This window comes from Neovison vison, chromosome X (assembly GCF_020171115.1).
Source record: "Neovison vison isolate M4711 chromosome X, ASM_NN_V1, whole genome shotgun sequence".
Classification (NCBI taxonomy): domain Eukaryota; kingdom Metazoa; phylum Chordata; class Mammalia; order Carnivora; family Mustelidae; genus Neogale; species Neogale vison.
This window is the reverse complement of record NC_058105.1, coordinates 47,443,376-47,700,696: the sequence shown is the minus strand read 5'-3', so window position 1 is coordinate 47,700,696 and position 257,321 is coordinate 47,443,376. Positions and strand designations below refer to the sequence as shown.

General features: G+C 39.3%; 5 protein-coding genes across 11 annotated transcripts; 2 read left to right on the top strand and 3 right to left on the bottom strand.

Annotated features, from left to right (window-relative positions):
- Positions 1-43,607: 43,607 nt before the first annotated feature.
- On the top strand, positions 43,608-59,749 carry TNMD (tenomodulin). The gene is made up of 7 exons (XM_044234852.1): positions 43,608-43,726; positions 43,890-44,021; positions 53,486-53,626; positions 53,839-53,940; positions 57,132-57,285; positions 58,908-59,074; positions 59,372-59,749. Exons 1-7 carry the CDS (start codon positions 43,679-43,681, stop codon positions 59,579-59,581), a joined length of 954 nt encoding a protein of 317 aa, XP_044090787.1. The 5' UTR covers positions 43,608-43,678; the 3' UTR covers positions 59,582-59,749.
- A 31,209-nt stretch (positions 59,750-90,958) lies between these two features.
- TSPAN6 (tetraspanin 6) lies at positions 90,959-97,999 on the bottom strand. The gene is made up of 8 exons (XM_044235408.1): positions 97,793-97,999; positions 96,608-96,796; positions 96,256-96,330; positions 94,868-94,966; positions 94,248-94,382; positions 93,543-93,626; positions 91,799-91,904; positions 90,959-91,170 (listed from the first exon to the last, which is right to left on the bottom strand). Exons 1-7 carry the CDS (start codon positions 97,877-97,879, stop codon positions 91,836-91,838), a joined length of 738 nt encoding a protein of 245 aa, XP_044091343.1. The 5' UTR covers positions 97,880-97,999; the 3' UTR covers positions 90,959-91,170; positions 91,799-91,835.
- Positions 98,000-105,457: 7,458 nt separating this feature from the next.
- Positions 105,458-130,449, top strand: SRPX2 (sushi repeat containing protein X-linked 2). 2 transcript variants are annotated; one of them, XM_044235395.1, is made up of 11 exons: positions 105,458-105,764; positions 107,438-107,663; positions 112,323-112,403; positions 122,084-122,275; positions 124,465-124,641; positions 124,941-125,067; positions 125,217-125,338; positions 126,671-126,850; positions 127,031-127,164; positions 128,481-128,602; positions 129,919-130,449. In XM_044235395.1, the coding sequence occupies exons 2-11, from the start codon at positions 107,582-107,584 to the stop codon at positions 130,097-130,099; spliced, it is 1,398 nt and encodes a 465-aa protein (XP_044091330.1). In that variant the 5' UTR covers positions 105,458-105,764; positions 107,438-107,581; the 3' UTR covers positions 130,100-130,449. The 2 variants fall into 2 exon arrangements, with proteins under 2 accessions (XP_044091330.1, XP_044091331.1); XM_044235396.1 differs by lacking the exon at positions 105,458-105,764 and adding an exon at positions 106,084-106,130.
- Positions 130,450-134,431: 3,982 nt separating this feature from the next.
- On the bottom strand, positions 134,432-242,330 carry SYTL4 (synaptotagmin like 4). Of its 6 annotated transcripts, none has more exons than XM_044234779.1 (18): positions 201,711-201,840; positions 169,418-169,494; positions 163,114-163,291; positions 162,669-162,884; positions 162,424-162,533; positions 162,090-162,192; positions 151,617-151,718; positions 151,061-151,136; positions 150,615-150,705; positions 150,404-150,507; positions 149,502-149,594; positions 147,837-148,015; positions 147,451-147,553; positions 146,576-146,737; positions 141,325-141,433; positions 138,523-138,622; positions 137,564-137,772; positions 134,432-135,618 (listed from the first exon to the last, which is right to left on the bottom strand). In XM_044234779.1, the coding sequence occupies exons 3-18, from the start codon at positions 163,221-163,223 to the stop codon at positions 135,470-135,472; spliced, it is 2,016 nt and encodes a 671-aa protein (XP_044090714.1). In that variant the 5' UTR covers positions 163,224-163,291; positions 169,418-169,494; positions 201,711-201,840; the 3' UTR covers positions 134,432-135,469. The 6 variants fall into 6 exon arrangements, 5 of the variants coding, with proteins under 5 accessions (XP_044090714.1, XP_044090717.1, XP_044090719.1 ...); XR_006382423.1 differs by having other exon boundaries at positions 135,590-135,618; positions 137,334-137,772; XM_044234782.1 differs by lacking the exons at positions 169,418-169,494; positions 201,711-201,840 and adding an exon at positions 242,284-242,330.
- LOC122896732 (transcription factor BTF3 homolog 4-like) lies at positions 223,169-223,800 on the bottom strand. Its single transcript, XM_044234785.1, is given in 2 exon segments — positions 223,169-223,594; positions 223,596-223,800. Coding segments are annotated over 2 exon segments (522 nt in total). The 5' UTR covers positions 223,770-223,800; the 3' UTR covers positions 223,169-223,246.
- Positions 242,331-257,321: the final 14,991 nt, after the last annotated feature.

The following is a 257,321-nucleotide window of genomic DNA, read 5'->3' as shown; positions in this document are numbered from 1 at the left end:
ACCAAAATACACCCAAAATCAAGTGGGTGGCTCTGTTCTATTCACCAGTCTAATATATATATTCTTTTTAATTTTTTAAAAAGTTTTTAAACATCTTTTTACCTCCTTCCTTTGCCCTGTGATTAAGGGTCTCTTCTGATTTGGTTAGCATACATTTTTCTGGGGTCTTTGCCACCCTTTTAGGATTTTATTCTCTCATTCATATATTTTTATCTGGATAAAATGACAAGGCAGAAAAACTCACCACAGGGGGGAAAAAAAAGAACAAGAGGCAGTACCGAAAGCTACGGACCTAATCAATATGGATATTGGTAATATGTCAGCCCTAGAGTTCAGAATGACAATTCTCAAGGTGCTAGCTGGGCTTGAAAAAGGCATGGCAGATATTAGAGAAAACTGTCTGGAGAAATGAAAGCCCTTTCTGGAGAAATAAAAGAACTAAAATCTAAACAAGTTGAAATTTTAAAAAGCTATTAATGAGGTGCAATCAGAAAAGGAGGCTTTTACTGCTAGGATAAATGAGGCCAAATAGAGAATTAGTGACATAGAAGGCCAAATGATGGAGAATAAAGAAGCAGAGCAAAAGAGAGACAAACAACTACTGGACCATGAAGGGAGAATTCAAGAGATAAGTGATACCATAAGATGAAACAATTGGGATTCCAGAAGAAGAAGGAGGGGAAGAAGTTATATTGGAGTGAATTATTGTAGAGAATCAAAGGGGACAAGCATCAAAATCCAGGTGGCACAGAGAATCCCCCTCAAAATCAATAAAAGTAGGTCCACACCCCATCATCTAATAGTAAAACTTACAAGTCTTAGTGACAAAGAGAAAATCCTGAAAGCAGCCTAGGACGAAATGTCTGTAACATACAATGGTAAAAATACGAGATTGGCAGCAGACTTATCCACAGAGACCTGGCAGGCCAGAAAGAGCTGGCATTATGTATTCAGAGTCCTAAATGAGAAAAAACATGCAGCCAAAATACTATATCTAGCTAGGCTATCATTGAAAACAGAAAGAGAGATAAAAAGCTTCCAGGACAAACAAAAACTAAAAGAATTTGTAAACACCAAATCAGCCCTACTGGAAATATTGAAAGGGGTCCTCTAAGCAAAGAGAGAGCCTAAAAGTAGTAGACCAGAAAGGAACAAAGACAATATACAGTAACAGTCAACTTACAGGCAATACAGTGGCACTAAACTCATATTTCTCAATAGTTACCCTGAATGTAAATGGGCTAAATGCCCCAATCAAAAGACACAGGGTATCAGAATGGATAAAAAAACAAAACCCATCAATATGCTGTCTACAAGAAACTCATTTTAGATGCAAAGACACCTCCAGATTTAAAGTGACGGGGTGGAAAACAATTTGCCATGATAATGGACATCAAAAGAAAGATGGGGTGGCAATCCTTATATCAGATAACTTAGATTTTATGCCAAAGACTATAATAAGAGATGAGGAAGAACACTATATAATACTCAAAAGGTCTGCCCAAAAAGAAGTTCTAACAATTTTAAGTATCTACACCTCTAACATGGGAGCAGCCAACTATATAAACCAATTAATAACAAAATCAAAGAAACACATCGATAATAATATAATAATGGTAGGGGACTTTAACACCGTCCCCTCACTGAAATGGACAGATCATCCAAGCAAAAGGTCAACAAGGAAATAAAGGCCTTAAATGACATACTGGAACAGGTGGACATCACAGATATATTCAGAATGTTCCATCCCAAAGCAACAGAAAACACATTCTTCTCTAGTGCACATGGAACATTCTCCAGAATAGATCATATCCTGGGTCACAAACCAGGTCTCAACCGGTACCAAAAGATTGGGCTCATTCCCTGCATATTTTCAGACCACAATGCTCTGAAGCTAGAACTCAATCACAAGAGGAAAGTTGGAAAGAACTCAAATACATGGTTGCTAAAGAACATCCTACTAAAGAATGAATGGGTCAATCAGGAAATTAAAGAAGGATTGAAAAAATTCATGGAAACAAATGATAATGTAAACACAACTGCTCAAAGTCTCTGGGACACAGCAAAGGCAGTCCTGAGAAGAAAGTATATAGCCATACAAGCCTTTCTCAAGAAACAAGAAAGGTCTCAAATACACAACCTAACCATACACCTAAAATAGCTAGAGAAAGAACAGCAAAGAAAGCCTAAACCCAGCAGGAGAAGAGAAATAATAAAGAGCAGAGAAAAAAATCAATGAAATAGGAACAAAACAAAACAAAACAAAACAAAAACAACAGGAGAACAAATCAATGAAACTAGGAATGGTTCTTTGCAAGAGTTAATAATATTGATAAACCCCTGGCCAGACTTCTCAAAATGAAAAGAGAAAGGAGCCAAATAAATAAAATCATGAATGAAAGAAGAGAGATCACAACCAACACCAAAGAAATGCAAATATTATGAACAACTATATGCAAGCAAATTTGACAATCTGAAAGAAATGAATGCATTCCTAGAGATGTATAAACTACCAAAACTGAACCAGGAAGAAATAGAAAACCTGAACAGACCCATAACCGGTAAGGAGAGTGAAGCAGTCATCCAAAATCTCCTAACAAACAAGAGCCCAGGGACAGATGGCTTCCCAGGAGAATTCTACCAAACATTTAAAGAAGAATTAATACCTATTCTCCTGAAACTGTTCCAAAAAATAGAAATGGAAGAAAAACTTCCAAACTCATTTTGTGAGGCCAGCATTACCTTGATCCAAAACCCAGTCAAAGACAACATCAAAAAAAGAGAATTACAGACCAATATCCTTGATGAACACAGATGTGAAAATTCTCACCAAAATACTAGCCAATGGGATCCAACAGTACATTAAAAGGATTATTCTCCATGAACAACTGGGATTTATTCCAGGGCTGCAAGGTTGGTTCAACATCTGCAAATCAATCAATGTGATACAATACATTAATAAAAGAAAGAACAAGAACCATATGATACTCTCAACAGATGCTGAAAATGCATTTGACAAAGTACAGCATCCTTTCTTGATCAAAACTCTTCAAAGTGTAGGAATAGAGGGTATATACCTCAATATCATCAAAGACATCTAAAAAAAACCCACAGCAAATATCATTCTCAATGGAGAAAAACTGAGAGCTTTTCCACTAAGGTCAGGAACACAACAGGGATGTCCACCATGACCACTGCTATTGAAAATAGTACTAGAAGTTTAAGCCTCAGCAATCAGACAACAACAACGAAAGTTAAAGGCTGCCAAATTGGGAAAAGAAGTCAACCTATCACTCTTTGCAGAAGATATGATACTTTATGTGGAAAACCCAAATGACTCCACTCCAAAACTGCTAGAACTTGTACAGGAATTCACTAAAGTGTCAGGATATAAAATCTATGCACAGAAATCAGTTGCATTTCTATACACGAACAATAAGACAGAAGAAAGAGAAATTAAGAAGTCAAACCCATTCACAATTGCACCCCAAACCATAAGACACCTAGGAATAAATCTAACCAAAGAGGAAAAGAATCTGTACTCAGAAAACTATAAAGTACTCATGAAAGAAATTAAGGAAGACACAAAGAAATGGAAAAATATTCCACGTTCATGGATTGAAAGAACAAATATTGTGAAAATGTCTATGCTACCTAAAGCAATCTACACATTTAATGCAATCCCTATCAAAATACCATCCATTTTTTTCAAAGACATGGAACAAATAATCCTAAAATATATATGGAACCAGGAAAGACCTCGAATAGCCAGAGGAATGTTGAAAAAAGAAAGCCAAAGTTGGTGGCATCACAATTCCAGACTTCGAGCACTATTACAAAGCTGTGGTCATCAAGACAGTATCGTACTGGCACAAAAACAGACATATAGATCAGTGGAACAGAATAGAGAGCCCAGAAATAGACCCTCAACTGTATGGCCAACTAATCTTCGACAAAGCAGGAAAGAATGTCCAGTGGAAAAAGACAGTCTCTTCAACAAATGGTATTGGGAAAATTGGACAACCACATACAGAAGAATGAAACTGGACCATTTCCTTACACCACACACAAAAATAGACTCAAAATGGATGAAAGACCTCAATGAGAGAAAAGAATCCATTCACATCCTTGAGGAGAACACAGGAAGCAACCTCTTCGACCTCAGCCACAGCAACGTCTTCCTAGAAACATCGCCAAAGGCAGGGGAAGCAAGGGCAAAAATGAACTATTGGGCTTCATCAAGATCAAAAGCTTCTGCACAACCACTTTGGAAAACAGTGTGGAGATTCCTCAAGAAATTAAAAATAGAGCTTCCCTATGACCCTGCAATTGCACTACTGGGTATTTACCCCAAAGATACAGATGTAGTGAAAAGAAGGGCCATCTGTACCCCAATGTTTCTAACAGCAATGGCCACGGTCACCAAACTGTGGAAAGAACCAAGATGCCCTTCAACGGACGAATGGATAAGGAAGATGTGGTCCATATACTATGGAGTATTATGCCTCCATCAGAAAGGATGAATACCCAACTTTTGTAGCAACATGGACAGGACTGGAAGAGATTATGCTGAGTGAAATAAGTCAAGCAGAGAGAGTCAATTATCATATGGTTTATATATACCATATATGTATATATATACACAATGGAATACTATGCTGCCATCAAAAGAAATGAAATTTTGCCATTTGCAATGACATGGATGGAACTAGAGGGTATTATGTTGAGCAAAAAAGTCAGTCAGAGAAAGACAATTATTATATAATCTCCCTGATATGAGGAATTTGAGAGGCAAAGTGGGGGATTTGGGGGGTAGGGAAGGAAAAAATGAAACAAGATGGGACCAAGAGGGAGACAAACCATAAGAGTCTCTTAATCTCACAAAACACACTGAGGCTTGCTGGGGGACAGGGGTAGGGAGAGGGTGGTTGGGTTATGGACATTGGGGAGGGCAGGTGTTATGGTGAGTGCTGTGAAGTGTGTAAGTCTGACGCTTCACAGACCTGTACCCCTGGGGCTAATACTACATTATATGTTAATAAATGTTTTTTTAAAAAACATATAGTACAAGGGAATGTAATAGCTGTTATAATAATTATTATAAACAAAATCCTTTTAATTCACATAAGATGAAAAGATTAATTTTACAGGGACACCAGGGTGGATCAGTGGGTTGGGCCTTTCTCTTTGGCTTGGGTCATGATCAAGCCCCTCATCAGGCTTTCTGCTCAGCGGGGAGCCTGCCTCCCCCTCTCTCTCTGTCTGCCTACTTATGATCTCTCTCTCTCTCTCTCTCTCTCTGTGTGTCAAATAAATAAATCAAATCTTTAAAAAAATAATTTTACATGGGGGACATGAGAAAGACTTCTCAAAAGAGGTAGTATTTGAGCTAGGAATGGAGATTTGTTGGGGATTATCATGTTGTGTTTTCATACTTTAGAGAAAATAACAGAATTTTTCATGTCCTTTCTTCTCCAAATTTGTTTCTGATATATTTTTCTTATTATTTTTCCCTGAGTTAAGATTTTATTCAACTAATTAGGAAGTTAGGGTTACTGTATCAGCCCTGGAATGGTTAAAGACACCTGTCGAGGTGCACTTAGGGGCTCAGTCAGTTAAGTATCTGACTTCAGCTTAGGTCATGATTCTGGGTCCTGTGATCCAGCCATGTCCTGGGTTCCTGCTCAGTGGGGAGTCTGCTTCTCCCTTTCTCTGCCCCCCACCACGCATGTGTTCTCTTTTTCTCTCAAATAAATAAATAAATAAATATATTTTCAAAAATAAAAAAATAAAGACACTTGTTGACAGTCAAATAGTTAGAATACAGAGATTTGGGTATGACTTCATCAGCAACTTTACTCTAGTTTTTATATAATGGAAAAATTTATGTGTATAGTTCAGCCTCATCCCACATATTAGGAACTGTCAAAATTATTGACTTTGAGGGGCGCCTGGGTGGCTCAGTGGGTTAAAGCCTCTGCCTTCAGCTCCGGTCATGGTCTCAGGGTCCTGGGATCGAGCCCTGCATCGGGCTCTTTGCTCCCACCCCACTCTCTGCTTCCCACCCCACTCTCTGCCTGCCTCTCTGACTACTTGTGATCTATCAAATAAATAAAATCTTTTAAAAAATTATTGACTTTGATTCATCAGATGTTTTTGTTTCTTCTGATCCTAGTTTTATTACTATCATGATCAAAATGTACTTGTTCTTCCATGCTGTCAACATTTTACTGAGATGATTATCCGTTTCTGCATCTCTTACAAGCAGGGGCACTGACTATATTTTCAAGAATGCTTATAAAGCAAATAACTATGAGTGATATATATAGTGTCTTCTTCTGAAGTAAAGGGTGGATTTGTTTATTGTCCGATGTAGTGTAAGTTTTCCTCCCACTCTGCTGTCATAGATAAGCTCCCCTAGCCATACCAACCTCCTTATCAAGGGGAGGAAACCCAATTCCTGCTTATCCCTGAATACTGGGTTTCAGTAATCTGCCATCTTGAAGAATTATTCAAACAAACCAATCACATCTTCCCACAGGAACCAAGGGGGCACTTCACCCTGTAGATTCTACAAAACTTGCCTTCCACAGCCTCTGGTTGTTAACTCAGCACCTGTATGCAACTTTATGTGCCTTCCAAGGCATGTAGGATTCTCTTCCTCTTGGCTGTGAGTATATGTCAATCTCAACTGTCCAGTGTCACGTGTCATCTGTTTGGCCATCCCACAATCTTAGAGTAGGACTCCCTCACTCACCAATAGGGGTGAAGAGAAGGTAATTAAAACCACTAATATAATAAAAACATTTCCATCTAAAGCAAAAGCTGAATGGTTTAATGGTTTAATAAAAGATTCAGGTTCCCTAAATGCAGGATTCCTCAGCAGTGATGCAAACCCACTTTGCATACAGCTTTAATCCAGGCCCCTCTATATCACTCTGTGGGAAGGGGTAGGTAAGAAAGACAAGGGGGATCTGATATGAACATGAAGTTCATGCTGCTTTCTGTGCAATGAATAGTGATGTCCTCATCTCTGAACCAGGATTCTCCTATCTTCTACAGGTATCCATGAAAATAGCATGCAAGTAAAGTCTCAGATCATTCACAGCCCTTGACACATTGTACAGCCTGATATAACAACCTTACAGTGTTTTCCTGAATGCCTTTTTTTTTATTAGTCAATCAGTGCAAGCCCAGTTGCAATGGTTCTGAATGGGGCACAGTTTGATTCAGTTCAGGTTAAAGTCTTTGGTTCACTGATACTACAAGTTTTCTTTCTTGCATATTATTAAAACCACAATATTGACTTTCTCTGGTTGAAAAATATCATCAGTAACACTGGGGCGCTGAAATCATTGACTGTTGCCTACAGTAAAAGAGTCCTAATTAAATAAAGATGGAAATTATTGGGACATGCAGGGATCTGATTATTTTCCAAGTATTCATTATCAGATTTATACAGTAGGGACAAAAGTTGCCATAATACAAAAAATATTCATAAATGAACTAACCATAATAAAATTAGGCCCCGTTTAAGCATCCTCCTTGACTAATTTTAGCATCTATCCCTGACAGTTGCAGCAAAGGTGTTTATTCACTAGAAATATTAAACAATGTACAGTCCAAATTTCAAAGTGAAATTGAGAAATTTGCAAAAGATGTAGAAATACGAAATAGATAAATGATGTTGAACTACTCAAATAATTCACAAAGTCATTGGCAAATGATGACCTAGCAAAGTTAGATCAGTTAACAACTAAAGAGGAAAAAATAGACAAGGATGATGATAGCATTGACATTTCAAAAGAGAATTATTTGAATAACAAAAGCTTAAGAGAGTTCCCTGGAAAAAATGATGCAGCTCTCAAACTGCATTTTTTGCAAAAATGACCCTTTAATGAAAGTCAAATGTGAATTGTAGGATATTATGATAATACTATCACATAATTTCATCAGAAAATTATACCCTAAAAAGGAAAATTTTATTCTTTGTTTTAAGAATTGGAAAATAGTTGAATTTGAATCTGAATTAAGTTAAATGTAAGATAAACCTCTTTTCATAATCGTTTCACTTTTAAACTAAAATCCCAATAAAACCTTTTATTTTTCTGCTATTCATCATGAAATGTCCCTTATTTCATATACATTCACTTTCAGTGCCTTTTTCTGATACCAGTTTCTCCCAGATAATCAGAACTCCCTGTGATTAGTTAACAAGCCACTGTATCAGGCTTCATTTGCTCCCCTAGCATATATTCCACTAGCACAGTATTTCCTAAGGGTTATACCAATACCACTGACAGTACACTAGATGGTTGTAGGTGATTTGTGAATGATGCTTACACATTTATTTTAATATGTATTAGAAAAAAATTAACCAATTGATTAAGGCCAAGTTCTCATAGACTGTTGTGGCTTAAGACAAAGCTAATTTTTTTAAAGGTGAACTGATTTAAAATTAAGTTAAAAGAAATGCTAATTATTTCTGTGTAGAGGGTAGACATATATGGCAAAAATCGCAACTGTGGTTCATAAATAACTCAGTTTAGGAGCATTTCACTAAGATAAAGTTACCAGGCACAAAACTCAGCTACTTTCAAAAGATGACATCCATCAGTCAGGAGTGTGCTGGGCAGGAGAGCAGAGCCTCACATTAGTGATGAGATGGCCTTTTCACATCATAAGTATAGAACAGGTCCCAACTATTAAGACACACTTAAAACTCTCCACGAAAAAATAGTTAAAGGTAATTAAGGACAGGTTTGTTTGTTTGTTTGTTTATCTCCCACCTCCCCTTTCTGTATGTCACTCATCTCTATCTATTCTCTGAACACCATACTCCCCACTCCTGCCTCATTCTTACTGTTTTTACCTGAAGCCTTGACCCTAACCCACTTTCTTATACTAATCCAGTCTGGAGTCTCAGAGTACATTAAAAGCTTCAACATTGTCCACATCAAACATCAAGGAAGCAAAATGCTCCTCCTCTCAGTGTAGGCACATCTCTCTCAGTCTCTCTGTGTTTTGGGATGTATGGAGGCAGTTATACTCAAGGGTTTCTAGCTTTATTCTCAGTTCAAATGTGTTTTCTAGTAAGCCAGCTCTTATATCAAATGATTGAGGAAGAAGAAGCTCTGTTAAAAACTTAGCACTTTTCTTTGGGGCACTTGGGTAGCTTAGTCTATTAAGGGTCTGCCTCCTGCTTATGTCATGATCCCAGGGTCCTGGGATTGAGCCCCACATCAGGCTCCTTGCTTGGCAGAGTGTTTGCTTCTCCCTCTCCTTGTACCTCTCTCTTCTGGCTCATGCTCACTTTCACTTTCTCTCTCTCTGTCTGTCTCTCTCAAATAAATAAATAATAAAATCTTTTTAAAAAAACTTAGCACTAAGGTGGTTGAAACATAAATAAAAAGGGAAGAAACCTGATTTTAAAGCTTCACAGTTCATTGCTTTCAAGAGGTAGAGATCTTTGGGATGGACTACAGCTTTCCAAACTTTAGTCATCTACCACATTCCCAATCTTTGCCATGTCCTGTTACAACCTATATTCTTGTTCACTTAAGATCTTTCTTTAAATCAATTAATTTTCTTTACTTTGCTTCATCTGAAGCAATGATACTTGTGAAAATATAGTTTTATGTCCTACTTACATTTTTCTATAAAACTTAAAATGTATATTTTAAAATGTATAATTAAAATGTAAATTTTAAATGTAATATTGAACATTTACTGAGTGAGCACTATGAGTCAGATGCTGTACTAAGTGCTTAAATGGATTACCTCATATAAGACTCACATTAAGCCTATGAATTAAATACTATCATTATTCTCATTTTACAGATGAGGAAACTGAGGCACAGAAGATTAACATGCTAAAGGGCACATAGCTTAAGTCTGTAAGGATAAATAAATTTAGCAAAAGTGCAGGATATAAAACCAACACACAAAAAATCAGTTGCTTTTCTATACACTAATGATAAACAATCTGAAAAGTATATGAAAGCAATCCCATTTACAAATAGCATGAAAAAGAATAAAATACTTAGGAATAAACCTAACCAAGAAGGTGAAAGTCTTCTACAGCTGACAACTACAAAATGATGTGAAAAGAAATTAAAGAACTGCAAATTAATTGACAGACATCTGTGTTCATGGGTTGAAAGACTTAATATTGTTAACATGTCAATACTACTCAAAGTGATTTACAGGTTCTATGCAATCCTTATTGAAATATCAATGACTTTTTTTCAGAAAAATAAATATGCATTTTAAAATTCATATAGTATCTCAAGAGACCCCCAAAATAGTCAAGGATTAGTATTTCAGAAAAGATTTTATTTTAGTATCGCTGATTGTGAGTGAAGTTGGGTATATTTTTATATTTTTAAGGGATCTTTGCATTTCTTTAAAATGTCAATTCATACCACATGACAATTTTTTATAGAATTGTTTGTCTGTTCCTTTTCAATTTCTATGAAAGAGAATTTCTTTTTCTGTGATATGAATTGCAAATATTTTCTTTGTTTTTCTTGTTTTTTTTTATCTCACTTACAAAGATTTTTCCAATAAAGAACTGTTTTTAAATTAATCAAATTTCTCAATCTTTTTACAAAATGTCTTCCGGATTTTGAGTCACAGTTAAAAAGGCCTTCTTCCACTCCAAGATTATAAAGGAATTCATCCATGTTTTCTTTTGGTACTTTTGTGGTTTCATTTCTCTTTAAATTTAAATCATTGATACATTTGGAGTTAAGCCTGCTATGTGGCCTGAGGTATGAATCCAACTTTGTCTTTTTCCAGCATCATTTATTAAAAATTCCATCTATACCACAATGATGAGATGTCCTACAGTAAATTCCTACATCTATTTAAGTCTATTTCTGGACTATTTCTGTACCATCTATTCAGTCGCCAATACTACACTTTTTTAACTTTTGAAGCTTTATAATCTGTTTCAGTTTTTTACTTTTCTTTTTCAAAGATTCTCAGTTATTTTTACCTGTTTATTTTCCATATGAACATTAGAATTCCCTTCAAGAGAAAAATACTATTAACATTTTTGTTAGGATTGCATTACATTTATAAATTAAAAAGAATTAGTAACTTTACAATGTGAATTTTCCCTGTCCACAAATAGAGTAGATCTTCCCATTTGATCAGATATACTTCTGTCTTTTTGTGTCTTCTTCATATGCTTTATACATTTTTTTTCTTTTTTTTCCAATTTATTTATTTTCAGAAAAACAGTATTCATTATTTTTTCACCACACCCAGTGCTCCATGCAAGCCATGCCCTCTATAATACCCACCACCTGGTACCCCAACCTCCCACCCCCCCACCACTTCAAACCCCTCAGATTGTTTTTCAGAGTCCATAGTCTCACATGGTTCACCTCCCCTTCCAATTTACCCAAAAGCACATACCCTCCCCAATGTCCATAACCCTACCCCCCTTCTCCCAACCTCCCTCCCCCCAGCAACCCCCAGTTTGTTTCGTGAGATTAAGAGTCACTTATGGTTTGTCTCCCTCCCTATCCCATCTTGTTTCATGGATTCTTCTCCTACCCACTTAAGCCCCCATGTTGCATCACCACTTCCTCATATCAGGGAGATCATATAATAGTTGTCTTTCTCCACTTGACTTATTTCACTAAGCATGATACGCTCTAGTTCCATCCATGTTGTCGCAAATGGCAAGATTTCGTTTCTTTTGATGGCTGCATAGTATTCCATTGTGTATATATAACACATCTTCTTGATCCATTCAGCTGTTGATGGACATCTAGGTTCTTTCCATAGTTTGGCTATTGTGGACATTGCTGCTATAAACATTCAGGTGCATGTGCCCCTTTGGATCACTACGTTTGTATCTTTAGGGTAAATACCCAGTAGTGCAATTGCTGGGTCATAGGGCAGTTCTATTTTCAACATTTTGAGGAACCTCCATGCTGTTTTCCAGAGTGGTTGCACCAGCTTGCATTCCCACCAACAGTGTAGGAGGGTTCCCCTTTCTCCGCATCCTCGCCAGCATCTATCATTTCCTGACTTGTTGATTTTAGCCATTCTGAGAGCCCAGAAATAGACCCTCAACTCTATGGTCAACTAATCTTTGACAAAGCAGGAAAGAATGTCCAATGGAAAAAAGACAGCCTCTTTAATAAATGATGTTGGGAAAATTGGACAGCCATGTGCAGAAAAATGAAATTGGACCATTTCCTTACACCACACACAAAAATAGACTCAAAATGGATTAAGGACCTCAATGTGAGAAAGGAATCCATCAAAATCCTTGAGGAGAACACAGGCAGCAACCTCTTCGACCTCAGCCGCAGCAACATCTTCCTAGGAACATCGCCAAAGGCAAGGGAAGCAAAGGCAAAAATGAACTATTGGGATTTCATCAAGATCAAAAGCTTTTGCACAGTATACATTTTTTTGATAAGCATTTTGTCTTTTTTTGTTGCAGAAAGGATCTATTCTATTGTATCTTCTAATGGATTGTTTGTATATAGTAAAAGATATTGACTGACAAATTAACTTTATATTCTACCATTCTATTGAATTCTTATTCTCTCTCTGTGTCTTTCTCTCTCATTCTGTGTATGTGTGAGTGGAGAGAGAGAGAGAGAGAGAGAAAGATGAGGACAAAAAGAGAGGGAGAGAGAGAGGTTTTCCAAGTGATTCTTTTTCATTAAAAAAGAGTCTTTTTAAAAGCTAAAAGTAATATCCTTAGAGAATTTAAAAGAGTATTATGCCTCCATCAGAAAGGATGAATACCCAACTTTTGTAGCAACATGGACAGGACTGAAAGAGATTATGCTGAGTGAAATAAGTCAAGCAGAGAAAGTCAATTATCATATGGTTTCACTTATTTATGGAGCATAACAAGCAGCATGGAAGACAAGGGGAGATGGAGAGGAGAAGGGAGTTGAGGGAAATTGGAAGGGAAGGTGAACCATGAGAGACTATAGACTCTGAAAAACAATCTGAGGGTTTTGAAGGGGTGGGGGGATGGGAGGTTGGGGGATCCAGGTGGTGGGTATTGGAGAGGGCACGGATTGCATGGTGTACTGGGTGTGGTGCCAAAATAATGAATACTATGATGCTGAATAAATAAATAAATAAATAAATAATTTAAAAACCAATTTTGAATCCATAGAATAAGAGTAGGATCCTATGGAAAAGTAATAAACAACAAAAATATAAATTTTTATAAAAGCTAGGCAATTTAATCAAAATACTGGAAGATAAAGTAGAGGGGATCTTCCTTTAAAAAAGCAATAGCCGGGGAGCCTGGGTGGCTCAGTTGGCTAAGCATCTGCCTTCAGCTCAGGTCATGATTCCTAGGGTCTTGGGATTGAGTCCCACATTGGACTTCCTGTTCCATAAGGAGCTTGCCTCTGCTTTTCTGTCTCTCATTAATTAATAAATACAATCTTTTTTTAAAAAAATCAAAATAGCTAAAATTACACAAGAAAAAATAGCCAATTTGGATCACCATATATTTATTAAAGAAATTAAATTAATAATTCATAACATCTCAAATCAGAGGGCACCGGGCCCAGATGAGTTCACTGGTGAATTCTATCAAACATTACAAGAAGAAATTGTACCAATTTTCTATAATCTTTTACAGAAGAAAGAAGCAGAAGGAATATGTCTTAACTCATTCGAGGACTGCAACACCCTAATACAAATACCAAAGACATTCCAAGAAAAAAAAATATGGACCACTATCTCTCATGACCACAGCTGTAAAACTCCTCAACAAAATATCAACTTGAATCCAACAATGTATATGTAGGATTTTACACAATGGCCAAGTGGGATTTATCCCAGGTATACAAGGTTGATTCAACATCCAAAAATCAATTCATGTAAACCATCATAGCAACTGGCTGAAAAAGAAAAATCAAACTGTATCAATAAATGCAGAACATTTGACCACATCCAACAACCACTCATGATAAAACTGTGAGAAAATTAGGAATAAAGGGCAATTCAATAAAAAAATCTATTAAAAAACCTACAACTAACTTCATATTTAATGGTGAGAAGCTAGAAGCTTTTCCACAAAGATCAGGAACAAGGCAAAGAAGTCACCTCCCACCATTCCTTTTCAAATCGTACAGAAGTTCTAGTGACTGAAGTAAGACAAGAGGATATAAAAGGTATACTGATTGGAAAGGAAGAAATAAAACTACCATTGTTTACAGATGACATGACTGTCTATGTAAGAAATCCAAACGATTGCCAAAAATTTCCTTAAATTAATAAGCAGCGATAGCAATAAGCAGTGATAGCAAGATATAAGGTTAATATAGAAAAGCCAATAACTTTCCCATATACCATCAATGAACAAGTGGAATTTGAAATTTACATTTACATAAGCATCTAAAAAATGAAATACTTAGGTATAAATCTTTTTTTAAATTTTTTTCTGTGTTCCAAAGTTCCAAAATTGGTGTTTTTATGCACCACACTCAGTGTTCCTTGCAATCAGTATGTGCCCTTCTTAATACCCACCAGGTTCACCCAACCCCCCACTTCCCACCCATCCAAAAACCTCAGTTCGTTTCTCAGAGTCCACCATCTCTCATGGTTTATGCACAAGAGCTACATGAAGAAAACTATAAAACTCTGATGAAAGAAATCAATAAAGAACTAAATAAATGGAGGGATAGTCCATGCGTATGTATAGGAAGACTCAATACTATCAAGATATCAGTTTTTCCCATCATTATCTATAGATACAGTGTAATCCCAATCAAAATCCCAGGATACTGTTTTGTGGATATTGACAAACTGATTCTAAAGTTTATACAGAGAAGCAAAAGACTCAGAATGGCCAACAGAATATTGAAGGAGAACAAAGTTGAAGGACTAACACTGTGCAACTTCAAGACTTACTAATAATGCTACAGTAATTAAGACAATGTGGTATTGGTGAAAGAATAGATGAAGAGATCAGTGGAACAGAAGAGACACAAATGGACCCAGATAAATATAGTCAACTGATCTTTGAAAAAGGAGCAAAAGCAATGCAATGGACCAAAGATAGTGTCCTTTACAGATGGCACCACAATAACTGGGCAGCCATATTAAAAAAAAAGAATCTAGACATTGACACAGACTTCATAACCCTCACAAAATTTAACTTAAAATGGATGATAGACCTAAATGTAAAATGAAAAAATGTAATAATTGTGGGAGGCCACAATAAGGCTTGAGATGAGGACCAAACCAGGCCCTGACTTGTGCCTCCTTTAAAGGCTGAATAGCTGAACAAAAGGCTTAGGTCAATAAAGTCGAGTAGCACTGAGAAAGGGTCTGTGCTATGTGTTGCACACTCACCTACGTGACTTCCCACATGCTTGCTAAACAAATGAGAACAATTTGGTTGGGGTCATAAGTTTGTGGCTGGTCCTAGCTGCCCTAGTACAGCCCATAAATTACTTTCAGGTTTGCTGTATCAATACAGAACAATTGTACTGGCATCAGCCATTTGATGTCATGAGGTCTGCTTATAGTTAATAGTGAAACTTATTATGATACTCATGGTTGTTTAACTAGACACAGATGTATTGCTTCTCCTATTATCACTATATATATGGCCTTAATGCTTTGAATAAACTTAGCACTGTTGGACATCCTCCTCAGTGCTCCTCCTGCCCCCATCTCTCTGCTTCTCGAGTTCTTTTCTTCATCCTCTTACCCTCACGTTTCTGGTCGATTTATTGTGCCAGCCTCAACAAATAATCCTGGAAGATAGCATAAGTAGATACTTAGAAGAACTTGGGTAATGCCTTTTTAGATACAACTCCAAAGTATGATCCATGAAAGGAACAATTAAAAAGCTGGATTTTATTAAAATGGGAATCTGCTATGTGAAAGCCATTGTCAGAAAAATGAGGAGACAAACCACAGACTGGGACAAAATATTTGCAAAATACATATCTGATAAAAGATTGTTATCCAAAATACACAAAGAACTCTTAAAATTCAACTATAAGAAAACAAACTAATTTAAAAATGGGCCAGAGACCTTAACAGACCTCACCAAAGAAGATATAAAAATGGTAAATAGGCATATGAAAAGATGCTCCCCATCATATGTCACTAAAGTAATACAAATTAAAAACAACAATGAGATATGACTACACACCTAATAGAATAACTAAAATCCAGAACACTGATGACACCAAATGCTGACCAGGATGTGGGACCCATTCCCACAGGAACACTCATTCATTGCTGGCAGGAGTGCAAAATGGTACAGCTACCTTAGGAGATAGTTTGGCAGTTTTTTACAAAACTAAACATACTCTTACATATAATCTGACAACTGCACTTTTAGATATTTACCCAGCAGAGCTGAAAACTTATATCCATACAAAAACCTGTACATAGATATTTGTAGCAACTTAATTCATAATTGCCAAAACATGGAAGTAATTAAGATGTCCTTCAATAGATCAATGTATAAATAAACCGTGGTACATCCATACAATGGAATATTATTTGGCACTAAATTAAAATTAGTCATTAAGCCATGAAAAGATATGTAGGAATGTTAAATGCATATTTTTAAAAGATTTTATTTATTTATTTGAGAGAGAGAGAGAGAGAACACAAGTGGAGGGGAGGGATAGCTGGAGAGAAAGAAGCAGACTCCTGGCTGAGAAGGGAGGCCAACACAGGGCTCAATCCCAGGACCATGGGATCATGACCCAAACCAAAGGCAGATGCTTAACCAACTGAACCAACCAGGTGCCTCCTAAATGAACTTTATTACATGAAAGAAGCCAAGCTGAAAATGCTACATATTTTATGATTCCAACTATATGACGTTCTGAAAAAGGCAAAAGTACGGAGATGGTAAAAGGCTCAGTTGTTGCCACAGTTAGCAGGGAGGGAGGGATGAATAGGTGCAGCAGAGAGGATTTTAGGGCAGTGAAAGTATTCTGTATGATTCTATAATGGTGGATACATTTGTCAAAGCCCACAGTATGTTTAACATCAAGCATGAATCTTAATGTAAACTATAGACTTTGGATGATTATTATATGTCCATGTAGGCTCATCAGTTATAACAAACGTACTGCTCTGATGTAGGATTTTGAGAATAGGAGAGGTTATCCATATGTGAGGACCAGGTAATCATTGTAACTTCTACTCACTTTTGCTGTAAACCTGTAACTGGGACGCCTGGGTGGCTCAGTTGGTTAAGCAGCTGCCTTCGGCTCGGGTCATGATCCCAGCATCCTGGGATCGAGTCCTGCATCGGGCTCCTTGCTCAGCGGGGAGCCTGCTTCTCCCTCTGCCTGCCACTCTGTCTGCCTGTGCTCGCTCTCTCTCCCTCTCTCTCTTTCTGATAAATAAATAAAATCTTTAAAAAAAAATTTTTTAAAGCTAAGCCAAAAAGTAAAGATATAAAAAACGGGAGAGAAAAGATAACAAAATTTGAGCATTGATCTGGGGGTATAATACCCACTTAATCAGAGTTCAAAAAGAGAAAACAGGGATGACATTATCAAATATATAGTGCAAGAGCATTTTCCAGAATTGAGGGATGTAAGTCTCTAGAGTACTTGGTGAGTCCACTAAATGCCCAGCAAAACACATAAAAGAGAATGACCGTTCTGATTTGTTTTTCATCAATGCAATAGTAAGTTTATGTTGTGAAAGATACCACTCTTTTTCAGTAGCTTTAACTTAAGGCTTGGGAATCTGTTAAAGCGATGTCAGTGGAGATTTCATTAGAATCCCTTGTCTGAGCCATGGTGTTAATAAGGCCTCAGTTGTGGGCCCAACCTCTGGGTGGGCCATTCAACTTATTCTGTTCCCTGGCCAGCCCTTTAGCACTAAACAGGAAGGAGGCAGATTTGGAAAGTACAGATGGGTCAGTACAAAGCTACTTCCCATATGAAAAAAAATACTCCAGATAACTGTCCTAGTTTAAGTTCTGTATCTTCATAAAAAATGCAGCCTCCTCAGTTTGGATAACCAAAATTTACAAATTATTTATGTAGTTAATTACTATCTATACAGTAAGCTAGATCTGGACTTTGAAATATTCTCTAGAGAAGGAAATAGTTGGATTCTCTGTGTTTTTTGGTGGATTCCTAGTTTTCTTTGTTAACATAAAAATTCAAGCAAGAGCCCAAAAGTAATTTTTCAGGCTAGTCTTTCCAGGCACATGAATTTTATATGCCAGTCAGATTTATTATAATAGGAATAGAGTGAATTAAGTCAGCTGCTTCTAGATGATGTTCGTGATTGATTTTCCAGAGCACCGTGGAGACTGCCCATTTATCTCCTACTGTTCTTAGTTTTTAAAAAAATTTAAAGTTCTTTGGCCAGGCACATGTTATTTTCCACCCCCATCCTCTTTGGCACCTACTACTACACAGCACCACATGTTCTTTTCACCCAAATTGCTTGACTTTACCATGTCTCTCTGAGGTTTTTTCCTCCCTATGGTTGTTGTTTTTTCGTCAAATTCTCTTTGAATGATCTCTTTCATTTCCTGTCTCTCTCTTTCATGTTCACTTTCTAATGAATCTTTCAGTAAAATCCAATAGGCTTATTTAGAAAAAAAATCAGTAGAGAGAAAAACATCTTCTCTTACTCAAAGTTTTTCCACCATTTTAAAATATGATATTCTATTTATCTTGGGGATTTTTTTTAAGTTTTCAAAAGTGAATATTAATCAAGTCACTGTATGAGGCAGTGAAGCATCCATTAAGTTTTCTTATCATTTGTAAAATGCAGTCACTAAGTTGCCCAGAACTGATACCACTTGAATATAAGTAACCTTTGTTTGAAGCAACTGCTTTCTCATTGGTCTCTGTCTAAGCACTCTGAGTAGAATCCTCCCTGTAAAATGAAGAAACCCAGAGACAGCGCCTCATCATGATTTGATGAGGGTCACATGGCTGGTCTGTCTGTGGCATTCAGAAATAGCCTGGTAAACCCAGTACACCAGACAGTCTTCCCACTCAATTGTAAATCATTTAAACTCAGATTTAAGTATAATACCTTGCCTTGGACTCAGTGCCACAGCAATCATTTTATTGTTTCTGGCAAAGAAGAGGGGGAAAAATGAAAACTAATATAGTGGTTGAAAGTTAAATCTTTTTAACAGACTCAACTTGAAAAGAAACTTACTATTTTCCTTCAGTTCTTCCTTTTGCACACCAAACTTGGTCCTACTTGAAGAACATATGAAAAATCATCAGTATTTCTTCTCTGGGGATAACAATCCCTGCTACAGTGGGAAGAATGCTGGAAAAGGAATCAGAAGATCCAGGTGCTGGTACTAGCTGGGACACTAACTAGCGATGTTACTGCAGGCAAGCTGTTTCATGACTCTGGCCTTCAGTTTTCCTATCTGTAAAAATAATGGTTGCAGCAGAAAATCTCTAAGTTAATTTTGGTACCAACTTTCTTTGATGCTATGATCAATTAAAAACACTTTGAATAAGCACATGAAGTAAATAAGAAATTAAGAAAAGAGACTAACTGGATGGTCAGAACAGAATACACAAAGAAAAATTCATGAAGCTGAAAAGGATGATATGCTATTAGAAACCCAGAAATAGATTTAGATATTATTTGAAAGAAGTCAATAGAAGTCAACAATTTTATACAAAACCTGAATACTTGGATTAGATGGTCAATTTCCACCCCTAAGTTGCTCCTTTTTATAGGTTGATGTGGTTATCGATGAAAAGACATATAGGATAAGCCAAAAGCAAGGATTCTTGACCTTGAGATAAAGAATATAGAAGTATGGAAACTGACCAATAAAATATTTTGGCACTACTTAAAAACCAACATGGGTTGAGCATCATTATTTTAACCAAACACTAATGACATTATTGGAAACAGAATGTTTGACACTTAGCAAACATTTTATGAGGCTGTGTACCCTTGTACCCAAAGGGAGCCAAATAAACTCATGTTGATATAATCAGTGTCTCTTTTAAGTAGGTCTCTTCTCTGTTGCATTGGAGTGAATGAGTCAGCTAACTTTAAGAAAGTACTTCTTGCAAGACCAAGCTTCTGAAATTTAGGTGTGCATAAGAATTATCTCAGGAAATTTGTTAGGATGCAGATTCCAAGGTACCACTCCTGTGATTGTGATTCAGTAGGTAGAGAGAGAGAGAGAGGAGAAAGCAGGCTCCCTGCTGAGCAGAAAGCCCGATGCGGGGTTCGGTCCTAGGACCCTGGGATCACGACCTGAGCCGAAGGCAGAGGTTTTAACCCACTGAGCCACCCAGGTGCCCCTAAGTCACACTTTCTGATTTTAAAACAGTGTGATACTAGCAGAAGGCTAGACATATAGACCAATAGAACTGAATTGAGAGTCCAGAAATAAACCCAAACCTCTATGGTCAATTGAATTTTTAAAGATTTATTTATTTATTTGAGAGAGAGAGAGAGAGAGGAGAGAGCCAGATGAGGGGCAGAGAGACATGGAGAGAGAAAGCCAAGCAGACTCTATGCTCAGCACAGAGCCTGACACGAGGCTAGATCTTATGACCTTGAGATCACGACTTTAGTTGAAACCAAGAGTCACATGCTAAACTGACTGCACCACCCACATACTCCTGGTCAATTGAGTTTTGACAAGAGGGCCAACATCATTCAGTGGAAAAGGACAGTATTTTCAACAAATGGTGGTAGGAAAACTGGATTTCCCCATGCAAAAGAATGAATTTGGATCCCTACCTCATATTATATACAAAAACTAACTTAAATAGATCAAAGACTTAAATGTAAGAGCCAAAGCTATAAAACTCATAGAAGAAAATGTAGGGGTAAATCTTCATGCATTAGATTTGACAATAGAGTCAGATATGACACCAAAAGAAAAGCAAAAAAAAAAGTTGGAATTCATCAAAATTAAAACTTGTGCATCAAAGAACATTGTCAAAAAATAATAAAGCCACCCCTATAATGGGTGAAAATATTTGCAAATCACATGCCCAATCAGGGATTTGTATTCCGAATATATAACAAAATCTCTTACAACTCAATAATAAAGATACAAATAACCTAAATTTAAAATTGAGAGAGGGATTTGAATAGACACTAAAAGGGATATACAATGGCTAATAAGGCACGTGAAGAAAATGTTCAACATCCTTAGTAATTAGGAAAATGTAAATCAAAACCACAACGAAATACCACTTAAATGGCTATAATTTTTAAAAGGACAACAACAATTTCTGGCAAGACTGTGGACAAATTAACCACTTATACATTGCTGGTGGGAATGCAAATGGTGCAGCCACTGTGGAAAACAGTTTGGTATTCCACAAAAAGTTAAATATCTATACTGAGAGATATCAGATCACTCAGCAATTCTACTCCTAAGTATATACCCAGGAGAATTTAAAAAATATATGTTCACAGAAAAACCTGTGCATAAATGTACATCACAAAGTAAATGTCCATCTACTAATGAATGAATAAACAAAATGTAGTATGTTCATGCAATGGAATATTGTTAGGCAATTAAGAAGGATGAAATGCGGGACACCTGGGTGGCTCAGTTGGTTAAGCAGCTGCCTTCGGCTCAGGTCATGATCTCAGCGTCCTGGGATCGAGTCCCACATCGGGCTCCTTGCTCAGCAGGGAGCCTGCTTCTCCCTCTGCCTCTGCCTGCCATTCTGTCTGCCTGTGCTCGCTCTCTCCCTCTCACTCTGATAAATAAATAAAATAAAAAAAATCTTAAAAAAAAAAAGGATGAAATGCTTATACATGCTACAATATGAATGAACCTTGAAAAGATTAGGTTAATGAAAAAAATCAAACATAAAAGGTCATATAACATATAATCTCATTTATATGAAATATCCAGAGTAGGCAAATCCATATAAACATGATCAGTGGTTTTCAGGCGCTGGAGAAGAGAGAAGTGGTAAGTGATAGTAATGGGTACAGGGTTTCTTTTGGGAGTGAGTTTCTTTCTGGAATTAGATAGTGATGGTTGCACAACTCTTGAATGCACTAAAAACTGCTGAATTGTAAAATTATAAATGGTACATTTTTGTGGATATTAAGAATCAAATCACAGAACAAATACTAATGAGACTACAATTAAAGTATGTAATTTTTTCAGCCTAAATACAGTGACTGCCATTCTCATGAGGAAAGGGAGATTTGGAGATAGACAGACACACACACAGAAGGAAGAAGGTCATTTGAAGACAGAAGCAAAGATTACAGTACTGTATCTACAAGACAAGGAATGCCAAGGATTGCCCAGAGCCATGAGAAGCTAGGAAAAGGCAAAAAAGGTCTGTGAGAGAATAAATTTCAGTTGTTTTTAAGACACCAAGTTTGTGGTTATTTATGGCAGCCCTAGGAAAATAACATACCCTACTAAGAATCTATCCTACAGAAATACTTCTAGAAGTGGGCAACAATACTTATAATGTACTAGTGGGCTCATTGCAACATTCTTTATAATCTCAAAAAAATAGAGGTAACTTAAATGTCTGTCAACAGGTAATCAGTAAATACAGTACATTCTATTATATATGAATTGTCATTCAACTATTAAGAATGAGTTCTTGTACTTATAGGGAAGGATGTCTATGTTGTACTTTTTATTTTTAGCATTTTATTTTAATTCCAGTTAGTTAACATATAGTGTTAGATTAGTTTCAGATATACAATATAATGATTCAATAATACCATACATCAGCCAGTGCTTTTCACCTATTTCACACATTCCGCTACCCATCTCCCCTTTGACAACCTTTAGTTTGTTCTCTATAATTAAGAGTGTTTCTTGGGGCGCCTGGGTGGCTCAGTGGGTTAAGCCGCTGCCTTCGGCTCAGGTCATGATCTCAGGGTCCTGGGATCGAGTCCCGCATCGGGCTCTCTGCTCGGCAGGGAGCCTGCTTCCTCCTCTCTCTCTCTCTCTCTCTCTCTGCCTGCCTCTCTGCCTACTTGTGATCTCTGTCTGTCAAATAAATAAATAAACTCTTTAAAAAAAAAGAGTCTGTTTCTTGGTTTCTCTTTCTCTCTTTAATCCCCCCTTGCTTATTTGTTTTGTTTCTTAAATTCCACATATGAGTGAAATCATATGGCATTTGACTTTCTCTGACTGACTTATAGGATTATACTTTCCAGCTCCTTCCATATCATTGCACATAGCAGGATTTCATCCTTTTGTATGGCTGAATAATATTCTGTTTTATATATATACCGCTACTTTTCATCCATTAATAAGTCAGTAGACACTTGGGCCGCTTCCATAATTTGGCTATTGTAAATAGTGCTGTTATAAACATATGGGTGCATGTATCCCTTTGAATTAGTGTATTGTATTCTTTGAGAAAATACCCAGTAGTGTAATTACTGGATCATAAGATAATTCTATTTTTAACTTTTTGAGGAACATCCATACTGGTTTCCACAGTGGCTGCACCAGTTAGCATTCCCATCAACAGAACAAGAGGGTTCACTTTTCTCCACATTCTTACCAACACCTGTTGTTTTTTGTGTTGATTTTTGCCATTTTAAGAGGTGTGGGGTGATATTTCATGGTAGTTTGATTTACATTTTCCTCGTGATAAGTGGGCATCTTTTCATGTGTCTGTTGGCCATCTGTATGGCTTCTTCTAGCAATATCTATTTATGTCTTCTGCCCATTTTTTAATTAGATTATTTTTTGAGTCTTGAGTTTTATAACTTCTTTACATATTTTTGATACTAACACTTGATCAGATATGCCATTTGCGAATATGTTCTCCCATTCTGTAGGTTACATTTTAGTTTTGTTGATTCTTTCCTTCACTGCGCGGAAGTTTTTTTTTTTCTATTTTGATGTAGTCTCAATAATTTATTTTTGCTTTTGTTTCCCTTGCCTCAGGAGACGTATCTAGAAAAAGTTTGCTGTGGCTGACATTAAAGAGGTTATTTCCTGTGTTCCCTTCTAGGATTTTTATGGTTTTAGGACTCATAGGTCTTTAATCCATTTTGAATTTATTTTTGTGTATAGTGCAATAACATGGTGCAGTTTTATTCTTCTGCTTGTTGTTGTTCAGTTTTCCCAGGCACCATTTGTTGAAGAGAATTTTTTTCCCTCATTAGATATTCTCTTTTGCACTGTTGAAAGTTAATTGACCATACAGCTGTAGGTTTATTTCTGGGTTTTCTATTCTGTTCTATTGATCTATGTGCCTATTTTTGTGCCAGTACCATACTGTTTTGATTACTACAGATTTGTAATATCACTAGGAATCTGGAATTGTGATGCCTCCAGGTTCACATTTCCTTTTCATAGTTGCTTTGGCTATTTGAAACCTTTTGTGTTTCCATAATCTCAGGGCACCTGGGTGGCTCAGTGAGTTAAGCCTCTACCTTCAGCTCTGGTCATGATCTCAGGGTCCTGGGATGGAGCCCCGTGTTGGGCTCTCTGCTCAGCCGTGAGCCTGCTTCCCCCTCTCTCTCTGCCTGCTTCTCTGCCTACTTGTGATCTCTGTCTGTCAAGTGAATAAATAAAATCTTAAAAAAAAAAAAAAGAATTGAGTCAAGATGGCAGAGAAGTAGCAGCCTGAGACTACTTCAGCTAGCAGGAGATCAGCTAGATAGCTTATCTAAAGATTGCAAACACCTACAAATCCAACAGCAGATCGAAGAGAAGAAAAACAGCAATTCTAGAAACAGAAAATCAATCACTTTCTGAAAGGTAGGACTGGCAGAGAAGTGAATCCAAAGCAACGGGAAGATAGACCCCGGGGGGAGTGGCCAGCTCCCGGCAAGCGGCAGAGCAATGGAGCACAAAATCAGGACTTTTAAAAGTTGTTCCACTGAGGGACATCGCTCCAGAGGCTAAACCGGGGTGAAGCCCACGCGGGGTCAGCGTGAACTCAGGTCCCGCAGGGTCACAGAAGGATTGTGGCTGTCTGAGTGTCGCAGAGCTTACAGGTATTAAAACCGGGAAGCCGGCTACAGAGACAGAGCAGAGGAGTGAGCTCCCAGCTCAGGGTTACCTTGAACGGGTTGCAGGCACGGTGAGCTCTGAGCGTGGCCGGAGGCCATGGAAACGGTAGTAATTGGGCGCAGTTCTCTGAGGGTGCACTGAGGAGTGGGGCCCTGGGCTCTCGGCTCCTCAGGGCCAGAGACCAGGAGGCCGCCATTTTCATTCTCGTCCTCTGGAACTCTATGGAAAGCGCTCAGGGAACAAAAGCTCCCCAAAGAAAACCTGAGCGGATTACTCATCCCAGCCCCTGGTAAGGGCGGTGCAATTCCACCTGGGGCAAAGACGCTTGAGAATCACTACAACAGGCCCCTCCTCCAGAAGACCAACAAGAAATCCAGCCAGGACCAAGTTCACCTACCAAGGAGTGCGGTTTCAATGCCAAGGAGAGCATCGGAATCCAGAGGAGGAGAAAGCAAACCACAGAACTCATGGCTTTCTCCCCATGATTCCTTAGTCGCAGTTAATTTAATTTTTTTTTCTTTTTCAATTTTTTATCTCTTCTTCTGCTAAATTTTTTTTAACTTTTACACTTTTCTTTTTTATCGTTTTTTAACTAGTTTATCTAATATATATATATTTTTTCTTTTTTATACTTTTTCTTTATTCATTTTCTTTATTTAATTGTTTCTTTTCTTTGCTTTTTTTTTCCTTTCTGAACCTCTTTTTATCCCCTTTCTCCCCCCTCACGATTTGGGATATCTTCTGATTTGGTTAAAGCATATTTTCCTGGGGTTGTTGCCACCCTTTGAGTATTTTACTTGCTCCTTCGTATACTCTTATCTGGAAAAAATGACAAGGCGGAAAATTCACCACAAAAAAATAAAAAAGAACAAGAAGCAGTATCGAAGGCTAGGGACCTAATCAATACAGACATTGGTAATATGTCAGATCTAGAGTTCAGAATGATGATTCTCAAGGTTCTGGCCAGGCTTGAAAAAGGCATGGAAGATATTAGAGAAACCCTCTTGGGAGATATAAAAGCCCTTTCTGGAGAAATAAAAGAACTAAAATCTAACCAAGTTGAAATCAAAAAAGCTATGCCCCCAACATGGGAGCAGCCACCTATATAAACCAATTAATAACAAAATCAAAGAAACACATCAACAATAATACAGTAATAGTAGGGGACTTTAACACTCCCCTCACTGAAATGGACAGATCATCCAAGCAAAAGATCAACAAGGAAATAAAGGCCTTAAATGACACACTGGACCAGATGGACATCACAGATATATTCAGAACATTTCATCCCAAAGCAACAGAATACACATTCTTCTCTAGTGCACATGGAACATTCTCCAGAATAGATCACGTCCACGGTCCTAAATCAGGTCTCAACCAGTAGCAAAAGATTGGAATCATTCCCTGAATATTTTCAGACCACAATGATCTGAAGCTAGAACTCAATCACAAGAGGAAATTTGGAAAGAACCCAAATACGTGGAGACTAAACAGCATCCTTCTAAAGAATGAATGGGTCAACCAGGAAATTAAAGAAGAATTGAAAAAACTCATGGAAACAAATGATAATGAAAACACAACGGTTCAAAATCTGTTGGACACAACAAAGGCAGTCCTGTGAGGAGAATATATAGCAGTACAAGCCTTTCTCAAGAAACAAGAAAGGTCTCAGGTACACAACCTAACCCTACACTTAAAGGAGCTGGAGAAAGAACAAGAAAAAAACCCTAAACCCAGCAGGAGAAGAGAAATCATAAAGAACAGAGCAGAAATCAATGAAATAGAAACTAAAAAAAAAAAACAATAGAACAAATCAACGAAACTAGGAGCTGGTTATTTGAAAGAACTAATAAGATTGATAAACCCCTGGCCAGACTTATCAAAAAGAAAAGAGAAAGGACCAAATAAATAAAATCATGAATGAAAGAGGAGAGATCACACCTAACACCAAAGAAATACAGACCATTATAAGAACATACTATGAGCAACTCTACGCCAACAAATTTGACAATCTGGAAGAAATGGATGCATTTCTAGAGACATATAAACTACCTCAACTGAACCAGGAAGAAATAGAAAGCCTGAACAGACCCATAACCAGTAAGGAGATTGAAACAGTCATCAAAAATCTCCAAACAAACAAAAGGCCAGGGCCAGATGGCTTCCCAGGGAAATTCTACCAAACATTTAAAGAAGTAATTCCTATTCCCCTGAAACTGTTCCAAAAAATAGAACTGGAAGGAAAACTTCCAAACTCATTTTATGAGGCCAGCATCACCTTGATCCCAAAACCAGACAAGGATCCCATCAAAAAAGAGAACAACAGACAAATATCCGTGATGAACACAGATGCGAAGATTCTCACCAAAATACTAGCCAATAGGATTCAACAGTACATTAAAAGGATTATTCACCATGACCAAGTGGGATTTATTCCAGGGCTGCGAGGTTGGTTCAACATCTGCAAATCAATCAATGTGATACAACACCTCAATAAAAGAAAAAACAAGAACCAGATGATACTCTCAGTGGATGCTGAAAAAGCATTTGACAAAATACAGCATCCCTTCCTGATCAAAACTCTTCAAAGTGTAGGGATAGAGGGCACATACCTCAATATTATCAAAGCCATCTATGAAAAACCCACCGCAAATATCATTCTCAATGGAGAAAAACCGAAAGCTTTTCCGCTAAGCTCAGAAACACGGCAGGGATGTTCGCTATCACCACTGCTATTCAACATAGTACTAGAAGTCCTAGCCTCAGCAATCAGACAACAAAAGGAAATTAAAGGCATCCAAATCGGCAAAGAAGAAGTCAAACTATCACTCTTCGCAGATGATATGATACTATATGTGGAAAACCCAAAAGACTCCACTCCAAAACTGCTAGAACTTGTACAGGAATTCAGTAAAGTGTCAGGATATAAAATCAATGCACAGAAATCAGTTGCATTTCTCTACACCAACAACAAGACAGAAGAAAGAGAAATTAAGGAGTCAATCCCATTTATAATTGCACCCAAAACCATAAGATACCTAGGAATAAACCTAACCAAAGAGGCTAAGAATCTATACTCAGAAAACTATAAAGTACTCATGAAAGAAATTGAGGAAGACACAAAAAAATGGAAAAATGTTCCATGATCCTGGATTGGAAGAATAAATATTGTGAAAATGTCTATGCTACCTAAAGCAATCTACACATTTAATGCAATTCCTATCAAAGTACCATCCATTTTTTCAAAGAAATGGAACAAATAATCCCAAAATTTATATGGAACCAGAAAATACCTCGAATAGCCAAAGGAATATTGAAAAAGAAAGCCAAAGTTGGTGGCATCACAATTCCGGACTTCAAGCTCTATTACAAAGCTGTCATCATCAAGACAGTATGGTACTGGCACAAAAACAGACACATAGATCAATGGAACAGAATAGAGAGCCCAGAAATAGACCCTCAACTCTATGGTCAACTAATCTTCGACAAAGCAGGAAAGAATGTCCAGTGGAAAAATAGACAGCCTCTTCAATAAATGGTGTTTGGAAAATTGGACAGCCACATGCAGAAAAATGAAATTGGACCATTTCCTTACACCACACACGGAAGTAGACTCAAAATGAATGAAGGACTTCAATATGAGAAAGGAATCCATCAAAATCCTTGAGGAGAACACAGGCAGCAAGCTCTTCGACCTCAGCTGCAGCAACATCTTCCTAGGAACATCGCCAAAGGCAAGGGAAGCAAGGGAAAAAATGAACTATTGGAATTTTATCAAGATCAAAAGCTTTTGCACAGCAAAGGAAACAATTAACAAAACCAAAAGACAACTGACAGAATGGGAGAAGATATTTGCACATGACATATCAGTAAAGGGCTAGTGTCCAAAATCTATAAAGAGCTTAGCAAACTCAACACCCAAAGTACAAATAATCCAATCAAGAAATGGACAGAGGACATGAACAGACATTTCTTCAAAGAAGACATCCAGATGGCCAACAGACACATGAAAAAATGCTCCATATCACTTGGCATCAGGGAAATACAAATTAAAACCACAATGAGATATCACCTCACACCAGTCAGAATGGCTAAAATTAACAAATCAGGAAATGACAGATGCTGACAAGGATGTGGAGAAAGGGGAACTCTCCTAGACTGTTGGTGGGAATGCAAACTGGTGAACCCACTCTGGAAAACAGCATGGAGGTTCCTCAGAATGTTGAAAATAGAACTACCCTATGACCCAGCAATTGCACTACTGGGTATTTACCCTAAAGATACAAACGTAGTGATCTGACTGAAGGGGCACGTGCACCTGAATGTTTATAGCAGCAATGTCCACGGTAGCCAAACTATTCAAAGTACCTAGATGTCCATCAACAGATGAATGGATAAAGAAGATGTGGTATATATACACAATGGAATACTATGCAGCCATCAAAAGAAATGAAATCTTGCCATTTGCAACGACGTGGATGGAACTAGAGGGTATCATGCTTAGCAAAATAAGTCAAGCGGAGAAGGACAACTATCATATGATCTCCCTGATATGAGGAAGTAGAGATGCAACAGGGTGGGTTAAGTGGGTAGGAGAAGATTAAATGAAACAAGATGGGATTGGGAGGGAGACAAACCATAAGTGACTCTTAATCTCACAAAACAATCTGAGGGTTGCTGGGGGGAGGGGGGTTGGGGGAAGGGGCTGAAGTTATGGACATTGGGGAGGGTATGTGCTATGGTGAGTGCTGTGAAGTGTGTAAACCTGGTGATTCACATACCTGAACCCCAGGGGATAAAAATATATTATGTTTATAAAAAATTAAAAATTTTTTAAAAAATAAAAAGGTTTTTATAAATTTTAAAAAATTATAATAATAAAAAAAATAAAAAATAAAAAAATTTTAAAAAAGAATGGTTTCTTCTAGTTCTGCAAAAAATGCTTTGGTATTTTTGGTAGGGATTGCGTTAACTGTGTTGAGTGCTTTGGGTAATGCAGACTTTTTTTATGATTTTATTAATTTATTTGACAGATCACCAGTAGGCAGAGAGGCAGGCAGAGAGATGAAGGGAAGCAGGCTCCCTGCTGAGCAGAGAGCCAGATGCGGGGCTTGATCCCAGGACCCTGGGATCATGACCTGAGCCAAAGGCAGAGGCTTAACCCACTGAACCACCAAGGCACCCCAGTAGTGCAGACATTCTAACAGTATTTGTTCTTCCAATTCACAAGCCTGGAATGTCTTTTCATTTCTTTGTGTCATCTTCTATTTCTTTCAATGTTTTATAGTTTTCAGAATACAGTTCTTTCACCTCTTTGATTCAGTTTACCCCTAGGTACTTTATTATTTGGGGTATATTGTAAGTTGAATGGTTTTCTTAATTTTTCTTTATGTTGCTTCATTATTGGTGTACAGAAATATAGCAGATTTCTCTATTTTATTTTGTATCCTGCAACTTTACTGAATTCTTTTATCATTTCTAGCAATTTTTTGTGAAGTCTTTAGGATTTTCTATAAATAGTATCATGTCATCTATAGAGTGAACATTTTATTTCTTCCTTACTGATTCAGACGCCTTTTATTTCTTTTTGTTGTCTGATTGTTGTGGCTAGGACTTCTAGTACTGTGTTGAATAAAAGTAATAAGAGTGGACATCTTTGTCTTGTTCCTGACCATAAGGGAAAAGTTCTCATTTTTCCCCACTGAGGATGATGTTAGCTGGCAGGTTTTTATAGATGGCTTTTATTATGTTGAGGTATGTTCCCTCTAAACCTTCTTTATTGAAGGTTTTTATCGTGAAAGGATGTCCTATTTTGTCAAGTGCTTTTTCTTCATCTTTTGAAATGATCATTTGGTTCTTATCGTTTCTGCAATTGGTGGGATGCATCACACTGATTGATTTGTGAATACTGAACCACCTTGAAATCCAGAAATAAATCCTACTTGATCATGGTGAGTGATTTTTTAACATATTGTTGGATTTGGTTTGATAGTATTTTGTTGAGGATTTTTGCATCTGCATTCATCAGGGATACTGGCCTGAAGTTTTGCTTTTTGGTGGTATCTTCATCTAGTTTCAGTATCAGTAATGCTGGCCTCCTAGAATGAATTTGGGCGTTTTCCTTCCTTTTCTATTTTTTGGAATACTTTGAGAAGAATAGATATTAGCTCTTCTTTAAATGTTTGGTAGAATTCTCCTGTGAAGGCATCTGGTTCTGGATTTTTGTTTGTTGGGAGTTTTTGATTACTGATTCAATTTCCTTGCTAGTTTTCAGTCTGCTGAAATTTTCTATTTCTTTCTGTTTTAGTTTTGGTAGTTTTTATGTTTCTAGGAATTTATCCATTTCCTCCAGGTTTTCCCATTTGTTGGCATATAGGTTTTCATAATAGTCTCTTATAATTGTATTTCTGTGGTGTTGTCATTTGTGCTCTCTCATTTGTGATTTTATTTGAGTCCTTTCTCTTTTCTTCTTGATAAGTCTGGCTAGAGGTTTATCAATTTGTGCATTTTTTCCAAAGAACTAGCTCCTAGTTTCACCAATCTGTTCTATTGTTTGTTTTTTTCCCTCAGCTTCTATATCATTTATTTCTGTTCTACTCATTATTATTTCCTTCCTTCTGCTGTTTTGGGGTTTTGTTTATTGTTTGTTTTCTGGCTACTTTAGATATAAGGTTATGTTGTCTACTTGAGATTTTTCTCTGCTTCTTGATGCAGACATGTATTATAGATTTCTCTCTTAGAACCACTTTTTTTTTAAAGATTTTATTTATTTATTTGACAGAGAGAAATCACAAGTAGATGGAGAGGCAGGCAGAGAGAGAGAGGGAAGCAGGCTCCCCACTGAGCAGAGAGCCCGATGCGGGATTCGATCCCAGGACCCTGAGATCATGACCTGAGCCGAAGGCAGCGGCTTAACCCACTGAGCCACCCAGGCGCCCCTCTTAGAACCACTTTTGTTGCCTCCCAAAGATTTTAGAGCATTGCGTTTTCATTTTCATCTGTTTCCAGGTAATTTTAAACTTTTTCTTTGATGTCCTGGTTGACCTGTTCATTGTTTAGTAGCATGTTGTTTAACTTCCATGTATTTGTGGTCTTTCCAGATTTTCTCTTATGGTTGACTTCTAGTCTCATGGAGTTGTGGTCAGAAAAGAAGCATAATATAACTTCAATCTTTTCTAACTTGTTGAGGCTTATTTTGTGAGCTAAACGTGATCCATATGCTCCATTTGCATTTGAAAAGAATGTGCATTCTGCTGTTTTAGGATGGGATATTCTGAATAGCTCTGTTAAATCCACCTGGTCCATTCAGTGTGTCAATCAAAGCCATTGATTCCTGGTTGATCTTCTGTTTAGATGATCTGTCTACTGATGTAAACAGAGTGTTAAAGTCCCCTAATATTATTATAGTATTATCAATTAGTTCCTTTATGTTTGTTATCACCATTTTTAATGTATTTGGGTGCTCCTTTGTTGGGTGCCTAATATTTGCAATTGTTATATCTTCTTGTTCAGTTGTCCTTTTTATGATTAAATAGTGTCCTCTCTGGCTCTTGTTACAGCCTTTGTTTTAAAGTCTAGTTTGTCTGATATAAGTACTGCTACTCTAACTTTCTTTTGACATTCGTTTGTGTGATAGAGGTTTCTCCATCCCCTCACTTTTTTTTTTAATAAAATGATGGCTTTTTAAAGATTTTGTTTATTTATTTGACAGAGAGGAAGAAAGAACACAAGCAGAGGGAGTAGCAGTCAGAGAGAGGGGAAAAGCAGGCTCCCTGCTGAGCAGGGACCTCCCCAATGCAGGGCTCAATCCCAAGACCCTGGGATCATGACCTGAGCCAAAGGCAGATGCTTAACTGCTACCCAGACACCCCACCATCCCCTCACTTTCAGTCTGCAGGTATCTTTATTTTTTTATTAACATGTAATTTATTAGTTGTTTCAGAGATACAGGTCTGTGATTTGTCAGTCTTACACAAATCACAGTACTCACCTGCAGGTGTCTTTAGATCTAAAATGAGTTTCTTGTATGCAGCATATAGGTGGGTCTTGATTTTTTATCTTTTCTGTCATCCTATGTCCTTTGATTGGAGAATTTAGTCCATTTGCATTCAAAGTAATCATTGATAGATATGTATTTATTGCCATTTTATTACCTGTTTTTTGGTTGTATCTGAAGATTTTCTCTGATCCTTTCTTGTCTTTCTCTCTTTCATGCTTTTCTGGTTTTCTTTAGTGATATATTTGGATTTCTTTCTCTTTATTCTTTGCATATTTATTAGTGGTTTTAATTTGTGGTTATCATTAGGTTTGTATATAACATCTTCTGCATATGGCAGTCTGTAGTAAGTCAATGATCGTTTAAGTTTGAACCCATTCATTATTCTCCTCCCCAATGTTTTAAGTATATGGTGTCACACTTAACTTTGTGTGTTTGTGTGTGAGTCCCTTGACTGAGTTTTATAGAAATACTTATTCTACTCCTTTTGTGCTTCCTTCTTTCCAACTCTTACTTATGGTATGTCCTTTCCACTCAAAGAATCCCCTCTAACATTTCTTGCAGGACTAGCTTAGTGGTAATGAGCTCCCTTAATATTTGTTTGTCTGGAAAACTCTATCTCTCCTTCTATTCTGAATGATAGCTTTGTCAGATGGAGTATTTTTCCCATTCAATACTTTGAATATCAAGCCACTCCATTCTGGCTTGAAAAGTTTCTGCCAAAAAAAAATCTCCTGATAGCCTTATGGGGTTTCCCTTGTATGTCTTCTTTTGTCCTGAAGCTTTTAAACTTTTTTTCTTTATCAGTGCATTTTGCCATTTTAATTATAATATGTCTTGGTGTGGATCTGTTTTTGTAGATCTGGTTGGAAGTTCTCTATGCTTCCTGGACCTGGATATCTGTTTCCTTCCCCAGATTAGGGAAGTTTCCAGCTATTATTGCATCAAATAAATTTTCTTCCCCTTTCTCTCTCTCTTCTCCTGTGACTCCTATAATGTGAATGTTATTACATTTGATGGTATCACTGTGTTCTTTAAGCCTATTCTCATTTTGCATAATTTTTCTCTCTTTTTCAGCTTGATTACTTTTTGTTATTCTGTCTTCTAGATCACTAATTCATTCCTCTGTTTCTTTCAGCCTAGTGTTCATTCTATCAAGCATGTTTCTCCTTTCTTTTATTGAGCCTTTTATTTCTGCTGCATTATTCCTTTTATCTCTGTTAAGGGTCTCACTCATGACTTCAACTCTTTTCTCAAGCCCAGTGAGTATTGTTATAATTACTTCAAGTTCTTTATTAGACATGTTGCTTGTATCTGTTTCCCTTTGATCTCTGGTTGTGGCTTTGTCCTGTTCTTTCATTTGTTACTAATTCCTCTGTCTTCACATTTTGTCTAAGTCTCTATGCCTGCTTCTCTGTGTTAAGAAAGTCAGCTGCTTCTGTTCTTGAGGGCAATGGCCTTAGGAAGAAGAGGTCCTGCAGTCCCCCTAATGCAGTATCCCCTGTTCCCCAGGGCCTGGTGCTTCCTGGAGTATCTCCAATGTGTGCTGCATGGACCCTGCTGTTATGTCCTGGCTGCTTTATCCTCTAGGCAACTCATTGGTCTGTTGGGGGCAGTGTTTGGTCCCTGGCCTGAAAGTGGTGAGTTTTAACTAGGTGTGCTCTGGTTTGCTTGTGAAATGAAACCTGTTGCCACTGTCACCAGATCCAAGGCTCTGCAAAACTTCCGGGTTAGGAGACAGGGTGTGGGCATGTATTTTGGCCACTCTTCTATTGCGAGGGTCCCACCTTGCTGGGACTGAGACAAATGTGACTGGGAAGGGCAGTTCCACTGGAGTATGGGGCCCAGGGTTAGTGTAAGCAATTTAGCACATACAAGTGCTATTCTGGTTCCATCAAGTGGCCCTGTAATGAGGGGTAGGGGGGGAAATGGTGCCTGCCAGTTCCTTTGTTCTGGAGGGGTAGTTCTGTGAATGCTTTTTCTTTGGGACAGGCTCTGAGATAAATAACTTCCCCACTCTGTGCCTTAGGCACTCTTCAGATTGCTGTTTGCACACTATAATGTCCACAGGTTGTTTCCCTTGCCTTCTTTCCAAAAGCAGCCCCAATGCCTCTGTGCTCTCCCAAAACCAAATCTGATGACCTTTAAAACCAGGCTTTAAGCCCCACTGGTTGCAAGAATTCACAGAATTTGACCCCTCTTAATTTCCAAGCCAATTGCTATGGAGATTTGTTTTCCTTGGGCACTCCCCTGTCTGCTAGTCTATCTCTTTGACCTTCTCTGCAGCCTCAGCTCCCTCTCCACTAAAGTGGCCATGATCCATTTCTCTCCCAAACATTATCTCTGCAACTCCTACCTTCTTCATTGTGACCTCTTGTCTACCATTAGCTGCGGAGTTTGTTCTGCCATTCTTCAGGTCAATTTGGGGGGTATTTAGGATGATCTGACAATTATATAGTTGTATTCATGGGCAAGGTAAGACTAGAGTCCTCCTACTCCGCTGCCATCTTCCTCTTTGTCTATGATATATTTCTAAGTGGCAAACTCATGTAGCAGACAAACATATAAGCATTTTTTGTAAAATTATATATACATATATATTTTTTTAAACTACTAATATTATATACATACACACATACATATGTGAGCATGTATTTTCACTTGAATAGCAAAAGCCATGGAATAATACTCACTTGAACCACTTGAACAGTGGTTCTTTTTGAGAATTTGTGGGTCTTTGAATTTTTTACTTCCTGCTTTGGATTTTGTTTGGTTTCCCAGGTTTTGACAGTGCCGACATACTTCTCCTATAATAGAAAAAAAAACTTACTCTTTCCACACTAAAATTCCTTCTGTTACTCAAAAATTCCATTCTTTTTCATATTTTCAAGATTTTATCCATGATTTTCCACTGCCTGGAACACTGTCTATACTGACACTTTTACCTGGCTTTTCATCTTGCAAGTCTCAATTCCTTCATCACTTCCTCTCAGAAGTCTGCCCTAAGAAGCCCTTCCTCTCCCTATAACCTTGCCAAGCTGAGTTATGTGCCCTCCTCTGCATTCCCAAGCATGCTATTCTGCTTTAAGAGAACACCACACACTGGCCTATAATTATTGGTTTACACCTTCCTCACTACACTTTTATGTACTGCAGTAATCCCAATTTATAATCAATATCTATTGAAATTATTAATTGATTTATGGACAAAACTTTATTGAAAATCCAATCCCTTTTAGTCTAAAGAAAAAATAGAGAAATATGGAAGACATTAAAAGAGGGAGCAAAAGAAATGTAACTCAGATATTTTTCTTTTGTCCAGATGAAGAACTATGTGGAGAGGTAGAAGGAAAAAAGAAGGCAATCTAAAAGAAAAAGAGATCTGGGTAACTTAATCTGTTGTAACTTTTGTCTCTATAGTGAAATCTGGCCAGCCAAAGAATAAATAGTTAAAGGACCAGTGTAGCCCACAATGCCAAAGGCAGTGGAGTAGTATCAAACTCTTTAGAGAAGAAAAGTGAGACCCAAGAATTTTATATGCTATCCCTTCTACAAACATGTTCTCAAGCATGCAAAAGTTCAAGAAATGCAACACTTAGGAGTGCCCCTTTTCAAAAAAAAAAGTAGTAAGTAAGAAAATATAGACAAACAAGAGATATATCAAAAAAAATAACTCGGGCATAAAGAAGCTATGATAAGAGAACTAATGGTAAACATGGAATTCATTTAAACATAGAACCAAGACCAAATAACTTAAAGAATTTGACAGGGGGGAACAGAAAGTAAAAATAATAAAATAACTAACAAAAATCAGGAGATAGGAGGGGAAGTGCAAGGGACCTCACTTTGTCATGTATCATAATGATATCTCATGTCCTCATATTTATAATAATAGTTTATTATTTACTAGTCACTATACCACATATTTTATACATATTAACTCTCATCACTCACAACTTAGTGAAGTAGCCACTTTTTAATTCCCATTCTAGAAATAAGAAAATTATGCATGTAGGAATTAAATAATTTGTCCACCTTATAGCTAGTTAATTAGAAGATCTGATTTGAACCAAAGCAGACTATCTCTAGAACACATGCTTTTAAGCAATCACCCAGGGAATCAGTCAACACTATCAAAAATTGAAACATGGAAATGAAAATGTAATGTAAAGACTACAACCTCTTTATATTTTTCAAATCTTTGATCTTAACTTTAAAATAATCTTTCAGAAACTTCTATTTTTTGAGAGGAAGGAAACATTTACCTGAAGTATACCAAATCCTTTCACTTTCGTTTATTTTTCTTTTGTTCAATTCAAGCAATTTTTAAAATTTCATACTTTTAAAAATAGTATGTATATTACTTCTGTTTAATTTTTTCTATTCATTTCTTAATCCTACATAATAAAATTGATGCCCAGAATAACATGCATTTATCTTAGTAGCTAATGCTTATGAAGGGTTTACGATCTTCCAAGTAACAGAATAAGCATTTTAAATGAGTTATCTCATTAAATCATCACAGCAATCTTATTTTTGTCCTCCTTTATTCAGATAAAGAAACTGAGGCCCAATAATGGTTATTCTTGGTTGGTGCAGATTTGGAAGGATTTTTCCCCTTTTTTTGTGCTTTTCTATACTGCTTGCATGTTTTATAATGAGTATGTATCTTTTTTTATATAAATGTAAAATACATTCTAAAAATACATTTTTAAATAAATAAGTGAAGATTCCTTCGGACTTAGTCTTGAGCCTTTATCTCTTTCTATTCTGCAACTCTTCCTCTATACTATGTCATCAACCCCCATACACTTGAATACCATCCACAGGCAAATGGCTCAAATCTGCAGTCATACATCAGAGATATTGTGGGTTCAGTTCCAGATCACTGCAATAAAGCAAAAATCACAATAAAGTGAATGAAATGAAAATTTTGGTTTCCCAGGACATATAAAAGTTCTTATACACTATTCTATAGTCTATTAAATGTGCAACAGCATTATGTCTAAATGTACATGACTTAATTAAAAAATACTTTATTGCTAAAAAAATGTAAACCATCACCTGAGCTTTCATTGAGTCATAATCGTTGATCACAGATCACCATAAGAAGTATAATATTGAAAAGTTTGAAATATTATAAGAATTAGCAAATTGTGACACGGAGACACAAAGTGAACAAATGCCATTAGAAAAAAATGACACCACTACTGGGTATTTACCCCAAAGATACAGATGTAGTGAAAAGAAGGGCCATCTGTACCCCAATGTTTATAGCAGCAATGGCCACGGTCACCAAACTGTGGAAAGAACCAAGATGCCCTTCAACGGACGAATGGATAAGGAAGATGTGGTCCATATACACTATGGAGTATTATGCCTCCATCAGAAAGGATGAATACCCAACTTTTGTAGCAACATGGACGGGACTGGAAGAGATTATGCTGAGTGAAATAAGTCAAGCAGAGAGAGTCAATTATCATATGGTTTCACTTATTTGTGGAGCATAACAAATAGCATGGAGGACAAGGGGAGTCAGAGAGGAGAAGGGAGTTGAGGGAAATTGGAAGGGGAGGTGAACCATGAGAGACTATGGACTCTGAAAAAACAATCTGAGGGGTTTGAAGTGGTGGGGGGTGGGAGGTTGTGGGAACCAGGTGGTGGGTATTAGAGAGGGCACGGGTTGCATGGAGCACTGGGTGTGGTGCAAAAACAAGGAATACTGTTATGCTGAAAATAAAAATTAAAAAAAAATTAAAATAAAATAAATAAATAAAATAAATTTTTTTTTTAATGGCACCAATAATGGGCGCCTGGGTGGCTCAGTGGATTAAGCCGCTGCCTTCGGCTCAGGTCATGATCTCAGGGTCCTGGGATCGAGGCCCGCATCAGGCTTTCTGCTCAGCAGGGAGCCTGCTTCCTCCTCTCTCTCTGCCTGCCTCTCTGCCTGCTTGTGATCTCTCTCTGTCAAATAAATAAATAAAAATCTTTTAAAAAAATAAATAAAAAATAAATAAAATGGCACCAATAGACTTGGTCAATTTAGGGTTGTCACAAAACTTCAATTTGTAAAACACACAATATGTGTGAAGCTCAGTAAAGCAAAGCACAATAAAATGAAGTATGCCTATATATTTCCACTCCAGGGACTGTCTTCAGAGCTCTAAACACATATGCCCAACTGCCAACTGGACCTCTTTTGTATGCTTCATACACACCTCAAATTCAACATGTCCAAAACCATACTCATCATCCCAAACTTGTCCTCTTCCGTGTTTTCTGACCCCGGTGAATGGCACCACACTCCACCCAAATGCACAAACCAAAAATACATGAATCATTTTTTACTCCTCCTTTTTTCTTATCCTGTATATCCAATCTATCACCATGTATGTGTACCTCTAAAATACATCCCTAATCTGTCTACCATCTCTATTATCACTTCCTTAGTTCAGGCCAATAACATCTCTGAACTGATTAGCCACCATATCTTTTAAAATTCTGCTTCCAGGGTGCCTGGATGTCTCAGTTAGTTAAGTATCTACCTTTGGCTCAGGTCATGATCCTGGAGTCCTGGAATCAATCCCCGCATTGGGCTTCCCGATCAGTGGGGAGCCTGCTTCTCCCTCTCCTTCTGCCCCTCCCCACCTGTATTCTCTATCATGCTCTTTCTCTCACACACACAAATAAATAAATAAAATCATTAAAAAATAAAATAAAATTCTTGCTTCTTTACAATTAATTCTTCTCATAGCAGTCAGAAAGATGCTAATAAATGAATAAGTATTTGTGTGTCTCCCTTCCTTAAAACCCTTCAATGAATTCTCATTGCTCTTAGAAGAAACTTCAAACACTTACTGTGACCCTTGTGACAGAAACTATGAATTGCCTGCCCAATATGTTTCCTCATTTTATAACAAAACCACATTTTGTTAGGGTAGTAGTAGGCTGAATGGAAAATAAAACCTCCCCAGACCCCATTATAGCTTGAGTTGGCCATCCAATCCAGTTCTAACCAATAAGATAAGGAGAAAGCCACTAGTTAGGGCTTCCAGGAAATCTCCTATTTTCCTGATGGAAAAAGACAGATCCAGCTGTAACATGTTCTTGCCTTTTTCATTCTCTCCTTTTTCCTGACTGGGAGTGAAACAGTCATCTTGTAAACATGAAAATAGAAGCCATACTCAAAAAAACCACAGAATAAAGATATGGAAGCTTGGGTCCTAGAACTTACACAAGCCCTGGACCATCGACACTGAGGCTATTACATCAGAAAAAATAAACTTTTGTTTTGTTTAGCCACCATATCTTGGTTTCTTTTACATGCAGCCAAACACAGTCCTAATAGACAAAATCTTGTATGGTATGGTCCTTGTCTATCTCTTCAGCCTTTTCTTAGACAACTTTCCTCATCCTTCACTTTTTTACAGCCACACTGATTTTCCTCTTACTCTGCAAATAGAGATCTCTTCTGTTTCAAGGTATTTGCATGTGCTGTTCCCTCTGCCTGGAATAATCTTTTCTTCACTCTTCATCAGCTAACTTCTACTCATTATTTAAGTCTGAGCTTAAGAGACATTGATGGCAGCATGGACTTCCCTGACACCTCCAATTCAAATTAGGTGATGTCATGACACCCTGAAATTTTCTTCCTTAGCATGTTTCATAATTTATATTTTTCTTCATTTACAGGATCTTTTACCTTTCAGTTTAACTTCTGTCTCCTCAGCTAGACACAGACCTTTATAATTCAGGAACTGTGTTTGTCTTGTCTAAATGTATGTTCAGCCCCTATAACAGTGCCTACCACATATAAAGCACTGAATAAACAGTGCTAATAAATGGACAATGTACTGCAAATCCATGTGCTTTATGCCATTTTCCCTGCTCTATTGAATCAGAATTAATCATCACCCCCATCCTTCCATGACACATTGCTTTGACCTCTATTTTAATTAAATACTTTTAACAAATAAAGCATGTTTTTAAAGATCTCAAAGTCTGTTCAGGAGCAAAACACCTTTAAGTGAACTATGATGCAGTATAATAAGTGCAAGATTTAAAGTATGAATAAGATACAAAGAAAGAACAAAGAAGGGAAATCCAAGCAAAGAGTATAACATGTAAAATACTCCATAGTGTGAAAAAGCAGAGGCCGCTCAGTATTAATAAAGGGTGAAGTATAAGGAGGCCTAGTGTAACACTGTGGAGGGGGAAGTCTTCTGACATAGTAAACATAGGTTTCTTCATGAGACTACTCTTATGACTTTCTCTTTTTTTCTAAGCTTGGTTAAAAAAGTATAAAACAAATAAAACCATAACTTATATTTCATAAATTACATAATCAATTTAATGCATAGTTATGCCTGAAACAAAAATTATTTTTCTTTGAGACATTAGGATGTGGATAAAGTCTCATGTACATGCCTTATGGTCTTGCCCAGTTGAGAACCTCTCAGCTGACTTCATCTCTATGAAAGAAATTGTCCAAAATCAAGGCTAGAGAGGTAGAAAGCGTCCAGACCATGAAATGGTTATGATGTCACCGTAAGTAGCTTTGACTTTATAGACAATGAATAGACATGAAAGTATTTTAAGCAAGGGAAATATTATCCTCAAATTTGCTTCTTAGAAAGATCACCTTGAAGGCAATGGATTAGAGGCAAAGAAACCGGTTAGAATTCTAATGCAACAGTAAAAGTAACTATGAAAACCTCAACTAAGGCAGTGGTGATTGAGAATTGGGAAGATAATTCAAAGGCAAAATTGACTGGATTCAATAATTGATTAGGCTTGGGGATGAACAAGAAAGAAAAAACTAAGGATCATTTGGAGATTTCTATTCTAAAGACTAATCATCCTGTCATTTAATGAGGGATATAATACAGAAAGAATAGTGTGTTTGGAAGGGATGATAATTAATTCAGTTTGAAATATGTGATATTAGAGTTGCATACAAAATATCTAAGTGAAGAGATCCAACAGGTTAGACACATGGGTCTAGAGCCCTAAGAGAACAGTGTGGTTTTGAAACCTCTCAGAGACCTAAACTAAATTTTAATGGTCAATATAGAGAGGAAATAATGACTTTGAAGGATGTAAGAATTTAGAATCCATAAGATTTGGTGACTGACTAGATCAAGGGAATGAAAAAGGCAAGTTGGGAACAAACCTCGGTTTTCTAGCTTTGGAGCCTAGGTGGGTGATCGTTCCACTGTTATGGGCTGAATTGTGCCCTTCGCCCTACCAAACTCATATGTTGAAGCCCTAATACCCATTATCTTAGAATGCATTTGGAGATAAGTCATATGCAGGGGACTTGTCCAATAAGACTGTTGTCCTTATAAGAAGAAATTAGGACATAGACATGCATAGAGACAGAATGCCATGTGAACATGAGGAAGACCATTTACAAAGCAAGGAGAGAGGTCTCGGGAAAAAGCAACTCTGCTGACACATTGATCTTGGACTTCCAGCCTCTAGAGCTATGAGAATATAAATTTCTGTTGTTCATACCACCCAGTCTGTGGTACTTTGTTATGGTAGCTCTAGAAAACTAATAAAACCACCAAACAAGATTAAGAATATGGAGGAGATGGGGCACCTGTGTGGCTCAGTGGGTTAAGCCTCTGCCTTCAGCTCAGCTCATGATCCCAGGGTCCTGGGATCAAGCCCTGCGTCGGGCTCTCTGCTCAGCAGGGATCCTGCTTCCTCCTCTCTCTGCCTGCCTCTCTGCCTACCTGTGATCTCTGTCAAATAAATAAATAAAATCTTTTTTTAAAAAAGAATATGGAGGAGAGTAGGTTGGGAGAAGTGGGTTTCAAAAGAAGAAGAGGTTTATGTGAGACATGTGGATTTGAGGTTTCTGAGGTACATCCAGGTAGAGATATTAAAATGGTTTTGAAATTCAGGAGATAGAAAAGGGTTATAGAAACAGATTTAAAAATAACTGATACACAGCTGACACTTTAAACTATAGGAGTGTGTGAGATCATTTAAGAAGTATATATAGAGTTAGAAGATCATCAAGGATAGAACCATAAGGAATATTAACATTAAAGAACAAGCTGAGGAAGAGAATTCAAGAAAGGAAAATAATCAGATAGTATGAAGAGAGAGAAAATGTATTATTAATCTTTTAATCCCATTTTTAACTGTAATTAGTTGATTACATATTGCTCTCAGTCCTCAAAGAGCTTTATCATAATGAAGGAGGCAGTACGTTATTTCTGAATCTCCAACACCAAGTACAGTGCCTGACATTTAATATCCCTGCAATAAGTAATTGTTAAAAACAAATGGAATTGAAATCAGGACTTCATTCCTTTTTTGTTTTGTTTGCTTATTTCTGGAGTATGCAGCACATGTGCCACTGATATTTTAAGTTCATAGTGAAAAATCATTTCAATGTGTCCTAGGCTTGGTCCCCTTCCAAGCCAACCCCCAGGACAATAGTTTTCATTATAACCTTCTGTCTTTGCCATTCTGGATGGAATTCTGTGCACAGAAGTTATATACATATATGGGTATATCTATGTAACAAATCGCAGCGCAGGAGCCCCCTGGGCTCCTTCAGGCTCTGGTATGACATATTTGAGCCATATAAATTCAGCTTCTCCTCTGGCATCTGTTAGCTGACTCACTTGCAACTCCACCTCAGCAGTGGTCTCTCAGTCCTCTCAAAGAAGGAAAAGAGTACTGTGTGCTGAGAGAGCATGGCAAAGAATCCTCCAGAGAACTGTGAGGACTGTCACATTCTAAATGTAAGTTGATTCGTATTTTTTCCCTTTTGAGCAGAAGCATGGTTTCGCAGATTTATCGTATTGCAATGTGAACATTAGAAAGTAAAATCAAAGGTGACTTTGAATTATGGCTTGCTGTTTTAAGAGCTAGTGTATTGTTTAATTCTCTCTGTTCTTTGCTTAGGCAGAAGCTTTTAAATCCAAGAAGATATGTAAATCACTTAAGATCTGTGGATTGGTGTTTGGTATCCTGGCCCTAACTCTAATTGTCCTGTTTTGGGGAGGCAAGCACTTCTGGCCAGAGACACCCAAAAAAGTAAGTAAATGCACATTAATATCTACTGCTTCTGTTTTAAGTTTGATTGAATTTAATTAGTGCTTGACATGTATATCACTCTGAAATGAAAATCATTAAGTCCATTTTGCATATATTTTCTGAAGGTATGAAAAATTGAAATAAGATTTTGCTTTCTTTTATTTGCCTAATTATTGTTGTAAGGGAAAACTATGTTTTCTGTATTTCAGTTAATAATGATAGGAGTAGAATAACCCACTTTTTTATAATGCTTGGCTTTAAGAAGTTAAGACTCCTCTTAGAAGTAAAATTTTTACTGTAAGAAAAAAATACTTTTCATCTTTTTTTCAATTATCTGGGCAGAAACTGATAGAAAAGTAATTATATCACCACATAAGAAAAAATCTCCAGAAATGGCAGCAAAGGATTTTCAGGGATTATATTTCTGACTTAATGCATCTGCTCTGAGGACAGGCAGCAAACTCCTTTTCAGAAGAAGCATTCCTCATACCTGACTTCACATGTATTTATGACTTAAAAAAAAAAAAAAACAAGAGCTTTTCAGCTCCTCACCAGTCACAGTTGTCACTGACCCGCTAAGATAGTAATGACACAAGGTAGAAACAAGAGATACCAAGTCATTAATCACAGGTATCTCAGAAAGCTTCTGCTATTAAGATCACTTGGTCTACCTAGCTGGCCACTGTAGTTGATATTAGTGTGCCTTAATATTATTGTTACACCCAGATTCACATACAGTGAGCAAGTTTAGATGTGATGAAAGGAAAATAATAGTTCCTTCATGCTAACAATTTCCATTTAAGGGAGAAGTAATAAATGTAAATGCTACAAGGTGTGTAGATGGTTTTCTGTCTTTGCCATGTGGATTGTTGTTACTTTTTAATTAATTTGTTATCATGAGATGCTCATTTCTATTTGATAACAGATGTAGGAAGAGAAAGGCATATATCCAGGAGGGAGAATGAAAGACAAGAAGAAAATGGGCTGGTGTGGACTACTGGGAGCCAAAGGAGTGATAGGAGCCAAGAGGAAAGCATATGGATTGTTGAAAGAGGAGAGGCAGAGGGCAGAAAAGAGAAAATTAACTGGACCGGTGTCCAAAAGAAAACTGAGAAATAAGGCATAGTTACCCCTGGATTCTTCACCTCTATTGCCATACCCACTTTCATTTAGTCCCAGAGGCTATCTTACCAAGTTTAAGTAGGAAGGAGAATGAAAATCAAAGGGACCCATCTTGTTTGCCTTTTTATTTACACCTGGTTCCAGAAAGGATTTGAGTCATCACCCAATACCTATAGTTAGCCATTTCTTTCATTCTCTCTCTTTCTCTCCCCCTCTCTCTTCCTCCTCCTCTCTTTCTTTCTCTCCCTCTCATCTCTTGCACTGTGCCCTGCTTCTAAACTACTTTTTGTTCACATATTTTTCTAGAAAAGCCACTTATATGCAAGCTATCAAGGTGGGCAAAGAAATACATATCAGAAAGGAAACAGCAAATGAATAAAAGTGCCAAAATGCATTCTAATCCAATTCTTCTACCACTTAGTTAATTCCCTCGGTGATGTGCTGCCCCACAAATTGAATATTGGATCCTTTAGACAATTATAGGTGAGTTAGAGGACAATAAACTCTTTTGTGCTCCATGGCCATAATGTACTTAACTCAGTGTAGTAGGTATCTAGCCCTTTTGACCACCTGTACAAGCATAACTACACATGGGGCCAGATGGCCTTTCTTGTTTTATTGTAGCTGTTGGTACTGCAAATGCTATTTTGAAACAGTTTATGTGTTTTTCTAAACTTCTAATGTTATTTGTCTCAGCACAACTATAAATGACTAAGTGGGACCTTGTTTTTATTTTGCAAGGTGCGAAACTCACTAATAGGATCCATGGTTCCCTCGGCTTCCGTATTATATCATCTTTGCTTCTCACTTCAGTTCTCTTTTAAATGCATTATAAGGAACAATTCTGTGACTCCTCAAACCAAAACTAAAACCTAGTCAGTGCATGCACAAAAGAGGTGGGGTATGCTATCAAATAAATTTTATCAAGAATCAAATCTCTTGGGGTGCCTGGGTGGCTCAGTGGGTTAAGCCGCTGCCTTCAGCTCAGGTCATGATCTCAGGGTCCTGGGATCTAGTCCCGCATCAGGCTCTCTGCTCAGCAGGGAGCCTGCTTCCCTCTATCTCCCTCTCTGCCTGCCTCTCCATCTGCTTGTGATCTCTCTCTGTCAAATAAATAAATTTTAAAAAATCTTTAAAGAATCAAATCTCTCATGAAGTAATACACCTTTGGATGTGCTTTTGAGCAAAGGGATTCTCAGAAATGAACAAAATTATTGCAAAGTAATCTGGTAAAAGACAATAGGTGTCTCCTAGTTCAACTTTTTCTACCATAAACAAGCTTATTTTTTCTCCATTCCAACTGGGGAGTTGCAATTTATTGTCTTGGATATTTAAGTCCTGGCCTTTGCCACAAGACCAGGCTGGGTCCATTGCAAACTAAGGAACCAGCTGGAGATGTGAATGCTTCCCTCAGTCTACCACTACCTTTAATCCCCAGATAAAGAGCCCAAGAGACCATCTATGTTTCCAAGGGCTAAGACTGCCAATATGCCTGACTTGGAGCTGACTGAAGAATCCTGGGAAGAGAAAAGTAGTCAGATTAGTCTTGGAAGAAGACTTGCAAAGGAAAAGGATCCAGGCATCTTGCACAAATTAAAGACTCTCCCCTTAAGAGTATGGTCTAGCGAGAAACAACAGTTAACTGATTAAAATCCAGACTCTTCTGGTCTTTCCTTTACAAGCCTATGAGACCTATGGGGACTGTGGGGCCCTTGGTGGACAGAACTGTTGATGCTTATTGTGCTTATGGATGGAGTGATTTGTTTGCTCCCCTGGGGCTTCCTCCAAGCTCTTAGTATTTGCTCCTCTAGCCTCCATCTTATCTCCTTTTTACTTTGGTTTTTTTTTTTTTTACATCTGTTTAAAATAAACAGGACTTACTCAACGTCTCACATCTGGTGTTGACATTTCCCTGACAGTAAGTCATTCCTCTCCTGCCATTATCTCCCACCTTGGTGTGTACAAAACTCCAGATTCTTGATCCTAAACTGGGGGTAAGCCATGCTTGATCCCCTCTCCTAACTTCAGGCATGAACACATATGCACCTGCATACACACACACACACACACACACACACACACTCCAGAAGCAGAAAGTCATCAAAATGAAGTGAAACAAAGGGGATTAATTCTGGGATAGCTGCTGCACTCCCTTACAGGCTAGACACCCCTAACCCACAATCACATATAGGAGCCACTTGAGCTGAATGAAAGCCAGACCATCAAACTCTATATCCAGGTTTCTCAACCAAGCAGAAGGGACTTATTCAGTCCCAGAGATTTTGAGAGTGCATCACAATGAGGCTCCACTTCCAGGCAGTGACTACTTAGGGATTTTTGAAGCCAATTCCCTAGAGGAACATTCTTCCTTAAACATCCCTGCCTTACACATTTAACTTGAAACAATTAGAAGCCAACTCCCCAGTTAATTAATCCAACATGGAGAAAACAAGTCATAAAAATCCCAGCATTTAAACCAACAATTTATAGATACATCACAGACCTTATAACCTAGTCACTCCAATCCTTTGAAGAATGAGGCAGAAGGATGATAAATTAAATAAATAAAATTCTGCCCTTCCTGCCATACCCAGGAACTGCCTGGTGACTTTATTAGGGCTGTTCAGAAACCATAAGTCGTAAGGCCCACACAGCAATAAACAGATTACTGGGAGGGTCCTCATAACTTCCACATACTGGGAGCATCCTCTTAACTTCCACATATTATCAAGATGAGAAGAGAACTGATAGGGCTAGTGGGCATCTGTCTGCTTTCTCCTCTGTAACCTCAACTGCAAATAATCATTAAGACAACCTCACCCAGGATTGCAAGCCCAATTATCACTGGAGGCTGAAAATCCTTTGTTTGGAAAAAACACTTCCCTGCTAAGTCTGGATCCAGCTTTCCTTTGCCTGTTTCTCTAATGCTAGCATTGGCCGGAGACCCACTTTCTTCTTCTACTCCTCTTGTTAGCATACAATTGATACAACTCTCCTTCCTGAGTTCCCTGGGCTTTCCTACACTGCAGTTTGGTGGGTAAAATGTGGATCTGGAGAAGCATTCATACACTCAAGGAAAAAGTTGGAGTTGTAGCTGAAAGAAATCTCTTTAGCAGAGGAACTGAACTTCACCAGATGGTGCCACATCGGCATTTTTAAAAAGGAGACTTCTCTTCACTTTATTTTCCTCCCAAACTATCACAGGAGCAAAGCCCACCCTCATACAAACAGCAGCTCTCACTGGGGCAGCTCTTGCTCTGGGCTATTAAGAGGCAGCATCAGTTATGTGTACCAGGACTCTGGCTACTGAGAGCACTTTCTTATTCAGTCCTTCATTCTCTTAAGGCAGCATTTGCTGAGCAGCTTACATGGTGCCAGCAAGGAAAACCTGCATCCTCAAAGGGAACTTAGAGACTGAGAGTGGGATTGGGGCTGTATAGGGAAAGAAGTCCAGGTGATCAACAGGTAGTCGCAGTCCGATCATCAGCCTAACAGGTGTTAGCCCAAATCTGAGCAAAACTAATTCTGCCAACTACTCAACATTGCATCCGGTAAGGCATGGGAGATAAAGACGGGAGCTGAAACTCCAGAGAAACTTGGTGACTTGTGCAAGGTCACACAGCTTTTAAGTGGCAGAGTTGAGGCTTGGACTAGCACGTGATCTAAAGATTTTTTCTACTAATCTTATGTTGCATTTAAGAATAAGGGGCGGTGGGGAGAGTGGGTATGGGAAAACTTCCCAGCCAGCTTGAGTCTGTAGATGAAAGAAATGGTTTTTTCTTGTTGAAAAACAGGAATGTCTCTGCTGCTTATGCCAATTTTTTTCAGGGCTGAGAACTGGTGATTGAAGATGCAGAAGTCCAACTTTGCATAAGAAACAATCTGTCTGCTCTGTGTTGGTAAAGAAATACCCAGAGGCCCTTTAATTCCCACAGGCTACGTTGGTAATAAAATGGTACAATGCATTCCCTTCCCTTCCTTCCAGCCTAACACCTGCTAGCCAGCTATTCTGAGCATGTATTTCACCTTTGGAGAGTGTACCTCCTAAACAGACAGTAAAGGATGAAGGTGGAGAGAAGAGCAGCTAGATTAATCACAGGCTTCTAAAAGCAAGCCTAAGCCAAATGTCCTCAAATCCCTTGTAGGAAAGGCAAAAGGTACTTGGCCCCAAAACAGATCCATCACACTGAGATCTTAGACAACATTATTTTTTATAAAAAGCTTTCTCTTCTAATCTCAGAGATTGCCACAAATTGAGGCAAGAAACAGGGGAAATTGTGGAAGGGGGTTGTTAGGGCTCATTTGCTACCTGAGTGGAGGCTTTAACTGGATTGAGGAAAGAAGTCCTGGGCAGGAAAGAGAAATGATTTTCGTTTTGCTCCATGTTTTGTCACTGTGATCTTCTTACGTCTCTCAGTGCCTAAACTTAATCACATAGCTATTTCATTTCACTTCTGAGTCATATTCCAGTCCATGGTCTTCCCTGTCCCACTCCAGTTTTCTGGTCCTTATAGTTAAGGCCAGCCCTACATATGGGTAGAATAGGAACCTATTTGAGTGGTGCTGGAAGGATGCCCTTATCTTCAAAATATCTTATTCCTGGTGTCATTCTGCTTAAAATCCATCATCAGTAATTCATTCCTTTGAGTTAAATATTGCACTCATTTTTTTAAGATACAAATACCCATCACTATTATCTTAGTGTGAAATCATTTGTCAAATTGATTTCTTCTTTGACATAAAGGGCCTGGCACACCATGAGATTCCTAGATGTCTAGACAGAAGACAAAGGGATAGAGGGAGATAGGAAGAAAGGGAAGGACTAGGAGGATACAAAATGAACAGCATATGAAAAGAACTAGGTTTCCTAGAAACACCAGTGATTAACTGTCCCTATTTGCCAGTTTAACAGATACTCCTCAATACTCTCTGTCTTTGCTCTGTCTTTCTGGAAGTAAAGCTGAGTTGGGGGGCATTGTGAGATGAGCTAAGAGCCCAGTCAAACCTCTCTCAGGCCAGTCATGCTGTCTCTGCTTTACTTAGTGCCTGGAAAGGACAAAACCATTTATTCCTTCATCTCCAGAAAGACCCTCAGCCCCTGAGCCAGTGAGCTTAGTAGAGAGAAAAGTATTTCTGAAGCCAAAGTCATGAGCTCAGTCTCCATATGGGCCAGTGGAGCTTGCATAGCCATTACCCAGGCAATGTGCTCCACAGGGACATGGGCGAGACAGTATGTCTGGATTTGCTCAAACCCATCCCCAAACGGTCCAAAGTGGGCCACCGGCATCATCTTCCTAGACAAGGACAGTCTGTTCCAAAAGGACACCTTTGATAGTAGAATTCCATCTGGGTGAATATATAGCTTTCCACCACCCACCCCTCATCCAGGATTCACACATAAATGAAGTCATTTTGATCTCACTCCATTAAGCAACCTATCATTGCTTTTAAAAAAAATCCAATAGCTGGTTAGTGAATACAGTCAGAATGGACCCCTTCTCCCCCACCAAAGCAAAAAACAAACCAAAACTAAACAAAAGGGCCACCTGGGTGGCTCAGTCGTTAAGCATCTGCCTTCAGCTCAGGTCATGATCCCAGGGTCCTGGGATTGAGCCCTGCTTCAGGCTCCCTGCTCACTGGGGAGTATGCTTCTCCCTCTCTCTCTGCCTGCCTCTCTGACTACTTGTGATCTGTCTGTCAAATTATTAAATAAATTTTTTTTAAAAAAACTAAACAAAAAGCCAAGAAAACCTCTTTGAAGGAATGTTGAAAGTAATCAAGATCTGCTGAGCTTGGCTGTTTCCAACAGCTTTCATCTAGCAAGGTGTCCAAGTGAAGTGTATTGCCAACAGTGCAGGGAAACTCATTCCACAGAAGTACACTGAAATTCTAAATGTCACTAGTATGGTTCCATAGTCTTCTACCAATGATTGAAAATACAGCCTCTATTTTTTCTTTTGCCCAGGTAGGCAGCATTCCAACATCCCCTAGTCTCTAACCTCATTTTTCCATGCAATAATCCATCAGTAGTGCTACTGATGAAACAAACACCCCACCCCACCCCACCCCCAATGACTAGTAATGTCGACATTTGTCTCAACAATGGATAATATTTCTGAAGAAATTCTCTTCTGTTGGGAGATCTGACAAGCCCGGATCTGAAGTTGTTGCCTTTGTCCTCTACTTAGGTCAGGTGGACTGAGAGTACAATTTGTTGCTATAGGTAGAAGTTTCTCAAGCTGGCTGCAGAGCTGAAATTGTGGACATATTTATAACTAGAAGCAAATAACAAGCCTAAAGGAATTTGTTTGCTACCTGTCATAAACCAGGCCAGACTTCCTGAGTTAACTCTGCAGTTGCTGTAAGGTTGTAAATACCATTTTCCTTCCCCTTTTAAAGTGCGGTCTCTTAAAAGAACTCACCAATGTTCAAAATGTCTCTTTATGAAGATGAGACTTTGTCACTGGTAGGAAAAACTCATGTTGAAAACCTAATAACTGAGTACATTCAGTGCTTAAGCACTGACCCTGTCCCAGGCACTGCAGAGTTACAGGGAGGTAAATGACATTGTCTCTTCCTATTCAGTAGCTACATAGACTTTTCACACTTGAAATAACATTGTTTCTACAAACCCTTCCAATGTGTTTCTCTACTTGAGTTAGTGAAAATCTGACCAGGTTAAACTAACATTCAGTCACAGACACTGGCAAACATTAAAAAGCAACCCAAGCCAGTACAAGTTCTAAAAGGTGGTCACTGGGAACCACGTCATTAGAAAGCAACTTTGGAATATTATGCCTCCATCAGAAAGGACAAATACCCAACTTTTGTAGCAACATGGATGGGACTGGAAGAGATTCTGCTGAGTGAAATAAGTCAAGCAGAGAGAGTCAATTATCATATGGTTTCACTTATTTGTGGAGCATAACAAAAAGCATGGAGGACATGGGGAGTTAGAGAGAAGGGGGTTGGGGTAAATTGGAAGGGGAGGTGAATCATGAGAGACTCTGGACTCTGAAAAACAATCTGAGGGGTTTGAAGTGGCGGGGGGGTGGGAGGTCGGGGTACCAGGTGGTGGTTATTCTAGAGGGCACGGATTGCATGGAGCACTGGGTGTGGTGAAAAAATAATGATACTGTTATGCTGAAAATAAATAAATGAAAAAAAAAGAAAGCAACTTTGGCTCTATATATGACTTGTTTTAGGAGAATTTCAGTCACCAAATTTTTTCCTAAGGAAAAATGATTATGATAGCAGAAGGCATCCTAACAACAAGGATAAGACAGATTTCCTCATGGTCCCATTAGGTCTGGCTTGGTTTGTGACAGGTAGTGAATTACTTTAGGTTTGTTGTTTGTTTCTAACTACAAATGTGTCATCAGTTATAGGTAATGGGCTTACTCCTAAACTGGGACACTTGATGGGACTGGTCCTCTTGGTCCTAAGGAAAAAAATGTCACTTTTAGAGGGCCAGAGAGAGTCTGGGGTTCTGCTGCAACCACTCAATAATGACCTGATAAGAAGCCTTTCCATGGTACTATTCTTGGAAGATACCATATTACTTAGTGCAAGGCACTTGACACAGTTGTTGAATTCTGTATACAACAGAATTTGAAGCCAACCGAATTATGTCTGGAAAACAGAACACAAGAATAAACTGAGAGGGTTTGATTATCCCATAAAAGAGAAGGTCAGGGGAAGGCAATAAATGTTTCCTGAAGTTGAAAGGGGAAAAGGAAGCAATTAAGGTCAGGGTAAGTCTTTTACCTCATGTTGGCCCAGGTGAATGGTATTCAGATTCTAAAAAAGATAGACCCAAGACTACTGAGGTAATATTAAAGCCCTGGATAGATAAAGAGATAAAGAGCAATACCTAAGCATTCTAAATGTGTTCAAATCTCTTTCTCTGCCCCATTGAATTTCAGGGGGAGAGAGGGGGTGAGCACTTGGAAAGGAAGTGGTAACTTAAAGAGGCAGCATCAGTTTTATGTGATCCCTCTGCTTAACATAAGGGGAAAATACTTTACAGGCTGGTTTGCAAAAATATCATTCTCTATTTAGTCAAGGCTGCCAAGAAAACTGTTGGAATTTTAGTGATTAGTTCAGCAAGTTGGGTTGAATACAAAATACTGGCTCTGAAGGGATCCCCATATCAGCTCCAGTGCCAAAAAGTACCTCACTTTAATCCTGAGTCTCAGAGAAATCCCAATGGTAAGCTGTTGAGATGGCACCTCACCACAAAGGCTCCAGAAAGAGAAGGTGCCCCAGATATTATCCAATTAAAGCATCCTTTGAAGGGACACACTGAGTATCTTAGAGCTTGTTCTCCTCTGTTATTCCAGACATATGACATGGAGCACACTTTCTACAGCAATGGAGAGAAGAAAAAGATTTACATGGAAATTGATCCTGTGACCAGAACTGAAATATTCAGAAGTGGAAATGGCACTGATGAAACATTGGAAATACATGACTTTAAAAATGTAAGTTGGATATTCCACTTTCCAAGGGCTCTCACTTAAAATAGTAAAACATTTTAGTCAAGTTAAAATTAGCCTTTAGCCTCCACTTGATTTATAAGACAAAGCTTTCCTTTGAATTCAGATTTTGCCATCCTGGGGCCTTAATAGATCAGGGAACTCATTAACTTTGGCTATTTCAAGAAGTTTTTTTTTTTTTTTTTGTCTGTTTATAGGGTTACACTGGCATCTACTTTGTAGGTCTTCAAAAATGCTTCATCAAAACTCAGATTAAAGTGATTCCTGAATTTTCTGAACCAGAGGAGGAAATAGATGAGGTATGTAAGAATATTAATAGTGGTAGGCAAAGCCATCATTTATTGGGTGTTAGCCATGTGCCAGATATTGTACTAAATGCTTTATTCTCATTTGAGTCTCACGATGACCCTATAAGTGGATGCTATCATTATCCTCATTTTCCCACGAGGAAATTAGGTTCAGAACTGAAAAGTAACTTGCCCAAGGTCGCACAGTGAAGAGCAGATTGGGATCTTGAACTCAGGCCTTTCAAAAAACTAAAGTTCGTGCTGTTAGGTGCAGAACTATACTTTTATACCTGGGTAGCCATTAACATTATGTACGTTTGCTTCCAAACCAAAGTTCTAGAAACAGTCTGAGGGGATTGAAGTGGCGGGGGGGTGGGAGGTTGGGGTACCAGGTGGTGGGTATTATAGAGGGCACGGCTTGCATGGAGCACTGGGTGTGGTGAAAAAATAATGAATACTGTTTTTCTGAAATAAATAAATAAATTGGGAGAAAAAAAAAAGAAAAGAAAGAAAAGGAAAAAAAAAAAGAGAGAGAGAGCTTAAACAATCCTGCTTAAAGATAAAGCCTTAAAAAACAAAAGTCCCAAAGCCATCTGAGAACCTTGCTACTTTTATCATACTGTGACATTCACTTATTTTAAAAAATTTTGGTTCATTCACCTTACCATTGTATGTTGGGCTGCCAATGGAATAATGTGCATTTAACCTTACTTGGGAAAGCAAAAGCAAAGAAGATGAGAACTACAGTCTAAGACAAATTTTCTGAAAACATACTGCCAGGCCAGGGTAAGGTAAGCTAAGATACTGGCACAATCACTAAATTGCCCCCAAAAGCCTAGTGGGAGATGGAGGATTATGACCTAAAATACAGCCATCCTTAAAGCCCTTCAAGCTCTAATATTTCCCTAGCTAAGGCCATCTTGTCGCAGCACAGTCCAACTGTAGCTAGAATGAAACAAATATTTGTTTGGTTTGTTTGGTTTGGTTTTGCTGTTTAACTGGCAAATCTAAAATGAAATTACGGCAAGGGCACAGTGGCCTCTCTGTATACTATAAAGACCTCTTTCTTCTCTCTCTCCCCCTTTCTTTGTCACTATTTTCCTAGATAGTTCTGTCCATTTTAATTATCAGCTGCCCTTTTATCTTTTGCTTTTGCTTTTCTTATTTTGGGGGCAGGGGTGAGGTAGGATAGGGAGAATTTTATCCTCGCCTTTACCCAAGTCTCAGAGCTATCATTGGCTCCCCCAGACATGTCACTGGTCTCCTTATGGCCAGAAGAATTACAAACCCTTGTTCCTAGAAGTTCCAAGAAAAAGAAGAAGCTTTTCCAAAGATGATACTGTGCTCTCAAGGCCTATGGTAGTGAAAAATTTTGAAGATTTTTTTAAAATAAGCATAAATTCCATTGGGGAGGGAATATGCTATGGTGAGTGCTGTGAATGTGTAAGACTGATGAATCACAGACCTGTACCCCTGAAACAAACAATACATTATACATTAATAAAAATAAATAAACATACACACATAAATACATAAATACAATAAAAATAAGCATAAATTCAATGCATCTGAGGAACAGAACAACTTTCAGGATATTAAGAATTACTGCAGTAGGCAAGGGTAAGATGAAAGGAGAATTGATAGGCTAAAAAGGTACTAAATGCTGCTTTTTACAGAAAATAATGTAAACATTTGAGTAGTACCAGCCAGCAATGAAGCCCTGAACTAAAGCAACAAAATAAATCTTTCTGAAAAATATGAAGGCAAAGGCCCATAATGTCTCATTTTAGCCCTAATTTATTCCTCAATTAATTTTGCCACATCTTTTAAATAACATAAGTATTTATCTCGTGATAGTGAGATTACTTTATCTTCAGGAAAATCCATATATATATTCAGGCTACAGACTTTTTTATGAAATAAGTTTGCAGTTCTGGGTGGCAAAACCCCTTTTATTGCATACTTTCCGCCACTGTATCTATGGTTTGTGCATGCTAAACATGCAGAGCAGTGATATAAATAGCCCTGATTTTGCTAACAAAGCTAGTCAGTACACCAACCTCATTTTTTCCACAGTCCATTTCAATGCATCCCAAGGTCTTTACAGACTCAAGGGCAAGAGAGCTAAGACTTGAGAGTTTTAAATGATTAGGGGAAAAATTATACAAAGCCATATTTCAATGAACAAATAAAAACACTGAAATCATAAAGCTAGAAAGAAACCAGAAAGAAAAGTAAAAGTCTTATTAAGAGTAGGAGGAAATGTCAAGGCCCAAAAGACAAGTGAATAAGAAGTAGGTATACAGGGGCGCCTGGGTGGCTCAGTGGGTTAATGCCTCTGCCCAGGGTCCTGGGATCAAGCCCCACATCAGGCTCTCTGCTCAGCGGGGAGCCTGCTTCCCTTCCTCTCTCTCTGTCTACTTGTGATCTCTGTCTGTCAAATAAATAAATAAAATCTTTAAAAAAAAAAGAAGTAGGTATACAAGATAACTACTGCCAGTACGAGAAAAAAAAGAGAAGGCCATATTCTTGATAATATAAGAAAAAAACACTGTTAGATGAACTGTAAACATCTAGAGTGAAAGGAGTAAAACAGTGTTAAGGCCAGTGAAGTCACAAGCTGAAAACTTGACTTTAAGACCAAAAAAAAAAAAAAACCAAACAAACATATTTTGTGCTACAGCTAGCCACCATTAACAGGCAAATCTTGTAAAACCCAAATATTAGATTTGGTTGCTATTTAATCGATCTCACCAGCTTGGATTACAAGCTGTTTTTCAGCTTAGATCAAATCCTGTTTGCTATCTTAGTTGCAAGCCTAAAACATGGCAGGCACTCACAACATCCATTTAAAAGAGCAAAAACAAATGTAAATCATTCAGGGTTCCAGAAGCCCAATTAAAACATACATGGTCCAGTGGGAGGCCCAGAAAATGATGAATAGCCTTCCTAGCTGAGTGAAATGATAGCAGAAAAAACTCCTGTTACAGTAAGCAGCCTTATGGTTAGACCCCAGAGAGAGATCAGGTCTTAACTCTCCCAAGGGCGCCTACTGTATGCACAAAACAAAGCTATTTCACTGGCAGCCCTGGGATTGGAACTCTTACTCAGACTCAAAAGAGAGTATTTTCTAGTATCACATAATGTCTCATTCATTTTATTAATTTCTCTGCCTATCTCTACCTTGAACTTACTTCTCTCAGAATGAAGAAATTACCACAACTTTTTTTGAACAGTCCGTGATTTGGGTCCCAGCAGAAAAGCCTATTGAAAACCGAGACTTTCTGAAAAATTCCAAAATTCTGGAAATTTGTGATAATGTGACCATGTATTGGATTAATCCCACTCTAATAGCAGGTATGCCTTCTCCTCCTCCACTTTTTAAAGTCAGTAAGAGGTTAATATTCCCATCTTTTAGATACTACGTTTCTAAGAAAAGAATGATCAGCTTATATCTTGTTAGATGAAACTGTATGCTGACTGCCAAAGGAGGAAGGAATTTTTCACAGCTAAGTTATATATCAGATAAATTAATGCTGACAAGCTTTTAAATATCCCAGCAAAGGTAATGCCACCCTAATGTAACTAGTGATGGCAAAAAACTAACCTTCCTTTGCACATCTGATATTCATTGCAGTCAGGATACTAAGCTATTCTTCAAACCACTATGTACTCAACCCAGGAAGAGAGGAGAGAAGAGCCCAAACAATGTCCTGTTGTCTCAAGAGTGATTTTGTGTGTCAGATGGTGGCATTCCCCCCAAGAAGAAAAGACACTTGTTACAATACAGATCTCTTTGTGGCTGTTTTAGGAATCACTATAAAAGTAATTGAGGGCTGCAGCTCTAGGGTATGAGTCCAGCTCCCAACTTCCAGTCAGCTCATGAAGAAGACAAAGGTCTCTGGATGTCTTATTTTGCCCAGCTAACAGTCTGGTCTCGTTCATTCTAGAAGGTCTAGATTACTATATTACTCAAGAGAGACCACGCTAACCAATGTAGGCAACTACTGGTACTCTTTGGCAGCTTAAGAAAACTGAATTTAAAAAACATTGAATACAATGTGATATTCTGGGCTAGATGCTAGAACGTCTGCTTTAGTGTTCTTTTTCTAAAAGACATTAGTAGAAATAATAAAATCTGAATAAAGTCTATAGTTAACTTAATAGTATTGTACCAATGTTAATTTCTTAGTTTTCATAATTGTACCATGGTTATGTGAGATGTCAACATTAGGGAAAACTACATAAAGGATATATAGGAACTCTGTACTACCTTTGCAACTCTTCCGTAAAATGTAAGATTATTTCTAAATAGAAGGGTTGTGGGTTTTTTTTTTTAATTTAAGACAAGAAAGAGAGGAGAAAGGGGAGGAAGACAGGGCACCAAATCAAATCCAGCAACCAAAAAATATTTACTGAGCATATATCATAGGTAAAATCATCGTGGGAGAGACATATAAGACCCCGTCCTCATTTTTTTAAAGATTTTATTTATTTATTTAAGAGAGAGAGAGAGAAAGAGCATGTGAGCAGGGGGAAGGGGCAGAGGGAGAGAGAGAGAATCTCAAGCAGACTCCACACCCAGCATGGAGTCCCACATGGGGCTTGATCCCAAGATCCTGAGATCATGATCCCAGCCAAAACCAAGAGTCCGACGCCCAATTGACTGAGTCACCCAGGTGTCCCCAACCCCACTGTCCTCATTTTCAAAATTAGGATGCTAGTAAGGCAAAGCAGTAAGTGCTTCCTGCCAAATGAGCAAAGAATAAGTCTGTGTACCTTGGAATAGTCAGATTTGTTTTGGGAAATCTCTTTAAAACTGTAGCTGTAGGAGTCTGTAAACATGGTTCATGCTTGCCTAAATAATGGCAGTGAGAAGACAAAATGAAATTCTAATTCCCAACACCATAACCCCCAGCACTTCTTTCAGGAGCCATTTTCAAAGGAGGTGAATCACAACTTTGTGCTTCTTACCTTAGTTTCAGAGTTACAAGACTTTGAGGAGGATGGTGAAGATCTCCACTTTCCTACCAATGAAAAAAAAGGGATTGAACAAAATGAGCAGTGGGTGGTCCCTCAAGTGAAGGTGGAAAAGACCCGCCATGCCAGACAAGCAAGCGAGGAAGAACTTCCAATAAATGACTATGTGAGTTACGTTCATGTTACTCTTGTTAGAAGGATAGCAAGGAGCCCCCCCAAAACTCATTACTCCTTAGATCAAAGTCCTCAAAAGGAGAATGATCATTGTTTTAACAAAAAAATATTTAAGAAACTTGGAATCCCTAAGAGACTCATTCATAATCAATCTTGATTAATCTTTATCAGACTAAGGAATTTAACTTCTCACCAGTACCCAACTCACGTAGTCTTGTAGTCCTTCCCTGCTTGGTGGGCCTCTTCTTGGTGAACCTTCCCCTCCAACCCCAGTTTATTCTTTTTTCAGACTGAAAATGGAATAGAATTTGACCCCATGCTGGATGAGAGAGGTTATTGTTGTATTTACTGCCGTCGAGGCAACCGCTACTGCCGCCGCGTCTGTGAACCCTTGCTAGGTTACTACCCATATCCATACTGCTACCAAGGAGGGCGGGTTATCTGTCGTGTCATCATGCCTTGCAACTGGTGGGTTGCCCGCATGCTGGGGAGGGTCTAATGGCAAGTTTGAGCTCAAGTGCTTAAACTTCTGGCAGCCAACATATAACAAATGCATGCTATTCAATGAATTTCTGCCTATGAGGCACTTGGCTCCTAGTAGCCAGCACTCCAGAATTACTCGTAGGTAATTCCTCTCTTCATGTTCTAATAAACTTCTACATCATCATCAATGGCCTGATTGCTGCTGAACACACTGGGTAAGTGTTTGCTAAGAATGTTTTCTGCAACTGAAATGGAACAGATCTGTCTAACATGGATGACAATGATGGAAACTTGCATTGTTTCAGGTTTGGGGAGTGGGAAAGGGCAGAGCATAAGGATTCTCAAATACCATACCATAGTTTACTATGCTATATGGAGAAAGTGTAAATGAGGGGCTGAAGATAAAATGTCCCCAGAAATGATGCATAAAAACTTGTGCTTTTGTGCAGAGCCCCAATGTTTAATTATCTGAGAGACATATTGTGGTCTTCCTCAAGCATCTGTTTCAAGGACAAAAATATTCCAAGTGCTCATACTCAGCAAAGGAGAAAGCTAACCTAGCAGAAAGGGTCCCAGGCTATCCCCCTGTAAAGAGGAACTCAACTTTGGACAAATTCAATATATTATAACCTCCAGGTCTGGCTTCTCTTCAGATCAGTGTCTAGTTACATAACTTTCCAAAGCAATTGTCTGGAAAGGGGGAATCCATAAATATCATTCACAAAAACAGGCATCATAGGAAATCACCAAGCTGAGGAATCAAATGGGGATTTGTTTTCCCTTCCAAGCCACAAGCAACTAGCAGTATGTCACTTTCTTAAAGGAAGGTTAAGGCCTAGTTTCCGATCCCCCAGTACTTCACTTGGGAAAGAGAAAAGGGGCAAAGGAGAGAAAAAAAGCAATGGTCAGAGTGTAATGTTAATCTTGATGTTCCAGCCAGTTCTAGTTTCAAAATTTCTGCCTACCAATCTGTCACAACTTCTTGTATAATTCTTGCTCAACTTCAAGGTTAATGTGTCATGAGAATATCTGTCTGGCAGTTTCCAACAGAAAAGCATTTTCAAAGAGTAAAATCTTTACCAAGATGCCTGTGGTCCAGGAGTCATTTCCCCCTTTTTAATAGTTGAGGAAGCAAATAGAAACAGATTTGCCCAAGGCTGAGTTAAAATTAGCCTGCCATTAATTGATAATTAGCATACATGCCATACTTGGATTACCAATTTTCACAGAATGAGCAATTTCACATATCTAACAATGCAGCATCACTGAAAAAAATTCTCTTTTTTATTAATGATTTAGAAGACATCTGAGAATTTTGGAATACTTCAACTATCATAATAAGCATTAATTTATAGCTGAAATATAAAAATGCAAAAAATGAGATTAATTTGAGGTTGTGCAGATTTTATTATGTTTTTAAATAAATTTTTCATTTTTAAGTTGTTTTTCAGATCAGCCAATAATTTTGTATTCCTGAGACATGCAATTTTATGCAGTCTATATTGTACTATATATACTATGCTCTGAGGGGTACAAATGAAGTAGAAGGTGTATTCCCTATTTCCAAAGAAAAACAGGACATCCAAAATATATAAGCCAAAGTACAGAAATTTAGACATAACTTAACTACAATTGTATAGGGTGTACAATATATATGTGTGAAAATGCCCAGGCAGTTGCACACACACACGTGGTAAAGAAAGTTCCATGTCACATTTTAGGGCTGAGAGTTCCTATTCACGTTATTTTAATTCAGGAAGCATTTCTGCATCAAATGAGATACCTCAACCTGCACATAGATTCACACTGGGAAAATGTAATTCCATTAATGAGGCAGGTTGTGAGTTCAAAAGAAAATACAAGGGAAATCCTGAAAGAACCATTCAAATCATCTTGTGTTTAGAAAGAAACAAGCCAAAACATTAAACAGAACCAAATGCATTAGTACATTAGTCTGTCACCTCATATAAGCCCAGGTCAGGCTGAAAGAGAGGAAATGCGGTATCTATCTCCTGTCATAGATTTTTGCCCCTCACTTGAGTTCTGTGCAAACTGCTTATATCAAACCTTTCACTGCCCTTAGATCAACCCCACTGTAGCTCTGCCTCTTTTCCTTTTACCACCTCTTCCTAAGCCCAGCCTCCCCAGCACAAGTGACACCAAAGTAAGTCTGACCGCCCAAGCCAGAGACCTTGCAGTAATTCTAATGTTCTCTGTCCTCCACTCCGGTCTCTCACCAAATCCTGCCGGTATGCCCTCCTAAACCACCCCTCACTTATGCTTATGGTCTAAGCCACAGCTGTTGCAACCTCGCTACGGAAGCCCCCAGGCTGTAGGCTGAAGTTAGAACAAACGCTTTTAGATAGAGTTAACTTTTCACTTAAAGATTTTATGAATGCCATTTCCCTTCCTGAAAGTCTATAATAGCTCCTTACTACATGAAGGATTAGGCCTAACTTGCATTCAAACAGTCCTTCCTCAAACCACCCTCGGCACCACTTCATATCATTTGTTCTTCTCTCACTATGCTACCCACTCCTTTGCTTGTCTCAGTCACGTTAGTCATGCTCTATTTGTGCAGTCATCCCATCTCATTTACAGAGTTTTCTCTCACTAATTTGAGGAAATTGTAAAAACCCACTTTTTTCTTACCTAAACATGAAACCTAAATCCCTTCTGCTTCATTCTATGCCTGTGTAAGTTAATATATTATTCAATGCACACATCATTTACATAGGAGTTTAACTTGCAAATTCTAGAAGAGGGCCCATACTCTCCCCATTTTGTTCTGTCCAGAACCTAGCACAGTATCAAAAGCATATAGATGGTCTTCCAAATTTTTTAATTTATTTTTTAATTTAAATTCAATTAATTAACATATAGTATATTATTTATTTCAAGGGTACAGGTCTGTGATTCATCAGTCTTATATTGTACACAGTACTCTTTACTACACATACCCTCCCCAATGTCCATCATCCAGTTACCCCATCCCCAACTCCCCTCCCCTCTAGCAAGCTTCAGTCTGTTTGCTAAGATTAAGAGTCTCTTATGGTTTGTCTCCTTCTCTAGTTTCTTCTTGTTTCTTTTTTTTTTTTCCTAGCTGAAAACAATGAGAAAGAAGAGAGGGAATAAGGTCAAAGAAAAACAGGAGGTTGCAAAAGAGCACAGCTATGAGGCTCTTCAGAATATTACTACAAAAAGTTGACCTTGAGTTCTAGTGAAATTTGGGATGAAAGTTCCTATTTTACTTAAAACCATTTTTGCATTCCTTATCTTTTGACACAGTCCATTTCTACAAGTATGAAGAATTCTTCTAATCCCAGAATGATCAGAAGCATCAATGATTGCCCACAGCTTGATTATCTATTTCCGTTATAACACAGGCCTTTTGCATTTTCTTCTCCATTTTCAATGAATCCATGTATAAAAAAGAAAAAAAAGGCAAAAAGCACATCTGCTGTGAAATCACAAGAAATATCATATTACCTTTCAGATTCTTTGGGGATCTAAATTCCAATCAAGAAAAGTCAGGTGAGGCAAAGCCATCCATTGCTCCCACTCAGCATAAGGGCACTATGCATTAGTGTGCTCAGCGCCTTTCTGCACACCTAAAATGGCTCTTTGGCAGGACTAGGGGCAAAGGAAATCTATTTTGAGTCTTTATATATAAGGATCACTGTCTGGCTGAGTCCAAAACTGTCACTTTGGCTCCTAAAGTCTAACGCTGAAAGCTTACTGAGATAAATATGGACCTTCTCATTCGGGCTGTCAGGAAATGCGTGGATCTATTTTATTTATACCCTTAAAAAATGATTTCATTTTGGCTTTCCTTTTTTGAAGAAGTTTCATTCTGGGGCTTAATTTTGCTGACAACATGCTGTTCCCTAACAAGAAAGAAAAGCGCCTCCATATTAAAAACCAGGTATTACTGTACACACAAAACAATATCGTCTGTGGCTCTTTCCAAAGTCCTGCTCCTAAGTCTCCTCTAGTCCCTTTAATTAATTCCCATGAAAGCTACTTACCCACGGACTGCATTGATCATTTATTTAGATTAATAGGCAACTCTGGCATTGTGTAACCTAATGAGTGAAAAGTCATTTGTATGCTTAGTGTTTTGAACGTTGAATTCCATTTGCCTATCTTTTCTTCCATTCACTTACTTGACACTCAGACCTATTGTCTTTGCTGAAAGGGCTCAGAAAGAGGCAGATTGAACCAAGGGAAATAGACTAAGCCACCATAAATCCTTCAGCCAAAACAAACAAACAAACAAACAAACAAAAACCAGCAATTCCACAGTGCTGAGATGATCTTAGCCTAACAAGTGATTTAAATATACTGTCTATATTTATCCTTCTCTGCTGATGCTATCATTTGCCATTCTGAATTTTCCACTGACAGCAGTATTTGCTGGTCTTACAGAGATGTTGGCTACTAAAACACAATTCAGGCTCATACCTATATCAATCACTAGTGAGTCAAGAACAAGAAACTTGCCAAAGGTAGGAGATTTAGGGCACAGGCCCTAGCTATGATTGATTGCTGAAGTAGAAAGCAAGAAAGCAACAATGTGACCAGCTACAGATAGAACACAGAGATTTGAGCTTGTTTGTTTTACAAAGGGGTGCATATGGCATGCCAGCTCTCAAATTCACTGTATCCACTAAAATCCATTCCTTGTGGTGGGGGTTGCCACTTCACAGCCACTTTGCTCTGGCCATATATATCTCTCTGGTGCACCACTGTGATGTAAATTCCCCATGTTCCCAATAATAGCTCTTGACGTTCTGGTTACGTAAATCATATTATGTTTAAACCAGAATGGTTTGTGGTTGACCTTTTACATTTCCTGTTCCTCCAAACTACTTCTCTCTTTGAGTGTCTTTCTACAATGCGCATCAATCTAGGGTAATCGTTTCACTAACATGATCTACAAGATATGAAGAACCCAACATTCTACTCTGCTAGACACTGTGGCATGGGATGGAAAAAATAAGTTATTCTCTTTCTTGTCTAGTTATTTACAATATATTTGACACCATAAGGTCTATACCTTCTAAAGAGTTAAGAAAGTATGAGAAAACTTTTCAGAAATTTTCAAAAAGGAAAGCAAGAATTCTACATATGCTCTCAGAGAACTTTTCTCTTTCAAAAGCCAGCAGTGATGGTTTTCTCAGGATCAGCCTACCAATTTTGCTGAGAGATACCACAAATCCCTGATTTCCCAAAGATACTTGTTTTCTGTCTCCTTAAGGTCAAGTTCAGTGGCATATAACAGAAAATCCCAAAATGACATGACTTAAACAAAGTAGGAGTACACAGTCCAGTCAATTGACCCTTACACCAATCTTTCTGTCCACCATCCTCAGTATGCAGTTTCCATTCTCAAGGTCATTTCATGATCTAAGCTAACTCCAGGTCTAGCCATCATGTTCATATTCCAGACTGACATCACAAAGAAGCTGGGCAGGACAAAAGGCCACCCTCTATCTTTTAGGGATACTTCAACTTACATGTTATAAGTCAGAATTTAGCCACATGGCCAAATGTAGCTTCAAAGGAGATTGGTAATAGTCTTTGATCTGGACACATTACCACAACAAATGAAACCATGATTCTGTTACTGAGAAATAAAGAAATTATGCTGAGGGTGGCAAGTGCCAGTGCTGGCCACACCCAGTTATTTGTTGTAAGACTTAAAATCTCTATTATTAAAGTCATCTTTTTTGTATTCATTTGCTGTCTTTCACAATCTCTGAATGTAAACATACTACTTGAAAAGAGGTAAAACATTAACAAATTAAGACCCATTTTTGTATGATCACAAACTAGTTTATGAGATTAACTTTTTTCTCTGAAGAAGGTGACCATAAGTAAAGAAAATAAAAAACAATATTGGGGAAACAAATAAAGGATATGTTAAGGGAAAGTATCCACAGGACTCTTTAAGTCAAGACACTACAAGTTGAAAGGCTGAGGGTAGGAAGAGCCAAAACCAATTTTACTTACTTCACAATTTTGCTGAAGATTAACCCCACATGTCTAGGTTTGATACAATGGTATGAAATAGCTGTAGTCTGTAGATCATGCCCCAAAATAGTGTGTCACAAAGCAAATAATTCCATTAACTATTATCTTTTGTAAGGCTTTTATTTGTTTTTCATTTTTATCAGCAAAGTGGGGAGGTGATTCTAAAAGATTTAGAACAGGTTGGAAGAAGGAGAGAAGAAATCCTTTCAAATATCTACAGCTCTTATATTGGAATCAAAGTAGAGCACCATTTGAAGAAAAGTATAGGGACAGTTTTTTCTTTTCAAAAACCCTTAGGAGTTTTCAAGTAAGACCTTTACAAAATGAATATTATTCATCAAAGAGATTTTGTTTTGACAGACTTAAATTGACTAGAAAAGTTCATCTTCTACATTATGGGGAATCAAAATGTGTCTAGTAGAGCAAATTTCACAACACATCATACACAGAGCAGATGTGAGAATCTAAGGCCAGAAAAAAACAAGTTTTATTTTACTGTCACCCAGGGAAATTTCCGTTTTCTTTCAAGTAGCCAATAATCCACATTTATTTTTCTAAATCTTCATTTTTTGTACTACCAATGGATCCTATCCATCATCCCTGTGAATATGGCTTTGGAGATATAAAAGGCTGTAACCAATTTATAGGCCAATCCCAGGAGTATAAACCTTTATATTCAGAGAAACTTGGATGACTGTTTAGGCCACCAGAGAAAACATAAAAAAAATTATTAGTTTGAAACTTATTTACAGTCTTCGGGCCAACCAACTCAAATTGATTCCCTACGGTACATTCACTGTGGGTATTCAATAAATATTAACCAACATTCCCTAGTGTTTTGACTCAGTATTATTTTTAGGCGTCTTAAGAATGAAGCCCACATCAAGTATTGAGAGATTTCTTCACAGAAATTCCACTTGTCTTGATATTGGGTCCAATTTTTTTCTAAAACTTGTTTTTCTAGTGTCTACATTTTATTAATGAACTAATCCTTCCCTTCGAGTTTATAAAAAGTTTTACAGAAACACTGAGGATTGTTTTCATCTGAGTATTGCTACCATAGTCTCAGATATTTGACTTTGAGGGATTAGGAGAAGGGGAGAGATAGTTGATTTGTTTTAGTTTTTCGTCAAAGCCCTCAAATGTGTGCCCTTCCAGTTTGTGTTTAGATAATAATTAAATGCTGAAAATAAATGAATTTAATAAAAAAAGATAATACTTAAATGGTTTATAGGAGCTGAGGAAAAAAACACCTCGAAACATAGAAAATTGAAATTTATCTTTCATCAAGCATTCAGGTTATTTCCCTCTAGGTGTCTAATTTCACATGCCAAAGCATGTTGTTTTAAAACTGGAATGATTCGACATCTCATAACTTTTCTTACATATTTCTCTACATTTCACACCTTATTCAAAAGTGCTCAATGGGAATACATGTTACTCATGAAAGAAGGGCTCTTTTTCACTTTATAGGGTAGGAATTCTAGGAGATCGTATTTTTCAGATATAAAATTTATAGAATTAAAAGTTTTATTCTGTGTCATCTTTGAAAAATGAGCAATCCTACTCTGAAGGTCACATTCCTACCTCACATAGACCTGGCCCTTGTCTCCTATTATCCAACCCCCAGGAAAAGATTTTTATACTAAAATAGAGAAAAGACCTTCTCAGATTTCTTTGTTATACAAAGCCTAAGATCAATAGACTTACTATGCTCCCTACTGGCAAAATTGAGAGCTACAGCAAGCATCAAAAATTTATTTGACAAAAGCCTTACAGAGCTAAGAATTTTAAATTTGTTTATGATGCCCAGAAACAGGATATTTTGCCATTTGAGTTCAAAAATTACCAAAAAAAGACTATTCATTAGCCTGAGAGCAGAAGTAATGTGAAGTCAGAGCACCTCTTGGTCAAGCTGAATATGGATTCATATACTAGTGCCATTTCACATTATTGTCGGTGTTACCAGCTGTTCATTGGATTCTGATCAAACCATATCTAAACATAGCCTGATCCAGCGGTTCTCAAACTTTAGTCTGCATCCAAAGCTCCCAGGGTGCCTATTTAAAAATGTACAGTCTTAGATCCAAGGCCCAGAAAATCTGATTCTGCAGGTTTGGGATGAAACTCTGAGGTCTGCATTTTATCAGTTCTTCCCTTCCCTGATGATTCTGATGCAAATAGCTCAAGGAATACATTTTTAATAACATTGGCATATTTTTTTGCAAGACACCCTAATAGGGTGGTCAGAATAATTACTGACTTATATGTCAACAACATCACCATCAGAAGTATGATCTCCCTGTTGGTACTAAACGAATGCCTCCCAATTCCTTGCTCTCAGACATACTAGCTCTCTGCCTCTACCTGCCTTATGGGCTCCTGTTAGGTGACCAGTCAAAGGAGAGCATGTTTAGCTAATAATAATAACAACAATAGTAATGGAGATTTATTGAGCATTTTCTTTTTGCCCACCACAAAGTGCTTTTCTTATGCAGGTTTTCCTTGCTATCCAAAAGTGACAAAACATGAATTTTTTTTTAATTTGACAGACAGATCATAAGTAGGCAGAGATGCAGGCAGAGAGAGAAAGGGAAGCAGGCTCCCTGCTGAGCAGAGAGCCCGATGCAGGACTCGATCCCAGGACCCTGAGATCATGACCTGAGCCAAAGGCAGAGGCTTTAACCCACTGAGACACCCAGGAGCCCAAAGCATGAACTTTTTAAAAGCAGGGAAGGGACACCTGGGTGGCTCAGTTGGTTGAGCATCAGACTCTTGGTTTCTTCTTAGATCATGATCCTGGGGTCTTGAGATCAAGCCCTATATCGGGCTCACCCTCAGCGCAAGTCTGCTTGGGATTTTTTCCCTCTTCCTCTCCCTCCCTTTCTTCCTCTCCCTCGCCCTCTGCCTTTCCCCACCCTCTGGTACACGTAAGCACTGGGAAGGTCTCTCTTGCTCTTTCTCTTTCTTTAAAATAAATTTAAAGAGCAGGGGATACCTGTATCAACTAACTTAATCTTCATTAAGCCTGTGGATGAGTTAGGAAATATTATTCTTATTTTACAAAGGAAGAAACTGAGACATTGCCCAAGGTCACACACTTTGTAAGTGACAGAGCCTGGATATGAAGGCAGGCAGTTTGGCTCATTAGCCAATGCATTTAACCATTATGTCACACTAACTGTCTACATTAAAAAAGGGGAAAGTACTAGCTTTTTTTTTCTTTGTTATGATATGACTTCTATTTTGCTCTCTAAGATACAAAATTACAAAATTGTGAAGAGAGAAAAAAGATTTGAAGTATAGCCCTTTATCAGATGCTTACTCGATCAAGTTCAATTTAATAGGCGATCATGATAATACCCAGTATAATGTTTTTATAATGCTTTCCATGTTCCCAGCTAAATTGTTGCTTCACTTAAGAGATTTGAAAACTGAGACATTAAGCAAAATTTCCAAGGTCACCACAGAGTTGATGGTGATACATAGTAAAACCTGCTCACCTTTCTCTGCACTCCCAACTCCTGCAGGCTCCACATTCGATTCCTCTACACACTGGCCTGATTTGAATAGCACAGTATCCATAGCCTGGAAACGGTCATGTGTGGAAGATGTAAAAGAACAAGTTGTGTATTAAGCAGACTTGGCATGGCTTTTGGAAAGCATGCTAATGCCTAAAAGATAACAAACATAGTTGAAGACATCAGCCTAGAAAAGAGATATGTTTTCTTTACAGTTGTCATAATAAATCTCTCTCTGAACTTTACCTGGCATTTAGGTGGATCAGGTCTTCAAAAGCAGACCTTTGGATTTTTTTTTCCCCTATCTTTCTTAACCTCACTTGAAACATCACTATTTCCTTCTCTATACCCCTCTGATAAAATACTTTTAAAGGATCCTGGACATAATAGTATTCTTCCCATGGCCTGTAAACACAATTTGTGAGATTAAAGCATGTGCAATTCTTTCTAGTTGTCACTGTAAAAGAAAGAAGTCACAGTAGCTGGTTATATTCATGGACAACTGTAAGGTCCACTTAGAGCTTACCAGGGCCCAAGAGCAACTTATAAGAAGAAGCTACATTAACTATCCTGACTCCTCTATTTTTTCCAGTAGTCACCATGAGTGTAAATATGTGAAGTTATCAAAATTCCCCAAACAGTGGTAACAGCAGATGGTTTTATCCCCAGACTGCTTTTGTAAACCTCTGGAAAGGTCACTTTGATAATAAGACATGCTCTGTGATGCCACAACATCTGCAACTGCTTTTTCCTCTCCTTTTCCTTATTATAACAAAGCTTCAATCCAAAGGACCTTTCAAATTGTATGTGTAAGGTAAGCAGGTAGTCAGCTTTATACTAAGCTGCTTAATCATATTCATAGCATTAAAACCAAGTAAAAAATAAATAAGTGGATCAATGGATTGAAATACCATTCTCCTAACTACTGAATTAGCAAAAACTAAGAAGATTCTCGGTGTTGAAATGTATATGTGGAAAAAAAGCACTTTGATATAGTAGTAAAGAGAGTGTAATTGATGCAGCTATTTTGAGGGCAATTTGGCAATATCAATCATGATTAGAACTGCACATACTCTTTGAATAGCTATACTTCAGATGGGAATTTGGTTATTTTTTGTTTTGCCAGTAGTTGAAATAAATTTTAGAAGTCTGTAGTTTTCAGAAAAAAAAACTATACTTGCAATATATCTAAAAGATAATTCAAAGGGTATTATTGGTTTGATTGTGCTGAAAAAAAAAACCTCAATGATTCAGTGATAGGGCATGGTTAAATAAATTATGTCACATCCCTACTCCAGAACAATACAAAAAACAAAACAAAACTCCATGACCTAATGTAGAAAAATCTTCAAGAAGCACTGTTAACTTGGCACTTGTTAACTGCTAAAGAGCAGATTGTAAAATAAAAATAATGGGTAACCAGACAGGACTTCTGGAATGACAGGGTAAGGACTTCTGTAAATCCACTCTTCCATTAAAGCAATGAAAATACTGGCAAAATATTAAAAGCAAACTTTTTCAGAAGTATGGGAATTCATCAAAGCCTGAAAAAAATCTGAGGAGCATTTAATCAAGAAAAACTATTTAATCTCTGTTAAGAACGCTTTATGAAACTTTGATCTTGGTCTACTCCCATGACCCTCTCCCCATTTCCATAATTGCCTTGAAAAACAGCATGGTAACAACCATAGTAGCTGCAAAGAAAACAACAGCATTACAGCCACCAGAGGGAGCAGACTGGATTTGGACCTCCTCAAATAATCTCATCTCCAGAACATGATTGACATTATTTAACCTGTCTCATATCTTCCTAGAAAACCCCGTTCATAGAGTGTTTTCATTATTAGACCTGATTTGGAGCTTGCTCTATAAGAAATACCTTATCTGCAGAGCATTTGTTGAAAAAAATAAGCAGCATGTGATGCAGAGTTGCCAAATTTACTATCTAAAATGCCCTGTTTTGAACAAAAATTAGAAGACTCAAAGAGATAGGAAGAAGTGGCCCATATATGGGGCTGGGGGAGGATATATTTAGTAGAAACCATTCCTAAAGAAGCACAGACATAAAAAAAAAAAAAGCACAGACATTAGACTTACTAGACGCAGACTTCAAAGGAGCTTTTGTAAATATGTTTAAAGAACTAAGGAAAACCATGTCTAAAGGTTAAAGGAAAAGTATGACAATGATGCCTCACCATATACAGAATATCAATGAAGAGAAAGTGTTTTTTTAAAGATCAAAATAGAAATTCTGGAATTGAAAAATACAATAACTGGGTGCCTGGGTGGCTCAGTGGGTTAAGCCGCTGCATTCGGCTCAAGTCATGATCTCAGGGTCCTGGGATCGAGTCCCGCATCGGGCTCTCTGCTCAGCAGGGGCCTGCTTCCCTTCCCCTCTCTCTGCCTGCCTCTCTGCCTACTGTGATCTCTCTCTGTCAAATAAATAAAATCTTTTTTAAAAAAAAGAAATCAAGTATTTAAAAAAAAAAAGAAAAATACAATAACTGAAATGAAAAATTTACTGTAGAAGTGTTCAAGAGATTTGAGCTGTCAGAAGAAAGAACCAGAAAACCTAAAGATAGGTCAATTAAGATTAGCTTGTCTAATGACAGAAATGACAGAATGACAGAAAGTAAAAAGAATGAAGAAAAATGAACAGAGGCTCACAGACCTATGAGACACCATCAAACATACTCACATACATACAATGGAAGTTCCAGAAAGGGGAGGGGCAGGGAAGAGGGAAGAAAGAATACTTAAAGAAATAATGACCCAAAACTCCCCACATTCCAGGAAAAGCTTTAATCTACACGTCCAAAAACCCCAAAAAACTCTGTTAGATAAAGCCAAGGATATATACAACCAGATACATTGTTGTCAAACTGTTGAAAGGCAAAGACAAAAAGGATTTTGAAAACAGCAAGAGAGAAAGCAACTCATCATGTACAGGGAACCTCTATAAGATCGAGTGGATTTCCAACCAGATTGTGGAAGCTAGAATGTAGTGGAAGCACATATTGAAAATCTTGAAAGGAAAACACTGTCGATCAAGAACTCTGTATTTGACAAAACTATTCCTCAAAAATGAAGGAAAGATGAAGACATTTCCAGATGAACAAAAAAAATGAAAATGTTTTTCCTAGCAGACCTGCCATAAAAGAAATACTCATGGGTATCCTTCAGTCTAAAATAAAAAGGACTAGGCACAAGGAAACAAAAAGTACCAATACAGGTAACTCTGAAGGTTAATATAAAAGATAGTATACCTGAAACTAATATAACATTGTATGTCAACTATGCTTTAATAAAAAAAGATAGTATAAATGTATTTTTGTAACTTTTGTCCTCTCCTACCTTGTTTAAAATACAATTTCATAGAGAAATAATTGTAAAACTGTGTTGGTAGAACTAAAAATGTATGAAACAATAATTTCTATAATAATAATAACTCAAAAGAATGGAAACAGAATGGAGGTATATTGTAGTAAAGAGTCTGTATAGAATTGAAATTCAGTTAATATTAACATGAACTAATTGTTTTAAAATGATCATTGAAACCTCCAGGACTATCATTAAGAAAATTACTTTAAAACTTCATAATAGGGACGCCTGGGTGGCTCAGTGGGTTAAGCCGCTGCCTTCGCTCGGGTCATGATCTCAGGGTCCTGGGATCGAGTCCCGCATCAGGCTCTCTGCTCAGCAGGGAGCCTGCTTCCTCCTCTCTCTCTCTCTGCCTGCCTCTCTGCCTACTTGTCATCTCTCTCTCTGTCAAATAAATAAATAAATAAATTTTAAAAAAATAAAAAATAAAACTTCATAATAAAAAAAACAACAACAATGTAAATGGTACATTTGAAAATACTTATCACAAAAGAAGGAAGTAATGTCAGAGAAGAGGTACAACTTTTTGTACATGAGACATACAGAAAACAAATAACAAAATGACAGAAGTCAGTCCTTTCTTATCAGTAATTAAATTAAATGTAAATGAAATAAATTCCCCAATTGAAAGACAGATATTGACAGAATGGCTAAATTCAAATGTGATTCAACTATATTCTATCTACAGGAGACATACATTATATTAACTGACATAGGTTAAACATAAAAGGATGGGAAAAATACATAAATAGTAAAAGTAAAAATATATTCAAACTGTAACCAAAGACTGGAATATATATTATCAATAACAGAAAAAATAGCCTTCAAGGCAAGATTATTAGAATCAAGGAAGGAGGGATGCTTGGGTGGCTCAGTTAGTTAAGCATCTGCCTTCAGCTCAGGTCATGAGCCCTGGGATCACGTCCCACATCACGGGCTCCTTGCTCAGAAGGGAGCTTGTCTTCCCTCTGCCTGTTGCTCTCCCTGCTAGTGCTCCCCTCCTCTCTCTAACAAATAAATAAATAAAATCTTTTTTTAAAAAAAGAATCAAAGATGGAGATTTTATCATGATAAAAGGGTTGAATCAGTGGAAAGAGATAATTTTTAAATTACATGCGACTAAGAAGAGAACCTCAAAATACATGAATGTAAAACTGGCACAATTGAAGGAAGAAATAGACAATGCAACAATAATAGTTGGATGCCTTAATATCCCACATTCAACAATAAATAGAAAAACTGGACAGAAGATCAACAAGAATGTAGAAGACATGAAAAAAACTATCAAGCAAATCAGAATAGCAGAAATCCATGAAACATTGCATCTAACAACGTAGAGTACATATTTTCTTTCAAATGTATGTTATCAAAATCAAGAATGAAAGAGCAGATGTCACTACCAACCTTAGAGAAATAAAAATATTATTAGGGAATACCATGAACATGCATCAAAGTAGATAACCTACCTAAAACAGACAAATTTCTAGAAAGACACAAGGCACCAAAAGTAATTTAAAAAAAAAATAGAGACCTAGATAGCTATCAAACCATTCTGAACACCTACATGACATGACAGGAGATTGAAGAGAAGAAGAGCAGCAATTCTAGAAACAGAAAAACGACCACTTTCTGGAAGGTAGGACCTGTGGAGAAGTGAATTTGAGAATTGTATACATATATACGAGAAGATAGATGGTGGTGGGGGGAGAAGGGGCAGCTCCCAGCAAGCAGTAGAGCAGCAGAGCACAAAATTGGAAATTTTAGAAGTCTGCTCCACTGAGGGACGTCACTCCAGAGGCTAAGTTGGGGGTGGAGACCTCACAGGGACAGTGTGGTCTCAGGACCCAAAGGGAAGCAAAAAGAAGAGGGGTGTCTGAGTGTGGCAGAGCTCCCAGGTATTGGAGTGGGAAAGCCAGCTGCAGAGATGAAGTCGAGAAGAGGGCTTTCAGCTCGGGGTTGCCTTAAACCATGATCCAAGGCACAGATGGACCACTACTTTTCGAGCAGGGACCCCCCGAAGTTGCAAATCTGGAGAGACCCCCTCCTTCCTCCTCCAGGAGGAGCAGCATGGAAGCATGCTGCAGGAATCTCCTGGGTTTGGAGACTCCAAATGGGGCCATGCACCAGAGATGGAAACACTTGGTCATAGGCCAGTGAGCTTGGAGTGCAGTTGGAGACCAGGGAGGGACTGACTGCTTTTCTCTGAGGGCACACTGATGAGTGGGGCCCAAGCTCTTAGTTCCCCTGGGCTGGAAACTGGGAGGCCATCATCTTCATTCCCATGCTCCAAAGCTTTAGGGAAAGCATTCAGGGAACAAAAGATACCAAGAGCAAACCTGAGTAGATTGCTTAGCCTGGCCCCTGGCAAGGGGGGTGCAATTCTGCCTTGGGCAAAGACACTTGAGAATCACTGGCCCCTCCCCCAGAAGATCAGCAAGAACATGCAGCCAAGACCAAGTTCACCAACAATGAGACCTATGGAACTCCAGGCCTAGGGGAATGCAATACATAGAATTCATGGCTTTTTTCCCATGATACTTTAGTCTTTCAAAGTTAAAATTTTTTAATTTTATTTTTTCCTTATTCTATATTTTAATTTTTCCTCTTTCCTATTTTAACCTTTTTAAACTATTTTATCTTATCAATACATTTTTTAAAAACATTTCTAATTTTTATTGTTATAATCATATTCTATCCCTTCATTGTATTTAAACTTATTTTTTGTATACATATAAGTCTTTCTTTCTTTAAAATTTTTGGATACAGTTTCTTCTAACAGATCAAAATATACCCTAAATCTAGCATATGGCTTTGTTCTAGTCTCTAGCCAGATCACATTCTCTCTTTTTTTTTTTTTCTTTTTAGGACCAACTTTTTATCTTAGCAATTCCTTTTTTAGAATCTTTTAATTTTCATCATTACAGTCATATTCAATCCTTCCATCATGTTTACCCTTGTTTTTGCATATATATAGCTTTTTTTCTTTAAAATTTTGGGAGGCAGTTTCTTCTAACAGACCAAATTACATCCAAAATCAAGTTTGTGGCCATGTTCTATTCACAAGCCTAATCATAAATATATATGACTATGTGTACATACTACATAATTTTTTTTCTTTCTTCTCCTCCAAGTTTCTGGTCTCTTCTGATTTGGTTAGTGTATAATTTTCTGGGATTGTTGCTACCGTTTCAGTATTTTGTTCTCTCATTCATCTATTCTTATCTGGATAAATGACAAGGTGGAAAACTCACCTCAAAAAAAAGAACAAGAGACAGTACAAGTGGCTAGGGACCTAATCAATATGACAGTAAGATGTCAGAACCAGAGTTCAGGAAAATGATTATCAAGATGTTAGCTGGGCTTGAAAAAAGTGTAGAAGATACTAGAGAATCCCTTTCTAGAGAAATAAAATTCTTTTCTGAAGAAATAAAAGAACTAAAATCTAACCCAGTTGAAATTTAGAAAGCTATAAATGAGGTGCAATAAAAAATGGAGACTCTTACTGTTAGGATAAATGAGGCAGAAGAGAGAATTAGTGATATGGAAGGCCAAATAATGGAGAATAAAGAAGCTGAGAAAAAGAGAGATAAACAACTACTGGACCACGAGGGAAGAATTCAAGTGATAAGTGATACCATAAGATGAAAAAATATTAGAATAATTGGGATCCCAAAAGAAGAAGAAGGGGGGGCAAAATGTATGGTGGACCAAATTATAGCAGAGAACGTCCCTAAATTGGGAAGGAAACAAGCATCGAAATCCAGGAGGCATAGAAACACCCCCCCCAGTAAATAAATATAGGTCATCTAATACCAAAACTTACAAATCTCAGTGACAAAGATAAAATCCTGAAAACAGCTCTGGACAAGAGGTCTGTAACATACATCTGAAGAAATATTAGATTGGTAGCAGACCTATCCACAGAGACGTGGCAGACCAGAAAGGACTGGCAAGATATATTCAGAGCACTAAATGAGAAAAATATGCATCCAAGGTATTATATTCAGCTAGGGTCATTGAAAATGGAGAGATAAAAAGCTTCCAGAACAAAAACTAAAAGAATTTACAAACACCAAACCAGCCATACAGGAAATAATGAAAGTCATATTCTAAGCAAAGAAAGACCCTAAAAGTAACAGCAGAAAGGAACAGAGACACTATACAGTAACAGTCACCTTACATGCAATGCAATGGCACTAAATTCATATCTTTCAATAGTTACCCTGAATGTAAATGGACTGAATGCCCAATCAAAAGACACAGGGTATCAGAATGGATTAAAAAAAAAAGACACATGGATATACTGTCTGCAAGACATTCATTTGAGACTGAAAGACACCTCCAGTTTTAAAATGAGGAGGTGAAAAACAATTTCCCATGATAATGAACATCAAAAGAAAGCTGGGGTGGTGATCCTTGTATCAGACAAATTAAATTTTAAGCCAAAAACTATTATAAGAGATGAGGAAGGACACTATATCATACTTAGAAAGTCCATCCAACAAGAAGATCTAACAATTTTAAATATCTATGCTTCTAACATGGGAGCAGCCAACTATATAAACCAATTAATAACAAAATTAAAGAAACACATTGACAATAATACAATAATAGTAGGGGACTTTAACACCCCCCCCTCACTGAAATGGACAGATTATCCAAGAAAAAGATCAACAAGGAAATAAAGGCCTTAAATGACACACTGGACCAGATGGACATCACAGATATACTCAGAACATTCCATCCCAAAACAACACAATACACATTCTTCTCTAGTGCACATAGAACAGTCTCCAGAATAGATCATATCCTGGGTCACAAACCAGGTCTCAACTGGTACCAAAAGATTGGGCTCATTCCCTGCATATTTTCAGACCACAATGCTCTGAAGCTAGAACTCAATCACAAGAGGAAATTTGGAAAGAACCCAAATACATGGAGACTAAAGAGCATCCTACTAAAGAATGAATGGGTCAATGAGGAAATTAAAGAAGAATTGAAAAAATTCATGGAAACAAATGATAATGAAAACACAACAGTTCAAAATCTGTGGGACACAGCAAAGGCAGTCTTGAGAGGAAAATACAGCGATACAAGCTTTTCTCAAGAAGCAAGAAAGGTATCAACTATACAACCTAATTCTACACCTAAAACTGCTGGAGAAAGAACAGCAAAGAAAGCCTAAACCCAGCAGGAGAAGAGAAATAATAAAGATCAGAACAGAAATCAATGAAATAGAAAGCAAACAAAAAAACCCAGAACAGATTAACAAAACTAGGAGCTGGTTCTTTGAAAGAATTAATAAGATTGATAAACCTCTGGCCAGACTTATCAAAAAGAAAAGAGAAGGAACCCAAATTAATAAAATCATGAATGAAAGAAGAGAGATCACAACCAACACCAAAGAAATACAAACAATTATCAGAACATATTATGAGCAGTAAACTTACACCAGCAACTTTGACAATCTGGAAGAAATGGATGAATTCTTAGAGATATATAAACTACCAAAACTGAACCAGGAGGAAATAGAAAACCTGAACAGACCCATAACCAGTAAGGAGAGTGAAGCACCCATCCAAAATCTCCCCAAACAAGAGCCCAGGGCCAGACAGCTTCCCAGGAGAATTCTACTAAACATTTAAAAAAGAATTAATACCTAGTCTCCTGAAACTGTTCCAAATAATAGAAATGGAGGGAAAACTTCCAAACTCATCTTATGAGGCCAGCATTACCTTGATCCCAAAACCAGACGAACACCCTATCAGAAAAGAGAATTACAGACCAATATCCTTGATGAACACAGATGCAAAAATTCTCACCAAAATACTAGCCAACAGTACATTAAAAGGATTATTCACCACGACCAAGTGGGATTTATTCCAGGGCTGCAAGGTTGGTCCAACATCCACAAATCAATCAATGTGATACAATACATTAATAAAAGAAAGAACAGGAACCGTATGATACTCTCAATAGATGCTGAAAAAGCATTTGATAAAGTACAGCATCCATTCTTGATCAAAACTGTTCACAGTGTAGGGATAGAGGGTACATACCTCAATATCATCAAAGCCATCTATGAAAAACCCACTGCAAATATCATTCTCAATGGAGAAAAACTGAAAGCTTTTCCGCTAAGGTCAGAACACAGCAGGGATGTCCACTACCAACACTGCTATTAATACTAACACATAGTATTAGAATTACATTGTATTACAATGTACATTACATTGTATTAGTATTACAGTATTAATACTAATACATAGTATTAGAAGCCCTAGCCTTGGGGCGCCTGGGTGGCTCAGTGGGTTAAAGCCTCTGCCTTCGGCTCAGGTCATGATCCCAGGTTCCTGGGATCGAGCCCCTAATCTGGCTCTCTGCTCAGCAGGGAGCCTGCTTCCTCTTCTCTCTGCTTCTCTGCCTACTTGTGATCTCTGTCTGTCAAATAAATAAATAAAATCTAAAAAAAAAAAAGAAGTCCTAGCCTCAGCAATCAGACAACAAAAAGAAATTAAAGGCATCCAAACCAGCAAAGAAAAAGTCAAACTATCACTCTTTGCAGATGATATGATACTTTATGTGGAAAACCCAAAAGACTCCTCTCCAAGACTGGAAGGCAGCTATGCTCACCACTATACCACCAACGCAACTCCTCTCCAAAACTGCTAGAACTTGTACAGGAATTCAGTAAAGTGTCAGGACATGCACAGAAATCAGTTGCATTTCTATACACCAACGACAAGACAGAAGAAAGAGAAATTAAGGAGTCAATCCTATTTATAATTGCACCCAATACCATAAAATACCTAGAAATAAACCTAACCAAAGAGGCAAAGAATCTCTACTCAGAGAACTCATGAAACTCATGCTATAAAGCACTCATGAAAGAAACTGAGGAAGACACAAAGAAATGGAAAAATGTTCCATGCTCATGGATTGGAAGAACAAATATTGTGAAAATGTCTATGCTACCTAGAGCAATCTACACATTTAATGCAATCCTTATCAAAATACCATCAGTTTTTTTAAAGATTTTATTTATTTACTTGACAGAACACAAGTAGGCAGAAAGGCAGGCAGAGAGAGAGGAAAGGAAGAAGGCTCCCCGCTGGGCAGAGAGCCCGATGTGAGGCTTGATCCCAGAACCTTGGGATCATGACCTGAGCTGAAGGCAGAGGCTTTAACCCACTGAGCCAACCAGGCACCCCCATCAATTTTTTTTTTTAATTGGAACAAATAATAGGGATGCCTGGGTGGCTCAGTTGGTTAAATTGGAACAAATAATCCTAAAATTTTGTGGAACCAGAAAAGACCCCAAATAGCCAGAGGAATACTGAAAAAGAAAACCAAAGTTGGTGGAATCACAATTCCAGACTTCAAGCTCTATTACAAAGCTGTAATGATCAAGACAGTATGGTGCTGGCACAAAAACAGATGCATAGATCAATGGAACATAATAGAGAGCCCAGAAATGGACCCTCAACTCTATGGTTAACTGATCTTCGACAAAGCAGGAAAGAATGTTCAATGGAAAAATGACAGTCTCTTCAATAAATGGTGTTGGTAAAATTGGACAGCCACATCAAGAAGAATGAAACTGGACCATTTCCTTACACTGCACACTAAAATAGACTCAAAATGGATGAAAGACCTCAGTGTGAGACAGGAATCCATCAGAATCCTTGGGGAGAACACAGCTGCAGCATCTTCTTCCTAGAAACAAAACCAAAGGCAAGGGAAACAAGGGCAAAAATGAACTATTGGGACTTCATCAAGATCAAAGCTTTTGCACAGCAAAGGAAACATTCAACAAAACCAAAGACAAGCGACAGAATGGGAGAAAATGTTTGCAAATGACATATCAGATAAAGGGCGAGTACCCAAAATCTATAAAGAACTTTTCAAACTCAACATCCAAAGAACAAATAATTCAATCAAGGAATGGAGAGAAGACATGAACAGACAATTCTGCAAAGAAGACACCCAAATGGCCAATAAGCACATGAAGAAGTGTTCAACATCATTTGGCATCAGGGAAATACACATCAAAACCACAGTGAGATACCACCTCACACCAGTCAGAATGGCTAAAATTAACCAGTCAGGAAATTATAGGTGTTGATGAGGATGTGGAGAAAGGAGGATCCTCCTACATCACTGGTGGGAAGGCAAGCTGGTGCAGCCACTCTGGAAAACAGCATGGAGATACTTCAAAAAGTTGAAAATAGAGCTAACCCTACAACACAGCAGTTGCACTACAGTTTATTTACCCTAACGATACAAATGTAGTGAACTGAAGGGGCATGTGCACCTGAATGTTTATAGCAGCAATGTCCACAATAGGCAAACTATGGAAAGAGCCTAGGTGTCCATCAACAGATGAGTGGATAAAGAAATGTTATACAATTGAATAGCTTGCAGCCATCAAAAACCCCAAAATCTTGCCATTTGCAATGATTTGGATGGAACTAGAGGGTATCGTGCTAAGCAAAATAAGTCAGTCAGAGAAAGACAATTATCATATGATCTCTCTAATATGAGGAATTTGAGAGGCAGGGCAGGGGGTCATGGGGGAAAGGAGGGAAAAATGAAACAAGATGGGACTGGGGAGGGAGACAAACCCTAAGACACTCTTAATCCCAGGAAACAAACTGAGGGTTGCTGCAGGGCAGGAGGGATAGGGTGGCTGGGTGATGGACATTGGGGTGGGTATGTGCTATGGCAAGTGCTGTGAATTGTGTAAGACTGATGATTCACAGACCTGTACCCCTGAAACAAATAATATATTATATGTTAATTAAAAAAGAAATAGAAATCTAAACAAATTGATGGTTACGAGAGGGGAGGAGGTTGAGGAGAATGGGTAAGATAGGTGATGGTGATTACGGAGCACATGTATCATAATAAGGAAAATAAAATAATTTAAAAGGAAAAAAAAGAGGGAGAGTGGGGGACAGAAAGTATGTAGGAATTCTTTTTAGTTTATGCTCAATTTTCTATAAACCTAAACTGTTCAAATCAATAAAATCTATTAATTAAAAATTTAAAAATTTTAAAATAAGTATTTATTTTAAAATGAAGAGATTAAATTAGTATTCAATACACCTTCCACAAAGAAAAATCTGGGTTCAGATGGCTTCACCGGCTAATCTAACATTTGAAGAAGAATTAATACCAATCCTTCACAAACTCTTAAGATGGAATACCTCACAACTAATTCTATGAAGCCAGTATTATCCAAATTAGACAAATGCATCAAAAGAAAGCTACAGAGCAGTATTCCTTATGAATATAAGCACAAAACTCAACAAAATCCGGCAAACCTAATTGAGTAATATATAGGAAGGTTTATATACCATGACCATGTGGGATTTAAAGTTTGTTCAATATATGAAAATTAATCAATGTAAGATACCATCCCAATTGCAAAAAAGATGAAAACCACATCATAATCTCAATAAACACAGAAAAAGTGTTTGACAAAATACAATACTCTTTCATGATAAAAACACTCAAACTAAAAATAGAAGGTAATTTCTTAACCTGATGAAAGGCATTTACAAAGAACCCACAGATAATATCATTCTTAATTGTAAAAGTCTGAATGCTTTCCATTAATACAAGAATATCTGTCCTCATCATTTTTATTCAACATTGGATTAGACATTCTAGACAGGCAAATTAAGCAAGGAAAAGAAATAAAAGATATTCAGACTGGAAACGTGTAAGTACAACTATATTTGCATATGACACAATCTTGTATATAGAAAATCCTAAGAAATCCATAAAACAAAAAAAAGTAGAAGTACACCAAGGCCACAGGATATAAGCTCAATATAGAATATCAGTTGCATTTCTGTACAAAAGCAGTAAATAATCCAAATCTCAAATTAAGGATGCAATTTCATTTAAAAAAATGAAATACTTAGAAATAACTTTAACAAACAAAACAAAAGACCTGTACATTAATAATTACAAAACTTTACTGAGGGAAGTTAAGGAGATATAAATAAATGGACAAGCATTCCACGTTATTGGATTGGAAGACTCAGTATTGTTAAGATAATAATTGTCCCCAAATTGATCTACAGATTCAACAAAATCCTTGATAAAAATTTCAGCAGGCCTTTTGCAGAAACTGATGAAGAGATCTCAAACTTCTATGGAAATGCAAGAAATCCAGGATAGGTAATACAATCTTGAAAAAAAAAGAAAAAGTTTGGAGGACCATCGCTTCCCAAATTCAAAAGCGACCATAAAGCTATATTTATCAGGAAAGATAGTGCATTACAGGCATAATGATCAACGGGACCAAATTAGCAGTTGAGAAACAAATCCTGATACTTAAAGCCAACTAGTTTTTGACAAAGGTATCAAGGCAATTCATTGGGGGGAAAGAATATTCACTAAATGGTGCTGGATGACTGGATATGCACATGTAAAAAGATGATCTTACAACCTTACCTCATGCCATACACAAAAATTTACTCTAAATTTTTCACACTTACATATAAGAGCTAAAAACATATAAAATTTTCTGAAGAAAATATAAGAGGATCTATAGGACCTTTGGTTAGGCTAAAATATGACACCAAAAGCATGGTCCATTAAAGAAAAAACTGGATAAATTGGACCTCACCAAAATTCAGATTTTTGTACTTGGAAAGATACCATTAAGATATTGAAAGACAAGCAAAGTTAAGATAAATGTTTCCAAAGCACATATCTCATAAAAGTCTTGTATCCAGAATACACAAAGAACTCTTATAAATTAATTTAAAAAAAAAACAAATAGATAAAAGACCTGAACAGACTTTCCACCAAAGATTTACAAATGGCTAATAAGCACATGATAATATGCTTAATATCATCAGTCATTAGGGAAATCTATATTAAAATGACAGATACCATTTTGTGCTCAATAGAGTGAGTGCAAGTAAGACAGACAATTCCAAATGTCAGTGAGGATATGGAGAAATAGGAACCTTTATCAGATGCTGATGGGAATCTAAATGGGCACTTAGAAAACAGTTTGGCAGTTCATCAAAATGTTAAACATAAAACTACCATACAACCCAGCAATTCCACTCCTAGGTACCTATTCAAGAGAAATGAAACACATGTCCACATAATGACTTGCATAGAAATATTCACTGCAACACTATTCAGAAGAGACGAAAATTGGAAACAACCAAAATGCCCACAGACTGGCAAATGAAAAGACAAATATGGTGTATATTCACAGAATAGAATGCTATTTGAGCAATAAAAAGAAATGAACTACTGATATCATGGATGAACCACCAAAATATTTCATAAAGTGGAAGAAGCCAGGGCGCCTGGGTGGCTCAGTTGGTTATCTGCTGTAGGCTCAGGTCATAATCTCAGGGTCCTGGGATTGAATCCCTCATCAGGCTCCCAGCTCAGTGGGGAGTCTGCTTCTCCCTCTCCCTCTGTCTCTCTCTGTCTCACATGACTACATTAAAAATATTTTTTAAAAAGGTGAAAGAAGCCAAGCACAAGAGCCCACGTATTTTATGATTCCATTTATATTAGCCGTCTAGAAAAGCCAAATCTACAGAAACAGAACATAGATTAATAGTTGCCTAAGGTTAGGGGTGGGAACATGGATTAACTATAAATGATCATGAGGGACCTCATTGTGGGGATGAAAACTTTCTAAAATAGATAGAAATTTTTGAATTGTATACTTGAAATGGGGGAATTTTCTGATAGTCAAAATATATTGCAGTAACATTTTTAAAATTATAGCTAACACATATATAGCACTAGTATGTACCATGGATTGTGTTGTGCTTAGCATGCAGCACCTCATTTACTCTTTATAACAGCCATATAAAGTAGGCAATATTTATCCCTCTTTCATGAATCAAGAAACTGAGGCACAGAGAGATGAGGTAACTTGCTAAAGCACACACAGCCCATAATTCGTAGAGATGGGATCCAAGCCCAGGTGGTCTGGCTCCACACACAATCTATGATCTTAGCTACAGCTTCCATTTGTGGGAGAGAAAAAAAATATGCAGATACGCTTGTTTATGGCAATATGTGCAAGGATTCACAAGGAACTTTGACCAGTAATTCCCTCTAGGAAGTAGGAATGAGGGTGGGCAGAAGAGGGAAACAAATGTATTACTTTATACCACTTTGAACTCTGAATTTTTTATGCCTTTTATAATTCATGCATTCATTTTGTAGACAAGACACATCATTTTAAAATCAAAACACTGGTTATCTTTGATGTGTCAGATTTTTACATTTTTAATTTTTCCCGAACTTTTTGCTATTTTCTAAGTTCTTTGGGCTGTAGCTTCAGGCCAAGTTCTCAAATAATTACCATGACTATTTTCTGTTACATTTCATTCTGCCAGTGTCAGAGTTCCAGGATGGGGCTGGAGCCAAGAAGGGTAAGGCTGAGGGCTGAGGAAGACTTGATGACAGAAGGGCCTGTGTTGCTTGCTCCCCTGCCAGCACCAGACTGTGACTGGGCTGGATCCACAAGCCTATGCTGAGCTGTGGTGTTCAGCTCTGTACAGCCAAGATGCCCTGGGGCACACTCTGGGGTCTGGCCACTTCAGAAATCGCTGCTATCCTGTAGGGGAGAGATCAACTACATGCACGCACATGTGTGCACACAAACTTATTCAAAAGCACAGGTTTGGGTTTGTGTCTCCAGGATGAGTGTGATTCTGCTTCAAGCACATGCGTGTGTCTGTGTGACAGAGGTGTGGGTTTTTTGGGTGGATTTCCATGTGGTATTGAGAGATATTCACAAGGGAATACGGTATGAAAACAGCAAAGTGTTGAGGAGTATCTTTACTCACATAGGAAGTATTTGCTTGTAAACTTGAGGAAGCATTCACTCTGACAATATGCTTAAAAGAAAACGGACAGGGTTGGGGTGCTTGGGTGACTCAAAGGGTTAAGCATCTGCCTTCGGCTCAGGTTATGATCCCAGAGGCCTGGAATCAAGCCCCACATCATCCAATCTCAGCGTGAAGTCTGCTTCTCCCAATCCTTCTGCCCCTACCCCCTACTCATGCGCTCTCTCTCTTTCTCTTTCATAAATAAATAAAATCTTTTTTAAAAAAGGAAATGGATAGGGTTAATGTTTACACTGTGATTAACTCTTTGTAAGCATTTCTTTGGTTTAATAACGTTGTAGGGGCAGAGACTAACAGGATTTTTTTAAAGATTATATTTATTTATTTGAAAGAGAGAGAGAGCAGAGTGGCTGGAAAGAGCAAGAGGGAGAGGGAGAATCAGACTCCTCGCTGAGCAGGGAACCACACATAGGACTGGATCCCACGACCCAGAGATCAGAACCTGAGCGGAAGGCAGAGGCTTGACTGAGTCACCCAGGCGCCCCACAACAGGGTTTTATTTTTTTAAATATGTACTTGTAATTGAATGCTAACACTTTACAACAGCATATTGTGAGAAAAAGGAGATACTCTTTTTCATGCAAACTTCCTTTTTTTTAAAATTTCATATTCAATAAAGACTAATTAAAAGATACTTGAGGAAGAATCTTTTTTCTTTCATACTTCTCTTCTCTGGCTGTGGGCTAGCATGACATAATCCCCAGAGCCTGTTTGCTACTGAGACACAGAAAAATCCAATGAAAGAAGCATGGGGCTTCAGAGTCCAACAGATAGAAGTTCAAATCCCAGATCTACTACCACCTATGTGATCTTGGGCAGGTTATTTAACCTAATCTTCAGACTTTTTGTGGTGTTTTTTTTTTTTTTCTGAAAAGATGAATCTCCCCACACAGCTTCATTGACTGCAGCCCCTTACACAGTGTCTAGCAATTAGTAAGTGTTCAACAAACATTTGTTCTCTTGGGACGCCTGGGTGGCTCAGTTGGTTAAGCAGCTGCCTGCGGCTCAGGTCATGATCTCAGCGTCCTGGGATTGAGTCCCACATCGGGCTCCTTGCTCGGCAGGGAGCCTGCTTCTCCCTTTGCCTCTGCCTGCCTCTCTGCCTGTGCTCGCTCTCTCTCCCTCTCTCTCTGACAAATAAATAAATAAAATCTTAAAAAAAAAATTGTTCTCTTATCTCCCCTGAGTAGGAGAAAAAAAGACTGCGCAGTCTACCTTCTTTTATATGTTAATTTTCCTGCTAAGGCAGTGCTTGACAGAGTGATAATGTACTGATGTTGTCCCTCATCTCTCCAAATCTCTTATACTATACCCCTAGGTATGTTTCCCTATGTCCACAGTGCAGCTGCTCTTCCTTTCCAGTAATGATTCTGAGGAGTTGTATCACCCAGTTAGATGCTCTGATTTGTGAACTCATCATCTATATCCTGGCAAGCACCAGAACAGTTTGCTTTGAGGATGTCACTTTCCCAGGAGATGGTGAGAAACTTCCGAAGAAAGCCTCTACAAGTTACTCCTCCAGTCGTCTTTTTCTTTTTTTTTTTTTTTAAGATTACTTATTTATTTATTTGCAGACAGAGATCACAAGTAAGCAGAGAGGCAGGCAGAGAGAGAGGAGGAAGCAGGCTTCCCGCTGAGCAGAGAGCCCGATGTGGGGCTCGATCTCAGGACCCTGAGATCATGATCTGAGCCGAAGGCAGAGGCTTAACCCACTGAGCCACCCAGGTGCCCCTCGTCTTTGTTTTGCCATGAGGGCATGGTAATGAGACCACTACCAGATCCCGAAGGACAGTCTTACCAAAAGAATTTACATTCGCCTGATAATGCATTGGGTGGTGCTGAAAATAAGGAACTCTGAGAACAACGGACTTGTTTCCCTCAATTCCCACAAACTGTGTTACCCCTGGTGAAGGAGCCAGTTCAGATGAGGGCCTACTGTGCATGGACTAGATATTATATGAGGAATTTTTTTTTTAAGATTTATTTATTTGACAGACAGAGATCACAGGTAGGCAGAGAGAGAGAGGGAGAAGCAGGCTTCCTGCTGAGCAGAGAGCCCAATGTGGGGCTCCATCCCAGGACCCTGGGATCAGACCTGAGCAGAAGGCAGAGGCTTTAACCCACTGAGCCACACAGGTGCCCCTGTTTTTGACTTTTGAAAAGTGTTCACCATGCTAAGCTTTTCAGTATCAGAGCAGGGAGGAGGATACAAGCAACCTGCTATGACCAACACACAACCAGAGAGCAAGGGGTTAGGCCTTAATGATCATCTACATTTAATTCCTCCAAGGTCAGGGGCACTTGGGTAGCTCAGTCAGTTAAGCATCTGCCTTCAGCTCAGGTCATGATCGCAGGGTCTTGGGGTGCAGCCCCGCATCAGCCTTCTTGCTCAATGGGAAGCCTGCTTCTCCCTCTCCCTCTCAAATAAATAAATAAAATCTTAAAAACAAATAATTCCTCCAAGGTCAGCATAATCTAAGAGCAAAAAGCCTTTGGAGGAAGCCACACTTGAAAAGTAGGAGGAAATTAAAACAGTAAAGTAAACTAGAAAGAGCAGTAAAAGGGAAAGAAAGCAGGATATCACAAGGTCAAAACAAAACAAAAAACAAGAATCTTCAGTAGCATTGAAAGTAACAATGAATTCAAAAAAGAGAAGCAGCAGAAAGTGATTTGACCAGGAGGAAGTTAGCAGTGGTTTCTGAGGTTAAGTGGTTTCTATTATTTAAACGATGGTTTATATAGAATGAAATGTTTAGATCAACAGCTTATTGCTCACAGAACATTAAAGAGCCATTATAATTAGATTCACTCACTCATTCATTTATTTCATTAGCATTTGCTGTGCTCTTACAAGTGCCTAATTTTACTAAGCTCTGTGGGGTAAGGGGACCTAATAGAAAGCCATAATTAAATCATAATGGCTTCTCTCTCACAAGGAATCTGGTTGAAGTTTTAGACCTATGACTTCAAAATGAGTCTCATTTCCCAGTAACTGTTTCAGCGTATGTATTCTTTTCTGATATATTAGCCTTTTTTTCCCTTTTTGAATGAAAAAAGTTGTTTGCCACATCACAGGCCAGGTGTCAACCTCGAAGGATAGCAAGCTTAAAAAAACCCCAAATCTCAATGTATCTTAGGTATGCAGTGAGGAAAGGTAGGAATGGTATTTATACCTTGTGTTAGGTTTTCTTTTTTTTTTTTTTTTAACAAATACAAAAGCCTACACAGAATAGTCCAAAGGAACCAAAGTCTTAACAGTTTCACCAAAAAAAGCATCCATTGCTTTGCTTCTCTTAATTTAATCAGTTTGGTTGGCCGCATCACTGGCAAAGTACCAACTTAGATTCTCACAGGAGGTTAAAAACATCAAGTCTCAAAGACGCCTATGTGAGCTCTGAGGGAACACAGAAATGGCATTTATACCTTGTATTAGGTATTTATTTCCATAAAAGTTTGATGCCTACCATATAAACCTACCCCCACAGGAATAAGCCAAAGCTGCCAAGCTTTCCACATGTTCAGAAAATATACCTGTGGAGCTCTGCTTCTCAAGGTGGAGTTCTGAGCAGTAAGTAACCTGGTGCCTGAAAGTAAGACAACCCACAGGTTGCCTTTGGCACATCGAAGGTGGTGGTGAATTTTCCAGTCAAGTGTGCACACGCACACATTAGCTATAAGGGACTTTTGTAACTGGCCAGCCAAAACAAACTTTAAAAATATATACACCATATAATTGACTTTCTCTGCTTGACTTATTTCACTCAGCATAATCTCCTCCAGTCCCATCCATGGAGACATAATACTCCATTGTATATATGGACCATATCTTCTTTATCCATTCAACACAGAGGACATTGGGAGAGGAGAGAAGTGAGTTGGGGGAAATCTGAGGGGAAGATGAACCATGAGAGATTGTGAACTCTGAGAAACAAACTGAGGGGTTTGGAGGGGAGGGGGGTGGGGGATTAGGCGAGGCTGGTGGTAGGTATTGTGGAGGTAGGTATTATGCATGGAACACTGGGTGTGGTGCATAAACAATGAATCTTGGAACACTGAAAAAAAGAAAAAAAATAGAGGAAAATATACGTAGAAAAAAAATACACCAACCCACCTACACCATGATGTGTTTTCTTCTTCCTACATTCCACACTTTCTGGGTTTTTTTCCCCTTTTTAACAATGAGAAAAAAAGGGGGCGCCTGGGTGCCTCAGTCAGTTAAGCGTCTGCCTTAGGCTCAGGTCATGATCCCAGGGTCCTGGGATCCAAGGTCCTGGGATCTAGTCCTGCATCAGGCTTCCTGCTCAGGGGGCAGTCTGCTTCTCCCCTCTCCTCCCAAATAAAAATAAAACCAAAAAAAATGAGGAAAAAATTTAACTTTAAAAAAAAAAACCTACTTAATGACAACTTCATCAGGTCCTTCTAAGCCATCCTAGTGACATGTACCTACTTAACACTGCTTAGATTATCCTTTAAATCAGCTTCACTAAGTCCAACAGCCAAAAATCTGATCTACTACATTTGGAAAGCCACTATTTTTTCAACTGTTTTATCACTTTACCTTAAAAGTCAGAACTGTCAAATGTTTTAATAGAAAATATTCCTTCTGCAATAACTCCAAGCATATATAAGACATGCACCCACCACAACACTATAAATCTTAACTAGTTTTTGCCCACTTTATAACTGATTAACTCCCCCTTACCATCAGATTCAAGGACTGTGGATGTGTGCCAGAGAAGAGCTAGGTTCTACTAATGGATGTGTAAAGAAACCCAAAACCAAGGAAAGACTTTCCCCATCTCAGCTCAAATTTTAATTATTCATTTCCTTATTACTCCAAAGGTACAGTATATCTCTCCCTATTCAACTTCTTAATGTAAACTAGGCAATCAAAATAGTCCCAGCTCCAGGAGAACGCTAAGCATATGCTATTTCATAATATGGAATGTAATCCTTTCACAGGGAATAGTTTTATAAACAAAGACTTTTTAAAAAATGAAACAGAGTGAAGACCTCAGTTTTACATTTCCTGTCTAAAATTGCACCTCAAGTAGAAATGTGGGGCTTAGTTTTCTCAGTGGAAAACAACCATCCAAGCAGATTTTCTACAAGTTAAACATGATTATTTTAGAGGAAAACAACATATATTGCGTGAAAAATTTATATTTAATCAAAGGCACAAACCAAAACTAAGATTATTATAGTTGACCTTAATACTGACAACTGAGTCACACCAACCTGATAAATAGCTAATGAAGATGAGTTGCTTTCAATTCCTAAGGAAAATACAGTAATTCCAACACCATTAAGTAATAATTAGAACCTTTCAAATATAAATTTGAGAGCAAAACAGACACTAAGGAAAATATTTTAACATGATGCAAATTATACAATAATTTTAACTCGTCTGGGAAGGGGCCAGTTCAGAAGGGTCAATTTTCTATCACACTACATCAGCAAATTCAGAGGGGTCGCTTTGTAACACTACAACAAAACAGAAGACTCACAATGCAATTTTGGAAAATAAAAGTCAAGAGGAACACAGTATTGCATCATTTCCAGTTTACTAGCTCTTCCAGTGTTTCACAGTGATACAGGGGTTTCAATGATCTAACATCAATGGGACAAAAGGTGGACTTAAACTGCACATGTCTTGATTGAATCAGACTACTGATATAAGTTTTTGGTCTACAGTAAGAAGTAGTAGGTAGTCTTCCATCCAGGCAATTTCATAGCTCACAGGGGGGAATGTAAATGTCCTAAAAGTAAAGAAAAAAATGTTAATCGACTTGCAACCCAAATTCCAACAGCTGTATGCTCTCACACATGTGAGCATCTATTCATGTGTTCCCTGTCAGTGGCTTAATTAAAATGTGAAGGGCGCCCTCAGGGATTAATTCAGCCAGCAACAGTTCTCGTGGTTTACCGTTCCAATACTGAAGTTATTGAAACACGTTTTCCCCAAACCTGGTTCCAGTTTAGGCTAGATGTATTTATCGCTCTATGAGTTCACCAGAGGAGTACGGTAAATGAAGACTCAGGAAAATGCCAATATCGGAAGCAGAGTGTCCTTGCCAGGGAGCCTCACTAGTAAGGTAAGAGGTCACTCTTGGGGTTCTCCACTTCCCTTCAGTGTAGGTCCAAATTTGTTAGAAAGGGGACACCTCAGGATCTTTAGACTGACATGTCAGTAAACCCTCAAAGGCTTGTCTGCCCCTTGTGGCCACGCCTTGCATGTAAAGACCTGATCTAACTGTGCAGGCCTAACACAATACCAGCCAGATTTGAATGCACCACTCGATAAGACCTCGGAAAATTCGGTCCATCCATCACATGCATGGGCTGAAGTAAACACCGATAGATAGCTGAGGACTAAAATGAACATACCTTAAATTTCAAGAGGAATAGGCCCATGGTTTGTTGTTTACACTATCTCATACTGGTTATTTGTTATGGCACGAGAGAGGCAGTAGGCTAGAAAGATTCCTATCAGCTAGAAATAAAATACAAACAAAAATTAAACACACACACACACACAAACAAAAGAACTTAAAGACCTCAGGATACATGTTTATTTTCCTTTCACTTCAAATTCACTAATTATTTCCTTCCTTAAGTTTCTCTCGGCAGTTATGTTTGATAATTTGCAGTTCCTGGATCACATTCAAAGAATATACGGGAAGTTTTACTACTACTATGACCTGGAGTTTCACAACTGTCACTGACAAAAATCACTCAAGAAAAATCCTAACTGTCATAAGTCTGGGGGAAAATTATCAGATAACCTGTCGGCTATCAGAACAAAAATGGCATGGCTTTGGGGCACCTGGGTGGCTCAGTGGGTTGAAGCCTCTGCCTTCAGCTCAGGTCATGATCCCAGCATCCTGGGATCGAGCCCCGCATCGGGCTCTCTGCTCAGCAGGGAGCCTGCTTCCTTTCCTCTCTCTCTGCCTGCCTCTCTGCCTGCTTGTGATCTCTGTCTGTTAAATAAATAATTTTTTTTTAAAAAAGGCATGGCTTACACATGGCATGGCCGGAAAAATGGCATGGCATCTCATCACATCAAATCTCCATCGACGAAGGCAGAGATTTTCTTGAAAGTTCTAAGATTCTAAGACAGTGCTGCAGCTATGGATTTGTTCTGTAATTTCCGGCCTGTGCGGTAAGCTAGCCACTAACCACATGTGGTTTTTGAGCACTTCAAATGGGGCTCGAGTAACTGAGGAACTGAATTTTTAATTTTATTTAATAATTAAAACCTTTCGAAGGTGCTAGTGGCTATTTTATTGGGCAGTGCAGACTCAGATGTAGCTATGCCTACTGTTTAAGAGATATGTTAAGATTAGTCTTCCAAAACCAATTACATAGGTCAAAATGAAGTATATCCATTCTTTTAGTTTTGTCTCCACGATGTTGAATATAGGACAAATCCCCATCCCCTAAGAAAAATTACTTAGAGCCACAATACAAACTTTTCATGGGATGGTGAGAAGCAGCACAACTCAGAAAATAGAATTTGACTCGCAGCAGCGTAGCACATCCCCAATATGACAGGCACGTATTGAATGTGGGGTTGCCTGATCTAAGTTCTTATAGGTCAGAACTTATAAGGAACTTACCAGGCAGCTGCAGCCCAGGAAAAGAAAAAATCTGAACCATGTTTTAGAATCTTGACTGCACAGCAAAACAAGGTTCCCTCTAGCTCATGTTTTAATTAATGTACTAGGATGCTGGAGAAATGCCATACCCGAGGGCACCAAGTATATACTACTAGGAGTTAATTCTAAGCCTTGCTTTTTGTAGTTTCAAGGCATGCAAGGCCATGGTTTAAAAAAAGAAAAAAGCAGATGAAAAGGGAATAAAAATCTGGAGAAGTCTCTTTGTGAAAATAGTGTGGGAAAACATAAGATCCAAGGCATCAAAAAATTGGAATGAAAATAAGAAAACATCCCCTCCTAAATAAAACAAAGCTAGTCACAAAGGACTGACTACGTATGTTTCACATACAAAATAAAAGCAGCAGGGAGTCTGTGAAAATGTTACTTCTTGGAAATGCCCTGAAGCCTTCAGAGTGGAAATCCAGCTAACACCGAACATGAGTGATGACATATTCCTAACAATAAGGACTTACCTGGAAGCAAGCAACTCCAAAAGAAATTCCAGCAACCACTCCCATTTCTGACTCTACAATGGTCATCACCTTTATAAAACAACCCTAATGGGAAAGGAAAAAAAGAATATTAAGTACAGCACAAGCAATAACGAACGCTTGGATCATCCATCTCTGCCAAAAGATGAGCTATAGCTACCTCAGCCTTTGTCATTTCATTAAAATTTACTCTTTCACATAACATATCCTATCTCCTTTCAAGCACAATGCTCTGACAGGAGTCTGAAGAACAGAAGTTCCACCTTTTGGGTTATGCATTTAAAAGTGTTATTTGCGGGGCACCTGGGTGGCTCAGTGGGTTAAAGCCTCTGCCTTTGGCTCAGGTCATGATCCCAGGATCCTGGAATCGAGTCCCGCATCCGGCTCTCTGCTCAGCGGAGAGCCTGCTTCCTCCTCTCTCTCTGCCTGCCTCTCTGCCTACTTGGATCTTTGTCTGTCAAATCAATAAAATCTTAAAAAAAAAAGTGTTCTTTGCTAGCTGTGTTCTTTGCTAGCTGTGTGAACTCAAGTCACAAATTGTCTGAGCTTCAGTTTCCTCATTTGTTCAATGAGAATAATACCTGCCCCACCTATTTCAGATCATATCTATTGTGAGGAAAAATTAAAAACTGAGTTAGCTCTGTATTCAGTTAATATTTTCAAATAAAAAAATTAAAGGCTCCTTACTTCATTGTTTACTTTATCTGCATCTCTCTGTGGAGAACAATTTTCAAGTTTGCAGCAACTCTTGGGAAATCCTTTTTCTGAGTAATAATTAGTATCCTTCCAATCTCTAAAGTCGGTGACACCACAACAATGCAACTGAAAAAAAATCCAACAAAACCATTCATAGTTCACATCACAGCATCGTAGTCAAACACTTAACCTATCATCTTAGATGGCAATTTGTGCTCAAAACATTATACTTAATGATGTCTATCCTAATATTTTAATGTGTGTGTTCTCAACTGGCATTATAATTCAAGAGATAAGCTCCTTTTTCTAAATACCAAGTGTAACCCTTTTAAACTGGCCACCTTTTCCTGCTATAGTGGTCCTAACAGTACTTGGTCTGTGATGTGAGGAGAGAAGAGGTGTACATGTGAGGAGAATGATAAGGAGAAAATAGAGATATGTCACTTAGTATCATCCCACACATCTTTTCCAGGGACTTATTTTCTCCTGATTTAATTGTAGTGAGAATGTCATACAAGTGGACAACATCTAGTAGTCAGGGGCCTATCCTCTTCTCTAAAGGGATAAGGAGGTGTTTCCCTTTTGAGAAGCCACCACCTATGACCACTTACCTTATTTTGAATCTTGTCTACTGCATCGCTTCTATAATCTCCCGTAGAGTTATACTGCTTTAAAATTTTCTCATAATTATTCTTAAAACTGTTCTTAATCTACAGCAAAGAAATGCAATGTCAGTAAATAAAGATTCTAGAAAATTCTTTAGGTTTCTATGCCAAATAAAAAAATCCCCCACATTTGACCAAGGGTCATATTTTTGACAGCAGCAACATGCATGGTAATGAATGTCTATGGTCCAATCCTGTCCTCTATGAGCTATAATCTAGTTGAGGGGATTACTAAGCAAAATTTTACAATAAAAGATAACTGCTCATGTTCAAAGTGCTATGGGAGCTTTTATTCAAAAGTGGAAGCTCTCTACTGCTGTATCCCTCCCCCAATTTTTCTCTATTTTAAATTAAGTAAAAATCTGATGCCTACAGGATTTTTAAGCTACAAAACCTTACTTTGGGAGACTGCACTGCCACTTTGTAAAACACTCTCTTTGGGGAGCCTTCAATACTCAGAGTGATTTCCCAACCCCAGTTTTAACAGTGGAAGCCCAATTTCTACTTCAATATTAAAGTTTCGATCTGCATTAAGTATATCCAATTTTTTTAAAGCATGGCATAAGGGAGAATACAGTTGTGTTTTGCACTTTAAATATTTTCCTATCAGGGGTGCCTGGGTGGCTCAGTGGGTTAAGCCACTGCCTTCGGCTCAGGTCATGATCTCGGGGTCCTGGGATCGAGTCCAGCATCAGGTTCTCTGCTCAGCGGGGAGCCTGCTTCCCTCTCTCTCTCCCTGCCTGTCTCTCTGCCTACTTGTGATCTCTACCTGCTAAATAAATAAATAAATAAAATCTTAAAAAAAAAATTTTTCCTATCAGTAAGGTTATAAATTGTACTATCTCCACTTTAAAAGGTACTTGTATGGGACGCCTGGGTGGCTCAGTTGGTTGGGCAGCTGCCTTCGGCTCAGGTCATGATCCCAGCGTCCTGGGATCGAGTCCCGCATCGGGCTCCTTGCTCGGCAGGGAGCCTGCTTCTCCCTCTGCCTCTGCCTGCCTCTCTGTCTGCCTGTGCTCACTCTCTCTCCCTCTCTCTCTGACAAATAAATAAAATCTTTAAAAAAAAAATAAAAAAATAAAAGGTACTTGTATGCAGAAAAAGAACTGGAAATCCATGTAATTATGGGTACCTATAATTTTCGTCTAGTAACTGTCAGTCTAAAATTTTCTAAATTTTTTTAATATTACAAGTGAGCTAGAATTTTTACAAGAAAGCCATTTTTGTCAGCTACAGTTTGAACAGTAAGCTTTAAAAGCGTTCTGAACTATTAACTGTTTTTATCTCTGGGAGAATAAATTTTAACATATAAAGGTTCTCAAATTCAGGCTTACCTCATGTCTGAAAACAAATCCTACGATGGCAGCGACCAGTTCAACCAAAAAAATGAGAGTCAGAAACATTGCATACTGTGGGATAAAAAGAAAGTCCAAGTCAGCATAAATAAGATACATCACAGCTGCAAGGGTAGTCAAAGAAAAAAAATAGTCTACCCAATCAGTTCAGCATGTTTTTATTAAAAAGGACAGGGAAAAGGCAACAAAAGTGGGAACTGGCAGCAGAGATGTTACTTAGGAAGAAAGAGAAGAAACTGAAAGGGCCGTGGCCAGTTTCAAGAAACAAAGTCAACAACATATAAAACTTTTCTAAAATCAAGAATTAATTCTAAGGAAAAGAAGGACTCACCAATTTTAACATCCATGCAGAAGCTCGGCAGGTAGCAAAACAGCCGAAGGTGCCCAATAGAATAATGACAGAACCAGTACCAATGAGCACAAAGGGCACATTGGTGGCCTTCTCATTCAAAAGGGAAAAATAATTCTCCAGGCTCACCTTGCCCCAAATACCCACGGCAAGAAGGATGACACCAGTGATCTACGTAGGAAATCAGAAAACAGAAAGTTATACACTGTATACCACAGCACCTTCAAACCACAAACCACCAGGTATTTAAGAAACAACAGGTATGAGAAATGATTTAGCAGTCTGTGGCCACAGAGCCGTGGCTGGGATGTGGGAGACAAGGGCTAGGAAGGAAATCTGCAAGTAAGGATAGGCCTTGATAAATCCACGCTAGATCACCAGGTAGCCCAGGTAGCCAGGGCAAAACCAGGCAGACAGCTAGAGAAGGCATCTTAACAAAATTCTTAAACCTCATCTGTTTCTTTTTGTTGGTTTGTTTTGTTTTGTTTTGTTTTTGGTACAAACCAGAGTCCATAGCCTATCTGTCCTAGGGACAACAATTTATTCAACTGCTTTACTCTCGCCATAGGAAGAAAACCTTCCTGGAGGAGGGAAAAAAGTGTCTCTATGAGTTCCAGAAACTTCTCCCTTCTTCCCACCCCAGTTCAGAGAGGAGCAAAGCGTACAAAGGTACAGTACACAAAAGCAAGCCCAAGCATAGGTTGGCGGGAGTACAGCCATTACCATACTTACCTGCGAAATACTCCCCTCTTATGAAGCAGTGAAAAGAAAGAGACTATTATGCGGGTGAGCCCACAGAGGGGCGGGGCAAGCCTCGCCTCTCTCAACGGTCCAGGGTCACCCTCTGCGAGCTCTGGGGTGTCCACTCCCTTCCTGGTCCCCCCTCATCGAATTCGAACCCTAAGCACGTCCGCGTCCCAGCACAGCCTATTGGCTGCCATTCTCCGGGACCCTGACCCCGGCGCGGTCAAGATGCCCCAGCTGGAGCCCCAGCAACTCTTCACCGCCGCCGGGTTCCCGGCAGGTACAGCCTCCCGAATCCCACCCGCGTCTCCCTCCCCTCCCCGGCCTCCCTTCTCATCCCCCAGACCTTCGCGCCCTCTGCTCAGGGTCACACCCCTCACCCAAGCCCAGGACCCCCTCCCGTCCCCGGGTTCCATCTCTCACCCAGAAGATGAAAGTGTAGATCAAGAGAACGCTCTTGAAGCAAGTGATGACTGGTTTTGTCTGCAGTCTCCGAGACGGGGACGCCATGACTAGCCCAAGACCCTGCCCCGCCGCACCGGGCACTCGGAGCGGAGCGAGAGAGACGCAGAGTCCCCGAGTCTCCCCGGAAACTGCCGAAAACTTACGAGCGTCTACAACCGAGAAAAGCCGGAAACACTGTACAGTTTTCTAGAGGGTAAAGTCTTGGGAGGCTACCCGGAAAGTGACGACAATTTCCGAGCGCCCCCTGCTGCAGGTTACCGAAAACTGTATACAAAGTTTCTAGTGCCGGGAATTTCTTAGATCTTCAAGTGGAGCTTTCTTCATTTTTTCTCTGAATCTTTCCCGCCCCCCACCTCTCCCCCGCCCTTATAACTTGATCATATTGTTCTATCACCAGCAGCGCCAGCAGCGCTTTGAGATTCGGCCTCGCCGGCCCCTGGTGCCCTAGAGGGAAAGAAAGGAATGAAAAGAGGTTAAAAGTGACCCAGGAGTATTTTATTACATGGCCAAATACCAAGAAGCATATTTCCAAAGAGAAACAGATTGCAAAGCGACACGTACAGTCATAGGTTTTTAGACACAAGCCGAGCAAAAGTGAAATCTACCTGAGTGGGGGAATTGGGCGATTTCTTTTTCCAGGAGGCTGAAACCTAAAAGCCACACAGCTAAGAGCAAAGCCAAAACTAGAGATCACTGTGCTTTTCAATCCCCTCCCCTGTTGAACACAAGCTACAGTGTCTGTCCATTCCCCTAAAATTCTCCCAATTGCTTAGATCTTTCTAGCCTTAAAAGGCATTTGAAGTTCCATACATCTGTGAAATGAGATGTCTCTGTTTCATAAAGGATGCATCTGCATGTGCTTTGCTCAGCCCACAAGAATAAGTGCAGATATTTGAGTTAGTAGTTACAAAAACGAGTTAATTCTATGCCTATTGTTACAGGGGAGAAAAGAAATGAGCCTAGACATTATAGATGCTCACTGTTTCCTGCTTTCTGGCACCTTTTAGGCTTCAAGAGTGACCAAATGAACCATTCAAATTGCCCTCAATTTAAATAGGTCATTTACTTTTCATGGGAACCTCAGAATAGGGAGGTCTTTTTTATTTAGTCAGGTTCAAAACACATTTACAAAATGAATTAAATACAAATGAATTAATGAAGTTCTATAGGCATCCTGGTCTACCATTTTACTCAAGGACATTAGTTTGATCCCTAGCATTCATCTTTCTAGAAATTCAGGACAGGTGTAATCAAGAAGAAAATCTCACCACTGAGTGTCAAGACTTAATTTTCTGTTTAGTGGAAAATATGCACTTTGTGAAACTTTCTCTGGACCTTCTTGCTCCCTCCATAAAAATATATCCTTATGAGAAAAAGCATTACTTCTAGGAAATCTGAACTGATACCTAACACCAACAGTACTATAGATTTGTATGTTCCTTTACCCACGTGGTGAGACAGAGCATTGTAATGTCAACCAAAAACAAGTCAACTCTTAAGAAAAGTTTATCACTGGACAGTCCTAGTGAATTATGGGTGGCATTTGAAGCATGGAAGTGTGGGGTTTTTTCCCTATTAAATCATATATGTAGATAGCTCCACGTTTCTGTATTATGTATCATGAACTGGTTGGTCAATATGACAGCAGAGAGTATGTTTTAAGGTCTGGCTTCTCAACTAGAGGGTAAGCTCTTTGAGGGCAGAGACTGTGTGTCCACAGAGTGTGAGCTGTTTCTTGGAACAATGGCAGTAGAAGACAGTATCAGTTACCTAGGCAACCCATCGCATCATAATGGACACAAGCCTAACATCACAGTGGGTGTTTCCTGTACTGCTATTGTATTGTCTAGGAGAAGTGACACCCAAACTGTTTTTGCTTGAAACCTTGCTTTAAGCATAGACCACAGTACCAGACAAGAAAGTTCCATTAACTTGGGTTACATACAGCTTCCCTGTACCTCAAATATTGACCTGGGACCAGGTCCTCTAGCATCATGCCAGATGTCTGAGGTCCAAGAGAGCAACTACTGGAGAATGAATATTGCACCAACAGCATTTACACTAAAATTTTATCCCGAAACTTTAAAAGCCTAACATATAAACACAGGGAGAGAATGTGCAAATGATACAACTATACACCTATAAACACCGAAGGAAGGTTATCAGGGAATATAGCAGATGTCAATTTTGAAAGTAACACGCATGCTGTCACCACAGGAAATGAAGTTAAGGGAGGCTACAAGTAAATGCAAAGCTTTCTTCCTAGGCTAAATAACACTATCTGAGGGGTTCTCATATTAAAATAAGTATCAAGGGAAGTCTTGCTAACTCTGTCATCGTAAATGGAAGCTTCCTCTGAAGCTTAGGTTTGTACCATGTTCTGGAAGGGATTTTCATTGTGAGCCTGAGAGTGAAAAAATATTTTTTCAGCTGAAGAGAAAACAAAATAGTCAAAGCAAAAGCCACATTTTACTTCCAAGAATGTGTTGATTTTCCGCCTCTCCCTTCCTCTGCCACTACAACCCTGCTCTGTTTGCGTAACACTCAGTGCCAAATTAAACCAAAGGCTGACATGGAATTAAATATTCCTAGGGCCACAGCACCTTGTACCACCACCTCCCACCCTGCCATTCCACTAGACCCAGAAGTTCAGTTTAGTTCAAATTTAGGCCTGGGTCTGGGCCCAAACTCAGAACAAAGGGGCATCTAATCCCATCTAAGGCAATATAAATAGTAATTCATAAGTAATAAATCATAAGATGCATTTACTCTTTAAAGTATTAATACTGTACTATGTAATTGTGTTATTGATATTACATTGTATTATATATTATATAGTAACTGTAATACTGACCATTGACTATGTAGCAACCATGGTTGCTAAGCGCTTGACAGGTGGTAACTCATGTCTACATCACAAAAGCCCCTATTGTGAGGTCAAGACTGCCACTGCCCTTATGTTACAGATGAGGAAACAAGTTCAGAGGCTAATGTGCTGAGGATGAAGCTTTGCCAACTTCTGTTTCTCTCACCAGAAACAGGGCCCACTCTGTGATGAGACATGGCTGCTACTGTATAAACAGCTGTCTTTGCTGGGAACAACCCAAGTAAAGACTGCTGTGTTCAGACATTTCGCCACTAACAAGGGCTTTTAAAAGCCCCTGAAGCACAAGAGCCTTGATGATCTCCCCAATTCAGCCTTGTACTTGGGGTTTTTGTTGAGTTTTACTTTTGCCTTCATTCCAGTAGCCCAATCACCTAAGAAGGAACCCAGCCCATCCCAGAGTGGCAAGGCAGAGAAGTCAATACTTTTTCTGGTTCACTCTATTTTCCTCCCTCTTTCTGACCACAAAAACACATGTTTGATGCTGAAAAGAGGAAAAATATAGTTTCCTTAAGTATTGTTGCTGTTTGTTTTACATTCAATATTTAGTAGGGATTTGTATCCCTTATAAATTTCCTGTGACCTTCAAGATTAAGTTTAAATGTTGTTCCTTGGCATTTAAACAATGCATCCCCCAGCAAATGTATCAGCTTATTTCCTACTGCTTTCCCAGAGTGACTTTTCTGTTCTGCAATAAACCAGTATGATTATATCCCAATAAACAGTATCTGTTCCCTGCTCCCTTCCCCGTCTCCAACCCCACTCTGAATTCCTACTCCCTACTTAAGGCGCATCCCAACCCCAACTCAATGAGAGCGTTCCTCTGCCCCCTTTATCTGTACCCCCGACCCCCGCCCACACACTTCTAGTTCTAGTATCAAACCTCATAGTCTGACCACTCACACTAACTCAGACCCTTAGTTAACTACAAGAGTACCTGTTTTCTTCTCCACTTACCTGTCTTACTCCTGCTATCTACATGTTCAGAAACTACTGAAGAGCCAGTGTGGCAGGGTCCTGCACCCCCTTTTATACTCTCCCCAATGCCCTAGGACACAATGCTCAATTGATGAGCTCATTTGGTGCTCAGCCAATCCCTGCTGAGCTCCTTGGTCAGAGCTGGTATGTGAGACTAACCATTTAGTAGTGACTTGAGGTTTGATTAAATTAATTAAACTGAATGTTTAAACCACCCCAGTATCACACTGTCATAAACAAAATAATTAAGTAGAGCTGCTTGGTAATGTCTTGGAACATTACTGTTCCCAGTCTTAGAAGTCAGTGAAAAAACATCAACTATTTCACTCAGAATACATCTTATCTCTTATTCACATAATGTCCTTCCCATTTTCGTTTTCTAGTACCTTTTCTAGAATACCTTCAGTTACCTCTGGCTAAGTGCCCATCATAAAATTTAAAAGTATGTCCTGCTTACTTTCTTAAAATCTCATATTTTCACATTACAGCCATCAGATAAATATCATTTAAACAGATAATTTGAACATCACCATTTAAATAGATAATTCATATGTACAATTTTTAAAAAGTAGTTTCCCGAATAGAAATATCTTTATTTTTGTTGTCTCTTGTGTATTCTCATTGTTCCTTTTCTGAAATTCTCTTCTGTGTCTAGTTCTCATTCACTTTTTTCCCATCTACTCCTTTCAGATTCTCCGTGAATCCTCTCCTCCCTTTCCAGCCCTGATCTTTCCTTCTTCAAAAAAGTTCATAATACACAATTTGGAACACATAGAAATGAGAAACTCTTAATGAGGAACTCTTAAATGATATTAAAATTCACAATTTCATATCAGTTTGCCTTAGTTGGTATTCTAAAAAGTTGTTTCTCATTTAGTTTTGTTAAGCTTTGCTGAGATCTTATCTGGGCAAGTCAGTTTCCATATCTAATATTTCTTAAAACAGTACCACATTGACTGCTAAGGAACTTCATACTAAATGTCTTCACATTGAAAATGGTACTGAACTTTAAGAACTTTACATTTGTATGTATAGCTGTTGTTGGTCTCTTTGTGTATCTTTGTCTTAACTTTCCAACTAAATCATACAGAGAGGTGGTTTATTGCACTTTATAATCCCACAGTGTCTGATAGAGTGTTATTTACAGATAGTAGGGGCTGAAGAAATGCTGTTTTTTTTTTTAATTAGTTCTCCTTGTTTTGCATAAGCTCTTCCTATGGCCCATCTCAGTGCTTCACAGTGAGTTGTCCCTCCTATTTATCCCCTTACTTTAATCTCCCTATGATTTCCATATTCTCCCCTTTCCCTTTCTTCTTTAATTTCTCTCTGCCACCCCTCTGTCCTGCTCCTTCCAGCTCTGAGTGGGACATGAGGCCTTATGCTGCATCTCTGGCCTAGCATGTGCTAGGGCCCTGTGTTGAAGGGGCCTGTGTTGAATGAAGAAGACTAAAGCAGGGTTGTTGCCCCCTAGGCTCTCATAGTCTAGGAGGAGACAGACATGAGTCTGAGATGAACAAACTAGTAAAGTAGGGGACAGAGATTGTCATGGGTGAACAATGACACTAAGTGCAATAAAACTATACTTGAGACACGTACAAAGTGGTGTGATAGCAAAGACAGGCAAAGCAGATCTGCCTGGAGTCGGCTGAGGGGGAATTTCTCAGCAGTAAAGATGGATACAGTTTCAACAGTTCAGGAAAGGAATACAGGGTAGAGTAAATATATCTATGTAAAGCCACCAAAGTATGAAAGGAAGAGCGAGAAGTTCAGTATGTTCAGAACGAATCATGAGGTGAATGTTTAAAACTAGGCTGAGGACATAGATGGGGCTTGCTTGTAAAGGGGTATAGTATGACCTGCTGAGAGCTTGGACTGTACTCTTTGCCAAGAGGGGGGCCAGTAAAGGTTGTTTTTGGTGTTTTTTTTTTAAAGAAAACAACCCTAGTAGAATATGTTCCTCTGTGCTCTCTCATTCTCTCCCCATCTGTTTCTTTCTCTCCCTCTCTCTCTCACACACACTGAATAGATACGCATGAGTTTAGAGTGAACTCTATCTGATTTCAAAGGCCTCACAATCTGACCTTAGTTGATTTATTCAATTTTGTTCCCTATCACTCTCTTGATCCCTCTAACCAGTTAGCCCATCCCCCTCTGACCTAACAATGAGCTCTTGTTTATGTCATTTGCCTTGCCTGAGAACAGACCATGGCCTACCTCTTCCTACAGAGTATTCACAGGGTCCTCACAGTTTATACCATCGCTTTTAGAATTTTACATGGTCTTGTACTGTTTTCTAAATGTTTGAGTCCCTCTTATCTCCCCTCCTCAACATAAATCCTCTGGGAGCTGGAGAGTAATCTTCATTAGATGAGGGATCACACAGTTTATATTCACCTCTGTCCCCCCTTCTTAGCTTATAGTAGATGCCCAGTGAAGGCTAATTCCCTAAACACACATAGTTGTAATCAAGAATATTTTTGTTGAGGGACACCTGGGTAGTTCAGTTGGTTCAGTCTTCGGCTCAGGTCATGATCCCAGGATGCTGGGCTCGAGCCCTGCACTGGGTTTCCTGCTCAGGAGAGAGCCTGTTTCTCTCTCTCTCCCTCAGCTGCTCTCCCAGCTTGTGTGCTCTCTCTCCCTTTCTGTCAAATAAATAAATAAAATATTTTTTAAAAGAACATTTTTATTAAACGTCTTCCTCCTCCATTCCATGGGTCAAGAATCTTTGTCTCTTTTGCTCACTGATGTTTCTCAAGTATCTAGAACAGTGTGTAGCACATAACATGTTCAGTAAATATTGTCGAATTAATTATGTGTTATATCAGGGATTTTGTCTTTCTCCACCCTCCTTAACACAGTAGAAGCATGATAAATTTATTGAGTAAATGAGGCCAAGATCATGTCTTCAGTTTTTTTTTTTTTTACCACTATCACACTGTTAGACACTCAATACATATTTCTGATTGGTGGACTGGACATGAAATGGGCTTGGTCCTGAACTTTATATTATCAGAAGCACGGGTCTTCCCTTTACATCTGAGAAAGTGTTACCAGTTTGCTTGCACACACAGGGAAGAAACCCTTTCTACAACAGCTAAACAAAATTCTTCCACAATCACTGATTTTTCAAAGATAATGTCCACTCTGAGAGGAGGGAGAATGTAGGAAGCTGGTGTGCACTATGTTAGAGTACTCTCATTACCAGATACTGAAAAAGAAAGCTTGCTTAGTGAAGCATATCCCTCAGTCAAAGGTCCCTGGTAAACAGCTCAGCAACAGCTATAACCTTGACATGAACAGATCATCGAGGTTTGCTTAAACAGCCTCCCACTAAGGCCTTTCTAAGCATGCTTTTCCTCCACTCTTATTACAGGAAATCAGTCTTGAGCCTTCAGTCAAAAAGTGCATGGAAATTTTGGTAAACAACATAATCTTATCAAAAACTGAAGTCCATAGACATTAGATCATCCGTGAGAGGGTCTCCAAGTGTGTTTGACCCTGTGTATATGGATGGCGAGGCAACTCCGAGTTGGGAAGTGCTGAGGAGTTACTGGGGAAATCTCTGGGGAATGTCAAAGTCAGCTACAATCTGCCCCGCTCCTTGGATTTTTCAAAATTCCTTTTCATTCAATCCTGATGTCATGCTGAGTCATAAGAAGAAGGTTTCTTCAGTACCACCCCATCTCTGGAGGCCCTTCAGCCAGCCTCTGTTAGTCATCACTATACTCACGGGCGCTGGGCCAGCACCATTCACACTTTCCCCCTGTTTTGTGGCAGAAGGACTGTGTGCCTCTAATCTTTGTCGTTCTTTCTCCCCTACCTCTCTACAACCCTTCTCCGAGGGAGGAATAGCTTATAGCTTTGGGGATAATATAGCTTTAAGGAAATTTTTGGCAGATGCGGATGTCCTCACATCTGGGCAGTGTTAACAGAATCCCGGAGGCCTGGACAGACCAAGAGCCACTCGTTCTAGGAATGTTAAATAGAAGTTTTTCCGACTGATGTGAGGAGCAGAGAGGAAGGAGAAAAAGAAGGAGAAAGAAAGAGAGCACAAAACATATAAAACAGGTAAGATCTGCTGCTTAATCCTTCGTACTATATACTACCTCATTTCACAACTATGGGGGGTAATGAGACCCAGGACATGAGCAACATGGCTGGTGGGGGGAGGGTTCTTTTATGAAACTGGATCATATGCTGCTTGCCATCTGAGCTATGACCTGGCTGCAGATAGGAATCCCCACTACCTTCCCGGCCCACAGCAGCGGGGGTGGGGGTCGTGACTCCTAGAGTCAGGTTTTCAGTCTCAGTCTCAGATCCAGGGAGGAGGAAGACAGGGAAACCTTCACAGATGCAGAGCAGTGGGTCTCAAAAGGATAGCCCCTGCTCCAGAACCAAGGAACTGGATTGAGGATGCATCTGTGAGAGGGGCTGGTAATTAGTTTACCTAGTTGTTCATTTTCCTGAATCGCTCCTTCATCTCACTTTTCTTATGCTTTTGTTCCCTCTCTTTGCGTTCATCTCTTGCCTTCAACCCTGGAAAATTTTCTTCTTTTTCAAGCTTCCTTCCCGCACCTTTCCACTTTCCTTGCCTCCCTAGCTTGTTCTCAATTTTTTTTTTCTATCCTGCTTCCTTGCCAGTCTCTGGACAAAATCTGAAGCCAAGCAGCAATGAATTGGAAAATAAATTTCTGCCTTTCTTGGACTTCTCTTGTCCCTTTAGGACTCTGGCCAGAATCTGCCATCTTTTTGTTTCTCCTTTTCTGGGACTGACTCCTCCCCTAAGCATGACATTTCATTGAGAGCGTGTGGGCGAATGAGTGCTTGCTGAGAAGTTCAGTGGCCAGTTTATACTAATAGGCAGCAAGCTTAATACTGTCTTATATGAAGTATTCGCTTACTGGAACCACAAAACTCATCCAATTAGAGTGAGGACAGGACAGGAAGTGAGAGGGCAACTGGAGCTTACTCACCCTCTCCTCACGTACCTCAGTAGGTTCTTCCCAACCTCACTGACTTCCTGCTGGCTCGGCAGAGTAAAACTAGAAGGTTAGGCTGGACTGGAAAGCCAAAAGCCACTAAGTCTCAAAACCCAAAGCCAAAAAAAAAAGCCAGGCCATAGTTAATACTTGAGAGACTAGAGAAAGGAAACCTCTAGTCCTAATACAAAGTTGGGTATAATAATATCTAATATATATTTATTGCTTCCCTATGTGCCAGGCAATAATCTCTTCTGTAAGATAGATACTATTATCATTCCCATTTTATAGATGAGGAAATTGAGGCTCAGAGAAGTTAAGGAAGTTTTCAAGACCCCATAGCTAATACGGCCAGAATTGAATACATACACAGATCTGTGTAACTCTAGATTTCAAGCTCTTAGTCCATACAAACTAATGCTTTCCCAGATTAGTGGTTAGGAAATACTAGTTAAATGGATGAAACCAACTGGTAGCTTTTCGATCACAGGATTCCCTCTTGGTTCTATATGACTTTATGTTGGCCCTTTCCTGATCTTGATTCCTCCATGTCCCTCTTTATAACTTGGACAATGGAACATTTGCATCTGATCTCACTAGGATTAATTGAGAATTGATTGTTTTATGTCATCCCCCTCTTGGGAGGAAAAGGGGTCAGAAATGACAAATAGAGTCTTGTTATTGTTCAAGACGGAAGATCCTTACAAGGGGGACAATGTAACAAGCATTCAATAATTTAAAATTTTCTCTTCTTCCTCACAGATTCTGCATTTCTGCTACTTCTCACTTTTGGAAGTTCACTGATGGCTGATTTCTGAAAGATATTTTCCTTTTCCTTGGTACTTCTGGCCACATATACCCATTTCTTATCTCCCTAACCTCCCCTCATCCCAACTCCTTTCAAAGATGGCTGGTCAACTAACCCAAAGAGGAGCTCTATCTCTCCTGCTCTTCCTCACTCCAGCAGTGACTTCAACATGGTACGCAGGTAAGTTTTAGTACCTGTTGCCCATTACTTCCAAGGAAGGCAGGACCTAGACTAAGTCTTGGAAAAGGGAGAGTTAGACTGCAATAAGAGACACTTAAATTAAATGAAGAATTATTGTTTGCAACAACAAAGAAGGTTAATCACTGCAACTGGCTAACAAGGGAGGATTTTGAGGCAAACAAGAGATACTTGAAAACAGGCTGCATTGGCACAAACATGAGAGGGTTGGACAACATGGCTTTTGAGGCCATTATCTCACCTGCTTCTGCACTCAGCTTCCTTTCTCCCTCCCTCCTTCCCTCCCCACCTCAGTCTCTCCCTCCCTCTCTCTCCCCCAGACCTCACTTATAGGACAAGATTTTTTTTTAATTTTTTATTTTTTATAAACATATATTTTTAGCCCCCAGGGTACAGGTATGTGAATCACCAGTTTACACACTTCATAGCACTCACCAAAGCACATACCCTCCCCAATGTCCATAACCCCAACCCCCTTCTCCCAACCCCCCTCCCCCCAGCAACCCTCAGTTTGTTTTGTGAGGTTAAGAGTCACTTATGGTTTGTCTCCCTCCCAATCCCATCTTGTTTCATTTATTCTTCTCCTACCCCCTTTACCCCCCATGTTGTATCTCCACTTCCTCCTATCAGGGAGATCATATGATAGTTGTCTTTCTCCGCTTGACTTATTTCGCTAAGCATGATACCCTCTAGTTCTATCCACGTAGGACAAGATTTTTATAGTCCCTTTCTGTCAAAGGTGTTAATGACAATACAGATCACAGTCTCTTAAACAGTAATTCCCCGGTCCCTACTGGCTTATTCCTTACTTCAGAAGGTATAGAGTTTCCTGGATTCCTGAATGTGTCATCCTTTGCCCCTAAAAATATAGGGAGCTGAAGAGAACAGACTCAGTGAGGAGACGGAAAGGGGGAGGGGGAGAAGTGAAGGAAGGATAATGAGGTGGCAGACAGAGGTTTTTGTTGGGGCCCAAATGACATTCCAAGTGCTAAGAATATTCTGTGGCCTACAGTGTCTGCCCTCATGGGGGCTGGGAGGAGTAGGGGGAAGGAGTCAGACCCAACCAACAGAGTTAGGAAAATATCCAGAGATGAGTAAATAACAAACTGCTTCAATCACATCCACAGTCCCTGCAGCTGAAATTTTCCACATGCCTTTAGCTCCTGGTGGAGGCTTTTGGCAGTAGCTCTGTTTGTCTGGAACAGCTGCATCAAACTTTTAAACAAATATGCGAACTTCTTCCCCTCTTTGGCTTAACTGGGCTTTGTAGGGGGTGAAGCACAAGGGCTGACATTGAGATGAAGAAATTCAAGTCAAGCCCTTGGCAGAGTACACACTGTTTGGGGTTAAAGGACCCCCCAAGTCTCCAGGAGATAATACGTGCAGCTGTCCTCGCCAATCTCCCCCTAGTTTCAGTTCAAGTATGTAAGACGGAAATCCAGCCAAAGACCAAAGGACTAGGGAGTGGAGATTAGATGGGTTGAAGCCCAATTTGGGACACCTGTAGGAAAACTCATGGAGTACAAGGGCCTTTACCTTTTCCAGAGTGGAAGCCTGAGCTATTGGAGTCTTGGGGACAGAGCAGTTTAAAACAAACAAACAAACAAAAAACTTAGACTTATTTGAGACTTTCAAAGGGCTGTTTGCAAAGCGGGCACTCTCCTTTTCCAAAACAATCGTGAGGCTCCTTCTGAGGAGCCCAGGTTGGTGAGGTCTCTGACAGCCCTACAAACCTACTCACTCGGCCTTCTTCTGTTCTTAGGAGGCTTCATGATGAGAGAAATTCAGAAATTTTTTGATAATCCTCCCCTACATTGCTAGCTCGGCTGTCTAAGCTTGCTGTACTCATTTGTTCATTCATTCATTCAACAGCTATCTATTGACCACTCTATGTTCATTCAATGTTGTTTATTTAAAACCCAGAGTTTCGTCCTCCAATAGGAATGACACAAGGAAAGCAGCCAAGTATGGATTCAGGGTTATTCAGAAAAAGGATCCAGGAATAATCAGCAGGGGTTGGGAAAGGTTAAGAATATTAATGAAGTGAATAGTGGGTTATAAAGTGCGGATTGGCATATCTGTGCAGTTCAGGAAGTAAGACTATATTCGTGGCTGTAAGCCAAGCATCAGTGTGAATCTTAAAATAGTTTCCAACTATTAGTTACGTTTCCCACCATACCTTTGTGAAGGGCAGTACTTAGAGGTTCTGACAGTACTATGGAATTTGGAAGGACCCAGTAAAAGACCACACAGTAATCTCTGATTGATGGAAAGGAACTGAGGAATACTGCCCAAACCTCTCTTCCCCAGTGCTGAAAAGGGTTAAGCAGATGGAACAATGTCGGGAGTGTGCCCCTCTATTTTCTTATCTTTCATCTCCATATCTTAACACTGGCAAAATAAAATACCCCAAGACAAGGCAAAGAGAGGGAAATGGCAAGGCTTCAAGTGGTAAGGGGGCCTAAGCCCATTCCCATCACAATGCAAAGTTGGCCCTGGTCTAGCTACCTCTGCACCCTGCTGGAGACTGTAATTATCTGACTGAATCTTCCCCCCAGCTTGCCCACATCCCCTGTAATTCTGGAATGATCCAAATGGCTTTGTGGCCTTTGATCCCACACACAGAGCAAAAAGGATAGATTGCAAGAAAGATTTTGGGGCTTTTTTTTTTTCCTCTGCTGGATATTGTCCAACGCGTTCTCTTACTGCCATCTTTAGTGGAGTATCTGAGTTCGGTATCAGGGAATCAAACCACCCTGGCCTTGGCCAGAAGGCCCACTCTGCTCCTTCCTAGCTGGGAGAACTTGGGCTGCTCCCTTAACTTCTCCAAGCCTGTTTCTTCATCTGTATATCAGAGAACAATAGGAGTGTCTACGTAACTGAAATGTTAGGGTGACATAATACGATAACATATGTAATGAACTGAACACAGAGTACAAGGATGTTCTGGGTAAGGAAGTGCCCAGTGATGTGAGCAGTGGTGTTGCTCCTGCTGTTGTTGCTGCTACTGCTCTCAAGCCATAGGCTTCTAACACTCTTGTTTGCTCTTCTGTAAACAGAGGCTTCCTCCCTGCTGGGCATTCCTTCACAAGCGAACTGGGGAACAAGAGTGCTGGGCCTAATCCTTTAGGGAATCCCACACATCTGGTCTCCTGTTTACAGAAGCTGTAAGGCTCTGAGGCTAATACTAAACTGAAACAGCTGACAAGGATTCATTGCCTCACAAAGAACCCTCCCATGTGGGAAGAGAGAGAGCAAGGGAGAGGAGGCCTAAGGAGAAACAAAGGAAAGCCAAGAAAAAAAACCCAACTGGGAAAACAGAAAAAAAAATAATAATAAAGGGAAAGAAAAAAAAATGAACTCTTTCCTCTGGAATGAGGGCAAACCAATGAAGACATGATTTCATAAGGCAAACTTTCAGTTTGATTCATTCCCTTGTTCATCAGGTTGGAATGGTTTCCCAGCACCCTCTACCCCCCAGTCTGGGCTTGTGGAAATGGAGGAGCGTCATCATCTAGCCCTCTGCTCCACCCTTTCGCGCAGCACCCCTCCCGCCCCCCCCATGCCTCCTCCTCTAGAGGCAGACCAGCTTGTGGTCTGAGTGTTTACAGGGGCCAAAGGACTCCAGCACTAAAACCCAGCCCTATCCTGAAAGCATACCCTCTCCTGGAAATGAGGAATTGCTTTCTGACTCCGGCATGGCTGGCTGCTGTATTCCTGGGCATACGAAAGGGCTCAGAGAGGCTGAAAAGAAAGCTTCCGGAAACTTCATTCTGGAAAGGACTAAGTTGTATTCCAATTAGTTTGTATTCATGACTGATTTCCTGCCGTCTGGTGGAACACACTGTTTAGTCTCCCAGACAGCCGCAGACCTGCCTCCACCAGGGACTGGGGCCATTTAACAGAATGGGGCTGGATTGGGAATGTTCTCCTAGTTCAGCAGCTCCCTGCTAAAGCTTCTGCTGATTAGAGGAACAGGACATTTCTCCAAAGGACTCTGCTTTCTTTTTGCTCCAAACTAGGACAAACTGCTGGAGACACGGATCTACACTCATTCCCTCTTGCATTTTGAACCCTCCTTCTGTTTGTCATGCTACCCCTGGCAATGACAACCAAATAGCAAAAAGGTGGTGCCCTATGGGCTAGTGGGAGATTGAGGAATTGTTTCTCTCTGAGGAATATGAGCAGGCCTGTCACTAGTGGGAATACTCTTACTCAGATTATTTTTCTCCTCCTACCTGGAACAACAGGCCATCTTCAGAGCTTGGTCATCAGTATCTCACCAAAACCCTGTGTGTTGCATCAAGGAAATGGGTCTGTTATAGTCTCCACTGGTGAGACTGATGGATAGTCAAGAAGTTCATTTTTTTTCTTTTGAATGGAAGCTTCTTGTGCTACCAGTAAGTCACTCCCCACCCCCCGAACATGAGCTCTCCTTCTATGCACCTGGGATGTTGAGATTTATGTACAATAGTTCTGCTGCCTTACAAGGCAAAATTTTCCCCACTAAATATCCAGCTGCTGACTCCCCCATGGAGTGCCATGTCCTCAGGAAGGGACCAAGTTGGATAGGGGGAAAGGTTGGGAAGGACTTGAGCAAGATTTTAGTGTGTCATCTTGGTATTTTCTTCCTCCTTCTAGGTTCAGGCTACTACCCAGATGAAAGCTACAATGAAGTATATGCTGAAGAGGTCCCACGGGCCCCTGCCCTAGACTACCGAGGTAAACCTCCCTATTTCTCAGGCCTAGACCCTCCCTGAAGCATCCTCACCCAGCTTTGCTCACATGTACCAAACAAAACTGCTGCTCAGGGAATCAGGGGCTGTGATTTCCAATCATGAACTTGGTTACTGACTTGCTGTATGACCTTAACTTTTTAGCACTAAGGTTACCCATCTATTATTAAACATTAAGTATTGACTGAATACCTACTGTATGCCTAATCCTGTGCAGGGTAAGCTTGTGGATGATACAACATCTAAGGTAAGGTTTTGTCCTCCTCAAGGAGCTTACCTTTTGCTGGGGGCTGGGTGGGAGTGGGGGATGGGTGAGAGGGCAATAAAATTAGCACATGTAGGGCAAGTAAGTGTGAAACTATGTGGCAGCAGTAAATGCAATAAGAGTTAAGAAAAAGAAGTCAGGGGAAGAATCATGAAAGATGATGTTTAGGTTAGGCCTTGAATGGTGTGTGAATTTTGAGAACTGGAGAAAGGAGGGGAAGGCATTCAGTGAAGCAGTTGGCCACAGATAGAGAGGTAAGAACAAAACAGAGGAAGGAGCTAAGAAGAAACCATTCTGACTGGAGGAGATGGGATGTGGAGGAAGTAGGGGAAAATAAAGTTGAGTATAAAGAGTAAGACAAAATTAGGAAAGGCTCCATGATCTAAGGAACTCTCTTAGGTCAGGCAAGAGAACGATCTGTGAAGAATGCTGAATAGGGAGGTACTCCTACATTAGACAGCAAGTTAGACCAGGTAATATCTAGTATCTCTTCCATTTCTAAGATTCTTTGTTTCTATGCTTTGCAAGCCAGGCAGAAGAGTTTAGCTGTTGTACTTGGAGTTATAAGGAGCTGTCATATGTCTTTGCACAGGGGGTGGCATGGCAATGATAATTTCAAAATATCAACCTTGTTATTGTTACAGAAGTAGGGGTTCAAGAAGGGGAGATCCTGGGTCAGGGAGACTCTTCATTACATGAATCAGTAATTGTAACATCGGTCAGAGATGATTGAGGGTAGTGGCTAAGAAATGGAGAGTAAGGATGAACCCCAGAGATGTTTCAAAGAAAGATATGACAAGATTTGATTCAGATGTGATGTACCAAGAGGCTAAGAAACAAACAGATACCTGAAAGCATCTCTTCTGAATACCTGGGAGAACTGTAAGACCCCTCTCAGAAAGACATAGTTAGAAAGGAAAATTAGTTTGGGGAAGGTACCCTATAAGCAGTGGGAAGTAGGAAGATGGAGCTTAGATGGATGAGCTGTCTGTGAGACCAGAGGGCCAAAAGTCAGAGCCTCAGAGGACATTTACAGATGTGAGTAGGAGAAGAGAAGCCAACAAGGGAAAAAGAGATAGTTAGAAGTCAGCCCTGTAGAAGGAGATCCAGGTAGTAGTTATCATATTACAGAAGCCACATGAGAAGAGAATTTTAAGGAAAGGGAAAAGAATGAGGTATCTACTGTGTCAAATATTGCAGAGAAAAACAGTGTATTTCAAACATTATACTTGGCAAGAAGAAGGTAAATGGTAGGAAAACTACTTGGAGCTAGTTTCTCAAGAAATGATCAGAGCTTTGGGTTTCTCTATGCTTCTTTCTTGCTACCTTCTGCCTATCTTCTTGCTGCCAAATGGTCCACACCCACTGCTTTGTTGTCTTTGCTTCCACTAACTCCTAAACTCTGTGAGGTCTGTTTCCCACTCACCCACAAATACCATGCAGAAACAACATTCCTTGAAGATCACAATTCTTTCCAATGCCTAGATCATATGGCCCTTTCTGAAACTTCAATCTCACTAGTCTCTTGGCAGCAATGAGCAAAACCCTCTCTTCTTACCATCCCCCACCTCCACATACTTGGGCTCCATGCCATTTCACTCTTCTGGTCATAGCTCAAGCCAAGAAAGGAGATAGGCTCTCTAGAGGTGACAAGAGACAATGAGGCATGGATCTGAACTTTATACAACCCTGACATGTCTCCTGAGTTCCCAGATAAGATCTTTAACAGCTACTGGAAACTTCCATCTAAAGTTATCTAAAACTAAATTCTTTCATCTTCCCTGAAAAAGGCTCAACCACTGACCTTCCTGCTTTGGATAATAATGCCATTGTTCTAAAAAAAAAAAAAGACTCAATGGCATTTTTGTTTGTTTCAAGTTTTTATTTAAATTCCAGTTAGTTGGGGTGTCTGGGTAGCTCAGTCAGTTAAGCCTCTCTTTTTATTTTTTTTTAAGATTTTACTTATTTATTTGACAAAGAGAGATCACAAGTAGACAGAGAGGCAGGCAGAGAGAGAGAGAGAGAGAGAGAAGCAGGCTCCCTGCCGAGCAGAGAGCCCAATGTGGGACTCGATCCCAGGACCCTGAGATCATGACCTGAGCTGAAGGCAGCGGCTTAACCCACTGAGCCACCCAGGTGCCCCTCTTTTTATTTTTTTTAATTTCTTTAAAGATTTTATTTATTTATTTGATGGAGAGATAGCACAAGTAGGCAGAGCAGCAGGCAGAGGAAGAGGGAGAAGCAGCCTCTCCACTGAGCAGGAAGCCCAATGCAGAACTCCATCCCAGGACCCTGGGATCATAACCTGAGCCGAAGGCAGATGTTTGACTGACTGAGCCATCTAGGCGCCTCTAAGCATCCAACTCTTGATTTCAGCTCAGGTCATGATCTCAGGGTCATGAGTTTAAGCCCCACATTGGGCTCCACACTGGGCATGGAGCATGCTTAAGATTTTCTCTCTCCCTGTCACTCTGCCCCTACCCGCCCCCGACTCATGCTCTCTCTCTCTCTCAAAAAAAAAAAAAATAAAATAAAATAAATTCCAGTTATTTAATTGTGTAATATCAGATCCAGGAGTAGAATTCAGTGACTCCTCACTAATATACAACACTCAGTGCTCATCACACCTTTTTTTTTCTTTTTAAAAATTTATTTATTATTTTAAAGAGAGCATGTATGCAAGTGGAAAGGACAGAGGGAGAGGGACAGAGAATCTCAAGCAGACTCCATAGTGAGCACGGAACCGGATGAGGGGCTAGATCCCTCAACCGTGAGATGATGACCTGAGCTGAAACCAAGAGTCGGACACTTAACTGACTATACCATCCAGGTGTCCCACAGCAAGTGCCCCTCATACCACCCATCACCCATTTAACTGAACCCCCCCTCCCTCCCACCTCCTCTCTGGCAACTCTCATTTTGTTCTCTATAGTTAAGAGTCTTTTTTTGTTGTGCCTCTTTCTTTTCCCCCCAAAAATTGTTTGTTTCATTTCTTAAATTCCACATATGAGTGCAATCATGTGGTATTTGTCTTTCTCTGAATGAGTTATTTCTTGTAGCATAATACACTCTAGCTCCACCCACATTTTTGCAAACGGCAAGATTTCATTCTTTTTTGATGGCTGAATACTATTCCATTGTATATATACACCACAATTTCTTTATCCACTTGTCAGCTGATGGACATTTGGGCTCTTTCCATAATTGGGCTATTGTAAATAATGCAGCTATAAACATCAAGGTACATGTGTCCCTTTAAATTAGTATTTTTATATCCTTTGGGCAAATACCTAGTATGCACCTGCTGGATCACAGGATAGTTCTATTTTTAATTTTTTGAGGAACCTCCATACTGTTTTCCAGAGTGGCTGTGCCAGTTTGCATTCCCACCAACACTGTAAGAGGTTTCCCCTTTCTCCATCAATGGCATTTTTAATAGTCCCTTTTCCTCATCACGTCTCACCATTCACTAGGAACTATCATTTCTTTATTACTCCATGGGATTAAAACTTTTATACCTCACACACAGATAATGACAATTGCCTCCTAACTGGATTCTCAGATTCATGCTTTTCCCTTCCCCAAACCTAGTGGCCCGCTGTGACCACTTTTTTTTTCCCTTAATCCACTTAGCTTGTGGTACCCACTGGTACTATTTCTAACAGAATTTGGCCTCAGTCTAGCTGCCCAGACTGAGAATTCATTACCCTTTTCCCCCAAATGAAACCTATGCTTCAGCCAGATTAGGAGAACTCTACTCTGGTCCCTGATGGCTTTAGCCCACACTGAGCTTTCCCTCATCCATTCCCTCATTTCCTTGCACTCATTTATTCAATAAATATCTACTGAGTATCTACTAAGTACTTCCTCTGAAATAAATATTTATTGTGCGGACCACTCATTTGGCATTCATTACGTGCTGCCCCTTGGGTTTGCTTTTTTGTTACCCTCAACAAAATAATTACCTGTTAACAAAAGAAGCCATGTGTGATACCCCTGCAGATCTATGTAAAAAGTAGTGCTCGAGAAATGTTTGCTAACTGGTTGGCATCCTGGGAACAGAACCCAGATTGTAGGAAACTGTAAATGGGAGAAGTTGAAAGGGAAGGGCAACAAACAGGGGTCTGGCAGCCCTAAGATTAATATTAACCTGCATCATTGGTTATTTTTAAATGTCATAAAGCTCCTTAGAAAAATGTAAGTGACATGGTGGCCTTTGGCCTTGGGGTCAAGTGTCTCATGGCTTTTTCTGGAACTTAATCTCAGGACATAAAACTGAGTGAGGTTATCACTGTTGAGCAGCTTGGGCGTGGCTGGGAAAATACAACCCAAGATCCCAGCCTCGCTTGTAAGGTCTTTGCGTTTTCACACTGACTCTGCAATTGTAGTGAGTGAGACTTTCTGTTAAAAAAAAAAAAAAGTCTGGCAGCAACGTCTTGTTGCTTGAAGCAAAATGAGCAGGCAGCTCACACCCAGACACTGATTTAGGAAATATTCCCAGGGCTAGATATATTTTACACAGGCAATTTCATATGGTTCTTAGAACAGCCCTAGGAAACCCGTTTAGTATCCCTATTTTACAGAACAGGAAACTTAGCTCAGAGAAGGTAAATTTAGAGAGCAGCAGAGCTCAGAGGTGGCAGAGTGGGAATCGTGACCCAGGTGGGTCTGTCAGACTCCAAAACTGCGCTCATTCCATCTCTTTCATCATAACATAACCCATCATTTAAAAAAAAAAAAAAGAAGAAGATTACATAAAGGAGAAGCGTTAACTAGTAAAAACCAGATCATGATTTTAGAGCCAGCTGACCATGTAGTTTGGTGCCATTTTGGCTAATCCTGAACTTTCTTTCATTCCCTTATCCCGCCTCTTTGCGTGGAGTCAGAAACCCTTGTCTGAAGTATACTGCCCATTCTCCGGGGGCACCGCTTTTCCAGCATATTGCTTCAGCCCTAGACAAAGTGGTAACTCTGCCTGGGTAATCTCAAGATAATCACAGATGAGGCCTTTTCACCTTTGTTGTCAGCACTTTGTTTTCTTCTAATCCCCACAAAGAGATAGGCAGACAGCTGCACAGAGAAGAGGACATGGGTCTGAGTTTCAAGTCCCAGCTCCTCTACCTGCCAGCAATTTCACCCTGGACCAACACATATTGTGTGCCAGTTGTTGTGCTGTGTATTTTATAAGTGTTATTTCATTTAAATAAATTGTATGCATGCTATGTAGTGACATGGAAAGGTCTCTGAAACACATTGTTAAGTTTATTTTTAAAAACATTGGTGGGAACAGTAGCATAACGCACTACTCTGTGTGTTAAAAGGAAGGGGGTAGGGACTCCTGGGCGGCTCAGTCGGTTAAGCGTCTGCCTTCAGCTCAGTTCATGATCCCAGAGTCCTGGGACTGAGCTCTCCCTTGGGCTCCCTGCTCAGCGGAGAGTCTGTTTCTCCCTCTCCTTCTGCCCCTACTCCTGCTCATGCCCTCGCTCGCTCACTCTCTCAAATAAATAACTTTTTTTCCCAAAAATTTAAGGGGGGGTAAGAAGAATCTAGAACAATATATGCTTTATATGCATAAAGAAACAACAGTGGTTTTTTATGGGGGGAATAAGTGGGAGTAGACTTGGGAGCAGGGTTGGGAGGGAGACTTTTCACTATGTAAGTTTTTATACTTTTGTGTTTCAAATCATGTGACTATATTACCTATTCAAAAACATAAATTTATACTTCCAAATAGCAGCCTAATGCACTGTAGCGGCAGATATTGTGATTAGAAAAAAAAAAAGATAGGCTTTAGAGCCAGACAAAGCTTGGGTTCGAATCCCAGCTCTGCCTGATACTTGCCGAGGGACTCCAGACAAGTTACTTCCCCATCTGCAAAACAGGGATGAACACCTATCTAACTCACAGGGCTGTTGCAAATTGTATGAAATGATGGATGTGAAAATAAAAAAAATATATGTGCAAAGCATTGTGCCCAGCACATGGTAGCTACTCAGTAATGGCTAACACGTTTCCTACCAGACATTTTTGCCATGCAATTTTTAGCCTCATCCTTAGTTTTAGTTTCCCATCAGCATTCTTTGGGTACAGTTGTCGAACTGATTGTAAATTTCCACAACCATACTGTCATGTCTCCTATACGTATGTCTTACATTTAATCCACATCAGCAGCCTGAAAGGCACTGTCACGTGCCTCACTTCCATGTCGTGTGCCCACCTTTTACCTTGCTCTACCAGTCTGGTGACCCTACCCAAAAAGGAAATGAGGTCCGTCTGGAATTACTTGCTCTTCAGGGCACCTGGAGATAACCACTTCTCTTTCTAACTGCTCAGAAGCCTATGTTTAAATATTCTAGAACCCGCTGCTGTCAGCACCATTGGCCTCACCAGGCTATGGTTCCCAGAGGTTGCCTTCCTCCTTCAGGGCATCTAATGTACAACACTGTGACCATAGTGAATCATAATACTGTGTTGTGTACTTGAAATTTGCTAGGAGACTGCATCTTCAGGGTGGTCACTATGAAAAAAAAAATGGTAACTGAAATTATGGATGTGTTCATCAACTTGATTGCAGGGATCATTTCACAATGTATATGTATATTAAAACAGCATGTCATATACCTTAATATATATATCATTTTATTTGTCGATTGCACCCTTAATAAAACTGGGGTGAAAACAAAATTAGGATAGTGTTTTTGCTCTTTTCCAGCCCTCCCATGTGTTTTCTTTATGCTAAGAATCCTCTGGGCCAGCAAATGTGAACTTACTTGCAATAAGGAGGCCCTCTTTTACTATCTCAGCGTTTATCCTGAACTTTGTAGTTCCCTTTATTGAGCTTGCTGGTTCTATTCATTGCAATCTGATGTGTATTTTTCTTGGCAGAATACAGGCGAGCAAGAGAACAGGAGTGATTGTTGGGGTCCCGGCCTCCCATGTGGAGTAGTTGTGTGGTGACATAATCAACAGCTCTGGAGTTATAGTGCTGAAGAGACTTGCTGTAATTTGGAGACGGGGTCCCCAGATGGCAGTCGTGTATCGCAGGCCTGGGCTCAAAACTAGCACTGGAAGCCACAAGCGTGTTGTTGTTTAGAGGATAGTTTTTCCACACTGTCATCTGTCTTCATTCACCAGCTGCTCTCAGGCAGATGTTCCTGGCCTGTCTCTGTTCCTTTAGCTCCCGATGTGCTTTTGTTTAAAGCCCCTCCCCTCTTTTTTTGTCCCAGGATTCGGGAACCAAATGAGCTCTTCCGGGGCTTTAGCCTTCCCAATCCCAGGCTAAAAGATCTGTGTAATCCTAATGTATGCCTCCCTAGGCATGTGGCCGTCTGCCTGTTTAGATGTGCTCCTTTAAAATCTGAACCCACTGGGGGCACCAGGGTGGCTCAGTTGCTTAAGCAGCTGCCTTGGGCTCCGGTCATGATCTCAGGATGTTGGAATGGAGTCCTGCATCAGGTTCCATCCCTGCTCAGCATGGAGCCTGCTTCACCCTCTGCCTGCTGCTTCTCCTGCTTGGGCTCGCTCTCTGTCTCCACTCTCTCTATTTCTCTCTGGCAAAATAAATAAATAAAACCTTTTAAAAAATGTGAACCCACTGAAGAGTCATTTATTTTGTGTAACCAATGAGGCATCTTTGAATGTCTTTATAATTTAAGGGCTCTTTTATCTTTCGTGCTCAGTACCGAACTGGGATCTCACTTTCATTCCTAAGCAGCCTTCTTTGGTATCACATTCCCTTCCTCTCTCTAGTTTATATATTTGTGTTTTGTTTTGTTTTTTTTTTTTAGTCATTTTAAATTTACATACTGTAAAATTCATTCTTTTTGGGGTACAGTTCTATGAATTTCAAAGAATGCATATAGTCAGGTAACCACCACCATGGTTCCATCAGCTCAAAAACTTGCCCAGCGCTACCCCTTCGAAGTTATCCCCAACCTTCTCTCCTGATCTCTGGCAACCACTGATCTGTCCCTGTATTTTTGCCTAAGCCAGAATGTCATATAAATGGAATCTTACGGTACGCAGACTTTTTTTTTTTGTATGCAGACTTTTGAACCTGGCTTCTTTTGCTTCGCAACCTGCCTTGGCAAGTCATCGTTGTAGTCCTGTGCGTCAGACCTTCCTTCTTTTACAGATAAACCAGTCAGTTTAACCCTTCAGCCACAAGACATCTGAGTTGTTTCCAGCTTTTGTTAAGTATGAACCGAGATATTTTAAACATTTGAAAACAGCGTTTTGTATGAACACGGGTTTTTTTTTTAAGATTTTATTTATTTATTTGAGTGAGAGTGAGAGAGAAAGAGCACATGCAGGGGGAGCAGCAGAAGGAGAGGGAGAAGCAGGCTCTCCACTGAGCAGAGAGCCCGATGTGGGGCTTGATTCCAGGACCCCGGGATCATGACCTGAGCCAAAGGCAGAGGCTTTAACCCACTGAGCCACCCAGGCGCCCCCTCGGGTTTTCATTTCACCTGACTAAATACATAACGTGGACTTGTAGAGGTGCACAGCAAGTGTGTATTCATCTTTATAAGAAAATACCAAAATATTTTCCAAAGTCGCAGTATCATTTTGTATTTGCCCTTGCAGCGTGTGAGAGTTCCAGTTTCTCTCCATCTCCACCGACACTTGATGTATTTTTTTTTTAAATTTAGACATCCTAATGGGTGTATAATGGTGTCTTGTGGTGGTTTTAATTTGCATTTCTCTACGGACTAATGATGCTGTACATCTTTTCATGTACTTATTTGCTTATCAGTATATCCTCTTCAGTGACATGTCTGTTCATGTTTTCTACCCTTGTTCTAACTGGATTTTTTACTGTTGAGTTTTGAGAGTTCTTTTTATAATCTAGCTACTAGTCCTATGTCGGCTATTTCAAATAATGCAAATATTTTCTCCCAGTTTGTGTTTTTTCCTGTCTATTACAGTGCTTTTGACGGAACACAAGTTTTTAGTTTTGACAAGGTTTAATTTTGTAGATTTTTCTTCTATGAATTGAGTTCTTGGTGTCATGTCTAAGATGTCTTTGCCTAGTTCTAGATTCCAGACATTTTCTCCTATGTTTTATTTCTCAAAGTTTTATAATTTTATTTTTTACAATTAAGTCCATGATCCACTTTGAGTTAACTTTTGTATAAGTTATAAGACTTAGGCCGAAGTTTTGTTTCATTTTGTTTGCCTATAGAAGTTTAATTACTCCAGCGCCATTTGTCCAAAAGGCTGGCTTTCCTCCATTGAGTTGCTTTTGCGCCTTTGTCAAAAATCATTTTGACAAACAGACCTATGTGGATCTATTTCCTGGCTCTCTATCCTGTTCCACTGATCAATGTGTCTGTCTTTTCACCAATACCATACTGCCTTGATGACTGGACCTCGGTCTTACTTTTTTTCTATTGCTACAGTCCCCCGGTGGTGTTATACATTGAATATCCAGGATGGAGAAGCCACATGCTACTCTCCAAGGGGAGGAAATTATCACAGCAGCCTGGGAACTCGTTGTGAGCTCTCCTGCGACCGGGGCTTTCGACTGATCGGACGAAGGTCGGTGCAATGCCTGCCAAGCCGCCGTTGGTCTGGAACTGCCTACTGCAGGCGTAAGTGCTGTGTGTGCACGTACAGACATGTGTATGTGGGGGAGGCCAGCCAGCCAGTCAGCCACTTGAGGGTATATGTTCTTGGAAATGTCACTATGCTCTCTGTAGAATGCAAACAGAATTTTCCACAGGTGCCCTGCAGGCCCTTTCCCCATCTTAACATTCTAGTTCATTTTCTCTCCCTGTGGTTATTGCCCAAGCAATATGGACAGTTAAGTAACAACAAGCCCTTCTGACTCAGAGGGTCCAGGAGTACATATAAGGTTTAGGACTAGGGCCTAGAGTAAACCTGGGCCTTTCTCTGGAGCTCTCAAGGATGTGTGTGGTCTCGGACTCTTTCTCACTCGAGGTGAACTGTTACACTTTCTGCCCTAAGGCCTTAGAGGGCCTTGGCAGTGAAGGTATGAGACATCAGCTATTCTTCATTTTCTTCTGAAAGTCAAGAAGAATCCCTAAGGCTAGAATGTGGAAATACTAATACACACAGTCTAAATCATGTCCCCCTCAGCTCCCAAATCCCTACCTGTTATTCAAGCTCCACAATGTACCCACGTTTAGCCGCTGAACTTTGTCTATCCGTATGTCCATCGCTGAATACCATTTGTAGAACCATCATGGGTGGAGGACCCTGCATTGGTCTCTTCAAGAGCTTGCTCAGTTCCTTGGTTACTCCCAGACTGCTTATCAATGAATGCGGTAGAAACACAAATGTGTGCGCATGAATGCAGTGTAAGTGGATGTATGGCAGTGAGCATTTAGAGAGAGATGGCATTGGTCAGAAAAGATGCTGTGGAGAAATGGGGAGGCCTGATAGCCAGAAAGAAAGAAGCCGCCACACACCTTTAGGTGATTGTAAGTAATTTGGCTTTGGACGCATACCCATTCATTTCCAAAATGAACTTGAGTTGGGCTTACAAAATTAAAACGATATGCCTATAAATGAACATAAAATTAGTTAAAAGAATGGCGACACCCGTGTTTCTAGGTGCTTGGAATGAGTTAATTACTATGTTTGAACCCTGAATCTGGCTTTGTCCTTCCCCATTAGAGAGAAAAGGGCACACACCTTGGGTCATTTTCACTGTCATATAATACTAGGAATACAAATTTATCTGAAAAGACAAACCTTTGTCCTTTGCCCTGATTTCAAGAAAGTCATTCTTCCATAGGTCTTTAAATACAGGTTATTAGAAAACATAAAAGGCACTCATCTTCAATTCTTCTTTGGCCAAGAAGCCAAACGAACATAGATTACATAGAATTTTTATTCAAAGCTCCAATAACCAAACATATGCAGAGCTAGAACTTAGATAACCTAAAGTGTAACTTGCCTACTTCTCTCAAGTATCAGGTATCTCAAACTAGACTTAGGCAAACTCATAGTCAGGCTCACAAGCAATTCAGAGTCAGTCTACACTTTTAGCACACGTAGTGTCTAAAGCCCAAGGACTCCTCTTTAATCAAATACCACCAAGTCTGGCCCTCCAGGCACTGGCGTGACCTGTATTTTCACCCAGATGTAAGATGAACCTGCTTTCACATGAAAGTGAGCCTCATCTCTGCTCAGTGGTGAGCCTGCTCCTCCCCCCTTCTCTACCTGCCTCTCTGCCTACTTGTGATCTCTGTCAAATAAATAAAATATTTTTTAAAAAAGTGAGCCTCAGCTGAGGGGTGCTGTTGTAACCGCAAAATTATACTCAAAGGGGAGCTTTGCATTTGCTAAAGAGCATCTAGGATTTGAGGAACTAGTTCGGAAAACAGCTACTGAGGACTTAAATGAGTCCAGAGGTTTGTATGCATTGTCTCTTTTAACCTGCACAACAATCCTGTGGAATATCCGTATTTTACTGGTGAAAGCACTGAGGCACAGAGAGAGATGAGGTAATTTGCTCGAGTCACAGAGCTAGTAAGAGGTGGAGCTGGGATCCAAACTTGGGTGGATTCTGAAGTCCATGCACTTTAACAAGTAATTCACTTCTTCAAGGTACCCCCGACCTCCAAGAGTATTGCTGTGTTTTATGATATGAAAATTAAAAGCAGCTGTGCACAAGAATATAAGGACAGTTTGGGGTGTAGGGTTTTTTATACTTTCTGCTGCCTCTGATATGATTATGCCTGTGCTAGATGCCCAGGCATCACCTCCAGGTAGTCCCACAGGCCACTGAGCTTGCCACTTGGTTCTCCCTTAGAGATGAGATGCCACGTGCTGCCATTCATCACTAGTGGCACTTATACCTGCACAAATGGGGTGCTTCTTGACTCCCGCTGTGACTACAGCTGTGCCAGTGGCTACCACTTGGAAGGTGATCGCAGCCGAATCTGCATGGAAGATGGGCGATGGAGTGGAGGCGATCCCGTATGTGTAGGTAAATGGTGGTGGCTTCCATGTGTCCTGCGGCAAAGAGCCACCCTGGCATTATAGTCACAGGTGATGGGGAATTCTCACCACAGAGGCATTGCTGCTTGCTGTGAGGGTGGCACGCTGGGCACAAGCTCAACAAAGCGGTCACTTTCCCTGGTGCTGGGCTTCCTCTCCCAGTTGCACTGAGCGTCTTGAACCGCGGTGTGTCTCTTACCTACCCAGTGGGGAGGTATTGCTTCTATGGGTTCCCTCCAGGGAAGGTAGGGGGCCCATGAGTCAGCACTTGATTTCTGACCCTGGTAGACCTAGATCCCCCCAAGATCCGTTGTCCCCACTCACGGGAGAAGATGGCAGAGCCAGAGAAACTGACAGCTCGGGTATATTGGGACCCACCCTTGGTGAAAGATTCTGCTGATGGTACCATCACCAGGTGAGGAACGGATTCCCCTTACACCTCCCAGTGGTTTCTTGGGCTGCCCACACTGCACTTCACAGGCTGATGCCACCGTGATGATGTGCTCCACACCCCAGTTCTAAGAGTCTGCTTCCTCAATGGCTCTCTTACCTGGTCCCATGCAGGGTGACACTTCGGGGCCCTGAGCCTGGCTCTCACTTTCCCGAAGGAGAGCATGTGATTCGATATACTGCCTACGATCGAGCCTATAACCGAGCCAGCTGCAAGTTCATTGTGAAAGTACAAGGTCAGAAAGAAGTCTTCCATCTCTACATTGTTCATTATTCCTGCTCCACCCTGACCCTCTCCATGCCCACCAAAACTCTCTCCCCTCTGTGACTGAAACAGATGACTCTTTGATATTGGGAGAGGGAAAAAAACAAGTTCATTTATACAGGTTCATTCAGGAAGCTGCATTACATGTGTATACACACTTCAGAAACCCTGATTGCCCCGTAAGACTGTCTCATTCTAAATCTCGATAAAATTCATGAGGCTACTCTGTATTTATTTCTTTTCTTAGTCTTCTAATCGTCAAATCTAATGAGCCTTCATTCTCAGTCTTTGACCTCTGCTGAAATTGGTGGTTGGTGATGGCAGCCTGATTCTTCCTCTTTGGGTTGTGTTGTATTGTTTCGATTTGGGTTTTTTTGTTTGTTTGTTTGTTTGTTTGCTATAAAAATAATTCATGCTCATCATTGAATATTTTGGAAATAAATATACAAGGGGGAAAGTATCTATTGCCCCATCATCCAGAGGCAATTATTATTAATCTTTTGGGATTTTCCTCCCAGTCTTTTATCTACATAGACTTAAAAAAATAGATAGTTGAGCTCATACTGTACAACCAATCTTAGATCCCCTTTTTCACTTTCATTACAACACAGGTAGTTTTCTCATGCTTTTTAAAAATTCTTCAGAAATATTTTTAATGAGAACATATTAACCTACTTTTTTTAAAAAGATTTTACTTATTTATTTGAGATATAACGAGAGTGAGAGAGACAGAAAGCACAAGCACGGGGAGCAGCAGGCCAAAGGAGAAGCAGACTCCCTGCCAAGCAGGCAGCCAGATGCGGGGCTCGATCCCAGGACTCTGGGATCACGACCTGAGCTGAAGGCAGATGCTTAACCAACTGAGCCACTCAGGTGCCCCTATTAACCTACTTCTAAGAATATATTTTGACTTGCTTAACACTTCTACCACTAATGGATATTCAAGTCTTTTCCAATTTATTATTGATATTAAAAATTAATTACATAAGATGGTCATCTTTGTGCAGGGTGTCTATAGGGTCTGAAAACAAACTTTTTGTTTTTACAGATGGATATTCTTTTTTATGATAGTGTGTATACGCCCTTGCACCTCCAGATTTTATGAACACCTTTGTGTGCATTTCAGCTTTAATTCCTTAGGAGGGAAATTCTGGCCCCACCCTTGGCCACTGAAAACACAGAGAAGCTATTCATTCTGATCCTCCTCAGTCTCCTGATCTAGAAAACACAGCATGGGTACCCTCTTAACCTTTTGTTCCTAAAAGATATACCATAGTCCCTAACGTGAACCCCTCCCTGACAGTGAGACGCTGCCCAACTCTAAAACCACCACAGCATGGCTACCTCACCTGCACCTCGGCAGGGGACAACTATGGTGCCACCTGTGAATATCACTGTGATGGAGGTTATGAACGCCAAGGAACCCCCTCCCGGGTCTGCCAGTCCAGCCGCCAGTGGTCAGGATCACCACCCATCTGTGCCCGTGAGTGAAAGCAGAGGGGTGAGCAGGGTGGACATACTGATCAGGGCTACTTTGGAGGAGGAAAGGCAGAAACAACCAAAAAGAGTTAACTTGAAAGACTGCAACTCCTCAAGGTGTTGTTACCTGTGCTGGAATGAAGGAAAGGCTGTACTCTGAACTGACCATATGCTCTTGCCCTAGCTATGAAGATTAATGTCAATGTCAACTCTGCTGCTGGCCTTCTGGATCAGTTCTATGAGAAACAGCGACTCCTCATCATCTCAGCTCCTGATCCTTCCAACCGATATTATAAAATGCAGATCTCAATGCTGCAGGTGAGACCCACCTCCTAATTAGGGCTTAGCTCCTTTACTTACCCCCTAAGCCCCACTCCATTACTAAGCGTTACCTAGCCAAAGCCATTTGTGCAGGAGGGAGAGGTAGATAAGACACAATAGATATGCTCATTGGGTCTTATAAAAAGGTTCTTGAAGAGAATTCATGGAGTACTAATGGGACCAAGAGACCCAAGAGAAACAGCTCTCAGGGGCTGGGACCAAGAGAAACAGCTCTGAGGAGCTACAAGGGTCTAGACACCCAGGTAAGAGAAGATGCTGTTTAGGGGGGGATTTCTAAAGGTTAAATCTTAGAAGTTGTTAAGTCAATATTCAGAGACTCATGATGGCAGCAGCTCTATCAAAGGGATGATCCTGGGTGTCCATACCAAAACCAACCTAACGCCTCTAGCAATCTCTCCCCACCCCCCACCAAAAGGGCAGACAAAGACAACACCTCAGCTTGAACAGAAAGCAAGAGCAGGAACAGGAAGCAGCCAGTAAGGACAGTGATTCTGAGGTTCAAGACTAGAGGAGTAGCCCAAAGATTAAATAAGGGGTTGGGTGCCCCAGAGTGTTCACTGTTGTTTAAAACCTTGCTCTGGGTAACTGACTCAAAGGTGACCCTGCAAGACAAAGAGCCAGGATAGGGTTATAGGGTGTCCTGCCCAGTGTGAGGAAGGCAACAAAAGGTAATGAAAAGAGCACCAGCCCTACTTCGGAGAACTGTTGGAGACTGAGAGAAGGCCATGGCTATGTAGCCTAGTGGTAAGGAGCATACACTTGGGCAGGCAGTATCAGCCCTCAGTTTGAGTCTTGGCTCAGCATCTTACTGTTGTGCAAATTTGGGCAAGTTACTGTGTCCCCTACAGAACAGGAATGATACCACCTCGTTAGGGGTGTTGTAAGGATTCACTGATTCCTGCAAAGCATTGGGTATTTGTGTTCAATAAACAATAGCCATTATAATCACATCACCACAGCCATCTGTTAAGAGCCCATGTTGGTTGGGGAAAGCCAGTGCAGTACTCAACAAGGAAAGATTATGTTCCTGCAATGTATCAATTACATTTAGCTTTTCTACACTGCATGGTGTGACAGGTTTGGTACATTTCACTGGGACAAAAGAAATACTGTTAGGGCAAATGCATTGGGAATGATAGAGGAAAGAGACAGTTGAACCCCATGGGATGATGGTTGGGGGAGAAGCCCCTCCTTTCCTACACTGTCTCAGGGTGGTCCTAGGAAGAATCAGCTAAGTAGCCTTGGGTTTGAGTCTAAGGACCTATTCCATCAAACCTTCGCTTCTCTCCTAGCAATCCACCTGTGGACTGGACCAGCGCCATGTGACCATCATTGAACTGGTGGGGCGGCCACCTCAGGAGGTGGGGCGCATCCGGGAGCAACAGCTGTCAGCCAACATCATCGAGGAGCTCAGGTCCAGGCTGGAGGCCACAGGGAAAGGGGAAGGGACAGAAACCCTGGGCAGGACACTGGCAATGGGAGGGTTGGGGGAGAAGCAACAGACACTACCCTCTTGAGGCATGCCTTGTGTTTGAACTCTTTGGATGCGATAGATAAAAACAGAGAATATCTGGTAGAATATCAAAATCAAATGGGCAGAGGGGAGAGTGTAAAACACTGATGACCAGGCTCCACTCCAAACTACCTCAGGACTGTGCTTTTATTTATTACTTAATTTTTTTTAAAAAAGACGCTATTTATTCGACACAGAGAGACAGCAAAAGAGTGAACACAAGCAGGGGGAGCAGCAGGCAGAGAGAGAGGGAGAAGCAGGCTTCCCGCCAAGCAAGGAGCCTGACGTAGGGCTCAATCCCAGCACCCTGGGATCATGACCCGAGCGGAAGGCAGACATTAATGACTGAGCCACCCAGGTGACCCAGAACGGTGCTTTCATAAGGCACCCCAGGTGACTCTGAATCATAGCCAGGGCTGAGATACAGACCCAAACATGACTCAGAGAATCCTCTGATTCTGTTGTCTCATGGCCTCATCTCTTTGTCTTCAGTCTTGAAAGGAGCAAAAGGCATCTTTTTAGGCACTAAAATCTGAATCACACATCTCTGGACCCTGGGCGAAGAGAAGACTATTGGGGACAAGTGGTAGAAGTGGACTTTTCTCATCATCTATTCATTATCACCCCTCCAATGCCTGCATGTACACTCAGGCCAATAAAGCTATCATTGCTTGCTGTTCTCTATAAATGATACATGCCTCTCAGGCTATTGCAGTGTGGACAGAAAGATTCAGTCCCAGGTAGGGGAGAGCCTGGGAAACACACAGAGGAAGGAGACTGCAAACTTGCATCTCCAAATAGAAGAGCTGACCAGGTAATATTAACCAATATCAGGGCTGCCATGTATGGTTGTGCCAGTTATGCCCACCCCAACTCTAGAAAACTCTAGTTGCATCATAGTACATATGTCTGGTGCTCCCTGGAGTTATTCTGTGCAGCTCACAGAGTATATGTGATAGTCCTGCTTAAAGGGGCCTATGAGGGAAGCATAGCCTGACAGTTGCTCCATCTGGGGTAAGGAAGGGGTGGTGTAGCAGAGTTAGATGCAAAGGAACAGCAAGACTAGGGTCGGAACAGAGAAAAAACAAAGGAGCTTGAGGTAGGAGACAGGGTGGGGACAAGAGATCAGGTAGAGAATGGATTAGTCCATGGGTAGAGCATGGTGGGATGAAGCCCAGACAAGGTCTTACTTACACCTTGTGGACTCCTCTCTCTAGGCAATTTCAGCGCCTCACTCCCTCCTACTTCAACATGGTATTGATTGACAAGCAGGGAATTGACCGGGAACGCTACATGGAACCTGTCACCCCCGAAGAAATCTTCACATTCATTGATGACTACCTACTGAGCAACAAGGAGCTGATCCAGCGCCAGGAGCAAAGGGACATGTGCGAGTGAACTTGAGCCAGGGCACAGATGGAGGTCAAGAGAAAACTCTCCTAGTTGGCCAAAACTGGGTCCTGATAAAAGGCAGAGATGGTTCCCCACGGTTCTAGGTATAGGACTCTGAGGTGGGTGAGATTCACCAATTCTGGGACATTCCCAGGGCCCTTTGTGGGGCTGTGTAATAGTTTCCCTAAGCAAGTCTCTGCTTTAAGTAGCACTGGAGGAGCATACGAAGCTAGGCAGGGACTGAGGACAGGTCCTGGGCAATGGGCTGGGGGTGAAAGTCTTCTTTTCGCAATCTGGTCCCCTGCGCTACTCTCCAAAGTCTTCCAAGATAAGTAAATTCTCAATTCATACACCAACTGGCTGTGTTTGAAATGGTTCCTCTACCCGGAGGTGACAGCAGAGGGCAGCACAATCACAACAGATAAGCAGGACATGTAAGTAAGCAAGTGTAGGGGGATTTTCCCCTACAGGTGAGCTGTATCATTGGAGGCGCTGGGTGGGAGCTTCAAGATCTTGAGCTTGTCCTTTGCTCTTTTAGGGGATTGGCTTACAAATGTGATGTTAACCATTGCTTCATGTAAAAATAAGGAAAATGTGGCCATGGGAGGCCGCTGAGGAAGATGGATCAGGCCAGAGCAGAATGTTTGGTCCTGGCCCCTCCAGCTCACTCAAAGGCGAAAATTTCTTCTTACTGAGCCTCCAGTACCCCAGCAAAAGGCAGCCAGGGCTGTCCCTTCCTCAGGGATGCCCTCAGCTCATGATCTAGGCAACCTGTAAACCATCACTCCAATCCTCTGTAGAACTAGTGGAGAAGAAAAAAAAAAAAGATTCAGCTTCATGTATTATTCAGATTCTTTTTTAAAAAAAAAAAAGATTTTTATTTATTTATTTGACAGAGAAAGAGACAAGGAGAGAGGGAACGCAAGCAGGGTGAGTGGGAGAGGGAGAAGCAAGCTTCCTGCTGAGCAGGGAGCCCAATGTGGGGCTCGATCCCAGCAACCCTGGGATCATGACCTGAGCCGAAGGCAGATGCTTAATGACTAAGCCACTCAGTCGCCCTACTCAGATCCTTAAAAAAGAAATATGAGAGAGAGAGAAAGAGAGAGAGAACATAAGCAGCAGGGAGCAGCAGAGGGAGAGGGAGAAGCAGGCTCCCCACTGAGCGGGGAGCCTGATGAGGGGCTCCATCCCAAGACCCCAGAATCATGACCTAAGGCAAAGGCAGGGATCTGCCCAACAGATCCTTTTTAAGAGGTGAGCAGAGAGCAGGTAGGAGTTGCCACAACCCAAAATCAAGCTTTAAGATCCAGGCCTGAAAGTAAATTTGAGGCTGGGCCACTTTGAAATGCAGCAACACTTTACAGTGTGTCCTTATTTGAGAAAAGATATCCTTCCCGTGCTGCTGAGAACCTTCTTCTTTTTCCCCCCTTCTTTGCAAATTTTATTTATTTTTTATTAACATATAATGTATGAGAACTTTCTTTTTAACTCTCATGGAACCCAGGGTCATTTCTCCTTCAGCTTTGCCTAGGGGTCCCCAGTGGAAAATTACAGGGAAGAAGAAAGCAGGCTGAGTGGAGAGGCAGAGCTAATGCTTGAGTCCTCACTATGTACTGAGTGCCATTCTAAACACTCTATCCACCGACTTGGAATCTTTACAAGAACCTTCTCAAGCAGGTCCCGTGATTAGTCCCATTTCACAGATGAGGAAATTGAGGCTGAGAGTGATTAGGCAACTCGCCTGAGATCAGACAGCTAGTAAGTGCAAGCTGGGATTTAAACACCAGCAGGCTGGCTCCGGAGTCCATGTTCTTAAATATTATGCTGTACTGCCCTTGCCTTTTTGACTTGTCATTTCAAGACAGCTGACTGCTCCAAGCAAAGATAAGGGTTTCAACTTCTCTAAGTAATCCTACTCAGCACAAGACTTGGGAGTGGACCCAGGAGGAAAGAGGGAACTGGGAGCTCTCAACCCAAGAAAATCCACTCTCCAAAGAAGAGGAATGGGATAAAAATCATGAGCCCAGAACAGAGAGGGTAGTAGTGAGTCAGAAAGAAGTTATTTCCACTGCAGGCTTAGTGGAAATCTCCTTTGTAAAATGCAAAATAAAAAGTGAGGCAGTGGCTGAGTGGACCAGGACATGGAGTGAATGATCAAACTTGGAGCAAAAAAGTCCCTTCTCCCTCTTCCCTCCAGGGAAATACAGGAGCTTGGAAAGTCAAAAGACAAGTTATGGGCAGAAGACAAAATACAATGAGCTAATGTGGGAAATCTCTGGTCAGACTAGGTCTATGGTTCCAAAGGCAAAGATTGCACATTAGTCAGAATAAATGCTCTGCCTTGTCTTTATCACTTACACTTCAAGTGGCAAGCCAGGGCATGCTAGCCAGTTAAAGGCCCAAATGACGACATGAATGACAACCTGAACTGAGTTTCCACATGGGCCTGATAGAAATGTTCCTCCAGCTTCGAAAAACTGAGAAGCTTTTCTTTTTATTGAGTAGTCAGATAGGCAAGTCAATATTGCTTTCTTTAGGTTAAGCCTCACTGTAACCTCTTTTGCCTTATGATTCAGAAAATTCCAGCCTCTAAAGTAGGGGGAGGGGGCGGCAGCAGAATCAAGCTCACAGTCAGACAAGGGGGCTCGCCTCACCCCAACCTTGTACATATCTGTTTTTCTCTCTCTGCCTCCCAACTACCCCCATCTCCATCTCCCCATATATCTCATACACACACACACACACACACACACACACACTAATGTGCACAAGCCATTGAGTCCATCAGCTGGTTAGATAACATTCAAAGAATCCTGATTATCCTACCTTGTAGACTAAACTTATTTCTTTGAGATATTTTAGAAAAACAGAGTCATCCCTTCCTTTGAATCTTCACCCATAACACATATAACACCCTTGCAGGAAGTAGCACGATACAGTGGAATCAGACCTTGATTCAAAGGCCAACTCTGTTGTACGATAGTGGACTTGACTTTCCTCTTCTGTAAAAACGGAAATTTCTCTACTTCGTAAGGTGCTTGGAGAAATTAAGGAAATGACATACAATATGTCTAGCATAAAGCTTTGTACATAAAAGACATTCAATATATATTGATGTCTTTTTGCAAAAGAGGTCAAGAATCACTTGGGCTCTCCCTCAAAACCCAGGACCTTATTTCTGAGATGGGTTGCTTAGCATCTGTGTTATTTATTTCCCAAAACTAAATAATGGTAGAAGGGGTGAAGGGAAAAAGCCCTACCTCCTAGAGATATCGAAGGATCCAGAAAGAAACACAGCAGAGAACATCTTGCTTCCCCTGTGCACAGCTTTCTCCTTCTAGTGATAGGGGGCTAGAAAGCTCAAGAAGGAGTTCCTCTGGTACTTGAGAGAGAAAGAAAAGTGGTGCCAGTTTTAAGATGGTTTCTCAGGTCTCTCCCTAGATACCAAACACAAAGGTCAACAGGTCAGAGCTCAACAGAGGTATCAGGCAGCAACACAGGGAAAGGGAAATTTTCTTCCAATCAGTGCAGTGTATGCTTAGGGAAGGTATTTGTCTCTTTGGTTCTTTCCCATCAAGCCACTGAACAGCAACCTGCAGATCATGACCTGCAGTAAGTGAGGACATGAGAGAGAAAAGCCTCAGTTGAACTAACAAATGCAAACACTTGACAAGTGAGAAAGCTTTATTGAAGCACAATTACATTTCAGGGCATGGAGAACAAAGGAGCGAGTTACAGACGAGGATTCCAAATTATGATTTCCATTATAGCATCAAGCCATACCAAACAAACCTTTTAAAAAACATTCCTCCATTCGGCTCACCTATACAGTAGAAACCAGAGCAGCTGCCCTTGATCTAATGGCCCTTCTAGGAGAAATCAGCAGACTCTACCAAAGGGGATCTCTTCTCTGGTATAGACTCCTTTCACAAACAATTTTGTGTAGATACACTTGCAAGAATAAAAAGGTCCATTTGGTACAGTGAGTTTCAGAAAAGAAACTCAGGTCACTAGACCCTTCTTAGAAAGGTCTCAATGCATCACATCCACATTACATCTAGGTCATGTTTAGGAAACAACAGGAAAAATAGAAACTGAAGTCACTTCAAGAAGGAAGTCAGAATAACTAGGAGGTTCTCTGAACACATTCTCTTAGAGTACTAACAGTGCCCAGTCTGGACACTGAGCAGTTTACCTTTTTTTTTTTTTAAGATTTTACTTATTTATTTGAGATGAAGTGTGAGAAAGAGAGCACAAGCAGAGGGTAGGGGTAGAGGGAGAGGGAGAAGCAGGCTCCTCACTGAGCAGGGAGGCCAATGTGGGGTTTGATCCCAGAACCCCCAGATCATGACCTGAGCCGAAGGCAGATGCTTAACCAACTGAGCCACCCAGGCACCCCAACACTGGGCCAGTTTAGACAGTACTTGGCTAATATAGTACATAGACCATATTCTGTGTGGTACCACACCATGGTCACAAGCACTCAGAAAGATGTGGCACATGAAGGTGAAGATGTCTTTTATTAAAGAAATGAGGAGCTCTCCAACAACAGCTGTATCTGTATAAAATGCAAAAATGCAGCACAGGCTGGGAGACATTTCACTCTCAGCCAGTCGGGTCCTGTGAGACCACCGAGAAGCCCTTTGGGGCATGTCCATGACTCAGTCACTACCTAACTAAAGTGTTTTTTTTTCTAAAGCAGCTCCGTTTTAAGGGTCTGTTAAAGGTCTAGTGAAGGTGTCTGGAGCTGGAAGGAACTTGGGAATTTTCTTAGCATTTCAAAGGAAACCATGAGACCCAAGTGCTACAAAAACTGCTTAAGAACAAGAAGAGTTAAAAGCCAAGTTCCAGAAATTTATCAAGGTAAAAATGGAGTTAAAAACAGAAATTTGAAAGGAAGGGGGCAGACCTGTTCACCTCTCTCCCATCTTCTCTTACCTTTAGTAACCCAACCCTGCTTCCCAGAGCCTTGGCCTCAGCCCAGGCACACCTTCCAACACAGACCTGTATGAATGCCAAAGGTAGCCAGAGCTTCCTGGGGAAGGAGGAAAAGCAAGACAGGGGATTTTTTTAAAAAGCTTGTTTTAAAAGATTTTAAGTTAATTAAAGATCATAAGGATATACGCATGGACTCTGGAAATATACTAGATGAAGCACAAATAAAAAACATTTGGAACAGACCTTTACTCTTGAGCCTACTTCAGAAAAGGGAAAGAGTCTGCATGACTCTAGCATAATGAGAATTGTAGAAATACGTGTTTATACACACACACATACATAACACACAAACATACACACATTATAAATCTTTGCTCTTGGTTTCTTCATGTCCTCTGACTTGCCCTGGACAGGACTGGACCTTCAGAGGATGGGGACTCAAAGGCCCAGCTTCTGTTTGGCCATCGAGGAACGCAACTGCAGAGTCCCTTCTGCCCACGACCCTGGGTACTGTCGCATCTTCTGCCACAGGCTCACTTCTTCCCCAGTCGAGTCCATCCAGTCCACCACTTCCCCATTACTGATCCCTGAGGAGAAACACCAGAGGAGCAGCTGAACAGGGAACCCATGCCTCAGCCACCCTCCCCCCAGGAAAGAGGGGTTACATGGCAAGGGTAGCCATCCCACAAAAGATAGCATATTAGGGAGGTGGGTGGATGGGGATGGCGGTCCGGGAACTGCTCCCTAGTGACTTGGCAAGGCTGTCTCTGTGCTCCCGAGACTCAATCAAGAGACTTCAGATTGAAGAAATGAGACTCCAATGAGCACACGGTGGCTTCAGACCTCTCCTTCTGAGGCCATGACAGAGTTCTTATGTCTGACACCTCATGTCAGAGCTACTGCCTTTCTATCACCGTCAACTTGACAGGAAATTAAAAAAAAAAAAAAGAAGGTGGGGGTGTGAGGGGTGGGAGAAGCAGCAGCTAAACACCTTTTTTTCCTCTAGCTATAGACTCCAGGCCTGAGGTTCAGATTGGATGTGGCCTCATTCCTACTTCTTGTACATTCATTTTTTCAACAAACAATTATTGAGTACTTACCGTGTATCAGGTACTCTTTGAGGCTTCGGAGATACAGTGGTGAACAAAGAAAAAAAAGTCCTGCCTTATAGGCAGCTTACATTTGAATAGAGGAAACACAACATTTACAAGGAAGTCAAGAATATTCCAGACAGTGAGATAAGTGTCACGAAGTAACTAAAGAGGGTGGTCGGTGGTGCCTAGATTAGGGCCTCCTTTAGCTGGAATGGTCTGGGTACCTCTCCAAGGAGACATCTGAGTAGAACACTGAAGGATGGGAAGGAGCCAGAAAAAGGTTAACAACAATTGCAAAGGTTCTGAAGTTGGAATGAGCTTGGTATATTTGGAAAGCAGAAACAGTCATTGTGTTTGGAGCACAGGGAGCCAGCAGAAAAGTGATATAAGGATAGATTTTAAAGGAACAAAGGGTCCAGAATCTGGAGGGGCCTGTAAGAATGGCAAGAACTTTGGATTGTCTTCTAAGCACAGGAGTGAGCCACTGAAGGGTTTTAAGTGGGGGACTGATACGAACTTACTTGCATTTGTGAAAACCTCATTCTAGACACTTCGGGTTAAGTGCTTTATATGACTTCTTAATATACAAGTAGTATTTAAGGCTGCAGGCATGAAGAGACTGCAGAGAGGAAAAAGGATTCAAGACTAAGCCCTAAAAAACACCAGTATTTAGAGTTTGGGTAGACAATGAGAAAGCTCCAAAGACAAATGCAGAATCAGTAGAAGCTAAGTATTTCAAGAAAAAGGGAGGGATCAGCTAGGCTAAATCACATGAAAATTCTAGTAATATGAAAACAAAAGTCTATCATGAGCAACTGCTCAGTGGAGTGGTGAGACAGAAGCCAGATCACAGTAGACTGAGGAAGAGATGCGAGGAAGTAGAGACAATTCCTTTTAAGAAATTAAAAGGGGGGAATGTAGAGTCAAGAAAAGGTTAATTTCTGTTTCTTAAAGATTGGCAATATCAGAGCGTATCGGTTTTCTCCTCCAGTAGGGAGGTAGAGGGAATGAAAGTGATCAGACAGGAGAGAGAGAAGATTCCAAAAGCTTGAGGTTAAGAAGGTTAGGGTATGATCCAGAATACTTGGAAAGAGCATGGACTTTGCTAGAAAAGCCCCTCTTTTGCTACAACAGGATAGAAGACGGAAATTATCCGTACTGGTGCAGGTAGGTTTTTAGATTTTTTTGGTGGTAAGATGGCGGCATACCTGGCAATCAGGGTCCCATTCATGTGTACCCATTAACAGTGCATGAGCTCAGCCTTCCCCTGAGGCCTGCACATAGTAGGCACTCAGTCAATTGTGACCAGACGTTAACTGAAAGAAAAGAAGACTGCTTTTGCTATAGAGAGGCTCCGAAGGAAGGGCTACGTGTATATGAGGACTGAAAAATATGCAAGAGGCCTTTAAAATAGTCAGGACCGGAGACAGGCTCTCACCAGTGCCAACACCCAGCCTGACCCCGCCCAGGAAGTCATTGCTGGCCAGAGGCTCCCGGTCCCACACAGTCAGTTCCAGGCACATGTGTTGCAGATCTTCCAGCCTCACACCATTGTAGACAAATGTGTGGTTGTAGTGGGGATTCAGAGTCTTCTTCATCACGGGAGTTTTACGCTTACTGGCCTTGTTCCTCATGGGAAGGAGGTATCTGGCAGAGGGCAGGGAATAATCAACAACCTACTCAAAGCTGGCAAATACCTGTCTAAATCCCCCTTTCCCCTGGTGCAGGCCTAGCCCAGGGAGGGAGGTCGTCAGGCCGATGCTAGCACACACTCCCTCCTCCAGATATCCTGAAGCAGACTTCCCACTACCCCCACTGGATCATTCACCTGATTCAATTCCTTTAACCTGGAGAAAAAATTAATACAGTGTCATTAATAAACTCTTATCTATACTCAACCAAACATGGGTTTTAAATATTTGATTCCATTTCTCCTGGACAAGGTCCTCTTTCAAGAAAACCAACAGTCATTAACTATAGGCCTAGCCAACCATGATTTGCTAGAAAACATAATTCGGCAGGATGATCTATCATTGGGGCGAGGGGAGCTGGTGTTGCTTCAGTATTGTGGGGAGCACAGTCCTGAGTTCCTAAATCCTAACGGTCACGGGATATAGCTTTTGATTCAGGATTCATTATAATAAAGCCAAAGTCTGTATCAAAGGAAAAGTCCGGCCTGTCTGTCTACCACCACACTATAGCACAGTCCAAACTGAGCTCAGACCAGGACAAAGGTGGTTGTAGAGGTTTTCCCATTACCTATTTTCAGGAACAAAGTTGGCTGCTGGAGGCAGTGGGATATACAAGGATAATATCCACAGAGAAAGGTTAATTTGGGCTCCTCTCTGAGTTTCCTTGTCCCAGAACTGGTTAGTTTGGTGCTGGCCAGGGACTCACCCCTTGACAAAGCTGTCTGAAGTCCCTCCTGATTTGGCAGCCGTCAGGTTCTTGGCTTCTTTGATCCACACCTGGAGCTCTCCCCCTTCCCCACCTTTACCTGCAAGGGAGGTCAGCCATAACAAGTTGATCCCCTCCCCGCTTCAGATTTCTCTTGACCTTTGCCTACAGAGCACCTTCCATCCCTGGCTCCTGAAGGCAGCAGGCTCCATGACAACTGGCCCACATCTGACTTCCACTCTCAGGACCTAACACAGTGCCTGACTCAACTAGTAAGGACAAAAGTAGCAATAAATGCTTTTTAGAAAACTGGCTATTTGCCTGATTCTACATTAAGCATTTAATTGTCAAAGCAACAGTAGAAGGTATCTACTCTTATTCCTAATTTATAGATGGGAAAGTGGAGGCTTAGAGAAGTGAAGTTGCCTGATATTTGTTTAATGATTTTTAAAAAGGGAAATCCCCTACGTGTGTTCTTGATCCCATGCCCACTTTGCAGGATGCATCAGGCATCATCAATTTCAACCCCCACCTTCCATTTTTTTTAAGATTTTATTTATTTATTTGAGAGAGACAGCACAAGCCAGGGAGGAGAGGCAGAGGGAGAAGCAGACTCCCTGCTGAGCAGGGAGCTGGATAAAGGATTTCCTCGTAGGCCCCTGGGACCATGACCTGAGCCAAAGACAGATGCTTAACCCACTGAGCCACCCAGGAGCACACTCCACCACCACCACCCACCCCTGGCTTTTTAAAAGATTTCATTTATTTATTTGAGAGAGAGAGAGTATGTGTGAATGAGAGAGAGCAAAAGCCAGGGAGGCAGGAGAGGCAGAGGGAGAACCCACCTCCCATTTTTAATATCTCTTCTTCTACTAGTCCTGCTGCCTCAGTCTAAATATACACTAATCTCACCTCTTCTTTTGAAAATCCTTTAAAAAGTGTCACCTGGGTGACTCAGTTGGTTAAGTTGGTTAAGCCTTTGGCTTAAGTCATGATCCTGGGGTCCTGGGACTGAGCCCCATATTGGACTCTCTGCTTATCAGGGAGTCTGCTTCTCTGTCTCCCTCTGCCCCTCCCCTTCACTTATGCCCCCCTCCTTCTTAAAAGAAGAAAAGATCCTTTAAAAAGAAAATCTCCCTTTACCCCTACCTCTTTCTTTCACCATCAATTATCCTAAAAATAAAAAAAAAATTTTTAAAAAAAGAGTCCCAACATGGGGGCTTAAGTGGGTAGGAGAAGAATCCATGAAACAAGATGGGATAGGGAGGGAGACAAACCATAAGTGACTCTTAACCTCACGAAACAAACTGTTGGTTGCTGGGGGGAGGGGGGTTGGGAGAAGAGGGGTAGGGTTATGGACATTGGGGAGGGTATGTGCTTTTGGGTAAATTGGAAGTGGAGGTGAACCATGAGAGACTATGGACTCTGAAAAACAATCTGAGGGGTTTGAAGTGGCGGGGGGGGGTGGGAGGTTGGGGTACCAGGTGGCGGGTATTATAGAGGGCACGGCTTGCATGGAGCACTGGGTGTGGTGAAAAAATAATGAATACTGTTTTTCTGAAAATAAATAAATTGGAAAAAAAATAAATAAATGCATGAAATGTGAAAAAAAGAGTCCCCACTCACTACTTCTAATTCTTTGCTTTATTCACTCAGCCTAGTTTCTGGTGAAAGCTGGCTTCTGCTTCCACTAACCCAGTGAAAAGACAACCTAACGCTGATGAGCCATGTCTTCCCGGTCCTCACCGGCCTGACATCCCAGTTGTATTTCAACACTATTAACAACCTCTGCTCTTTTCTTCTGCAAGCTCTTTCCTAAAATAACCCTCTACCTCATTAGCTTTCTGTCCTCTCTTCATCCTTTAAAGTGTTGCTCTTTCCTACGGTCCGATCCTTGCTTCTCTTCTCTAGTCATCCCACACACCCTTGCTGGGGGTCTTGTTGAACCCCGTATCCTATGGATTAGACCCTGCAACAGTTTTTCCAAGAACTTTGGCTTCCCATTGCACCAATGGGTCAAACTCAACTCCTTACTGTTATGTTCAAAGCCCTTCTCAGTTAGGCAACTGCAGCTCCACTCCCCCATATACAAACCATAACCCCAGCACCACCAAAAAAAGGAGTTCACTACCTCACACTTTACAGCCAACCCCACATTTACCATGCCTTTTTAAAACCTTTCCTCTTGCTATCTCTTCTGGAACTGCTCTTCTCACCCCATCCTCTTCTGAAGTCCAGTTTCATCCTTACTTCCTCTTTCGAGTTCTCCCCAAATGTAACCAGAGAGAGTTCATCACTCCTGTATCTGTGCTCTTTCAACATATGACTGTCGTCCTCACTACACTAAGCTTCTCTAGGGAGGGCAAACATGTCTTATTCATCTACATGTCCCTAATCACTGGCACAGCGCCTGGTGTGTTCATTTACTCTGCCTTGACCTTTAACTTCCTGTCCCTCACATTTCACCACCCCGTGCAACCACCCTTTCTCACCCCCAAAGTTTCTGTTCTAATCTGCCCTCTTAATAGCTTGCTATACCTGCACTGATACCAAGTCAGTTTAATGGCCTAAAAAAAAAATGAGTGCCAATGCTAAGATATTCCCTTCTGGTTGAAAATGATGCAGAAAAGTCTTTCTTAGTAAAGGAATCTTCCCTAGAAGATGATCCAAGGAGCATCTCAATCTTGTCTCACCAACAGAGCTGACAACCAGCTGCACTATCTCACACATGCCCTGTACGGAACACCAAGGACTAAATCCAGAAAACCTCCCCACCCACCCACCCCCCAAAAAAAAACTCACTCTTTTTCCGGTCACCTCCAACAGGGAGTTTGGAGGTGGGGATGTATTTCAATGAAACCACCAACTCGCCTTTGTGTGACGGCAAGCCAGTCAGGGACTCAGCACTGATCTGAAACACAGGGAAACCCGACAGGTCAAGCGGGGCTTCTCAGGAGTTGTTGGGACCTCTTGCTGAGGAGATTCGAAAATTGACCCCTAGAACAGCTTCATGACATGAGAGAATCCTCCTTATGGATACAATCCAGGGTACCTAGTCCATGGCAGCCACAGGATTCTAAGGCAGTTCCTTCAGAAGGAGCTGGAGAAAAAACAGTGAAGTTCTTCTGCAATGCCCACTGTTTTGCTACTTGGGGGACACACTGACTAGATTCCAAATGCCCTCAAAGGTCTTCCAGTGAAGTTGCCACACAGATTCACAGGCGACGGATACCATGATGAGGAATCTTGCTACCAACATTGTTAGTAAAAGCCAAAAAGTGGAACAACCTAAATGTTGATCAATACAGAAAAGGTTAAGTGAGCGATTTTAATGCCCGCAGATGGCGTCTGGATTACAGCATGCAATCATCAAAAAGAACCCAGGGAATCCATACATGCTGACTGAGAAGGATACCCAAGCCATACTAGTAAGTCAACAAAGCAAAATGCAGAAAAAGTATCCTGCTTATATTGACATATGTTCATGTTTGTACATGTGAATATGTATGTATGTAAATAATGATAATTATCACTTATATAGTACTTACTATGTTATAAGTATTTTAAGTATATCATTTTGTGTCATCCTTAAGATTACACATAGGTATGACACTATAGGTACTATTAGCCCCATGTTATAGATTATGGAACAGAGAGGTTAAGTAACTTGCCCAAGGTTACACAATTAGCAAATGGCAGAGGCAGGATTCAGATTCAGATAGACTAGCTCCAGAGTCTATGCTTTTAACCACTATACTACACTGCAGATTCAGATAGACTAGCTCCAGAGTCTATGCTTTTAACCACTATACTACACTGCAGAGGATAAATTTATATCTTTTTCTCCTGACCAAAAAAAAAAAGAAAGAAAGAAAAAGAAAAACCCTGAAGGATACATACAAACCTAACACTTGTTTATTCTCCAGAGAGGAGTGGACTGGGGAAAGGAAAGGGGGCTTTCACTTTTGCCTGTGTGTGTGTGTGTGTGTACATATATATATATATATATATATATATATATATATATATACAGTCATTTTCAAGAGAATGGTATGTATTGCTTGTATGACTTTCCAAGATAAAAAGTTTTTTTTTTTTTTTCTTTAAAGAGAGCTTGCAGAGATTTGAAGGCTAGGTGGAACTCTGCTGCTTAGTGTAAGGGTCTGCCCCTCCCAGAGGAACTTGCTTGTGGACCCTGAATGTAAGGGTGGGGCAGACTGAGTGGAGACATCCAATCAGTGAGGCGTATGTATATCCACTGGGGAAACTGGAATTCAATTGGCTGCCTGTGTGGGGGCGGGGCTCAGCCACCCCCATAAAGGTTGCTCTGCCAGGCTGTCAGGGGCTGCTGCTGCAGGAGAGCGGTGGAGTCGCGGGAGAGTCGACGGAGAGCGACGCGGACCCGAGCCGCCCCCTGCAGTCTCCAGCCTCCAGCGGCCCGGAGCCACCGCCTGCAGCCTCTAGCCGCCTGAGGCCCAGCCTCCGGCGGCCCCGAGCCACCGCCTGCAGTCTCCAGCCGCCTGCAGCTTCCAGCTTCTGGCGGTCCTGTCTCCCGCAGCCCCAAGCCGCCGCCCGCAGCTTCCAGCCTCCGGCGGCCTCGAGCCGCCGCCCGCAGCTTCGAGCCGCCGCCTACAGCCTGCAGCCCCGCGAGCTGCCGAGACCCTAGTGGTCCAGCGGTCAGCGGTCCCGATGCCTACATCCCCTGGACGCCAGCGGTCGGCGGTCCTGACACCTGCAGCCCCTAGACGCCAGCGGTCCCAAGGCGCAAGCAGCCCTGAGATGCCAACGGCTCCTAGACACCAGCAGCCTCGCCGCAAAATGCCTTGCCACCCCGAACCACAAGTGGCCTTGTCTGCAGTGGTGGCTTCCTCCGGGTGGAAGCCTGGTCAGAGTAGCATCGTGGGGAGCAGAGTCTGTGTCATCTGGGTTGTCCTCCTTGTCATTGTTGCTGTCATTGTTGCTTCTTCGTCGTTGGGAGTGGCCTCATCCAGGAAGTGGTCTTGTCTAGAACGGCCTCTTCTTGGGAGTGGCGTTGTCCGGGGAGCAACTTCATTGAGCAGTGGCCTTATCTTGGGAGTGGCCTCTTCTTGGGAACAGCTCCAATCATGGAGCGGCCTCATCTGTGGAGCAGCAGCGTCATCCAGAGTGGCCTTCTTGGAAGTGACCTTGTTGGGATCATCGTCACCGCCTTTTCGTAAGAGGTAGCTCTGACCGGTCGTTTGATTCCTGATGCTTGGCGCGAAATAAAGTTTTGCTTGACCTTCGCTTTGTATCAGTCTCGTTCCTTTGATCACGGACCCTAACACTAAGATTTGAGCATGCCACAATTTCTAATTTTATCTGTACATTACTTTTGATAAACAGCTGTCTCTACCACTAGAACCTAAATGGCAGGAGGACAGGAATCACCCTAGTTTTGCTCGGCCTAGTAGGCCTGACACTTAGCCAAGTACCTGGCACACAGTAGGTGCTCCACAAATATTTACTGAATGAGTGTAAGAATAAAGGAATGAATATCTGGAATGAGCAGCAAGTGGCCTATTGTCTTTGGCTGTTGGTACCAGAACTGCTTCACTCTATTGGCTCTCTGGGCTTGATTCTGTTCTTTACTTTTTGGTATCCAGATCATAAGCTGGTACAGACCAGACTTGCCCTTTCACCTGCCTGTGTTCACTGGGGCTCCTCTCACCTAGGTCCTCACCATGGAGTATACCAATGCCGGGAAGGCATAATTCCCACTGGCTTAGAAGAATGTACCACACACCCAGATGCACAGTTTAGTGTATGGGAGAGATACAAAAGAATAGGAAGGTGGAGGCCAGGAAGAGAACGGGAGCTGAATGGGAGCAAATGGATTGCTGGGCGGGGTGGGGGGGATAGATCAGAGGCAATAAATGTAGTGTTTTAAGTTAAAATAGATATGTAATGCCAGAGTGGACTTTTTATTGTTTATAAATATCTACACAACTTATTCATTTCCAGATTGTGAACTTCAGTAGACTCTTAAAACTGGGGTTTAGCCTTTGCTAGAAACTGGTGTGTTTTTTCAGTAGCATATTTCTATTCTAGCTCAAAATAATTGCAAAGAGCAAATATCTCCATCTTAATGCAGTTTTTTTTCTTTTGATGTAAGACACTTTTATTGGAAGTAGTTCATAATGGTTTAGGGTGACATTTCCAGTATCATTATATCAACCATAAGCCCCTGAGAGAATGAGTCACGTGGAGATGCTTAAGAAATTCTACATCTCTGGGGTGCCTGGGTGGTTCAGTAAGTTAGACATCTGCCCTCGGCTCAGGTCATGATCCTGGGGTCCTGGGATCAAGCCTCATCCGGCCCCACACCCATTAAGGAGTCTGCTTCTCCCTCTCCCTTTGCCCCTCCCCCAGCTTGTGTTCACATGCACACTCACTCTCTTTTTTTCTCTCCCTCTCCTTCTCAAATAAATAAAATGTTTTTAAAAAGGAGAAAGATTCTATATTTCCAATAATATGCTATTGATTGGTGATAATTGCTTTCCTGTCTTTATTAGTATTTAAAGGGGCAGATTTAACATTGTTAATATTTTTTATGGAAGTAGCTATCAAAATATTGCATGACTGACTCAGCAATTCTACCACCAGAAACTTCTCCTACATCACATTCACATAAGAAGGTGAAGATATAGTACAGCATAGTTTTAACAGCAAAAAAAGCCAACAATTTATAATACAGGCACATGAAAGAACAGTATATAGCAATGAAAATGAGACAGATATGAAGTGATGACAGAGAAAGATGTCCATGATAAATAATGAATTGTCAAATGAAAAAATCAAGATATACGTACATGATGAGGTTCATATAAGCCTAGTTGTATAAAAAGGAAAAAATATAAATCCCTACATGCATATTCATGCTGCTCAATATAAAATCTCTATAAAGATATCCAAGTAGTTGATAATAGTGCTTTTTTCTAGGGAATGGAATGTACTTTTCTTTTTATATACTTCTATGTCATTGCAATTTCCAACCGCAAGCACACAAATCCTCTTATTCCTAATTTTTAAAATAAGCAGTATATATAGACATGGTAAAAAGTTCAAACGTTCTAAAAAAGCACACAGAGAAAACTAAATTGCTCTCTCACCTCAGTCTCTCTTCCCAGAGGCAGCCACTGCTACTAGTTTCCTATATTTCTTTTCAAAAATAGTCTATGCACCATGTCCTATTTTTAGCATTGAAAATGCTAGTGTATGCATCAAAAACTAATGATGTGCTATATGTTGGTTAATTGAAAATAACAATTAAAAAGGAAAACGTTAGTGAAAACAAAAAGTTTACCAAGGAACCTTGCCATCAAACAGTCCAGATCATCAAGAAATCCTAACTCTGTTTTAGCAATTTAATCTTAACCGGAATGATAATAACCTACTGAATGCCCATTAGGTACCAGGCATTGCTTGGCCCTTTGTGGACAAGCCTGCAAAAGAGGAATATTATTATGATCTCCATTTTGTAGATGAATAAACTGAGAGTCACAGAAGTTAAGTGATTTACCTAAGTTATTTTATAACAGGGGTGACTTACCTAGTTGGCAAATCCTGGCCTGCACTCAAATCCCAGGCGCAATTTTGGACATTGTTACAATCCTGCCTGAGGTGCCATCACCAAAATAAAATTTTCCCTGGCTTGAGTGACAAAGAGCACAATTAGGACTCCCTGAATTGTTGTATTTTCCACTTCTTTAGTGAAAAGAGGAGATTGGAAAAGAAGTGATTAGGAGATACCCAGAAGGTTAGCTTGGACAAGAGGTGCAAGTTAGGATGCTAGGATATGCCCAGCCTCCGGAATGTTATGAGGCAAAGCTTGACACACACATGAAAGACTTTTCAATGGAAAACCATGGCTTCATCCTTTGCCTGGCCTACAAGGAGATAACACCTTCGACATGCAAGTGCCTCTGAAGTTACGGTCAAACTCATTCGAAGACACTACCAACAGGTAGCAGCAGAGGTCCCTGCAGTGCTACCTCGGATTCAACCTGAGTAAGGAGTTGTTAAAGAAGACTACCTTTCTGTGTAAAGGGAGGCAATGATCCAGTTTCTTGTCAAGCTTCCAGGAATCCATCTGGACCTCTGCCTCTCCAAGGAAAGTGTTTCTGCCAAAACGACCATGATGCCAAACTGAGAACTGCAAAGTCCTCTGGGCCAGAAGAGATTCTGGGATCTCATACTGCGAAAGAAAGAAGCCCAAGATGATTAGTTCATGGTAATTCCTCAGAAAAGATTATTCCGAAATCTGAGCAACCACATCCTGAATGCCAAATTACTATGGTCCCTAAGTGCTTTGAGTTTCCTCAAAGCCTTCACTTACCCTCCATTTCACGAAAATCTTCCACATTCTATGGTAGGACCTGGAAACTTAATTTTTCCTTGACTGGGTGCAAGAACAACGGAATCTTCAAAACAGACTGCCACAGAAACTTCTGATCCCAAATGACTTTTTAAAAGGAGATTTGTGGTGGCAGCTGGGTGGCTCAGTCAGTTAAACATCTGCCTTCAGCTCAGGTCATGATCCCAAGGTCCTGGGATCAAACCCCTGCATTCAGGCCTCCCTGCTCAGCAGAGAGCCTGCTTCTCTCTCTGCCCCCTCCCCTGACTCATGAGCTCTCTCTCTCTCTCAAATACATAAAATCTTTAAAAAATAAAATAAAATGAGATTTGTGGTCACATGACTCTCCAATTTCACAACAATGCAAAAAAGTCAGAACACTTTTGTTCTCTTCTCTGAGGGGTTAGTATGTGAACAGATGCCCATGGTCTACCTTCAGACACACACGTGGCCACAGAAAACCATATCACCCAGCCTTGCCCTGCAGCAGAGGAATCGCTATGGCTCAGTACACGAGACAGAACACGTTCTACTCTTGGGATCTAGATACATACTCTGAGGGTCTCATCATACAGTGGATTGATGGTGTCCCTCTTGATGCTGGTTTTTCTTTTTCCTTGGCGGGACTTGTCAGGCAGAAGATAAGTCTTCACATATCTAGAAATTAAGGAGAGTATGGAGTCATTTGTTGTTTTTTCTCAAGCCCATTCTTCTCTGCTCTCCATATACAGGTGCCATCATGAAATGAAAATGCCATAGCAAGCCCTCTTAGACTTCTAGCATGTTCCTAGTCCTTGTCCCTTTCCCACATCTCCCCATGCCACTCTCAAATACACCTCATCTGACCAGGAAGTGATAACCTCAGTTCAAGAGTGCCCACACAGATGCCAGGGTCCAAGCTCTCGTCTCTGAGAATCAGTCAGGTTCCAGAAGCACTCACGGGTTAGAGTGCTTCTTAGCTTCATCTGCATAGGCCAGCTGGTGGCACTCCTTCACATGGATGACCAGAGTCTGTGTTTGCTGCTCATACTTCAGGGAAAAGGCAATCTTGCCCGTCACAAAGATGTTGCCGAAGTCACCAGCTTCACTATAGATGCTTGTCATGCTGCCAATTGTACTCTGCAGATAAAGTGCCCACAGACGTCTGGCAAATAATCGCCCTTCCCACATTGCTCACATCTTCCCTTACAACAAAGCCATAGTCACTGAACAAAACAAAATCTTCAGAAGCCCCAGAGGATGAGACAGTGCATAGCACGTTTGCAACTGCTAAGCTTAATAATCAGTTCATGGCTCACCTGAGCTCTTAGCTTCTCTTCTTCCCCTCTTTTTAAAAATTTTATTTTTAGTTTTCACCTGTCCCAGAAGGTAGACAAGGAGTACGGGTAAGATGAAACTATGTTTCTGGTCATGTTATATATGCTAACATGTTGACTAGCAGGGGCCAGTTACTAATTAAAACAAAGTACCTTAATTATCTGTGGGTTTCTTTTTTATTTAAATTTTAGTGAACATCCAATGCAATATTGGCTTCTGGAGTAGAGTTCAGTGATTCATCACATACAAATAATACCCAGTGCTCATCACAACAAGTGCCCTCTGTAATACCCATCAACCATCTAGCCCATCCACCACCCACCTCCCTCCACTGACCCTCAGTTTGTTCTCTATCTTTTAGAGTCCCTTATGGCTTGTTTCCCTCTCTCCTTTTTTTCCCTTTTCCCTCTTGCCATATGTTCATCTGTTTTGTTTCTTAAATTCCACATCTGAGTGAGATCTATGGTATTTGTCTTTCTGTGAGCTACTTAATTTCACTCAGCATAATACACTCTAGCTCCATCCATGTTGTCGCAAATGGCAAAATTTCATTTTTTCATGGCTGAGTAATATTCCATTGTGTGTGTGTTTCTCTGTGTGTCTGTGTCTGTAGGTTTCTTTTACCTGCCTTAGCCCTATTAAGACCTACAGAAAAAAGTTATTATGTCAGATTTGGGGGGGAAATCCCACCAGAGGTGAAAAGACTTCTTCCTCTCAGGTAGGAATCAGCTCTGTAAGCCTGCCATTCTATTCCTGTGTGGGAGTAGTTTCTGACTCTCTGTCTGCCCCCTAAACACCAATTTTCATAGTTATGACAGAACCAGGCCCTAATTCTTAAATGTGCCTTTAACTTCATGATTCTGATTGATATTTCTGCTCTTCAGTCATACCGTGATGCCAATTAACCCTGCCAGGGCCCCTCTCATGACAATGCTCATAAATGTGAGATTTGGAGTAGACGCTGATGAAGAAATATTACCTTGCTCACTTCAGTCCTCTTATCTTTTTAGGGAAGTCATGGTTTACTGTTCACAAACCTATGATCAAGAACATCTCTAGCCCAAATTGCTTAATTACCTAACTATTTCCAGGGCAGAGGCCGAGGAAAGTTACCTAGCTGTGCCCTACGCAACTATGGTCTAAACTGAGGATATGAACAGACAAATGCATCTCACTCACCTGGAAAGAGAGACTAGGATGATTTCCCCAGGTCCTGAGTCTGCTCTAGAGAGATACTTCTTTCATTCTTGGTACCCCAACATGTCTGTAGCCACAGAATAGAACTTACCATGGAGGAACCACTTCGCATGCTGCTTCTGGCTAGCTTCTGGCGATGCAGCTTCACCAGATGGTCAATGTCTTCTTCTTCCTCTTCCTCTTCCTAGAACAGTAAATATAGATTCAGAGTTAATAAAGTCAGAACAAGTTCAAAGACTAATAAACTTCCTTGAGTGGGAGCCATAATTATTGCTCATCTCTGAGGTGTCATGTGCACATGCATGCACATTATCCTTATTTTAGGTCTCCCATTTCAGGCTTCAAAACTATATCCCCCCTGATATGAGGAAGTGGTGATGCAACATGGGGGCTTAAGTGGGTAGGAGAAGAATAAATGAAACAAGATGGGATTGGGAGGGAGACAAACCATAAGTGACTCTTAATCTCACAAAACAAACTGAGGGTTGCTGGGGGGAGGGGGGTTGGGAGAAGGGGGTTGGGGTTATGGACATTGGGGAGGGTATGTGCTTTGGTGAGTGCTGTGAAGTGTGTAAACCTGGCAATTCACAGACCTGTACCCCTGGGGATAAAAATATATGTTTATAAAAAATAAAAAAATTTATTAAAAAAAACTATATTCCCACCATCTTTCTCCAATCTCCAAAGAACAAGATAAGAATATCTCTTTCCCATTCGACTGCCCCAATCCAAACATCCCTTTACATTTTTATCAAAGTAAGTATTTGAGCTCCCAACTACATATCAAGCAATGTATTAGGAGATAAAGAGAGAGTGAGGACAATCTTTTTCTTTAAGGAATTCAGCAACCAGATTTACTTTAGGCATTTGGAGGAATCAAGATTCATGTTGCCTTTTCCTAAAGAATTAAACAGGTTGATTAAGAGTATCGAGTACTAAGGTCAGCTCTAGATTTATACAGTTTCATATAGTGACAAATACAAGGGCACTTACCATATCTACACTGAGGCCTGGGACAGATTTGCTTCTGTCTCCCAAGGAGCCATTTTCATGTCCCACATCTTCCGGGCGAAGATCAATCACAGATTTAGTATATTCTGAATGGAAGACCAAAAACCCAAATAAGAGACCTACTCTTTTTCATACCAAGAACACATTCAGGTACATAGGACTTTAATCTCAAAGGCCATAAAGGGAAACCTACCTGAAGGCCTGAGGATTTTTCTGGTGTTCTTCTTAAATATCATTTCACCCTCATCAATAGATACCATGTTTTGACCCCCAGGCTGAGTTTCCTAGGAAGGATTAAAGGCAAGGAAATGGAAAAGGACTGTAGGGTAGGTGGAAGAATAGAGAAAGAGAAAAGAGCCTTAAGAAGAACAAGGCTCAGATCTTTGTTAAACCATACAAAGTTAAAGGAAAGATTAATTTAACCTTAGGAATTTAATTTAATCCTAGGAAGTAATACGAAACATATTTTCTCGTGTTTTAACCAAAACCTTAAGTGCTCCCAAGTGAATCTGAACTGAAATTTGTTTCGTTGAATTCTTGATGTAAACTGCTCCTGAGAAGGGAGAAAGAAAGCAAAAAGAGAGAGAGAGAGGATGAGAGAGAGAAACTGATCCCAACTGACCAGTAACTAAAGCTTACCTTTTCCACTTGAGATGCAGGGGCAGACATCTTCTTCCATTCCGGAAATAGGCCAGATTTATCCAGAGAGTCTCTCCTGGAGGTAGATATAGAAGTTATAACAAAATCACTTCCTTACCTTCCCTGTCTATGGAAGCTCTATGGAAGGAGATCCACTGGCTTGGGGTCACTGTAGTAACCAAATCTAGAAGGTAATAACCCACATCTGATTTGTCTTGAAGGAATGCAGACAATCAGATAAGCAACTTTGCACAAACACACTCACTCTCCTATTCCTAAGGGACATCAGGAACAGTTGCTACTGGTCCAAGAAGACTCCTTCAAGATGCAGCAGCCTGTGGAAATTAGTGTGCCCTAGAAGGCTGTGCTCAGAGCCAACAGTGGATGTACTACTGACAAGACTTGTGGTGAGGTCAGAGAAAATACTTCATTTGACCTGCTGAGGACAGAAGTCAGCCACAGTGGAGCTACATTACCAGGAGCCCTGCATCCTGAACCAGACAACAAAATGGAGACTTGGGGTAAGTGGGGGTACAGGGACTCAAAGGGGTTTCACCTTGTCAGGCTATCCGAGTCAGCTGTGTAGCTATCCAGACTCTCACTCTCGGCCTCCAGCGCACTCCTTCCGCTTTTTGGCTTGGGCACTTCAAACAGCACACTAGAATAAAAACCAAGAACCGATATGTAGAGGAAATGGACTCTCCTGCTGGGAGTCAGGCTTCCTTCCAGCCCATTCATACTGGTAGCCCGAGTGATCTAAGATAAATATCTGAGTACACTTAGAAAACTGTCCAGCAGTTCCTCCTTGCTGTTGGGATTGAGTTCAAACTCCTCACCATGGCAAGACAACCCTTGGGATTTTGCCCCCTGCTCATTTCTCCAGACCCATCTCCACCCTCCTTGTACTTTATGTTTTCAGAATGATTAAGATCTTTTGGTTCCTTGAATATGCCAAAGTTCTTCCTTTTACTCTTTTCTCTGCCTGGGGTGTTCTTTTCACGATGACCATTTTCCTAACCTGGCTAAATCAACTCCTTCTTCAGGTCTTTCCTTCTATGTTAATTCCTCTAGATGTCTCTATGTCCCCACTGCAAGTCTGGGTTAGTAACCTTCCTATATGCTCCCAAAGGGCCCTGATTTCTTAGTAGCAGTCATCACATATGTAATTATCTATGTCTTTTAAACAAATTATTTAATTTACCCAATAATTGAAACAAATGACTTATTTACTGTTTTTCTCCTCCATTAGACTAAGTTCTCTGAAATCAGTAACCACATATCTTGTTCACTGCTGTGTTCCCAATGCCTACAAGAAAAACCACCTTACAGGGGGCACTCCTGTATTTGTTGACTGAATCCCCTCAGTGGGGCTTAAAGTAGACACATAAATAAGAAGTATGTTTCAAAGACCATATTCAGAAGACTAGAATTCTTTCTCAGCTTTACAGATGACCCTGGACATTCAATACAGCAGTCCTCATTGCTAAAAAGAAGGAGACCATTCCTGGACCTCAAGGAATTTGTGAGAGCAGTAAGAAAAAGGAAAAAATCATTCTTCCTCAAGAATCTCAACTAATTTCACTTGGCTTCCGGGACACAACACTCTCCTGGTCCTCTGACCTTGCTGCTGTCCCCTTAGGTTCATTTGCTGGTCGTTCAGCTCCTAAACCTCCAATTTTCTGATTGTGTTCAGGCCTATTCCTTAGGCTGCTTCTCGTCACTATCTAGAATTATCCCTAAATGATCTCATATAGTTTCATGGCTTTAAATATCTTCTATAAACCAATAACTCCTAAATTTATCTCTCATTCAAACACCAGGCTTGGATTTCCAGCAGCCTACTTAACATCCCTACTTGGATGTTTCAGACACAGCAAATGTAAGACTAAGGTCCTAATCCTCCCCAAAACTGTTCTTCCATCAATTTCATCGAATTACAACTTCCTCCTTTCATTTTTCTTGTTCAAAAATCTTAACAGTTTCCCTTAACTCCCCTCATTCTCTCACAGTACAAATCCAATCTATTGGCAAATACTGTTGGCTCTGCCTTCAATTATGTCTAGAATCTGACCAGTTCTTAGCCCCTCCACTGCCATTACTCTGGTCCAAACCACAATCAACTAGCTACTGGTCATGATATGGTCACAACAGCCTCCTGACTGAACTCCCTACTTTTACCCTGTCCCTACACAATCTATCCTCAATAGGATAGTCAAAATATAAATCCAGGGGCTTTTAAAATATAAACCCGGGGGCTCTTCAAGGAGCCTGCTTCTCCCTCTGCCTGCCACTCCCCCCTGCTTGTGCTCTCTCTCTGACAAAAAATAATAATAATAAATAAAATCTTTAAAATAAATAAATTTTTAAAATAAAATATAACTCCAGAATAGAATTACCATATGACCCAGCAATACCACTTCTAGGTATATACCCAAGAGAACTGAAAACATGTGTCTACACAAAAACTTGTACATGAATGTTTAGACCAGCATTGTTCACAATAGCCAAAAGGCAGAAACAGTCTAAATGTCTACCAATGGAGGAATGGATAAACAAAACGTGGTATATCCATATAATGAGATATTCCTGTCAATAAAAAGAAATAAAGTTATGTTCCACACTACAACATGGATGAAACTTGAAAACATTACACGAGGTGAAAAAAGCAAGACATATTTTATATGGCTCCATTTATATGAAATACCTAGAGTAGGCAAACCTGCAGAGAGACAGAAAGCAGACTGGGGACTGGAGGAACGGGGAGCAACTTCTTAATGGGTACAGGGTTTCTTTCTATAGTGATGAAAATGTTCTGAAGTTAAACCATGGCGATGGTTGCACCACATTCTGAAAGTACTAAAAGCCACCGGGTGGTGTGCCTTAAAATTGCAAAAATGATGAATGGTACATTATGTGATTTTTACCTCAATTTAACAATAGAAAAAAAAATATATATATATATATCTTGCCACTCAGAGTGAAAGACAGAGTCCTTACGAGTGCCAAAAAAGTCCTTCATGATCTGCTTCTCAGCCTTTTTCATTCCCCCAGATGCTTCCCACCTGCTTCTCATCCTTGCTGTCCTCATCTCCTGCCACTCACCATCTTGCTCACTCGGTTCCATATTACACAAACACGCCAAATACAAACTCACCTTAGGCTCTTTATATTTTCTGCTTTCTCTGCCCACAATGCTTTTCCCCCAGGTGGGTTTGCTCCCTTATTTGCTGCATGTCTTTGCTCAGATATCACCATATTATTAAGACTTTTCCCTAAGTAAAACAGCACACATACACAACATGTTTTCCTGGCACTCCCTATCCCTTTAGCCCACTTCATTTTCTCCATAGCACTTGTCAACATCTGATTTGATATATTCATTTGAATATTGTCTGTGTCTCCCCATCCCCAAATCTAAGCTTCTCAAGCAAGGGACTTTCTTGTATTTACCAGTGTATCCCATGGCCTAAAACAGTGCCTGGCAAATAGCAGGCATTCATATACATTTGTTTAAAAAATGAGTGAACTATAGGGTGCCCGGGTGGCTCTGTGGGTTAAGCCACTGCCTTCAGCTCGGGTCATGATCTCAGGGTCCTGGGATCGAGTGCCACATCGGGCTCTCTGCTCAGCAGGGAGACTGCTTCCCCCCACCCCTGCTTGCCTCTCAGCCTACTTGTGATTTCTCTCTCTGTCAAATAAATAAAATCTTTTTAAAAAATAAAAATTAAAAATGCATGAACTAATACACGAACAAAGAACAAAGTACCCAGAAAAAAAAAGAACAAAATAACCAGAATCTATAATGTCTTAGGCAGCAAAGAATAAACTTTCCAAGTTATCACGTGATGTTTGCAATAGCTTTATGAAAACAGACAGCCCGGTTGAAATCCTAGGGCCTGTAAGAGGTAAAACGGTGGTCATTTCTTGAGAAATATTTTAGCTTTATGGTCCAAGGTACAGCAGGGAAGTTGGTTTCATTTTTACTTTAGAACTGTTCTTTTTTCCCCCTTTGCTCCAATGAATAAAGAACCCAATGCAGAACTCTTCCTCCAGAGAGGCAGTTTAACAATAGCTCATGGAGTGTGTTTTCTGCTTGTATTTTTTCCTAAAGATGAATATGTACTAATCCAGAGCTGATACAAATAACCCTAGGGCAAAAATGCAATTATTGACATCTGTGCAGTAAAAAATAGACTAAGAGATGAGAGTTCTGGGCTCTAACTATCTGTATGATCACAGGTAAATCACTTATCTGGCTTTCTTTTCTGTAAAAGGAAGAGGGCTAAATTTGATTACCTTTGAGTCTCCATAATTTTATGGCAAAGGTCATTTATGGCCATTTAATCTTCTTCCATGTTTAGGATAAATAAGTCTTCTGGGCCCAATGAGACAAGAGGTCATAGATAGCCAGAAGCAGCGGATTTCAGAAATTACATTCTGACCGATGATGTCAGATGTGTTAACCAGATTTGGGAAATAAAAGCTGTTTTTTAGCCTTATCTAAAAGGAAAAAGGGGGTCTTGTCACCTAGAACAGATGAGTCACCCACCCAAAGCTGTGTGGATAAACTCACAGTACATACACACAATGAAACACCATAAAGATAGCAAAAAGAATGAGAGAGACCCTTGGTGTGGACATGGAAAGATGTGGATATTAGATTTTTCTACAATTGTTCCTTTTACACCTTGAGTTATAACTGACATAAGTAAACTGCAAGCACTTAAGTGTGCAATTTGGTGAGTTTTAACATATACATACACTTGTGAAACCATCACAGCAATTGAGTGAATTCATCTATCACTCTCAAAGGTTTCCTCTTGCTCCTTCATATCCTTCCCCCTCTCCCTGCCTCTGTCCCCAGACAGAAAGTGCTGATCTGCATTCTGTCACTAAAATGTGGGTTGAGTTTTCTGGAATTTTATATAAATAGTATCATATAGTATGTCCTCTCTTTTGTTTGGCTTCTTTCACTCAGCATGATTATTTTGAGGTTCACCCATGTCACTGTTTGAACCAACAGTTTATTCCTTTCCATTGCTGAGTAGTATTCCACTGTATAAACGAACCACAATTTATCCCTTCACCTGTTAACAGACATTTAAGTTGTTTCCAGATTTTGACTATTGCATACAAAGCTGCCAGGAACATACAGGTCTTCACATGGACATACACTTTCGCTTCTCTTGAGTAAATACTGAGGAATGGAATGGCTGAATCACAAAATAACACATATAATTTTTTAAATTAAAAAAATTTTTTAATAAACATATAATGTATTATTAGCCCCAGGGGTACAGGTCTGTGAATCGCCAGGTTTACACACTTCATAGCACTCACCATAGCAGATACCCTCCCCCATGTCCATAACCCCACCAACCTCTCCCTACCCCCCTCCCCCAGGCAACCCTCAGTTTGCTTTGTGAGATTAAGAGTCTCTTATGTTTTGTCTCCCTCCCGATCCCATCTTGTTTCATTTATTCTTTTCCTACCCCCCAAACCCCCCACATTGAATCTCCACTTCCTCGTATCAGGGAGATCATATGATAGTTGTCTTTCTCCGATTGACTTATTTCACTAAGCATAATACCCTCCAGTTCCATCCAGGTCATTGCAAATGGCAAGATTTCATTTCTTTCGATCGCTGCATAGTATTCCATTGTATATATATACCACTTCTTCTTTATCCAGTCATCTGTTGATGGACATCTAGGTTCTTTCCATACTTTGGCTATTATGGACATTGCTGCTATAAACATTCGGGTGCATGTGCCCCTTCAGATCACTACGTTTGTTATCTTTAGGGTAAATACCCAGTAGTGTGATTGCTGGGTCGTAGGGTAGCTCTATTTTCAACTTTTTAAGGAATCTCCATGCTGTTTTCCAGAGTGATTGCACTAGCTTGCATTCCCACCAACAGTGTAGGAGGGTTCCCCTTTCTCTGCATCCTCGCCAGCATCTGTCATTTCCTGACTTGTTAATTTTAGCCATTCTGACCGGCATGAGGTGGTATCTCATTGTGGTTTTGATTTGTATTTCCCTGATGCCAAGTGATATGGAACACTTTTTCATGTGTCTGTTGGCCATCTGGATGTCTTCTTTGAAGAAATGTCTGTTCATGTCCTCTGCCCATTTCTTGATTGGATTATTTGTTCTCTGGGTGTTGAGTTTGATAAACTATAGATTTTGGATACTAGCCCTTTATCTGCAATGTCATTTGCAAATATCTTCTCCCATTCTGTCAGTTGTCTTTTGGTTTTTTTTTAACTGTTTCCTTTGCTGTGTAAAAGCTTTTGATCTTGACGAAGTCCCAATAGTTCGTTTTTTGCCCTTGCTTCCCTTGCCTTTGGTGACGTTCCTAGGAAGAAGGTGCTGCGGATGAGGTCGAAGATGTTGCTGTCTGTGTTTTCTTCAAGGATTTTGATGGATTCCTTTCTCACACTGAGGTCCTTCATCCATTTCAAGTCTATTTTTGTGTGTGGTGTAAGGAAATGGTCCAGTTTCATTTTTCTGCATGTGCCTGTCCAATTTTCCCAACACCATTTATTGAAGAGGCAAAGTAATGCAGATTTAACTAAACCACTGCTAACGTGGCTTTCAAAGGGGCTGTGCTATTGCACATTCCCACCAGCAGCATATAAGAATTTCTGGGTGGCTCAGTGGGTTAAAGCCTCTGCCTTAGGCTTGGGTCATGATCCCAGGGTCCTGGGATCAAGCCCCACATCGGGCTCTCTGCTCAGCGGGGAGCCTGCTTCCCCCCCCCCCACTCTGCCTGCCTCTCTACCTACTTGTGATCTCTGTCAAATAAATAAATAAAATCTTTTTTTAAAAAAAAAAAAGAGAAAATTCCAGTTGTTCTACGCATCCTCACCAACAATTGGTATGGTCTGTTTTTAAATTTTAGCCAGTCTAACGGGTATACAGTAGTATCTTATTATGATTTTAATTTGTATTTCCCTAATAACTAAAGATGTTGAACATCTTTTTATGTGCTTATTTGACATCTGTATATTGCCTTTAGCAAAATGTCTGTTCAGATATTTTGTCAATTTTCTAGAGGATTATCTATATTATTGAGTCTTTAAAATTCTTTCTCTTTCATTTTTTACCACTAAATATGTATACAGTATGATCCTTTTTAAAAGGAATTTAAAAATTTAAGAATCCAGGTGCCTGGGTGGCCCAGTCAGTTGGGTGTCTGCCTTCAGCTCAGGTTGTGATCTCAAGATCCTGGGATCAAGTCCCGTATCGGGCTCCCTACTCAGCAGGGAGTCTGCTTCTCCCTCTGCCTCTCTCTGTGCCCTCACTCTTTCTCTCTCACTCTCTCTCTCAAGTAAATAAATAAATCTTTTTTTAAAAATTAAAAATAAAAATTTAAGAATACAATCCATATTTGTACATTTAGACACACTGATAGTCCATACACCAAAACTAGTAATGCCTACTAACAATAATAGTCTGGGGCAGAAGCAGTGAGGTTACTGGAGACTTGTTTTATATATTTCTATATTGCTTTTCAACAATCATGTAAGATGTGATTAACTCATTTCCCTTTGGCTGAGGGAGAGTTAGGGGAAAAAATCCAAATGAAAAGCCAAAAACGTCACCAGCAGCAACCAAGTAAGTAAACCCTCAAGTTATGAAGTTCAAAAAGTCATGGCTAAGAAAACAGGAAAGATTTAGCTCAGCAAAATTCCATCTGATGTAGAGATGTGCACACAAAATGAGTGAGTAGACAGTCCTGGAATGAGTCTAGGAAAATAAAAGTTCTCAAGATTTGTAGCCCCAGGTACCACTGGAGGATCCCAACAGAGGCAGACATGACACCTGAGGTATGTCATCTCAGGGGGAGCATGGGTATGAGTTAGATGAATCATCCAGAGCTGGACTGTGTGAGCCTCGACATTTAAGGGAACTTCAGCAGACCCAAACCCAAGACCCCCAAGCTGTCTTTTGCCCTTCCCTCAGTTCCAAAAAAGAAGCATATCGAAAGGAATATTCTATTCTAAAAGTAAAGTTGGGGTAAGGAAGAGATAAACTGTCTCAAGTTTCTCAAGTGAGAAGCCTGTCAAGGAGGATTCACATACTGTATCAGAGCAAATAAAAGATACAGGCAGAACTTTCCAGGTTAGACATGAGTAAAATGAGAAGAAATGGTCTGGCAGATATATAGATATGCCATGGGGTAAAGAGAAGTAGAAATAACTCATAATAAAGGCAAAGAACTATTCTGGAGAACAATATAATCCTATGAAAATAAATAGCTTTTTTCTGAGTGCTTTATACTATATAGGAACTTAATAAAAATATAGATTTGATAAAGCCTAAGAGCTCAAACAGAAAAAATGGTAAAACAATAGAATTAGGGGAAAAAGGAAGATCGAGAGCAAAGAACAAATTAAAACCTAATCAACATAAGTCATTCTCTTTTTAAAAGATATTTATTTATTTACTTATTTGCAAGAGAGAGAGAGCAAGGTGCATGGGGTGGGGAGGAGCAGGGAGGGAGGGAAAGAATCTTGAACAGACTCTGCACTGAGCATGAAGCCCAAGGCAGGGCTTGACCTCTTGACACTGAGGTTATGAGCCTGAAATCATGACCCTGAGATCAAGATCTGAGATGAAACGAAGAGTCTGACACTTAACCAACTGAGCCCCAGATATCATAATTCATTCTAAAAGTATAGCAGATACAGCAAAAAGAAAGGGGAAAGGGGGAAGAAAGAAAATGTTTGAAAATCAAAGTAACAGCACAGAGGAAAGGGTTGGATTAATAACAGTTCATTGCTTTTACCTTTCCTTTCTCTTGCATTTGATAGTAAAAGGAAAGGACAGAAAAGGAGGATAAAGAAACAAGAAATCCAATGTTCCTAAGGTGGGAAACTTAACTAATGAAATAGAAAAAAAGTTCAGAGGATATGATACAGAAGAGTTTTCCAGCAATGAAGAAAGGACTCTTCTAGGGTACATATTACGGGGAAATGATGCAGAATGATCACCACTGAGATGTGTGCATGCGCACGCATGCAAACACACACACACACAGAGTTACCTGCAAGGGAAAAAAACAAAAGGCTAGCCAGCCTTACACTTCATCACAGTCACATTCAGTGGCAGAAGACAATGGAGTAATGTCTACAACATTCTGAGGGAAAGAAAGTGTGACCCAAGAATACACTCTCCAGCCAAGATATCACTCAAGTATAAAGTCACTAGGCAGACATTCTTAACATGAATGAGTGAAATAAATACAGCTTTTGCAAGCCCTTCTTGAAGGAACTTCTCAGTGAAAAAATGCAAACAACCAAGAAATAAATGAGAGGAAAGAAATAAGAAACATAGAGAACCCATGGTCCAAGGCCTAGTTATAAGCATACAATCCCTTTAAATATGAACTAACACTAAACAGACAGATAAAACAGATGCTTTATGTTAGCATAATAGAATGTAAATGTTACAAGTGCTGACAAGGCAAAAGTATTTGAGTAATAAAAAATGGGAGTAGGGGAAAACATTGGGAGAAGGTAGAAGAAAGCTAATCTCCTCTTTCATAGCAGAGAGTCCACTAATAATATTGAAACAGGTAGATTTTTTAAAATGACTAAATGATTGACCTAGCACTCTATTCCTAGGTATCACCTAAAAGAAATGAAAATGTTATGTCCATACAAAAACTCGTAATGGAAGTTCATAACTGCATTACTTATCATAACCAAAAAGTGAAAACAACCCAAATGTCTATCAACAGATGAATGGATAAATTAAGTGTGGTATATACATATAATAGAATATTATTAGAATATATAATATAACAGTTTGGCAATAAAAAGAAATTTTAAGTCCTGACATATGCTATAACATGGATGAACCTTGAATACATTATGTTAAGTGAGAGAAGACAGTCACAAAGGACCACATACTCTTTGATTCCATTTAAGTGAAATGTCCAGAATAAGCAAATATATAGAGATAGAAAGTAGATCAGCGATTGCTTAGGGGTAGGGAAGGGTAAGCAAGTTGGACAGAGTGATAGCTAAAGAGTACAGGGTTTCTTATTAACCTGATGAAAACTTCTAAAATCAGCTGAGCTGATGGTTGCATGGTTCTGTGAACACACTAACAACCACTGCATTATACACTATAATGGGTGAATTGTATAGTATGTGAATTATATCCCAATACGGGTGTTACCAAAAAGACACTAGGAAAAAAAATGACTAACTACTCAATGGTTTTTATTATTTTTTTTTCTTAAACTTAGAAGGGTATTAATGACTAGTATCTTTTATGGTAAAGAAACATTTGTTGAAGATGGGCAATTCTTCAATTTTATTTCTTCTGTTTTAGTCTGTTAAATTCAAGTAAAATTACATAGCGTGCTTTCAATGTATATATTATGATCCAATATTATACAAATTTTTCAGTCTATCCACCCACCCGTCCTTTTATCTATCTATGTGGACAAAAGATATCTGAAATAATTTTCACATGTGAATACTGGGCTAGTAGGAATTTGGGTGATTTGTTGCTTTATTTATTGTTTCCTTGTTTCCTGTACTGGTTCAATTTTTAATAATGAGTATGCGTAATTTTTTTCATCTTTAAATTGTTCTTAACAGAACAGAGTAAGGGTGTCTGGTTGGCTCAGTTTGTTTAGCATCTGCCTTTGACTCAGGACATGATCCCAGGGTCCTGGGATCGAGTCCCATATTGGGCTCCCTGCTCAGTGCGGCATCTGCTTTTTCTTCTCCCTTTGCCTCTCCTCCCTGCTCATGCACACCCCCCCTCAAATAAATAAATGTTTCTTTTTTTTAAAAAAAGAAAAGAGTAAATATGCCAAAATGTTAATGTTTACATGTGGGTGGTAGGATTAGGATTTTTCTCCCCTCTTTCTTTATTCTTTTCTGTGCTTTCCAAATTTTCCTGTCAATAAACAGCTATTATTTTATAAATAGAAACAAGTTTAAAATAATATTAAAATAAGTTAAAAGGATGTGTAGCATTTCTGTAAATGATTACTAGTTCTTACCTGGGTTCCTTCTGTTGCTCCTGAATGATCCTTCTTCCTGGCCAGATATCATCCATCTGTGACTGAGGAAGAAGGGACTGTCCCAGTGTCTCTCTTTTATTCACTTCAAGACAAACAAAAGCATGGCAGAGTGGTGGTGATAAGGGGGAAAGGGAAACATATCACACTTGCAGAGGGGATGACAATATAATCTTTATATTCCCCCACAGAGCCCATGAAGTGTAGATACTACCAGTAAGACTATAATAGGATTCAACATCGGGTGGTCTATCACTGAAGTCAAGCACCTCAAAACAACAACAACAACAAAAACGTTTCCAAACAGGGCCACTACCTGTAGGCTTGCGGCGCAGGGACATCCTAATTATCTCACTGCCTGTGTGGTAAGCAAAGCGATTCACTTTCTGGTCATAAAACCAGTCTCCAGTTGCCTTCTTCAGCTCTCTGGGAAAGAATAAAAGAAAGTGACAGAGGATTTTTTTTTAATGGCTCCTGTCATTCAACTAACAAAGGCCAAGGAGGGAAATTCTCCCCCACAGCTGGGGCTTCCTTTTCTCTCTCTCCATAGGTGATACTCACATTTCCTTGGTGCACACCTTGCACCTCCAGGTACCATTACTTTCCTGGATGCGGCAGTCCCGACACACCAGGTGATTACAACCCCGACAAGTGTTGGTCTTGGGAGTCAAACGGCCCAGGCTCTCCTGGCACCGGGCACAGGTCCGATCACTATAGTGTTGACTGCCCCTCTTGGCCCCTTTCCTTTTTATCTCCAGTAGCTCATTCTTCAGTCGCCTGCCAAGATCCCAGAGAGAAGCACAAGTGCATTCACAATCTGCATAGGTTGGAATGGAAAGTTATTGAGGGGTAGAGACAGTAAGACTATTGGTTCTGTGGAAGCAACAACTTCAGAGCCCAACCTGACCCAGTAAGGAATTGTAAACTGTACACAAGCTCCTCTGAAAGTCACATGGGCGGTATAAGGAAAGGTTCAGATAAAACTGGCTTTTTCTGGAACTCTTACCTGATCCTTTTCTCATCTGCTTTCCGGAGCTCCTCATCTCGTTGTAGTACACTGAGGATCAAATCCCTCTCCACCTCAGACAGAAAAGAGAGGTCAAGTATCTCTGACATGTTATTCTGTTTTTTCTTCTACTCTTCCTTCTTCAAAGCAACCAGACCAGGAGAGCCACCACAGCTACCTGAAATAAGAGAACTATTTTCACACAGGTAATTTACTCCAGAGTAGATCCACAGCCCTAGAGCCTCTTAGTAGGCTACTGTCCCCTGAAGTCAGGCTAAAAAAGACAATGTAGAAGTATCTGACCTGGGCGCCTGGGTGGCTCAGTGGGTTAAGCTGCTGCCTTCAGCTCAGGTCATGATCTCAGGGTCCTGGGATCGAGTCCCGCATTGGGCTCTCTGCTCAGCAGGGAGCCTGCTTCCTCTCTCTCTCTGCCTGCCTCTCTGCCTACTTGTGATCTCTCTCTGTCAAATAAATAAATAAAATCTTAAAAAAAAAAAGAAGTATCTGACCTATTTACCATTCCTACTCCCACCTGAATTCTGCCCTGAAAATGAGGAGGCTTTGATTTTTCAAGATGAAAAACATATTCATGACTCTGGAAAAGAGCTGAGTCTTTTCAGCATAAGCATCTTAGTCTGGAATAAGCACAGAACAGCTAAGTCAAACTTTCCTGACACCAAGTGAATTCCCAATCATCCAATTTTCAATACTTCACATGTTCTCAAGTCCCAAGTCTAATCCAAATAATCAGACAGCTGGTCTCTGTAGTGGAGAAGAAAACCACATGGGGACATCTGCCAGCTGAAGCCTATTTCTCCTTGCCGGACCAGCGTCCATGTTCTTCAGACTCAGCTTTACTCTGCACTCCTAAACTTCCATCACCTACTCTATCTCCCAAAGTTCTTATTGCTACCACTACCTAAAGAATATCTTCACACCCATTGGTTAAGCACCCACTCCGATAGGCACTGAGCAAAGTGCTAGGGTTACAGAGAAGAGTAAGACACAGCTCTTGTCCTTAAGAAGTTCACAGACTAGTAGGGGAGACAGATACATATAATACAGTATAATGCACAAAGTGCTGTCAAAGGGATAATAAATTTAATGCTATGGGAACCTAAAGAAGGAAGTAATTAATTCTACCCTGCATAGACAGAGAAGAGAAAGAGCTGTACACATGGAAGATTTTACAGAATAGGTGGATTTTTCCTTAGAAAACAGTATTTTCTTTTTCTTTCTTTCTTTCTTTTAAATTTAAATTTCTTTTAAATTTGGTGGTGGGGGGGAATGATAGGAAAGATGTTTGGGCTAAATTTTATAGCCCTCATTTTTTTTTAAAAAAATATTTTATTTACCTTTTGAGAGAGAGCACAAGCGGGGGTGGGATTGAGGGGCAGAGGGAGAGGGAGAAGCAGGCTCCCCACTGAGCAGGGAGCCTGATGCAGGGCTTGATCCCAGGTCCCTGGGATCATGACCTGAGTCAAAGGCAGCTGCTTAACCAACTGAGTCACCCAGGTGCCCCAACCGACTTCTTCTTTTTTTTTTTTTAAGATTTTACTTATTTATTTATATATTTTATATATATAAAATTTCTTTCTTTCTTTCTTTCTTTATTTATAAATATATATATTTATATATATAATTTATTTATTTATTTTTATATATTTATTTGACACACAGAGAAAGAGAGAGACAGAGAGAGAGGGAATATAAGCAGGGAGAGTAGGAGAGGGAGAAGCAGGCTTCCTGCTTTTTTTTTTTTTTTGCCCAGGAACACAGAACACGTTTAATGGGAAAAAGTAAAAATAGCTATAAGTTAATCAGACTGTTAAGATGTATCAAAAACCTACGTCCTAAAATAAATGTGGCAAATAACTTTAAAAAAAAAGAACTTATATTTAGGAAATATTTAAACAAAGCCTACATGATACATACAATTACATTAAAGATTATGGTATAACTTTGGATATTGTTATATGCTTAGCCCAGTTTCCTAAAGAGTAAGTGCATGCTTTGCCTCTAAAAACTGGAAGATGCACTATTGCCACGGGGCAAAGAAATCACAGGGGAACTGGACATTGTAAAGGCTGGAATGTAAAGGTTAAATCACATCCTTTAAATTCTAATTCCATCAGCTCTGAGTTAAGCAGGGCCTTTCCCCACAGTTATGACATGCATACATATTTGAATACAGGCACAGAAACTTGTCATTTTTATTTGGGTAACAAAGGATCTCCAAATTATATTGAAAAATAAGTCCTAATTATTATCACTCCTGTAAAAAAAATTTAGCACATTTTTCACAAATGATTTATGTAAAAGAGAAGAAAATACACATAATTTTATAATATCTTAAACTTTTTTATTCCCTACCAGAGACATTTTGTCTTCCATTTTCTTTCAGTTTTCTACAATTTCCAAGTTGCACCTGTATTTAATACTGCTTTAATCTGCTAAAGACATTAGCAGAGGACTGCTGATCTGAGGACTCTGGGATCATGACCTGAGCTGAAGGCAGACCCTTAACAAACTGAGCCACCCGGTGCCCCTATAACTCTCATTCTTAAAAATTTAAGATTTTTTGAATTATTACACAGACAATAGAAGTCCATCCAACATGTTTGTTGTTGCTTTGTTTCTGATGTTAGGAAATCACATGATCAAATCCATTTTACAGAGATCACTCTAGCTTTAGTACAAAAGATTTATTCAAAAGACAAATTGAAGTGCATTCTGAAAATATATGACATACTGTAAAATACATACATTCCTTAGCTAAGCAATACCACTTCTAAGAATCAGTAAAAATATTCATAGAAATGTGCATACAACAGTACATATACAAGAATGTTACCGCAGTATTATTTGTAAGCAAATCAAAAAAGTTCTTTGAACAAAACAATACTTCCATATAATGGCACACTATGCAACCATTAAAAAAATGTGTTAGGTCTGCATGAAAATATATCTCAGAGTGGAAAAAAAATGCATTTTCCAGACTATACTGAATGATTTCTTTGGTAAAGTATTTATCTATACATTTGTATATGTAAAGGAAAAGATCTGGAAGAAAAATCATAACCACTGGTTTCTCTTGGGGAATAGAATTGGGAGGTGGCATATTTTACTTTTTATTGTAAATGGTTATGATTTTTTTTCTACACAAAAATATCTTACTTCTAAATCCTATAAAAAGAAAATTCAAATGAGACGGGGATTATTGTAATAATCCAGACAAAAGATAATCTAGGTTTACTAAGTACACCTCAAGCCAACTTGGCAAGTCTTTTTATTTCTGTCACCCTCTGGTTTCTCATGTACAAAATGATCTATTTCACAAAGTTATCAAAAAATGAAATAATATGTGTTAAAGGGCCAATCACAACTCTTGAAACCCACTTTTGGAATACATGTACTTGCTGAATCTGCTACGGAGCAAGTGGAAACCAGGGCAGCAAGACAAAGAACAGAGTAATAAAGTTTGAGAAGCAGAACTGACAGAATGGAGTGACTAAGAGGATCTAAGAAGGCAAAGTCAAAGATGACTACATTGCATGTTTGGGTTTATCAAGGGATGGATTTGTGACAATCCTAACAGTGGTAAGAGTTATAAGAAAAGAACCATGTGTGGAAGGTAAAGCAAGAAGTTTCATTTTAGTCATACTGAGTTTGCACTACATACAGGATATCACTGTAATTAGGCCCAGAAAGTAGTTGGAGGCACAGGGCTGGTCCTCAGAAGAGGACCTGTATCTGAAAGGACAAATTTGGTAGTCACGGCTGTCAAAGAGCTCAGGGTAGACACAGTGAGAAAGGAAATGAGGATCCTATTTGCTTTTTCTGCTCTCCCTTGAAACTAGACCATAAGCCCCTTTTTACTCTTTTTTTTTTAACTGACTACCTATAGGACAATAAAAAGTATAGTTATAAGGTTTCTGAAACCTCAACAGTTTCTTGGTTATTTCTTGGTCTTTATTGAACTGTTAGATACTAAGCTTCTGGGATGCCTAGGTGGCTCAGTCAGTTAAGTGTCTGCCTTCAGCTCTGGTCATGATCGTGGGGTCCTGGGATTGGGCCCACTGTCAGGCTCCCTGCTCACCATGGAGTCTGCTTCTCCCTCTCCCCCCCACCCCCCCTGCTTGTGCATGCTCCCTCTCTCTCAAATAAATAAAATCTTAAGAAAAGATAATAAGTTTTTTTAATAGACCCTTTCAGAGATAATCTTGAGGAAGAATTCTTAGTTTTTATACCCAAGGAGAATATATATAGCCTACGAGAACAGGACTTTTTCAGTATTCTTCTATGTATCTGGCCCAGCGCCTAATGGAATATTTACCACATAGTGATCTACATGTTGCCACTATTGTTGATCATCATCGCTGTCATCACCCCACTGGTTCCATCTATTGAGAAGTGACTATAATGCCGGGCAACACAATACTTTATATATATTAACTACTTTAATCTTCATAACAACCCTAAGAATAGAATGAGGTACTACTGTTATCCTGTTATCCCCATTTTATAGATGAGGAGTCAGGAGAGGTTAGGTTAACCTGCCCAATAAAAAAGTAAATGAAGTTGCTGAGATTCAAATTCAGGCAATCTGATTCTAGAGCTAGTGCTCTACTGGCTCTGTCCAGGCAGGATCATAGCCAAAGCAATTATAAAATATTGAGCAGTGGGGTGCTTGGGTGGCTCAGTCAGTTAAGCATCTGCCTTCGGCTCAGGTCATGATCCCCGGGTCCTGGGATACAGCCCCGCATTGGGATCCCTGCTCAGTGGAAAGTCTGCTTCTCCCTCTCCCTCTGTAGAACCCCCTGCTTGTGTTCTCTCATTCTGTCAAACAAGTAAATAAAATCTTTAAAAATAAATAAATAAATAAAATATTGAACAGGGCAATCAAAAGCATTGTGCAAATGGATTCTCCTATTCGTGGTTGGGAGGGAAGCACTGGCCAAAATATCAGCCTCTCATGTATAAAACAGGTGTCACCACCTGCCTGGAAGCTAAAGACCAAGGATAGCACAGGCACACTGGAAATGAGCACAAAACCAGATTCATGGAGTGGCAGCAGAGTTCTGTGATGACACAGGCCCACTGGCACAGTAATGAGAAAAAGTTGTATCAAGAGCCAGGGAGGTAAGAACATTGTTGAGAAAATAAAGACAACATCCTAAGAAAATGGAACTGCTAATACTGTATATCTTCCCTTTTGTTTCTCACTCATGGACTTGATCCACCAGAACTGCCTCCTAAAATTTTAAATTCAAGAATCCCCATTTTCTTACCACAGCTCACTCCCACTAAACCTGTTCTTCAACCTCATGAAGACCACAGTCTCTTGAGGCCACCTTTCATTTTCTCTTGGTCTACTTGCCTCCTGCTGATCTATTTTCCTTCTCAACCCATCCTGGACTCCAAATGACTCAACATTTTAACAATTCTCACAAGTATGTCCCATATCCATGTATCTTCATCCCTCTGCTATAACTGCCCATCAAAATCTCAAACCTGTACCAATGCTATAGTCTTGCCTTGTATGTTCCTATACCCAAGTCCTACACAATGTGTGGTCTCCAACCTCAGGTGGACCTTCACTATCACCCATACGTCTTTTTACTTGCCCTGAGTTCAGTTCCTTTACCTAGTTTCTTCAGGTTCTATTTTTAAGCTTTCATTCATCTCATCCCACATTCCCACTTCCCCTTCCTCCAGGTCCTATCAGACATCCTTGTTTCACACTTGTAAAGAAAAAAAAAAAGATTTTAAAATCTATCATCCATAACTTCCTCAGCTCCCTGCCTCCTCTCTCCTATAACTTGCCAATCTGACTCCTTTCAGAAAAGCTATATCCCACCCTCACCCCACCTTTGACCATGGGTTGCTATTTCAAACACTAACCCTGTTTAGTTAAGAAACTAAAACTTTTGGGGCGCCTGGGTGGCTCAGTGGGTTAAAGCCTCTGCCTTCAGCTCAGGTCATGATCCCAGCGTCCTGGGATCGAGCCCCGCGTCGGGCTCTCTGCTCTGCGGGGAGCCTGCTTCCTCCTCTCTCTCTGCCTGCCTCTCTGCCTACTTGTGATCTCTGTCTGTCAAATAAATAAAAATCTTAAAAAAAAAAAGAAACTAAAACTTTTAGTTTTAAACTTTTAGGGAAGAAAACAGGATAAGAAAAAAAACTTCTGAGGCAAGGAGAAAAAGGAAAGCATAGGAAAAAATGAGAGAAATAACAAAAAGAAGATGGTAAAAATAAACTCTAATATATCAATAAACAAACAAAAAAATATATGAGTAAAACTCACCCATTAAAATGCAGAGGTTAACAGACCGGATAAAATTTTTTAGAATCCAGCTATGTGCCATTTTACAAGGGACACATCTAAAACATAAAAGATGAGGAAAGACTGAAAACACAAAAGATAGAAAAAGATACACCAGCTAAATGCCAACCCAAAGAAAGTTGATGTAGCTATATTAACATCTAAAAATAAAACTTCAGGACAATAAAAGCATTATAACACACAAAGAATATCAGTACATAGAGTAAATAAACCTGTATGCACTAAGTAAACACTTCCAAATATATAAAGGAAGATCAAGTATACTAGAGAGAAGCTGAAAAATCAGACATCAAAAAATGAAATATTAATATGCCTCTTTCAGTTATTGACAATATCAGCAGATAAAAAATTAGTAAATATATAGACAAGCTGAACAACAAAATAAGTTTGATTTAGTGGACATATGTAGAAATCTATATACAATTGCAAAATCACATTCCTTTCAAGCACATATGGAACATCTATCCCCCAATTTATCATGTACTAGGTTGTAATACAAGTCTCAGTAAATTTCAGAAATATATGTGAGATATATATGTACCTCACATATATTTATATATATATGAGAATATATACATATATATTCTCATGCAGATCATGGTTTCTGACCTCAGGGAAATTAAATATGAGGCTAATAACAAGAGATCATTTTTAATCCCAAAGCATTTTGGAAATTTAAAGACATTTCTGAATAACTCACAGGTCAAATGAAAATTATAACTGTACTAAATCTATCATTATATCTAAAAGAAACCTGCTGCCTGTTTTACCACCACTACCAACCCCATACCACAGAATGTATTCTAGAAATTCAAATGAGAAAATATGGAATAAAAATAATGCTTTTGTATGCAAAGGGCTTAATGGTAAATGATGGTAATGGTAAATGATATAACATGTCTTGAAAAACATAACTCGGAAAAATAATGGAGGCACAAATAAAACCAGACAGATTCGAAGTTAGGAAACCTGTGACCTTTATATATTTTCCCAGCTGATGAATCCCAGGATTTAGTGGAGAAACCAAAGCTCAGAAATACTTGTTAAGGCTTTTCACTGAAATTCAGTCACAGATGTTTAGTCAAAAGAACAAGGATTATCTACTGAAAAGACCACTGCTCAGATAACATGAGTGTCCAAACCCACGCTCTGATGGACAATTTGTTCCATGTTAGTTGTGGGGTGTCAGGACTCAGATTAAGTGTATTTTTTGAGATTTTATTTATTTATTTGACACAGAGAGAGAGACAACACAAGCAGAGGGAATGGCACAGGGAGAAGCAGACTCTGCTGAGCAGGGAACCTGGCAGGGGGCCAGATCCCAGGACCCCAGGATCATGACATGAGCTGAAGGCAGACTTTTAAATGACTGGCTACCCAGGGGCCTCTCAGATTAAATATCTTAATATTGCATGCTTGTGGGACCTCATACCCACAGGAAGTTATTTTAGAAAACATGGTTTGTTTATTTAGAAAATTACACACATTTACTGCTAAATTCAGAATAATATTGTAATGGAAATATAAAAACCAGGCAAAGCTGAAAAGTCTATCAAAATGGAAGGTTAACATACCTCTCTCAATTATATATCCAAGTGAATATATTTAAATTATACCCTAAATCTATGATTAGAAGATAATAATAATTAATAAGTGAACATTAACACTAGCAGCTAGTTTTCATGAAGGGGCAGGGAGAGCTTTCCCAAGTTATTTTAAATTCTGAAGACCAGTTATAAAAACAAAACCTGGGTCAAACTCATAGGTAGCATGGAATGCTGAATATAGTGGTGTAAGACAAACTTGGGTTCAAATCTTAGCTTTGCTATTTATTAGTTATATGACCTTGGACAAGGACCCAAAGTATTTTTTTAAAATTATGAAAAATATAGAAAGCCTTAGAAGAATAGTATTTAAAAAAATCATTGTTGGTGTTCCCCAAATGGAAACTGATATGAATCAGAAAAATACCAAATAATGTCCCTGCACCAGGCAGCAAATAAACAGGTTTCTCTGTGTTTAATTTGTTGGGCACCTTGGTCCCTCTCCCTCGCCCCAACATATGGTGCATATTCAAACTAGAAACTTCTACCATACATAAACTCCTTGGAGGAAAGCACTGCATCTGAACTTCATACCCCCAGGAACTTATTTAGCACAGTGTCTGATACACAGTATAAATTCAATAAATGTTTACTGAGTGTTTTTGCCCTGAATTCTACTTATATTTATATGTTTAAATTTAACTCATGGAAACTGAAGAGCAGCAATAGAGCTGAGAGAAATGTAGTTTTGCTTTCCTGAAGCTGTATGGTGTCGTGGTTAAGGGCACAGACTCTGGAGCCAGACTGCCTGTGAGAAGATTTATACTGTTACATGTCAGATTCTGTATACAGTTGAATGTAGATAAGCAAAACTGATATGGCTAATATAAGAGATGTGATGGTGTCTACATTTTTGAAAGGAGAGAATTGAAACTGGGCTACAAATTAACATTGGTAATGAAAATTTGGGATTTTAGAATGTCAGTGGACTTCTAATTCTAGCTAAGATGGGGTAACAAAAAATGGATTTCCATCTTGCCTGAAAGAAGCCACTGCCCCCAAATGGATAAAATACATGAAGCAGCAGTGTTTGCAAGACACTGAACATCAGGCAATGAAGAACTGTGATCCCTGAGAGATAATAAACAAACAGGGTGAGACCTCGGATTTTCCAGGCTCACGGTCTTGAGACACTTTTCAGACTATGGTGCAGGGAACAGGAATGTAGGCAGAACCTGCCGAACTTGAGCTGAGGTGACAGAGCTGACAGTCTGGGAAAACGCAGGTGGTTAAACTACATAGGAGAGAATACCTGTGAAAGCTTCACACAGATCTTTGGAGGAGCTGCCAAGGGTCTCCCTTGAGTATTCAGCATAGCACTGATCAGAGCATGGCATGCCTGTGATGAAATTACCCAAGGTCAAGGACAGAACCAACTGGGCCAGGAGCAGTGACTGTTCCACCAGCCAAATTGGAAAACCTCATGATTCACAGGGCATGGGGAAAAGTACTCAGAAGGGTCTTGCTTCCATAATGAGGATGAATTAGCCCTAGACTGTGTACTGGTCCAGTCCTGCCTAACATAACTAAACAAAACAGCCTGAAAGGATCAATCTGTTTCCAATTAACTTAAGTGAATCCCAGAACAGAGCTCAAGTGTATTTGTAGTAATATAAAAGATATGCAGCACCCAGCAAAGTAAAATTCAAATTAACAGTATTGATTTGTAACAACATGGATGAACCTAGAGGGTATTATGCTAAATGAAATAAGTCAGACAGGGAAAGGCAAATACTATATGATTTCATTCTAATGTGGAATCTAAAAACACGAAACAAATGAACAACCGAACAAAAACAGAAACAAAATCATAAGTACTGAGAACAAACTGGTGGTTGGCAGAGAGGAGGAGGGTGGGAGAATGGGTAAATAGGTGAAGGGGAGTGGGAGATACAGGTACATTTGAGGTGAGCTCAACACAGCATAACATACAGAGTTACCAAATCATCACAGTGCAAACCTAAAATTAATATGACATTACGTGTCAACTATATTTCAGTTAAAAAAATTGACAGGCATGCAAAAAAGCAAGAAAATACAGTTCATAATGAGGAGACAAATCAAAAACTGACTTAAGAACGGACAGAAAGGTCAGAATTAGCAAAAAAATCATTTAAAGAGTCATTTTAACTGTATTCTATTTTTTAAAAGTTAAAGACATAGATGATATTAAAGAAAAATACCCAATTCAAACCTAGAGGTAAAAATGACAATGTCTGAGATGGGAAGTATACAATATGGGATTAACAGCAGATTACACATTGTAATAGAAAAGATTACTGAATGTGAAGACATTGCAATAGAAACTATCCAAATGAAATGGTAAGACAAAAGGCTTTAAAAAACAGAGCATTAATGAACTGTAGAACAACTTTAAGCTGGTCAACGTACATGTAATTGGAGTCACCAAAGGAAATGAGGACACTGAAAATTTTTTTGAGGAAACAGTGGCCAAAATGTTCCTAAATTTCATGAACACTAGAAAATCAGATAGAAAAAACTCAATAAGCTTCATGCAAAAGAAATATAAAGAAAACTATACCATATGGCACACCACAGTCAAACTTTTTAAAAACCAGAGATATTGAGAATATCTTCAAGGCTGGAGGCAGGGGGTACATGTTACACACAGAGAAACAAAGACAATGATGAAAGGAAATTTATTATTGGATACCATGAAATGAGAAGACAGTGGAACGTCTCTAAAATACTAAAAGGATAAAAACCTGTTAACCTAGAATTCCAAAGCCAGTGAAATGCATCCAAAAAACAAAGGTGAAATAAGCCTTTTTCAAACATGCAAGAGTTGAAAGAATTAATTGCCAGTAGACCTGTGCTATAAAAATTGTTAAAGTCTTTTGGGCAGAAGAAAAATAATCTATTTTTAAAGATTTATTTAACTTATTTATTTGATAGACAGAGATCACAAGCAGGCAGAGAGGCAGGTAGAGAGAGAGGGGGAAGCAGTCTCCCACTGAGCAGAGAGCCCGATACGGGTCTCGATCCCAGGACTCTGGGATCATGACCTGAGCTGAAGGCAGAGGCCTTAGCCCACTGAGCCACCTAGGTGCCCCCAGAAGAAAAATAATCTAAATAAAAATATGGGTCTAGGGGCGCCTGGGTGGCTTAGTCAGTTAAGCATCTGACTCTTGATTTCGGCTCAGATTGTGATCTCAGGGTGGTGAGATTGGGCTTGGTGTCAGGCTCATGCACTGGGTGTGAAGGCTGCTCGAGATTCTCAATCTCCCTCTCCCTTACCCTCACCTTTAAAAAAAAAAAGAACTATAGGTCTACAAAGGGAAATGAAGGGCACATGCAATGGCAAACTATGTGGGTAAAAATATTTTTTTCTTATAGAATGAATGGGCAAAAAATATATGATGTGTATAAACACACATACACACAGACAGAGTGGAATATTACTCAGCCATAAAAATGAGATCTTGCCATTTTCAACAACATGGATGGACGCAGAAGATATTTTGCCAAGTGAAATAAGTCAGACAGAGAAAGACAAACACTGTATAATTTCATTTACATATGGAATCTATAAACAAAACAAATGAGCAAAAAAAGCAAAAAAAAAAAAAAAAAGCAAAAACAGACCCATCAATGCATAGAATAGACTGATGGTTTCTGGAGGGGAGAGATGTAGGGGTATGAGCAAAATAGGTGAAGAGTAATGGGAGATAGAGGCTTCCAGTTATGGAATGAATAAGTCACAAGAATAAAAGGTACAGTACGGGGAATATAGATGATGGTATTATAATAGTATCTTATGGTGACAGATGGTAGCTATGATTATGAGCATGGCAAAACATATAAACTTGTCAAATCACTATGTTGTACACCTGAAACTAATGTAACATGTGTCAACTATACTTCAATAATAAAATAATTGATTGTTAAAAGTAAAAAATGTATATAACAATATATTGTGAGGTACAAAATATACATAGAACAAAGTCAGAAAAATTACACAAACTGATTTTAAGACTTATAATTCTACAATAACTGAGAGTGGTAGTGGCATACAGATAGACAAACAGAGCAATAGAACAGAAGACTCGGGAAATAAAACTTTATGTTTATAGTCACTTGATTTTTGACAAAAGTACAAGAGAGTTCAGTGGAAAAATGATAGTCATTTCAGCAAATGATGCTGGAAAAACAGGATATCCACAAGAAAAGTTTCAAAAATGTGAAGATTTCTTAGATATGACACTAAAAAACATCATCCAGAACCTGATAACTTAGACTTCACTAAAATTAAAAACTTCTGCTCTTTGAAAGATGCTGATGAAAAAAATAAAAGGACAAGCCATTTACTCAAAGAAAATATTTGCAAATATTGTATCTAATAAGGACTTGTATCCAGAACATATAAAGAACTCTCAAAACTATAATTTTAAAAACCCACACAACCCAAATTTTTTAAATGGACAAAATTTGAACAAATACATCACCAAATAAAATATATGAGTAGCAAATACACTCATGAAAATATGCTCAACATCATTAATCGTTAAGGAAAATGCAAACTAAGATTACAATGAGATATCACTACACAGTTATTAGAATGGCTAAAATAAAAAAATGTATCGAATGTTGACCAGAATTTAAAATAATTAGAGCTCTCATACATACACTGTAGTGGGAATATAAAATGCTACAGCTACATTGGAAAAGATTTTGTAATTTCTCAAAAAGTTAAACATATATCTCCCATACGACCCAGGCTTTCTACTTTTAGATATTTACCCAAGAAAACGTAGTACATATGTCCATCCAAAGACTTGCATGTGCATACTAATAAAAGCTTTACTCATAATAGCCTAAAACTAGAAACAACCCACTAAGAGGTGAATGGATTTTTTTCAAAGTTGTTTATCCACACAATGGAATACTACTCAACAATAGAAAGAAATAAGCTACTGCAATATGCAATATGGATCAATCTCAAAACAATTATGCTGACTGAAAAAATTCAGACAAAAAGAACACAAAATACATGATTTATATAAAACTCTAGAAAATGAAAATTAATTTATAGTGGCAGAAAACAGATTAGTAGTTGCTGGAGAGGGGTGTTAAAGTACAGAGAAGGACGAGAAGGAAAGATTACAAAATGGCATAAGGAAACTTGAAGGTAATGAATGTTTACTATCTCAATTTTGGTGATGGTTTAATAGGTATATCATATGTCAAAATTTATCAAATACCATACTTTTTAAAATGTAGTTTATCATATGTAAATTATATTAAATTATATGTCAATAAAGTTCTTTTTTAAAGTTTTAAAATTAAATATAACCATATCTTGTAATCAGAATTTTACCACCTCAGAATACCTATAAAATAGTAGGAGACTCTGAATGTATTCAAACAGTAAAATGTTGTTTTATGTCAGAGGGGGTTTTTTTCCTTCTAAGAGGTGTTTTATTATTTTTATCTGAATCTTCTTTTTTACTGAAGTATAATTAACATACTGTGGTATATTAGCTTTAGGTGTACAATATGACTCAACAACTCTGTATATTACTCATTGCTCACCAAGATAAGTCTACCCTTAATACCTGTCTATTTCACTCTCCGCACCCCATCCCCCGCCACCACTTCCTCTCTGGGAACCACAGGTTCGTTCTTTGTATTTAAGAGTCTGGGTATAACTCTCATTCAACATAGTATTAGAAGTCCTAGCAACAGCAATCAGACAACAAAGGGAAATAAAAGGTATCCAAATTGGCAATGAAGAAGTCAAACTCTCTCTCTTCACAGATGACATGATTCTTTATATGGAAAATCCAAAAGACTCCACCCCCAAACTACTAGAACTCATACAGCAATTCAGTAACGTGATAGGATACAAAGTCAATGTATAGAAATCAGTGGCTTTCTTATACACTAACAATGAAAATACAGAAAGGGAAATTAGAGAATTGATTCCATTTACTATAGCACCAAGGACCATAAGATACCTGGGAATAAACCTAACCAAAGAGGTAAAGGATCTGTACTCGAGGAACTACAGAACAGTCATGAAAGAAATTGAAGAAGACACAAAAAGATAGAAGACAAATCCATGCTCTTGAATCAGAAGAATAAACATTGTTAAAATGTCTATACTGCCTAGAGCAATCTATACTTTTAATGCCATTCTGATCAAAATTCCACCAGTATTTTTCAAAGAGCTGGAGCAAATAATCCTAAAATTTGTATGGAATCAGAAGAGACCCTGAATCACTAAGGAAATACTGAAAAACAAAAATAAAACTGGGGGCATCACGTTACCTGATTTCAAGCTTTACTACAAAGCTGTGATCACCAAGACAGCACGGTACTGGCATAAAAACAGACACATAGACCAGTGGAACAGAGTAGAGAGCCCAGATATGGACCCTCAACTCTATGGGCAAATAATCTTTGACAAGACAGGAAAAAATATACAGTGGAAAAAAGAACAGTCTCTTCAATAAATGGTACTGGGGAAACTGGACAGCTATATGTAGAAGAATGAAACTTGACCATTCTCTTACACCATACACAAAGATAAACTCAAAATGGATAAAAGACCTCAACGTGAGACAGGAATCCATCAGAATCCTAGAGGAGAACAAAGGCAGTAACCTCTTCAATATCAGCCACAGCAACTTCTTTCAAGGTATGTCTCCAAAGGCAAAGGAAACAAAAGCAAAGATGAACTTTTGGGACTTCATCAAGATCAAAAGCTTCTGCACAGCAAAGGAAAGAGTCAAGAAAACAAAACGGCAACCCATGGAATGGGAGAAGATATTTGCAAATGACAGTACAGACAAAAGGTTGATATCCAGGATCTATAATGAACTCAAACATAACACGCACAAAACAGATAATCATATTAAAAAAATGGGCAGAAGATATGAACAGACACTTCTCCAATGAAGACATACAAATGGCTATCAGACACATGAAAAAATGTTCATCATCACTAGCCATCAGGAAGATTCAAATTAAAACCACATTGAGATACCACCTTACACCAGTTAGAATGGCCAAAATTAGCAAGGCAGGAAACAACATGTGTTGGAGAGGATGTGGAGAAAGGGGAACCCTCTTACACTGTTGGTGGGAATGCAAGTTGGTGCAGCCACTTTGGAGAACAGTGTGGAGATTCCTCAAGAAATTAAAAATAGAGCTACCCTAAGACCCAACAATTGCACTACTGTGTATTTACCCCAAAGATATAGATGTAGTGAAAACAAGGGCCATCTATACCCCAATGTTTATAGCAGCAATGGCCACGGTCGCCAAACTATGGAAAGAACCAAGATGCCCTTCAACGGACAGATGGATAAGGAAGATGTGGTCCTTATACACTATGGAGTATTATGCCTCCATCAGAAAGGATGAACACCCAACTTTTGCAGTAACATGGACAAGACTGGAAGAGATTATGCTGAGTGAAATAAGTCAAGCAGAGAGAATCAATTATCATATGGTTTCACTTATTTGTGGAGCATAACAAATAACATGGAGGACATGGGGAGATGGAGAGGAGAAGGGAGTTGAGGGAAATTGGAAGGGGAGGTGAACCATGAGAGACTATGGACTCTGAAAAACAACCTGAGGGTCTTGAAGGGGCAGGGGGCGGGAGGTTGGGGGAGCAAGGTGGTGGGTATTAGGGAGGGAGCGTATTGCATGGAGCACTGGGTGTGGTGCAAAAACAATGAATACTATTAAGCTGAAAAGAAATTTTTAAAAAAGAGTCTGGGTGGTTTTTTTTCTTTCTTCTTTATTCATTTGTTTTGTTTCTTAAATTTTACATATGAGTGAGATTGTATGGTATTTGTCTTTTTCTGACTAACTTATTGCCCTTAGCATTATACCCTCTAGGTCTACCCCTATCACTGCAAATGGCAGGATCTCATTCTTTTTTATGCATGGCTGAGTAATATTCCATTACCTATCTACACACACACACACACACACACCCCTCCATTTATCTATTGAGGGGCACTTGAGTTGCTTTTGTATCTTAGCTATTTTAAATAATGCTGTAATAAACATAGGAGTGCTTATATCTTTTTCTATTAGTGTTTTCATCTTCTTTGGGTAAATAACCCAAAATTCATAGTTCAAAAGTAGTGGAATTACTGGATCATACAGTAATTCTATTTTTAACTTCTTGAAGAAATGCTATACTGTTTTCCACAGAGGCTGTACCAATTTGCATTCTCAAGAGCACACAAGGGTTCCTTTTTATCCACATCCCCACCAACACTTGCTATTTTTTTTATTTTTTACTTTTGGTTCTTGTGTGTGTGTGTTTTTTCCAAAGATTTTATTTATTTGAAAGAGTGAGAGAGAGCACAAGTGGGGGCAGGCAGGAGAAAGGGGAAAGCAGGCTCCCTCTTGAACAGGGAGTCCAATATGTGGCTCAATCCCAGGACCCCGAGGTCATGACCTTAGCCAAAGGCAGATGCTTAACCAACTGAGCCACCCAGTCATCCCTGTCTTTTTTATTTTAGCCAGCCTGACAGGTGTATGGTGGTATCTCATTGTGGTTTTGATTTGCACTTCCATGATGATGATTAGTGATACTGAGCATCTTTTCATGTGTCTGTTCACCACTTGTACGTCTTCTTTAGAAAAATATTCAGTTCCCTTGCCCATCAGATTATTTGGGGATTTTTTTGTGTGTTACATTACATAAGTTCTTCATATATCAGTTGCAATATCAGTTGCAATATCAGTTGTAATATCTTCTCCCATTCAGTAGGCTGCCTTTTTGATGGTTTCCTTCATTGTGCAAAAAGATTTCCTTTATAAAGAATAAACAATACACAGTAAATTTGAAATTATTTTCATTATTATTTAATTTTGTTGCCTAAAACATGTGTTTTATCTTCTGACACTTCCATGAAGAATTTCATTGAGTTTTGAACCACTTGTTGAAAATGTGGAAATACAGTAGTAGAATTACTGGATGGTACAGGAATTCTATATTTAATTTTTAAAAAGATTTTACTTATTCATTTGAGAGACACAGAGAGAGAGTACGCACACAAAGAAGGGGAGGGTTGGAGGCAGAGGGGGAAGTCAACTCCCTGCTGAGCAGGGAGCCCAATACAAGCTTGACTCCAGGACCCTGAGATCATGAATGAGCTGAAGGCAGACATTTAACTGATTGAGCCACACAGGCACCCCTATTTTTAATTTTTTTAGGAAATTCCATAGTGTTTCCCACAGTGGCTGCACTGAAAAACGTATAAAATTGTTGAATCATTATATTGCACACCTGAAACTAATATAATAATGTATGTTAATTATACTTGAATTAAAAAATGTGAAAAGACAGCATGCATGCTCAGAGCTGAGAAGATGAAACAGCAACAAAATATTTGCATAATTGTTTCCCAGAACTATGAGTATCATTATTTAGTAAGTGCATTCAACAATAGGCTTCTTTTATTTATTGTTAGATTTATATATTCTGTTTCTTTTTTCAGCTCTGTCACTTGAATCAAGTATAATAATAAATAGGACTTAGAATCAGGCTTTCGAATAGCTGTATCATAAACCAATGTTTTGTTTAAACAAAGCACATTTAATGTTAGTGTTCTCATCAAAATGAGAGCAAAGGAAAAAATGAGAGCAAATGTTATTACACCATTAATAAATACCAAAATTAATTTTTTAATTTATTTGTTTCAGAGAATGAGAGAGAGCACGAGGTGGGGGAGGGTCAGAAGGAGAAGCATACTCCCCGCTGAGCAGCGAGCCTGATGAAGAACTTGATCCCAGGACTCCAGGATCGTGACCTGAGCCAAAGGCAGTTGCTTAACCAACTGAGCTACCCAGATGCCCTCATAAATACTAAAATTAATTTTAAAGTATTCATTTCATCTTGTACCTTTATTTCTATTTTTATAGAAATGAATGTCTTATATAATATTAGTACAGTTAATATGCCATTTATAAGTAAATATACATATAGTAGGGGTGATCGAAATTTTTAGTGGTAAGGGAGAATGATCAAAAAAGTTTGGCAAGTTTTGCTTAAAGGAGGATGAAGGGAAACCATTTTTACAAACTGCCATATGTTACTGTGAAACCATTTTTACAAACTGCCATATGTTATTGTGATTCTGCTTGCATATATTTATGATGTACGTTAATTAGGAAAGAATAAATCACTCTGATGATTGTAATGCAGTTGCCCTGAGGCAAATAGGGCAGCAAATAAGGATTTGTGCTGCTATGAATGAAGTATATTCCAAAGTGAACTCTATTAACTAATTGTAACCAAGGCAATGACAGTATCTGAAGTAGACCAATCTTAAGCATTCTCAGAATGAATACTTATTATATGTGTGGGTTTCCAAAACACGAATGAGGTAGAGCCCTTAAAAGCTGGCAAAATCCAACTCCCTTTGGAGAAAAAAATACTATATGAAAATCTAAAGGTAAGAGAATGAATTTTAGAGCACAGAAGTGAGACCAAAATAGATTATGTGGTAAATCTGCGCACTTTATTAAAAAAAAAAAAGATTACATGAAAAGAAAGCTTCCAGAGATGCAGGGTTTCCCCAAATCTCCTTATTTGGATCCAGCCACCTATGCACAAAGGCACCAACAGATAACATTTTTTTGGTTGGTAACAGCTGAGTGAACATACAACACTGCTTACAGTTAATAAAATGTTTACTTTGGGTAGTGTTAGACATTTTATCAACTGTCCCTATAAATTTTAGGGTAGATATCCCTCTAAGAAAATAACTCTAAATATTTTATTAAAATATACCTGTTTTAGGGGTGCCTGGGTGGCTCAGTGGGTTAGGGCCTCTGCCTTCGGCTCGGATCATGATCTCAGGGTCCTGGGATTGAGCCCCGAGTCGGGCTCTCTGTTCAGCAGGGAGCCTGCTTCTCTCCTCCCCCTCTGCCTGCCTCCCTGCCTACTTGTGATCTCTCTCTGTCAAATAAATAAATAAAATATTTTAAAAAAATAAAATAAAATATACCTATTTTAGACACTTAATATGGTAACTTTTCCAACTTTTCTTTAGACCCCTATTCCCATCCCCCCAAGCCCCTTCTGGTTCCTGGATTAAATAACATAAATGTATGTGGCCCAAAGATTCTTCTGTGAGACATCTCCCTCTACTGTCCTGGTAGTTAACTTTGAATGTTCGTGTGGTTTTAGTTCTTCAAAAACCCACTTCATTCCCTGACCTGAAGCTCTGTATTCTGCACTATTTACAGAATACTCCCTAGTTAGGAGGGCCAACTACATGCTAAGGGCAATGTTAACTGGCTAAGGATAAAAATCATGTACAGCCCCTGCCCCAAAGCAGTTCACAGCCTATTGAAAGAGATACTTAAATAGATAATCATAAAATAACATGGTGATCCAAGAAATATATTCACAAGGTATAATGAGAACACCAACTTGGAACACCCACACCAGCTTCGGGGAAGGGAACTAGAAAGAGATACCAGCCACAGCATGTGAACTGGTTGTAAATAATGTGGACCAGCTGGTGAAGCCAAGTAGAGCACATGGCATTTACAAAAGCATGGAAGCATAAAGCAACATGGTATGAGCAAGCAATACAGCAGTACTGGAAAGTACATTGTAAGGGGGGTGTGGAAGAGACAAGGGGTGAGAATCATATCATGCAAAGGGAAGAGTTTGATATACTATGCTCAGAAACATGGATAATTAGCCTCTGACAAAGGGAACCATTGAAGAGTTTTAGGTAAGGCAAAGACTTGGTAGAACATTCTGATAGTTATGCAGAATATAGATTTGAGAAGGCTGTGATAAAAATCCAGGGGGCAGATGATGAGAGCCCAAAGTACAAGGCAGTGGTAGTAGAGATGGAAAGGGGCATACAGAAGACATTACACTCAGGTAAAACCTGCAGAACCTGTGAATGTTCTGTAAAACAGAACATTCTCTTCTACTAAGAACTAGAGGTTCTAATGTGCTAGATTTCTAATTAAGAGAAGTATTGCTTAGAATAGTGCCTATAAGCACTGATCTGGGACCATGCTGCTTGGCTTTCAAACAGAGCTTCACTACTTTTTTAGCTGTGTGACCTTCAGTAAGTTATTTGACCTCCCTGAGTCTCAGTCTCCCCATTTGTAAAAGCAGTGATTAATAATAGGAGCTCCTGCCTAAGGCTGTGATGATTCCAGTGTACATCATGAGTAAAAGGCATAGTTAAAAGGCACATAAAAGTGGCCAGTCTGGAATAAGCAGCCAATTTGGCAGCTGTTTAATTTTAATTATTATTAACCATATGCTTTGAAAAAGATATGAGAATATAGCTGTTTTGACATCTCACTGTGATATTTGAGAAATCTAATCAGTAGTCTTTTCCAGATGGAAAGTCACCATACCTCTCTGCATAGAGATAGGCTGACAAGCATCAATGTTAAGTAAATGTTCGTAATTGGATATGACCAGCTGAAAAACTATTTACTAATACATTGTTCCAGATGGGATTTAATATGACTTAAAAAGATACATAAAACATAACAAAATAGTACAATTTAAAAAATAGGATCAGGGTGTCTGGGTGGCTCAGTGGGTTAAAGCTTCTGCCTTCAGGTCAGGTCATGGTCTCAGGGTCCTGGGATCGAGCCCCGCATCAGGCTCTCTGCTCAGCAAGGAGCCCGCTTCCCCCTCTCTCTCTGCCTGCCTCTCTGCCTACTTGTGATCTCTGTCTGTCAAATAAATAAATAAAATCTTTAAAAAAATAAAATAAAAAATAGGATCAAAAGAAGAAAAACAAGAGCGGTAATAAAGTAGAGGAGTCAGAATCAAGGCCCCAAACCCAAAGGGCAATTGAGGCTTCCTAACAGTCAAGTGGCATCTAGACCCCTGCAATCTCAGACAATGTGCCCAGGCATGCCTGCAGTGGGGTCCATTCTCAAGTGTTATGTTAGCCAAGTTGTTAGTTTTTTTCCCCGAACAACGAAAAATTTGTAACTAGCTCTCAAGTTTACAAGATTCTGATTCAGCGTTTACACTAAGGTTCTTTTGCTCCTTACGATCCTTCTCAAAACAGGTTCTATCAAAGTGGAGTTTGTATACACTGAGGCATTAGCAGTTTCAGATAGCTTAAAAAGATACCCACCAACTGATGAAGATGAAAAAAAAGGAGAAGCAGCTTATACTTTATAATGTTTACTATGTACCTAGCACTTTTCTAAGCACTTCCTACAGATGCAGTCATTTAGTCCTCCTGATCAGGTTGTGAAGCAGATACTATATTATCATGTTTTACAAAGAAAGGGAGGCACGAGTCCGGCAAGTAACTTGCCCAAGGTCATACATCCTATAATAGACAATCTGGTCTTTGAACCCAGGCAGTGTGGTTCCAGGGTCTGACCTCTTAACCACTATACTATACAGTCTCTTCTTTTTCTGATAATATTGGTTATAATTTGGAAAAGGGACACCTTACACTCAGTAACTGGAGTTTGTTTGTTTTTTTTTAAATCCTCAGCTAGTAACAAATGAATGTTTGAGAGACCCTCAGTCTGGCTTACTTTCTCAGTCCCCTGATCTTGCCTCATCCAGGATATCCCTTCTAAAGGACAGTAGGAGCATATGGGGGAAGTAACTAAAATATAATCTCTTTTGTTAGTTCTTAGAATCACAGTTGGGGACAATTTCCTCCAGATTGAAACCACATGGTTACCTTTCAATGCCACCAAATTCTGCTCATAAATGGCCTGAAGAAATTCCCACTTAAAATAATACACACTTCTCTAAATAAAGTAAGCCCCAGAGGGATGTTGGGTATCTTAATATATATATTTCTCCTGCAGGGTGGATTTTTTTTTGGATACATGGAAATGTGGTCTTAATTTTCATGATTTCACACCATTTCCTTCTCCTCAGCAACTCTGGACATCTTAAACTACTACAATCCTGGAAGGCAGATCTCCACAAACATGGTACACAGAAGTAAGTATATATAAAAGATCATAAAAATGAGACCATGTGTCCAAATACCACCCTTGGCAATAAGAGAAATGCATATATATGTCAAATCCCATTTGGCTTTCCATCTTGCAAGACCTACATTTAAAGCTACCTGTCACATAAGCCAGGAAGGCTCACAAGAGCCCCATGAGGTTGATGGAGGGGGGATGGATGCCCAGTTTATCCTCTTCTCTGCCCAACTGTTTTTCCTTAACAGCCCAGAGGCTTAAGCAGATTAAAAATTCCCCACTAAAAAAATATAATGTTTTAAAATCCAGATCATTTATATGCACAAAAATTTTTTTAAGTCTGGTAAGAGCTGACACGTTGTCATTTTTCAATAAGTCCCATGACTGTGTACAACACCATTATCCTTCCTTAGTCAATGAGCTTTTATAAACCATCACCCTTGTAGGGAAGACCCTCTTCTACCAGGGTCACAGATGGTGGGGATTTCTAAACTGAACTCTAGCTAATCATCTAATTCTTTCTTGCAAGCCATGTCACTTAAAAATCACCCACACAGTCCCCTTAGATGAGAAATCATGATGGTTCATGACTAATCCAGCCCATGTTCACACATAACTGTGATTTCATGCATTTGGTTTCTTTTTTAATTTTAGGGATGCTGTGATCTAGCTACGGCCACAGAAACCTTAAAACACAATCAAATAACCTGTGGTTGAACTTAAATTTATCTGTATATGTAGTGAATAATTTTAAGCTTTATTTAAGGCCTAAAGACATAAATAAGGCCTAAGACATAAATGCTAATTTCTTTCAAATAAAATATTAAAATATCCATAAGTATATATACACAAAAGAGGAGAAATTGGAAAATATAAAGGTAAAAATATGAACATACTTTCTTTCCCTCCTAAACTGCTTAACCATAATTACTTAACACATTACATTAAATTACATTAAATCCCTAGAACCAGATTGGTACATGCAATGTCGACATCTGGTCTATAGCTAGAAGCAATGTAGATATTTTAAAAAATCCTAAAGCATAAAAAAATTAAAACTGCTAAAATGTTCAAATTATGTGTGTGTATCTTTGTTTTATCTTCATTTCTGGCATAGCATATGAAATTACCTTAAAAAGTTTTAAGGGGGGGTATAAATTTTCATAATTCAGTTACTATAACGTACAATAAGGGAGGCACTCAAAATGTCTACCTGAACTTTCCTCACCCTATATATGTAAATATTTCACTTTATCATTCATTATTAGTTCCAAATATAAGTACACAAACAGTAATCAGCAAATCAATGAGGATGCCCCTTTATAAAAATGAACAATCTCCCGCACTAGAGAGCAAGCTGTATGAGAGAAGGGACTTTGTTTTGTTCATCTCTATACCTTCAGTGCCCAGGGCATTGTCTGGTACATAATATGCATACAATAAGTATTTGTTGATTAAATGAGCTGGCAACAAAAATACCAAATATATTCAGACACACCTAAGAGCTTATCATCCAGGACTTCACTTTTGATATCATTAATTCAATACCCTTCTGCTTCTGCTCTGTCAGCTCCTAATTGTTTTCACTTCCTCTCCTAGGCAGTTTGAATTCTATTGTTTCAACTTCACTCTGCCAATATCCTCAATGACCCATTTTCATTGCAAATATCTGATAAAAACATAACCCTACAAGAGCCCAACTGTTGTGCTTTATGCCTGCATTGGACCTACTGAAGTCTACTGGAAAAAAATCAGTCTGGTAGGTTATTATCAATATGATTCTTGGTCATCAAGTTGACCTCAACACTGCCTGACACCCCGAATATGCTTTCCTGTTCACCACAATAACTATTTTAAACCTTCCTTTACGAACTGCCAATCTCCAACCCAACCCTTGCCCCACTTCAACCCCTGATCTAAAGATGACGTTTCTTCCTACATCACAGAAAAATATAAATCCCCTCAGACAAGTTTCTGCCACCAAATCTATAAATCTATTTTCATCTGTATTCACTTTTTGTTCTTCCCACCTAGTAATGTACTTCCTCTTGTTTAAGGGTAATCCCTCCATTTCATTCTGGATCCTCTTCTATCCAACATAAAAACTTCACCCTGTAAGGACTGTGCTCCATCAATTATCCCTTCCTTCTCATCAGCTTTTAAATGTCTAAGTCTCTCCTAAATTTAAAAAAAAAAATCCCTTGGGACACCTGGATGGCTCAGTTGGTTAAGCATCTGCCTTCAGCTCAGGTCATGATCCCAGGGTCCTGGGATTGAGCCCCACATGGGGCTCTCTTCTTGGCACAGAGCCTGCTTCTCCCTCTCTCTGCTGTTCCCCCTGCTTGTGTGTTCGCTCTGGCTCGCGCTCTCTCTCTGACAAATAAATAAATAAAATCTTAAAAAAAAAATCCCTAGATCTCAACCTTTTCCCTACTACCACTCTCACTGCTATTTAGAGCCAAGTTTCTCTAAGGAATTCTCCATATTCAGTGCCTCCACCTCCTCATATCCCCAATCAATTCTCAACCTACCAAAGTCTAGCATTCCAGGCCACTCACCCCCTGAAATTGCTCTAAGGTCACCAGGAACCTCCTAAATCCAGGGGACAGTAGCCAGTCTTTATCTTACTAGACTTCTCTGGATTTTTTTTTTTAAGATTTTATTTATTTATTTGTCAGAGAGAGAGGGAGAGAGAGCGAGCACAGGCAGACAGAATGGCAGGCAGAGGCAGAGGGAGAAGCAGGCTCCCTGCCGAGCAAAAAGCCCGATGCGGGACTCGATCCCAGGATGCCAGGATCATGACCTGAGCCGAAGGCAGCTGCATAACCAACTGAGCCACCCAGGCGTCCCAGACCTCTCTGGATCTTTAACACCCCTTACCACTTTTCAGTGGAGGCATTCCATTTTGAAAAACTTATCCTACTGATATTCAAGTACACATACAAATATATATCATAAGGGTGCTTGGTGTTTGAATAAACAAAAAAGTTATACAACAATATAAACATATATCGATAAGAAACTGAGTATGTTAACTATGGTACATATATAATGGAATACTATGCCACTGGTTTTATTCCTTTTTTTTCATTTAATTAGTTAACATGCAGTGAAATATTGGTTTCTGGGGTAGAATGCAGTGATTCATCACTACACACAACACCGAGTGCTCATCACAAGTGCCCTCTTTAACACTCATCACCCACCTAGCCCATCCCCAACCCATGTCCCTCCATCAGCCCTCAGTTTGTTTTCTATCTTAAGAGTCTCTTAAAATATTTTTTAAAAGTCCTAATAATTCATTTTTGTTTTCATTTCCCTTGCTTCCAGAGACTGTGTCTAGTTATAAGTTGTTATGGCTAAGGTGAAAGAGGGTGCTGCACATGTTCTCTAGGATTTTGATGGTTTCCTATCTCACATTTAGGTCTTTCATTCACTTTGAATTTATTTTTGTGTATGGTATAAGAAAGTGGTCCAGTTTCATTCTTCTGCTCATTTCTGTCCAGCTTTCCCAACACCGTTCTTTGAAGAGACTGTCCTTGTTTCATTGGATATTCTTTCCTGCTTTGTCAAAGATTAGTTATCCATACAGTTGTGGGTCCAAATGGACCCACAACTGTATGGATATTCTGTTCCATTGATCTATGTGTCTGTTTTTGTGCCAGTACCATACCGTCTTGAAGACTACAGCTTTAGTATTATAGGTAGAAATCTGGAATTTTGATGCCTCCAGTTTTGTTTTTCTTATTCAGAATTGCTTTAGCTATTCAGGGTCTTTTGTGGTCCTATGCAAATTTTAGGATTGTTTGTTCTAGCTCTATGAAAAGTGCTGTTGGTATTTTGATAGGGATTGCAGTAAATGTATGATTGCTTTGGGAATCACAGACATTTTAACAATGTTTGCTCTTCCAACCCATGAGCATGGAATACTCTTCCATTTCTTTGTGTCCTCTTCAATTTCTTTCATAAGTGTTCTACAATTTTCAGAGCCCAGATATTTCACCTTTTTAGTTAGGTTTATTCTTAGATATCATGGGTTTTAGTGCAATTGCAAATGGGACCAATTCCTTGATTTCTTTTTCTGCTGCTTCATTTTTGGTATATGGAAATAGAAAAATTTCTGCTCATTGATTTTATATACTGCAACTTTGCTGAATTTATGTATTACTTCTAGCAAATTTTTGTGTAGTCTTTCAGGGTCTCTACATAGAATATCATGTTGTCTCCAAATAGAGAAAGTTTGATTTCTCCCTGCCAATCTGGATGCCCTTTATTTCTTTTTGTTCTGAGGCTAAGACTTCCAGTACTACATTAAATAGTAATGGTGACAGTGGACATCCTTGTCTTCTTCCTGACAGTAGGGTAAAGGCTCTCAGTTTTTCCCCATGGAGAATATTAGCTGTGGGTCTTTCGTATATGACCTTTATGATGCTGAGGTATGTTCCACTTAGCCCTACTTTGTTGAGGGTTTTTATCAAGAAAGGATGCTGCATTTTGTCAAATGCTTCTTCTGCATCTATTGACAGGATCATAAGGTTCTTATCTCTTCTTTTATTAATGTGGTGTATGATATTGATTGATTTGCAAATATTGAGCCACCCCTGCAGCCCAGGAATAAATCCCATCTGATCATGGTAAATAATTATTTTAATGTACAGATGAATTCAATTTGCTAGTATATTAATGAAAATTTTTGCATCCATGTTCATCAGAGATATTGGCCTATAATTCTCCTTTTTAGTGGGGTCTTTGTCTAGTACTGGAATCAAGATAATGCTGGCTTCACAGAATGAGGTTGGAAGTTTTCCTTCCATTTCTATCTTTTTTGGAACAGTTTGAGAAGAAGAGGTATTAACTCTTCTTTAAATGGCTGGTATAATTTCCCTTGGAATCCATCTGGCCCAGGACTTTTGTGTGTTGGGAGACTTTTTTTTTTTTAAGATTTATTTATTTGACAGACAGAGATCACAAGCAGGCAGAGAGGCAGGCAGAGAAAGAGAGAGAGAGGAGGAAGCAGGCTACCCGCTGAGCAGAGAGCCCAACGCGGGGCTCGACCCCAGGACCCTGGGATCATGACCTGAACCGAAGGTAGAGGCTTTAACCCACTGAGACATCCAGGCACCCCCTGGGAGAATTTTTATTACTGATTCAATTTCTTTGCTGGTTACAGGTCTCTTCAATTTTTTTTATTTCTTCCTTTTTCAGCTTTGGTAGTCTATTGGTTTCTAGGAATTTGTCCATTTCTTCCAGGTGGACCAGTTTGTTGGCATATAATTTTTCATAGTTTTCTCTTATAATTGCATTTCTCTGATGTTGGTTGTGATCTCCCCTTTCATTCATGGTTTTATTTATTTGGATCTTTTCTCTTTTGTTTTTGATAAGTCTCATAGTGGTTTATCAATTTTATTAATTATTTCAAAGAACCAGCTCTTAGTTTGTTAATCCATTCTACTAGGGTTTTTTGTTTGTTTCTATATAGTTTAATTCTGTTCTAATCTTTATTATTTCCCTTCTGCTGGCTTTAGGCTTTATTTGCTCTTCATTTTCTAGCTCCTTTAGGTTTAAGGTTGGGTTGTGTCTTTGAAACTTTTCTTGTTTCTTGAAGTAGGCCTGTATTGGTATGTTCTTCCCTCTTTATTTATTTATTTATTTTTATTTTTTTATAAACATATAATGTATTATTAGCCCCAGGGGTACAGGTACCCTCCCCAATGTCCATCACCCCACCACCCTCTCCCTAACCCCCTACCCCTGGCAACCCTCAGTTTGCTTTGTGAGATTAAGAATTTCTCATGGTTTGTCTCCCTCCCTTCCTACCTCCCAAACCCCCGACGTTGCATCTTTACTTTCTCATATCAGGGAGATAATATGATACTTGTCTTTCTCCGACTGACTTATTTCACTAATCATAATACCCTCTAGTTCCACCCAGGTCGTCGCAAATGGCAAGATTTCATTTCTTTTGATGGCTGCGTAGTATTCCATTGAATATATATACCACATCTTCTTCTTCCATTCATCTGTTGATGGGCTTCTAGGTTCTTTCCATAGTTTGGCTCTTGTGGACATTGCTGCTATAAACATTCGGGTGCACGTGCCCCTTTGGATCACTATGTTTGTATCTTTAGGGTAAATACCCAGTGGTATGTACTTCCCTCTTAAGACTGCCTTTGCTGTATCCCAAAGTTCTGGACTATCGTGTTTTCATTTTCATTTGCTTCCATTTTAAAAAATTTATTCTTTAATTTCCTGGTTAATGGATTCATTCTTTAGTAGGATGTTCTTTAACTTCCACATATTTGAAGTCTTTCCAAGGTTTTTCTTGTTGTTGACTTCAAGTTTCATAGCACTATGGTCTGAAAATATGCATGCTATGATCTCGATCTTTTTGTACTTGTTGAGGGCTAATTTGTGAGCCAGTATGTGATCTGTTCTGGATAATGTTCCACAAACACTCAAAAAAAATGTGTATTCTGCTGCTTTAGGATGAAATGTCCTAAATACAACTGTTAAGTCCATTTGGCCCACTGTGTCATTCAAAGCCCTCGTTTTGTTGTTGATTTTCTGCTTAGATGATCTACCCATTGTTGTAAGTGAGGTGTTAAAGCCCCCTACTATTACTGTAGTATAATCAATGAGTTTCTTTCTTATTAGTTGATTTATATATTTGGGTGCTCCCAAGTTGGGGGCATAATTATTTGCAATTGTTAGATCTTCTTGATAGATAACCCCCTTAATTATAATGCCCTTCTTCATCTCTTTTTACAGTCTTTGTTCTGAAATCTAGTTTGTCTGATATAAGTATGGCTACTCTGGCTTTCTTTTGACATCCATTAGAATGACAGATGGTTCTCCATCCCCTCACTTCCAATCTGCAGGTATTTTTAGGTCTAAAATGAGTCTCTTGGAAGCAGCATACAGATGGATTTTGCTTTTTGTCCATTTTGAGACCCTATGTCATTTGATTGGAGAATTTTGTCCACTTACATTCAGAGTGATTACTGAAAGATATAAATTTAGTGTCATTGTGTTACCTGTAAAGTTGGTCTCTCTGATGATGTTCTCTGGTCCTTTCTAGTCTTTGCTGCTTTTGGCGTTTTTTTTTTCCCTCCACTCAGAGTCTCCCTTAAAATTTCTTGCAGGGATGGTTTAGTGGTCACGAACTTCTTTAGTTTTTGTTTGTCTGGGAAACTCTATATCTCCTTCTATTCTGAATGACAGCCTTGGTGGGTAAGAATTCTTGGCTACCTATTTTTCCCATTCAGCATGCTGAATATTTTCTGCACTTCTGTCTGGTCTGCTAAGTTTCTGTGGACAGATCTTCTGTGAGCTTGATCTGTCTTTCCTTGTAGGTTAAGGACTTTTTTTTCCCTTGCTGCTTTTAGGATTCCTTCCTTGTCTATGTATTTTGCGAATTTGACTATGATATGCCTTGGCAATGGCTGGTTTTTGTTGAATTTAAGGGGAATTCTCTCTGCTTCTTGGATTTCGAGGTCTGTGTCCTTCCCCAGATTAGGGAAGTTTTCAGCTATAATTTTTTTTTTTGAATGAACATTCTGGCCCCTTTTCTTTCTCTTCATCTTCTGGAACTCCTATGATACAAATGTTATTACATTTTAATAAGTTGCTGAGTTCTCTAAGTCTACTTTCGTGATCCATTACCTTTCTTTCCCTCTTTTTTAAATAAATATTTTATTTGTTTATTTGAGAAAGAGAGAGATAGCGAGAGAGAGCATGAGCAGGGGGGAGAGGAAGAAGCAAACTCCCCACTGAGCAGGGAGCCCAAAATAGGGTTCCATCTCATGACCCCAAGATCATGACCTGAAATTAAGGCAGATGCTTAACTGACTGAGCCAGCCAGGCACCCCCTTTCCTCCTTCTTTTCAGATTCATTATTTTTCATAATTTTATCTTCTCTATCACTGATTCGCTCCTCTACTTGGTCCGTCCTCATTTTTATGGCCTCCACTTTGGATTGCATCTTAGGTATAGTATTTTTAATCTTGGCCTGACTAGATTTTAGTTCTTTTATTTCTGCAGCATGGGATTCTCTAGTGTCTTCTATGCTTTTTTCAAGGCCAGCTAGTATCCTTAAAATCAGTGTTTAAAATTCTAATTCAGACATCTTACTTATATTGGTATTAATTAAATCCCTGGCTGAGTTCTGCTTCTCAGTCTTTCTTTTGGGGTGAATTTCTCTGTTTCCTCAATTTTCCAGAAAAGAAAAGAAGAAGATGAAGAAGAAAAATAAGGAACAGGAAAAAAACTATATCCTGGGTGTGTTTTGGCCTGCTTGTTAAAAAGAATCTGGATCCCAAAATAAATTAAGTAAGTATGCAAACAAAAAATAAAATTAATTTTAAAATTTTTAAAGGAAAATAATAATAAAATAAATGGAAATAATAATAAAATAAAGAATAAAAGGAAACTAGATTCTGTTTTCCCTTAGAGCTTAAGCTTTGCAGCAGTCTATCATTGGTAAACTTGGTGCAAGCAAGTTGTTCCTGCTGGTCTTCTGGGGAAGGGCTTGTTGTACTGATTCTCAGGTGGAACTGCTCTAGGGGAAATGCACCTCCAGGGTGCAGCGGTGGTGGGACTTGGTGTAAGCAGCTCCAGCCTCCACTAGGTGGCACTGTTTTGCTACCTGAGAGCTTTCAGCGCAGATTGGTGGGATGAATATCCTGGCGCCCAGCTCTCTAGGCCTAGAGCTGAAAGTTCATGCCCCCTATCTTTAGTGAGCCCTCACAGAAGAGCAATCACTCTTGTGTCCCCGATTTCCGTCAGAACCCTGCGTTCACCCTCCCTGTGTCTTAACTTTTTTTCATCTCAGGCCTGCGACTGAGTTTGAAAATTCCAAATTTTAGGGACTCTTATGGCATGGACGCACACTGTTCCTCTGGGGGAGGGTTTCACCACATTTTTGCCATTTGCCAGCCTATTACAGGAAAGCAGTTACAGGACTGTAGCAATTCACAGTTTACGCAAAACAGAGGAGAAAGCCAGCACCATGGTTCAGCACTCAGCCGGGGTCCCTGCTCCCCAGCCTGGGGACAATGAAGCAGTTAAGCACTATCCATTCTTCTAGCACCCCAGGAGATACTCAGATCACAGTGTCACACCTGGGATTCCACCCCACTTTGTCACCTGAGCACCTTTAAGTCAGGCCCATCCCCCATTATAGCATACTTCTAAAAGCTCAGATTTTGTGTTCTTCTGCTTATAATACTTTGCAGTAGCTTCCATAAGCAGGCTCCCAATCCATCACTGTATTCACAGCTGTCTCTCCCCCAATTCAATCCTCTGCATCTCCTACCTTCCATAAGGCGGTCACTTTTCTACATGTAGACCTGCAGTTTTTGTTCTCTCAGACCTCTGATTGATTTCTTGGGTGTTCAGAATGATCTGATAATTATCTAGCTGTGTTTGAGGGATGAGACAGGTTTAGGGTCTGCCATCTTACCTTCTCCTTCCACAGACACATTTGAAAACACCTATGTCACTGTTAAAAAGAGATAGTTCTACTTTTATTGACATTGAAGGCTTGACAAAAATATTAAGTAAAAATCTATTGCAATACATAAACATTATGATTCCATTTGTATTTTTTAACATACAAGTACAGATAGGATTAATGGATGGTAGATTGATGGATGAGAGGAAGTAAATATTTTATACAGGCATGGAAATGTCCAGAAAGATATAAAAATTTAATATTGTTACCTCTGGGGAATGGAATTTGGAAGGAGAACAGAAGACATATGTATTATTTTTGCTGGGTCAAGTAATAAAAATGTAGTCAAATCCCTATTTACACCAAAGTTTCTAAAGTAGATAAGAAATAAATTCAAAGATCAAAAGGGAATAGACAGAGACTGGGTAAAATACATTTTAGAGTTTCCAGAGTTAAGGGAGGAGAGAGAGAGAAGGGTGGTTAATGGGTTCAAATACAGAAAAGAAATCTACCAAAAGCCCAGAGACTTAAGTAGCTAACAGAAAATGAGCATGAACAGATAATTCTTGAAGAAAGAAGATCAAATGGCCAATAGCTGTAAAAAAGAAAAAAGTTTCACTCTTACTGGTAATGAAAGTGTTTTCATGCTTGCCTATCAATTCAGCAAATTTTTTAAAAGATTTTATTTATTTATTTGACAGAGAGAGATCACAGTAGACAGAGAGGCAGGCAGAAAGAGAGGAAGGGAAGCAGGCCCCCTGCTGAGCAGAGAGCCCGATGTGGAACTCGATCCCAGGACCCTCAGATCATGACCTGAGCCGAAGGCAGCGGCTTAACCCACTGAGCCACCCAGGCGCCCCTCAATTCAGCAAAATTTTTAAAAGACAGTATTCAATTTTAAAAAGGGAAGATTTTACTTTGTTGGTAAATGTAAATTGGTAAAACCTGTTAGAGACAGCAATGTGACAATGTGATTTCCAAAAAATTAGTCATTGAACTTATCACAATTGTGATGAAATCACTACTTATGCGATACATTAACACATACCTCTTCTGCTGAAGTAAGTTCCATGAAGAAAAGGCCATGGTCTTCCTCTCCACTATATCTCAAGTACTTCCCCTAGAAACTGGTACATTATAGCCCCTCAGTAAATCATCCCACGTTTTCTGGTAAGTTGCAAACCATAGTTTAAGGACACTGATATTAAAGCTATTCTGATGCCTGAATTAACAGAGCTACAAACAACAAACAGTACAAGATGCCATAAGAACTTTCCATCTCTTAAGAATTACTCAAGTTCAAAGTAGAATTAGTCACAGATACAGGTTCCACAGGGTTCCACCATTTCAACTATTCCCCCAGCACTGTCCAATCTCCTGCCCTCTTATATTTCTATCATGGCTACCCAGAAAAATCCCCGAACTAGATCATCTACACTCTGTTTCTACATCTGGACTGATGAGTGCTGCTGGAAAGAATGGAAACAGGATTCTGTGACTTGCGGTGGAGACAAATTCAAGTTATCCAAGCCTCTCTTGGCTCGCTGTGATGTGGCAATCTGGATGACAGGTCTCTAAAAAGCTCCTCTTTTTATCCCTCTCAAATGCTATCCCAGTTCCTCAGCCCTTACATCAGGTGGGACCTTCCTCACAATCTTGTCCTTCCACAGTTCCTTCCTTCTCCACAGCATCATCAGTCCTGCCCCTTTCCCTCCCGTCTCAGTGGAAGAGTTAACTCCCTTACTCTAAGACCAGTCTTTTTACCTCTTTCACTCTGGAGCCCGCACCCTTCTACATCCTCAGCAACTATGTACCATCAAGTTCTATGCCATCTCCATATAAATGGGCTCGTGTCCTATATTTAAAACTAAACAAAATTAACAAGATGGCCTTGTTCCTTGTACCCAACTGTCTACGGGAAATGCCCTTTCCTTCCCACTGTAGCCCAGCCTCCTCAAAGTGTATATATCATGTTCCTTATCAGGCCTTCTCCATGCTCACTCCCCAGTCCTCTACAATCTGCCTTCTCTCCTGCTGCACTGATGTCGTCATTGACCTCCTAATTGCCAAATCTAATGAACATGTTTTTCAAAATGTTTTATAGTGTGTTTTATCTGATTACAAGCATGAACGAAGTTATGACATATGACAAGAGCAAAAAACTTGCACTATGTAACAGGCAATGAATAAATATCCCTAATAAACACAGTGTTCTTACAAACAAATTAAATATTTAACCCAAAAGAAAAATGTGCAAAGGGTCTTATGGAACAAGTCTCAGGAAAATTGCAAAGAGCCAACACACATGAAAAATACTCAGCCTTACTAGTAATAAAAGGACTGCAAGTTAAACTAGTTAGACACTATTTTCACCTATCAGATGGGCAAAAATTAGAAAGACTGTCCACCCTCAGCAAGGGCATGCAGAAAAGCACTCTGTGGTAAGAGTGTAAACCTTCCTGAAGGTCACTCTGGCGAAGCCTGTTCACATTTTTTAATGTAAATATCCTTTGACCCAATAATTCTGCTACAAAGCTATCCTACAGAAATATTTGTGTGGGTGCATCTATATCTACATCCATTGTGGGCCCTCTGCAAAGATCTTTATTGCAGCCTTGTGTTGCTTGGACTAGGGTAACAGGCAGAGGAGATGGAGAGGTGCAACATAATATATGACACAGTTGGAAGATCAGGTCAATAGGACTTGCTGATGAATTGGATATGGGGAGGTGAGAGAAGGGGAGGAATCAAGGGTGACCTTAGGTTCTCAGTTTGAGCAACTGAATGGACGACGGTGCCATTTTCCTGAGATAGAGAAGGCTGAGGGAAAGGGTTGGGAATCTGAGAAGAATTGGGAGTCCTGTTTTGGCCATGTCACATTTGATTATCTATTGGACATACATCCAAGTAGAGCTATCAAATAGGCCATTGGATGTATGAGGCTGCAGCTTAGAAGAAAGGCTTGGGTCAGACACATAAATGTGGGAGTGATGACTGTATAGATAGATGGTATTTATTTAAATTTAAAGCCATGGGACTGGAAGAGTGCTTCTAGGATTCTGGATGGAAAAAAGTACATGGACTGACCCCTAGGTCACTCCAATGTTCAGAGGTTGAGGAGATAAATTTAGTAGAAGAGGAGGCTGAGCAGAAGTTTTTTTAATACAAACTTGAGTTTTAAAGAAGTTAACATACATCAAATGACAGAAAATCCCACATATACCACCATTTTAAGGGCCCAACTCCTTCCAAGCTTGTCTTTTAAGGAATTCTAGGGTTTTTTCCTTTTTTTTAAGGTTTTATTTATTTATTTGACAGACAGAGATCACAAGTAGGCAGAGACAGGCAGAGAGAGGTGGGTGGGGGTCGGGGGAGCAGTTTCCCTTCTGAGCAGAGAGCCCCATGCCAGGCTTGATCCCAGAAGCCTGGGATCATGACCTGAGCTGAAGGCAGAGGCTTTAACCCACTGAACCACCCAGGTGCCCCTTTTTCCTTTTTTCCCCCTTTCTTTTTAATATTTTATTTATTTAGTTGAGAGACAGCACAAGTGGGGTGAGGGGCAGAGGAGAAGCAGACTCCCCACTGGGCAGGGAGCCCAATGCAGCTGGATCCTGGGACTCCAGGGATCATGACCTGAGCAAAAGGCAGACAGTTAACCAACTAAGCCACCCAGATGCCACGCCCCCCCCTTTTTTTTTCTGACTATTTCAAACCACATTTAAACACAATTATACCTTTTTTCTTTTTTGTTCCATAGTGGTTTCCTCACACTGCAGAATTCTCCTAGTATAAAACTAAACTAGTCAAGTACTAGACACACAGCACTCAACAGTGGCTTTTCCACAAAGCTTATAATCCAGTAACCACCTCATGCCTAAAAATCTAAGGGAAACATGAGGCCAAAAGCCAAGTTTGTGCCACCTTAAATTCTTTTTGGCTGTTCATTTCCCCAGTACACAGGAACTTTCTCTAGCTTACTGAGCCTGCCAAATGCCTGATAAGCCTGAAGACGTCTGACAATCCACATCCTCTCCTCTCAGTGCAAATCTTCCCCTTCCTACCAACAAAAAGCCCCGCCTCTCTCCATTTTCACTTTAGAAGTTTCCATTCAGAGACTCATGCCTTAAAAAGAAAGAGAGAGGAAATACTTCCAACTAGGTCAAAGTTGTCATCAGGAACGTAGTCTCAAAGCAAAACTCAGCAGAAGGAAAGCTGTGTGGGAACTGAGCCTGTGGTAAGGTGACAGACTAGGGATACTTCCTTTTAGGTCCAGGAGAGCACAAAAGAGTTCCAATTCCTAGAACAGTAATGGCACTCATTGATTCATTTCACAAATATTAGTTAAGCACCCATGATGTGCCAGGCTCTGTTATGGGTGCTGGGCTCTGTTACCAGTAAATAGAACATAAATCCCTGCCCACATGGAACATATATTACGGAAGGGGATGGAAGGGACAGGCAAGAAGAAAGAAAAATTAAAAAAAAAAACCACACACACACAATATGCTACATTACAGTAATAAGGTAGGGAAGTGGCATATAGAATGTTCAGGGATGGGGTTGCAAGTTTAAATACTGTGGTTAGGAAGAGGCCTCTCTGAAGTGACATTTAAGTACAAACTCCTAGCTGTCAGATCTCAAGTGCCTCAGGAAGCTGTTTGGTGGACTTCAATTCTACCACCACCAGCCCTTGGGCTTTAAAGGCCTGGTATCTCCAGCCTAGCATGAATATTTATTAATCTCTTGTACTTAAGACAAATGGAGCTCCAAGATCCTGACCTTGCCCTTAAAAGAGGTTACAACCTTCCAGGTGGAAAAACAACTAAGAGAGATGTTCAGGGTGTTCCTGAGGTGTAAACAAAGTGCTTTTAGGACAGGATAACTGGTAATTTGGCTCCAGGGAAGGAATTGGGTGTTCAGTAAGGTTGTACCAAAGGAGAGGACCTGAAAGCTAATTCTTGAGAGGTGAATAGGAATGAACAGCAGGAGAGTGGGTTTGGGAGGCAAGCTAGCTTTTCAGGAAAAAGAAACATTTGGATCAAAGGCCTACAGATGGGATAGAGTAAGAACATTTTCTCTCTGGTGCTGTGGGTGCAGAAGGTACTCCATCCACCCCAGGATAAAACAAGCACACACTCACCCTCAGGCTCTCTGGGCGGGCTGTTGGGAAATCCTTATCCCTTACCACACCCTCATCTCTTCCCTAGCCTGCAGGAAAGGAGTAAGTTGAGTCAGACACACATCCCTAGAATCCAGGGTTACCCTCTAACTTCAGGATAGTTACTACCGAGCTAAAAGCCCCGGAGGCTTCATTCAGCCAGGTACACTCAGGGCTGGGTGCTTATGGTAGTAATGTGCCAACTGGCCCCCTGTTAAGAAGTGAAGTGGTGAAAAGGGTAAGACATCAGTGAGGTCAGTGGTCCCAAGTCTCTACAGCACATCTGAAATCAAGTCAAGGACCAAAACTCACGTTTCAGCTTGGAAGTTGGAAATTTTTAACCACTTAATCCTCCCCTGTGAGCTATTTATTTAGTGTTCGCAAAATCTAAGACAGCAGAAGTGGTGGGACAAGGGATGGGAACACAAGCTCTGCCCAGTTGGGTCATCAGTTGGGTGATTTGGGGCAAGGCGCTTAACCTCTGAGTTTCCTTTCCATCACAATATGGTTATAACTGTAGTGTGTACCACAGAGTTATTATGAGGATTATATGCGTTGACTACATGAAGGACATAGCATTGTGCATGGCTCAACAGATCCTAACCACCATTATTAGTAGCCTTAAGAGGGAGAGCTCAGAGAGCATCAACCAGAATGCCACATACACTCACTGACCAATTATCCCAGAATAGGCCTCCAAGCTCCATTTCACTGCTCTGACCTAAAATTGTGGCACCAGAAATGTTCAATCCCTGCTAGGAGAAGTCTCACAAGCCAAACTGGTGATCTTTTTCTACTTGGATTTCCAGCAGGTGCTAAAAAAACAACAACAACAAAACAACAGCAACAACAAAAAACCCAATACCTACAACTACAAAAAAAAAAAAAACAACACCCAGACTTCATTGGTGGGGCCTCAAATCTGTTGCATTAAACATCTTTCTCTCCACAGCTCAGTGAAGTAAACACATTAGGTTATTAACACTTTAATATCAAAGGGTTTATGAGGAGTCAGGGTGGGGAGCTTAAAGAACAGAAAAGAAGCCAGTTAAAAATAGGAGGTCCAGGATGCTGTGCAGACTCAAATGCACAAGGTCTAGGGTCAACCCTGCCAAAAACAATATTCCGGAATGCTAGCTCCTCTGGTCCTGAAGAAGCAGAGTACTTACTGGGCGAAGAAAATCTCAGTTAATGAAAAACAGATCACCTGTTCGTTCACCAGAATTATAACCAAATGTTTTCACCGCCAGAAAAAAAAATTACATTCAACTTTGGGGGTCTGGAGGAACATGTTTTCTGGCCCCTTACAAACCATCACTGGGGATTAGAGCATTCTGTGCCCCCTCTGAGGGCTCTGGAGACCCTCTTCCACGAGCAAACCTCTGACGCCTGCTTGAAGGGTGTTAAGAGAAAGCAGTTCAACTCCAGAGCACACCCGTGGGTCCTCAGCCCAGGCGCAGTGGGAGTCCACTGAGGCAGGATTCACAGCCAACCGGCCTCCAGCCTTTACCTCGGGCGGACCTACGAGGCCAGAGAAGCTGACCCCGCGAGGTCCGAGGTCCGGAAGCAGTGCGAGGCTGAGACCGGGCGCGACGGCCAAGCGCTGAGAAAGGAACCACCGCAAAGGTGACTCGACGTCTTTGAGGGTGCAGTTCCCGCTAGGAGCTCGACCCCACCCGCCCCCAGGGCCAGCTCCGGAGGGGCTCCAGCTGGGGCTGGCGGGAAATGCCCACCCACTCTGTGTGAGGCGAGACCCAGAGGAGGCGCAGCCCAAAGGGGTACAGCCCCCGTTAGCGACTGGTGGGCCAGGGAAGGGGCCAGAAGAGGCCCGAAGGAACGCAAACTGGCCGGGAGGGACCGTCCCAAGCAGACTGGAGTCAAAGCGTCGGGGGTGCGGTCCGGAGAGCAGACAAGGGAGAAGGGACGGGCGGTTCAACTACAAAGAAGGAAAGACTGGGAGAGTGGATAGAGGGGTAGAGAAGGGCGCGGGTCCCTGAGATAGGGGTGGGGGGCGCTTAGGCAGAGAAAAGGGGCTAGGGGCCCGAGGGAGCCCGGGACCAAGGGCGAAGGGGCGGCCGCTGGCCGCGGACATACCTGTCACCTGCAACAGGTGCCTCGAGAGGGTGAGACGTCCCAGTGCCGGATTCAAGGGAGGGTCTCCGACTCCAAGAAGGCAGCAATCCTGCCCAGGCGGCCGGCCCTACTCACCCTCCCGGGAGGCGGAAAAAGCTGCAACTTTCCCTGGAGCGGGGAGGAGCTGGACTCTTAAAGGGGCCGCACAGCTCTCTGGGCCCCTTAGTAGGGGGCCGCGCCACCGAAAGGGTGGTCTGAGAGCCAAACACTTAAGTTACTGGAGGGATGCCCTCCGGATTAAGAAAGGGAGCCTAAGGGCTGAGAATAGGGGTCCAAGACTGGACATGGCCCCCTTTTCACTTCCATCTGTGGTCACTCAGATGATAATCTCCTGTCTCTTCCGTTTAGCTGAGCCAAAAGTTGTCAAACTGGCGTGTACTTATAAGATGAAGACTCTAGACCATATGATTTGGGAAGATAAAATATGATACCATTCTGATCCTTTAACTTTCAGGCAAGTAAAAGTGTCTAAAATAGAAACATTTGGGGGCAAAGGACATAGATTTAATTCACACACACACGTTTAAAACATTCAACTCACTAGTAATGAAGTAAGAGCAAATTAGAGCAATAATGAGATTCTTTGACAAAGTTTTTGTTTGTTTTTATCATATTTGACGAAACAGTAGGTACCAAAAACAGAGCTCTTTCATAATTGCCCTAGGAGTGCGTGCTGCTTAAAAACCCTTTTAGAAGGCATGTGAGCATGCGTGCTGCTTAAAAACCCTTTTAGAAGGCATGTGAGCAATATATATCATTAGGCTTCAAAATGTTTCTATCTATCCAGTAATTGTAGATTCCTGTCCCCCTCTCTCCCTCCTCCCTCTCTCTCTTTCCCTTCTCATCAGCTATTAACCATGCTCAATTAAACGTACCCAAGTCTACCATCTTAAAAAAAAAAATCCTCCCTACAAACTAGGTACTTCTCCAGCTCTTCTTTTTATGGACAAATTTATTGAAAATGTACTTTGCAGGTACATTTGCAATCTCTGTTCTCTTCTCTCACTTACCAGTTTGGCTTTCTTCTCCAACACTCCACAGAAACTGTGCTCAATTAAATACCCAACCAATGAATGACCTCCATGTCAATAAATCTATGTAAATAAATAAAATAAATAAAGGGAACATTTTTAATCACTATCTTGCTTGACATCTTCCTTATATTTAATGCTGTTAACTATTTCCTCCTACTTGGAAGTCTTCCCATCGCATTTATAATGCCATACTCTTGCTTTTCCTCCTATCCTTTTGCCCTCTCCTCAGAATCACTTTGTAGACTCCACTTCTGCTATCTAACTTCTGAACATCAGACATTCTCAGAGCTAGACTGCATATTTTTTCCCTAAATGATCTCTTTCACTCACCTGGCTTTAAATATGTATGTGGCCACAACTGTAATTTTATAACTTTATCCAGACCTCTTCACTGAGTTCTATGTTCTTGACATCTCCATTCAGATGTCTTGCAGGCACCTCACATTCAACACATCCAAAGCTGAACACACCATGTTTTCTCTTAAATTTGCTCCTCCTCCAGTGTTTCCTATCTCAATAAATAATAGCATGCCACCCAAGGCAGAAACTTGACACCTAGCATAGTATCTGACACATAGAAGACCCTCACTCATATTTACATAACATGTGAATGAATGCATCCTAAGGAAAACAGAAGTACACGAACTTTTTGTACAACGTTAATCCTAGTATTACTTAGGATAATAAAATACTAACCAAAAACTTAATGATTAAGTAAATTATAATAGAGTCATACAATGGAATGTCATATAACCAATAAAACTAACATTTACACATAGTTTATGACAGGAAATGCTTATGCTCTAATATTAATTGAAAGTACGATACAGGGGTGCCTGGGTGGCTCAGTGGGTTAAAGCCTCTGCCTTCGGCTCAGGTCATGAGCCCAGGGTCCTCGGATCGAGCCCCGCATCGGGCTCTCTGCTCTGCAGGGAGCCTGCTTCCTCCTCTCTCTGCCTGCCTCTCTTCCTACTCGTGATCTCTGTCTAATAAATAAATAAAATCTTTAAAAAAAGAAAGTAGGATACAACATTTAATATAAAATATGATCACAATTAATGAAAATGGGTCAATATGCATGACAAAAAGACAAACAAAATATGCAAAATACTAGTATTGGTTGTCTGTATGTGTAGAACTAAATGAATTTTTTCTTTTCCTCCTACTTTTCTGTATTATTAACTTCAATATAATGAGAACTGTATGGCTTTGATAATATAAATAATTGTTTTTGAAAAATCTTAGAGAGGAACCTGGGCAGCTCAGTGGGTTAAACATCTGCCTTCCACTCAGGTCATGATCTCAGAGTCCTGGGATTAAGCCCCCTGTTGGGCTCCTTGCTAAGCAGGGAGTCTGCTTCTCCCTCTTCCTCTGACCCTCTTCCCCACTTGTGCTCTCTCTCTTTCTCTCTGCCTCAAATAAATAAAAACTTTAAAAATAAAGAAATATATATTGGAAAGAAGGGCACCTGAATGGCTCAGTTAGTTAAGCACCTGCCTTCAGCTCAGGTCATGGTCCTGGGGTCCTGGGATCAAGCCTTGCATAGGGATCCCGGCTCAGTGGGGAGCCTGCTTCTCCCTCTCTCTCTGCCTGCCGCTACCCCTGCTTCTGCTCTCTCTCTGTGTCAAATAAATAAATAAAATCTTTTTTAAAATATAATTTTTATTTTTTATATAATTTTATATTATATTTTATATATAAATTATAATTTATATATATTATATATAATTTATATATATAATTTATAATATATAATTATATATAACATATATAACATACATATACATACATATGTATATATACATACATATATATAACATACATAAATTATAATTTATATATTATATTTTTATATATTATATTTTATATATATAAAATTTTTATATAATTTTATATAATTAAATAAATTAAAAAACTTTTTTAGATTTTATATAAATAAAAATATTTTTATTTATAATAAAAATATTTAAATTTTTATTTATAATAAAAATATTTAATATAATTTAATATAACTTATAATAAAATATTTAATAAAAATATTTAATATATTTAATAATATTTAATAAAACTTAATAAATATTTAATAATATTTAATAAAACATTTAATATTTAATATAAAAATATTTTTATTTTAAATAATTTATTTATAATAAAAAATAAAATATTTCATTTTATAAGATATTTATATAAATATAAATATTTTATTTATATTTATAGAAATAAGATATTTATATATAATAATATATATTTATATATATATAATAATATATATAATAATATAATAGATAATAATATATAATTATTATCTCCATAATTAAAAAATTTCTATTTATAGAAATAAAATATTTTTATTTTTAAAATAAATAATCTTAGAAAATAAAAAATCTTAGAAAAAATCATTTTTAAAGATTTATTTATTTGAAAGAGAAAGCACACCTGAGAGAGTTGGGGGAGGAGCAGACTCCCCACTAAGCCTGGAGCCTGACTGGGCGCTCCATATCAGGACCCATGAAATCACAACCTTAGCTGAAACCAAGAGTTGGACACAACCGACTGAGCCATCCAGGTGCCCTGAAAAAAATCATTTTAATTCTAGCAGATAAAACAGTAAAATTTAGCTCCCAGGTTCTACCTAAAGTTTTCTTCCGTATTTTAGCCCTTTAGTACCCCATGCACAGCCTGAATTGTGAAGAAGCCACTTCAAAAAGGAAATCCTTTTGTTCTATCTTTGACAACTCAGCACTCGGGACCCTGTGCTCAGCCCTAGGCTTTGCAAGTGTTCCATCTCCCTAATGTGGCCTGTGGGAATTCAGACCAAGCAATTTTCTGCTCTTTTTTTGCTGGTGGTGCTTAGCAGAAACTGGAAACACCCTCAGCCAGAAGGGACTCCAGAAAACATTTAGTTCAATCCCCTTATTTCTCAGCAAAACTTCCAGATATTATTTTATGTTTTTATTTCTACCTCAGGATGTGAGGATCTGACTCTTTTACTTAAAACAGTCTCACTGAACCAACTGCAAATACACAAAGAGAAACATAAACAATGAACAAAAACAGGCAATGGCCTGTTTGCACAGACTTTGTTCTGTCCACTTCTGTTTTACCCCCCTTGCTTGCCACAAGGATTCTGTGCTCAAAATCTTGTTAACTATATATTGTAAGAGATCCAGTGCAAGCAAATCCATGTTGTAGCACATATCAGAATTTCTTTTTAAGGCTCAATAATACTCCATTTATGAATACACTACATTTTGTCTATTAATCAGTTGATGGGCGTTTGAGCTGCTTCTGTCTTTCAGCTATTGTGAAAAATGCTGCCACGAGCATTGGTGTACAAGTGCCTGAGTCTCTGCTTTCAATTCTCTTGGCATATACCTAGAAGTGGAATCACTTTATTATGTGGTAATTCTATATTTAGCTTTCTAAGGAATTGCCAAACTGGTTTTCAGCAGCAATGCACAAGGATTCCAATTTCTCCATATCTTCACAGAAACTTAGTATTTTCTGGGGGTTTTTGTTTGTTTTTGTCTTTTATATAATAGCCATCCCTAATAAGTGTGATGTGGTATCTCATTTTGGCTTTGATTTACATTTTCCCTAGTGGCTTGTGATGTTGATCATCATTTCTTGTGTTTATTCGTCACTGTGTCAAATAAATAAAAATCTTTTAAAAATATTTTAGTATTTTTAATATTTTAGTATTTTCTTCAGAGACATATCTATTCAAGTCCTTTGTTCATTTTTGAATTGGATTTGTTTTTGTTGAGTTGTGGGAGTTCTTTACATATTCTAGGTATTAATCCATTTTCAGATATATGCTTTGCTAATATTTTCTTCTATTCTGTGAGTTGTCTTTTCATTCTCTTGATAATATCTTTTGATGTTCAAAACTTTTTAATTTTAATGAAGTTCAATTTATTTATTATGTTGTTGTTGTCTGTGTTTTGATGTCATATCCAAAAAAAAAATCATTGCCAAATCCAATGTCTATATGTTTTCCTCTAATAGTTTTAAAGTTTTAGCTCTATGTTTAGGTCTTTGTTCTATTTTTAATTCATTTTTGTATATGTTGTAAAGTAAGGGTCCGATTTCATACTCTTTTGTATGTAGATATCCTGTTTCCTGCCATCATTTGTTGAAAAGACCATCCTTTTACCATTATCTTGTTATTTTTTTTAAAGATTTATTTATTTGAGAGAGAGAGAGAGCATGTGTGAGCAGGGGGAGGGGCAGAATAAGAGAGAGAGAGAGATTCCTCAAGCAGGCTCCCCATTGAGTATAGACCCCAACATGGGGCTCGATCCCAGGACACTGAGATCATGACCTAAGTGGAAATCAAGAGTTGTCCACTTAACCAGCTGAGCCAGCCAGGTGCCCCTTCCCATTACTTTGTTATTTTAAATGATGAACATCAAAGGACATTTCCATAGTTTTGAAAAATAATGAATAATACTAAAATTGACTATATTTTTAGACTGCGTAACATGAAATTTCAATAGATATGTAATTATCACAAAGTTTAGACACTGCAGGACAATGCAAACAGCAACTTATGGAATATTACCCTATGTATAGTATGTAAGATCCTGTCCCATAGAGAATGATTGGATTCAATGAGTCATTCAATTTTGACACATTAAGGGAATTCTGGCTAGTGCAAACTAACAAGATGGAGATTTTCCTCAACCCTATGTGATAGGATGCCTCAGTATTGAGCAATTGCTCTTTTATAAAAGTGTTAAATATTTCAAAAGTACATAAATATATAGAGAATAATATAACAAAGATATGCCCATTACCCAGCTTAAGAAATAAGGCATTACCACTGCAACTGAAGCCCTCTGTATATACCTCTGCCCTGAGGTTTTCACTATTTCACTATTCACCAGATTTGATCTTCATCTTTTCTACACATCTCTTTATACATTACTATATATGTGTCTACCCCTAAACTACATGTAGTACTTTACCTAAACAGTATCACTCTTGTATGTACATTCTGCAATTTGCTTTCCTCACTCAACATTATGCTTAGGAGATTTATCCCTGTTGAGATAAACACACACACACACACACACACACACACACACCCAGTGAAATATAGTATATAGTATATATACACCGTGTGTGTGTGTATATATATATATATATACACACACATATATATAGTGAAAATTCTATATATATATATATATATCTGATTCATTCGTTTTCACTGTTGTAGAGCATTTCAGATTTAAAGATATTATAATTTATATGTCTGGTTTTTTATTAATCAGGTACTTTTCAATTGCCAAAATCTTAATTCTGGATGCCAGAACACTCCCCCCTTCGTTTCTTCTCAGGACGTAGTTTATTTTTGTTAAAAAAAAAATCAGGCTTCCTGACAAAGCAAATTTAGTATACTAGTGGTCTGCAGTGAGTATATGATATAAAAAGCAGATTCAGTCTCTTAATTAGTCAAGATTAGGGTCTCTCCACCTCCACTATTGATATTTTGAACCAGATAGTGGTTTGTTTTGGGGAGCTATCCTGTGCATTCTAGATGTTTAATAGCATCTCTGGCCTCTACCCACTAGATGCCAGTAGTGACAACCAAAAATGTCTCCAGATATTGCCAAATGTCCTTATTTGACACCCACTGGCTAGAGGTACTGAGCACCCATTATATGTGAAGCACTTTAGTAGGTGCTATGGGGAGAAAAGAAAATGAATAAACACTGAAAAAAGAAGTCCCTTCATTCAAAGAAATGCATTGAGCATCTACTATGTGCAAAGTATACTGTGCTAGTAAGCTGTAGGATTTTAGTGACCCTTTCCTCAAGGAGTTCACAGTATATCATGTGGGGTGGAAAGAGGCAGAAAACCCATAAAATTATAATACAGTATGGAAACTACAAAGCTGGGGAAAGACACAGAATATGTGGGAGAAATGAGGAAGGTTACTAATACAATCCTTGTGGTGAGTGGTCAGTGAAGAAGGGTCCTTGGAAAAAGTAATAGCTTCTCCGAATCTTAAAGGATGAGTAGGACTAAGCTAGACCAAAAAGGAGTTGCAGGCAGAAGAACAGCATAAGCAAAAAATAAAAGGCTAGAAACACCAGCTCTATGCAAAGGAAGTAAGCACAAGGAAGTTGGTGTTGTTGGAGCAGAAAGTGTAAAGAAAAATGATAACAGATGAGGCTAGAAAGATGGTATATTAATTTGCTAGGCCTGCTGTAACCAAGTAGCACAAAGTGAGTGGCTTAAACAACAGAAACTTCTTATCTCACAGTTTAGGAGTCTTCAGAAATTAATTAAATTAATTAATTAAATTCAGAAAGAATTAATTCTTTCTGAGGGCTGTAAGAATCTGTTCCATGCTCCTCTCTCTTAGCTTCTGGTGGTCTATTGACAATCTTTGGCATTTCTTGGCTTGTAGAAGCATTACCCTGATCTACATTAAGATGAGTGGCCCTCATCTTCACATGGCATTATCCCTGTGTGTGTGTCCCTGTGCTCATATTTCCCCCTTTTATAAAGATACCAGTCATATGACATTAGGGCCCACCCAAATGATTTCATCTTACTCAATTACATCTACAATGGTCTTATTTCCAGGTTATAATATATTCTGAGGTACTGGGGGGTTAGGACTTCAACATAAGAACTGGGGGTGGGGGATACAATTTAACCCATGACAGTTGGGTAGAGACTAGACTCTGTTAGCCTTATGAGTCATGTTAAGAAATTTGGGCTTTAGGGGTGCCTGGGTGGCTCAGTCATTAAGCATATGCCTTCAGCTTAGGTCATGATCTCAGGGTCCCGGGATCAAGCCCCACAATGGCTCCCTGCTCCACGGGAAGCCTGTTTCTCCCTCTCCCACTCTGCTGCTTGTATTTCCTCTCTTGCTGTGTCTCTCTGTCAAATAAATAAATAAAATCTTGTTTTTTAAAGAAATGTGGACTTTATTCAGTGGTTAATTGTAACCATTCAATTCTCTTCTTCTCTTCTCCATTGTTATTGGTGACATCACTCAAATCATTCTTCATTCTTTTTAATGGCTGAATAATAATCCATTGAATTCTCCATACTTTGCTTATCCAGTCATCAGTTGGTGGACATTTGGGTTATTTCCCCATTTGGGAAATTATGAACAATGCTGATACAAACATTTATGTATGAGATTTTTTGAACACATGTTTTCAAATCTCTTGTCTATATACCTAGGAGTGGAATAGCTATATCATATGGTAACTCTATGTTTAACCTTTAAGGAATCACCAAACTGTTTTCCAATATGGCTGTACCATTTTACATTCCTACGAGCAATGCATAAGGGTTCCAATTTCTCCACATCTCCAAAGACACCTGTTAGTACTGGTTTATTTTATTACAGACATCCCAGTGGGTGTGAAGTAGTATCCGATTATAATTTTGATTTGCATTTCCATAATAGGTAATGATGTTAACCATTTTTTCCATGTGCTTATAGCCATTAGTATATCTTCTCTGAAGAAATGTCTACTCAGATCCTTTGCCATTTTAATTGGGTTATTAATCTTTTTTTTTTAAAGATTTTATTTATTTATTTGACAGACAGAAATCACAAGTAGACTGAGAAGCAGGCAGAGAGAGAGGGAGGGAAGCAGGCTCCCTGCTGAGCAGAGAGCCCGATGTGGGACTCGATCCCAGGACCCTGAGATCATGACCTGAGCCGAAGGCAGTGGCTTAACCCACTGAGCCACCCAGGTGCCCCGGGTTATTAATCTTTTTATTACTTACTAAATTGTAAGAGTTTTTTTATACATTCACTTATAGTTTTGTGAAGAGAGAAGGGGTAGGAGGAAAGGAAAGAACCTGCTTAGGAGGGGAAGTAGCATGGAGTAAGAAGCAGATGTTCAGGGGCGCCTGGGTGGCTCAGTGGGTTAAGCCGCTGCCTTCAACTCGGGTCATGATCTCAGGGTCCTGGGATCGAGCCCCACATCAGGCTCTCTGCTCTGCGGGGAGCCTGCTTCCTCCTCTCTGCCTGCCTCTCTCCTCCTCTCTGCCTGCCTCTCTGCTACTTGTGATCTCTGTCTGTCAAATAAATAAATAAAATCTTTAAAAAAAATAAAGAAGCAGATGTTCACAACAGGTTTTGATGTTTGATTCAAGAGGTGAGTCCAGGTGAAGGGGAAATGTACTAAATTGTACTGAGGCTGGGTCCTTTGTGTTTATGGACAAAATTAAGTAAGTGCAGGACATTGGAGTTCAATAATGCAGGGCTAGAAACTTTAAGACCTATTCAAAGATTCATTCTGAGTGGTTATTCATTTTAATAAAAGCATCTCTGGGGAAAAAACACCATTACTTACCAGAATATGAAAGTGAAATATAGGGGTTCCTTGTTACAAAATGTACTGACTGTATTTTAGCTTTATTTACCTTTGACATTTTAGCAATGTTTGATGCTATTGCCCACTCCTTCCTTGTTAAAATTTCCTCTCCTGTGGTTTCTGGAACATCACAGTCTCCTGGTTCTCCTATCTCTCTACCTCTTTTTCTTAATCATCCCAAACCTCACTTTCTCTGTCCACATCTTAATATTTAATGTTTAAATGTCACATTAATTTATTCAGAAGGAATCTGAGAGCAACAACATTTATTAGTGCCTCTTATATGCAGTTTTAGTAGCTGAAAATGCAGCAGTAAACAAAAAAGTTCTTGCGCACTTAGAGCTTACAGTTTAAGCCAAAGAAAAATAAACAATAGCACTAATAGCAAACACACATAGCACTTATCATAACTCTAAATACCGTTTTAAGGTATGAATCTAAGATACACATGCACATTAAGTCCTCACAAAAATCCTATGGTGCAGATACTATTATTACTCCCATTTCACAAATAAAAAAACTGAGGTACAGGGAGATCAAATGGTTAAGTCAAGATTTGAAGTCAGAAAGTATAGCTCCAGAGTCTATGTTCTTAACTAGTTCTCTATACCGCCTCTCAGTGATAAGCAAATATATCAAATAGGACTTGCTAAGAGGTGAGCAAACTGGTGTTTCAATTATCATTCTTCACCATTCAACTCCAATTTATATAGTAGAATTCTAGAGATTAATTGGAGGAAGGAAAAGAGGATTTTTTTAAAGGGAAGTAAAAAGCACTATGGTTCCTCTCCTCAAGCCAAGTAAACACATCCCGATTAAACCTTTCAAGAAGGTTTACTGGCATCTTACTTCCAGCCTGAAGGTTTATTGTACTACAGAAATATTTAAGCCTGCCCGTGTGGCCACTGGCGTAGAAAGAGTCCATGAGGGAACCTCACCTATGTCCTGTGGTGTCTGGAGAAGATAGAAACTTATGCTTGACTTTAACCTGAAGAAATCTAAAGACAGAAGCCAGGTTGAAGTTGTTGACAGAGGCAAGGCAAAGAAAAGTATCTAGACTTCCAAGGAACCATATTTTCTATTGGCCAGATAGTTTCCTCGAAGTGTAGCTGGCAACTCTAGCAGAAGAATGACCATCACATGAGAAGGAAGTTGTGTGGGAAAACAGTCAGAAGATACATTGTTCTCATCATGGAATGGTTTGGGTAGAGGTCCCCACTAGGAGGATGTGGAGTGAAGGGGTCTCTAAAGAAACCACAAAAGCACAGCACAATAAAAACCAGTATTGGGGGGTGCCTGGGTAGCTCAGTCATTAAGCGGCTGCATTCGGGTTACGTCATGATCCCAGGGTCCTGGAATCAAGCCTCCTGTCTGGTTCCCTGCTCAGTGGCGAGCCTGCCTCTCCCTCTCCCTCTGCCTGCTGCTTCCCATACTTGTGCTCTCTCTTTCTCTCTATCTGTCAAATAAATTAAATTTTTTAAAATTAAAAAAAAATAAAAGCCAGTATTTGAACATCAACCTCACAAATGGTATTGATAGCCAGAATACACCAGCTTCAGTGAATTAAGCCTCTTGTTTTCCCTCTAAGACTCTCTCTCCCTACCCAATCGTCAACCCCAAAGAAGCAGCAGAGCAAGTAGGGGATGAGGTGCAGAAAGGAGAATGAAAGAACAACCCCCTTTTCCCCTAGAGATACATGGGCTCTCTAATCAAGCTGTACCAGAGGTTGGGGGCTGGAGGAGAAGCTTTAAATTGAATGTGAGATGGAAATATTTATTCTGAACAGTTTAACTTATTTTTAATGCCAGTGAATTAAACCATTGTAAATATCTGGGAATAGCCGTGAAGCAAAGGGGTTACATATATAACAAAGGAATGTGATGTGTTGTTAACAAAAACAAAAACAAAGGTAAAGAAATAGAGAGTGAGAAGGGTGATATTTTATACACTCAAAGAAAGACTCTTAGAGGAGGTGAATGAAGAAACAAGCCATGGGAGTATCCTTGCCCTCATCTCTTTTCAGATGTTCTCCTTAGATGATGTCATTCATTCCCATGGCTCCAATTTCCCCTGATGACTCTCAATCTTATAACTCTATCTTAAATTTTCTCCTGATCTTCAGATTCATATATTTGCCTACCAAATATCCCCACCTCAATGATCACAACCACCTCAAATTCAACTTTCCCAAACTGAAACTTCATCTTCTTTCCAAGCTTCTGTCACCAATGTTTTCCATCCCAGTGAATAACGCTACATAATCTACCTAGTAGCACTAGCCAAAAACTGTCCTCCTATCTACTTAGACCCCAGATCCTGTTGCTCTCACCACCTAAATAGGTCTTGATTTCCATGTCATTGCCATTACTCAGGCCATATCATCTGGATTAAAACAATAACCTCCTAATAAATCCCCCTACTTCCAATCTATTTTTCACACTACTGCCAAAGTAATCTTCCCTAAATCCAAATTGGATCATGGAAAAACTCAATGACTCCTGGTAGTTCTCAGAATTAATTCTTTAACACTGCTTAGAAGAACTTTCAAGATCTGCTTCTTATCTAGCTTAATAGGCCTTCTTTTCCCACCACTTCTTGTTCTGGAGTGCTCTTCTCCCAGTCAATCTAAATGATTTGCAATTCCCTCCAAACCTCAAATTCTTTTACATCTCTTCCATCCTCCCTTTATCTTTTCCATACTAATACTTACTCATGCTTCAGCTCAAATGTAATCTTCTGGAAAGCCTTCCTTGCACTCTCTGGGATGGGTGCCCCTCCTGTAGCGCTCACTCCAGTGTTCTCATTGTTCAAGTGGCTGTTTCTCCCACTAAAATGTGAGCTCCTCAAAAGCATGACCTATGTTTTATGACTCTTTGTATCAATGAGCCTCGCATATAAACTAGGTTCTCTTTCTAAATCTAGACTGTTCCTCTGTCTGAACTCTTTTTTCCCTCATTCTTCCTTGTCCTTTGAATTTTCAATCACTCCTAAAGATTTCATTTGTCTTCCTTATAGGATGTTTGTATGCCAAACAGGTAGCTGATTTGATTCTCCTAAGACTGGTAACAATGTTAAACGCCCCCCCAGGGGACATTTGGTAATGTCTGGTGACACTCTTGGTTATCACAACACAGGGAAGGTATGCTACTCGCATCTAGTGGGTAGAGGCCAGGGATGCAGCTAAACATCTTAGAGTACAGAGAACAGTGTCTCACAGCAAAGAAATATCTAGGTGAAAACATTCATAGTGCTAAAGCTAAGAAAACCCTGCCCGAGGACAAGCAAAGCCTCTCGACAAAGATGTACTCTCTAACTTTGTTACTCTTGTACTGAATTATGGAGCTGCCTGTGATATTCAGTCCTGTCTTCTGGGGTCTAAGATAATGAAGAGGAGGAAAAAGAAGTAATAAAGATAAAGTTCTTGTGGGCTGGGGTTTCACTTAATCTTGTTGGATGAGCAAAAAAGTACATATGAATGTATGCTAAAACCCATATTTGGAAAAAATGCACAATATGGTGAGATGGCCCATTCTACAAATGGCCCAAAGGGCTTTAACTAAATTCAGAGAACTGTTTAGAGCCACTATTTTTGACTCAAGCTAAATACACTAGACAAACTTCTGTACAAGTGGAAAAGGAAAGAGAAAGCATTTGTTGAGCTATTTTTATAAAGTGCTTTATATGCATAATCTCTTTTAATCCTCACAATAGCACTATAAATTGGGCAATTTTATTATCTCCATTCTACAGATGGGGAAGCTGTGGCTCAGAGAAGTTAGGTAACATTAATTCTAAGTGAAGGAATAAGTCCTTAAATCCAATGTCCTTCTATTATACTATGCTAAGATGATCCTATGTTTAAGGCACATAAAAATCAAGTTCTCAAGGCAGATGATATCTTCTAATACTTACAACATTTTGTTCGCTTCTGTTAAACTTTAAACTGTTTAAAACTTTAAACTGCTTCTGTTAAACTTTAAAAGGAAAACAATATTTTGGCATCCACTCTAAAACCAGTTATCTCTTTGTTTGATTCTCCCTACTTGAATAAGACACATTTTCCTTTGGTGTATTTCCATTTGGAGGCACTGTCGTCCAATGAGATCATGTCTGAGCTGGGAATCAAAAGTTACGAACTGGCGGGGGGGTGGGAGGTTGGGGTACCAGGTGGTGGGTATTATAGAGGGCACAGCTTGCATGGAGCACTGGGTGTGGTGAAAAAATAATGAATACTGTTTTTCTGAAAATAAATAAATTGGGGGAAAAAAAATCCCACTTATCACATCGCAAAAAAAAAAAAAAAAGTTACGAACTGGTAAAATTAATCATATGTACTTGAAAAAAATGAATGTGGCATTTATCTCACTATTCTTTTGTTTCTCATCCACAAATTTTGATTATGATAAACAATAGACTATGATAGGTGATATATCCCACATTTGGCCTTTCTAATGGCAACTTCAGGGTCCCTTCTCAGGCCCAGACCTACTTCCTAGCCAAAGGCCTCTGGGATTCAGTCTGTCTTTCCCTCTTTCCAAAAGTGTTGTTATCCTTTCTATCCCCTCAGAGTTCTCATCAATATTCTCCTTCTCCCCAGGGCGCCTGGGTGGCTCAGTGGGTTAAGCCTCTGCCTTCAGCTCAGGTCATGATCTCAGGGTCCTGGGATCCAGCCCACATTGGGCTCCCTGCTCAGCAGGGGACCTGCTCCCCGCCCCTCCCCCACCGCCTGCCTCTCTGCTTACTTGTGATCTCTGTCAAATAAATAAATATAATCTTTTTTAAAAAAGCTTTATAAATATTCTCCTTCCCCAATTCTGTAGAGTGGAAAATAATCTCAGTACTCCAGAAAACAATCAGAAGAGTTCTTTTTTTTTTTTTAATAAACATATATTTTTATCCCCAGGGGTACAGGTCTGTGAATCGCCAGGTTTACACACTTCACAGCACTCACCAAAGCACATACCCTCCCCAATGTCCATAACCCCACCCCCCTTCTCCCAACCCCGTTCCCCCCAGCAACCCTCAGTTTGTTTTGTGAGATTAAGAGTCACTTATGGTTTGTCTCCCTCCCTATCCCATCTTGTTTCATTTATTCTTTTCCTACCCACTTAAGCCCCCATGTTGCATCACCACTTCCTCATATCAGGGAGATCATATGATAGTTGTCTTTCTCCGCTTGACTTATTTCGCTGAGCATGATACCCTCTAGTTCCATCCATGTTGTCGCAAATGGCAAGATTTCATTTCTTTTGATGGCTGCATAGTATTCCATTGTGTATATATACCACATCTTCTTGATCCATTCATCTGTTGATGGACATCTAGGTTCTTTCCATAGTTTGGCTATTGTGGACATTGCTGCTATAAACATTCGGGTGCACGTGCCCCTTCAGATCACTACGTTTGTATCTTTAGGGTAAATACCCAGTAGTGCAATTGCTGGGTCATAGGGTAGTTCTATTTTCAACATTTTGAGGAACCTCCATGCTGTTTTCCAGAGTGGTTGCACCAGCTTGCATTCCCACCAACAGTGTAGGAGGGTTCCCCTTTCTCCGCATCCTCGCCAGTGTCCGTTGTTTCCTGACTTGTTAATTTTAGCCATTCTGACTGGTATGAGGTGGTAGCTCATTGTGGTTTTGATTTGTATTTCCCTGTGCATCAGGGTTTCTCCCATCCAAGTACTACCAGGCCCGACCCTGCTTAGCTTCCGAGATCAGACGAGACCGGGCGCGTTCAGGGTGGTATGGCCGTAGACTGCATCAGGGTTTCTGATCTTGCTGTTGACTAAAGACTGTTAAAGCTGAGATCTAGGATAAGATCTGACACAGATTAACTCACATTAAATGTTGAATGAGTGACTGTAGTATATACAATATATTTCATTTTAGCCATTCTGACTGGTGTGAGGTGATATCTCATTGTGGTTTTGATTTGTATTTCCCTGATGCCGAGTGATATGGAGCACTTTTTCATGTGTCTGTTGGCCATCTGGATATCTTCTTTGCAGAAATGTCTGTTCATGTCCTCTGCCCATTTCTTGATGGGATTATTTGTTCTTTGGGTGTTGAGTTTGCTAAGTTCTTTATAGATTTTGGACACTAGTCCTTTATCTGATATGTCGTTTGCAAATATCTTCTCCCATTCTGTCAGTTGTTTTTTGATTTTGTTAACTGTTTCCTTTGCTGTGCAAAAGCTTTTGATCTTGATGAAATCCCAATAGTTCATTTTTGCCCTTGCTTCCCTTGCCTTTGGCGATGTTCCTAGGAAGATGTTGCTGCGGCTGAGGTCAAAGAGGTTGCTGCCTGTGTTCTCCTCAAGGATTTGGATGGATTCCTTTCTCACATTGAGGTCCTTCATCCATTTTGAGTCTATTTTCGTGTTTGGTGTAAGGAAATGGTCCAATTTCATTTTTCTGCATGTGGCTGTCTAATTTTCCCAACACCATTTATTGAAGAGGCTGTCTTTTTTCCATTGGACATTCTTTCCTGCTTTGTCAAAGATTAGTTGACCATAGAGTTGAGGGTCTTTTTCTGGGCTCTATATTCTGTTCCATTGATCTATGTGTCTGTTTTTGTGCCAATACCATGCTGTCTTGATGATGACAGCTTTGTAATAGAGCTTGAAGTCCGGAATTGTGATGCCACCAACTTTGGCTTTCTTTTTCAAGAAGAGTTCTTTTTATGTAGTCTTTTATGTCATTGCTAAGCTAATCCTTCCCTTACAGGGAATCAGAAGAAAGCAAGGATTGTACAACTTTGTTTTTATTATTAATTATTAAATAATTATTAATTTTATTATTTATTATTAAGAGCACCACTGAAGACTATTCTAAGACCATATCTAATGCTTCACAGGAATAGTGGTTTAGTCCCCTCTTCCTTCTCCTAAAATTCTCTTTGTTGTTCTTCTTGCATTCCTGCTTGACAATCTTGAGATTCTTCTTAATATGTAGCCAAAGGTCTGTGAGAATGAAGCTTGACAAAAATAAGATGTGCAGGCAGTTACTAGGATGCTTCAGCAAATTTGTTGAATCCTGGCACTCATTTTGAGCAAACAAGTTTACTGAGAGTCCACTCTTCCCAAATACCTTTCTACTTGAAGCTCAGTAAACATTTGACTAGCTCACCTCAACATTAACTGAAAAGGTGCTACAAGATTTCTAAAAGGCACATATTCGACTAGCAGAGTTAACGTGAAGGTAGTCTTCTGTTTTTAAATAGGAAGATTGGTTCTCTCTGTACTTTAAGTCCTACAATTGGCCTATGACAGATTTTTCACATGATATCTCTTTCTTTAGGTCTTTAAAAAAGCGGGTTAGGCCGCTGCCTTCGGCTCGGGTCGTGATCCCAGGGTCCTGGGATCGAGTCCCGCATCGGGCTCTCTGCTGAGCGGAGAGCCTGCTTTCCTCTCTCTCTCTCTCTCTCTGCCTGCCTCTCTGCCTACTTGTGATCTCTGTCTGTCAAATAAATAAATTAATTTTAAAAAAAAAGCAGATTCATGGGGTGCTTGGGTGGCTCAGTTGGCTAAGTCTCTACCTTTGGCTCAGGTCATGATACCAGCTTCCACCTTCAGCTCAGATCATGATCCCAGGGAACTGGAATGCAGCCCTGCATTGGGCTCCCTGCTCAGCAGGAAACCTGGTTCTCCCTCCCTTTTGGCCCCTCCCTCTTCTTGTGTTCTCTCTCTCTCTCTCATATAAAGAAATAAGTAAACCACTTTTTTAAAAAGTAGATTCACACAGGATCTGTTTAGAGTGAAACTAGAGGCTTGAAGAATAATAGAATAAGAAAGAAAGTACAAACAAGAAGGATGATATATAAATTCCATCCTTCTATTGCTACTGCTGACTCTCCAGAGGAGGAAACTAGTAGAAAGCTGATGCTTCAGTTGCTCTGAAGTAGTGAGACAAAGAGAGAAGACATTCCCCAGGAAGAAAAGTTGTACTTTGACACCAATCAGCTAGCTCAGAGTAACTCTACTGTGTGTACATCTCTGCCTGTGCAGATTCCCCTTATTTGTGATCTATTTTATAGACTCAGTCTAATTTATAAACTTGATGACAAAAGGGTTGATTATCTGGGGTCAGCATAACACTGAGCAGTGGAAAAGCAAATATAGGGGACAGGTACAAGATGTTCTACACATACATAATAGTGTAATTTTTTTTTTGAGGAGACACAAGAATCAAATAGCAGGGATTTTGGGCTCTTCGGATTCTGAGGGAAAACAAAATGACCTTGGCATCTAGAAAATAAGCTCCAGTTCTGAAGATTGAAGTTATTACCCACAATAAGATTAGATTCTATCCTGTGGGAACACATTTGTGTTCTGCAGTTAATTTGGGATTAACCTTTTCAGGGCTGCTGAAGAATTAATTGGTTCTTAACATCTCTCTCTCTCTCTGGGCTGGCTGCCTTAAGCTCTAGAGGTTTCCATGTATTGCAAAGGAGCTTTGTACAGGGCAGCCAGCTGTGCAACTGTAGCTTATTTACCCATGCTTCTGGCTTATATTCCTCTGAGTGTGAGAACTGGAAAAGGCAGCCCCTCCCAGAGAGCACACAAGCCCAACCCAGCACAGCAGGACTTGGAGTGGGTGGGGTCCATCCAGTGCATCAAATATGACAGTCCAGAAAGGGGCTGAATTATGAAACCACTCCAGGTCTGCTTCCTCCTCCACTGTGTTTCTCTTTTCTTTAATTGCTCCTGCCTTGTACATACTACCACCAATGTGGGAAGTTGTGAAAATTCTAAAAGCCCAAGAATTCAAGTTAGCACTGCTTCAGGAATTGTGAATGTTTTAGGAAATATAAACTTAGTTTAAAAAGGTGTTTATTAAAATGTTATCAGTGGTAAAAAAAAATGTTATCAGTGGTTATTTCTGTAGAGGGGAATCACTGGAAATTTTATTTTCTCTTTGTGGTTTCCTAAATATTCCATCAGGACCATGTATTACTTGTATAGATTTCACTAAACTTCTTTTTTTGAAAAGTAACTTTCCTAGATGAGTCATTTTTATTTCCCTGATGCTCTATCTCTAAGCACTGTAGAACACCCAGAAAGTGTACAGAAAAACACCCAACTGGGGAGTTCTCCACTTCCAGCATTATTGTTATTTAATCATGGAGATAAAGCAAAGGATGAAGATACAAACAGACTTTATCAGCAGGGCTCCGACAACAAAATAATTCACTTAGATGGCCCAGATTAATAGAGTTTGTGAAAAGGCTATTTACTCTGAGTGGTCAGAGTCATGGGAAGAAACAGTGAATTGTAAAGTATGAATGGGAAACCATTACCATCCCTAGAGCCAAGGGGTCAGGGAAGTAACAGAGTTACCAGAGCCCAGTGAGTGCCAGAACCATGGAAGCTAAGCCCAGTAGGTACTCCAGTTGTACAGGGATGCAACTATTGCCAGAGACATAGCCAGAGCAAGGAGGGAGTGAGGGAGAAATACCCTGATTCCCTTCTCTTCCTACTATCCAATCTTTTACCATTTCAACCCCTTTACCAAACCCAACTACAAGCCAACATGCAAGAGAGTCAAGAATATACAGTCTGCAGGGATAAACCTCCTAGGTCACAGAACGAGGCTCACAAGAGTAGAAATTGGATGGGAACAAGAGCAAAGAATAATCAGCAAAGTCTACCATTCTTATTCCTCAGAAATGATTCCTATCTTTTGTGCATCAGAAGTGATTCCTGTTTTTTGTGCAAAGGAAGAACTCTCTCATCTCCAACAGAGGAAACACAAAATCTATGACAATATATCATCATGAGGTGATGTTGATTCAATTATATTCCTATCTGGAACCTAAATTATAACATTAGCCACCACCAGTACTCTTCATCAAGGAAGCAAGGAAAAGGAAGTGAGAAAGAGATAATTGATTAATATAAAATATTCATAGTCTTTACAGTCTTTTCAATAAATACCCTGGGGCAATTGTCAGACAAGATAGTATTTAGCCTCCTCTAAATCCACGTTCTCATGTTCCCCAAGTCCATGAGCACAGTTAGATCCCAACATAGCACAAATTAGAGAAAGCCTTTACCCCAAAAGACTCATCAGACCTCCCCAGCCTGTATTGGCAAGAGCATAGAAAGCATATATGGAAGTGAGTTTTAAGAGTGTTGACCAAGAGGGAAGAAATATAAGACTTAATAGGGTAAAATTCATTGATGTACTCACCCAGAATTCAAACTTTAAAGTGTTGACTAAAGCACTAAAGTGAATGGTAATGGTCTGTTAAATTGGCTAATCAAAGTCTAGTAATTGATTCAGTTACAATTTTTTTGTGTGTGTTCTTCCTGAATTCATCGTCTTGTGGTTCTTAAAAAAGATGGAGTTTTTCACTTGTTTTTTATGGAAGTTTCCAACATTGTTTTAATTATTGTGGATTTTGTATTATAAGATTTTTCCCCATTCCAAAATGTACTGGAAGGATGAGTAGAGTTAGGAAGGTTTTTTTTTTAATCTTCTTTTGTTATTTTATTACTGTTACTTTATTTTGTAGTTAGGTCCATATATTATATAAAACAGAACAGGAAAAATGAACAAATTTATAAAATAAACTGAAGTGTCTGGATGAAAAAAATACAAGAGCTTTGCCTTCTTGTCTATCGATCTCTTGATATGTTGTTGGTCTTGCACTTTAGATATCAAATAAAGATATCTAGCTTGAAACAAAAGTAGATATGATACAAGGTTAAGCCATAGTTAGTTTGCTGGTGGGCCAGGAAATGATAGATTTTCTAAATCTTATCCTTAAATACTGGCTATAACATTATCATCAGACAGCAAGAGGGAAACTTGAATTAATAAATGCAACTTACCTCCAAGTCCTCTGAAAGGAGGTGAAAAAAATAAATACTGTATTTTACCAGTGTTCTCCAAAAGCATTACTCTAAGCATGCAGGAGGATGCTGTGAGCAGCTACAACAGTGAGATCCAATCCAGAGGTAGGTTCAAGACCAAGAGTTAGGAGAGTGGTTGACGAAATCCTCCTGGGGCCAGTACCATTTCATAGAATGACCATTTGTTCTGGGGAATGAGTCTATGACCTATCTTTTTCTGATTCAAAAGGACATTCCTAATTTTAACATTGCTGAATGTAACGGGCATTTTTGTACCAGCTATTAAGAACAGCTAGTATAGAGGATAAGGCTGGCATAAAATTATTTAGCAAGCACATGCTAGCTATTCCAGTTTGAAGTCTACCAAACTATAAAATCAGGGAGTAAATAAAAAGTTGAAGATGGAGTTGTTGTTCCTCAGGATGAGAGAAAAATGTCTTACCAAAAGAGGGATTAGGCACTCACTTAACTCTATATGGAGAACATCCTTCTCAGGCTAGGTAGAAGATGAGGAAGAGCATTATCAAAGGCTGACCAGGCCACTGGGAGACCAAAAGGAGAGTGAAAAAGGATTTAGGAAGAAAGCCAGAAGAAAATCTTCTGGGTCTGACTAGGTAAGTGAATCTAAGGCAATGTACCAAAGATATGATATCCACTATACCAGCATGGAGCTGGTGACAAAATATCTGAAGACATTTTAAACCCAGAAAAATGTATAAAAAAATATGTTAACAAAGCAAATTAAAACCAAACCTCCAAGGGTAAAATCTCCTCGGATCTGAAATCCAAGGTACTCACTTTTCTAATTCAGTGCATTATTGGAAAAAAATAAAAAGTAACAAATGTAAAGATTTGCTTTATTTTCTACTGGGGGAAGAAGGAGGATAAATAGAACTGTTTTCCAATTTGCTCTCCACTGTATACACACATACCCACACGCATACATACACATACACACATACACCAAAAATACCCCAACAAAAAAACAAAACAGAAAACTGAGAATCAAACACCAAAACACCCTCAAACTGCACCAATACTTCGTATTTTGACCAAAAGAATAGATCCTTGGAGGAAGTGCAAAATGCAAAATCAAATGACCGAAAAATGCTGAACAGCATTATCAATATACAAAATATTTATATTACTGAACTAGTAACAGTTGATATTCTCCATGTCTGTAAAACTTTGGAACCACATAGCTGATTTGTTAAATCTAGTCCATGCCAGTTTCCAAACTCCAGAAAAAATTTTAGTTAGCTTCATTCTTTGATGCCTCATCAAAATTTTCTATGAGATTTGGAACATCATCATCCTCTTCATCAATGTCTTCTGGTTTTGGTGCTTTGCTATCCAACACATGCCGTGGGAACTGTTCAGCTAAGTTCCTAAGACTTGTTAAGCTGTCAGCACCAAGCTGACTTAATATTCCAGGTAGCATTTCTGTGATTGGTTTGGCTTCTGCATGACCAGTAATTGCAAAGGTGTTAGCAGAAAGGGAAGCTTGGACTTTGGGATTGTTGAAATGAATAACTGTCCCACCATCTTTAATCATGTTCACCTCTTCAATACCAGCTATATTATTCACAGCCAGTTTTTTTTAGAGAACTCTGGAGTTTTTTGTCATCAGCTGTAGCTGTTCTATGTACCACCTTCTTCTTTCTGCGAGCTGTACCCTTGCCCCCTATCCGGACCTGAGCCTGAAGTTTGGCTAACTTTTCTTGATTCATGCTGTTGGTAAATCTGAAGCAGGGAGGGTCCTCCAACAACAGCATGCGGCAAGAGCAAGATGGCTGCCTCAGTCGAGAAGAGTTAGGAAGTTTGTAACCATCATGATATGGACAGATTTGGTTAAGAATCCTCAATAAATGTTAAAAACTAAAAAAAAAAAAGCCTAGACTCAGAGATGGTCTGCAGTCATTGATGTCAAAATGCCTGAACTTCTCTGACATCCTTTAGAAAGAATCCAAAGGTTCAGAGAAATGGATGTAATGGAATGGATCTACCCCTAACAATACCTCCTGGTATTGAAGACACATACAATACTCCTCTCACCAAGGCATTTAAAACATGCACTGATGTCCTTCCTCTTCCTTCCCATTCCTGAGAAATTCCCTTTGAAAGCCATTTTCTGGGGAGAGAGCAACGGAGGCATCTGGAGGGCAGGCAGTTATAGTCTGAGTGAGGTAAGGGAGGTATGGCATAAGTTTATGGAGCCCTAGTAGGGTACGGAGGGCACCTGTGCAGATATGGAGGCAGTCTAGCATGGAGTGTCAAAGCCAAAATAGGGAGAAGAGAGAGTTCATGTAGAGGGGTGACCAGACATAGGGTGCTGGCACATAAGTAGAGTTAGGAGAGTATCCATACTAGAGGTCAGTCTAGTATAGGGACTCACAGCCAGGGCAGGGCGAGAAGGGCATCCCCAAGGAGGGGTGGCTTGGCATGGGCTATCAGAGTCCAAGGACAGTGAGGAAAGTGTCCACATGGAGTGAAGGGGGCTGTGTGGTATGAGAAATGAAAGCCCCTTGCAGAGGGAGTGGTCTGATGACAGTGTCAAAGCCCAAGTAGAATGAGAAAGGTATTAATGGGAGAAGTGGTCTGGCTGGGATATCCCAGCCTAGGTGGGATTAGGAGGGTATCCACACTGGAGCACAACTCAGCATGTGAAGTTAGAACTGGGCAGGATGAGGAAGGCCTACAGAGTTGCAACTTGGCATGCAGTATAAGAGCCCAAGTAGAGTAAGAAAGATGTCCATGATGGCAGGCAGGCTCATACAGGATGTCAGATCCTGAACAAGGTGAAGAGTGCATTCATGAGGGTAAGGTGGCAACCTAAAGCAAGGTGTCAGAGCCCAAGCCAGGCAAGGAAGGCATACATGCAGTGGTAAGGTCTGGAGTGAGGTGTCATATCCAAGAAGCGTGAGTAGAGTATCCATGAAAGGGAGAGACTTCCTGGAGTGTGATGTGATAGTCCATAGAAGATGAGGACAATTTCCATACAGGTCAGGAAGCAGCCTAGAGAGGGGTGTTTGAACTCAAAGAGAGTTAGGATGATGCCTCCAGAAGAGGTTGCCTGACGTGGGGTATCAGAGCCAAAGCAGTGTAAAAAACAAAAAAATCCATGTGGGAAAAGAGACAGCCTGGCATTGAGGGTTTAGAACCTGAGTAGGGAAGGGTGTGAAAAGCATTTCTGCAGAGGGGTGGTCTGGCATGTAATGTCAAAACCTATGTGGAGTTAAGAGCACATTCACACAGTGGAAGAGGGGTGGGGTAGGCAGTGTGCAACATCAGAAACTTAATGGGATAGAATGGGTATGCCCACAAAACATAGCCTGGTGGGCGCCTGGGTGGCTCAGTGGGTTAAGCCGCTGCCTTCGGCTCAGGTCATGATCTCAGGGTCCTGGGATCGAGTCCCACATCGGGCTCTCTGCTCTGCAGGGAGCCTGCTTCCTCCTCTCTCTCTCTCTGCCTGCCTCTCTGCCTACTTGTAATCTCTCTCTGTCAAATAAATAAATAAAATCTTTAAAAAAAAAAAAACATAGCCTGGTACAGGGTGTCAGTGGCCAAGAAGGATAAGGAGGGTATCCATGCAGAGAGGTGGCCTGGTATCAGGTGTTGAAGACAGAGTGTGGTTAGGAGGGTATCTCCATAGAAGAAGAGGTAATGGAAGAAATGCAGATTACATGCACATGGCCTAATGAAATTATGAAGGATAAATGAAGCCAGGTTTCTCACTGTCAGAGAAGAGAGTTACCAATATGAAAGGAAAAAGACTAGAATGAGCCTTGTGGTATTGGGTTGGAATTGAAGGTATTGATGAGAACTCATGGTTTTCAATTTAAAAGTAAGTGTAAAGGCACCTGGCTAGATTAGATAGGACAGCATGCAGCTCTTGTTCTCAGACAGTTGTGAGTTTGAGCTCCATGTTAGGTGTAGAAATTACTTAAAAATAACATCTTAAGGAGGGTGTATGATCTGATGATCACTGGGTATTATACACAACTAATGAATCATTAAACACTACATCAAAACTTAATGATGTACTACAGGTTGGATAATTGAACTTAAAAATCAATCAGTAGAAACAACAAATATATATACATACAAATACAGAGGTACCTGGGTAGCTCAGTCTGTTGAGCATCTGATTCTTGGTTTCAGCTCAGGACATGATCTCAGGGTCGTGAAATTAAGGCCTACATCAGGCTCTGCACTCAGCATTGAGTCTGCTTAAGATTCTCATTCCTCTTCCTCTGACTTTTCCCATACTCACACATTCTCTTTCTCTCTAAAATAAATAAATCTTTTCACCAAAAATAAATAAGTGTAGATATAAATGTGCATATGTATACACACATTTAGATATGTAGACAGCTAAAGAAATAAATACACACACACCCCTCTACATACACTTCCTAGCTGTCTGCTGAGAGGACCTATAAGCAATGATCACACATAGTACCCAGATATTCTAAATACTAGTTTCTGCTAAAAGAAATCAGAGCACCTTGAACAAGTGTTTTATTGCAGGGGTAGACAGGAAAATGATAAAATAAGCCTGGAACAACTTTTGTTCCAGACAGTAAGGAAGCAAGAAAGTGCTCAGAGACTGACAGGGCATATCAGAAGGACAAACAAGCCAGACTGAAGGGACTCCTGCTGGCCAAATCAGTGAAAATCTGAGCATCAGATGAGAGTAAAAAGTTATTGAGATAAGATAGGAAACCATGAGTTCATACTGATATAAATAAGTAAATAAACTTTTTTTACATAATTCCTAAGTATCTCCTCAAAAAATACTTACCAATTACAAAAGGTGAAAGGATGAACTTTACAATGAAGAAGCTGGCAGATACTATCTTAATCAAGTGATCAAAGTGAACAACATTAGTTAGTAATAGAACAAGTATAAATCAATTACTACCAATGATGACCAGTCTAGAAATTACTTGATTTTCTTGATATCCCAATATAATGGTCCATTCTATTGATGATATTATGCTATATGAACCCAGTGAGTAGGAAATAACAAAGAAACAAATGTCTTGGTGGGACACATGTATTTTAGAGGATAAGGGATAAACCTTGGAGAAGTTCAAGCACCTTCTAGTTGCTGAAGTTCTAAGTGTCCAGTGGGTATGGAGTATGTCTGTATATTCCTTATGAAATAGGATATAACCCCCTGCACTTGTACCATCTACCATAAAGAAGAGGGAAAATGCCTGGTGAGTCTCTTTGAATTTTGAAGGCAATATTTACCATACTCGATTATGCTGCTCTGACCCATCTACCAGGAACCTTGTAAGGGTGCACTTTTGAATGAAGCTCAGAGCAAGAAACAGCTTTGAAGCAGGTTCTGATTGCAGTGGAAGTTGATCCAGCCCTTGGGTCTTATTGGACCCCAGCAGACCCAATACTATTCTAAATTTCATGTCTATATCAGGCAGAGAAGTAATATGAAAACTATGACAAGCCACAGCAGGAATCACTGTAAAAATCACTATGGCTTATGAGTAAGGCCATGCCCTCCTCTACTGCTAACTGCTCTGCATTTGAAAAATAGCTACTGATTTACTATTGGGTCCTGATAGAGACTGAACACCTGACCACAAGACAAAAAGTGACTATACAAATCACACTTGTCTTCATGAACTGAGTGCTATCTGATCCACCAAACTATAAAATTTCTCACACAAAGTAGCATTTTTTAAAAGATAGAAGTGATGGAATTTCACATCCAGAATGACATATGGGGAGCACTGTAGATGCACTCCAGAAGCAAGTATAACTGATGAAAATAATTTTAAGAGCCAACCATTTAAAGTCCCTGGAAATTGTTATAGGGTAAACAGTAAATATAGAAACACTTCTTTAAGAAAACCTACTAAAACTCAGTAAGAAATCCAAGAATCTGTGGCAGTCCAGCCAAGACCCATTCCCCTCCTCCCCAGCCCCAGCTGAATTAAATGGGAGCTCCACTCCAGGAAGATGCGGCCAAAAGGAAAAATCTCTCTAACCTCTTGCTCCAAAACCAGGGTTACCATATTTCACTGGGAGAAACAAGCCAGCACATTTCATCCCATTCCACTCCAAGCTGAAAAAGCTAATTTCTGGTGAGTATGGCGAAGAAGTTGGGGCACCCTGCCTTTATCCAGCTCCTTCTCAGAGCAGAGGTTCTGCACCACACAGAGCAGGCCAGAATACTGGGGCCCTAATTGCCCTTGCTCCACCTCACTCTAAAAGTAAAGTCTCCACGTCAGAAGAAGAAAACTGATAGGACCAGAGGCTTCTGTATCCAAACAGTCCCCAGAGAATAGCTCAGAGGTTTTGTTTTTTGGTTTTTTGTTTTTTGTTTTTTGTTTTCCCATCCTATGGGGCAAGGCAGCCAATAATAACAGAGGGCTCCAAAGTTCTCCTCCTAGGAACTGACTTAATTTAAAACAGAATGTGGGGCAGTTCAAGACTAAGGGTGGTTTTGGAAACAATGGACATTTTGGTAGTAAGCAATTAAGAGAAGACTAATAAATCCATGAAAGCAACAAGGTAAACTCTAGGCCAACAAATTTACCAGAAACAATGAGGGAAATAGAAGGCTAAGACTCTGAAAAACAACCTGAGGGGTTTGAAGTGGCAGGGGGGTGGGAGGTTGGGGTACCAGGTGGTGGGTATTGTAGGGGGCACGGATTGCATGGAGCACTGGGTGTGGTGAAAAAATAATGAATACTGTTTTTCTGAAAATAAATAAATTGGAAAAAAAAAAGAAGGCTAAGACTAACCCTCCAAGGTCAGAACAAACTTCAAACATGTGCCTCAAAAACTATCCCTACAGAGGAGCTCAATTTTAATTGGATCAAACTGTAGAGCAATTTATGCCCCAGAGCATTGTTTAAAACAATAGAGCAGTGAGGCAGGCAATAGTGGAGTCTGGGGCGCCTGGGTGGCTCACTGGGTTAAAGCCTCTGCCTTCAGCTCAGGTCATGATCCCAGGGTCCTGGGATCATGCCCTGCTCGGGCTCTCTGCTTAGCAGGGAGCCTGCTCCCTTCCTCTCTCTGCCTGCCTCTCTGCCTACTTGTGATCTCTGTCTGTCAAATAAATAAATAAAAATCTTAAAAAAAATAGTGGAGTCCAATAACTGAGTGTGATACCAACAGAGATAGTCCTCTCAACAGAAAGAAGAGGGAGAGATACATTTAAAGACAACACTGCTGAAACACATGTTCAAGTCTGCACTATCTGACAAGCAACATCAAAGGCTTCACACTGCATGGAAAATATACTTTATTAAAATAGTCTAATCAAGATATTAAACATATAAACAAGCAAACAACAACCAAGACAAACTAGAGGGATGGGGAGGGAATCAATATCCAGACTTGTTACCATATATTACCTAAAATGTTTTATTTTCAACAAAATATTATGAGACATGCAAAAAAACAGCAAAGAGTGACCCATATATAAGAAAAAACAGGCAATAGAAAGTGCCTGAAAGAGTGATGAAGATATTGGATTTAACAGAAAACAACTTCAAAGTAACCATTATAAATATGTTCAAATAAGTAAAGGGAAATCATGCTTAAAGAAATAAAGGAAGGTTTAGTGGCAATATCACATCAAATAGAGAATATCACTAAAGAGATAAAATTATAAAAAAGAACCAAATAGAAATTCTGAAGTTAAAAGTACAACAATGTAAACAAAAAATTTCATAGAAGGATTCAACAGTAGATTCGTATTGGAAGAAGAAAGAATCAGCAGACTTGAAGACCAGTTAATAGCAACTATATAATCTGAATAACAGAAGGAATAGAGCAAAATAAGTCTCAGAGAAATGTGGGACTCCATGAAGAACACCAACATACACATAATGGGAGTACTGGGAGGAGAGGAGAGGGAGAGAAGCAGAGAAAACTCAAAGAAATAGGCTTAAAATGTCCCAAATTTGCCAAAAATGTAATTGTACATACCTGGGAATCTGAACAACAGGATAAATGCAAAAAGAAAATTCACACCAAGGTGAATTATGGTAAAAATGCCAAAAGCAAAAACAACATGAAAATATTGAAAGTAACAAGAGAAAACCAATTCATCACATACAAGGAAATCCCATGTGAAACAATGAAGGTCAGAAGGCTGTGGAATGACATATTCAAAGTGTTGAATGAAAAAAAAAAAAACTATCAACTAAGATTCATGTATCTTAAAAAATTTCTTTCAAATGGTGGTAAAATAGTCCACAATAATGAAAAACAGAAAATTCATTCCTAATAGATGTACCTTATAAGAATATTTAAGGAAGATCATCAACCAGAAAGCCAGTGACCTCAGACAATAATTTAAAACCACTCAAAAAAATTACTAATAAAGGCAATTATACAATTATAAAATATTGTATAATTGCTTATTTCTTCTCCTTTCTTTTGTAACTTATTTTAAAAAGCAATTACATAAAAACAATTTGTATATAATTGTATTGTTAAGTCTATTACATACAGTAATATATATGGTAACAATAGCACACAGGAATGGGTGGGAGAAAAGCTGTATGTATTGGAGTTATGAAATGACACTCAACTATAACTCAAATCCATAGAATCAAGTTAAGACAATGAGAAATGATACATAAGATGGTTAATACAAATTTTGTGAATGTATACTTCCTCTCCTTTCTTTTCTTGGCTTCTTTAATAGATACAAAATGATAAAAAATACTAATTATAATAATGTGTTGTTGGTTTGTAACATATAAATATTATAACAATAATGGCATAAAAAGGGGAAAAGTGGAAATAGAGCTATATAAGGCTAATGTTTCCATACTTATTTGAATTGTTACTATAAATTTGAAATAGATTCTTTTTTTTAAGATTTTATTTATTTATTTAATAGACAGAGATCACAAGGAGGCAGAGAGCCAGGCAGAGAGAGAGAGGAAGGGAAGCAGGCTCTGGGCTGAGCAGAGAGTCCGATGTGGGGCTTGATCCCAGAACCCTGGGATCATGACCTGAGCCAAAGGCAGAGGGTTTAACCCATTGAGCCACCCAGGCACCCCTTGAAATAAATTCTAATAGATTAAGATGTATATGGTAATTCCTAGAGCAACCACTGTGAAAAATAAATATAGAAAGATAATATAAATATAAAGTAAATGGTATATAAACATAAAAAATACAAAGAAAAAAATCATTAAATAATTACAATTTTACATTAAAAGTATTCACATATAATGCAAAAGAAAGTAAAAATGAAAAGTAACAAAAAACACATGAGACTTAGAGAAGATAAAATTTGAAATGCCAGTACAAATCCAATTATATCAGTAACATTAAATGTGAATGAATTAAACAATCTAATTAAAAGGCAGAGATTGTCAGACTGGATTAAAAAATAGGTCCAACTAAATGCTGTGCACTGGAGTCATACTTTAAATTCAAAGATACAAATAGCCTGAAAGTGAAAGGAGAAAAAGCTGTATCATGCAAACAGCAAGCACAAGGAAGCGGAGTGGCAATACTAATATCAGAAAATATGAGTTTAAAACAAAAAGTCACTAGAGGTAACAATTTTATTATGGTAAAGTGATTAATCTGTCAGAAGCTATAACAATTATAAACTTATAGGCCTAATAAAATAGGTCCTAAAATAAATGAAGCAAAAGCTAACAGAAATGAAGGAAGAGATACACAATTCAAGAACAGAATTGCAGGCTTCAATACCCCACCACAAATAATGCACTTTAGACTTTCTAAACATAGTGTATAATAGTTGGAGACTACAACACCTTGCTTTCAAAAATGGCTAGAAAGTAAACAGAAGATATCCAAGGAAAGTTAAGACTTGAACAACACTATATAATCAAATAGATCTACCAGATATCTATATAACATCCCACCCAACTACAGCAGAATACATATTATGCTCATGTGCACACAGGACATTTATAGGACAGACCATATACTAGGCCATGAAACAAACCTTAATATATTTAAAAGGATTTAAATCACACAAAGTATGTTCTCTTATAAACATGAAGTGAAGGGGTGCCTGGGTGGCTCAATGGGTTAAAGCCTCTGCCTTCAGCTCAGGTCATGATCCCAGGGTCCTGGGATTGAGCCCTGCATTGGGCTCTCTGCTCAGCAGGGAGCCTGTTTCCTCCTCTCTCTCTCTACCTGCCTCTCTGCCTCCTTGTGATCTCTGTCTGTCAAATAAATAAATAAAATCTTTTAAAAAAATGAAGTGAAATAATGAATCAATAAAAGAACAAATATGGGAAATCCAAAAATAGGTGGAAATTAAACAATAGATCCCTAAATAAATGATGGATGAAAGAAGAAATTATAAGAGAAATTAGAAAATACTCTGAGTTGAATGAAATGAAGACACAGTATACCAAAATTTTGGGATATAGCTAGAACAGGGTTTTGAGACAAATTTGTAGTGTAAATGTCTACCCTAAAAAAAGAAGAAAAATCTCAAATCAGTAATGTAAATATCCATCTTAAAACACTGGAAAAAGAAAACCCTAAATCAAAAACAAATAGAAGGAAAAATAATAAAGATTAGAGTGGGAAAAAATGAAATAGAAAAGAAAAACAATATAGAAAATCAATGAAACCAAGTTCATTTTTTGAAAAGATCAACAAAACTGACACACATTGAACTAGAGTACCAAGGTAAAAATTGAAAAGATTCTGCCTTCGGCTCGGGTTGTGATCCCAGGGTCCTGGGATCGAGCCCCGCATCAGGCTCTCTGCTCAGCAGGGAGCCTGCTTCCTCCTCTCTCTCTGCCTGCCTCTCTGCCTACTTGTGATCTCTGTCTGTCAAATAAATAAATAAAATCTTTAAAAAAAAAGGCCTCTAAAAGATTCAGATTACTAAAATCAGGAATTATGGATATGAAATCAATGTTCATCTTACAGAAGTAAAAAGAATCATAAGAGAATATTATGAACAACTGTATGTCCGAACAACTATATAACCTAGATGAAATGAATAACTTTCTAGAAAAATAAAAACTACCAGAACTGACTCAAGATCTAGAAAATCTAATAGACCCATAACAAAAAAATACATTGAATCAGTAATCAAAAAACTATCCCCCCAAGACACACACACAAAAGCCTAAGTCCAGATAGCTTTCCTGGTGAATCACCAAATACTTAAGAAGAATTGGTATGACTTATTCACAAATTGTTCCAAAAAATGAAAGAAGAGAGAACACTTTCCAATTCACATTGATAACAGTTTTACTCTGATAACAAGGCCAGGCAATGACATCACATTAAAAAAAATTACAGACCAATATTCCTAATGAATATACATGCAAAACTCCTTAACACAATAATAGCAAACTGAATCCAGTTAGATGAAAAAGGATTACACACTATGACCAAGTGGAATTTTATCCCAGGAATGAAATTAATTTCACATCTGAAAACCACATAACACAAAATTTCAATAGAATGAAGGACAAAACATACATGATCAGCACAAGTGATGCAGAAAAAGCATGTAACAAAATTTAATCAGCCTTTCATGATAAAAATACCCAACAAACTAAGAGTAGAAGGTAATTTCCTCAGCCTGATAAAGAGCATCTATGAAAACCCCACAGCTAATATACTTAATGGTGAAAGACTACATGCTTTCATCTAGGATAAGGAAAAAAACAAGAATGTTGCTCTTACCACTTCTACTCGACACTGTACTGGAGGTCTAGCCAGGGCTATTAAGTTAGACAAAGAAATAAAATTCATATGTTTGAAATGAAGAAACATTCTATTTGCAGATGGCATAATTTTATATATAAAAAACTCTAAATAATACACTCACACACACAAATTATTAGAGCTAATAAATGAGTTCAATAAGGCTTAAGGATACAAAAATAATACACAAAAATCTAGTTTTATTTATGTAAACACAATTGGATTTTTATAAATCCCAAAATCAATTGTATTTCTACAATGAACAATATGAAAATAAAAATAAGAAAACAATTCTATGTATAAAAAATGAAAAGAATATGATATCAAGGGATAAATTAACAAAACTAGTATAAAACCTCTTATCTGAAAACTATAAAACATTATTAAAGGAAATTAAAGAAGATCTAAATAAATGAAAAGATATCTGTATTAGGTAGAGTAATGGCCTACAAGGATGTCCACATCTTAATCTCCAAAGCCTGTGAATATATAACCTTACATAGAGAAAGGTACTTTACAGATGTGATTAAGGATCTTGAAATGGGAAGATTATCTTGCATTTCTGGGTGGGCCTAATGTAACAGAGGTTTTTTAATAAGAGGGAGGCAAAAGTATGAGTTGGAGAGAGGGATTAAAACATGTTACACGACTGTGTTTGAAGATTGAGTAAGGGCCATGAGCCATGAAGAATGGAGGTGGCTTCTAGAAGCTGGAATTTCCCCTTGCTTACATTTTGATTTTCACACAGTGAAACAAACCCATTTCAAACTTATGAATTGCAGAACTGTAAGATATGTTTGTGTTGTTTTATGCCACAGATTTGTGGAAATTTGTTACACCAACAATAGGAAACCAACATTAACAACCCATGTTCATGAGATCAGAAGACAATATTGTTAGTATGGCAACACATCCCAAATTTATTCCCAAATCCAATAAAATTCCTATCAAAATCCTAGCTGCTTTCTTTGGAAGAATTAACAAGCTGATTTTAAATTTATATAAAAATTCAAAGGGGGGCACCTGGGGGCTCAGTGGGTTAAGCCTCTGCCTTCGGCTCAGGTCATGATCTCAGGGTCCTGGGATCGAGCCCCGCATCGGGCTCTCTGCTCAGCAGGGAGCCTGCTTCTCCCCTCTCTCTCTGCCTGCCTCTCTGCCTACTTGTGATCTCTCTCTCTCCGTCAAATAAATAAATAAAATCTTAAAAAAAAATTCAAAGGGACTCAGAATAGCCAAATTAATTTTGAAAAGTAGAACAAAATTGAAGGACTCATATTTTCTGATTTTAAAACTCTTTACAAACCTGTAGAATCAAGACACTTATTGTACTGGCACAAAGAGATACAGAGACCAGTGGATGTCAAGGAAATGTAATGGGAAAAGAATAGACATTTTAACCAATAATACTGGTACAACTGGATATCCACATGCTGTTTTGCACAGATAAATGTTTTTTGTGATTTGTCCCACATAACTGACCATCTGGACCTGCATATACACAGACACGATAAGAATGTTGTTTGTGAGACTCATGCTAACAAAGCCTTGGAAGCCTAATTGTTTAAAATATATTATCTGGTCTCCAGGTCAGAACTGTCCCTTCTGTTCTGGATGCCAAGAGCTCACAAATCTTGTCTCACATCCCCTCCTGCTCCAGGCTGGGCTGGCCTCCAGAAAAGAATCTTGGAGGGGAGGCAGACCTATATAACCCAGGCTCCTTGAAAATATAGAAATATGAGGGGCGCCTGGGTGGCTCAATGGGTTAAGCCTCTGCCTTTGGCTCAGGTCATGATCTCAGGGTCCTGGGATTGAGTCGTGCATCAGGCTCTCTGCTCAACAGGGAGCCTGCTTCCTCCTCTCTCTCTACCTGCCTCTCTGTCTACTGTGATCTCTCTCTGTCAAATAAATAAATAAAATCTTAAAAAAAAGAAAAGAAAATATAGAAATATGATAACATGGAAATGCAGCTCACACCAAATTGCACATAGGCAAACAAATGTTTAATTTCAAACCCTGATATCTGTCCTATCAATATGGCCTTCATGGGGATGATCAGTTGGAAGTCTCACCTGAGGGGAGGATGCTCCTCCCAGGCCTCTCAACAGGGACTCCAGCCTGGCTGCTTCCACAGGGCTTCCCCAGCTGATGAGGTTGGATGTTCTAAGTACCTGATTTGATGTAACTTGGCCTTGTTCTCATTTATTGACTACTATTACCTTCATTTATGTGTATATTCCTTTCTTCTCCTGTTTCTATTGGGTTTCTGTAATAATAACACAGTTTACTTTCCTTTTGAAACTGAAACACAGCTGTTGTGAATCTTTTGTGCAGAACATGTGCAAAACAATGAAGATAGACTCCTTATATCTCCCCATTTATAAAAATTAACTCAAAATGAGGGAGAAGGAAAATGGTGGTAGAGTAGGAGGACCCTAGGCTCATCTTGCTCCAGGAACACAACTAGATAACTATCCTAAATATATATAAATATATATAAATATCCCAGAAATCGGCCTGAAGACTAACAGAACAAACCTCTCAACTAAATGGAGAGAAGAAGCCAAATTGAACAAGGTAGGAAGTGTAGGGACATGATTTAGGGGAGAAACCAATTGCAGGTGCTATAGAGGGAGGGAGGCTTATTGCAAATAAGGGCAAGAGGGAGGAGCACACAAGGGGATGCTCAAGGAGAACATTTTCCCAAAGCCATTGGCTTAGAAAACAAGAGAATCTGAATTTTGTGAGTTCTTGCAACCAGTGGGACTTAAAGCCTAGAGTTTTAAAGATCAGTGTTTTTGGCTGGGATACAGCCTAGAGAGCACTGCACTGCTCTTAGACACAAGAAAGGCAAATAGTTGGGGGCAGACAGCATGAAAACAGCAATCCAAAGACCACCTGAGGCACACAATGCAGAGACGATTCCCTCTTCTTGGAGTGTATCACTGAAAGTCAGCATTCATGGAGATACCTCTCAAGGAACAAAAGGTCTGGCTGGTACCATCTCCCTCTCCAACCCCTCAGCATAAACACAGATGCACCTGTAGGAAGCAGCACAGCACCAACACTGATAGACTATCTTGCATACAATGAACCCAACCCCCAGGGCTCTGGCTCTGACTGGACTGTCCTTCTCAGGCAAGGTTGCCTCAGACCCAGCATGACAGATCTCTGGTCTGGAAAACAAGCATAAACCCTGGCCCACACCACATAACCCAACCAGAGAGTTCTGCAGGGCCTCAGTTCTGGTAGAGGTGGTGTCAGGAATCATTTCACAAGCATATTTGAAAAAACCTAGTTAAAACTCGTGGCTTTCAGCCCAGGGACCAAACACTGCCCACAGAAGGCAAGGAGAGCCTCACAGATGGCTAGCCTGAAGGACAGACCAGCCAAAACACAACAGCACAGCATGTGCAGCACATATCAGAGACACTACCTGAAGCATCTGGCTCTGGAAAGTACATGACTGCTTCTTCAGAAGGTCATTATTTTCAGGTCCAGGAGACATAACTGGCATTACTAACACAGAGAAGAAGCATAGACATAGTCAAAATGCCAAGATGGAGGGATTTATCCCAAATGAAGTAACAAGAAGGCCACAGCCAGAGATCTAAGCAAAACAGATAAAAGTAATATGCTTGATGAAGAATTTAAAACAATAATCTTAAGTATACTCACTGGACTTTAGAAAAGAAGAGAAGACATCAGTAAGCTCCTTACCACAGAAATAAAGAGCTAAAAAAGAATCAATGAGAGATGAAGAACACAATAGTCAAGATTGGAATCAGGATTGATGTAGTGAACAACAGAACAAATTAGTGACCTAAAGGATAAGGTAATGAAAATTAGTGAAGCTGAATAAAAGAGAGAAAGAAGAATTAATTAGAAGTATTATACAACATGAGAGTAGACTCAGGAACTCAGGGACTCCATCAAATGTAGTAACATCCATATTACAGGAGTTCCACATGAAGAAGAGAGAGAAAAAGGGGAAGAATATGTATTTGAAGAAATAATAGCTAATAACTGCTGCTCTGGGGAATGAAACAGACATCCAGATCTAGGAGGCAAAAAGAACACCCATCAAAATAAATAAAAGTGGGGATGCCTGGGAGACTTTGTTCAGTGTCTCCCTACAGCTCAGGTCATATTCTCAGGGTCCTGGGATCAAGCCCCACATCAGGTTCCCTGCTCAGAAGGGAGTTTGCCTCTTCCCCTACTCCTGTCCCTACCACCACTCCTGTGCTCTCTATCTTACACTCTCTCTCTCTCTCAAATAAATAAAATCTTTTTTTAGATCAACAAAAGCAGGCCAACACCAAGACATACTGCAATTAAATTTGCAAAATATAGTGATTCAGACAAAATCTTAAAAACAGCAAAAGAAAAGGAGTCCTTGGTTACAATGGAAGACCCATAAGGCTAGCTGCAGATTACCCAACAGATCTGGGAAGCAAGAAGAGAGTGGCATGATATATTCAATGTGCTAAATGGGAAATATCTGCAGCCAAGAACACTCTGCCCAGCCAGGCTATCATTCACAATAGAAAGAAAGATAGTTTCCCAGACAAACAAAAACTAAAGGAGTTTTTGATCACTAAACCAGTGCTTAAAGAAATACTAAAGGGTACTCTTTGAGTGGAAAGGAGAGACCCCCCAAAAGTAACAAAGATAAAAAAGGATCAGAGAAAATCTCCAGAAACAATGACAAAACAAGTAATAAAATAGCACTAAATTCATATATATCAATAATTACTCAGAATGCAAGTGGATTAAATCCTCCAACCAAAAGAAATAGGGTATCAGAATGGATAAAAAAAACAAGACCTATCTATATGCTGCCTACAATGGACTCATGGTAGACCTAAAGACACCTGCAGATTAAAAGTGAAGGGATAGAGAAATATTTATGACATAAATGAATGCTAAAAGAAAGCCAGAGTAGCAATACTTATATTGGAAAACTACACTTTAAAATAAAGAGTGTAACAAGAAACAAGGAATGACACTATATAATCATTAAGGGGACAATCAAACAAGAAGATATAACTATAAATATTTATGCACCCAACTTGGGAGGTCCCAATATATAAAACAATTAGTAACAAACATAAAGGAACTCATTGATAATAATATAATAATATAAAGAGACTTTAACACCCTCCTTCCATTAATGACAGATCATTCAAACAGAAAATCAAAAAAGAGAGTGGCTTTGAATGACACACTGGACCAAATGGATTTAACAGATATATTCAGAACATTCCACCCTAAAATAGCAGAATACATGTTCCTTTCAAGTGCACATGGAACATTCTCCAGATAAGATCACATACTAGCCCACAAATTTAAAAAAAAAAAAAACTCAACAAATTCAAAAAGAGGGAAGTCATACCATGAATCTTTTCTGACCACAACACTATGAAACTAGAAGTCAATCACAAGAAAAAATCTGGGAAGACCACAAATACATGGAGGTAATCAACATGCTACTAAATAACAAATAGGTCAACCAGGAAATAAAAGAAGGAATTAATAGTATAATGATTATTTTTGTTTAGGGACTTGTATTAATTACTTAGGTGTTAAATGTTGGGAGTCTCTTAACATGCAAATGAAAACCACAATGAGATATCCCTTCATCCTTTTCAGATATCCCTTTATCCTTATCAGAATGGCTAAAACCAAAAACACAAGAAACAACAAGTACTGGCAAGGATGTGGAGAAAAAGGAACCCTCGTGCCCCATTGGTGGGTATGGAAACTTGTGCAATCACTATGGAAAACAGTATGGAGATTCCTCAAAAAACTAAAAATAGAAGTATCATATCATCCAGTAATTCCACTACTGATACTTATCCAAAGAATACAAAAATACTAATTTGAAAAGATATGTCCACCCCTGTTTATTGCAGCATTTATACAATAGCAAGATATGGAAGCAACACATGTGTCCATTCACGGATGAATGGATAAAGAAGTTGTGGTACTATGTATAAAATGGAATATTACTCAGCCATAAAAAAGAATGAAATCTTGCCCTTGAAACAACATGGATTGATCTTGAGAGTATAATACTAAGTAAAATAAGTCAGGGAGAGAAAGATAAATAGCGTGTGATTTCACGCATATGTGTAATTTAAGAAACCAAACAAAGAAAAAAGATAGAAATGAAAAAAAAAATCAGACCCTTAAATATAGAGAGAAAATTGGTGGTTACCAGAGGAGAGGTGGATGGGACAAAGGGAGAAATAGGTGAAGAGGATTAAGAGTACATTTGTCATGATGAGCACTGTGTAATATATGTAATTGTTGAATCATTGTATTGTATACCTGAAATTAATGTAACACTTATGGTAATTATACTAGAATTTTTAAAAAAACAAATTAATTTTTTTAAAAGAAGGAATTAAAAAGTACATGGAAACAAATGAAAATGACAACATACCACAATCCAAAACTTCTGGGACACAGCAAAAGTGGTCCTAAGAGGGTAGTTTATAGCAATACAGTCCTACCTCAAGAAGCAAGAAAAATCTCAAATAAACAACCTAACCTTACACCTAAGGAAGCTTGAAAAAGAACAACATACAAAGCCTAAAGCCAGAAGAAGGAAAGAAATAACAAAGATGAGAACAGAAACAAATGATATAGAAACAAAGAAAATAATAGAACAGATCAATGAAACCAGAAGCTTGTTCCTTGAAGAAATTAATAAAATTAAAAAACCTCTAGCCAGACTTACCAAGAGAAATGAGAAGGGACCCAAATAAGTAAAATCACACATGACAGAGGAGAAATAACACCAGAGAAACACAATTATAAGAGAATATTATGAAAAACTAGAAGTCAACAAATTGGACAACCTAGAAGAAATGGGCAAATTCCTAGAAACACATAAACTACCAAAACTGAAACAGGAAGAAATAGAAAACTTGAACAGACAGATAAGTTCAGAATGCAAGTGGATTAAATCCTCCAATCAATCCTCCAATAGATCAAAGAAACTGAACCAGTAATCAAAAAACACAAAACAAACAAAAGTCCAGGACCAGATGGCTTCACAGGCAAATTCTGCTAAACATTTATAAAAGAGTTAATACCTATTCCTCTCAAACTATTAAAAAAAAAAAACAGAAAAGGAAGAAAAATTTCCAAATTCATTCTATGCTGCCAGCATTATCCTGATATAAGAGATAAAGACTCTACTAAAAAAGAGTACTACAGGCCAATATCCCTGAGGAACACAAATGCAAAAATCCTCAACAAAATACTAGAAAACTGATTCCAAAAATACATTTTTAAAAATCATTCACCACAATCGAGTGGAGTTTATTCCTGGGTTGCAGTGGTGGTTTAATATTTGCAAATCAATCAACATGATATACTACATTAATAAAAGAAAAGAACCATATGATTGGTTCAGAATGGATGAGAATGGATGCAGAAAAAGCATTTGATAAAGTACAACATCCATTCATGATTTAAAAAAAAAAAACCTCAACAAAGTAGGTTTAGAGGAAACATACCTCAACATAATAAAGGCCATACATGAAAAGCCCACAGCTACTATCATCCTCCGTGTGGAAAAACTAAAGGCTTTTCCTTTACAGTTAGGAAAAAGACAGGGATGTCTACGCTAACCAGTGTTATTTAACATAGTACTACAAGTCCTAGGCATGGCATTCAGAGAGCACACAAAAATAAAAGGCATCCAAATCAGTAAGGAACCCAAACTTTTTGCAAACTATTACAGATGACTGATACTCTATATAAAAAAAGCCCTAAGACTCCACCAAAAATCTGCTAGAATTCATGCACAAATTCAGTAAAGTTGCAGAATATAAAATTAACATATAAAAATCAGTTGCATTTCTGTACACCGACAATGAAGCAGCAGAAAGAGAACAAAAGGAATCAATCCCATTTACAACTGCACCCAAAGTGATAAGATACTTAGGAATAAACTTAACCAAAGAGGTAAAAGACCTATACTCTGAAAACTATTTTAAAAAGGCTGAAAGGAATTGGGAATGACACAAAGAAATGGAAAAACATTCCAAGCTCATGGGCTGGAGGAACAAATATTGTTAAAATGTCTGTACTACTTCCAAGAAATCTACACATTCAATGCAATCCCTATCAAAATACCAACAGCATTTTTCACAGAACTGGTACATACAATGCTAAAATGTGTATGGAACCACACACACACACACAAAAAAAAAAACCTCAAATACCCAAAGCAACCTTGAAAAAGAAAAGCAAAGCTTGGAGGCATCATAATTCTTGACTTCAATGTATATTATAAAGCTATAGGAATCAAAACAGTATGGTTACTGGCACAAAAATAGACACAAAGATCAACAGAACAAAATAGAAAACCCAGATATAACCCCACAACTACGTGGTCCATTAATCTTCGACAAAGCAGGAAAGAATATCCAATGGGAAAAAGACAGTCTCTTAACAAATAGTGTTGGGAAAACAGGATGGCAACATGTAAAAGAATGAGCCTGGACCACTTTCTTATACCATGCACAGAAATAAATTCAAAATGGATTAAAGACCTAAATGTGATACCATAAACCATGAAAATCCTGAAGAGAACCCAGGCAGTAACTTCTTTGACTTCACCTCAGCAACTTCTTTCCAGATAGGTCTCCTGAAGCAAGGGAAATAAAAAAAACAACAATAATCTATTGGGATTAAAATAAAAAGCTTTTGCACAGAAAAGGAAATAATCAATAAAACTAAAAGACAACCTGTAGAATGGGAGAACATACTTGCAAATGAAATATCTGCTAAAGGGTTAGTATCCAAAATATATAAAAAAAACTTATAAAACTCAACATATGAAAAATAAAATAATCCAATTTTAAAAATGGGCAGAAGACATAAATAGACATTTCTCCAAAGTAGACACCCAGATGGCAGGAGACACAGGAAAAGATGCTCCTCAACCTCACTCATCAGTCAGGGAAACATGCCAAAATTACAATGAAGTATCACCTCACATCTGCAAGAATGGCTAACATCAACAGCACTAGAAACAACAGATATTGGCGAGGATGTGTAGAAAAAGGAACACTCATGCACTGTTGGTGGGAAGGCAAACTGGCGTGGCCACTGTGAAAAACAATATGGAGGTTCCTCATAGTTAAAAATAGAAGTACCCTACCATTCAGCAATCATACTACTGGGTATTTATCTGAAGAATACAAAAACACTAAAGTAATTAATGTACCCTAATGTTTATAGCAGTATTATTTATAGTAACCAAATTATGGAAGCCTCCCAGGTGTCCATGAATTGATGAATGGATAAAGAAGATGTGGTATATATATACAATGGTATATTATTCAGCCATAAAAACTAAAGAAATCTTGCCATTTGCAATAACATGGATGGAGCTAGAGAGTATTATGCTAAGTGAAACAGATCAAAGATAAATACTGTATGATTCTACTCATATGTGGAATTTAAGAAACAAAACAAATAAGCAAAGGGGAAAACAGAGAGAGAGAGAGACAAACCAAGAAATGGACTCTTAATTATAGAGAATAAGGGGATCACTGCTAGAGGGGAGTTGGGGGGATGGCACGGGTTAAGTAGGTTATGGCAATTAAGGAGTGCACTTGTCATGATGAGTACTGGGTGGTGTATGGAATTGTTGAATCACTATATCATATACCTGAAACTAGCACTTAATGTTAACTAACTGGAATGAAAATAAAAACTTAAAAAATAGGACATAATTGGGAAAGACACAAATAAATGTAAAGAAAATCCATGTTCATGGATTAGAAAAACTAGTATTATTTAAATATGCATAACTACCCAAAGTGATCTTCAGTTTCAGTTCAATCACTATCAAAATCTCAATGGCATTTTTTCACAGAAATAGTAAAAATAATAATAAAATTTGTTTAGAAGACCAAAATATCCTAAACAGCCAAAGTAAAAAACAGAGGTGGAGGCATTTTACTTCGAGGCATTTTACTTCCTGTATATAACAAAGCCATAGTAATCAAAACAGTATGATACTTGCATAAAAATAGATACATAGATCAATGGACTAGAATAGAGATTCCAATATAAACCCATGTATATATGGTCGACTAAACTTTGACAAGGGCTCCAAGACACACAGTGGGAAAAGGATAGTTTCCTCAAGAAATTTTGCTGGGGGTGGCCCTGGGTGGCTCAACCATTAAGTGTCTGCTTTCAGCTCAGGTCATGATCCCAGGGTCCTGGGATTGAGCCCCACATTGGGCTTCCTGCTCAGCAGGAAGCATGCTTCTCCCTCTCACACTCCCCTTGCTTGTGTTCCCTCTCTCGCTGTGTCTTTCTTTGTCAAATAAATAAATAAAATCTTTAAAAAAAAAAAAAAGAAAGAAACTTTGCTGGGAAAACTGGACATCCACAGGCAAAAGAATGAAACTAGACTCCTACCTTATACCACTTAATTATACTGACATGGATTAAAGATTTACATGTAAGGCCTGAAATTATAAAATTCCTAGATAAAACATAGATAAAATGTTTTTTGATACCAGTGTCTTGGTAATGATTTTTTTTAATATCACACAATAAGCACAGGCAATAAAAGCAAAAATAAATAAGTAGGGCTACGTCAGTCTAAAAAGCTTTTGTAGAGCAAAGGAAATAACAAAACAAAAAGACATCATATGACTTGAAGACAGTATTTATAAACCATATATCTGACAAGAGGTTAATATCCAAAACATAAGGATCTTATACAACCCCATAGCAAAATAACAAATACTCTGATTTAAAAAGGGCAATGGAGGGGCACCTGGGTGGCTCAGTTATTTAAGTGTTAGACTCTTGATTTTGGCTCAGTTCATGATCTCAGAGTCCTGAGTTCAAGACCTGTGTGGTGTTACCCACTCAGCAGGGAGTCTGCTTGAGATACTCTCTCCTTCTCCTTCTCCTTCTGCCCCTACCCCTGCTCTCTGTCACTCATGCTCTCTCTCTCAAATAAATAAATAAAATCCTTTTTTAAAGGCCAATAGATCTAAATAAGCATTTTTCTATAGAAGACACACAAATGGTAAACAAGGACATGAAAAGATGCTCAACATTACTAATCACCAGGGAAATGCAAATCAAACCATAATGAAATGTGACCTCATGTCTGTTAGGATGGCTTTTACCAAAAAGATAAGAGATAACAGTTGTTGGTGGAAATACAGAGAAATCAGATCCCTTGTACGCTGTTGGTGGAAATGTAAATTCGTATAGCCATTATGGAAAACAGTATGGAGATTCCTCAGAAAAGTAAAAATAGAACTACCGTATGGTCTAGCAATCCCACTTCTGGGTATATATCCAAAAGAAATTAAATTAGTACCTTTTTTAAATTTATTTATTTTCAGCATAACAGTATCATTATTTTTTCACCACACCCAGTGCTCCATGCAATCCGTGCCCTCTGTAATACCCACCACCTGGTACCCCGCCTTCCCACTCCCCCCCCCCGCCACTTCAAACCCCTCAGATTGTTTTTCAGAGTCCATAGTCTCTCTTGATTCACCTCACCTTCCAATTTACCCCAACCCCCTTCTCTCTAACTCCCCATGTCCTCCATGCTTTTTGTTATGCTCCACAAATAAGTGAAACCATATGATAATTGACTCTCTCTGCTTGACTTATTTCACTCAGCATAATCTCTTCCAGTCCCGTCCATGTTGCTACAAAAGTTGGGTATTCACCCTTTTTTTTTTAAGATTTTATTTATTTAGGGACACCTGGGTGGCTCAGTGGGTTAAGCCTCTGCCTTCAGCTCAGGTCTGTCTGTCAAATAAATAAATAAATAATCTTTTAAAAAAAGATTTTATTTATTTGACAGAGATCACAAGTAGGCTGAGAGGCAGACAGAGAGAGAGGCAGAAGCAGGCTCCCCGCCGAGCAGAAAGCCCAATGCGGGGCTCGATCCCAGGACCCTGGGATCATGACCTGAGCCGAAGGCAGAGGCTTAACCCACTGAGCCACCCAGGCGCCCCTAAATTAGTATCTTGAAGAGATATCTGTTCCTCCCTATTCACTACAGTGTATTCTCAATAGTTAAGAGATGGAAATGATTTAAGTGTCCATCAATGAATGAATGGATGAAGATGAAGTGTGTGTACACATACACAAACACACGCAATATGGAATTTATTTAGCCCTAAAAAGGAAAGAAATACTGCAATTTGCTACTACACTGATGAACCTAGAGGACACTATGCTAAATGAAATTAAATGTTGTTTGGTCTCATTTAGTTATGGAATCTAATGGGAAAAAAACTTATAGAAACAGATAGTAGATGTATGGTTACTAGGGCCTTATGGATGGAGTAGATGCAGTCATGCTTATCAAGTAGTACAACGCTTCAGTTTTAAATGACAATGTCCCAGGAATATAATGTACATGTTATAATGTACATGATGACTACAGTTTATAAAACCATATTTGTATGTGAAATTTGCTAAGAGAGTAGACCTTAAGTGATACATAAAAAAGGTAACTATGGAAAGATGGCAGAGGAGTAGCAGACTGAGATGACATCAGGTCACAGGAGTTCAGCTAGATAGTTATCAAACCATTCCAAACACCTACAAATCCAACAGGAGATCAAAGAGAAGAAGAGCAGCAATTCCAGAAACAGAAAACCAACCACTTTCTGAAAGTTTATTTTACAAATAACTTTCAAAAAAATTTATAAACCTTCATTATTATAGTCATATTTTATCCTTCATTGTATCTAACTTTATTTATTGTATACATATAGTGTTTTTTCATCTAAAAATGTTTGGGATACAATTTCTTCTAATAGATCAAAATATACCCTAAATCTAGCACAGGGTTTTGTTCTAGTCTCCAGCCTAAGCAAATTCTCTCCACTTTCTTTTTCTTTCTTTTTCCAACCAACTTATCAATTCCTTTTTTAGAATTTTTTTTAAATTTTCACCTTTACAGTCATATTCCTTCCCTTCATTGTGTTTACCCTTATTTTTGTATATATATAAGTCTTTCTTACTTTAAAATTTGGGGAGGTAATTTCTTCTAAGAGACCAAAATACACCCAAAATCAACAGAATGGCTCTGTTCTATTCATCAGTCTAATATATATATTCTTTTTAATTTTTAAAAAATTTTTTTAAAACTTCTTTTTACCCCCACACTTTTCCCCCCAATTTGGAGTCTCTTCTGAATTGGTTAGCATACATTTTTCTGGGGTCTTTGCCATCCTTTTAGTATTTTATTTTCTCATTCACATATTTTTATCTGGATAAAATGACAAGGTGGAAAAACTCACCACACACACACACACACACACACACACACAGAACAAGAGGTAGAACCAAAGGCTAGGGACCTAATCAATACAGACATTGGTAATATAACAAATCTAGAGTTAAGAATGACGACTCTAAAGGTGCTGCTGGGCTCAAAAAAGGCATGGAAGATATTAGAGAAACACTGTCTTGAGAAATAAAAGCCCTTTCTGGAGAAATAAAAGAACTAAAATCTAAAAAAGCTGAAATTAAAAAAAACTACTAATGAGGTGATATCAAAAATGGAGGCTCTTACTGCCAGAATAAAACAGGCAGAAGAGAGAATTAGTGATATAGAAGACCAAATGATGGAGAATAAAGAAGTAGAGCAAAAGAGAGATAAACAACTACTGGACCACAAGGGGAGAATTCGAGAGATAAGTGATACCATAAGATGAAACAATATTATAATAATTGGGATTCCAGAAGAATAAGGGGTGGGGCAGAAGGTATATTGGAGAGAATTATTGGAGAGAATTTCCCCAATATGGCAAAGGGAACAAGCATCAAATTCCAGGAGGTGCAGAGAACCCCCCTCAAAATCAATAAGAATAGGTCCACACCCCATCACCTAATAGTAAAATTTTAAAAAAATGGTAAAAGTCTTAGTGACAAAGAGAAAATCCTGAAAGCAGCCTGGGAAAAGAAGTCTGTAACATACAATGGTAAAAATATTAGATTGGCAGCAGACTTATCCACAGAGATCTGGCAGGCCAGAAAGAGCTGGCATGATATATTCAGAGCACTAAACGAGAAGAACATGCAGCCAAGAATACTATATCCAGCTAGGCCATCATTGAAAATAGAAGGAGAGATAAAAATCTTCCAGGACAAACAAAAACTGAAAGAATTTGCAAACACCAAACCAGCCCTACAGGAGATATTGAAAGGGGTCCTCTAATTAAAGAGAGAGCCTAAAAGTAGTAGATCAGAAAGGAACAGATATACAATATACAGTAATAGTCACCTTATTGGCAATACAATGGCAGTAAATTCATATCTTTCAATAGTTACCCTGAATATAAATGGGCCAAAAGACACAGGATGTCAGAATGGATAAAAAACCAAAACCCATCAATATGCTGTCTACAAGAAACTCATTTTAGACCCAAAGAAACCTCCAGATTTAAAGTGAGGGGGTGGAAAACAATTTACCATGCTAATGGACATCGAAAGAAATCTGGGGTGGTAGTCCTTATATCAGATAAATTAGATTTTAAGCCAAAGACTATAATAAGAGATGAGGAAGGACACTATATCATACTTAAAGGGTCTGTCCAACAAGAAGATCTAACAATTTTAAATATCTATGCTCCTAATGTGGGAGCAGCCATCTATATAGACCAATTAATAACAAAATCAAAGAAATACCTCGATAATAATACAATAGCAGTAGAGGACCTTAAGACCCCCCTCACTAAAATGGACAGGTCATCCAAGCAAAAGGTCAACAAGGAAATAAAGGCCTTAAATGACACAATGGACCAGATGGACATCACAGATATATTCAGAATGTTCCATCCCAAAGTAACAGAATACACATTCTTTTCTAGTTCACATGGAACATTCTCCAGAATAGATCACATCCTGGGTCACAAATCAGGTCTCAACTGGTACCAAAAGATTGGGATCATTCCCTGCCTATTTTCAGACCACAGTGCTCTGAAGCTAGAACTCAATCACAAGAGGAAAGTTGGAAAGAACTCAAATACATGGAGGCTAAAGAACATCCTACTAAAGAATGAATGGGTCAACCAGGAAATTAAAGAATTGAAAAAATTCATGGAAACAAATGATAATGAAAACACAACTGTTCGGGGATGCCTGGGTGGCTCAGTTGGTTGGGCAGCTGCCTTTGGCTCAGGTCATGATCCCAGTGTCCTGGAATCGAGTCCCACATTGGGCTCCTTGCTCAGCAGGGAACCTGCTTCTCCCTCTGCTTGTGCTTGCGCTCGCGCTCTCTCTCGCTCTCTCTCTGACAAATAAATAAATAAATAAATAAAATCTTTAAAAAAAAACAACACACACACAACTGTTCAAAATCTGTGGGACACATCAAAGACGGTCCTGAGAAGAAAATATATAGCCATACAAGCCTTTCTCAAGAAACAAGAAAGGTCTCAAATACACAACCTAACCCTACACCTAAAACAGCTGGAGAAAGAACAGCAAGGAAAGCCTAAACCAGCAGGAGAAGAGAAATAATAAAGAGCAGAGCAAAAATCAGTGAAATAGAAACAAACAAACAAACAAAAAAAGACCAATAGAACAAATCAATGAAACAAGGAGCTGGTTCTTTGAAATAACTAATAAGATTGATAAATCCCTGGCCAGACTTCTCAAAAAGAAAAGAAAAAGGAGCCAAATAAATAAAATCATGAATGAAAGAGGAGAGATCACAACTAACACCAAAGAAATACAAACAATTATAAGAATACATTATGAGCAACGCTATGCCAGCAACTTTGACAATCTGGAAGAAATGGAAGCATTCCTAGAGACTAAAAACTACCAAAACAGAACCAGGAAGAAATAGAAAACCTGAACAGACCCATAACCAGTAAGGAGAGTGAAGCACCCATCCAAAATCTCCCAACAAACAAGAGCCCAGGGCCAGATGGCTTCCCAGGAGAATTCTACCAAATATTTGAAAAAGAATTAATACCTATTCTCCTGAAACTGTTCCAAAAAATAGAAATGGAAGGAAAACTTCCAAACTCATTTTATGAGGCCAGCATTACCTTTATCCAAAAACCAGACAAAGAGCCCATCAATAAAGAGTATTACAGACCAATATCCTTGATGAACATAGATGTGAAAATTCTCACCAAAATACTAGCCAATAGGATCCAACAGTACATTAAAAGGATTATTCTCCACGACCAAGTGGGATTTATTCCAGAGCTGCAAGGTTGGTCCAACATCCACAAATCAATCAGTGTGATACAATACATTAATAAAAGAAAGAACAAGAACCATATGATATTCTCAATAGATGCTGAAAAAGCATTTGACAAAGTACAGCATCCTTTCTTCAAAACTCTTCAAAGTGTAGGGGTAGAGGGTACATACCCCAATATTATCAAAGCCATCTATGAAAATTCCACAGCAAATATCATTCTCAATGGAGAAAAACTGAGAGCTTTTCCACTAAGGTCAGAAACACGGCAGGGATGTTCGCTATCACCACTGCTATTCAACATAGTACTAGAAGTCCTAGCCTCAGCAATCAGACAACAAAAAGAAATTAAAGGCATCCAAATCAGCAAAGAAGAATTCAAACTATCACTCTTTGCAGATATGATATGATACGTTATGTGGAAAACCCAAAGACTCCACTCCAAATCTGCTAGAACTTGTACAGGAATTCACTAAAGTGTCAGGATATAAAATCAATGCACAGAAATCAGCTGCATTTCTCTACACCAACAACAAGACAGAAGAAAGAGAAATTAAGGAGTTGACACATTTACAATTGCACGCAAAACCATAAGATACCTAGGAGAAAATCTAACCAAGGGGGCAAAGAATCTGTACTCAGAAAACTATAAAGTACTCATGAAAGAAATTGAGGAAGACACAAAGAAATGGAAAAATGCTCCATGTTCATGGATTGGAAGAACAAATATTGTGAAAATGCCTATGCTACCTAAAGCAATCTACATGTTTAATGCAATCCCTATCAAAATACCATCCATTTTTTTCAAAGAAATGGAAAAAATAATCCTAAAATTTATATGCAACCAGAAAAGACCTCGAATAGCCAGAGGAATGTTGAAAAAGAAAACCAAAGAGGCAACCCACGGAATGGGAGAAGATATTTGCAAATGACAGTACAGACAAAAGGTTGATATCCAGGATCTATAATGAACTCCTCAAATTCAACCCACACGAAACAGACAAACACATCAAAAAATGGGCAGAAGATATGAACAGACACTTCTCCAATCAAGACATACAAAGGGCTATCAGACACATGAAAAAATGCTCATCATCATTAGCCCTCAGGGAGATTCAAATTAAAACCACATTGAGATATCACCTTACACCAGTTAGAATGGCCAAAATTAACAGAACAGGAAACAACATGTGTTGGAGAGGATGTGGAGAAAGGGGAACCCTCTTACACTGTTGGTGGGAATGCAAGTTGGTGCAGCCTCTTTGGAGAACAGTGTGGAGATTCCTCAAGAAATTAAAAATAGAACTTCCCTATGACCCTGCAATTGCACTCCTGGGTATTTACCCCAAAGATACAGATGTCGTGAAAAGAAGGGCCATCTGTACCCCAATGTTTATAGCAGCAATGGCCACAGTCGCCAAACTATGGAAAGAACCAAGATGCCCTTCAACGGATGAATGGATAAGGAAGATGTGGTCCATATACACTATGGAGTATTATGCCTCCATCAGAAAGGATGAATACCCAACTTTTGTAGCAACATGGACGGGACTGGAAGAGATTATGCTGAGTGAAATAAGTCAAGCAGAGAAAGTCAATTATCATATGGTTTCACTTATTTGTGGAGCATAACAAATAGCATGGAGGACAAGGGGCGTTAGAGAGTAGTAGGGAATTTGGGTGAATTGGAAGGGGAGGTGAACCATGAGAGACTATGGACTCTGAAAAACAGTCTGAGGGGTTTGAAGTGGCGGGGGGGTGGGAGGTTGGGGTACCAGGTGGTGGGTATTATAGAGGGCACGGCTTGCATGGAGCACTGGGTGTGGTGAAAAAATAATGAATACTGTTTTTCTGAAAATAAATAAATTGGAAAAAAAAAAGGCTCATGGGCAGCCAAGTACCAGAAAAAAAAAAAAAAGAAAAAGAAAACCAAAGTTGGTGGCATCACAATTCCAGACTTTAAGCTCTATTACAAAGCTGTCATCATCAAGACAGTATGGCACTGGACAAAAACAGACACATATATCAATGGAATAGAATAGGGAGCCCAGAAAAAGACCCTCAATTCTATGGTCAACTAATCTTTGACAAAGCAGGAAAGAATGTCCAATGGAAAAAAAGACAGCCTCTTCAACAAATGATGTTGGGAAAATTGGACAGCTACATGCCGAAAAATGAAATTGGACCATTTCCTTACACCCTACACAAAAATAGACTCAAAATGGATGAAGGACCTCAATGTGAGAAAGGAATCCATCAATATCCTTGAGGAAAACAGGCAGCAACATCTTCAACCTCAGCCACAGCGACTTCTTCCTAGGAATGTTGCCAAAGGCAAGGGAAGCAAAAGCAAAAATGAACTATTGGGATTTCCTCAAGATCAAAAGCTTTTGCACAGCAAAGGAAACAGTTAACAAAACCAAAAGACAGGGGCGCCTGGGTGGCTCAGTGGGTTAAAGCCTCTGCCTTTGGCCCAGGTCATGGTCCCAGGGTCTTGGGATCGAGCCCCGCATGGGGCTCTCTGCTTGGCGGGGAGCCTGCTTCCTCCTCTCTCTGCCTGCCTCTCTGCCTACTTGTGATCTCTGTCTGTCAAATAAATAAATAAAATCTTGAAAAACAAAAAACAAAAAACAAAAGACAACTGACAGAATGGGAGGAGATATTTGCAAATGACATATCAGATAAAGGGTTAGTATCCAAAATCTATAAAAAGCTTAGAAAACTCAACACCCAAAGAACAAATAATCCAATCAAGAAATGGGCAGAGGACATGAACAGACATTTCTGAAAATATATTTTATTTAACCCAATACACCTGAAATATTGTCAATTTATAATCATGTTTATTTTTAAAATATTAAGTTAACAATAATGCTAAATTCTGAACCCTTTGGGACCACTAAATTCTTATTTAAAGAAACAAATGAAGATCATAAAAACTAAAATCCATCTTCAATTTTTCTTCTAAGACAGCAAGATTTCAAAATCGAAAGAAAAACATGCATGAATTTACCAATGTGGAATGTCTATATCGACTAGTAAACAATGCTTAATAAACTACAGGTATAAAATGTATGGAAAATTCAGTTAAAATTTTTCAGATACTTTGAAGCCCAAGTAATCATTTGTTAGCAAATATTGCAAGCCTTGAACTCAAAGGTATTTTAAAAGGCCTTTTTAAAAACGACATTTTAAAATTACTTACAGTGAAAAATATTTAAAGTTATAAACTGTATCCATGTAAAGTTATTTATCATATCCATGGATTTAGTAACTAAAAACATTTTTAGTAGTCTCTTTCTATAGATATGATTACAGACATCCAGTTATCTAGGAGGCAGAAAATATCTTATCTCTAATTGTTCATTAAACAAAACATTGACTTTATTTAATTCTACATTGATTCTAGGATTGTGAAACTGTTTATTAATATATTAATTAATTTTTAATATCCCAGAATATAGTTCTATTTTACCTAAATATAAAAGTAACCAGAAAGGCAGGTAATATTAATGAGCAGTCTATGTCAGCTTCTATAAAAGGGATGAAATGTTTCTAACTACTATTCACAATATGTTGAAACTGATAAGGAAACTAAATTATTAACACACATTGAAAGAGTGAACACATTTTTCAATAAATATCTAATATAGTCCTCTATCAAAAATGAATAATTTTATTGGGTCTGTTAACAAATGCCTCAGTATTTAAAGATAAATGTTCATGAAACAAAATTAGCAAATTGATTGTTACTACAATGTCTCAAATTATAACAAAAAGACAAGATGTTATATTAAGATATTTTAAATCAATAAAAAACAGGCATACAGATTATAAAGGAAGTGATAACACCAACTCTATTCATTGACATGGTTGTCTATAAAGTTAGTCCTAAGGAATCTACAAAAAAAAAAACCCTTCAGGAAATAATTTCGTTTAGCAAGGTGACAAGATATAAATTCAACACATAAAAATCAATCATATTTTCATAAATTACTAATGAACAATTTGGGAACTGAAATTAAAAACAATACCATTTACCATTGGGGGAAATTGGAAGGGGAGGTGAACCATGAGAGACTATAGACTCTGAAAAACAATCTGAGGGTTTTGAAGGGGTAGGGGGTTAGGAGGTCAGGGTACCAGGTGGTGGGTATTATAGAGGGCACGGATTGCATGGAGCACTGGGTGTGGTGCAAAAATAATGAATACTGTTATGCTGAAAATTAAAAATAAATTTTAAAAAAATTAAAAAAAAAATTTTAAATACCATTTATAAAAGCTTCAAATACATATAAAGTATGTAGGTGTAATTCTAACAAACTATATGCAGTATAAAATATTCATGAAAGAAATAAAGAAAAGCTACATATATGGAGAGACATGTCATATTCATGAATTTGAAGACCCAGCATTACAGCCATGTCAGTCTTCCAAAATTGATCTGTAAGTTTTAATGCAGTTATAATAAAGAGGGCACTTGTTATGATGAGCACTGGGTGTTGTATATAAGTGACGAATCACTGTATTTTACTCCAGAAACCAATATTGCACTGCATCTTAACTAACAAAATTTAAATTAAAAAAATACTCCAGCAGGGTTTTTTGTAGCTATAGATAAGCTGATTCTAAAATTTATATAGGCTTGCATGGAGCACTGGGTGTGGTGAAAAAATAATGAATAATGTTTTTCTGAAAATAAATAAATTGAAAAAAAAAAGAAATGCAAAGGAAATAACATAGCCAAGACAATTTTTAAAAAGAAAAATGAAGCTGAAGGAATTATGTGATTTATTTATTATAAAAGCACATAACATAAATGTTACCATCTTAACCACTTGTAAGTGTACACTTTAGTGTGTAAATTTGTAATGTTAGTGCCTGACATTAAGCTTTTGACTGCCAAGGCATCCATTTTAAAGACATCTGTCTCAAGGAAACATATTGACAACTATACAACTAAAGAGCCCAGCTGCTCTACCCAAGAAATTCCCATTTTAGAAAGCCCTGATTGACTTAGGTAATTGACCGCTTGAGTGACCCTACATTTTCCTTCCCGTGTTTTAATTCCTAATCTTATGTTTTAAAACACCAATACAGAGTGAACACCTGAAATGCTAGGCACCCCACCTTCAGCCCCAATAACTGGGGAGCCCCAAGTCCGTGTTCTCTCTTACCTGCAGCATTGCTATGCGGCCTCTGGTGTGCCATGTACTCTCCAGGTCTTAATGAGTAAAGAATGTTTTTTTCAAAGTTCCCTGATGGTTGTTCTGAAGTGCATCCTGTAATCATAAGAACCACAAGGGCTGGTCCAGCCACAATACTGACTCTGGTTGGAGGAAGTGCTTGTAGAGCTCAACACAAGTTGTATGGGCCCAGGTGACTGCCCCCAGGGATTCCTAATTGACAGTATCACTATTGATAGGCTGAGACTGACCGAAAACTGCCTAGCAGCAGGATTGCAATGATTGCTCTTGTAACTAACTGAAGGAAATGTCCTTTAGCTGCAACTGACTTAATAACTGGTTAACCCAGGTGGGTAACACTGCTTACTGGTGGTCTCTCACACTGCTGTGTGCTTTTGCATATTGCCTCAGCTGTGTGTTGCCTGCGGTATCCATCCTAAAATGTCACCATTGCCATAATAACTCAACAATCTCCCCAGAGCAGCGTGATCAAAACCATGTGGACCAATGAGACAATTAGACCACTTAATTGACTATTAATATGTGTGAATTTCCTTCATGCCTCAAGGCCAAGAAGAGCTAAGAGGTTGGGGAGTGGATCACAAAGTTATTGTCACCACACAAGGAAAATCTCACCACTAAAGGCATGAGGAATAGATACTACCCTAGGTAAAGGGAAGGGAGATCTCTGCCTGTGACTGCTGAATTGGTGGGTTCAGCAAGGACTGTGTGTCAACCCAGATGAGTAAAATAGCTTTGCAACAGGAGACCAGTGGCACCATGAAAAGGGAAATGCAGCAGAGACCTAATGTCTCTGCTTTGGCGCTTCAAATTCATGCTGTTGCTCTTCATCTCCTGACCTGATGTGATATTATGGGTCCAATCCCTGGTGTGATGTTGCTAAAAAATTAATGGACAAATATAAAAGTCCTGAAAATCTGGTGCCAGCATCTCCTAAGGACCCCAAGGAGGTATACTAGCTCCTTGATAAATGCAAAAGCCCTATGAAGATTCCTGAACATTGCCTAGTGCCTTGGCACACCAACATATCAAGGCTCCGGTATTGTGCTCCAGAGGTGTAGGGACTTTTTCCAAAGACTCTCCATATTGTTGTAGCGAAGGTTGATTCCAGTCCTGAAGAGGTGGATTGGAACACCCTGGAAAGGGAAGTGGCTGCCTATGAAGAAGGCTCACGGGGCATCATCCACAGATTTTTCTGGTAACACATAAGTTTAAGGTAATAAGAGAGAATCATAAAGTAGAAACTGAGATCAGAAACTATAGCTTAACTTAAATTTAAAAACCTTTTTAAAAAAATTTCATGCAGTAGGAAGGAAAGAAGGGAACCGATTAACTAATTACGGGTTTTTTGAACAGCTGCTGAATTGTTACTCACAGCTACCAAAATACTTGAACTGACTAGTATCTCAAAAGACTGTAAAATCTACACCTTCTCAAAGATACATCTAGGCTCTATGTCCTCTTCCTCTGGGACCACACATCCTGAATCCCCTTGCCTTTCCTCTGAATGGAGCGGAACCAAGAAACATGCCTCATGAAGCTTTCCTGTTACCAAGGGAAAAACTGACAGGGTTATCAAGTCATCTACTGAGGATGAAGAGGGAGGATGGAATGCAAAGGCCTCTAAAGCTATGGGTATTCATACCATGACCCTTCCTCTCCTTACATGGATAATATTGCCTGACACCATGCCTGTTTTTCCATCATGATAATCACTGCTAAAATTCACAATGAATGGAACACATTAGATGAGGTTAGTCTCTTGCTGCACAAAATTGGCATGGTCCAACTGATTGTCATTTCCATGACCAAAGTGACCAAAATCACCCCCTCTTTATTCCTAACTCTGAAAAGGCCCCCATTTGATTCTGAGTCCAGAGAATTCTTTTTGCAGGATGCTCCCTGTAATTACAGGGTGGCACTATGAGATTTTATTGGGTCATCCAAAACTATCTAAAAGTCACTGGAAAAATCAACTATAGGGACTTCTCAAGATAAAAAGCTTCTGCACAGCAAAGGAAACAATCAACAAAACTAAAAGGCAACCTTCAGATTGGGGGAAGATATTTCCAAATGACATATCTAATGAAGGATTAATATCCAAAATTTATAAAGAACTTATCAAGCTCAACATCCAAAAAACAAATCCAGTTAAAAAATGGACAGACGAC

Coding starts and splice junctions, on each gene's coding strand:
- SRPX2 (XM_044235395.1), top strand. CDS start 107,582: ATGGCTGGTCAACTAACCCAAAGAGGAGCTCTATCTCTCCTGCTCTTC. Junction 107,664..112,322: donor GACTTCAACATGGTACGCAG/GTAAGTTTTAGT, acceptor TCCTCCTTCTAG/GTTCAGGCTACTACCCAGAT. Junction 128,603..129,918: donor AACATCATCGAGGAGCTCAG/GTCCAGGCTGGA, acceptor TCCTCTCTCTAG/GCAATTTCAGCGCCTCACTC.
- TSPAN6 (XM_044235408.1), bottom strand. CDS start 97,879: ATGGCGTCCCCGTCTCGGAGACTGCAGACAAAACCAGTCATCACTTGC. Junction 96,797..97,792: donor TCTACACTTTCATCTTCTGG/GTGAGAGATGGA, acceptor TTTCCTACGTAG/ATCACTGGTGTCATCCTTCT. Junction 93,627..94,247: donor CAGATAAAGTAAACAATGAA/GTAAGGAGCCTT, acceptor CTTTCCCATTAG/GGTTGTTTTATAAAGGTGAT.
- SYTL4 (XM_044234782.1), bottom strand. CDS start 163,223: ATGTCAGAGATACTTGACCTCTCTTTTCTGTCTGAGGTGGAGAGGGAT. Junction 151,719..162,089: donor GAGCAACAGAAGGAACCCAG/GTAAGAACTAGT, acceptor TTTTTATTCTAG/TGTGCTGTTTGAAGTGCCCA. Junction 135,619..137,563: donor CAGGCTGGGTGTTGGCACTG/GTGAGAGCCTGT, acceptor GTTTCTCCTCAG/GGATCAGTAATGGGGAAGTG.
- TNMD (XM_044234852.1), top strand. CDS start 43,679: ATGGCAAAGAATCCTCCAGAGAACTGTGAGGACTGTCACATTCTAAAT. Junction 53,941..57,131: donor CAGAGGAGGAAATAGATGAG/GTATGTAAGAAT, acceptor TACTTCTCTCAG/AATGAAGAAATTACCACAAC. Junction 57,286..58,907: donor TAATCCCACTCTAATAGCAG/GTATGCCTTCTC, acceptor TTCTTACCTTAG/TTTCAGAGTTACAAGACTTT.